This window comes from Melozone crissalis, unplaced genomic scaffold (genome assembly GCF_028551555.1).
Source record: "Melozone crissalis strain CALT ecotype California unplaced genomic scaffold, PUWL_Pcris_2 ptg000016l_1, whole genome shotgun sequence".
Taxonomy (NCBI): Eukaryota; Metazoa; Chordata; class Aves; order Passeriformes; family Passerellidae; genus Melozone; species Melozone crissalis.
In genome coordinates, this window is record NW_026535794.1 from 42,729,476 (window position 1) to 43,017,731 (window position 288,256).

At 40.3% G+C, this 288,256-nt stretch overlaps 3 protein-coding genes across 5 annotated transcripts; 1 reads left to right on the top strand and 2 right to left on the bottom strand.

The window, feature by feature from the left end:
• Positions 1 to 6,913: 6,913 nt before the first annotated feature.
• ABHD5 (abhydrolase domain containing 5, lysophosphatidic acid acyltransferase) lies at positions 6,914 to 35,232 on the bottom strand. The gene is made up of 7 exons (XM_054274173.1): positions 35,102 to 35,232; positions 21,272 to 21,357; positions 20,621 to 20,993; positions 17,047 to 17,201; positions 12,835 to 12,946; positions 12,120 to 12,306; positions 6,914 to 10,159 (listed from the first exon to the last, which is right to left on the bottom strand). The coding sequence occupies exons 1-7, from the start codon at positions 35,230 to 35,232 to the stop codon at positions 10,070 to 10,072; spliced, it is 1,134 nt and encodes a 377-aa protein (XP_054130148.1). The 3' UTR covers positions 6,914 to 10,069.
• A 20,971-nt stretch (positions 35,233 to 56,203) lies between these two features.
• Positions 56,204 to 177,482, top strand: ANO10 (anoctamin 10). 3 transcript variants are annotated; one of them, XM_054273694.1, is made up of 14 exons: positions 56,204 to 56,293; positions 57,396 to 57,517; positions 59,383 to 59,556; positions 60,504 to 60,686; positions 62,084 to 62,218; positions 63,687 to 63,806; positions 65,741 to 66,310; positions 68,655 to 68,710; positions 70,116 to 70,190; positions 71,154 to 71,336; positions 74,722 to 74,913; positions 77,007 to 77,135; positions 136,390 to 136,506; positions 176,632 to 177,482. In XM_054273694.1, exons 3-14 carry the CDS (start codon positions 59,397 to 59,399, stop codon positions 176,665 to 176,667), a joined length of 1,956 nt encoding a protein of 651 aa, XP_054129669.1. In that variant the 5' UTR covers positions 56,204 to 56,293; positions 57,396 to 57,517; positions 59,383 to 59,396; the 3' UTR covers positions 176,668 to 177,482. The 3 variants fall into 3 exon arrangements, with proteins under 3 accessions (XP_054129669.1, XP_054129668.1, XP_054129667.1); XM_054273693.1 differs by having other exon boundaries at positions 57,396 to 57,513; XM_054273692.1 differs by lacking the exon at positions 57,396 to 57,517 and having other exon boundaries at positions 56,235 to 56,293.
• A 4,116-nt stretch (positions 177,483 to 181,598) lies between these two features.
• Positions 181,599 to 221,401, bottom strand: SNRK (SNF related kinase). The gene is made up of 7 exons (XM_054274303.1): positions 221,197 to 221,401; positions 210,768 to 210,865; positions 208,763 to 209,456; positions 194,260 to 194,401; positions 191,170 to 191,382; positions 189,956 to 190,090; positions 181,599 to 185,429 (listed from the first exon to the last, which is right to left on the bottom strand). The coding sequence occupies exons 3-7, from the start codon at positions 209,349 to 209,351 to the stop codon at positions 184,211 to 184,213; spliced, it is 2,298 nt and encodes a 765-aa protein (XP_054130278.1). The 5' UTR covers positions 209,352 to 209,456; positions 210,768 to 210,865; positions 221,197 to 221,401; the 3' UTR covers positions 181,599 to 184,210.
• Positions 221,402 to 288,256: the final 66,855 nt, after the last annotated feature.

Below are 288,256 nucleotides of genomic sequence, written 5' to 3' on the forward strand. Positions count from 1 at the left end.
AAGAAAGACCTTAAACTTTCCCCCCTTTTTCAGATTTAGTTTTCACTCCTGAGATGTCAAGATTTCAGATTACTGGGAGACAAATATAGAATAGATCTGAAAAGTAATTTAGAAACCTAAAAATAGCCTGTGAGCCTGTCTATCCAGTGACTGTAAAACCAGAAGGGAGGAAGAAGGAAAAAAATGACTGGGGGTCTAGGTGCAAAAAGGAATAAACAATTATGAGAGTGGGCAGCCATGACAGAGAGAAATCTCTTTTGCATGTGTTCCTGATCACTGGGATCTGGAGCTGGACAGGAAGCTATCTCTGCACACATTGAGAAAATGTGGCCAGCTATTTTGATATTAAAATTGAGAGATGCCATTTCATGTCACAGTGGATAGCCCTGTGTGACTACTCACTGCTTCACCCTCTGCACCCTGTCCTGGCTGGGGCACCACCAGTACCTGGGGCCCAGCAGGATGTGATGCCTGATCTTTCTTTCTTTCCCTGATAATGTCATGAAAAACACCATTTGCCCTGAATGATCAATAACCAGATGTGGAGCTGGTGGGAATCAAATAGCAAAGGGGAGTTTTCTTCAGCAGTTTTGGGAAACCGAGTAAACACAACTTGGCCAGTGATGGGGATTTGCTGTAGCAGGGTCGGACCTGGAGATCACGGACAGCCCCTGGCATGGTGAGCCAGGACCAGGGTGCTACCAGCACCAGGGTGCCACCAGGACCAGGGTATCACCAGCACCAGGGTGTCACCAGGACCAGGGTGCCACCAGGACCAGGGTGCCACCATGACCAGGGTGCCACCAGGACCAGGGTGTCACCAGGACCAGGGTGCTACCAGGAAATCCAGCCAAGAGCAGAAGCAGAGGAGATTGAAGATAAGCAGCAATGTTTAAGTGTCTGTGCCGAGGAGAAGCCACCCACAGCACAGGACTACAGTCCATGCTGCAGGAAGGACCAGAGGCAGCCAACACAACCCAGGCAGGGCTGGCTGCCCCAGGCAGGGCTGGAACAGGCTTCCTGCTCCCCCATGAGAAAGCAGCCCAGTGGGACCTGTGTACTCGACTGCCATCACAGCACCAGAGCCCCCAGGGGAGTGTGGCAGCCCAGGAGGAGGGGGCAGTGAGGGCTGCAGATGTTTCCTGCTTGCTGAACATGAGCTGCAGAGAGGATATAAATGTTGCTGCTGCGAGCTAAGCCTCGCCTCGTATCACGCCTCGCTTTTATAACCTCTTCTTTTTAATATCCTGTTGAGACAAACAGCCTGGGCAAGTGTGCTGGGGGGATCTGCCAAGCAGCTGAGCATTTTAGAGGGTTTCATCTGAAAGGTGCTCTAAGAAATTTAGTATTTCAGGAAGTGCTGGGCTGCTAAATTGTTCCTGTCCCAACACTGAGTCCCTCAGGAGCAACAGAGAGATGTGACCTGGCCACAGGGTCTGGGACAGGCACTTGGGTTCAGTGATAACAGACCATGGAGGGCAGATAGCAGCAGGACAGGGAGATGATATGACAAGTGCTGAGATGGTTGGTCCCAAGAGTAATAGGATGCCATGGACATCTCCCAGGTGATCTCCTCAAATGGGACATGACAACGCTTTTGTCTAGCAGCAGCTGGCACACATGGTGATGAATATAGGCATTGGGTGGATCAAACATGGCTTTGCATATGGTGACACTGCAGCCCACCATGAGCCCGTGTCATAAGTGCACTCCTGGCTGCAGCAATGTCACCTCTCCTTCTGTATCTCCCATCAAACAAAGAGGTCACGTTGCTGCAGGTGTTTTTCCTTCCCCTCTCAGCATATATCTCTGCTTCCAGAGAGTGTTGTTAGATGTCCAGAAGCACATGGGGCTGAGGGCCACAAAGGGCAAGAGCCTCTGCTTTACTTACAGCCATGTCCCCTGGTGACTGAGGCCTGGCACAGTTTTCCCCTTGAACTGTGAATCATGGCCTGTTTCTGTAGCAGGTGCTTCTGAGGCAGACACATGATCATCCCTCATGCAGTCTGTCACCTTAATCCCACCTCCAACTGCAAAAAGGAGCGCAGACAAGGGGGATGGCATGGGCCAAGGTATCGCCTCTTCTTGCATCCTCAGCACCCAGGCAGGGAAGGCAGGTGCCCAGTAGCACAGCGCCCATAGGGGCTCTGCCACAGCTGTGGCCATAAATCCTCTAAGCCATGGGGTGAACTTTCAGCCTCACAGGTTTGCCCCAGCACCCCTTGGCATCCCAGCCAGCCCATGATCCTGCTGTAATAGGTCCAAATCCTGCTCCCCGCTATGGGCTGATCCCCATCCTGAGTGGGGGAGCTGACGGAAGGAATCTCACCTTGCCCCAGCTCCCACATGGTCCATGGGGGACCATCCTACCATTAAGGTCTGGTGAACCATCCCTTCCCCTCAGCAGGAGCTGGTGCAACCTCAGTTGCCCCAGTGAGGAACTGGGCTGACTGGGAATGACCCAGTGAGGAAAGGCACTTCCTACTCCCCTGTCCCCAGTTATTCACACCAGGTTCTACTTTGGTGCCTGTCTCAGAAAAAGCCCCACTCTTTTAATGAAACGTAATTCAGACTACTCATTTCTGTCACTTCAGTGACAACCCATTTTTGCAGGGCACACTCAGTTTTCTGACTGCTTTCCCCCAGGCCCTGTGTGCTGGATTCCCACAGCCCATCTCCACAGGGCAGTGCCACCAGGGGATGGCGGGGTCTGTCCCCACCAGAGCTGCACAGACCTCAGTCCGGGTGGCTCTGTCCTAACAGTGACATGCAGTGGCGGCAGGCTGCAATGGAGCTGGCGGTGCCCTTGTGCTGGTGCCAGCCCCTGGCAGCCCCCTGCAGCCGTACCTGCGCTGTTTTCACTGAAGGCTGTCCCAGGGCACGGCCAGCCAGGTGCTGCTGCATCTCCCGGAGCGAGAGGCGAGGCTGGCACAGACGGGGGGTTCCTGTGGGGTCCGTGCTCCGTGCCCCATTCCTCAGCCCATTTCTGGGGGCCCCCACACCTGCCTGTGGTGGAATGGCGGGCAGGAGGGAGCTTGTCCCCTGCCCTCCATCCCTCTCTGCAGGCGGGCAGGGAGCACCCAGGGGAGCCTGGCACATACCCCTGCACTGCTCACCTGCTGCTGCTTGCAGATGAAGTATCTAATGTCTAAGCAGTCCCATTTAAATCCACAATCAAATTATAGGAACAAAATTAGAAGCCAGACTGGAGCCACTTTAAAAGTTGCCCCTTATTTAATAATTCTGTCGCAGCTATTTTTTCCTCTTATCGCCATTTATTCTCATTCTGGGGCTCGTCTGTAATAATAGAGGAGGTTCATTTGTGCTCCCCCTCCTCTTTCCAACGTCTAGCCTTTCTTTGTGGATTTAATTTCTGCCTTGTGAAAAGTCATTAGAATAAATAAAACAAAGATGCGGTACTGCAGGGATCTGCATTAATGCAATGGCACTACACTCACCCTTCCACAGCCTGCCCTTTCCCATATAACAGGCGTGAATCAAATGGCTGGAATGCCTATTTCAGCCCTGCCCCATGCCTTTAGGTATCCATCTATCAAGCGTGGAAGGAGAAATTGCAGCGCAGCTCTTTCTGTAAAAGCAGCGCCGTGCAGAAGCCGGAGCCCACAGGAATTGCCGGGGCGGTTCGGGAGCGCCGTGTCCCCTCTAGTGGGGTCTGCGGAGAACTGATGGAGCAGAGAGCTTCATCTTCCCATCCGATGGGGGAAAGCAGGGGACAGTGTCCCCCTCCCTCCGCGCTCCTGCCATCCCTGCTCCACGAGGCCAACAGGGAGATATACTGGGGAGGTAGGAATGCACAGCCCCAGCTGGGAGCTGGTTTGTACCGAAGGAGCTGGGGGAAATAATGTTGTAATAATTTACCTCTCAATTAATGATGTGACTTGATGAGAGGTTGGATTCACTCACCTGGCTGGATTTTCATCTGTTTCCAGATATTGCTGGGATAAAAATAAATGCATTCATTTTCTCACTAACCCTCCAGCATTTTAGCAAAAACTATTTTTAGAACCCTCATAAAACAAATCTATAGCCATTCTGCAACAGGCAAACACTACTGTGTGCTTAGCAGCTGCTGTGCCCCAAACTGCTGCTGAAATCTGCCTGTATTCAAAAAACCTCCAAAACAGTTTATGCATCATTTTGATGACACCTGCCCCTGTGACACACCTGAATTGTTGTTTTGTGTGAACAAAGCATGGCCCTAACAGGCAGGCTTTGCTGTCAGGATCCATGGCAGGTGTCACACAGCCTAGAAGCTGTTCAGAGAAATGCACAAACCCCCAGTGCAGCCCAATCCTGCCTGTGCAGAAGAGTTATCCATTGGCACAGGGACTGAGGCACGGGAGATCTCCATGAAGGTAATTCAGGCTGGATGCAGCTTTCAGGGTTCAGGAAATCTTAGATTACAACCCAACCCATTCTGTGATTCTACAGCTTTTGGCCAGGAGATGCGTTCCTGACTGAGAGGTTCCTCCCAGTGGCCAGGCCTCTTGCTGAGCACAGGGAGGGGCTGCAAGCTCAGAAAGAGTCAGTGCCAGGGGATGAGCCAGCTGGCTTCTCACTTTCCTCTGTGCCTTACCTGCACCCACTGCTGCTCTGCCAAGTTCCTTTGCAGAAACAGCCACGGTGGCTTCAGCTGTGAGCAGGCTCACTGCTGGTGGAATGCTTGGACAGAGGTGTTTAAGGGGCTCAAAGGCTTCATCCTGCAGCTCAGGGAGCTGGACATGGGGAAATAAATTGTGAGCTGGGGGTATGCAGCAAGCAAATCTGACAGCAGCAAGGTGCTCAGGCCCTGCCAGCTGGGAAACAAACCAGGGTCAAGTGCTGGATGGGGCTCACCATCCCACCACTCTCAGGAATCATGTGCTGGTCCTTCTTCCCCCATGCACAACCCCAATACCAGTCACCTTCCACTGTGCTTGCAGGTTATTTTCCTCAACTCTGTACTCACCAAAGCATCTACTGGGTTACTCATGAGGCAGAACTGGCCATGGCACATGACTGAACACAGGGGCTCAGTGTCCAGCAGGACGAGCAATCTCACTCCTGGCAGCCACCAAGAAGAACACAAACCTTGGGTAGATGTGAGTAATAATCTCCTTTTCAGAGGGGGTCTCTAGCTGGGGGATTTGCATGGATTGAGCTCTTTAGCCTCCATTTTAGGTTTGAGCTCTGAGTGAGAATCCTTAAATAAAGTCAAAGCAGAAAGGCAGGTGGGTATCAGGCAAGCATTTAACTATCACAACACTACAAAGGAAGTGACAGCCGCACCTCGCTCCATTCACAGCTCCAGTCATTTACACATCAAGTAGGTGAATTCGAGAGTGCAGAAATAGACCTGTAAATGTATGGAGATCCTGCCTTTGCAGTAGTTCATTTTCAAAGCCTATCTACTCCTTAGCATGCATTTGGGGTCACACTCCATTTTACAGCCCTGCCCCTTCCCAAAACTAACAGTTTCAGTTTGTGAGCTCTCCTCCGCAAGTGAAGCATAAAATGCAAGCAAACACCTAACTTGTACTGTTGTCACCACTTTCATCTTGCTGCTAATTACTAATGCAAATTATGTACATATCTAAAAATGTCTTCAGTACATTCCTGCTACTTGTGCTTCTTATTTTTAAAGTATATGTGGCAAATATTTCCATATTTTATCCTTCTACATTCTACTACCCACATTCAAACCTTAATGTAGGATATCCCTGTGATCAAAAGCGACGAGGCAAACTGGAACAGAGCCACTCCTCTTGTAAAAGATGAATTTATGATCTTTAGTGACAAGTCTTGTTGTACATCTTGATTTTTCATCTTACCTCAGGCAGTCCAGTGACCCCTCCCCCATCACATGCTTTGCCATCAACTCACTTCTGATTTGTGAAAGTCAGTTTCTCATGAGAGATAATTTTTTTAAGGTTCCTGTCCAAGTACCAGTCTGAGGGAATGGTGTCCAGCTTGAGAAAAAGCACTTGCCTTCCAAGGACAAGCTTTAGTCAAAGGAGGGACACCAAAACTTTAAAGTGCCCCATCCATATAGTGTAGATCCAGGCTTTCCAACCAGACTTCCCTCCAGCTGGGACTGCAGGTGCCCTCCTTACCTTGGTAAGCTCTGTTACATGCACACCAGACACCCCAAACCTTTCCTTCACCATTTTTCTCATCCTCCTCCAGAGCTAAAGACTGGCTCTTGAATGTTCCCACCCCAAAGCTCTTCAGCTGAATTTTGCTGTTTCCAGCTGCCTCATTTTTTTCTAGCTCTTACTGTTCCTTATGCTGTAGGCTGTCATTCCAGCCACGTGCCCCTGTTCTCCACACTGGTCTGCCCTCTGCCCATCACCTGCCTGCAAACCTGAAAGCTCTATCCATTTCCACCTGCTGCCACTAACACCAGAAAGCAGTTTCTGCACACACCTGTGTCCTGTTCTGATCTTACCAGTCCCCCTGAAATGTGTCTCTCTTCAGCTCCTGTAGTGCCTCATCCTTTCACAAGTTTCCCTTGTATTTCCTACAAAACATAATCCCTCGATGAAGGCCTCATGGCTGAGCTGCCATGCTCAAAGACTGCAGGACGGGTTGATGGTGAAATGGCCAAAAGAACCCAACAAAATTACAGATATGCCAAGGAGCTCCAAGAAATTACCCATTTAAAAGCACTTGACTGTGAGCCTTAATATTCTGCAGGCTCATGTTTTAATGAAGGCTAACAAAACAGGCATTCCTGAAAATGTCTGCCCATACATTGATTCCAGATGTTTTTATTGCATTTAGTCTTGTTTTCATCCCACTGCAAACGCTGAGTAACTGTGATCTGGAAGGGCTGGGAATTTGAGGAACCACAATGACCACAGAAAGCATTTCAGGCAGAGACCAGTTCAGCACAAACAGTTGCAGCAACCTTAAAAAGCTAACTTTTAAAAAAGAAAGACCAGCATCGGTTTAATCCAAGGGAAACCACGTGATGACATTTCTCTTGCTTGGACCCATTTTTCCAAGATCAACACATAAGAATTCACATTTTCCATTTCCATTTCACAATCAGATACAAACAGGGACTTCCTTGTGATGGTTGCAAACATTTTATTATAGAGTCTTATCAACAAGTTCTCTGAAAATCAGTTTTTCAGAACTAAAATCTAATCTGGCAGGGTTCAATAAGTAACAAGATGAACTCAGCCATGTCAAACAAAATATTACTAAGTTACTTTAAATAAATTTTATCACAACAACCTCAGGAAGAGTGTGTCCTGGAGATTTAGGCAGTTTATCTTGGATTTTTATTAATATTTTAGATTCTTTTTGTTATGCTCTAGCCTCTGGTACACAGCTGTCTTCATTTTGATGTTAGAATGGGATAGATCTTTGGGTGCCTCTATGCCTGTTATTCTTGTCTTATTTTACAGTGCTGTAACAAAAACAGGATCATCAGCATTCAGTGCTCACCACAGTACATTTAAGCAACTGGTCACTGCACTGAAACAGAACTCCTGGAGAAACTGAGATTATTTCTGAACAGTAATTGCCCACAAAAGGTCTAGCTCCCAAGTCTTTTCAGCCATTCATTTTCTGTTCAGCACCTCCTATGACATTTATTAAAGTAATTTGAGCAGATTATGTTGCACACAGTAGGACATTCCGAATTCCATCTTGACCTTCACAGTAGCATCTAATACTTCCTGAAAGATAACACAGAATCCTTTTCCTTATACATACAAACAACATTCTCAGCTTGCAGCTGCTTGTTGACAAACACTCACTAGCTTCAGTTAAATACAAGGAAACCTAAGAACATTGAGACATTTGAAAATAAGCATTAATGTATTTTTAATGTATTTTGGATAATTTACCTCAACTTACTAATAACTCTTGATTTCCAGGGCTTAATTGCACATAATTTTTTTTAAAAAGCAATATAATGTCATAACATTAATAAAATATAACATTAAAGAATTTTTTTATTGTGCAAAACATAAGCAATAAGTCTTATTAGTACAATAAGCTGAAAAAGCAAGGTATATTTAAAACAATATTCACATCCAGTGTGCAATTTTTATCCCTACTTCCAACTTTTGATGCAGAATCTACAATTCCCATCAGTAAGTGCTATCTGAAAATTCCAGTAATTTGTTTCACCTTTTATTATTTGGAGAAGACTCAAAATTTATTTTTGCATCAGGTTTTTATGCACAACTAAAACAGTTGTTTAAGTTGATAAATAAAAAATAAGACACTGAAAAGGGTGAAAAATAACCAACATGCTGAAGGCATCCACCTAAATGGTAGCATGACTGATAATTTATAGCTTATATTAAAAAATGGAATTGATAATTGATAATTCTGATTTTACATTTTCAAGATTTTAGCAAATAACTCAAAATTTTGTTTTACAGTTCTGGCATCTGCTAATTGAAAAAGTAATTTAATTCAATACTTATTTTTAATTAAAATATTTATCTTGCTAGATATGAAGTGCTACCAGTCAAGGCAGTCACAACAACTGTTTGATGTTTACATAGCACTGTATAGATAAATATCTCCTTCAGTAAGAGAGACTATGTTCTGCTGGGGAACATAATCACATCACCTCCTGAATATTTTAGGCATCTTTGCCTTCCACATCATAAATATGTGCAATGATTCCTTAATTTGATAAAAAAATGCACATAATTCAAGCTTTAAGATGGTGCTATCATTAATTCAAATTCTCTTTGTATAAAAGTATCAAGAACTCTTCAGTAGTCAATTGAATATTCAAAAACAGATCAATAGTTTTATGTAAACTTGTTAAAAAACAAACCACCACATTATTTGGCTTTAAAGTGACAAAGTATTTTTCTTAATATAATTTACTAGGCATGTGAAGTACTAACATCGAACTATAATTCAAAAAGTAGCAGAGACTGGACTATCTCTGATATTGAAATACTCAATTAAAATATATAAACAATCTCCAAAACATGTAATTATAATTCATTACAGTGGTATTGTTCATTCCAATAATAATCCTTCCTATAAGGAGGCTGAATGTTAAATAAAATACATTAAGCTGTTGTAGTCCCCAATTAGAGAACATCAATATTCTGCCTCTCCTTCAGCTCAAATTCACTAAAATATGGACTAGGCTTTCTACTGAAAGAAAATGGGAAATAGGCTCACTATCCAGGTGGATATCTCCTAGCCCTAATCAAAATCTTACCAGCTTACCCACAACTGTTAGATTTAGACTAGTAACAAATCGTGCAGTAAAGTGTTAAAAATAGGTGGAGTAACTAACAAGCCATCTTCTGTATTGTAAACCACAGAAATCTGCACATCAAAATATTTATGGAAGCATGAGTGCTGGTGACATCATCGACTCTTACAAACTGAGTCTTCCGTAAAAGTTGCACAGATGGAAAAGGATACCTTGAGATAAATGGAAATAAAATCCAACAGAAGATGGATTTCCCAATATTGAGCCTCAAATTCTTAAACTAACAAACATATTTCAGTGACAGACATTGCTCATTATTTTGGCCCCATCCCTTTCCCAAAATCAGTTTCATAAGCTGTTACCACTTCAATTAAAAAACAAACCCTCTTAAAATATTGTATATGGAGTTCTGGGTTCCAAAAATAAAATACATATGCAGTTTCATATTCTTGCTATGAAACATCAGCTAAAAAGTACAAGCATTCATAAAGAAACCAAATTGCATTTGGTACATTGTATTTCTATGGATACAGTTCTCCATGTTGGAGAATTCAGCATTTTTAGAGTTCAACATGTGCAAAGTTCAATTAAATTTTGAAGAAAATTCCAGTTTCAAAAGTTACATGTAATTTTGTATCTGACAGGACAATTAAAAAAAAAAAAAAGCTGTACAAAGTTAGCTTCAAATCTCTTCATTCCCCCCAAAAATAGGCACTCAGTGGCTTAAGTGTGCAAATGGCTTCTTAGAAGAAACAGTGTGCAAGCAGAGCCTGTTCCATTAGCTCTGCATTCTTTAGTGATTTCCTAGAGAGTACTGCCATTAACTGCTATCTATGGTATGACTTTCTAAAGAACAGAGGACACTCAGTCCACAGAGTCACAGATGTCTTTCACTTTCTCGTTGAAGTCCTCAGGTTGATCGGCGTACACGTAATGACCCGCACCAAGGATAGCCTGGAGGATAAAGGTGAAGAAGCACGTCAGTATCACCAATATGTAATAAACAAATAAACACTGGGACAGGTGAAGAACCTGGCTTTTACACACTACCTAAAAATTGGCATCATGCAACCTAAAAAACACTCTAAACATAAGGAATACCAAAATATTCTTTCCTTGTAAAGAAACTTTCCTACACAGGAAAAGAAAGTAAAACCACTGCTTTTTTAACTGCTCACCTTGTTGAAAAAAAAACCCACCACGGAGGCATGAACAAGTCGCTGCACAACAAATTTAGTAGCCTTGCATATCAAATTTCTGATGCATCTTAAGTCCCTTCACACTCCACTCAAATAGCCTACTTCTAGAATTTGTTATTATCTGTAAAAATGCTATGAAGTAAATTGTCACCACAGTATACAGCAAAGGTACGTGACCTGCTCTCTATTTTACAGTCAGTCCAGAACTAACCTTTAAAAAAAACTATTTTCCCCTCCCCTCCTTAAAACACCCTCTCAAGTCTCTAACCAAATGTCATACAAGTATAGCTATGTTATTGTGTTAAAAACTCCCAGAAACTCAAAGTAAAAATTAGTTAGGAATAAATGCATGTAACAAAACCACAGAATTTCTGTGCATTTTACCAAGCATGGCACTGCCAAGTCCACATCTCCATCTCATTAAAGCCCTTGCCCTCCTATGGGTTTTTGAGCATGCCTGCAATTTTACCACTCCAATTTACCTTTTGGAATCTGTATGTGGCTTGGCAAAATTTTAGCCTGGAATATAGTACCATTTTCTACAGTTCCTTCTAAAAGTCCCTGACCAGAGTGGAAAAAATCTCCCTGAATGGTATAAGCTTATCCTAGCAATATATTGTACAAATTTTAACACTGACTTTCTGTTACAACTCTCTCTCTCTGGTTCAGCAGTTAAGTGACAATTTCAGTCTGGATGTCAACATTTATGAAATGCATCTGTGCTCTTTAACACACTTAAAACAGCTGGATAACAATGTCTTTTCTCTGAGTTCCAGCTCTAAATCCAGCTGTATCAAGTTATAAAATTTTATTTGGGTGACTTGTTATAGTATACGATCAGCATTACATACTGTACACTTCTGTCCAGATAGTTCCAGATATCAGTAACATCACAGCTGGTGCGCTCAAACATTTTATCACCTCACAGCATTTTAACATGTATGCATATTCAATTATCACAGCTGACTGCTGTGAAAATGTGCGAAGAATACTTTTGAATTAGTTTGTTTTTAAAGAAATCAACAACAAAACATGCAGTGTGCACATTCACATCAAGCTGTAAGTATGCACATCTTAAACGACAATATCATACCTCTAAACAAAAACATCTTAGGTAGTACGACAACACTAACTATTTTTTTAATGACTTAAAGAAAGATGCTCACAAGATCCTAAGCAGCAGGTACAAACTGCTCTCTTATCAAAGGAACAAATGTATTATACAGACAGATGAAAACAGTTTATGAGAGCTTCCCAAATATCTTATACATACATGGAAACAGTAGGGCTGGTGTGGTTTGATACACAGTGACCACAATATCTACTTCTATTAGCATGTTGTAGAACAAAATAAAGAATCACCTAGGCTTCTAGTGTTACAGCAAGTTTTGTTCTTAGCCTGGGGACGCAACACTTTTGTCTAGGTTTTCTCTGATGTAACATTTGTTTTCTCTCTCTCTGTTACAGAAAACAGAACTTATTACCCCAGGTTTTAAATCAAAAGTAACACCATTTCCACAGCTGGTATGAAAGAACAAAGTAATAGAATAGTTTGGATTGGAAAGGACCTTAAATCTCATCTAGTTCTGACCTCATGGGCAGGGACACCTCCACACAGTCCAGGTTGCTCAGGGCCCCATCCAACCTGGCCACATAGTTATGACTTAAAGAAATTCACACAAAAAACAAACAACTGCTTTAGAAGTCAAACTTACTATTGTCTTCACATAGGAATTTGGTCTCAGAGACTGGATAGTGCTGCCAGAATTGCCGTCTATACACGAACGTGCTCCATAGACCACTGTGATAGGAATGTCTCGATCCATTTGTGAAATCCGTTGCAGCATTGGCCTTTTTGCCCATCCATAAGGAATTGTCATGTTCTTGAAAGCTGTTTCACCACTTCAAGGCATTAAAAAGGGTAAAAACCAATTTAAATTGCCATTGGATCTGCTTTTCATCTAAAATGGAGTATCTGTGGATCTGTGCCTTTTGGCAGGATGGAGTACATGAGGTTGGGATTTTTACAATGAAGAACACTAAGTTTCCAAGGCTTACATATAATGTTCAACAGGAAGAGCCCAGGTTTTTGCAGTGGTAGCACTTCAAAGAATGAAATGCGTTGTTTTTACAGTTTTTAAAGAAATTCTTTATACATTAAAATTCTCCAACAGTTATTTAAACGAAGTGCCCAAACTCTCACAGAATTAACATAAATTGAGAGTAAATATAGAATTAGGATACATTTATCAGTATCTGCAATTCAGAAAAAGTGCAATGGTACCTTTTTCTTCAATATAATAAATGACACAATTTAAAAAAAAAACCAAATCAGCATGCACACTGCTGCCATGGCCATTGGAGGGAGTAGCAGGCACTCAGTAAATGAACAACAGACTACAAAACATACACTGGGAAATTCATGCTCACCTGGGTGACTGTACATTGCAGTGATAAATATATTCAGCCACAGTGTTATCATCAAACATTGATGAATATTTTCGCTTGAAGTCTGGTCTTAAACGCTGAACAAGGCTTAATCCTGTTAAAACAGGAAACCCTGTTAGAGTGGGAATGTGTATAAACTGCTTTATCAGATTGCCTAATGCTTTTCATCAGAGCCCTGAGAACACATCCCCTTAAAACTCATGGCTTCTAAATGTGTATGTGGTTTTACCACTTGCATGACTTAGGGAAACACAATGGAATTACACTTAATAGGAATGAAATTTAAATACTATAAAGAATTTTATGCTGCTCCCCCCACTGAATATATATGGGGAATGTTTGAGTAGGGTCACTACAGCAATAGAAGAAACCTACAGACTGGGACCAGCAAAAGGGCTAAGCAGTGCCTTTCTGTAACCAGTTTAGTCTCACATGATACCAACACATTCTCCTTGCTCTGGCAGCACTGGGTAGGTTAAATGCACTACACCTTTCAGGACCAGAAGGCACTGTTGAAAAAGCTGGGGTGTTTTCTTCCTTAAGTCTGTCTTCTCCTCTTACAGAACAGTCTGCTTCTGAAGCTAGTTCCTCTAACTAGAGCGTAGTTGAAAGAACAGAAGTCTATGATGAAAAACAGGTGTAGAAATCTTAACATAAGGCACAACTACTGGTACAAATGAAGAGACTTAACGCTGAAAATCTTGTCCTTATGCTCTCCTAACAAGCCAGTAGAGAAGTGGGCCTTTTCAGGGGCCAGTTCAGGCCTTCTAAACTTAAGAGTCTTTTCTGAATAACTTCTCTAAGGAAGAAGCCTCTTCTACATTGACCTGATGGATCTTTGGGACAAGAGCCTCATCACAAGGCTAATCTTAGTTTAAGAGTATTAGTCATCCCTAATATCTGATCTAAACTTTTCCATCATTACCCCTGTCTCATCACTACAGACCCTTTTAAAAAGTTGCTCTCCAGCCCTCTTGTAGGCCTCCTGAAGGTACTGGAAGGCTCCCACAAGGTGTCCCCAAAGCCTTCTCTTATGAAGCCCAACTCTTTCAGCTTGTCTTCATAGGAGAGGTGCTCCAGCCTTCTTATCTTCATGTCCCTCCTCTTGACTATCTCCAAGGGGAATGTCTCCAACATTCTTATACTGGAGCCCCAGAGTTGGATGCAGTATTCCACATGGGGTCTCATGAGAGCGGAGTAGAGGGGGAGAATCGCCTCCCTCAATGCTGCTTTTGATGCAGCCCAGGATGCAGTTGGCTTTCTGGGCTGCAAGTACACATTGCTGGATCATTTTGGACTTCTCATCAGGTCTTTCTCCTCAGGACTGCTCTCCATCTATTCTCTGTTCAGAGGTGATCAGGATTGCCCAGACCCAAGTTCAGAACCTTTCACACCACCTTGTTGAACTTCACAAGGTTGCCATGAGCCCACCTCTCAAGGGGCCCTCTGGCTGGCATCTCTCCCCTACAGCTTGTTGTCCACACAGCTTGGTGCCATCAGCAGAGCTGCTGAGGGTGCACTCAATCCCACTGTTTGTGTTGCTGACAAAGGTGCATAACAACTGATCCCGACAGTGATCTGTGAGGAACAATACTCATCACAGGTCTCCATGTGGACACTGAGCTGACTGAGTGTGACTATTCGTGGTTATGTTTCCCCTTTCCCAGACAGTAGCAACTTCATGCTGTTGTTAATCTGTGCAATTATGATGACGTCACTTCTTCCCACCCAGTCCTGGGCAAAGGCCTGGTATTATTTATGTAGACCTTGTCACAGTGATCTATGTTTTCGTAACCTGGAGATTATTGCAACACACCCTTACGCATGCTTTAAACAGATTTAGAAAATGAATACAGTGCAAGAGAAAATAATTCCCTTATGAAACAGTGATTTAACTCCCAAAGCAATGAAGGTTTTGTAAAAATCTGGCAATTGGCTTTGCTCTATTTTCCCTACATAGAGTACAATTGCTGGACTTCTTTTTCTGTGTGTTTGGATTTTTGAATACAAGTGAACACAGCTGGCTTGGAATAAGAGTACTTGGAAAAAAGAAACTAATTCCATGCCTTGTCCAGCTGTCAGTATAGAGGCCATGCCACAAAGTGTTACCAAATTTTAGAATTCACTTTCTGTTTTGGTAAGAAGTGTCTTGTCTGTGGGTCCAATTCCAAAACATTTTTCCCCTGGGAATTTACAGGGGAGAATGAAACAAGGATTCAAGGCAACCTGGAAAAAATTTTGGAATTAAATCAGACTGTAAATCATTGCTGTAATGTTTATTAAAGAAATTCTGAATTGTCTGGCTGATGTTTTCCACAGTGTCTATGAAAATACTGTAAGAAATTCTAACACTGAAGACAGATTTCCACAAAAAGGGTGTGGTCACACTGACATGTCTGTTGTGAGGAATTTTCAGGCATCCAGCTCTAGGAATGGAATTCAGAAATCCAACCTAAGCACCAAAGCCCCACCAAACTGTGAAACTCCTGGGTGAGTGTTCCAGTTAAGAAGGAAAACATGCAAATCAACTACCTGGAAACCACTCAAAGAAAAAAATATCTGGATTCTGTCTCTCTTCCAGTTTTAAGTATTTGCCCATGGGACTGATTAAATATCCATATGATACTATGGTGAGATCCAATGAACTTGCTCACATTTGAACTTACACCTTTGAATAAGAGCAATTGGTTTTAGAGTGAAGTTCAAACAACCAGGTCTGCCCATCAGCTTAAACACATCTGCACGTGGAAGGAAACTGGGGATCGGTTCAGTGCCTTCATCAGGTTAGGTCTGATGGCTACTTGCAGCACAGTGCCCTTCTCTAAGAACTATGTTTCACCTGTCAAGAACTTAATTTGGTGATGGAAAACTTTTTTACCAGTGCAGTGAGAAACAGATGAAAAATTTTTTAAAGGCAGTGCCCTTCATGGCAACTATAAGTGAGACTAGGTGTGGGGACACCTTGCCAGGACAGAGTCTGCTTCTGCAGCACAGTTTGACTTCACTTATTGCTAAGGAAGACAATTTCAGCTTTGAATTTTCCCATGTGGATTGATTTACGCATGTTCTTGTTATTGGATAGAACACATTAAAACAGTGCATATCACTCAATATTTTCCAGGTTGTTTTCTTAACCAAATTAGCATTTTACTTTAAAAAAAAAAATCTGTTTGTACAAAACATGTTGCTTGTCTGAAAAATGAAGTTTGTCACACTATTGAAAAGAAACAAACAAATGAGCATATGCAGCATATTGAAATATATATTCTATAGAAATAGATTTAGGAAACAGATGTGGTTTAAATGTAAACAATGCCTAGAAATCTCACGAGTTTATCTTCAGACTGAATACCAAAAATGATGAAGAGGTTAGTTAATTATATTTGTGAGGGATCTTAAGGATGTATTTTTCCAAGACTCTCCAGAAAATAACTCTAGCACAGAGAGTAACAGACAGATAATCTCTTTCTCCTCTAGAAGGAATAGCTATAATGACTTCTAGATTTTATTACACTCTTCTTCCCATTCCCCAGATTAACTAAACCCAGTATTTTTGGTCAGCACTACCTAGCCCTAGTATTAGGGTATAGACAGTTTATCTACCATTCCATCAGTGCTGCTGAAGAAATGGAAATATAAACTGCCACCATAATGCAGGACACCAATGAGGCCCACAAGATTTCCTAGAGTAGTAAGAAAATGGCTAATGGAAAGAACCCAGTTTCAACTTCTTTAAACTCAGGCCAATTCTTGCATTTATGACAGACTGCCTTCTAATGTTAAGGGAATTTGGAAATCCCATTTGCTCATCAAACGGGAATTAGAAGTTTGATGAGCAAATTAAAACTGAAATGGACTGTGACCAGAGGCAACCAGAAAAAACCCTTTCACATTCACACCTCTCTGTCAGGGTTCCCCAACAGACACCGGCATAATCCAACTCACCAAAACTGAAGCCTGTACAGATCATATAGAGTAGCTTGCTGTAGACTATTGTACTAGTGCCTCTAATAGCAAGAGTTTGCCTTCTTTCCTAAAGAGTTCAAACTTTCTTCAACCTCTCCCAGTTTCTCCTCCAACTCTTTCCTTCGTGGCTGATACAGACTTGCAAAAAAACTTATCATAATGCGTTGTCTGCTCCATGTTTATGCTTAACCAAAATAGAAATGGTATTTAAGAGTAGCTAAAACTCACCAAAGGGTCCTGCTATTCTTAGCCCAGCTAATGGATTAAATGGACTCAGTATAGCTCCTAGTGCTTTGATCCAGATTGGAATTGGTCTTTCGTGCTCAGCATTGTCGGGCCTCTCTGGAAAACCCCATGGCTCCACTAAGATAAGATGCTTGACCCTGTTGGCAAAAAAGGTTCATAGGTTTAAAGTACAGTAGCTTTTCTTTAACTGAGCATGATGAAAACATGCTGTCTGTTTTACAGATACATACATACAGCCTACTTTAGTCACTTCTATCACAGAGGCTTATTACTTCGTTTCTGATTCATCAACCATTTTGATTTCAGTTACTAATTAGAGAGTGAATTGCACCTAATCATATGTGTGAACCAGAAACATGGAAGCATGTGTCACAAAGAGAAACTCAGTATATTACAGATACCCACCGTCACAAACATTTGAGAGAAAGGATAGTCTTGTTTCTATTTTTAATAATAGCCTCATCTAAATGCTTAGTCAATATTATTTGCAGGAGCAGTTTAATTTGACAGGAAAGAGGATAATTGCATCTGTTTCATTAAAGTGAAGTTTCTAGAAGTCTAAGATCTCTGTTCAAAGAAGAGACACAATTTAACTGAAAAATCAAAGTAAAATTTGAACTGAAAAAGACAGTAAAACTAGCAGTAGTCTTCCAAATTTATTGATTTTAGGTCATGAAAGAAAACATCACAGAAGCAATTTGTAAAATTATTACTCAAAGGAATATCAGTACAGAAGGCATTGTAGAAGTCTCCAGCACATGCAACTATTGATCACTTCATGCTGTGGGTTCCCCTCAAGCAAAATTCTAATTCATCCTGGTAGATTAGAATTGTCCCTTTCCCTTTAATTGTCCTTTTTCCATTTAATCCCATAATAACACCTATTCTTACATGTCCTAAATAGTGGTGATTTCTGGGAAAAAGTGACTCTTAACTATAGTTTTTAATTTAAAGATGATTTTCCATTTCAGCTTTCTCATTATCATTCTCTACAACTACCTGCCAGGAGGTTGTAGCAACCTGGGGGTTGGTCTCTTGTCCCAAGTAGCAAGCAATAGGACATGAGGAAACAGCCTCAAGGAGGTTTAGATTGGATATCAGGAAAAATTCCCTCACTGAAAGGGCTGTCAAGCATTGGAACAGGCTGTCTTGTTCTATCTGGTCTAGTGGGATGTGTCCCTGCCCATGGCAGGGGGGTTGGAACCAGATAATAATCCTTTATGTCCCTTCTCGCCTATAACATTTTATGATGCTATGCCCAAGGAAGTGATTGAGTACCCATCTTTGGAGGTATTTAGATGTGTGAATGCAGTGCTTAAGCACATGGGTTAGTGGTGCACTTGGAAGTGCTGGGTGAACAGTTGGACTAGATCCTAAAAGTCTTATCTAACCTAAATCCATATACGGTTTCAATATTTTTATCTTATTCTTATCTTTATCTTTTTACCTTTTTATCTTTACTTTTTCCCTGAATTCTTCCTTCCCTGTTAAAGCCATGAGATTATATATAAACACAGAAGAGTTCATAGTGCCTAAAATGATGCCAGAAGTGATCACAAAAGTTATTTCTGGCTTATGATCAGTTGGGAAACCAAAACCCTGTGCTTGGAATGAAGGGTTGGAAAGGATTAACATCACAAAGACATTTCTTGGTTGTCAGCTCAGCCATGAGCATACTCACACCCTGCAGCAAACAGCAATAGTAAGAGAGGACAGGGTAGAATCTAACTGTACAAACCAAGCAGGGGAGATCAGAGGCACAGCAGCGCAAGCCAGGAGGAGCCATTCAGGACAGCCACACACACCGTGCACAAACTATGGCATCAAGTATAATATGGCAAACAAATTAATAGAAATAAAGTAACCTTTTGCTTCATGCTTCCTTTCTTAATACTTTCCTTCCTGTTTGGCATTTCTCCTTTTGGTAAACAAGCCTAAAACATAACCCAGGATAATGGGAAGTTGACCATGAGAATCACTTCCTAAGTAAATGTCCAGAAATTGCACTATTTGAAAATCATGGCCCACTTCAAGTTGGCAATATGCTAATGGGAATCTTTTTGGATTAGTAGCCTCGGACTTTCCATGGACTCTGGACAGTATAGCAAATTAACGGATCATCTATGCTTGGAGAAACAGATGTACTTTCCTAACAATATGTATCCAGAATCCCTTAAGCCTCTAATGAATTGTTAGATAACCTGGCTGAAAGCTGTGCTATATTTATCACTTGATTCAATGCTCTTTTAGGACCCTAACAGTCAATTTGTTATTTTGGTGGTCTTAGTTTAATTTCAGAGAAATATTAATAATGTGAGAGCACAAACTGAAACATCTCCAAATTTATTAACCCCAACTGAAGCACAGTGAGGCATGAAAATAAAGCATCACTTTTGATGTAAATCAGCAGTGGGCAAAACCAATATCCCATCCCATAGGGATAGTACAGTGCCATTTATAGATCCTTTGGAAAAAGAGGTAAGGAAATGATAAGTGATCCCTACAAAAAGCTAACTACAGTTAGCTAGAAGTTGGTTTATAACTAAAAGGCTAACAGGTTTATATCTTTATTGCAATTCTGGATTTAGAAACACATCTACTTTCACACATCATTTCCAGCCACTTGTGCTAATTGTTGTCCATTTAGAAAGAAAAAGGCAAAGTGTTTTAGGGAAAAATGATGCATGAAATTACTTCAAATATATCCAAGTGAGAAAAAAAGAAACAGTAAAACTTGACATGAATAGAAAAGAATATGTTTAGTAAAATATAGAATTTGCTATATGATGTGGAGAGTTAAGCTTACATTCAGTTTTTCATAGGAAACCACTAAGTGTATCCCAACAAAAGCACTGCCATTTTTTGATACAGAATTGCCTTGGTGGGTGAGATCCTAGCTCAGCAGGGGATATAAAACCAGACTTATAATCAGATATATTAAAAAAATTATTACTATAAGGGAAAAAAATGTATTAACTGTTGGACAAAACATGGTGCAGAAAATGCTGATGAAATACAATTAGAGAACTACTGCAGATGGGTTGTCTTACAAAGAAATATGAAGTGGCACACAGACAATTTAAATCAAAGAGTCACTAAAATAATTTTTACATCATTCTACTTGCACCAGACTGACTGCTAGAATATAGGCATAAATTACCAAGGGGAATTAGAAGTTTCAATGTTATCCATAAGAGTGGGAAGTTTGGCAGAAACAGGCCTATTTTCCCTTCACAAAAACCATCTTTGAGACAAAACATTCACCCATAAATATATTAACTGCTATTTCACTTTATAAAATGGCAAGGGGGTACTGAACTGAAGAGGTACAGAAAAGTATACAGAAAGTCATGTTTACCATTATCTACCTATTTCCTTCACCTAGAAACAAACCACACAATTAATACTTTGGTCTTAGAATTCTGTATAAATTCTTTAAATCTTCACAGTCATCTACATAAATATTATCTATAAAGAACCTGAAAAAGAAAATCTATATTAAAATCAATAGTCAAATACGGAGAAGGAATCCCTTTATTCCTTTATTTTCACATACCTTGATGGATATTTTAAGGAGTAAGCAGCAGCCAGGAATCCACCTAGGTTGTGTCCAAGCAAAATCATTTTTTCTAGCCCCACCTCCTTTCTCCATTCTTCTATGGATTCCACAAACTGATTTTCTGCTTCCCGAGCATCAGTGTCAAAGTGTGGTCTACTGCTACGTCCAAATCCCAAGAGGTCGAAAGCATGAACGGTCCTGTTCTCACACAGATCTTCAAAGTTGAGAGCCCACAGTCCAACACCTCCTCCAAACCCATGCAGTAGAACAAGGGGAGTTTTATTTGGAAGGTCTGGAGAGAATGTCAATGTCCATATTTTATTTCCATTAGATATATACACGTATCGTTTATTGTATATGCTTGCAATACCTGGAGAAAAAAGGGGAAAAAATTGTGTTGCTAAACACACCTGACAAAATATAAAGTACATTCTACTGAAACCAGTGTTTTAAATATGGACTCCTTTCAAAGGAGATAGCTTCTAATGAAGTATCTACATTAATGAAAAATGAAAATGTAATTTTAAACCTGTTTATTTCATCACAGTGTAAAATACATACTGAAAAACTTCTCTCATTTATACTTAATGTTAATTTATAAAAAAATCTAGTTATATCTATGAAACTTATTAAAAACCAAAGACTTACATTTTAGCATTTTGTCCTCAGCCTCTTTAAGGTGTAGCAGTGATGTGGGACACCAGGCAGGAAGCCAGCTGAATAACCACCCAAACCTACAACAGCAATATAGAATAAAAATATCTTGAGCAGCACGGTAATTTTTGGCACTGATGCTTTGAAGACATTTCTTCTGCTGCTCTTCATAAGAGAGCCCATGTTAAGCACATGGTGTGAAGAACACTATTTTTGCACTGGGAGGGAATTAATTTTTTCCTGACTTTTTATAAAGTGGCATCACAAACAGGGGCATTCTTCAAAGGGTGAGCAGTTTTTCCACAGTGTCCTCCTATCAGAGCATACTGATCTGGAGACATGAGCCCTCACATCAACCCAACAAGCTTGGCAGGATATGTAACAATCACTGGAGTTTCCAGCCTCCTCTCAAGTTCTTTTGGAAGTCTGCCTGCATAACCTTGCATGAACCTATTATTTCCAAAAAAGCAATAAGCTCTGCCTTCACCGGCCTAACCTGATTATTACTCTAAATTTAAAAAGTGAAAAATAAGCAGGTTTATCCTACCAAGCAGAAACCTAGGACCTTAATTACAAACTTAGAAACAAAGTCCCAGAGCAAAACAAACCAACAATTCCCTCTGCAGAAGCTGCTTTTCCAGCTGTCAGTTACTATCTTGGTACAGCCAGCTTGACCATGAGAGCAGGCGGAATGACTCAGCTGGCAGCACTGCCTAGCCCAGTGCTGCAAAGCATACAGCAGTTTGGTACATACCCAGATCTTCCTGGGAGCTAATTTACCCCCTGATTTTAAAACAGAATCTTGTTTTTCCATCTCTCACCTGGTTTTGAAGTGGCTCAGACTACCAGTGCAAAGCTGCCACTGCAGGACCTTGCAGGGAAGAGGATATCAGTCACCAAATCAACTTCCTCTAGCACTCTTTTTCTACACTGAACTGCTTTCCAGTTAGTTACATACAGAATTTTCAGGACTGAACACCGAGAGTATTAGTTACACAACAACTAATGCTGAAAGACTATTAGGTTACTAATGTCCAGTTTTCAGTGTGCACAACTCATCAGTAATACATTAAAGACCAAGCCCCACAAGTTCTTTACCTAAAGGATCTTCTCCACACATTCTAAGGGGCTGATCTACCAGAGGTGCACAGCTCCTTAAGTTTATGATAAGATGGTTTTCTGGGAATTCACAATGCAACGGCAAGCAGCATTTTTCAGATTCACAGAAACCTGTGAGAGGACATTTAAGAAACAAAGCCCCAAACCATATCTGAACAGACCAGATTAATCATCCAATCACTCAGGCCCACTGCTATTCAGTATTATTCACTCCTCTGCAGTGATATCTGGCTATTCTGTAAATATTAATTCTCCTGACCCACCAGATCACTGGAGTTATAAGTTACAAGGAGGGACCACAGGAATTGTTATCATCAATTTAACTGAGGAGCTGGCAACAGGTGGTTGTATGTCCTTCCATGTCATGTGCTCATGCAACCTAAGAAATGAAGGAACTTAGCACCTTATAGGAAAATGGGCATCCAAGCATTCTGCTTCCACATTATGCATAGTTATGCATCGATTTAAAAGTAAGATCTTTAAGAAGTTAAAGCTGGAACAAGGCAAAAGTAATTTTACCCACAAGTAATCGTGAAATCAGAGTTTAACAACAACGCTAATTTTGTCCAGTGCTATGAATTACTCTGGTAAATTATTAAACAACAGCTAGGTCACCACTCTTCTGAGTCAAGCTTTCTGCTAGTTACATGTTCAACTAGGCATTTTCATTCTTAACTCTTGGGCCAGAAACAAAACTAGTCACTATTTCCTCTAAGATGAAACTCTATGTACTGTTTCTTCTCAGAAAAACCACTAAATAAGCAAAGAAAATACTTTAAAGATCTTATTTATTTATTCACAGAAATGTAAAGCTGCAACATGCCAACAAGAAAACAGTGCAGGGATATGGCCACAATGAAACAGATCATAGTCCCAGAATTTTATTTCCTAGTCCTAGGGAGGCACCTGGATACTTAGGAAAATTATTTAGGAAAATGTATCAGAATGGTAAAGTTACCCACTCCATTTTTTGTTACCTACAAGATCTGTTTAGAAACACTGAGATTTTAATTCAGAAGAGGCATTGCATACATGTATAGTTTGACAAATACAGTTAGCAAGCTGAAGCTTTTAAAATTAAAACTATGTTTGCAATTCTGTCCTGTTGTACTTGCTGAACTAAAAGAGTAAGCGGTGAAGGCTTTCAGGCAAAAAAAGTGAGCATTTTTTAGAAATACTATTTTAGAAAGCAAATATTTAGTTACCTATAGTCAAGGCTTAATCCTTTGCCTCCTTCCAGAAAAGATTTACCACATTGCTAGATGTTTTCCACACATAGAGAACAAACATTTATTTAATCTATTTGAATATTTTTTCTGAGAACTTTGGAAGGCTATCGTTGTATAATTTCTTTCATACATCTGTGCTCAATGTGTCTTCTAAATGCATACAGGAACGTCCATTGCTTATGTGGTCTATCATTTTTATTTCTGTGCTATAAAGCTGTAAGTGCTACATAATGTCAAAAATGAAGCAATGGACCTTTCAAAACAGTGTGCACACCAGCAATGGAAATGAGTTATGAAAGAAAACAAAAGATTCCAGCAGTAGTTCCACATTGTAAGTGAGCTACCCACTGCCAGGAGTCAGACCCCACACTGCTCTCATCACCCACCACTTCCCTTACACTCTGTTCCCACCTGCCTTTTTGTGAAAAGTCAAGAGCAGAACCTTGTATTGTGAGGAGTTAGGAGGTCCACTGGCCTCAGCTACTTGCTATTTCAGAAAGTAGGAAATAAATCTGGCAACCGACAGCCCAAATTTTTGTAATTTTTTACCAAATGTACTTACAGGTGTTACACATCAAATAACAAGGCACATAACTGGTGGAACTTAACCTGGGTACTTGTTTGTGGCCATGTAGTAACATAAACCACTGTGCACATCCACGCTAAAATAATCAATAACCAGCAGTAGGGCAAAGCATTGCATAGGGTGATTCCTTGCATCTTCAGTTTGGGGTTAGTTACATTCTTCACATCCATCTGAAGACATCTGGAATAACAGAGGCTGGAAAAATCAGAGGCTAGCAGGTGGGGTGGGGGGCTGCTGGCCTGCCAGGCATTCAAAGAAGTCACTTTTCTCTGCTGACAGATCTCCACACACACTTCCACACTTCTTCTAACACATCCAGGGAAGGCGACCAGAAGGAAGGGAAAGCCCTGGAGACACCCAATGCATGACCTTAGTGAAAGTCAAGGTGATTAGTGTCAGACTAGGAGATTAGTGGGGACCATCAGTAGCCTATGTTGATGATTAAATACTGTAATAAATAATGCAAACAAAAGGGACACATGCACAAACATCTGACTAAGTGGAGCTGCAACCACTACATGCAGGGGCCAAGTCACCAGACAGGATCTAAAACACTGGCTGGCTGGAGCAAGTGGTCTGAGACCCTGCTTGCAAGCATAAGAAAGGATAAAAAAAATAATTATTACCATATTTTGACACTTAATAAGTGAATAAATATTGTGTTGAATGTAGCTCAGGATAATGCTGCTTGTCCTCAGCTGCCTGAATGTTAATTTGAACCAAGATCTTACTGTCAGCACTGCTTGAATTGCCTGAGGGTAACTTTCAAAAGAGCTGAGAATCAAGTAGAGGCAGAGGTACAGTGAGCCTGACCCACCCATTCACCTCCACTGCTCAGATCAAACCAAATGAAGAATGTGGCAAATTGGTTGTACCAACAATGTTGGAGCTTTCTGTCAGCTCCATTAACCCTATTCAGCTTGGTGAGAGTTGAATCCATGCAAGACAATTAATGGATCTGAAGCCAGTCACAAATTTGACATAATCACAAAAAGTCTGTGAAAACTTAGATACTGCTGAAGAATTGAAAACATATATTCTAACAATGAGGCATGTACTGAAACAGCTGAACAGTCTATTTGATTTCTAGCCTGTACTGTGACTTTTAAAAATGGAAGCTCTACCACATTAAAATATTCAGGAGAAGTTGCTTATAACTCTATGCAGGAGATATAATGTACAGAAATGGAGCTCATGCTCTCCCTTTTCAAGCTTAGGATTTACCTACATTAGAATTACAGGAATGCATGGCTTACAAGATGTACTAAGCTTGAAATCATTCAATGGAAGCATCTCCCCACATACACCAGCATTGCAGACGTAGCTGTCATGACCCATGAAAAGTCTGGTTTTGGCAGAACACCAAACCAAAAAACCTGGGGCTTGCAAACCAAGCAGGTTGCAAAAAGGTAATAGAATTCCACCAAACCAGAGTAAACAAATACAATACCATTTGCTACATGACCATCTGTCAAAAATTTCTGACCCACTAAGACAGACAAGCAAAAATCTTCCTAAAATGCTGAATGTAAAATCAGCTTTTCACTAAGAATTTTGAAGTTAGTATGGCAATCAAAACTCCCAGTACAGACCAAAAACCATGCAGCAGTGACAGGAGTGTGGAGAACAGATTTTCCTGTCACAAAGAATTATTTGGACTTTAAAATTACATCAGTAAGGAAGCCAGTGCTCAGGTTATACAACAAATACACAGTAACTTGCAAAGGAAGGATTATGGGAAAGTAACTGAACTGCACAAGAAACAGAGCTGCATCTGTTCTTCCTCCTCTCAGGAAACAAATGTTTTTAATATTTTTAATTGAACTTTTGCAGACAATATCACAAACTACCAAGTTTTGAGCTACGGAGCAAGCTCAAAAACTTAAAAAGCTGAAACATTGAGTGAACTCACTGGTACACTACTTCAAGCTTTACCCTTTACCCTTAAATCTTCTTAGAATGAAGTTGATCTCTGGAAAACCCTAACCTCCACCTCTCCTGACTCTCAGAATTAATTTCAGCCATTTAGAACTAAGAAAGGAAAGAAAAACATATTAATGCAGAGAATTTGGTACTGTTTCTGCCCAGTATGGCACTGGGATTTTCAGGGTCTTTCAACTGACAATGCAACTATAAGCACCCAACAATTCAAGCTAGCTCCAATTTAAGAGACTCTTACACTGTAACAAAAAAAAAACCAAAGGCAAACTATTGGAAAGGCAGCTCATATTCTACCCTCTTGTTTATGCATAAAGTACTTTTGCAGTACTGTGCTGGCAAAGGAATTCAAAATTGCCAGTATGTTGCAATCTAAGTATAAGCAACATAAGGCTCACTCTTCTAAGGTCTTACATAAACCTCAGCCCATAAAAACACCATGTTACTTCTCACAACTCATTCAGCCCTTTCAGTTGTTAAAGAAATACTAAGAATGGGCAAAAAAGAAGTGAAAAGAAGCATCAGGTATTCATAACTGATAAAGAGGTCAGTATAAAAAATTTATGGCAAAGTGCCAATTTTAAAAATAAAACTGTTTTACTATAATGTTCTATAAACACTTTACAGTCAACACAGCACGGACACTTAAAGTGAAGTAACTACAGATATCTTTTAATAATTTTCATTATCTCCTTTTTACTGGATGCTTTCTGCATTTTCCTCAGCATCAGCAGTAGTCTGCACAAAGCTTAAGAGTACACAGGATGGTTTCTTCCACCATCAACACAAAACACTAAGTTTTCAGAGCAAATTCTATGTTTGGTTGCTAAATTTCAAGTTTATGGGTAATAACCTGAAACAATAAAAAGCAAAAGAAACAGTCAAGGATGACACTTTCAAATAGAAATTTCTGTGTCAAAATGCCAGAGAAAAATAGCAGGTTTATATCTGGCTCATTTCTATCCATGACAGAACTGAGTTATAATAAAATTTTCCTTTCCCATTTCATTAATTTAATAGCCTGCAATACGAGAATATTGGGTGCTGTACAAGACTGATTATGGCAAGAATTGATCCTTCTTTGTCAAGAGTTACCAGCAACACCACCACGGCAAAAACCCCTAATATGCAAAGAAAAATACTTTAGTAATCACTATATCCAAGGTCCATCTTGGTGGCTGTTCTTTGTGCCAGATCTGTGAAATTCAGGCATGAAAAAGGCACTAGATTTTAAACCAGATAATTATGGTTTAATACCGCTACAGAAAGGCCAGAAAGTTAGCCAGCAGCCCTGTGAACTATCAAGGTGGAAAGAAACACCCTGAGTCAAGGTGGAGGACATCAAGCTTTGAAGTCAGAGCTGTCACTGACAGACAGTAACATATAATCATGACATCAAGTCCACATTTAACTAGGCAGGGATGTTTCTGCAACAAGGCTCAGGATATGATTTCAGGAGAACCTGAAGAGCATAAGCAATTTTAGGAGTCCTTGAAGTCCTTTACTCCTGTCCCTAAAGTGCATCATGTTCTTTCATGCTTATGTCTTCTGAGAGCAGTGAATATAGTCAGAATCATTCAGGCATACACAGTAACTGTTGTTGTGAAGGCTGTATATCCAGGGACAAAGCTTCTGCATGTACAATAGCAGTCAGATGTGGCAACCACAACAATTTGAATGAGATGTTCCTAGGACAAAACACTCTGGCAGTTGTGGACAAAAATTAGGAGAAGAAAACCATTCCATGTTTCACTTTCATTGCATGAACAGATTAAAAATCCTCAGGGAAAGACCCTGAAGTGCATACTAAAGAGGCAAGACCCAGAAGCAAGTATCAGGAATACTTGTATTCCTGTAGTATGAGAACAAAAAAACTCCCTTAAGAAATACCTATTTACCACTTTCACAAGGATACAAAAAATGGATGAAATCATTGTCAACAGGTTAAAAAAGGGTAACGATTTTTTTTTCCCAGATGACATTATAACCCTGCCCATAAAGTTCTGTTTAGATGAGTTTTGAGCCAAGATGTTCCATGCAATTAGATGTTGTGAAACTCTTGGATGCTTCAGTAATGTTAAAACAGAATGTTTTGAAAACCTCTGCATAATATTTCTAGGAAGTGTAACATACATTAGCCCCATTCCAACACAAAACCCATGATAGCTTATTGCAGAATATTGCTCTACATTAGGGCAGAGGTGAAAACAATGCATTCCTCATGTATTTACTGCATCTTGAACTCTGTGTTCAGGACATTCAGCATCAGAAACAATATAAAAATTCAGAAGGAAGTTTTATTACGGTTTTTATCAAAATCAATCATCACTTATCAAAACTAACTTGAAACTCTATCTCATGAAGGTGAATCCATAACCTGTGAGATTTTCTGGCTATTTTAGAGATATCAAAGTTTACTGTGACTATTTTAAGTCATTTGAGCAACCTGACCATTCAAGAAGTAGAGAGAGGACCTACAATTCTGCTCCCTCCCATGTTGGGCCTCAGACATAGGTATATATTGCAGTATAACTTGCACCATTGCAGCCCCCTCCTCCTTTCTTGAGTCTCTCAGCACTGCCTTTTTTTTAAACCATACATATCCTTTTTTCTATGCTTTTACAATTTCTTCCACCCTCTTTCTAGCTATACCCACAGGTGTTCATTTCAGGGCAAGTGCTTTTTCAGTGTGTACCACAAGAATGAAGTTTACCCATGGAGTGCTACCCAAGCCTGCAACCTGCAATGCTCATACTGCTTACAAAGAAGCTGTGACAGCACCCAACTCAGTTTCAGGTCCTTATTAAAAGCTAAAAAAAAGACATTAGCAACTACATACCAAGTATGGAATAACACAGAATACAGAGATAAAGATGCAGAGGAGAAGCAAGGGGGAAGCTGCACAGCTCTACTAAAACTCCTCAATATTGTGACAGAGACCATGGGTTAGGTACCACAGAGGTCCTACCTCTGCCCCCTCCACAGTAAACTCATGCCTGATAGAACTTGGCAATGCCACCCATTTCATGGTTTTACAAACAACACACTCCACATTGCAGTAGGAATTTGTGAAGAAAAACATAACTAAAATTAAGGAAATGAAAATTTCTTCTTGGTACCCCTCAGATGTTATTCAACTTTGTACTGCTTTTATTTTATTCATACATCAACTGATGTACTCCTGCTGCCCTTCAGATATTGCATTACTTCAACCTTGCTTAATCCTTGTCAGCCTTCTCATACCTACCATGCCGGCAGCCCACATTTCAGCCTGTTCCCAAATTCCATCAAACTGGATGAGAGCAAAGCACACATGCAACAGGCACCCCTCACTAACCTGCATCATTGCCCATCCACACTCTACCCTGCTTCTCTTTCGGTAAAATTCCATTTTCTATCATGCCCAATGTAGATCACAACATTAGGAGGTGAATATTTTCATTTTTCCACAAGGGCCCATGTAAGTACACAGATGTAAGACTATCTAAAGCATATGATCACTTCCCTTAGCTCCAAACATGCCATACACAACCCCCTTGTACACAAATATGAACAACACTGAGGGGTGTTTCACTGCAGCTCATTAGAGAAGCTTCTATGATGTGTTCCTTTATCACAGTCACCTAAGGTCACAAAGAGCTACCTATGTTCAAATGCAAGCACTGGTATTCAACATTTTCAGCTATCTATCTCCATTTCATTTTCTGGAAAAGCTAAGAGGCGCACAACTCTTTTGAGAGCAGACTATTTCCTCTACATGCTTACACCACAAATGCTTTAGATGTCAAGGAAGTGCAAGTAGTCTTAAAAATAGTTAAGAAGTTAAATGGATCTAAAAAGTCATCGCATCAAAAGTCCCCTTATGGAAAGGTAAAGATGTAATTAAGAAGCTTTTGGTGTCACTATGACACCAAATTACTAAATACAGCCAAGAAACAAATTCTACAGTGGTCTGTTAGAGCTTTAACCCACCCTATTTCTGTATTTTGCCCTTTGCCACACCCTCCTCTCTCACTTCAATATAAGAGCAGACTTTCTCAATGGCAAGAGGTGCTCTTACATCTTCTTTTGGAGAATGCATTTTTGTTATGCTCGTATCTTCCCCGCCTTTCCGTAGTCTCCTATCATCTTGAGTTTTCTAGTGCAACACACTCAGAGCACCTTCCTTCTCTGCCATTTCTCACCATGGCACCATGTGTTCTTGCTGCCACTTAAAAACCTCCTTCTACCCTCTTAACCTCATTCCAGATCGACCTCATTCCCTTACACAGCTTTACTGACTCACAAATCTCTCTTCTCCACTGACCTCTCTCCTGCTGCTCAGCTTCTCATCTGGATTTTCTGAGCCAATATAAATGCAGACACTCACCTTTCCTCTCATGCCCTCTTCTCCCTGCCTGTCAATGCAACCCATGTGCAAAAAACTATCCCAAAAGAATATCAGAATTGCAAGTAAATACTCAGAAGTTATGAAACACAAGCATCAAAATTTCATCAGCAAGAAATCTTAATAAACCACTATATAAAAGAAGAAACATTTTAATAGTTTGTCAGCTGGGACAGTTGTTCAGAGCCTCCCAAAGAAGTTCAGAACAGTCAGAGAACCCCCAGCAAACAAACACTTCCCCTTTCAAAAAGTTGGGTCACTGACTGGGCCTATCAGCCCCCAGCAGGCTCTAAAACAACTTTTCATATACCCAAACACATGCAATACTGGCTAAAAATTGTGTTCTCCAATGACATACAGACACCAGCACACTAATCACAGATAGTTGCCCCCTCAGGATTTATAGCTTCACTGTCATTTCCACTGGGGCCAAGACCCCCTCCCCCTAATTCTACTTTGGCAGCTTCTGAAGAAGTGTCTTTGTTTGATACTTGGAAAGTGGGGTTATGAGCATCTTTCTTTTGCTACCAGAATGAGAAGATAGCCCCTGTTACATTTTGCCATCTTTCCCTCTCTCCCTTTAGTCTGCATTAGGAGAACTGAGAGATCTTGATAAACACAGACCTTCCCTCCCCAAATTCACACAAGCACCAGAAACTATTAGAAATAATTCCATAAATGCCTGAAAACCTGCTCATGAGCTCATGTATGTAACACAAAAGACTTTAAGTACTGAAGCTGTGACTGACACAACCCCGCTAACCAAAAAGACAAAATCAGAAAAGAGGAAGGAAATGGCCTTTAACTTTTTTCCACATCTGCTTTCCACACTGCACTGACGTCTCACTCAGTTTTTAAAAATGCAAGTTGTAGCTACCAAGCCTGTGTTTGGTCACCTGCACTACAGGAAAGAAGAAAAGCAAGCAGGACCCTGCTTTCAGCAGCCTACCCACTCAGTTTGCTGTAAAACCTAGATCATGTAACTAGCAAAAAGTTCAGGCAAAAATTCTGAGTTGAGAGTGTCCATTCATGCTGTAACACTGTGAACCATCCTACCAAGGAGAAGACAGGCTCCATCGAGTCTAACAAACTATTCCTCTTTTATTAATCAAACAGCTCACTTCAAAACTGAGTTCTGTAATACAAACAAGCTCGAAGGATAACACAAAAATAATTATGAACACTGGTGTTAGAGTGTATGTCTTCTCCTTTAGTCCAAGCCACCATTTTGTGAGACTAAAGACCAATTACAAGCAATTTGATGTGGCCTTGTAACTGCAGATGTCTTAAAGTTTTAAGAAAACTATTTAAGAAAAATAAGTTCTAAGAAAACTTAAAGAAAACTATTCCACTTATAGGGGGGAAAACCCCCCAGTGTTGCAGTTTGGGGATCTTTTTCTGTATGTATACACACATTTGGTAGCTGTTCTTCCTAGTTATATTACAAGCTATAAGCAGTCCTGCTGCATCCAGAGTGAATAAGTTAATTCAATACTGGCAAAAGGCTCACATGAGGCTGTCTGCCTCACAGGGAGAAGCCTCCATCTAAAACCTACACAGAGGAGGTCCAAGGCTGTAAAGAGGTTTGGAAATCACGAGCAGGTGACATGTTAACCACGCAATCACTGTGACTACAAAAACATTTGTTTAGTTAATCTTCTAATTCAAAGTTAGGACAGGGCCATGAATAGTTTTCATGAATATTTTTCAGCTGAGATCTTCCAGAAAGAAAGTTTTCACCATGCTTTGCACGGTAACCAAATTGCAACAAAGCAAGTGCGTTGCCTAACAAGTTGAGTCACACTATTGTTTTCAAAGCAGATAAACTTTGCATTTATTCTTTGTGTGCACCTGTCACTAGTAACTTATTCTAGGGCTTTGATGGTATATTGTAACTTCCTATCACTGCCACGGCATTCTCAATGAAAAATCATTTAACATATTTCTCTTGTTTATAGACTTCCACTGAGTACTGAGCATTGCTCGAGTTCAAAACTTCATGCTAATTTGTTCCTTAGCATGAACAAATGCAAAGTTTAATTATTGCTAGAAACTGACCAATAAAAGCACTACCATTTCAACACAAATGCACTTTTTGAATTCATGGAAAAGGATGATGATATTTTGTTCTTAGAAGTTTTTAGTGAATTGGGAGGCTTACTCTGAAAAACACCACATCAACGCCTAATTGTTCAGAAGTTCTGAAAACCAACACCTCTTAAAAGCCACCCAGCTGCGTAAACCACACGAGAAACTTGCAGTAATCCTCTTGAAAATTCAGCCTAACCCTACGTCCAGATCAACGAGTGTTACGTTCTTGCAATCCTGAGCGGCAGCTGGAGTGGAGGGCGCTTGGCACGGTCTCAGCAGCACTCAGCACTCTGTGCGATCAAACCAGACAGCTAATGCAGTTCAGCCTAATGCGCTGAATGAACACACAAACAAAACAGGCCGAGGCACAGCTATTTTAAGGCTTGTACTTAGGAAACCTGTAAACCAGCAACAAGAAGCTTTACAAACTACTTGTATTTAAGACTGCGAAGGGGTCAGAAAGAACACGGAACCAAGAAGCGTTTCACTTGTAGTTTTCAGGTGGGTAATGTTGCAGAGGTTGTGTGGAGGTGAAGATTTTGGAAAACTATTTTGAGGAAAGGAGGAGAGTGCAGAGTTACAGAGTAGACAAAACTGCATAGTGCTTTGAAAGGGAATCTTTTGGAGTACGCATTTGAAATGAGAATGCTGGGTACATATGGTGATAATGGCATAACAGGGAATTTGGAAAAAGATGGGTGGTCCAGATCTGGTCAGATTGAGCTGGCAGAGCAGGAGAATATGTAAGATGAAATACCAAAACCCCAAGCTGGAAAAAGGACTAAAAAAAAAACCACGATTGAGGATGCAGGTAGTTTTGGAAGATTACAAAACAAACACATAACATGACAACATGCAAATGGCAATATACTTACTTAATTAAGAAGTCATGAATGCATGGCATGATTTTCATGCAATCAGCTGAAGAATTTTAAGTCTGATTTCTCAAAATAACACAAGACTTAGTTATGCAAGAAGGGAGATGTAGAAGAAAAGGCAAGAAATTAGTTTTTGAGGACTAGTCAATCAGTAATGGGATATACTACCTAATATTTAAAGCATAGAGAAAGAGGAAAAATTAATGTAAACAATGCATATAAAGCATATGAGAAAGAGGAAAAATTAATGTAAACAATGCATATAAAGCATATTTACACATCTGACAGAAGGAATAAAGCACATGTATGACTAAAGCAGAGCTAGATATATTCTGACAGAGCACTGTTTGGATTAGAACCATAAAATATGATGGAACAAACTGTGAGATAAGCAACCAGCAGATACCTTAATGTTTGGTAAACAAACTCAGGGATGGGATGACTATATTATTCTACAGGGGCAGACAACATATTTGGGGACAATGGAAGAGTATAAAAATGGGTCTGCAGTGGAAGCTTAAGTGTAACAAGAAATAAAGCATACACTAAGAAGGCATGTGAACTGAAGAACCGACCATTGATTAGAAACTTGTATACACAGTACACTCACAAAAGATATAGTGAGGAACTATGTAATTTCAGGCAGAAGAATGATTATTAGCTATAATAAAGTCATATATCAAGTGTGTAAGTGGTTACAAACAGACATTAGAGACACATGTTAAGAACAGGGTCAGGGTAACTTATGCCATAGGAGTTATTTCAGTAGATGTGAATGCCCTGGGACAGTGAAAGGAAAGAAAAAGTTAGCAGGGATAGCATTCAGTACTGGAAAAGTTCGAGCAACAGGGTACACTTGTAATTTATAGATGTGCTCTCATCTCCTACTTATATAAAGTACAGAACGATGACACAGAGAGGCTGACAAGCGCACTGTCTGCTCTATATCCAAGTGAACGTACAGAACGAGAAGATGGGCTATCTGTGCGCCCAGATAAAGCCGCCGAGGCACACAGGAGCACGGGCCAGCACTGTACACAGCCGTGTGACCTCTGGGGCGCAAGGGGAAGGAAGGCTGGATGACAGCCGGAGCGCGTACATACACTTTGCCAAGGCAAAGGCGCAGGGACACGCCTGCGGGCAGGTGTGCAGTGACAACAGCTGGCCGGCCACGGCGGAGCTCCGCAGCAGAAGGGGAGGCGGCGGGGACACGGGGCTCGCAGGGAGCCGGCGGCAATCCCTGCCGGGAACCTGCCCGTGCCACAAGGCGGGAAGCCATGGCAGGAAGGCGGGCTGTGCGGCAGCAAAACATGGCAGGCGGCGTGCCCACACTCCGGGAGCGCCCGAGCGGCGATGCCGGAGCGCGGCAGGGCTGGGGCGGAGCGCGGAGCCCGGTGAGCGCTCGGGGAGGCGGGAGCGCCCGCAGCCCCGGCACAGGGGCCGCCCGCAGCCCGTAGGCACCGCGGGCAGACGGGCCGGCGGCGGGAGGAGGCGGGTGAACAGCACCCGCGGCGGCACAACACGGCCCGGGCGCCCCGAAAGGCTTCCTGCCCCGTCCGGGACACCCGCGGAGAGGACGGGGGTCGGCCCACTCACCCTTCGCTCGGAGCCTCCTCCTCGGCCATGGCGGCGGCGCGGTGGTCGGCAGCTGACAGCGGCGGAGGGGCGGCGGTGGCGGCGGCCGGCAGCGCAGCGAGGGACAGCGCGACGGCGGCGCCACCGGCCATCACGGGCTCCTCCCTCTCTTACTCCCTCCCTCCTGCCCGCCCGCCGCCTGCGTCACCCCCGCGGGGCCACCCACAGCCCCGAGCGCCGCCGTGCCCGGCCCGGCAGTGCGCGGGCGGACCCCGGGGTGTGAGTGGGTGTCGGGCGGGCACTGGGCACATGGGTGCCCCACCGACGGGAGCGGGTCCCGGGCGCTCCCCAGCCAGCGGCATGGCTGGAGCAAGGCTCCCGTTGGTTGGCGCCTGATCCCGGGATGGCGGCACAGATGAGGCCTGTGCAGAGGGGCCGCGGCTTCCCGGGCGTCCCTGCCCCGTGAGCGCGGGGCCCGCGGTGCGTGTGTGTATATCCTATACCGTGCACACTGTACACTGTGCGGACATAGCTGTGTACACACCCTACACACTCGGCATACTGAGCATATCTACCTCACTGTTTTCCCACCGAGTGGCGCACAGGGGGACACGACACCGGGCAGTGGCATTGGAAAGGCGGCAATGCTCCCGTGGCAGCACAAAGCTGACAAGTAAAGCTAAAAGTAAAGGGACACAACACCGGGCAGTGGCATCGGAGAGGTGGCAATGCCCCCGTGGCAGCACACAGCTGACAAGTAAAGCTAAAAGTAAAGGGACACAACACCGGGCCGTGGCATCGGAGAGGTGGCAATGCCCCCGTGGCAGCACAAAGCTGACAAGTAAAGCAGGAGAGGCGGCAGAACCCAAACTGAAGCGTCGGCTCCCCCACAGACATTCCTTGGGCCAACTCGCTCAGCGAGGCCTGCAAAGAGGGCAGCAGGGCTAGCCAGCACTAGGTGTTCCAGGCTGTAATGTTTGTTTTTATGTATAAGAAGCAAATTAGGAGTTCTGGATGCAACTTAAGTATTAATTGTCTCTAAGACGATTCCAAATAGAATGCCTATTGCGATTGTCATTTTTAAGTGTTTTGATAGACTTAAGTGTAGCCGTGCCTATGGGGAGGAGAATGCTGGGGTGTGCTTGTTTTAGACAGCATTTGATCTCATAGTATTGGTTGTGTTATTGTTCAGCTGCATAAGAACTGCATTGGTATTGGGCAATCAACAAACCTTAATTGAAACAAAGCAGCAATGTGCAGCAAGTGGAAGGAGTGGCGAGAAGATTTTAAGTCCTGCATTTCTTCTGAATTTTGTCACTGACCACTAAAGCTGGTTTTAGAAAAACAAATGGAATGATGATTACTGTTTCTTTTGGTTTCTGAAATCCTTTGATTAAAAAGTATAAGGTGAATTTGGTAATAGCTGAAATAATTCTCAGCTAAAACCATTCTGCAATTTGACAATAGTGATTGTTGAGATTACACAATCTCAGCTAAAGTTTGTTTGGCTGTGTCACAATGGTTTGGCAATCTGATATTTTTCTCAGGAGAGTGTATTTATTTTTATTGTTGCGCTGAAAAATTTTATTTACGAGAAAAGTGGCTATCTGTGTGTGTAGAACTATATGATTGCTGGCAAAGGTTTGCAAAGATGGTCATTAGAATTTGCAAACAGCCTGAATCAATAGTTCTGAATGCTATGGTTTTATTTCTTTCTAATTTCAATGGAACAGTAAGTTAAAAACCTCATAAATGAGATTTACATCCTACTCATGGAATGTGCAAGTGTTCAGACACAATTATCTCTGTGATTTTAATTCAGTGGTGCTCACCCGAACAGTAATTGGTTACATTTGTTTAAGAGTATACTTGTACAAGCAGCCTACTCCCACTTAGCAGCCCTTCTTTCTCTTACTGAGGAATGACTCAGTTTCTTCAGGGCTGATTTGATTATGTGGATAAATCAGCTGTATTTCTGTGCATGAAGAAATGACTGTGATAATGCTGATAGAAGAAAGAGAGTTGTGCATCAGTTGGCAAATGTTGCAGTGGAGTGTCAATGAATAAAGGACAGCTGTATTACAATGAGAAGCAAATAGTTCAGATGAATTTTTCCATTTTTGTATTTCAAAAAACTTTCTGGACACTGAAAATGTCTCAAAGGGAGTGGTCCTTGCTACTGTTTAATCTCTCATTTTTCTGTGTTGATGTTTAGTGGGGCTTGTATCTGGCCCTCATTATTGAATTAGTTTACTACCATTCTATTCAATAAGTGGTGTGTTACCCATGAGTAAGCTACTTCTCCAAACTGCAGCAGTTGCAGTTTGCAGCTTGCTAAAATCAGTCTGAGCAACAAACTGCAGAGAGGGTTGACTTGGCCAAGTATTACAGCCTAAGACTGTTTAAACATGTTTATATGAAAATAAGGACATTTATTATGCCTGCTCTTACTTTGACATTTTATGGGGCCTCAGAATAGCAGGGAGAAAGCAATATAAAATTTATTGGTTTCTGCAAATGAACCTGTTTGGGATGGCAAGAGGACCTTGGAGCCCTGGGAGAATACCCCTGGGATCTCGTGTCCGTGTATTGCTGTCCCTGGAGGTCTGGCTTCCTCTGTGTGCTCCTTCAGGACAGAAGGCTGTTTGTCAGCTGCCTCAGGAGCTGGAGGTGCAGGGGTTGCAGTTAGCTGTGGCTAAGCCTAAGCAGAAGCCCAAACAGCACTGGGAGATGTAAATTAGGAACTCCACCCTGAGTCCTGTTGGCTGTGTTTCTCTGGGGAGGGCTCCTTGTGTTACTGAGGTGTGGGAGGAATTCTTGCATTAACTGAGCTTCTTCTGCCTGGTTCTGGACCTCAGTACTATGCAGCAGGATGTTTCAGCCTTGGCTGAGTCATTGAAGAAACAAAAAGTCTGAACTGTGTCAGTTTCCAGTGGAGTCTGGAGATCCATACTGTTGGGCCCTGTCAGATCCCAGTTGTCTGCAGGGCCATGGCAGCCCTGGGCAGCTTGTTCACCTTCTGATCTGTCATACTGCTCTGTGGGCTCTGTCTCCGTGCTCCCCTCCAAACTGGAGAGGCACTTTGAGACCAGTGGCAACATGCTTGTTGTGTTCCTAGTGTGTCTGCTCCATGTTTTCCTGTTTCCTAGACATATGTGGGTGTAGGCAGAGTTCTGAATGAGTGCAGGTTGATCAAGAATTGTTCAAGTACTTGGAGATCCTTCTTCACATTCACTTTGCCAACGTCTTCCAACTATGCTATGCCTATGGCGAGCATGAGGAGGCTATTTGTACAGATTCCCAAACTCCTAGAAGCTTTGAGGGATGTTGGTGACATGGGAGGCCCTCCTTGAAGCAAGGCTAGTGCTTCACTATGTTCCTTGTTCCCAAGGCCTGTCCTGAATGGGAAGGCAGTCTGTCTCAGCCTCTTGTCCTTTCACATCCTTGCTGTACAGGAGGTGGCTTTCTTGTGTCCCTTCCAGGACTCATGTCTGATCCCGCTCTGAGAGCAGGCTGTCTGTGAACCGGGAAATCGATGATACAGTGGCCACGACTGTAAGGGGCTGAATGTTTGGGGCAAACCAGAGTGTCTCTGAATTTTGGCACTTGAAGAAAAGAGGTATAGTTGAAGAGAATTGTAGGAAAAGTTTTGCTGGTTTCCTCACCATGATCATGTGATGGGAGTATAGAACAGAGCAGTCCTGACTGAGCTGCTGTTCACACCATCTCAGGGTGGGTTTGCATTCATAGCCTCTATCTGTCCTAAAGGCAATGTTTTGAAAACGTGCCAATGGCAGTTGCAGTAGAAAGTTGAGCAACTGTGTGCAAGAGTCAGCTACAAGAAGACTAGGAGAAGTTTGAAGTGTTCAAGGAGTGAGAGGGGGCCTTGCAAAGAGGGGGCCTAGATACATATTTATTAATATATCTGTGTATTCAGCAGCTGAGCCCGTGACAGGCTGTGTTGCCAGGCAGAACTTCCATCTTGTCATGCTTGGCTATTCCAGAGTTCATGACTCACATGTGACCAACCTAAAATTCCTTCCAAGACACAGGAGAGGCTGGAGAGAGACAAGGTCTCGTGTTTTCAGGTGGGTGAAAGAATGCTGTGACTGTGTCTGTCTGGGTCAGACATGGTCCCTGTGAAGAACCCATGATGATGAGACATTTGCTGCGTGAGACAGGGCATGTAATTTAAGCAGTGTCCCTGTGTCACAACCTTCTTGTTTCCTCTCCCTCACCTGCCAATACCTACATGAACCCAAGGCTGGAGACAGCTGAGCCTTCCAGATTTTCTGGAGAAGTCTGCCCAGAGCAGTAAAGCTATTCTAGTTTTGATTACAGACAGAAAGAAGCAAGTAGCTGAAGAGGTCAGGGTAAGCATTATTTGAGACTGTACATGACATGGTAGAGTGATGAGAGATTAGTGATCTGCAGGACCAGAACAAGGAGTATGATCAACATGAACCCCACAGGAGTCAGGAAGGCAGTTTTCAATGAACTTGGAGTTAAGAAACCAGCTTGGCTAAATCACTCAAACTGGAGAGAAACTTAAAGGAAAGGAGAAAGTAAGTTAGCTTTTATGTTGGTTGTTAGGGCTGAAAATAAAAGTACAACAGAAGCATGTGAGAACAAAATCAGAAAGACAAGCATGAGATGAAATGCAACTAGCAAGTGAAATAAAACCCCCACATCACTCCAGAAGCTCATTAATTGTGTGAAATAGAAAGTGTACTCTAATTGTGAAGTGAGAAGACTAAAAGGTGTCAGGAATGCAGTACCTTCTAGATTTCACTATCTAAGGTAGTAAAATAATGAAATTAATGCACTAGTGAGGTGCCTTTTCAGTTAAGGTTAGAATGTATAAGCCACATATTTTCAAATTGACCTGAATTCTCTCTTTAACTATGGCCTAGAGTATTTAAAGCTCTTGCTAACAGAATCTCAGTGTCAGTAATCAATGTATTTGAGAAGTTATGGATGCTAGGTGGGATAGAGGGAGGCTGTAAAGTCACAAGCCTGGTGGAGAGAGGAAGGAGAAAAAAGGTATGACATTATTAAGCAAATTAATTTTTTTAGAAAAACAGTGAAAAATGTATTTGTACATTCCTGAAAAATAATATAGGGATGAGTAACTGGCAGCAAGAACTCACATCTCAAAAATCTAATTGCCCTTACAACCACATGACATACCTTATGGATAAAGAAGAGCTCTAGATTCAGTATGTCTTGATTTTCAGGGAACTTTTTATGTGCTTTCCATACGAAATGTGTGTTCCATGTTCATCTGCAGGTAAGTGTGTGCAACACTTGTTGGAAAACCAGAATTACAGAGTGGTTTTCCATCAAAATGGAAATGTGTATCAAGTTGGATTGCACAGATTCAGAATCTGGTGACATGGATGCATTCTTATAAAAGGGAAAATGCTTATCAAATTGATATATGTATCAGACTGGGAGGGAATAGGTATGCTGAGGGCAGAGACAAAATAAAAAATTATCTTCAGTCAGAAATATGAAAAAAATTGAAAGTTATTCAGCCAAAACAGATGCAGCCCTAGGCAGGAATAATCAGCTGGTAGGGCAAACTGATTAGGTAGAAATTCTAGTATAAATCTAACTGATTAGGTAGAAATAATAGTAACTCAGGCTTTGAGTGGTCACAGACTGGGTGTGAGTCAACCATGGCTTGTTATTGCAAAAAAAAAAGATAAGCATTCTGCTAGGATGTATTATGAGGATTAGAGTTTGCAAGACCAGGCAAGGAATTCTGCTTTGCTTAAGACTTGTAAAGCTAGTTTTGAATGCTGCATGTGAAAAATTATGTGGACCACCTAAAGAGCAACCAGAATCTTAAGGGACCTAGAGATAATAGCAAATTATTTCAGACTGGTTAATTAGAGAAGAGTAAGAGTACGAGAAGGACAACAGTCAGCAAGTATATGAGAAGTTACTGATGAGATGGGAATAACTTCCTTTCTATGCCCACCAGGAGCAGAAATTGCAAACAGGATATTTTAGGTTAAACATTAGGAAAAATGTTTTTGATGGATAGAGTACTGGAAAAAAATTGCCAGTGGTATGAACATAGACTGTCATTGTCACTTGAAGTACAGACTGAGTACATCTCCTTCATAATCGGAAATTTGGTAAGTATAGTGAAGCTGTTAATATGATTTTCTCAGGACCTTGCAGCCCCCTGTTTTGATTGTTTTTAGTGTCATAGAATCACAGAAGGGTTTGGGTTGGAAGGCAGCTTTAAAGGTTGTCTAGTCCAATCCCACTGCAGTGAGCAGGGACACCTTCCACTAGACCAGGTTACTCAGAGCCCTATCAACCTGAACTTGAGCACCCCTAGAGATGGGGCATCCTCAGTTTCTCTGGGCAACCTGATCCAGTATCTCACTACTCTCATCATAAGAAAGTTCATGCTTATACCAACTATAAATCTTTTGGATTAAAGTTTGAAAATATTGTCCCTTTTCCTATCACTACAGGCTTTGGTAAGAAGTGGATCCTGCCCAGCAGTACACCCACTGTCCCATCTCATGGCCTGGAGCCCATATCTCTCCATTTGATACTAATGGAAGATTTCAAACCAAAAAATCCTCTTCACAATCCTGCTCCTTGTTAAATTCATTTACCTATGAAACACAGCGCAACTTCTGTGGTGTAATCTTGATCTCATCTTCACCCTGTTGGTTGTAAATAAAAACTTGTGCAATATTTTGGAGTTTCCTTTGTACATAAAACCACATCTCTTTTTTTTTCTTTTGTTTCATTTTGATCCCTAAAGCATATGTTGTAACACTAAACTGGTCAACAATCTCCAAGCATCTGCTATGAGTAAATACAGGAAGCCTCCTGTGGGCATTGTACTTGGTATCTGGTAAACTCTGAACCTGAGAATTTCCAATCATCTCTCTTGAGAAATAAGTTCTTATTGCAGGGGTTTTTTTTTGTCAAAATACTATTTTGATACCTCTGTACTTGAAATACAATAAGTGTTTTCAACCAGATTAATCAAAATAGCTCAGAGCTTTTCATCCCTGTTAGGTCCCAGTTATTTATGTATACAACATGAATAAAGAATAATTACCTTTACTAGTAAAGTCTTCTGCTTTGTTTGTGTGAAGAGAACACTGAAAGCAGTATTTAAAGCCAGTCAACATGTTTTGTTATAATTCTTCTTTTGAGAGAAAATGTCCCTTTTTATTGTTCTCTTTTGATAATTAAGTATTAGGGTTCAATAAGGCAAAAAAAGTAATAGTTGTTATTTGTACTCATTCTAGCTTGTAGAAAATGGAAATAGTAAGTAGTAGTAGAGTGGAAAGTACTTTTCTTGGAGTTTGGCTTTTTCAACATAAAGATCAATTTTGTAAAGCAATGTCAAAATGAGTAGCTGCTTAAGTTCAGTTTAAAGTACTTCTCCCCCTCTACTTTGTAGCCTCTGTTGCTGGCCAGATTCAGCCTTATGAGTTTTAAAAAAAAAAGGGAATGCTGTGCCAGTTATTTCTATGGTGCAGTGTTTTAATTTACAAAAAAAAATGTTCAGAAAGTCCTATTTCCTTAGAAAGAAAGAGAATCAAAGTACACAGAGCCAAAGATCTGCTTACAGTTTGTTCTTTCAGCTTTCTCTTGGAGGCATAACTGCTGCTTCTCTTGCTCTCCATGGCTTTTTTTGGTTTTGTTTTGTTTTGTTTTGTTTTGTTGGTGTACTGAGTGCTGATGACATACAGATAGGCACTGTCCTTCCTAAATATACTCAACCTTTGCATTCACATTCAAACCACAGTGCTACCCTTTATACCACATATCTTAGTTCCAACCCCACACTTGTCATGTTTGGGTTTAAGCCAGTATTTTTTGCTATGTCAGTTACTGATAAATAAAGGCAAATTTAGCATCATTAGATAATCCTGTTCTGCCCACTACTTTCAGCAGTGCCCTCAGAGCAAAGTCAATGGCTACTCCCAGAGACTGGAAATTGACAGGATGAATTTATATTAAACATGAAATATGTATTTCTATAATCATAATGTTCAAATTGCTGCAGTATATAGCAGCATATATGCTGCATTTTCTTGTTGGTTTTTTACCCTTCTGAATGAAAATATGCTGTCATTTCTGAGGGAAGTGTACTCTTTCTCGCATTGGTATTTCCCACAGGACCTCAGGAGAGGGCTGACTTTGAAACTGCTGCTTCCCACAGCAGCTGAATGGTGCTGAACTATTGGTGTGGGAAGCAAGCACCCCCAGAGCACAGCTTCTGCTGAGTCTTGAGCTAAGTAGGAGGAAAGGACAAGTGGCTCTGCTGCTCATGAGTCAGCCCTTTGCTTTCCTGGATGCTGTGAGTTTCTGTGTTCTTCCTGAGGTCCTAATTTAGCTGTCCTGCAGCTGCATGATCTGCCTTTGTGTTTGCAGGGAGTTCCCATGGAGTTCAGACCTTATCCAAAGGTGAGAAAACCTGCAATTTAAGAGTGGAAGAAAAGCTCTTGTGAGTGGCAAAGCTGGTGCATCTGAAGTGGCAGAAACTCCCCTGTTACAAAAAATGCCATCCATGAGTGTTCAAGGATTTAACGAGACAGTCTCTGGAATGGAGTAGAAATCCTTCAGGGAGGAAAAGAGTACTATTTCAGGTTTTTTTGCAACAAATTGTGGAACAGAGTGATTCTTCCAGTGTTACCACATCTGTGGCTCCAGACAGGTAGCTGTCACACCTCCAGGTAAGCTCCTTGGTGAGCAAGTTCTTCAACTGAACTGACTGGGCTTAGATGGGATGCCAACAGCAGCTGTGGTCACACCTTTTCATTAAGTCATGTGTGTGATTCTGTGTAATGGAGGAGAGCTCTGTCACCAACCCAATTAAAATGAAAAGCAAACAGTAGTGGCTGCCTGCAAGACCCTGTGATATCTGTAAAAGTTTTAGCATTGTACTTTTGTACCAGCTTAACATATCATGACTTCAGTCTGCTTGTGCAGAGACCGAATGAACTAGAGCTCTTATCAAGCTTCTAACAAAAAATAAAATACTGTACCAAAATCTGCTCTGAGTTATTTCATGTTTCATACAAATTTAACTCAGCTAACTATAATGAAATTTCTTTTCATTAGTACAGTTGCAACCAAGTGCACATCTTTTGTTTTCATGTGTCTCCCAGCTTTAGAAATCTCTTAATTTCTTTTGTTTTTCTTTAGGTTATTTCACTAAAGCTTCTTTATCTTTTCTGCTGAATATACATTTGATTACTAAATTTAGTGCTTCTCTTCACATGACCTATTTCTTTTGAGTCTTAGTGTTGTTGCTTGGATACGCTTTTCTCTTCTACATGAGATACTTGGTTTAATCTTGCTTTTTTCTGTGCTTTGGGCAACACAAATGGATTGTTATTGAATATTTTTCGGGGTTTTAAATGTAGTTGTTGGTTTGCCTGGCACCTTGGTTTCAGCAGAACTTGTGTATTCGATTGCGGATCTGTGGGTTTAGGTATAATATACCCTCTGTAACATCAAACAGCTTACTATTGCATTTCTTTACAGTCAGTTCCACAATTATGCCAAGTAAAGGCCAATCACTGTGTAACTTATGAGAATACTAATATTTAGAAATAAACACAGACAGATTAAATTTAATTTTTGCAGTGCTCTGGCTGCAAGTTATTTCCTGCAACACCTTACATGAATTCTTCTGTTTCAGTCACAGGATAGGGAAAGTAAGTATACAGAAGGACTAAATCAAGCATTTTAATTGGGACTGAAGTATTCTTACTCCTGTATGGAGTTTTGCTTATGCCACTCTGAAAAAGGTATAGTAGCCTAGGACAAGAGGAAGTTGATGGAAGTGTGGCAAAGACTTTCAGAGTTAAAGAGTAACTACCATGTTATTCTCTCATGCGTGGAGAAGCTAAATAGTTTAGAATTCTTGGCCTGGAAGAGTGATGATGGAAAGCAGTACAAGAAAAAGCTTTAAAGCAATGAATGGTGTGGAAAAGAAAACAAGGAGCAAGCATTCACAAAACTCACAATACAATAATTAGGAGGATCCTGAGAATCATGGTATAGATGAAAAAAAAATCATCAGGAAGTACTTTTTCATGTGACAGAAATAATGGAATGCGGTGCTGCTGAAGACTGAGGAGACAGAACTGTAGATAAGGGAGTAGGCAATGGGAGGTGTGTCTTGATTGGCATTGAAGTTAGTGGCCAGAGACAAATCACATCTCAATCCTTTGGTCACTGATTCCTGGAAGCCTAAGAAAACAACAAGAAGGTTCAGAGCATGTTGCTAGATTTTTGTATGGCTTGTATTCTGATTTATATAATGTATATAATGTCTGGCCTATGCTGCTGCATCTACACTGCTTCTTGTAACTATGCTAACGGGATCAAACATAGCACACATTTACCTCCCTGTGCTACAGGCATATCTTGGTTTTGTTGTGTAGGGTGTTTGGTCATGTAGAGCAATTCCGAGAAGAAAGGGGAAACTTTTAAAGTTTACTCTTGTCAAAACGTTCCATGTCCTTACTGGTGTGTGGCTAAGTAATCATACTGATGTGAGTGTTTATTTAATACTGTGTATTTTCTTTGTGGGCACACCCAAAGTTTCATTATGGTTTGTACTGCTGGAGAAATAATAGAAAGATGTATGTATGAAGGTGTTACTGTAGGCTGTGCAAAAGAAAAAATAATGCTTATGCTTGCTAATCAAAATGAGAAAAATGTATGCAGTCATGTCCTTGTTGGGTAATTTCTTGTGTGGAGAACTGTTGGCTTTTGAGTCTGATGCAGAAATCTCTTGAGAAGACAGATAAAATGCCTACCTAGCTAGAGAAGCAACAACCTAAATCAGCCGCTTAAGCATATCTGTCTAGCACCATTTTCACTGCTGTGTGGTGTATCTCCTGTACTCCCGCTGTTGCTTCAGGACACTGCAGGTCTGTCTTCAGTCCTGTGGTGTCTCTGCCAGCCCTCTGCAGATCTATTTGATACCCAAGGGTGTGTCAAGTGGCTCTAGATCATGCAGATAATCTCTGTGAGTGGCAGCTGAAAGGTTGCCCGGGGAGCCTTGGCTGACACTCCTTCAGGTACCAGCAGTGTGGAGGAACCTATCTGGGGAACCAATTCCTCACCTAGATGTGCCAGAGCACTGATCTGCAGCCCTGGAAGTATAAACATTCATTCTTCAGTTACATGGGCTGAACTTTGTGGAGTCAAGACAAATAAATCACATTAAAAAATCATGCATGTGTGAGTTATGTAAGAACAGACTCCACACTGTACAGAGTACAGTACTGGATACATTACCTGGATTCAATTTTTATTTGATTTTGGTATCTAGTATGGAAGAAGCTTTAGTAAAGGTCAGTTAAAGGCTAAGGTATTGTTTCTTCTGGTCTTTTAATGAACTATAATTTTTTACAATTTTCCTCCTTATTCAAATAGGTTCAAATGATGTTGAATTTGTCCTACATCAAACGTGGACATTTAAAATAACAAATAAATGTTTATGGCTTTTGAAATTAAAACTCCTCAAATTGGTTAAGTACCTTTATTACCCACTGTATCCCTCAGAAAATGGATGATGTCAAAGTGAATAAAACAATAATTAAATGTAATCATTCCATGACAAACAAATTTAAAAAAAAATAAAACAGTAATTGCAGATCTATGTAATGTAATCAAAAATATAGCAATGTATAAAGTAGGCTGCAAAATGTCCATAAAAATAACTTAAATTATATTGTGCAAATAATATTACATCTTACTGTAAGAGTTCTGTATTTTTAAAATCAGTGTTAACATTTTTGGGAAACTTAAGCATATTGTTTTTCATCATGTTTATCATAAAACATTACTTTGGTCATAGAATCAAGTCCCATGAGCATATTGAGGTCTCCTGAAAGACCATTTAACTAAGTGGGACACAAATACTGTCCACTGAAGGCAAAACACATTTCACCTTTGAATTTAAGGTCCTTCTTTAAAAAGTCAGAGAGGAATGTATATTTGAGTACTTTGCTAATGATCAAGGAAAAAAATCCAATGTATCTGGTAACTCAGTATTGCTTATTAACAGGTGCCTAATCAAGGATATGCAAAATCCAAGTACATTCAAAAGATGTCTTTCTTCTGGATAGATGATGCTGATATCTCTAGTATTCCAGCATGCTGTGTCAGTGCTGCTAAGTAGACCATGACCTTCAGTGTGGGATACTGTTACTGACACCATCTAATATCGCCAGTACCCGTCCTAATTCTGCTACCACCTAATGCTGCCAATTCTACCAATCACCCTGCTTCTAAGAACATTAAATGCCCAGAATGTTTTAGATGCTTCAAACCTAGGTTAGTGTGAGTTTCCAACTTCCCTGAATTGGTAAAGCTCTGCAGCTGCACAAATTCTCATCCATTTCCAAGTACACAACCATATTAAGCTGGAACTGGCCCAGAACAGCCTGTCCTACCAGTTGTTGCACAGATCCATATTTCCAGACATACAGAGATCCTCAATTCTGCAGGTCCTGCCTATCTGACCTGTGGAAAACCACCTCTCTGAACATATTGTTAAATAGCACTATGGGCAGCTTTTCAACCCTTGCCACCAGTCCTTTATAAGCGCCTGAGGGATTGCACATGTTACTTGTGCACTCACACTGCCACGGTGACTGCTTGTGGACACCTGAAACCATCTCACTTAGTCTGGAGGTGGAATTTCAGTTCAGACAAGCTGGTTCAGCTGGGGGACAGAACCAGCTCTGCTTCTTACTCTTCCTTCTGTTAGCAAGATGTCAGCTTCAGAGTGACAACATAAATGGGTGCTGACAGTCACTCAGGATTTCCCCACATTTCCAGAGTGTCTGGAAGAGCAGTCAGGTTCTCTCAGAGTTAAGTGAGAAAGAATCATGCTGCTGCAGGTGTGGATTTCATGAAGCAATGGAGGAACCCTCCCACACCTCCACACTGGCCTTCACCAGGTTGCTCCCTGTGGCAGTGCAGGGAACTGGTGCTGTGAGTGTAGCCCTGCAGCTTCTCTCAGAGCCACCAGGCTTCTCCCAGGCACCTGAGGAGAAGCTGTGGCTGTCTCCAAGAAAGGTCCATCTCTGCCTGCACTGCTGCTCCACACATTGTGCCTGCCTTATGAGCCTCCAGGGCAGTGGGTTCTTGCCACACAGCTCAGCATGGCCAGGGTGTGCACCTGCAATGCCTGGCCCTGCACAGAAGACAGAAGCCTTCATCTGCTGACTTTGTGTAGACCCCCCATGCACCCCAGTAATGCAGTAACATATAAAGCTTTATATGAGTTCCCAGGAGTTCCAGGGCCTTACATGCAATACTAGTGAGACTTGCTGTGACTCACATACAGCTTTAAATACACCCACTCACTCCTAGGCTGGAGTGGCTGAGATTGTCTGTACCCAGACACCTGACACCCTCATTAAATCTGAAGTGAACAGACTCCTGGTTATATAATGTAATGCCAAAATAAAACATTATTTTTCCTGAAAAAGGAAGAAATCCCAAATGGAACTTGCATTCCATTCTCTGTTTTTAGTATATGACTTCAGATACCCCAGGCAAAAGATTTTTAAGGGCAACATTAATTGGTAATCTTTTTTTGACTTGTACTTGACATTTGACATTATGAATGGAAAATTCTTTAATTTAATGTTTTGCTTAGATTATTTCACTGTAGTACCCTGCACAAGGGAGCACTCCCTTCTGCAACTTAAAACAGGGCAAATACTACACTCTTCTGCCATTCCCTCTTGGCAAATACTTAACATCTGCTTCAGAAGGAACTGAGAACAGAAATAGAATTTCTGTTTTCTACTACATTGCATTTCTAATTGCTGATTGGAGATGATTTTTACTAAAATAAATTCTTCCTAAAATTAGGTTTCCTATATCTGAGTGTGCTTCAAATCAGATTATAGAATTATAGACTACAGAAATAAAAGAAAAATTCAAAGACCTTGATAAAATAAAGGTTTTACTGTACAGACTCACAGTACTAGATTTTAAGTTAAAGACTTGATACTAAGAAAGATAACATACTAGTCTCTATTAAGTTGGAATTTTTATAAAATACATTTCACATTAGAAATATTTTGTGTCTGGTGTTTCTGAATGTATGACTGGAGCAGACAAGTCAGGTTAAATATTTTTTCAGATTCACTTTGAGTGCCTTGTGTTCCCTCGAACTGCCAGAAGAGATCATAAATCTTTATTACCCTGTGCTCTGAACAGTTGATGACAGCACTGGGACCCACGTGAATGCAGATGTTGAAAAACTGTACCTGACTTTGCATTCAAGGAACTAGCTGGATACCAAAAGTACATGCTGAACTAGATCAGCACATGCAGTCAGTTAACAATAGCATATGCTCACCTCCTAGTTCTGTCAGTACTTTTCTTGTCAGTATGCTGTAGACGAGCTCACAGCAAAAGGCTTTCTCTTTTGACTCATCCCATTTTTCTTTAATAGCTAGTCTTACTTCAGTGATTGCTAAAATGTATCACTGAACATTTCAAATGGTGCTATATTCATTAGTTCAATATTCTTCTCTTGGTGTTGTTGGTTTCTAAGGGGGCAAGGGCCATAATTTTGTGAAGTCCAGTGATCACATTTATATCACATTTTTTTTTATTTTGACCAAAAAATTAAGATTGATTTATTCAAGGCCTGCAATTTTAATTTCTGTTTTAAAGTCTTTGATGACTAAAAACCTGTATGCATGTAATTGGGGTCACCTGAAAATGAAGGTGAAGATATGAATCTGAGTATGTAGATGTAGTACATAAAACTAGACTGACATCAGTAATAATGACAAGTTTGGGCCCTTAGAAATAGCAATTAACAGCAGTAGGATATCTGTAGTTTTGTAGTTTTACAGTTTAATTATTTTCCAAGCAATAGTGAGAATAAACAGGTGTACAATTCATACTAGGGGATATCAGTTAAACAAAGAAATTATATCCAGGCTGGGAAATGTGTCTTACAGTGGAACATGTACATTGCAAGAAAGGAAAACAGATCTCAGTGTCTTTAGATTCAAAACTGTTGGACAGCTGTCAAATCTACAAATGCTTTGCCAGCAGTCTGTCAGTGCTACAGCCCTTGCCTAACTATATAAGTGAATGTATTTCCCTAGAGAAATCAGTTTATGACACTATTAAGAATCAGCTAAAAAACCTACAAAACTCATCTTTTCATAATCAAGAGCTCCATAAAAGACCAGTTCCCAAGTTATGCTTCAAGTTACTTAAAAATTAGAGTAAAATGGATTATACAGAGGTGTGGCATTTACAAACAATACAGATAACCTCATGAAGTTGTCTGTAAGAACACATTAAATAGTTCACAAAGCATGATAAAAACCACCATGTACATATCTGATGTAATTTGGAATGGCTGATGGTGTTCCTTCTCTCTGAGTTTGGTTTGCCTTAAAGCCTCATGCTGTGGTTGTCCAACAGCTGAATTCAGGCACAGGAGGTGAAAGACAACTGGAATGATTAACTTCTTCAGCCCTCCTACAGCAATTCCCATTCATAATCCAGAGCCCTCAGCATAGGACTGGAAGGGGATTTATCATGTTGTTATTTTCACTGAGTGTTACTTTGAAGGTAGTGGCTGGAAGGACTTTTGCTGAATAACAAATCCCTGAACTTGACGTGCCCAAACCTTGTTCAAGCTCTTTCAGCTTTTTAGAATAATCTTCATTCAGTTCCTAAATCCAGGCAGAAATATTATTAAAAGAGGTATTTGAAAAACACAAAAGGCTGCAAGGCTGCATCACACAGTATAGTCAGGGACTGCCTCTTTGAGGCACAGCCCCAGGCATGGCATCATGGCTACCAAGGAATCCAGACTGCACATTTTCTTAGAATGTGTTAAATTATGCTAGCCAGTAAATCATAGTAATTAACCAATTTACTGTTTCTAGCCATGCACTAACAGATAACCCAAGTATGTCCTGCCCAGGCAGAACGATAGATACCGTTGTCTATAATACAAAATATGCGAAGAAAGAAAATTATCTTCAAATTGAAATATACAAAATGCACAGCTTTTTTTTTTTTTTCCCTGTTTTTGCAGGACATGCTAAATGCAGCCTTTACAAATGATGAAGTCTCCAGATGAGAGAAAAAAAAAAAAGGTGTTGTATGCCAATCAGGTGTTGTATCTCTATTCAGCAATGGAGGCAGTCCAACTGAATGTATTGAAAATTCCAGTGATGACTTATTTCTGAGTAGACCAGTGATCACAGGATATAGGATGCTATTCCACAGCAGGTGGATGGTGAAGTCTAGTAAACTGCATTGTTTTAGGAATTAAGGGATAGCTAGGAGAAACAGAAGGCCATATAGATTAATCAGAAGCACTGTAACCTTAGTTACCTCATGGCTCCATTTGTCTAAATGCAGCAAAATTCAGCCTTTTTGCTCCTGACACTATCACAATTATGTTAACTGGACCCCAGTGGTTAATTGTGAAGTTTTTACATTAATTCATATGTTATTTTCACAAATTCAGGGAGGCTCTGTAACGTAATTTTCTAGTTATTTGGGGCATCCTAAACACTGACACATGCATCTCAAAAGAAAATCAGAAAGCATGCATTGTTTTCAAAGTTCTGTGATGAAATTTTGAAACACTTCTCCATGTACAGTAAAATTACTGACTTTATTCACTTTCCCAAAACATAAAGATCACTTGACTGCTGGATCTCCCTCATATTGCCCAGCTGTGCAGGCTACTCTAATAGGGAGGCAATAAAGATAGAATCATTTAGGTTGGAAGGGCCTCTAAGATCATTGAGTCCAACTGTTAACCCAGCAATGCAAAGTCCATCACTAATCCATGTCCCTAAGTGCCACATTTACATGGCTTTTAAATTCCTCCAGGGATGGTGACTCAACCACTTCCCTGGGCAGCCTGTTCCAAGCCTTGACAGTGAATAAATTTTTCCTCATACCCAATCTAAACCTTCCCTGGTGCAACTTGAGGCCATTTCCTCTTGTCCTACTGGTTGCCTGGGAGAAAAGGCAATCCACCTTGCTGCACGCTCCTTTCAGGTGGTTGCAGAGAACAATAAGGTCTCCTCTGAGTCTTCTTTTCTCCAGGCTAAACAATCCCTGATCCCTCAGCTGTTCCTCATAGCACTTGTGATCTCTTCCTTGCACCAGCTTCCTTGCCATTCTCTGGACTTGCTCCAGCATCTCAGTGTCTTCCTTGGAGCGAGGGGCTTAGAACTGGACACAGGACTTGAGGTGCAGCCTGACCAGTGCAAAGTCCAGGGAGAGACCATTGTCCCATTCCTGCTAGTCACAGTATTTCTGGTACAGGCTAGGATGCTGTTTGCCTAAATTTAAATTTATTTTTCTTCACATATAAATGATGAATAACATCTTAGGCATGTTTTATCTTTTACTTGCTCCTCCTTGGTAATAATTTGAGAATGGTTTCTCTCACTTCTTCCTGGCTTAGGCAGGTTGATCCTTCTCTTTTTATGTTGTTTCCATTTTGTTGGACAGGGCTTTTTGTTCTGTGATGATCTTATTTGGAAAAAAACACCTAAGTAAAAACTAAATGTTTCTAATCAGATGGACACACTGTGAAATGGAAGAGATGTGTCTTCCTTGTACCTTACAGATTACAATCAGCTTTGTTGCTCAGTGCTTATGAATCAAAGCTTTCATAGTTTGACACAAACAGTGCTTGTACTGCCTGAACACACTTATATTAAAATTCCTATCAGAATGTAAAAATTGTGCCAAGTGTGATTCAAAAAATTACTTACCCTCCATTTGCAGGAATGCAATTTAATAATGTTTATTACACTTTTGGAAAGATCCTGTATAATCTGACAAAAAATGTCATTGAAAATTTGTAAAATGTCACTGTATCTTACTCTGACAAACACATTAATTGAAATTTAATTACTAAAATTTTAACACAATTGTTATTAATAACATAATAAGGTAATTTAATGTTAGCCTTAAACTGTAGGAACCTCATCATCCATTTTGCACTCAAACTAATATGTCATTAGCCTGTGAATTGAAAGGATATTTTGCTGTTAGTTGCTCCTTAATTTTATGAAAACACAGTGTTCCAGTATGGCTCAAAACCATAAAGGTAAATCTTATGAGAATGCTTGCTATTATATATGACTTCAGTTAAGAGTCAATATTAATCTCATTATGTGACTATGTGAAATATGGTTGTCATGCTGTACATACATCTACATGCATTTGAATTAATGAGGATTGCAATATGGAAAGGTGTTTTCTTTGTACCAGCTTTTTAACCTTTATCTGAGTTTATTTATATCACAGAAAGAGAACAAAGCAAAACAAACCAAAAGTGGGTGGTTTTCTATGGAGCTAGTAAATTGAATGGACTTAGATGAATCTGGTGAATGCCAGAGTTGGCTTAAGTGTGGGGCAGAGCCTTAGGTCTGACAATGTGGGTACAGGGAGAAGGAGATGATAATGGTGGAGTGGGAGTGAGATCTCATCACCCTTTTAGTGGCAGTGAGATGCTGGATGGGCTCAGTTAGCTATTAAACTATACCCAAAATATGGCTCAAAGTTTCAACCAGGTGTAAAAGCCAGTTTCACTTCACAGTAAATTAATGGGTTCTTTATTTAGTAAAGTACTGTGGTAGTCATTAGTCCAGGGAGAAGAGAGTTAACCACAGAATAAAAATAAATCCTCTGCTCTTGAAATTTTCATGGAGTTTTTTTTTGTCTCTCTTTTTTCCCCCTTTTTCTTCCTGCCTTACCACAGCTCATCCATTCTACAATGTCTGCAGTCTGCATGGTGCCTGACAGAGACAGACCATGTAAATGCTATAATCAGCTAGCAGAACCACAAGGCTGGACTACAGGTCCAGTCACTAACAGACACAGTCACTAACAGATACAAGCTTGGGATTTATATTTAGCTATAGTGCTAGTGCAGTTTGCAATTTAGGATGGGCACAACTGATTCATCTTGAAATTAGCTAATCCTCTTAAGAGCAAATTCCTAGCCTCTACAACACTGATTGGCACAACGTAATTTACTTTTTGCCAGCATGGTGAGACTGTTTCCACTTATGAATCCTATTTTTCTTTTGTGAATACAGCATTATGTGATAACTGTTATGCATGGCTAGCAAAATGTTAACTTTCTAGAGAGAAACTGAGAGTGTGATTGTAAAGAATTCATTGTGTAGCAAGAATGTGACACCTAGTGGATACATGACATTGAGGAAATGTGACAGTCTCATCAAGCAATATTGCCATAAGATGACCTTGTCCAATAGAAAAATTAATTTGATAGCAGGAAAGAGATTGATTTTGAATGACTATTTGCATGGGCCAAAGTAACTGGATAATGTCAAGTCCCCACTGAAAACTCATAAATGTAGGAGGTGTCAGAGACAGTTTTAAAATAATTGTTTGTAAACTACTAGAAGACTGAAGATGACAGGCCAAGGAGGCCAGAGGCCCAAGGCCCATGAAGACATTGTGGATCTTCGTGAGATGCATCGTAACTGGAGACATCCAACATGCAAAACACAATTATAAGGTCTAAAGCCCCCTTTTTGTTAAACTCACCTTTCTGTTACTGCCATGCTACTTCTTCAGGAAGTGAGAGTTTTCACAGTAGTTGATGCTCAGAGATGACTAAATCAGAGATTAACAACTATATGGTGAGGCCACTGGAAGCTGGAGAAGACTGAAACACAGTTTAAGAAGTCTAACATTCTGCCCAAACTATCTGATACAGATGGTGTCTGTCTTCTACTCTCCACTGCAGTCTCTAGTTCCTAAATTTCAAGTATTCGCATTTCCCCATTTTCCATGGTGCCCTAGACCCTCACTGCTTCATTGGCTATGAATACTAGAAAAATTCTTCACCAAAAGCTAGTATTTTACACTTGCTACCAAACACAAATCAAAATTTCATCACAAAATTTACATACAAATATCTCTATTTATATCAAAATATGCTGAAAAGTTTTCTCCAAGCCCTGCAGGGGAGAATGCTTTGCTGGCCACATCCTTTGCTTGCCACCACTGCTTTACAGTCACACTTCTCCCTTCCTAGCTACAAATAGATGCTTGGAACTATAATCTCTACATAAGTCTTGGTATCAAAATGAAAAAATTATCTCTTTTCCTGTACAAAACAATGTTTGGAAAATATCCTGCTGAAGTGCAGGATGTTTATAACTCAAGCTCCAGGAGCAGGTTTGGGTCACGTCCAGAGAAGGGCATGAGCCAGCAGTGTGCCCAGGTAACGAGGAAGGCCGATGGCATCCTGACATCTGTCAGGAATAGTGTGGCCAGCAGGAGTGGGGAACAGATTGTCCCACTGTATTTAACACAGGTGAAGCCACACCTCCAGTGCTGTGTCCAGTTCTGGACCCCTCATTTCAGGAAGGACATTGAGGTGCTGGAGTGAGTCCAGAGAAGGGCAATGGAGTTGGTGAAGGGTCTGGAACATGAGTCCTATGAGGAGTGGTTGAGGGAGCTGGGGTTGTTTAGCCTGGACAAGAAGAGGCTCAAGGGGTGACCTTATCACTCTCCACAACCACTTAAAAGGAGTTGTAGCCAGTTGAGGGTTGGTTTCTTTTCCCAGGAAACCAGCGCAGGACAAGAGGAGCAGAGTCTCAAGCCGCGCCAGGGGAAGTTTATGTTGGACAGAAAGGATGAATAAATACTGGAATGGACAGTCCAAGGGGGTGGTGGGGTCACCGTCCCTGGAGGAGTTTAAGCAAAAACTGGACGTGGCACGCAGTGCCAGGGTCTGGTTGACAGTGCTGTTCAGTCATAGGTTGGACTCGATGATCTTAGAAGCCTTTTCCAACCTAATTGATGCTGTGATTCTGGCACAGGAGGCAGCACAGGCAGAAAAGGTGGAAATAAACAAGAGGATAAAGTGAGAGCTGGCGGATGCACACGAGCGTTGCTGAAACACTGACACTGGAGCATTTTTAAAACGCTGACATTGGAGCATTTTGAAAGGCCGCAGCAGGGGCGGCCGGGCCGGGCTGGGCCGGGCCGGGAAGGGCCACGGCGCGGGGCGTGGCCGGCGCAGCGGCGGGCGGTGTCACGCTGGGCCGGCCCGGAGCCCGTGCTGGCAGCGCCCGGTGCCTGCGGCCGCCGCCCGCCTCAGCCCCGCCCTGCCCTGCGGATGTGGAGCCGGCACCGGCGGTGAGTGGGGAGTGGGCGGCCGGCGCTCCGCGGCAAGGGGCTCTCGCTGCCTGCCCCGCCGCCAGGGGAGGAGCCTACGCCCTTACCCGCCCACCCCGCCGCGGCGCGGAGCCAGTGCCGAGCCTGGGCGGCCGTGACACCCCCGGCGCTTGCCCCGCCGCCCCGGCAGCGCTCGGGTGGTGCTGGCGGCCGCAGTGGGCTGTGGGCGGCGGCGCGGGGCGGCGAGCGCGGCCGGGCCGGGGGCAGGCAGTGAGTCACCGGCCGTGCTGGCGGCGGGGCCGGCCGGGCTGCTCTCCTGCCCGGTATTTGCGTTCCTAAAAAGGAAGAGCGAGGCTCAGCCTGGCAGTGGGAAGGAGCCGTGTTCCGCCGCCTTAGAGCGGGCACGGCCCGGACGCGGCGGCTCCGGGGCCGCCGAGCGGGTGGAGGCCCGGCGGTGAGCCTGGCTCTGACCCGCTGTGCACCCACACCCCGTGGAAAAGGGCTGCAGCTCCCTCTGCCCTGAGTGACAGAGCGGTCCTCGGTCGTGGGTTGGAGTCCATGGTCCCAGAGGTCTTTTCCAACCTAACTGTGACCGCCACCCAGCCACTCCGTGAGAGCGGGAGCTCGGGGCTTCGAGGGCCCTCTTGGGTTGTTCTCTGTGCTTCTGCGTCTGTCACTGGTTGCACAGTGTGTGGGATGAAAGAAGAGGCCAAATTACATCCTAAATTACCTCCCATAGAGTCTGTGCTGGGCGTTGGACAACCTGTTAGGAAAATAAATGTAGAAATCATGCAGGCAGGATTTGGAAGAGTATGTCAACTCTTCCAAATGTTGTAGTTTTCAGTAGCCTGGAAATAACAAACTGAAAGAGAGTAGTTTTGGGTTAGATATTAGGAAGATATCTAGATATTAGGAAGAAGTCCTACTGTGAGGGTGGTGAGGCACTGCAGCAGATTGCCCAGAGAAGCTGTGGATACTCCATCCCTGGCATTGCTAAAGGCCAGGCTCTGAGCACCCTGGTCTAGTGGAAGGTGTTCCTTCCCATGGCAGGGGAATTGGAATTAAGTGATCCTTAAAGTACCTCCGAACCAAACCATTCTTTGATTCTGTGATTCTTTCACAGTCACCATGCCAAGGACGATGATTCTGAATAAATGATCAGAACCAAGTTCACTGAGTAGCACACTGTTTATTAAAAAGGCTATTTTCAAGAGATAACTGTTCTGCAAAGCAAATAACCAGTAGGTAATATTTAATAATTATCTACTGTTTTTCATTCTTTGCATTCTTTAGAAATGGCAATATACACAATGTGTCAGACATAATTTTAGCAAACCCTTGCAAACCCTCGATTAAGGTGCAGTGACTTGTCAAGACAGTCACTGACAAGCTCAGTTACAGTGCCTCACCTTTAATTATGTTTTCCTCTGTGTGGTTCATTCTGTTTATACAGACACACATCTTAATTTTTAAAAAATACTTTATTAATCCAGTGCATTTTTTTAAAGATATGAGTACTTGGGTTCAGAGCTCTAAATCTGTATGTTGCAGAATTGTGTGCCTGTGAAAAGGCAAGTGAAACTAACCAAAAGCCCCATTGAAATTTGCCTTGAAAGCTTTTTTCTCTAAGTTGAAATTGACGAGCTGAATATGCTTGTTTATTATGATATGCATATGTTTATGGTATCACTGTATTCTGTAGGATAATTTATAATAAATACTGGAGACTGATTTGTCCTTGAATCACAGAAGTATAATGGTCATAAAAGCTGAACTGCATCCTTAAAGCAACTTCCTTAGAAATTAAGTATTTTAACAGGAGTGGGGAAACTGCTTAAAGGCCGTGGGTAAATTCTCTTCTTCAGTCAAGTTAATATTAAAAAAAATACCCCAAACCTCCAAACCAAAATCACCAAACCTTCCCCTCACTTTTAAATTTAGTAAATTATATCTGTCATAGATTTTTTGTTTGGGTTTTTAAACTTTTTTTTTTAACGGAGTAGGTTAGGTCACAGATTTGTTTTATATCAGCATCTCTAAGTTGTTTTATGAAGCATGATACAGTGATCTCTGTAGAATAATTCATACAAAATTTGTTAACAAGGCTAAAGAGAAGTGCTGGGGTTGTTCAGCCTGAAGAAAAGAGGATGCCTCATCACTCTCTATAGCTACTTGAAAATAGATTGTTGCAAGGTGGGGGTCTGCCAAGTAACAAGTGATAAAACAAGACAAAATGGCTTCAATCTGGGCCATTAAAATTCTATGAAAAATTTCATCATGGAAAGGGTTGTCAGGCACTGAAACAGGCTGTCCAGGGAAATGACTGAGTCACCATTCCTGAAGGTGTTTAAAAGCTCTGTAGATGTGGCTCTTAGGGACATTGTTTAGTGGTGGGCTTGGAACTTCTGCATTAATGGTTGGACTCAGTCTTGAAGGCCTTTTCCAGCCTCAGTGGGTCTGTGAGTCTGTAAAGGCCTGCTTAGATCATTTGGAGTATTTGCACATAAAGTTGTGCTGTCAGTGCTTTACAGATGGACTTTGTCACAGAACACTTGGTATGTAGGTTCCAAAAAGTCATTTAAGTGCTTTGAGTGTAATTTGTCTGTCAGTATGATAGGCGTCTTACTCACCTACCCAAGATTGTAATAAATTTCCTTGGTACGATTGAAGCTTCACAAGATTAACTGAGAGGGTTCTTCCTTATAATGTGTTTGCATACTCTTACCACAAGAAGCTTATTGATTTTTAAATATCTGTTTGACTAAGTTAATGTTTTCATTTGCTGACAAATATACTGTCAGAAGTAGCAGGCTGTTGTTTTTGAGGATAGTTTCACCTTATTGATTTGTTTTAATTTGTTTATTTGCTTTCCTCTCAGTACTGCTTTGCTATACATAGCAACAGCAGTTTTCCTACATAGAGAGTAGGACTTAAATGCCATGGGAGATCAGTAACATCTTGACAACTGCAGAGGTTACTCAACCTCGTGCACACCTATGCCTTTGATAAGCACAGACTTGTGTGTAACTCACTTCAGTAAAGTTTTGTGGGTTTTAGGTTTGTACCAGCTATTTTTTAGCACTTGCATTTTATTTTGGTTTTGTACTTAGGAAGCTCTCAGGAGATGGCAGGAAAAATGAAAGAGATGGTGGAAAGCTGGTCTTTCTTGGATACTGCTGAGTCTAACTTCAGGCCCCTGGTAGTAATTGAACTTGCAAAAGGCACCAAAGAAGAAACCATAGAATGGTTCACTAAACGAATTGTGGACAAAAAGGCAAATGGAGGTGAGTACAGTATGATCTTCTGTAGCACTTTGAAATCAAATTTGCTGTCACCATAATATGAAGGCTTACAGAAAATTAGTTTTCAGGGAATTTGTGGTATAATGATTGCTTGCCAATCTTGTTTTGCATTTTTTGAACCCACTTAACCCTGTTATTAATGAAAACATTAGCTTAAGGTCAAATGCCAGTTGAGCTCAAGAATTCTTCAGTTTTTTGCACTGAGTCCCTGATTACCTATGTTTCAATGTAGTTTTGATTTCAGTTTTTAAAGCAGTTGTCTAGACATGTTTCTCCTGTTGCTTGCAGAAACGTAGTAGCAATTTAATCTTGATAACTTCATGTTGGGTTTTATTTATATTTTTGTTAGCATGAATGGTCCTAAAAAGGCAATATTTCAGTATTACTCATTTTGGTATGCTTCTGGCAATTGAAGTTAGTCTAATTTATTTGTAATTCCTTGGACTTTTTTAAAACTTTTTTAAAAAAGTCATTATTCGTGGCTGTTGTAACTTATAGCTTATGGTCAGTAATATTTCTGTGGCTGATGGATTTGTGACTACAAACTTGCTTTCAGGCCTCTTTTAGGTAAGTTAGGGATGTTTCTGCTTCAAAAATCTAGTCTCCTTAAAACCAATTGAAGTGTTTGCAGAAGCACTTCTTGCTTTTATGGTGTGAACCTTAGGGGAATAGATCCAAACAGTCCTCATTCTTCCAGTTCATTGCTGAGAGTGCTTCAACAGAAACAGGCTAAATCAGGGGGTGACCCTGCAAGATTCTGAAGAACCTATGTCAAGTACTGTTGAAACCTTAACTCTTTGTGCCCTTAAAAAGAGACATTTTCAGCAGTCCTGTTAGCTAGACAAATACATTGGATGCTAAAATGCTAGGGCTTTTAGACATAATTTTAATGTATTTTCTTGCTTATTTTACCCCTGTTTACTCCAAAGGTGCGCAGCTACTGATAAAACCACTGGTTACAGAAAATGGAGTGGAAAATATTTATCTAGTTGGGGCTTCCCACTTAAGGCTGTTGCTGGGAGCTGAAGCTGTAGGTTTGGTGAAGGAATGCAGTGATAACTCAATGAGAACTTTTACCTACAGCAGTAGAAAAACTTTCAAACATTATGCAGGTAAGCAATGGTAGGAATCTTTGTCATTGCATAGGTGACTAAAGATTAAAAGCCATTACGCTGCTAAATCTTTTACAGTCTTTCTATTCCTTGGAATGGTAACTGTGAACAGCAAGTGGAAGACCAAGCCATGAAAAAAAAACTTGTTTTTAACTATGGAAATTTAATGAATTTTGGTTTCTTCCACATGGCTTTAATTCTTTTGTTTTTTCCTTCATGCTTTTCTATGCCCCAGATAGTCTCTTACTTGTATGAAAGATTTCCTTGGGAAATAAGACAAGAAAAGGAGTTGATAAACACGATTTTATGATTATCAATCCATGTTATGAATTAATGGAGCAATTTAATTTCTGTGAGCCAGTTTTGAGGCTTATGATCTTAAAATAAGCTGGAAAAAATAGAAGCATTTTTCTCTGTTACATGTACACATCAAACAAACAACAATTAACACTACAGATGCATTCGGTGGGACTTGGACATGATTAGTGGAATCGTTCCTTTTTACTCTTTTATTTGGTGGGAATGCCAATACAGGAACATTTCCTTTTAAATGTGCTGCTTGTAAGGTATTTAATGCCCTTACAGTGGCAGAACTCATTTTTTACTCTGCAGGTAAATATTGGAGTTCCAGCTTAGTATTGCTAATACTGTTACTGTGCCTGTTTGAAGGATGCCTTTCACCACGTTTTTCAATACAAAGGTTCTTGGGTCTGTCTCAGACAATTTTTAAGTTTTGTTGTTCAGTGGCAGTTTTGCTCAACACCGCTGCTGTGCAATAACTGTTGCAGTGCCTTCAGTTTTGTGACCTTGCTTTCCTGAAATTAGGAAGCCTTCACAAGAATTGTCAGTTGCAAAAGTGCCACTTCCATTTCTTTCATGCCTTTACATTATTAATGCAAATCTGTCACAAATTCCACTGCTAACAGAATCTCTAGGATTAGCTGGATTTCCAACTGCTGTAAACATATTTTTGGCTGTATCTCCTGGTATTTTTTCTTTTTAAAAACACAAGTGTAATTTTAGTTTTGTCCATGTGCAATCAGAGAAATTGTCACCTAGGAAAGAAACCCTGCAGTCTGTGTTGTCTTGGTGGCATTTCTGGTGGCAGCTAAACTATAATATACTGTTATTCTTTGTATTAGGGTTTTGTTGATATATTAGCTTTTTACTTAGTGTATTTAGGGCAATCCCTATAGTTTCTTAATTCTTAATGGGGAAAAAATTGTTTTTATGTCAAGAAAATCTAATTTTTTTGCATGATGATAAAGGGATGGGGTTGACATGGGTTTATTGCTGTAATATTTTTTTCCCTGATTCTGGTAATTTTTTGTAGTTGTTTGCTGCCAGGGTTGTATCCATGTGCTGCACCATTTCATACAACCTTCCTTTTTATTTAGATGACAATCAAGATTTCCTTACAATGGCGGAATGTCAGTACATCATCAAACATGAACTTGAAAATTTGAGAGCCAGAGATGAAAAAATGATCCCTGGATATCCTCAGGCAAAACTGTACCCAGGAAAATCAATTGGTAAGTAATGTAGTTTGTTGCCTCTAACTCACTGAGTTCATGTAGGATAGTGTTCATGGTGAAAAAAAAATTCCTTTAATGAAGAGAAGTCCTTCAGATGTTCAAGTCCCACTGTTTTTAACCAAATTTGTTTTTTCACTGCTTCAGATTAGGGCAAAAGTCAATAGATGCACAATACAACAAGATAAATTCTGCATGGGTATCAAGAAAGTATTTTTTTCAACAGGGTAATCAAACATTTGATCAAATATTTAAAGAGATTGTTGGTAACTGTCCTGGGAGGCTTCTGAATTCTGCTAGACAAGCCCTGAGCAGCCTGATTTAAGCCACACCTATCTTGAGCAGGAAGGTGGACTGGATTACTTCCAGAGTGCTGTCCACCCTGAGTTGTTCTGTGAGGCCGGGGCTCTGGCCTTATGTTCTCTTCAGCTGAGTAGCTTTTGCACATGTTGGGGTTATCAATTATTTTTAATTAGTACCAAAAGTATTTATTATTTAAGCTGCATGATTGTGTATTTGGATTCTTTCTGTATAAAAATACTGGAATGAGTACTAGTGCTCCAGAGTTAAAAATTTCAAAATAGGAAGGTTTATTTATTTGGTTTCACTGGTATTCCTCTTTGCTTTAAGAGCTTTTTCTTTTCATGGGAGAAAGAAGCAATGAGAGCTGGTGCTATTTTTATGGTAGCTCAAAGTAGTTTGTTGGCAGAGATGCTACAGATTCTTAGGAGAATGTATTTTAATAATTTTGTTCAAAAAAACTGTGTTCAAAGAAATGTAAATAAATGTAGATGGCAGATGAGTTTACATTGGTGATTTTGTATATAGCTAAAGTATTTTCCTAGTTGTGTGAAGCAGATGATGATGGGAAATAATGAAATAGTGTCACACTTCAGTGCCTCCCTGTTTCTTAATACATTTTATTTTTTCTATGGTTGTAACTTCAGAGCAGTTTGTTAATTGTTTATCCACACATGTAGTATTGCTTTCCATAACAAAGCTAAATACAAATTGAGGAATGTGTAGTTTGCTTGCAATGAAGATGTGATTAAATTTATGAATTAGTGTAAACTGGTAATTCAAAGGGGTTTTTTTGTATCTTTCCTATAATTAGTACCATGATGGCTTTGTGGCTATCTCTGCAAAGCTGCATGTGGCATTTAAGTCCTGACCTGTAGCACTTTTTGCTATTGAAGCTGCATCTGGCTATATTGCAAAGCTGTTGAGTTGTTACTATATGTAAAAAGGTTGCTCTGTCTTCCAGTGGGCAGCACAGTGTTTGCAGGAATAGGTATAACTGCTCTCAATGTTTTAATTAACATGAGACAATTTTTTTTGGATTTGAGTGCTAGATCTATTTTGAACGGACTTTAGGCTTGGTAAATACACAACATAACCTGTTTACTTATGTCACCTTCACTACCCTGTGAAGGAGTGCCAGGTATCTATTTTTTCTTTTCTCTTCTAGTGAGAAGATTATTGACCAGTGGTATTCTTGTTCAAATTTTCCCTCTGCATGATAGAGAAGAGTTGAAGAAGCTTTCTCACAGCTGGTATGGCCGAGTGAAAATTGGTTATCAACCTTTAGGTATGTGAACAGCCTTTGCATTGTGGTCATGCAGTGGAGTTGTGAAATCAGACCACTGCTCTTTTACTATTTGGACTAGTTTTTCCTCTTTTAGTGTTTCCTGTGTGACCTGCTGAAATGATTGTAGACTTGCAGAATTGGTGGTTTCAGAGTCTGTAGTCTGTGAGTTTCCATGTAACAGCATTCTGCACATCACAAATTCTCCCCACCTATCAGTAAAACAGGAATGGTCCAAGTCAAGACTGTTTTTTCAAACTGACCCTTGCCAAGCTCCCACGTGTCTGGAACTCCCAAAGCTTTTTTGTGTTGTAGGTGTGTCAAAATTGTGTTTACAACTGTTTGTTTTAAATTCAGTGTCTGAATGAAGACTGTATGTTGCTGCATGCCAGCATCACTGGCATGAGTATATTTTAGATACTGAATAATCTTAAAATGAATATAATTCTTAGTCAGGCAATGTGGAAAGCTAAGTTCTAAACTGTAAACCTGTAAACTTTATTTAAAAATAAGAAAATAAGCATTTGGGAGCTTGCCTAATTATAAATCTCTGGGTCTTGCAGTTGTTTGAGGTTCTTTCCTGAGCTGCAGGAAGTTAAAATCTGGCTCGATAATTCCTACCTCTAGAGTATTGTGTTAGAGCCTTATTGTGTGCTGGTCTTTTGTTTATGTCAGAAAGGGGTTTTTTTTTTTTTGGCACTGAATCCATACAAAATTTTGAAGTAAATCCCAGGAGCCTGTTAAGTGTGTACTAATTTAGGGATGTCTTTCATGTTGGAGTGTGAATTGATGCTAATGACCTACACTTGAATGTATTTGTTAATGAATTTTTGATTGACTGGGATGTTAGAGTGCTGATTCTTCTGTCTGTTTACCTTTCCTTCTTGCTTTCAGAGACTTTATCTGGTTGACAATTGTAAACTTCTGTTGTAGTGTTTTGTAAGCCATAAGAATATTCTGGTATTGCATGTGAGTTTTTTTTGGTGGTAGTTTATTACTGAGGTAATACACTGTGGTAGTTCAGAGGTCATGCTTCTATGGCTGTTTCTTTAAGCTAGTAAATACAAAACAGTGGCATACAAGCAGTCTGGTTGTCCAAGCAGGCAAAGACAAGAGATTTCAGCTTTCTAAACTGTTTGGTAGGCATTTCTGTATCTAATAATTTCTAGATGATATGAATAATAATCCTATATTTTTTTATTAGTAAGATAAGTGACGTGTCTTCTTGGAGGTAATATATCTGTAATGAAATGTACCCATTGTTGGTGCACTTCTTAAGTCTCTGTAGCACCTGAGCAGACAAACTTAGTGAGTACAGTAGTTATGTATTTTATGTATCAGTTGTCTGCTGAAGAGATTATCTCAGCCTGCATACTCTATCTGATGTGTCTAAGATTTAAGATTTTGATACACCTGTCCATCTATTCCTTTAGCTCCTTGAGGGTTGTCAAAGAACAGCTAGCCCTTTTTGTCTCTGAGCAACCTGAAACAAATTTATTTCCCAGGAGTACATATGCCAGTGGGAATTTTCAGAAGCTGTGTGTCATTTGCTGTTAAAGTGGCTTTTATTACATCAGATATCCTCCATGGCATTCAGTGATCAATTCTGTCTGCAAGAATGATAGTGTTTTCTCTTTGGTTGGGTTTTTTTCTTTTTTTTTTTTTTTCCCCTTTTCTCTGGATATCTGTTTGACTTCCTTGCATCTGAATGGTATGTTTATGTGAGTATATATGTAACATTAAAAAAATAATTCAGATAGCCATCTGACTTTTTGTAATAAGGGTGAAGGAAGGAAGAAAAAGCAATGATATTTATTGTGTTATTTAGAAAAAGCATTCTGGCCAATGAAAAATTGTAAGTTCATGTAAGGTCAAGTTTGATATTGCACTGACATCTCTGTTAGGTGTAGTCTTAGCTGATTTATTTCTTTCTGCAGACGACATACGCTGCTACTTTGGTGAAACCATTGCTCTCTACTTTGGCTTCTTGGAATACTTCACGTTTGCTTTGATTCCAATGGCTGTCATTGGGATTCCCTATTACGTGTTTGCGTGGGAAGACTACGACAAATACGTGATGTTTGCCACGTTCAATCTGCTGTGGTCCACTGTGATTCTGGAGGTGTGGAAGCGCATGTGCGCCATCCTGACCTACCGCTGGGGCACGCTGCTGATGAAACGACAGTTTGAGGAGCCAAGACCAGGCTTCCACGGCGTGCTGGGGATCAATCCTGTCACTGGCAGGGAGGAGCCAATGTACTCGAGCATTAAGAGACAGTTACGGATTTACCTGGTGTCCTTACCATTTGTGTGCCTTTGCCTCTACTTCTCACTGTACGTGATGATGATTTACTTTGACTTGGAGCAGTGGGCTCTGGATTATCACAAAGAGAACGAGTCTAACTTCAGCAGCTTGATGCTGTACGTGCCCAGTATCATCTATGCCGTTGTCATTGAAATTATGAACCTAATCTATCGGTATGCCGCTGAATTCTTAACATCCTGGGGTAAGAAAGTTGTTCATTCTTCTTCTTTCAAATTAGAAAATCTATCTTTCTTTGTAGAATCCATTACTGTGAGCTCTTGTTCAACAGAATGCTAAAGAGCTTTCCCAAAGTCGGTTCTTGCTGTAGGGTAAAAGAGACGGCAATTTTAGCTTCTTATATTTTGAATGTTGTGAGATTGCAGTTTCAGATTTGGTTTAATTTGGTCTGAGTCTGACATTCCATCAGAAGGGGGGATCCTGCCTTGCTCCTCAGCCTCCCTCTGCCTTTGGTGCATAAGTTTTCCCTCCCTGATTTAGCTCTTTGTCTGGCTGTCTCAGCGATGGTGATGGCAAAAGGGATGGGGGTAGAGCATGAGGATAAGAGCTCAGAGGTGCATGGATGGCAGGAAGGATTGTCCTGGCAAGTTGCACCCACAGCCTGGCTTTGCTTACTATGCTTTAGTCTACTGTGCATCAATGCAGAGGGCAGAGGCACTGAGGTAATGGAACCTAATCTAAGCGCACTCTGAATATCACATGAGAGTGTTTATGTATGCTACACACATAATAAAGACTGGGATTCCACATTCCAATCAAAATGTCTTTCTCTGGGCACTCTCAGAACAGGAGGAATGTTATAAGAGATTACCTTTTTTTCCCTCCTGTGTGTGTGATCTATTTAACAGATTGGGCCTTGTGTTTGGCAGCCTAACATAAGGACAGTGAAATGCTGGTGTTTATTTTGAATTTTAGCACTTCTACAGACATATGAAGTCACTTTCAGACAAAGTTAATAGGTTAAGCTAATGGAGAATTAACTGCTTCACGTAGCTCCATATGGCATTGATTTGCAGGACAGAATCCAGATTACTAAAGATGGAAACCCAGAAAATTGACAGAAGAAAGATAAAGCAAAGGGGAGGTTGATGCAGAAGACAGAATAAAAACAGGTGCTGATGTGGGGGTTGGTTATGCTTGCCAAAATGATTTGCTCAGCAAATTCAAGCTGACATCCGTGATAGTAAAAGCAAGCAATTTCTTTGTTTGTGACTGTTCAAGGTTTTTACTTAAATAGTGATTTAAAAATTCATATCTAGGGCTCAGTTGGCTGTTTTGTTTCATTGTTTTTACTGTAGTGCAAAAAAAGGCATTTCTGTGAAATACCCAGTTATGTTGGTCTGATAGACTAAAATGTCTTTAACAGGCGACTCAAGGGATTTTTTAATCCAGACTTTTTTGGGTTTAAGCTGATGTTTCATATTCAGCAGAGGCAGTATTTATGTAACCTGCTACACTGAGAGCTTGTGCCTTTTCTGTGCTGTCAATGTATGTTTCTGCTGCCATGCTCTCAATAGGCTAAAAAGCTCATCTGGCTCTCCTATCTTCTCTCACACCTGGCATATTTTCAGATAGGATCTGACTTTAACAACTAAAGTGACAAAGCATGGGAAACAATCTGGGGTGTTTTAAGCTCCCCTCTTGCACCTGTTTATCATGAAAGCTGATTGTGTAGTGAAAGCTGAAAGTAAAAATTGCAGTCACTTGAGTTCATTTTCACATGCCAGGCCTAACTTGATGCTCCTGCAGAGCAGAGCTCTGCTGGTTTGTCCTGAGCAAGGTCCGTAGGTGATGGTGTCTCCTTTCAGCCTCGTTGACACATCACCTGCTGGTGTGCTGCCTTCCCAGTTGCTGCTTACCCAGGGCTTTAAAGGTACAATCTAACAAAATAGCAGAAAGAAATTGAAAATCTCCCATCCACTTCCCTTTTCTCACCTCTAGTATATCATCCTTCCTGAACCATCAGGTTCTGACAGTTTATCTTCAGTGAACTGAAAATCTCAATTTAGAATGAGTAATGCATCTGTTGAACTTCACATACTCTAGTCTTGCTTTAGAGTGTAGGGTCTTATCTAAATTCCTTGGAGAAAGATGGGAATATTTCTGTGAGCATTTACTGGTTTTGAATCAAATTTGTTATTTTTACTTTTCATTATATATTCCCATTAGTTTTCAGTTAAAAGAGCAATCAATTACTAGACACATTTTGTTAAGCCTTAAGAGTGATGGATGTTTTATAAAATAGCTCTTCAGGGTAAGAAATAGATAAAAGAAGGAACTTTTGTGGCTGAAAACATACTGGAGTTGTAGTCAAAAATATGGATGGATAATGCTGTGGCTCAATTTAGCTTCATAAATTAGATGAGGTATTGGTACAATATAAATTCTTTCTACCATGAAGTGTTGGACAACTATTAGATAAGTAATTTCCATGTGAACTAACAGTGTCTGTTCACTGTTTGGATAGCAATGTTTAAATGGTAGGAGCTTCTGCTGTTTACTAATTAATAATTTTGTTGGTATTTTAGAAAATCACAGGCTGGAATCTTCATATCAGAATCACTTAATTCTGAAGGTTTTAGTGGTAAGTTTGTCATATAAGCAGCTTTTAAAAAGACAGCTTGTGCTGTATTTTATTAGTGCTTTCCTAGCATTACCACAGTGACCTGCAGTTTTGCTCAAGGCCAAATAGTAGCACAAATATCAGAGTAAACAAGATTTCTGTTATGGTTGCAGTAACTGATGACTATTTTAGATGCCTCTCTTATAGTGGAGAGTTGGCTTTTTATTTGTATTGAATTGTTCATTCATTGGATGCTGTATATATAAGTTTCTCTTAATTGGTTTGGTCCTGTCTTCAACTGAGAGCTATTTTTTGCTCAGTTTTATGGTAAACCATATTTTGAAAAATTCATGTATTAACTTCCTCCTATATTAACATTCAGACAACCTGTCAGTCTACTCCTGTGTAGCTCATAGCAGATCCAGATCTATTTCATTTGTCTAATCTTCGTTTCCTTTTTGAAAAGATCATTTAAGTTTCTTCCTTTTTTATTTTCTCAATTTCCTTAGAGTTCCTTCTTTATTTCCTTCACCATGCTTTTGTATATGTGTGTGTGTTTATTTGGGATTTGTTTGTTTTGTTTTGGGGCTTTCTTTGTGTTAAATCTTGGTATTACCCATCTGTTACTGGTAACCTCTGGATCTAAAACTCTTGTAGCTATCACTTAAACTTTTGTCTTCTCCTGTAGCCTTTCCCATAAAACTTAGGACCATTTCTTTTTCTCCATAGGTTATTTATACAAAATGATTTAAAAAATTATGAACTATCAAGTGTAAGTTTCCCTCAGTTTTCATTCTCAGTCTGTGAATGGCTCTCTGCACTCCCAATATTATCTATATTGGCCAAAAGCTCCAAAACAGGAGCTGCAGCACTTAGAGCATGTAGGAAGCTTCAGAGTTTGATTAAATACTGTAATTATGTCTCATTTTAGAAGTAGGGACTATTTCTCTTGGCCATAAAACCTTTTGAAGTGATTAAACGTAAACTGCAGCTAACATATATAAAGGACTGTTTTTAGAGATTGAGAGACGTATCAGCCAGCACGTATATTTTGACAAAGTATCTCTTTTAAAATAAGTCACTGCTGTAAATAAAGATCAATATATCCCTTTTCTAATGTTATCTGGAGAAATTGCCAAAAAATTAAATTTAAGTAGAAGATGATGTGTTTTTAATGTCCACATTTTGTAATTCAGTTGTAGCTCTCTTTGTTCGCTTTGCTTTAGGAGAGCATTAAGCTTGTTAAATGGAAAAGCTGAGTAAGAACAATATTGAAAATGTGTTTCTTCTGAGCTAAGGGTAAAGAAAATTTTGATGGGCAGTTTACATGTCCATGGAAGCCATTTAGTCAGGGTGCTGTTAAGTTAGATGATATTCGCGTGTGAACTTTTGCTCAAGTACTAAAGCCAAATATTTTTATTTGCAGTTCAACTTCTTAAATTGTTTTGCATCTCTATTCTACATTGCCTTTGTGATGTTTGATATGAAGCTTTTGAGGCAGGTGAGTTCCAAAAACATCTTAAGAATGTTGGTGAATCTAGGAAAAGAAAGGATTGATTAAAACAGACTTCAATATTTATTCTAAAACATAAACTTGGCAATTAATATATTTCATCCATATTTTCTTAGAAATCTAGCTTCCATGTTTCAGTTCCCCTAACATTATTACAGAATCATAGCAGAGTAGAGTAATTCTTTCTCTCTGTATAAATGAGGAACTGTTTTCAAATAAATTTGATTATTCTCTCACACAGATGAGACTGGGAAATTTTCATTTCCTCTCTATTTCCTTTTATGTTAGAAGATGTTCTTCTCTGTAGTGTTCTTAATGAGAGACTCTTGAGGATAGGGTCGTGATTAAGTTCGACTGCAGTGAGGATCTGAGAAGAAATAAAAGCAAAAATGATTTGTAGTCGGTATTTTAAATCAACTTTCACACTCCAGTGCATGAAAATTTGGTAGAAGGAAAATATTTTTGCTCTGAACATAATGAGCAGTACAACAAGAACTTCAGCTCAAGACCTCTGTTACTCTGAAGTGGTCTCTAGCAAAACACTTTACATACCTGTACCAGACATAATATTTGTGACATTTTCTCTACTTCAGGTAAAATCAAGAAATGAGAAGCATAGAGAAAAAAAAAAAATCTGTCTTTAGTTCTGTGAGTGTCATTGGCATATATTAAATAAGCATTGCTCTTCATTGTACTTGGTGTACTGTTTTCAAGATACAACCAGACACACAAAATATTTAGACTGCTAACTCCTAATTAGCCCTTTTCAGCACACAGAAAAGGATGGGAACTAGATCATCTACACTTTTCATATACTATTCCTAGGTTTGTTAGGCTGGCCTTTTTTTTCATAGTACAGAACTTAGAGTGTTACTCGAGCTCACAGAATTGCAAATGGTCATAGTTTCATCACAATTATATTAATTTTCATTTCTTTTTTTTTAACTTAAGAGCTTGGCCACTTTGCTGATAACTTCACAGATCCTCAACCAATTTGCAGAATCCTTGCTTCCTTACTGGCTCCAGAAGAGATACAACAGGAGGATGAGGAAACGCATGTGCTCCACAAAGACTGATATGGACCTGTCATTAGCTGAACAGGTCAACATGGAAAAAGAAATGGGAACCTATTTGGTACGTTGTAGTATTTAAAAGAGTTAAAACTTTTCTGGGCTGTAGTTCACAGAGGCATCAGCCAAGGCAAACAAGAATATTTTTGGCTTTCTGGTGTGGCAGCTTATTTCCAGCTTCATCAGCTTTGCTGGTAGCTGTTTATGCAGCTGTGTGTTATCCTGGATCAGGAAGTGGATACAGTGCAGGATCCTAGTAACACCAGAATGGAGGGGAAGGAATGAATAGCTCTGTCTGGAGCTGCCTAACCCCATGCCACTGGAAAGAATATTTGTGTAATATGCCCTTATCCCCAAGGGTAACCCAGAGACTACCAGGATGAGTAGGTTGGCACAGGAAAGAGGGAAGTTATTTCTGTTTGGATTTGATTTTGCAGTGGTATTAGTTAAAATGGTCAGTTAAAGTAGAGCCTACAAGAGAGAGCTTAGGTTTGGATGGGGCCAGAAACAGAAGACAGAAGAAACCAGCTTTTCAAAACAATATTCCTGTTGGATGCTCTAGCCTCATGAAACCACAGCTTTGGTATTCCCTGTCTTCTTGGTTATGTTCTTGAACACCTCCTACCCAGTATAATTTTTAATTGTATTTAGCAGATTCCATGCAAGTCATTACTTAAAATTTTAAAGGAATTTGTGCAGTGGACGTTAGTGTGTGTGTTAAGGCCTCACAGACTGGCTGACCACTAGATCAGATGCTGCAAGCTCAGTCACGAGGGTTTTAGTACAGTATGATTTTTGCTTTTACAGAATAAGAAGTACATGTAGATAGTGTACTTTTCATGGAAAAGGTAGACGTTAGCAGTTTGAAAATTTGGTAGTAACACCGTATCAGATTCTTCCTGCTTGAAGTGCCCTGACGTAGGAAAAGGAGAAAGAATTATCACCTTTACAATTTAAAAACTGTACAAATGTGTTCCTGTGTGAAGGTTGGAGGGAGATAGACAGCCTGTCTCGCAGGGCAGAACACAGCAGAAGTCCCTGTGTTAGTGTCTGAGCTGGTAAATCAGCACCGTCCAGCACTACACCTGCGCATTGGCCAGCACAGCTCCCAGAGTTATGTGTCAGCATCAAACCTGACCAAGTAAGCTCTGCTCTTAGACCTGAGCTGACTCCTGATTCTCTGCTCTTAGACCTGAGCTGACTCCTGATTCTCAGCTGTCACTGAGCCAGTGACAAAGCCAGTGTGGTGTCTCTGAGTCACATTGCCCAGTGCTTCTTGTGCAGAGTTGGATCAAATGAATCTGCACCTGTTGTACTGTTGTACCCTGGATAGTTTTTCACGGCTACCCAAGAGGGTCATTTGTAGGGAGTTAGAACTTTGCCATGGATGTGTCCACTGCTAGCCTCAGTTTCAGTTCTAAATACTGTGTATTCAAAGCCTTAATTTTATACTCAATCTAAAGATTATTGTTTTGCTGTGCTTGTGAATAAACTATATTAGACCGCTGATTTATTTGCAAGCAGTGAGCTGTCAGCAGGCAAGAATATTTCTAAAATTAAAACTGTCACAAGGGGGAAGCATTTGACTGTTTAGTAACTGTGGAGTCTTGACAGAATTCTGTGTTTCAGGCTCTTTTGTTTTGATTCCTCCTTTCTCATACTCTTCAGCATTTAATTCTCCATTCTTTTTGTCCTCATTCTCACTTACTTTTCAAATATTCAGTCCTTAACCCTGTTTAAGATGTAAAAACATCGTGCAATAATTTTTAATTATTATTTTTCTAATTTCTGCTTCACTCCTCTAATTAATTTTCTCCCTTAATTTATTCCTTGCTTTTGTTTCCTTGATGTCATAGCTGATGTTGTGGCTGCTGATGGCACAGTTAGAAATTTCTTTAACATTGTCTCAGACTCCTGTTTTCCTACACAGACTTTCATAAATTGAGTAGGAGAAAAAGAAATACTTATTTACCTCATACTCTGCTGTTTTAAAAGCCAGTAGGTATTGGGCAAGGAAATGAGAAGCGTGAAGAAGCAGTGGGAATACTGTGCAGTTACCAGAAGGAGGAGCACAAAGGAAAGCTCTCTCTCTGCCTGCAGTGCTTGTCTGAGAAAATTATAGCAGTAGCAGATGTGTGGCTGCCATTCCAGTGGACATTCCTGCAAATGTCCCTAAAGAAAGCCTTAGTAAAATTTAGAGCTTGCACAAAATTTTTCTGAGGAAAAAGTCTTAATGGCTTTCAAAGTTAGGTAGCTGCTCATAGTCTGGCCTGCAGACTGGTTTGTGACACTGAACTATGCTGTGGAACTCCAAAATGAGCTCAAATGAGAAGTACAATTAATGAATACCCCATGTTGATTTGTGAGCTTGCAGACTTCTACTGCCTGTTTCCTAGGAGAAAAAAACACTAGGTGTTTGAGGGGGCAGTCAGTTTAACAGCTATGATGGGCAAAAAAGAGTAGAGAACCATGTGTCTGATGCAGGGAGCCAAAACCACTTTCATGTGGTTCTTGCAATAATTTCAGTTACTGTCAAGTCTTCATAATTTCAGTTTTGAGAGAGAGGACAATACATGTGTCTGTGTAAATATGAGATACCCAGATCCTACTTTAAATTTGTGGTGTTTCACCATCCTTTGTTAATGAGCACTTTTTCTTTAAAAGGGGTTGGTTTGGTTGTTTCATAAAAAAATTGCTGCAATCATAGCAAACTGTTATTAATACTACAAAACTAATATGCAAATAAATGTATGATAACCTACATGTGAGTACTTAATCAGCATTTAAGTACCTACATTCTTGGTTCAAAGATCAGGAGATAAACCTGTTGGGATTTGTTAAATAGGGTTTTTGTTTCCATTAATTGTTCCCTTCAGATGCTAGTGCTGCCTTGTAGATTTCAATCTTCAAGTGGTCCACTAGCTCTGTCCTGCCCACTTTGAAATAAACAAGCAGAAATACCAGAAAAGATTGCCTATCTACCAGCCTAGCATTCTGGTTAGGTCTTTCATGGACAGTCTGAAATGCTAGGACTTTTATTGCCCCAGTGCTCTCAGGAGGATGTTCTGCCAGTTGAAATGCATGGTGCTGTTTTTCTGTTCCTCACTGTTCATTCTGTTACTGTTTAACTGAGATGCTCAGAAACCCACATAGGTTGAATGGGTTTATGTAGTTACTTCATGTGATAAGGATGGGAAGTGTGGCTTGCATAAAATGCATTAGGCAAAAGGAAAGACTTGGGCCTCCCCTTATGAGAAGTTTTTAGTGATTGAATAATTCCAAACAATTGGATTTCAAAAAAAAAAAAAATTCTTCTTGTTTATTATCAGCAGTCATTTCCAAACAGCTGATTTGGGATGAGGAAACATGTTTACAACTGTAGTGCTATTTCTGTTTTGTCATTGTTTTTTCTAGATTAAAGTTGTTCTTATATTTCCTCTGTTTTTCAGGGTACTTTTGATGATTACCTGGAGTTGTTCCTACAGTTTGGCTATGTGAGTCTTTTCTCATGTGTTTATCCACTGGCAGCTGTTTTTGCAGTGCTAAACAACATCACAGAGATTTACTCGGATGCCTTAAAGATGTGCAGAGTTTACAAGCGTCCATTTGCAGAACCCACAGCGAATATTGGTGTTTGGCAGGTAATTTTTGTGTCTTTTTTTTTTTTTTTTTCTATTCATTTGTCTAAAAGAGGTTTCAGCACCAACATGAAAGCTTTGTGTTTGTCCCATGAGCCACTTCAAAGTTCAGTAGGTACTTTGTTCTCTTCCATGCCTTGGAATATCATCTGTCCAGCTGTATATCCCAGTGATATTTTTGCTGTGGTTTTTGACCACATGCCTTCTAGCTGCCTTGGAAAAAAAAAGCAAATTTTTTCTTTAGTTCTTGTATATGTATTGTACTTCTATTGCAACTTCAACAAAGCAAAGCTTCCAGCTACTGTCCAGTATTCTTTATAGGCAGTGTATTTTAGAAATGGTAGCTTCTGATGCTATCTCAGAAGTGTGGAGCGCAGCAGGAGTTTCAAAAGAAATGGAAGAATAGGTAAGTAGTTGGATTCCTAAGCCAGGCTTGTGGCCTATGCACCCTTGATTACTGGGGATCAAGCTGACTAATTTGAAAATAACCTGGACCTGTGAGCAGGAGCTGGAACTTTCTGCACAGCCTGAGCACTGTAGTCTGTCTAAACAATTTCATGGTAATAGTACTGGGTTAAGCATTTTCTGTCCTCACTTGTTTGTCCATGCAGTCATGCTGCCACCAGCTATTTTGGGGCCTGTGGAGAGTGCTGCATCAGTGAACTGATCCTGAGCAGAGTTTTCTGGAGTGACTAAATTGCACCCAGAAACTTTAGCATTCCATAATAGCAGTGCTTGATAAGGGAATGTGATAAGGTTTGGGGACATTTCTAGGAGATGATTCATATTCTAGTTTTATTTAACAGGTTTTCTAATGTTATGTAATGGAGATAAAGGGCACAGTGAGCTAATGGATTATTCAGTTTGGAGGGGTTGTAAATGTTATCAAATGAAGCAAGTGAGAGGTGAGAAAGGAAATCCTGAAACCTCAAGTAAAACATACAGTAAAAACATGCAAACCAAGGATTCTGAGCAATGTTCTTTAGACACATACATTGATATTAATGAAGGGGACTTAGAGGTGAAGTCTTTTAATAATTATAATCTGATTGCATTTTAACATGACATGTACTTTCTCAGTCCAGATCTGTGCTGCCAACATCTTAATGCCATGGCTGCATTGACCAATTGTGTAACCACCATTGTGTAACTACCAGAATAATCAGGCTGTGGTCATAAGACACAAGTATAGCTGTAGATGTATTAATAGCTTTTTTTTTTTTTTTTGCTAGAATAGTTTGTTTCAATCAAGCGAGTAGGCTGAAAAATTAGAACATTACTACAGTACTGTAATTTTGTTTTATGGTGTCATTTTTTCAACTAATGGCAGAAATAAATGTGCTTTGTGAATTAAAAATAACTAACTTTTCAAATCATCCATTTCACATGGGGAATAAGAGCATTTGCTGAAAGATTTCTGTTAAAGGAATACTGGAATTACTTTATCAGGTGAACTGAGTCACCAGCTTCTTGTCAAGGAGAAAGTTATTTCTGCTAATTCATTGTGACAGTCACTACAATTCTGTGTCAGTCTTTCTCATTCCAGACAGGACCTTGGAATAAGTAACCATTATACTGCAAATGCAATTGTTAAGCTGTATTAATATTTTCAGACATTTTGTGGAAGCTCTGTAGGTAAGAGCTTCTTAGACTTGTGCTATTGCGTGTGTTTAAATGTAACTCTGTCAACAAATCTCAAGGGGTTGTGATTTTAAAAAGGCATTCTGAACCTTTTCCTCTTAACATTCAGACAGAACCTCCAAAGCCAGTGTTAGCATTACTAGTTCCTCTTGGAATTTTGCACTTTTTCCTTTATCCTGAAATAAGTTTGTTTGGGATTACAGCTGTTGTTGGGAGTGCTTGCTGTTTCATGTGTTCCGGTTACAGCCTTGCTGTGGTCTTGTCAAGCTGATGAGGTCTGGATTGCTTACAAAACAAGTCCTGTGCCATAGAATTCAGAGGATAACAGAAAATAAGTTAAACTTATGGGTCTTCTGAGGCTTTCATGAAGAGAGAGGTATCATGCAGAGCAATTTGGGGACTAGTAAGCTAGAGGTAATGGTCATAACTGTAAATATATTTTTGTTTTATTTCAGTTGGCCTTTGAAACTATGAGTGTGATATCAGTTGTTACTAATTGTATACTGATTGGAATGTCTCCAGAAGTGGATGCCCTTTTCCCAGACTCAAAAATGGACCTTGTTCTGACTGTGGCATTGGTAGAGGTAAGTCTGCCTTCAAAAATGCATGCTGTAGCAAATAACCCAAACACCAGTGGAAATGATAGCAGGAATTAGAGTTTACCTCACATTTTATGTTAGAAGGAAATTAAGATTTCCCTATCAAAGAAGTGTTTCAAAGTCTTTCTTTTTTATTTCTTTCTCCTCTGTGTTTTCATTTACTGTGAATGCTGTTGCTATACTTTCCCAGGCATTCCCAAGATACCAAGCATTTGTTGCTTCATGTACTTCAAGTATTTAGTAGTGCTATTTCAAGAAGCAAAATAATCACATTTTTGTGAACTGTTTATTTTTCTGCTTGGGTTGTGACCTGAGCATATCTTAAAAAGACTTCCTACATAATCTTTATGGATGTATCCTGTAGGGCTTATCTGAAACAACTGTGTGTCATGACTGTAAATATTTGTGATTCTAACAGCATTTGAGTTTAATCTTTTCCTAACTCCATGTAGTAAGCACATCAGTGTCATTCCTTTTCAGACATAGAGGGATGACTGTGGGTATTTTAAAGAACTGATATTGCAGGACTTTGCCCTTATAAATCTTTCCTTCAGGGCTTTCTTGTATTGCATTACCTTGACTTTTTCCATTATTCTATTTTAGCTTTTAGAAACTGCATTACTTTTGTCATGGCAAAAGGTCTGGATTTTGTATGTGTAGTTACAAAAGTGCATCATCTTACAGAGGTGCATCAGGAATATTTATTTCTTATTTGTTCATTTTACAGGTATTAAGTGTTATGCAATGAATTATGAGCTTGCTTTGAGTTTTATTTTCCAGGCCTTAAGGTTTGCAGAGTTAGCTGTAAATATGAATCATGTCAGCTGGTTTGCTGGAATTTACAGGCAGCCTGATGCACTCTTCTGTTATGCACATGTGGACATTTACATTGACCTCAGTGAGGTGTAGTTTTAATATAAAACTAATTTAGCAACTCAAATGTAATGATATAGCTCATTACTGGACAACATATCTAGAGAGGTGATATTTTGAAAACTAGATGAATAAGTGTAAGCAGTATGGATTTCTGACAGCTCAGAGATGGAGTGGGTTTTGATTTTGCTTGCTGTGTGCTAGACTTTTATCTGTTTAAATGTGAAGCTGGCTATTTGATCTCTAGGCAGACCTCTGTTTCTTGGTAGACCAAAGGAGAATACCAGCACTTTTCTCTAAATTTAAATTCTGTTTATATGCAACCCTTTAGGGAACATGAATTGCAGCACAATAACTAGGTAGCTCTTGAACTCCTCAACGTTGTATCTCAAATTATCTATAAATACTGTGGAAAGGGAGATTCAGAAAACAAAAGGAAGAAAGTTTGGACAGAAAAGGTGAATTAGTACTGAGGGGAGGAGAGGGGAAAAATGGTGTCTTATAAGGAGAAGCACCTTCAGTGAAGACCACCAATCTATAATTATCATTGTATGAAGAGACTGTTGGAGGCTAATGCTGGATGAGCCAGAGGAAATTAAAGGTATTAATTTGGTTAAAGAAAAGTTAAGTTTTCTCTAATTATTCTGCTTAATTAAAAAAACCCAAAACAACCAAACAACAAGCCATAATGCAGTGGTCAGAAAAGATCTATTAAAAAAGTTTTGATTAAAAGTATCCACTATGCCTGATGATTTAAAATATGCCAATCTCTGATTTTTTTTTTTTTTTGGATGGTTGTCTTTCTGTTACTACCAGCTGTTTATTGTCTGAGAAAACAGAGAGAATACAAAACCAACATGTGAGTCCTACAGTATGTTTCTGGAGCATAATGACCATGTGGTTTTTTTTTTGGAATGTTGTTGGTTGATTATAAACAGTTTCAAATACTCCATGTGAAATATCTCCTTAAGGGCATTCTTTTTGTACATTTTAAACAGTATTTAACATCTTCACAGGTGTGCGGTTTGGGGTTTTTTTGTTGGTTTTAGTTTTAAGAGAGATCTCGGTTTTTCAAAGAGAGCTCAAGTTATACAATATTGCACAAAGTTTCATAACACAGATTTTGAACTTTCTAGAGTCTAAAAGAGTTCTCCAAAGTGAAACATGTTTTATACAGAAATTTAATTTTAAGAAACTATATGAAAATGAGCACAGCAAACATGAGTTTTATTTCTGTTGAAAATCATTTCAATTGTGTTGGCAGTTCAACCTGGTCTTAGTTACAGATTTATTTTCTTTAATCAGAAGTTCTGTTGTACATATTTCAGGTTAAAACATGGATTACAAAAGGTTCAAAGAAAGGAGGATTACTGGATGCTGTGGGGCCATGAACAGCAGCAGTATAGATTAATATCAGCTTCAAGAGATGAGGATGTTTTTGCTTTTGTTTCCTGTGAATTTATTCCCATCTTACCTGTGGCACTAGGACTTTCTTTTACCTGGTGCTGATGAAACAGATCAGGGAATTGGTGTGGGAGAAGCTGTGTGACCTGTCCACTAGGGAGCAGGGCAGGAGCAGTAGTGTGTGGGACACACACAGCAGTGCTGTGGTGGGTTTGTGCTGGATTAAATTTGCAGGACTTTTCACCACTGAGCCTTTCTACTTTGTCTCACTTAATCTATAGAAAGATCTCTGAACTATGAAAGGAGCCCAAATCTCATGTATTGGCAGTATTCTCATGCACCTTTCTCTATTTATGATTAAACTCTGCATTTCAGTTGTAAAAAAATATTCAGGAACAGAATATACTACATTAAAGTTTTAGGACAAACCCGATGCATCTAACGTATGTCAATGTCAAGGCAGAAAAAAATTCAAATGTGTCAGTGTTGATAGGAAAGTGTTTTTAGATCACCTAGCAGAGATTCAGAAAAACATGATACAGGTGAGTTATTTTATTTTCTGATGTTTACTGCAGGTGAAGATGAACATTTTACTGTGTGTTTGCACTGTTTTGACAGCATCTTGGCAGGCAGTTTGAAAATGTTAAGAGAGAAATTTCTTTGAATTGGCTGTGTGTATTTTCACATGTTCTGTTGATGGAGTAGCCTACTTAAATCTTAGCTGTCTTTAAGTATTTTAATAAGTTTATAGTAACTGAGACTACAGTTGAGTATTTATATATCTGTTTGATGCAAAACTAAACAGAAAAGCACTGTTGCTGTCAAAGCCAAGGACAGGTATTAGTGATGTCCTGATTTTTTTTTTGTCCTTTTTTTTTAATGCTAATACTTTTTAATAATAGGAATACTCTTTGAATGGAAACAGCTTATATGCAATATTTAACACCACACTACTGAAGTAACAAAGAATTGTGTGTGTGATATTCTTGTAAGCATTCAGTACCCAGCCCCTACTGATTTATGCGAAATATTTTTCCCACTAACAGCTCTTTACTCTGATGCTGTCTACATTTTTGGTGGGAGTATTGTGTTGTGTGAGCAAAGTAAATATTAATTAGAACACCACAGGATAAAATATTACCATTTTCAAAATAATGGCAAGCATTAAAATAATAAAATATAATAATAATTGTTAAAGTATTAAAGCAGTCATTTTTTTTGAACAGTTGACCTATTTTCATCAATTCAACATCTGCTTCCATGGCAACGTGATTTGAACCAGGAGCAGAATGATGAAACTCCACTCTTTTTCTTATGGATGGATGCTAACTGAGTGCAGCCAGGGCAGTTTTGAAACAAAAAGAAGTAGCTGAATGCCCTTAAAGCAGGAAACAATATATCCTTATTAACCTAATTTTAAAACAATTGTATCACATTGTGTGTTTAGTTATTCAGACTTCACCACAGACACATAATTCTGTTGTGAATTCAGGTGCAAAGTAGGACATTCCAAGCACGTGTCTGTGCTTGTGTGAAACTGTTCCAGATCACTTCTGACTGCCTACACTGATTTGAACCACAAAAAAGGAAATAACTCTGAAGAAACTTGGTGCATAGCTAGGGAAGTAGGTTAAAACAAGTGTAACTTTAATTCTGCAGTGCTTTAAAAAATCTTTCTTGCAAAAATTGTTGACAAAGAGTTTTGTTCCTGATGACTGTTTCTTTTTAATGTGGACTCTGATAAATTTAAGGAATGCAAATTAAATCAGTGTCAGGACTACTCTAAGAGTTGAGTTCAAGAAATCAGTTCTACTCTTAAGTACAACTCTTAAACAGTCATTTTTCCTTCTAACAGTACATCAGTAGTGGTGTTTTGAAGCAGTAGCTGTGATGTACAGCTCCTCATGAATGTGTCCTAGCCTTGAAAAGCAACTCATGTATCCAGCCCTGAAGTGTAGTAAACTAATGGAAAGTTTTTTTGCAGAAGTGCACTTAGCCTGGATGTTCTACATCACATGAGGGATTTGGTAATTAGCTTGGAAATACTAAGTGGTAATGAAGGTCCTTCTTGATAATGGTAATATAAAATCTGACAGTACCATCGAAAAACGATTTTGGGAAGAATGTAATCAGCTGTGCTGTAGAAATGAGGACCTTTGCACAGGAACATGGGTGGTGTATTTGTAGTAAACATGGCTTACACAGTTGGTCTGTGTTGATTTAATTTCATGGTGTCCTCATAAGGACATAGATCTTTATCAGCATAATAGAAAAACCTGTATTGAAAAGTCAGTTCTGCAAGAGGTATGGAGTAGAATAAAGGAAGTAATCCTTTCTTGAGCTTTGCTTTTTCTGAGTGAGAAGGAGCTGATGGTTCATTTATAAGAGGCTGGAAAGCAGGAATCGTAGTGTGTCAATAAGGCTGATCAAAAGTCAAAGTGATTGAGATTGGCATACAAGTTTTCTTCAGAATTCCATTTTATTAAGTGTATTTTTTCATCAAAGGCCTCCTTGTATAGATTAGAAGCTCTTTGAGCTTCTGCTGAACAATCTTGGTGTAGTAGTCTCAACACTCAGTCAGCTCAACAGTAAGCTTGTTAGTTGTTTCTGAAATGGTGTGCCAGAGAAACTGGGAAAAACTACCAGAGTCAGTTTGAATTCTAGTAGATGACAAGGTGTATTTATCATCTAGTTCTAGGCATCACTGTAATTTGCATTCTCCACAAACTTCAAAATCAGTAAACATTGCATCCTGAGTGCAGTTGAAGATCTTTTGAATCCACTTTCTGAGCAAAAGCAAATTTAGGTCGATTGCTATGTCAAAATTAAAGTATTTCCTCTTTTTTTCCCCTTTAGAATTTCTTAAATGTTTTGCAACAGATTTCAGTGCAATCTGTTTTCTCCCAGTGAAGCTGGGTAATTTTGTTTTTTACAAAACAGTTCTGGTTGAATTATTTCCTGGCAGTAATGTACATGACTCCGTTCTGGCCAGGTGGAAGTGAGGCATGGTCCTGCATGGTGTAGTGTGCTGCATGTGTGGAGCAGACAGCTTTGTTCATCTAGAACTCATGAGTTTGGGATTTAGAACATATGCTAAATACACATTTATGTAAGGATCATCTTTAGTGGAAAAGCAACTGGGAAAAAATCAGAAAAATAGGCTGCATCAGCATACACACATGTATGAATCCTTTGATGCTGATGGAGTTACAGAAGCTCAAAGGTTGAAGCATAACAGCTGTGCATAAAGTGGTGATTTTGCTGCATTATTTCTGTGTTATTGCCAGATACTAACATAGGATAAAGGAGCTGCAGAGTTTCACATGGGGAATTAAAGAGCAGTATAGATGGAAGGGACCCCTGGAGATTATTTGCCCAAACCTTCTGCAGGACCCTTGATTAAATTCTCAGTGTTCTTATCAAGATAAGCTAAGACTTGAGCACTACCAGTGGGGGAAAGTCAACCACTTCTTTGGGCAGCCTGGTCCACCGGTTAATTGTTCTTATGGCAAATAATAGGGTTTTTTTTTTTTTCTTATGGGAAGAAAAATGTTTCTCTGGTGCAACTTGGTAGCTCATGACCTCTTGTTCTTCCACTGTGCAACTTTGTGAAGAGGGTACCTCTGTCTTCTTGAAAACTACCTGTTAGGCCCTGGAAGAATGTGATTAGATCTTACCCACCCACCCAAGCCTTCTTTTATCTAAATGTTACAAACTGAGTTTCTTCAACCTGTGCTCATATATCAGGTTTTTCAACCCTGTATATGACTCTTCAAGAGGCCCCCTCCAAATTTTCAGTCTCTGCTTTCCAAGTTGTCAGTGCCATTTAAAAATTAAAAAAAAAAGAGCTTTTAATTCATGCTTATCCCCCTATATCTTTCTGCTAGTTGCAATTGGTATTCTTTCTTTTATCTTCAATGTATTTGCTCTTTAGTCAGAGAAAATAATTTCTGGGAATGTTAGGCAAGTTTTTTAATGTTCTTACTGCTGAATGGCAACAGTTTTGAGGTATCTCTCTCTCCATGTATTAATTCATTTTTTGTGTTAATGTGTTTTTCCAAACTGGCATGTATACATATATACTACATTTATAACCTGAGTGGTTTGTCAGTTTTGAGATAGAACTGTAAGGTAGAGTACATAGGGGTGAATATTTGATGCGTGGTTTCATTTTCTTCCTAATAGTTAAATGTATATGAAAAAATACTAGATTAATTCCTGATAATGAGAAAATATATATTAAATATAATTAATTATAAATCTGTTTTTAAAAATGGTTCATGCTAAGGTGAAAACCTTACTGACAGGTTTATGGTTCATTTTTTGGAAAATACTTGGCAATTTAATTCATCAAGTATTTTATTTCAGTGAAACAGACTTCCTAGCCAAGACTTACCTATGCTTGGACGTGGTGAAAATGGAAAAACATAGGAAAATGGAACAATGCAGCATTACTGATGCTGAATATTAAAAAATTTTAATACAAAGCAGTAGTGATTTCAATTAACATGTTGTTCTGTTCTAGAATACCCCTACCTCAGCTGCAAACATTTACTATATATATATATATATAAATAAAATATCTGAAAGCTCTTCTTTAAAAATCAATTTTTTTTTTTTAATACAGTGCAAAATAGTAATTTGATTATTTTTTTGTCTGCTAGACAGGTAAGCCAGTGCAGTTTATTCCTAGAATTCAAATTGTGAGACATAAAAATAGTTAGATATTTTAACTTCAAGCTGAAACCCTGGCAAAGATTTCCAGTAGTTGCTGAATAATCTCAGTGTGAGACTCAATGAAAGCTTCTAAAGCTATAAAGACTTATATAAAGACTATGTCTATATATATATAAATAAATTTATAAATTCTGCAGGTTGTTTATTTTACTGTTTGGTAATATTTTAAGAGTGAAAATCAAGTCAAATGTTACAGGAACAAAAAAAACAGGGTTTGTTTTTTTTCCTCACCTTCAGATGTGGGGAAAGATTCATGGATTTGTCTGTATAAAATTTTATAAATGTTAGCTGCTTCAAGAAGCCTCCTGCAACCATATCAATGAGATTTAAAAAATTCCAGTTTTTCTGGTTGTGCATTACTAGAGATTGTATTTATTTGCAAAATCAGAATTTATCACAGATCTTTTTATTGCCATCTACTGGTTCTTTTGAGATATTCATTCTGATTTAGTGTCGATTTTTTGGTCACTCTAAATAATAAAGCTTAATGCCAAAAGTGTGTCAGAATGAAGACAAACACTAAAAAATTTGAATATCTAAATTAGTTTTGTTCCATAGCTTTCTGCTGGTATAGAAATGAAAATGCATGTTAACATCTATGCTTAAATAGTCCAACAGATTTTTGAAAGTCTCAGAGCTTAAAACAGTATTTTCCCATTTGTGATTAATTTTCTTTTGTTTCTCCTTATTTTCTGTTCTGTACTCAAACCCTTCCATTTTCAGGTTCTCAATCTGCTATGTTTGAAATTGAAAAATAATCACAATGAATTGTGCTCTTCAAACTGTGTACAAGCACTGAAATGTGTTGAATAAATGAGCACATAGAGTAATGTGTAGGACAGCAAGAAATCAAGGTACTGCATCAGATTTTTCAACCCTGATAGTTGGAATGTGTTAATGTATTTTACTGCTGTGTCTGCCCCAACTGGAGCATTTTGACAGTAATGTTCATTCCTTGCTGACACAATTCATTCAGAATGTGATTTTTATCTTTAAAGAAGACAGTGTGCAAAGGATGGCTGAGCTAGAGCAGATCAGGGGTCTTTATAGGCCAGGATCCTTTCTGCAGCAGAAGCCAAGGGAAGAGTAAATTAGTACAGCCAACTATGTAGTCACGCTCTTTCAAAATTAATTCCCATAATCTGGTGATTTCCAGTGTAACCTGTCTAATAACTGAAAATGGTCTGGCCAGAGCTGCCTGGGAAAGTGTGCAATGCTTTTATACAATGGCGTACCTACTTTTTCAAAAGAATTTGAATTATACTCTGGTGAACTGCTACTTAGGCTAATGTTGATATACTCTTGGCATCATAAGTAATTACCATATGTATAGGTTCTACCCTGGATTTTCATAAGTTTTCTCTGTGGTTTTTTTTTTTTTTCAATTGTCTTTTCTGTCTGAGAAGCATTTTTAATTCTTAAGTTGGATTCTGTGAGTGTGGTTGTGACATTACAGTGAAGGTTAAGAGCACAGGAAACCTTCTCACTGTGAGAAAACCTTGTAGGTGTCTTTAGTAGAAACAATGATAGCAAAAATACTCTCTTCTTGCTGTCAGCTGGGTGGTGGTAGAGCCACAAAAGTGTCAGGTGCTAGTTAGCTAAAAGATCTGAACTTTCCAGTAGGGTACTTCAGTGTTCCTTCAGTAGGAATCAGAAATGGATGTGCCTGAGATGGTGCCATTCCTCAAGAATTACCATTATCTGGTAGATACTGTTGTATTCCTATTAGGAAGGTTGGATGGGAGAGATACTGTAGGAAGAGAGCACATTTCTTAACTATGCTAATAAGGGCTTCAGAAGTGTCAGCCTGGAAGAACAGCAGGAGAAGACAGAGTAAGAATATTTTTCCTGTTTCTTCTGGGATTGTGCAAGGATGCCAGAATGACAAAACTTCAAAAGGGAGGATGAATAGAGAACAGATCTTTGCAGACAATTACAAGACATTTTAGAGAACTCTCTAAGAATCAGACATTCAGATCTCTTTAAAACCCACTTAGTTTAATATTTCCCACAAAGAAGTTTCCTTTAATGTGTAAATATTTCCAGCTCAAGCCTGAGTATGCTGAATACACTTCCTTGCTGGCAGTTGGAACTCGAACGTCCAGACAAAAGCCAAGTTAATACCTATTAATATTAATTGTTTACTTTCCACTTGATTAGGATTAGTAATTGTTTAATGACAAGACAGAGTATGAACATTCAAAGCCTTCTTGCTGAGCGACCATTTCGAGACTAGCTTAGCATTTCATGAAGCTGAATTATTTTGTTTTGTAAATAATGTATTAGTTTATTCTCTTAAATTATTTAAATAATTCTCTGCAAATGTGCTACCCGTAGCTGCCAGCACAAGCCTGAATAATGGCTTTTCCTAGGAATCTGTGAATAGGTTAGAGCTACAGGGCTCCACTGTATATCTATTTATCTCTGATGCAGTTTGCAGTAGCGTCACTTTGTATTGTTCTTACTAGAAGTGTTCTCTTTTTAGGGACTGCAATGTTTTCCTGTGTCCAGAAAAAGTTTTTTGTAATTTCTTTATCTAACATGCTATGTTTTGGCTGGTTTGTTTGGTTTTCTAACTGTGTTCAGGGTTGGACAATAAATACACTTTGTCATTTGCACCCTCTGATGATTAACAGTGAAAATGAGTGGTTCTGGGCAGGTAGGGTAGAAAATGTGGGATTTGCAGCTGCAGCTGCAAAAGAGATGGAGAATAAGAAATCCGTAAAACTGACTATAAATAGCAGGTGAAAGCCAGTCAAACACGTTGGAGTCTCTGTATTGTTGATTAGGTATAAACACCTCTTTACAGAAAGAGTCTTAGTAATGTAGCATTGTTGCTCACGTTTCCTTGTTAGAAAATTGCAGGAAAATTTACCTTTCTTGTGCTAAAATTCTTTGCAATAACTTCTGACGTTCTTATTTGGAGTGTTAAACCTTCAGGATCAACTTTGGTACTCCTGTTGTTGACTTTTTTACATACCTGCTTGGTGTTATAAACATAATTAGTAGTCATTTATTAGACGCTTGCAGCATGAGTTCTATAGCGTTTTATTTTTGAATGAGTGAAATTTGTTACTATAGTTTTTACCCTCCCAACCCTTTTTTTACAAAAGCTCTGAAGAATCATGTGCTGGATTCATGAAAAAAAAAAAATCCAGTTGCTTTGTTTTGTTTTTTAAATGCCACCTGGCACAATTAGATGAAAACTGATTTTGGAGCTCAAATTGTGCAAGAAAATGAAGCACTGGATTGAAAGGCTACAGCAGAGAGTTTGTTGGGGGTTTTTAATTGTCTTGCTGAAAACATTTTATTAAACCCAGGCTGAAGATGGTCATGAGTCATGCTAGAAAATAAATGTCAAAAGAATTGGGGCTTAATTACTTTATTTGTGCACTGAATTTTTATCTTACAGTGTAAGAGTGTCAATCCAGATTTTTACTCTTCTGATCAGAAGAAATTAGTGGAATGATATGTAATTTTCAAAAGGATTTTTCATGTGTCGTGGCAGTGTGCAAGCTGTGAGGTGTGTCCTGCTTTTTTCATGCCTCAAACAGTCCTTTTGAAATCAAGGGAGATTCCTCATGCTTGCCTATAATCAGCTAAATCTCTACAGTGAATTACACAAAGGAGATACAGATAGATGCTGCTGAGAATTCATAAACCATAATATGTTTGATCAAGGTTAGCTTTAGTCAGAGGATTTGTTCTGTGATGAAAAGTGTGTGTGTATGTGCCTGGTATATGGATTATGGATAAACCAATGTCAAATATTAGGGTATCTTTTATTAAACTTGCAGTATCATTTGTGATACTGCAGTTAATCTGCATCTCAGCATATTTTGTATTTTTTCAGAAGTTCATAACGACTGAAAAATCTGAGACAAACTTGTTTTAGAATCTAATGAAATGAGAAAAAAGCAGTTTATTATAGGAAGTGTTTAGATTTTTGATTTTATAGCTTAGCAAATTAAATTATTGAATTCAAATACTTTTTTTGTTCTCCTAGCTTCTAAGAGTCTGTTTAAGAAAAATGATATACCAAGAGTGGTTGTAACAGAAAAATTATTACTACACCTTGAATTATAGAATGTTGAAAACACATGGATGTTTCAGTCCATGCTAACATTGGTTCCATTTGGCAGTCCTGCTTCACTTCCTGTGTAATTTTAGTAATTGCAGGATGAAGCAGGAGAAATGGGATGGGTATTAGTGTGACATCTTTCCAGTGGTCTTGATGCCAGTTTAACAAACAAATTCTGTAGAAAGTGTATTACATTATTTTTAAAAACATAAAATGCATACATAACCATGATTTGAGGGTGAACTCATTACATGTGAGCAAAGGAGTCCACAAAACAGTTTACAGAGTATTCCTGTCAGTCCTCTTGTTTCTGTTTCAATTCCTGTAATTAGAGTAGGCTGTAATGACGTCTAAATTCTGTCTGCAGCCTGTCCTTTAAGAGACAAGAGCACAGCTGGCAGTGAGAATGGGATGTAGCCATATTCCTCCCCAAGGAGACAGCAGGTGGAAAAGGGATACTGGTACCATTATGCTAATAGCTTCATGAACTGGTCTTCCATAAACTTGGAAGGTCCTGTCACAGCCAAATAAACTGACTCTAGGTATGTCAGTAGGAATGAGTGGATCTGCCTCTTTAGGATCTGTAGTTATTTTGGTGCTTATCTTGGCAACTGCATGTAGCACAAAACATACTGGTAATTTCCTGTGAGACTGCCGTTCTTTGCCAACGGGATGGTGTTGTATTGGTGTGCTTGGAATTGCAAGTTCTCAATTTGCTGAGTATGGGTAGAGCCTTGTATCATTTTGTTGTTCTGTTTTTATGAGTTTTCCAAATTGATCAAGCTTTCCAAGCAGCCTCAGGTGCTGTGATGGCTACAGTAAGACCTCAGCTAGCCAGAGAAGTTAACAGTAATGCTGAAGAAGAAATATTAGGAATGCAGCTCCTCATGTGGATGCTCTGTTACAGTATTTTAATAATTTTATTCTGGTTTAAATCTTTAAAATGAGAAGTTTCAAATGCACTGAGTTTTAAGCCTGTTTTTTCATGTCCCCTCCCATCACTCCCTAACTGCTCCTGAAGGTGGGTTGAATAACAGTGTTGGCATCTTGCTCTTCCTTCCCACCCTCCATGCAGATTAAACTCTGAGATTGATAGTGTCTACAGTCATGCAGTTTAGGTACAAAAGAATTTCTGCAGCAAGGGACCAAAAGCTGTGTGTTGTGAAATGAATTCTGAAGCTGAAGTGTAGGAGTATATACCACTTCAGAATATATATGTATATATACAGCTGTATGATATATTTTATTTTACACTCAAATTTTAGCTAGGGAAGCTAAATGTAAGACTTGCCTTTCTTCCAGAAACTGAACAAAAAGGAGGAGGAAATCCAGTTTCCTTTGCAATGTCACATTGCATTAATAATGGCACCTGCATCTTGCTTTGCTCAGCTTCCCTCTGAAGACGTCTGAGCTGCAGAGATCCAGTGCATGATAGGATTTAGTCTTGGAAGCCATAGAAGGGCACAGATGCTTCTTTTATCCCACAGAGTAATTGTGGCTAATACATGGAAAAAAAAAAAAAAAGCTGTATTATGGATTCTTTTAAGCATTTGGGGGAAGACTTTAAACTTTGTTAACTCTCTTTCAAACAAAAGATGCCTCGTCTATTGTCATTTTCTCTTACTGCATTGTGTCAAGACATTGCCCTTGTACAATTATACTGATGGATTCTGCTGGTACAGAAGTGTCCTTATGCATGTGTATGCATTGTATAACACAGAATGGTAGCTTCAATATTTTGGCAAAAGGTCAAGACCTAGAGGTAAATTCATGTTAGATTCCTTAGGCCTACTGCCATCTGCCTACTGCCATAGCTATAAACTGCACCTTTGCCATTGGTAACTTTCTAGTGTGCTTTATATTACAGAATTTAGCTACATTTGGAAAACCAGTGTCTAAACCATTCGGGGCCCAAGAGGGCTACCTAGTGTTTTGGTGTATAACTCAGAAAAAGCTTCACTTTTGTAGACCAGGACTCAGGTGTGCATCATTCTCCCTCTGCTTCTGTTGACCCCATTTTTCATCAGGAGAAGTTGAGGGTGGCTGTTTGAAGGTGGAGGAGCTGCAGTACCATGTATCAGCTCTGCCAGTCTGGCTGACTGGGGAATGAAGATTCAAAGTGTTTTGTAGACCCTGCCTTAAGTTCAGTGTATCTAACTTTTCTTCAGCTGCTCTGAACCCAGATCATGCCATCTTCATCAGACCTGCACCGTGTGAGATTGCTGACATAAGGGCTTTGAGCCTTGCAAAGTAACCTATTTATGAGCTTTCTCTTCTTGTGATTCACGAATTTTCAACCAAAATCTCCCAAGTACAAGTTAAGCTGGTTGATACTTTTAGCATAGAAAAGTCTTTAGTCACTGTTCCTTTCATGATCACTTTCCAGCTGCTGTTTCCTAAATCACATGAACTTCTGTCTTTAAACTTTTCCTCACAGATTAGTTTTTTCAAAATAGTTGATTTTGTTCTCACCAGGGTTGTCTCTGCTTTTAAAATGATGGTACCTGAAATAAGCTACAAGTACACATATTTCTGAATATAAAAAGGTTCAGGTACATCCTGTGTTTGTATGTGATGCTCTTTTTAGCATGTCAAAAGGTTTTTTGTCTTCTCTTGTCTGCAGTAACCTTGTACTGAATATTTCTTTTTTCCCGAATTAGTGCTACACATCTAATGTGTAGCTATGCTGTCTTGTTCATTGGGACTGTTTCCTCCATTTTTCTCTTTAGTAGTCTTGTCTTTTCAGTTTTTCAGGATTGCTGAATTCTGATCATGCTCATCAGAGCACTTGGATTTCTCCTTGCTTGGTATCATATAGGCAGTTCTTAAGCACATTTTCCTGTTTAATCACTAGAATTGTCAGTGAAACTGTTGAACCGAAATCCAATCCATTGCAGATCTTTGTCGTCCCCCACAGAATGAATATTCCAGCCTAATAGTTGTCTGGAAAGCTAACAGCTAAAAAGCCTGTTGGAGGGCTTTTTCTTCCAGTCATCTGTGTGTTTTCCTATTCAGTTATTTGGAGTATTTTGAAAGTGATACAGCTACTGTCAATTTTGTCAGAGAAGTTACATTTACTTTTATTGTTGCTTCTGAACCTGCTTTTCAAGTTTATGCATTTTTGCACTATAGTTTCATTTGTGAATGGTTTTGCAAGGAATTTTGCAAGGAAATATATATTAATACTGAGTTTCTAGCTGTCAAGTTGCAGCAGAACATGTGATTCATCCTCTGCTACTGTTCTCTGAATTATAACCATTTACTGTTATATCAGAGCATGTGCATGATAGGCAGAAATCACACAAGAAATGTTTAAATGGAGGCAAAAAAATTAATTTGCTGTTGGTGGAGTTTTGTTGTCACTTGCACTTCCAAAGAAGCTTTCCATTTGAATTCTACCTGGTAGGCTTTAGGCTTGTCAAGTGAGAAAGGATAGGGGTCTATTTTGTGAACTGATGGTGCACCATGATTCCCTAAGCTCACCTCTACTCAGAACAGAAAGGGGGTCTGCGGTGTTCCTAAGCAGGCAGTGTTTTGTGGAAGGTGATTAGTGACCTCTCCCAGCAGAGTCCCCTTCATTATCCCTGCAGTGAGGTTGCAAACACACCACGGTACTGTCACTGAGTTCTTGAGTCATTAAAAACACAGTGCAAGCTCTGATCTGGCCACACAGATAATTCTGTTTCATTAGTATATGCTGAATATGTGGAAATATGTGCCAATACAGAATCACTGTCCCTTCAGACTCCTTTTCGTGTAATAAGAATTTGTTGCATTGCTGTGTTAAAGTAAGAGGAGAAGTATGTGGATGGGAGGTTTTTGCCCATGCTTGCTAATATAGAATAGAGCTGTTTTATTTTAAAACTAGATAGCATGTTAGTCTTCTGTTATGAAATGTTAGCATAATATTTAGGAATTTTTGACAGTGTTAAGTCTGGCAGTGTGTGAAGCTGAGTTGCTTCAGATAAAGTATCTGATGCATTGGTAATGTTTGGGCAGTTATAATGCAAATCACTGCACAAACATAGGTCAGTGTTGGTGGTGGTTTCTGTTATCAGGTCACTGACTAGTATTTAGAACTAGAGAATAAATATTCTTAGGGTAGAGAAAGGAAATGCAGTAGCTTAGAATGAAAAGAACACAAGCATTCCCTCATGATTTTGGTAATCAAAGGGCTTAGCTAAGTGCTAGCATATGGTGGAGTTCATTATCTCTGTATTGGCATACTTTTTCAACAATCATAAAATCTGGGGAGTTCTCTGACATTATGCTAAATTTGTTCTGTACCTTTGACAGTTCTATTCTGTGTTGATAATCATATTTTTATCTCTGGATTCAGTAACAAAGCCACCACTCATGCCCAAGATAAATTTTGTCATCTTCAGTGAATAGCTTTCAAAAGAGGTTATAGATAGACTGTTAGTGGCTCACCTTTAGTCAGGAGGTATTATGAGAGTAAGATTTTTATCCTGGAGAGGAGGTGCATAAAAAATCTGAGTATGGTGGGTCTCACAGTCATTTTACCACTAGAGGGCTTATTTGTATAACAGTGAAGATTGTTCTGGAGAAGGGTGCATTGAGACAGCTTTCTGATGCTTCATAAGGTCCAAGAAAAACAGATGGAAGTGTGACGTTCAGGGGCTGGATATCAGACTACAAAGTCAAGAATATAATGAACTAGCTAGTTCTAAACTCAGAAAATGAAATAAGAGATAGTATCTCAATCTGTAACCAAACATAGAGGCTGATTAGAAGGAAGAATAGAATGAAGAAAATAAATTCAAATATCCTGTCAAAATTGTGTGTTTTAAGAGTTTTGCTGTTCATTTGACTTCTCCTTAAAGCATCATTTTTTGGACATAAGTTGCATTGTCTTTGTTTCTACTTTTCTTTTGATTTTCGTCACAGCTGAACATTTCTTCATTTTTGCAGTCCACGCTGGCGTGTGTGTTTCTTTGGGAATCTGCTTAGAACGGAATGTGCCTGATTCACAGTGCCAATGAGAATCCCAGTACAAGTGTCCTCTCTTTCCTTTTCATAGAGCGTGAGTTGTAATGGCAGAATATAACATCTCTTTTGGCACTTTCCTAGAGTCTCTCTTTTGTTTTGAAACATTGCTTGGCAGTTGCTTGGCTTGTCAGTACAGAATCTGTGGAGACAGCTTTCCCAAAAACTGCCACTAGCTTTGGATTTTTGCCTGCATATGCACTTAAATTAATTTTTGCAAAACTAGAGTTCTTGGTCTGAGTCTCTCCTTTTGTTTAGATACTGCAAATTCTATTTAATGATTCTTGAAATGTGCAGTTGTCATTCTGAGTTTTATGCCTATCTTTAGATAGTATGGAATCCCTAATAAAGACAGTGCAGCTTCATATATTCTCAGTAATCTCTAGATAAAGTGTGGTGGTTTTTCTTGTTTTGTTTTTTTTGATAAAAGGTACATTCAACTTGGCAACAAAACAGTTGATCATATATATTGGAGCTCTTGCTGGTGCTGGAAGTAGTTACACAATGAAGAGTTTAAAGGAAAATTTGACAGGTTATCCCCCTTAAAAAACAATTAAGGCAAAATTTTATATTTTGAAATACATACACAAAAAAGAACAGTTGTCTAGTTTTTATGTCCGTCTTGTTCACTAATGTTTCTTTTCCAGAAGAAAAATCTCTTTGGAAGTCTGATGTACCCAATCACTATAAAACTGTATTTCTGTGCAGATAATGTTTTTCTCATTGGTGTAGTGGTTTGGTATCACAAATGCTGTGGCCACAGAACAAGTGGTGGCATGCACTGCGTTTCCGCTTGCGCTTGGCTCGTAATAGCTGTAGATAGATTTGTTTTTTTCTTTTTCCTCTTCCTGTTCCCCAACTGTTTTCAAAATCTGTAGACAACAGTGACTTCTCTCATAAGTATCCCTGACAGCTGTAAGACCCAGATGCCAAGTTCAGCCTCGAAAGCCTTGACCTGCTTTTGGGCTTCTTTTCTGGTCTTTTGGCCGGCTCCCCTGCTGGTTGCTGGGGCAGCTGCAGAATCATCTCTGGAGCCGATCGATGCAGGGCTGGCTCATTCTCAGTGTGATTCATCGTTGTTGATTCCACTTCTCCTAGACTTAGCTCAGGGAGAATTATGTTTATAATATATTCCAAGAGCAGGAATTCTTAAAATTCTCAAGTTACTGTGATTACAAATGCTGACTTTTAAATTTTCTGACTGTAAATAGAAAATTTAGTTCTGCTTTTCTTAGAAGGAAAAACAAGTACAAGGCATAAAGAACAGCAATCCTCCATCCTTTCATGGTTTTGTTGGCACTAGCTTTCTGGATAGAGAGAGTCACAGTATTTTCATTGTATGAAATATTTCAGTGACTTTGTAAAAAGCAAGTTTGTCTGGGACTTGTTTAAAATGTCTTAAAATGAATGTGCTTATAATTTGAGAACCAGAATATATTGAATGTGTTACCTATTCATGGATTCAGTATCAGTAGCTATGCATGAAGAGTGTCTAATCTGGTTTGGAAGAGGCTCTGTAGATTATTAAAGGGGAGAGGAGAAGCAAGCATGTCAATACGGGGTGCAGGGCCAGGTGGTATGTCTAAACCTTGTTTTAGACAACTGGAATTTATGAAAAATAAACGATTTATTTTTTTTTTAATCTCAGGAAAATGTGAAGTTTTAAAATCCAACAAAACAATTGAAATTTAGTATCATGGAAGTCCCTCTTAGAGTAAGAAAATACAAGTAAATGACCATTGACGTTGGAAGTGAAGCTATTCATGTCTTTAGAAAAATGAAAAAGCAGGGCCAAAATCAGCCCTTCAGTGAGGACTACATGGTTGCACATTGGCAGAGGGTGTGCAGGGTTTTAAGAAAAGCTGCTGTAACCAGATAAACATATAGAGAGGTTATTTCAATGCCTGTAGTTGTATTTCAGAGCAGGAGACAAATACAAATGGAGGTTACAAGAAGGAGATATTAACTTGCTAAATATCTCCAGAAATACACACTGTAATTTACACAAGTAAATTAATTCCATGCTGTAGGTAGTTTTTAATTTTATACTACTTACAGTGTAAACATTAGTAACAAAAAAATAGAATAAACTCAATATTGTGAATGTGAATGCCAAGATTTTATTCCAAGTCTAATTCAGAGCTGATTTCATGCTAGTGATTTGTGTCTCTTAATGAGAATACAGTTTTGCAAGACCTTGAGTGTTAAAAATTACCACACTGACTTTCTTTCTATTAGCCAATTGTAAATATATGTTCCCAAATTAAAATTCTGTCCATACCTTCCTCCAGTTCTGAGATATTCCCTTAATAGAGTAAGCCTTCAGCCTCTCCCTTCTGGAAATCTTTTAACGTGGTGTTAGGTTTTGAATCTCTGTGTTGGTGAATGTTTGAGTCTAGGTTTCAGCTCTGTCTATGAAGACATGTAGCAGAAGGCTGCCTTTGTTTTGCACAGGAGAAGTCTTTTTACCATTGGATGACATGAATACTGGGTATTCTTTGAAAACTTTGTGTCTGAGATAAAAGGGGTATGTTCCTCTGTTTAAAGGGGTTTGTTTTTTGTATTTGTGCTTTTTCATTCCAGTGTTACTGCTTTCTGCTGCCTACCAAAGAGCATTGGCAGCCATTTCCAAATGTGTGCTTTCCTAATTCATATTCCAGTATAACTTTATATAAACTCTTCTGCCACTCTGTGTGTGTGTGTGCTTTTTTGAGGTTTTTTTGGTCAATGCACGTTCAAGCCCCCAGTGAGCTTGAAGCCATCCTGGCTGTGTGCAGATCTTTACCTGATAATTGGTTTTCCTGCTTGAAGGATTCACACATTGTAAATGAAGGGACTCATTTGCCTGGTCCCTGCATGATGTTTTTATTTCCTGGTGAATTGCCCTGCCGCTTGATGAAACTGGTTTATTTTAGAATATTAGCTGCAAATACCTCAAATCTACTAGAGTGTGTCTGAAAGAGAAAAAAAATTAAACTTTTGTGATAGGATAATCACAAAGTGTGATAATTAATTGCACTGTGCTTCCTTGTGTGCATGCAGAGGAGAATGTTCACTGTAAGGGCATCTGTTTTTTATACAAAAATAATCAATTGATACATGATAATGTGTTCTTAAAATTGGTTTAAACCAAAATTAAATTTCATTATTTGCAAGTTAGGAAACAGAAGTTGAGGGATGGGGTTGTTTTTACTAGAGCTAAGCAATAGTCCATGTATTGGTGGAAGGAAAATGAGGAATTGAAATTCCTTATTTATCTAACTTAGATAATAGAACATGTATAAATGTCTTATTTGGGATGTGGTCAGTTTTACTTCACCTAAAAGCTGTCTTTTTCCGTAGAACAGAACTCCTGCCCGGTGTGATTGATATTATTGACTTGTAGCTCTGGCTCTCTTCCCCCAGCAATAAGTCAGTAGGCAGATTTCTATTTTTCTGGATCTCACTGAATGTTTCCTCTCATGTTTTTCCACTCCTTTGTCAGATTCAACTTCCCTGCTAATCTGTTGTGAGAGTACTCCTATATCCATATCAGTCAAAAGGAGTCATTGTAAGTCAATGATATGTATCATTACATTGTAAGTAATGTAATGATACATATCATTAGATATGTACTTGCATATCTAATTTGAAATGGATCAGGGGTCGGTGACCTTCAGATTCTGTAAAAGTTGTCTCGGAATAACTAGCTTTAAAATATTTCCATGTATTCTTGGAAAACCACTATTAGAAAAAGTTGGAGAAGGCTAGAACGCCTAAATGCATAGAAAATGTATAGTTACTATCCAGTGAGGCATATGCAGTACATGGTCCGGGTAATTTGCATGATGTTAATGACTGGGAGTAGCTGGGCATAAGCAGGGTAGTGAATTTGATGTGTCTTCTGGATTAATCCTCAGAGCTGAAGTTTGCTGTCGCATGGAAATAATTTATTACAATGCCTTTTCATATGTACTGTTACTTTGTAACTTTGCATCAGATCTTTGTATGTGGCACTTTGACAATGTATTTATTAAAGATGCAGTTTGATCATGGCTTTGAATTGAAACTTCCGTGGTTCAATGCAAATACTTGAAATATTGGGTCAAATGAATACACAATCACTAAAGCATTCTGAAGTTCTACTTTCAGTATCAGGATGATACTGATCATTAGAAATGTGTTCATGAAAGGTCACATGCAGATAGGTTGTGTTTGTGGAGAAAAAAAAGAGGGGAAAAAGTTTGTACCGTTTATGTATAAGAATGATTTTTCAACCTGTTTTTCCCAGACTGATAATCTTTGATTTTCCATTTAAAATTGTATGCAGTCTAATTGAGCATTATGTTAAAACTCTTAATTCAGTTGCATAGCTATGATATTATTCCAAAGTAGCATACTAATGTTAGTTTAAATAAACTGCAAAAAAAATCTGTAAGACAGATGTGTATATTTCCAAGCTGATGGTTAATTAGGCAGGTTAATAAAAAGGAGAGGTAGTGTGTTTACAGCCTGTTAGCAAAGTGAAAATATAGCAAGTGGGATTAAAGAGCCACTTTATGGGACAGAGCTAATTATGAAAATGGAATTTATAATGGAAAAGATAATTTTATAGTCCATGTGTGAGTTATCTCCCTAGAATACAAGCTGGAAGGATTTTTTTAAATTGTATCTTTCTTTTTTTTTTAATTTTATGAATGTTTCCTCAATAGATTTTTTTGTGTTAAAATTTTCCAAGTGAACAATGCATTTTTCTAAGTGAACATCCATTACTGCACTTGTTCTGAATGGTGTTTGCCTCTACAAATACAAAACATCTTCTCAACAATAGGGCTGAAAGAAAAAGTTAATGCATTGTCATCAAAGCATGGTTTTTTTGAGAGTACTAAAGAAGATAATTCAAGTGAAGTTAACAAGCTTTTGAAGCTTTTGTCTCTTATTTCATATTCTAATTTCTAATGTGTTCTAATATAGAAAAAAAAGAGACTCTTATTTAATGTATTGTTATGTATGTTAATTAGTTGTGGCAGTTGTTTACCTCTTTCTCCTGAATGTGTATCTCTGACTCCTTCCTGGAATACATTTGTATATTCCTACTTAACTGTATATACTTATAATGTGGTCCACATCAGATAGCTGGAATATGTATCAACAGGATACATAGTGATTTGGGTTTATGTTACCCAGTTTGTACATCCAGGAATACAACATAATTGTTTTTGCTTATGGTGTTACACTGCACACGATTGTTCATTATCTTTGATCAGTAGAGAGGTTTTTTTCCTTGCAGATAGTTACCTCATAGCTCTTTCTGCAAAATAACTTGGAAATGCAAGATGTGTAAGAATATATAGCTAAGTGAAAGCAGTTTGTAGGATTGTTTTTTACCATGCTTCTTTTTAAATAGCTTGAATAAATCAAAGTGTTACATGTATCTGTAACTCTGAGTATTGATGTGTGAGAGAGAAAATTTTACTAGACAACTGTCGCTACCTCAAAACTTGAGATAGCTGTCTTATTTGTATTTTAGATGACCTGTTCAGGGTTTCGTTTGTTTGTTTGCTGTTGTTGTTGTTTTGTGAGGCAGTTTTTTTGTTTGAAGTTTGGGGGTTTTTGTGTGTGTTGTTGGGGTTTTTTAGTTGTTTGTTTGTTTTTGTTTAGGATTTTTGGGGATTTTTTTTTGTTGTGTTTGAGTTTCAGCCTAAAAAAGTTAAAATGGTAGAAAATTATTTGGTTGATGTAATTATAACGTTATGCTACATGACCTAAAATTCTAGCAGGCCTTCGAAGCAACCTGATCTGTTCTTGTATTAGAAATAAAAATATTGGCTAGGAATTATACTGAAGTAACCCTAGTAATATGAATGTGTATGTTATCTCATCGGTGTCACTACTGGATTAGGCAAACTCTAAACATTTATAATATGCATTCCATTGTTTTGGAAGTTGACCTTTCTCCTTGCTCTTTTAACCAAGGTACTCAGAACTCAAAACAGTTTCTGCTTGTTTATCATAGAACTTTAAATTCTGTCTGTGTTAGCATTTTAAAAGTATTCAGGAACTTGAAGGGCTTTAGAAGTTCCTTAGTATTGTTTGGGAGTTGGGGATTTTAGACCACATCAGCATTCAGTTGTTAAATGTATTTGAATTTTGATTTGGAGAGTTTTGTGGAACACACTAAAAGGAGAAAATAATGGCATGAAACAACGACCCCAAACTGTTTCAGTCTTGCAGAACTGTGAAATCAGTTCTCAGAAATACTTTAGCTGTAGAATTTTTGAAAAACAAAGGCAGATTATTACACCTTTTCCTTTTATGCCTCCTTAGATATAAAAAATAATTTGCATTCCTGCCCACAGATGTTTCCCCAGTGACAGGATGTTTGGGCTGCAGGAAATAAACTCAATGAAAGTTGACTTAAAACAGCTTTAACAGCTCTTTATGATCGGTGACAACATAGGTGTGATGCCAGAATAAGCAAAATAATGATTTTTCTCGATGGAGAAGACTGAGTCTGCAATGACTTGAAATAAGAGAACTTAAACAGTTCTCACTCAATACTGACAACTTTTTAAATACTACACGCAGAAAAAGATCCATTTCACTGTTACAAAGACACATTGGCTTGCAGTACAGTAAAACTAAGCTGCTGATCCTTTGAACCAGTAATGCATTTTAAGTGAAGAAAAATGTTTTAAACTTGGGTTGAAGTATATTGTGATCCTGCACATGTTGTGGTATTACATCAGCAGTTGGGGAAATTGCCTAAGCCAAAGTAAATGGTCTGACAAAGACCAATGTTCGGTTTCATTTTCCATTTCTAGGCATATTTTCTCCTTTTCAGTTAAAGTATGTGGGAAAATGTGTAATGATGGGTTTAGAATTTGGTACAGGGCAATTAATTTATTTCTTCTAATTATCTATGGCATACTCAACTTGTGGTAAACAGTAAAGTTCTTGTGAACTTATAATACTCTGCTTTTGCAGCTAAGTAATATTTTATAAAGTAATAATGCAGCTAAGATACTATTTTAAATCCCAACTGTGGGAAGCAAACTTTGGAAAAAAAATTACATAAGCAGACAGGATGTCATTTGCTCTCCTTTTCCTTTGCTTGACACTGAACTGGCTCTGCAAGTCTCCTGTGTATACTCAGGAGTACTTTGAGCCAAATGTTTCAATATTTATATCACATGCAAGCAAACAAAAACCTGGCAAAACAACAGAGATGGGAACCCCAGTGGGGTTAATTTAGCTTCCTCTGCAGTTCAGATTTAGTGTATTTATTTATTAAAGCACGGTTTGCTCTTCTTATCTTGACATCTGGAAGATACTTTCAGAACAAAATCATGGTTGTGCAAGTCCATCTATTTTTAAAGGAACCTTATGATGAGAGTTGCTAGTTTTCATCAGTGTTGTCAAAGTTCTTTAGAAGTAGTTGCTAATAGTTGTTACTATTTTTTGGGTTGTTAAGATGCTGTTAGGATGAGTACCTCAATCAGGGATGCACTTTATGTATAGAGCAAGTTTTAGGGTTAAAAAACCATTTTGATGTAAACAATTTGGTCAGTTTCCTTCTAGCAGTGATGCACAGTGATCAGGCTGCAAGGAATAATTGATGTTTTCAATTATGTTTTTCAAAATGTTTAATGAATGGAAAGACCAAGCCTAAGATACAGACACAACCTCTGGAATGAGTGGTTCTGAAGAAGCAGTTTGTTTAGAGGAATGCCATGGGAAATTACCATTATCCACATCTTTTCTTCTGCACCTCCTTGCAGAGACAGAATGTTGAATGTTTCTGCACTCTGTTATCAGTAATACAGTAGGATTTTTTTTCATAACCTTCTAAAAGCAGCTTTCATATTTTTCAGTTTTGAACCCACTATCAAAGGGACAGAGTAAGGGAAGAAGAGCTAGTCTGAGGAGACCCAGAAGGTGAGGGTAGAGCTTCTCCCCAAGATGTTTTCTGGGTGATCTGCAGTCTGATACTGCTGTCAGCACTAACTTCTTCAGTGTGTATTGTCCTAGGCAGGTGGGTTTTTTTCATGGAGAATTGTGCAGACAGACTGAAAAAATTGCATCTGTTTCAGTGAGCAGAACCAGTCAAAAGAGGAACAAACTTGGAGGGAAGGACAAAAAGAGCGGGGAATCACTACTGTGCTTCTGCAGGAGCAGTTGCCTCTCCCCAGACTGTTGCATTGAGCAAAAATTGAGCACTATGGGTTTGAGAACCCTGAGCATTAGTGCAGAGTGCCTCATGACAAGGAAAGAAGCATAATGTGCACAGTGAGATACATCTGAGGACAGAAGAGAATTTAGGCTCTCTGGGGAAAGGCTGGGGTTGCTTGGAGATAGTAGGATCTGAGTAGGATGCTGTGCAGAAGCATTGGGTAGGAAATCTTTCTGATAAGTTGTGGAGTGTGCATTTTCTTATATTTAGCTCTGAATTCCTCAAAATGTGTGAGGCTCCTCTTGAGATCTCACAAAACATTTCCAAGCCATTTTCTCAGTCTCTGGTGTCTTCTTCTTGACTTTTGAACTTTGTTGACGTGGCTCTGCTGCTGTTTCTTGTCAGTGACAAACTTGGCAGTTGTTGTCCACTGTGTTCATGAAGTCAAAGGGGCTGGTTCAGGAATTGGTTGTCACAAAAGCTGCTCAAAGTGCTTAGAGCAGTTGCTCAAAAAGTGTTTTATATTGCATCATTATGTGGATGGGACTATGCAGAGACTGCTTCTTTTAGTATGTTTATGTGCATAAGGGAATGGATGCTAAAATTATTTTTAATTATGCAAATAGTGATTTGTACTGTTACAAATTACTGTTTGGAAACCCTCTGATGGTGTCTCCCACTTATCTATCTGAAGGAATATTCAGCCACAGAAACCCCAAAACATTGTGGTTACATGTGATAGCATAATTCCCTTGTACATCTTGGAGTTTTTATTTAAAAAGAGATGACTGGTGTAAATGTTTGAAAGCATTAAATTGTGCTAAATAGTGTCAAACATCTACCTAACAGTGTATATTTCTCCTCTAGTTTGACAATGATCTTTGGGAAGGAGAAACTTCCAAAAATAGTAGATAAGATTAAGAAAACCTGACCTAAGCAGAGTGGACAGATGCTTACTGTGGCCATGTTTGGTAGCTTCTATCTGAAAGGACATGGAAGGAGATGATAAATATTACAGTGGAGTTGTTTATCTTCAAGTATTACTCTCTAATAAATTATGTTCCTGCAATTTTCTCTTGCTACTTCTAGCAGCATAAACCATATGAGTTAATGAGGAGTCTTGGTTTGGTTTTGAAAGGAAAAATCCACATGTAAATAGTATTAGAAACAATGAACTACCTTTTAGAATGCTTGGTCATTTCTCCTGTACCTGATCCTGCAGTCTCTGCAGGGTTTAATGCAGGGTACGGTTGGAAAATACACATGGCTTTCTTGGGCATGCAGTGAAGAGAGAAGTGTGTGGCTAAGCTTTTGCTCAGGCTGAAGAGAGTGCTGTAAAATATTATTTAGCCAGAAACATGATGGCCTACTGCAAAGCCTGGAAAGTTGACTGATACTTCTAAAACTTGCACTCACAGAAATACACAGACATTAATTCCAGAAGAAATCTTTAACCTCTTATTCAGCTGCCTAACGTACATTTTTTTAGGGTAGGTAAAAATGTTCTATAGAAATTTATGGTGGTTTCATATATAAACTGAAAGTTTCTAACTGAAAAATTGCTCCTTACCTTGCAGACAGCCTAAAATTAATTTCATGCTTCTGTTCTTACCAAAACTCTCTTTACAATAATTGTTCCCCCTAATGTTGTTTCATGATTTTTGTTGAAGTTCTCTTTCTGTTCTTCCTTTCATGGTGCAGTTGGATTTCAAGCCCTGTGTTACTTCCCTTCCTCCCTAGTTGTCCAAGGGACTGCTGCCTTTGTTTTTGTGGCTGTTTCTCTGTACTTACATGTCTTAGCCCTCACACCTTATCTGAATTTATTCAAAGGGACAGAACTCTCTCCTTCAGATTAAACAGTGTTTTCCCAGGCTGTTGGAATCAATGCTTCATGCCTTTCTGTTCCTTCTCAGTGTCCAGAAAGGCCAAAGTCTCTTGCCTTCATTAAATCCACAGAGACAGATTTTACCTACTGCTTTCCTAGCATTTAATTCTTCTGCTTACACTTGCTCTACTCTGCATAGGAGTGTTACAATGAGGGACATGGTAGTTATGTGGCTGAATGTCTAGTGAAAAATAAAGGGGAATTAGCTTTTGGAGTGGTAGCTTATGCTATTCATGACGAATAGTGAAGAGAAACAAGGGCTTACAGTGTGGCATCACCTACTTTTTTTTGACAAATATACTATTGTACAGACTTTCCACCTGATATATTTACAAGTATTACATAATTCAAACTACTCATATGTACTTCTTAAAAGCTCAACTTCATATATGCATGACTTTTTCAGATGATTTTTGTTCCAGAACTTTATTGGATGATTTTTTTTTGTTTGAGAACTGTGCTGCCTATTTCCCTTGGAAGCTAAACATTAAGATCTGAATGATGCATTCATGGCATTTGTTGCTGAAGTAAACATGGGCAGGATGTCAGGCAAGACTCTTATGTGATATTTGGAGGAACAGTGAACAAAATGAATTGTTTGGAGTCTATTTTGTGAACAATGGAGGGTTCTCTTAAAATCACTCACTCTGCAGGTTACCTGTCAAATAGAAGTAGTTTTCAGGAGTGAAAAATCACAAATTTGTTAGTTCATTGTTTCTTTCCTCTCTAAATAGAACAATAACATTTTAATTTCTGTATTTGGGGTTTTGTTTTGAAAAAGGAGCTAGCCCGAGAGGAAGTTGAATGATATTAAAAATATTTGATTATTCTAAGTTGTGGAAGTGTTTATATGCTTCTTACGTAACACAGCCTGCACTGTCAGCCTGCAACTTTTCTGTTTTTCTTTGATTGATTTCAACTACTAGGAAACTGCTGAACTGACAGATGAGATTTTTTTATTTTAACTTTTATTACCAAAAACAGCAATAAAACTTCAGTCTCAGTAATGACAAACCAGTTTAAACCTCATTTTGTATATTGGAATGATGCTTTGATGGACTTACCTGAGTTTTGTCTTCACTGTTTGCTTTAACTGCCTGTGCATTAATTCAAGAGAAAAATTATTGTGAGATGTGTATCTATAGCTTTAGGTTAAAAGATTCAATGTTTTTATCTAAATACCCTACTTATTAAAGTACTTATTAAAATACAAAATAATTTGGCATAAGAGCTAACTTATGCCTTATTAACAGCTGCACAGTTATTTTACAGTTAAGTATGATTGCTTCATCCTGTTTAAGAAGATTATCTTCTTTTTGTTTTTAAAACTCTATCACCTCTCCTGGCTAAAGATGGAAGGAGGACAATTTAAATTTCTGATTATACTGTAAGGCTGTGTGAGAGCTTAGTAGAAATTTAGATGATTTTAATAAAAAGGTCAATAGAATAAACTGCATTTACCCACTTTAATATTAATCCTTTACCAAAATGATAATTTACAAATGGATGTTATTTTAGTAGGAAAAAGTGACTAATGGATGTGACAAGTGCTTCATGGATTTTTTTTTAATGGATCGTGCTCTGCTTTCAAAAGTAGATCAGCCTTGAGCCTGTCAGTTGTTGCAAAGATCCAAGTATCTCTGTCCCATGAACACAAAAATAGAGTTTTAAAATCTGAATTATTATCCTTAGCAGTTGAAAAATTAACTTTTAACTTTTCCCATTCTAAATTTATCAACTTCTGGGGATTTAAATGAGTGCACTGAGTGAATATGCATGGATATCCCAGTTCATGTGTTGCTGTACCTAGGGCTTGTGCCTGAGAGATGGTAATCATTGTATCACCCAGAATTGCTGTAGGAATTACATTTACTCAGTATTTCTGCATGGTGCTGCTTATAGTGAGTTCATACCTATTTCAGTCTAAAAAAAAGTTTGTGCTATAGTTAAACAGGATGTTTAAGGATAGATCATAGGTAAGAAGTTTGGAAAAGGAAAAATCGTAAATCAAGGTTATATACGGAATCATCTACGTCAGGCCTCTGTTTGTGTTGCTATTTATTTATTGTTACCTATGAATTTAAGGAAGTTATCCATAGGAAGGCTCAGCTAAGGTTTTGTGGGAAGTTTTAACAAAGGAATAGGGAGTGTGGACAAATGTATGGATTATCCTACATGAAAACATGGTCTTTCAACAGAAAAAAAGGGCCTAGTTTGATTTCACAAATACAGATTAGACAGTTGAGATGTTCACATTTTAATTTCTGTACAACTCGGCAGTGCTAAGTGGCATTTAAGTACAGCTGAATACCTAAATTAAATACCCTTGCCTGTATTCTCTTTTCTCCTAGACTTTGGTAGCTAGCTAGTACAATATAACAGGTTTTTATTTTGGTTGTAGGGGATGCTGAAAGGCAACAATAATTTTTAAAATTTTTTTTCCTAAGGAAACTCATACATAAGTTCATGGCTGAAAAGAGAGGATAAACGGTTACTAGAAAGCCCAGGTCTGGACCAAGTGCCCACAGATGCACTACAGAGCAGACAGTAGTTGAATTAGCCAAGAGAAAATAATTAGTAAAAAGTTGTTGCTTATCTAAACACAAGCAATTCCACATCCACGTGTGCAGATTTCTGGTTTCTTGAAAGGAAATAGAACAGAAAATACCAGAGGGTCTTGAAGGTCTGTGAACTTCAGTGCATCTTTATGACCCAGATAGTCCTGGGTAAGCTGTTTGGAATCTGCAACAAGAAATTTATGCATACATTTGAATAATTTCCTGCATTGCTAATAGTTACATTTTATGAAATTGTAATAATACAACCTAAAATTGTTCAATGATATAATTAATGATACTTGCAAGAAAAAAATGAGTGTCTACAACATTTTTAGCTGTATAGGAAAATGAAGACTGACTCCTAATCCATGTGAACAGGGAATGCTGCTAGTCTGTTTAAACAGTGCCTAATGATTACATGGGCCAACCTCTGGAATTGTGCAATAAAAGTATCTCCTGGGATTGAACAGTTCCAGATGTTAAATCATCTAGAATGTGTCTCCTTTTACAATGTTATTTCTATGACTGATTAATTCCATGAAACTGTTCTTGAGTTCTGAGTGAGATATGGGTGAGGACTAGCACAGAATGCCATGAACCTGAAGATGCAGCAGTCTGTGATGCCCAGGATGAGAGACTTACCTCTGTGGCTAAATTCTCTGGGCAATTGTCTCTACTTACCTCATTGGGATGCTGTGGCTTTTCATGTATCAAATACTTTTATGCTGTTTGAATTATTCTTATTTCACTAAACCAAGAAGAATGGAAGAGAAAGGCTAAAACTTTTCTTGTGTTAATTATTTACTCCCATGAAGGTTGTTGCTTGTTACTTTCTTGTTTTCAAAGTACATATGGCAATCCTTTTAGAGTTGTGTAATGCCATTTTCAATATTGACCCAAATGAATTATTCAAAGTTATCCCCCACTTCCAAAAGGAAAAGATAGCTCAATTTCTCATAAGCATTTTAAGGAGGCTCCTTGATGGGTTTATGCAAATTCCAAGTCTTTCATAAAAAATTTCTGTCTACAAAAGCACTTGTTTATGGAAGCAGCAGATTATCATTTTCATTCACATAAGCTTTATTTCCTGTTTGCTGTCAGAATCTTGTCTTCATCTATGAAAATGGAGCCAGGTTACTAGAGTTAAAAATAAAATATCTTCACAAATTGTAGCTGCTTGGAATACCACCTGAATACTTGTAAGGACTTCCTTTTCACTTTTGTTTTTTTTTTCCCATTCTGATTGCATTTTGAAACACATTTATGTGTGTCTCATGAGTTGTTCTCATTCCAAAGTAGGAAACCAGTAAAATTTCCATTATATTGCTTCTCAGGTCTCCTAGGCAGCTAGCTTGATCTGCTTTCGAGTTAATCCTAGAATGGGAGTATAAAATACCTCATAATTTGGGAACTGGCAAAAGAAAGGAGGTGGTGTTAATCTCATGCCTTTTAAAGCATCACAGGTGCATATCCACATTAGAGGTGCCTATCCACTCACATTTTCCTCCTCCTTGAAAAGTTCCTTTATTCCATATTTTACTAACTGAAGTTCAGAAGAATGTTAAGAAATGCTGAATCCCTTGGCTTGCTAAAGTTACTTCAGGGTACAACTAAATATTTATTATACAGCAGCCTATTAACAGTGTAAAGCTATATGATAAATTAATTCTTTTCTTATGTTAACTCCCTTAAATCCCTTATCAGCAGTCCTTCATTTATATATTTTTTTAAATGTAAATTAATGTTATATGAACTAGTAGAATTTTAATTTAGGCCATTTTCTAAGTCCCTCCAAGGTAACTGCATTTTACAAGGGCTATATATCTGCTGGAGATTGACATAATCTTAAATGGTTTGATCAATTTGTCTTCCTTTGTTGCTTTGTCTTTGCACTGAGCCCTTGAAGTAAAGGTGGGCTACCTGTACTCGAGTTCACAGATCATTATAGGAAGTGTTTTATCTTCTGTGTGAGTGCTCTCTGCAGATTTGATGTCCTTTCTTTGAAGTTTGCCTTTTCAAATAGATTGAAAAGCTTGGTTCCTTTTAGAAGGTGATAAGCAAAAGCAAAAATGCACAACAAAAAAATACCACCACTTCCATTACTCAGGGGCTACCTATTTCAAAATAAATGTTTGGCCCTGCAACATTCTATAGATTTGACTGAAAATGCTGTTCTTGTGAAGAACTGACTTTTCACAAATTGATGCAGCACAGGGTCAGCTGCTTTTCTTCTCTGAACAGCAAATAAAATTCTGCATCATCAGGCTTCTTTTGTGATAACAGAATTTCTAGGTCCTGTATCTTACTGAAAAAGTGATCTAAAACATAAGTGAAATGCTAAACTTATTTTGGAGTAACTTACGAGGAGAGCCTTTGAATTCTTGGCCTGATTGTTCATTCTATTCTTATGCCAGTGGTTCATTTCTGCTGCCATAATTTTCAGTCTGTTCTCACTGCTCATGTCAGAGAAAAGACAATTTATTTCAGTGTTCATTAGGTGATTTATGTCTTTTGAAACATAAGCAGTCTGATTTCTAAGAGTTTATTATGTTATTATTCTTATATCTTGCCTCTTTTTTTTATTCTTCACTTTGAAGTAAAGAGAACACAGACTTTATACATTTGGTGAGTCTTTAGTTTGTACCAATGTGCTGATCTGTTGAGGCACTTTCAGCTCATCAAATGAAAGAATGTTCCTTAGCTATTACAGTAAAACTACAAAGATTGCCAAATGACATTTGCACTTGTGAAAGTACTGCATATAAGTTTTGAAAATGGGTATTTTGCATAGAACACTTTATGCACAGAAAAAAATATTGTTCAGGTAGTAGTACTTTATTTGCATTGAACATTTCTAAACATGCCAGGTTTTAAAGCCAGAAAACCCTTCAAGTTTTCTTAACATTGACATGAATTCCATTACGTTTTCAGTTCTTGTCTCTTAAAAATTTGAGCTGGTAGTACATTGTCTTTTAAAAAAATCCAAAACCCCAAAAACAATTGATGAAAATTATGCTTTCATAAGTTGCAAAAATGGTGATCCTTAGTATCTTCTTTCAAGGATAAATTGTGCTATTTAAGAAAAGAAGAATCATCTCTTTTACAGTCGACCATCTTCTGTTTCTTGTCCTTCATTGCCTCCCTAAATTTAGGACCCTTCTATTCCATTTGATATCTTGCTTGTATAGTTTAATCAAATTACCCTTTCATTTTCTTCTTGGTAAATAAAGGCTTCTTTACTCTGTCAGTGTGATTCTTCAGTCAAAAAAACCCCAATATGTTGAGGTTTTTTTTTCCCATTTTTACAACATTGGTCTTGAGGTGGGAAATCCTTCATTTCCTTTGCTTTTCCACTACTAGTCTCATCAGTATCAGAGGCAAAGTAATTTTGCCTTCTGTCTTCTCCAGATTCCTTTGTTTACCACATTTAGTACAATACTTCCATGCTGTCCAAGGAATAATATCCAAATTAGTCAGGATCCAGATCTCTTATTTTGTGTTACTGCTTCTGAGGACAGTGACTCCCCCATTCTGTCACCTGACCTTGTAGCCCTTTGTAGGTATGGCCTTTCACTTGGTTGTTCTGAAAGTTTGTCTTGGTTGTATGTGGTCAGTGAAGAGATGTGCTACCTCTGTGTCAGCACCTTGGTTTCTTCAGAATTTATTGTTGCTTAGGCACCACAGGGGTTTTTTTTCCAAAATTAGTTTTTTTTCTTCCAAATCATGAAAATATTAATATTCTGATCAACAAGTACTGTGTTTTGAGATGGATCATGTGCTGCTGCAGAAAAGGCACAACCATACTAAGATGGTACCCTTGAGCTCTATCATATCTCTCATTTTTAAGCCTTGTTTTTATTTATGATGCTGTTTAACCAAAACTTTCTGTAATTCAAGTCATGTGTTTTCAGATGCTCTAAGTTTTTTCATCAAAATTGTTTATCCACTAAGTTTTACAGTGTTCTCAAGAAACAGTTTTATACTGATGCAAGTTGATTGGCATTAATTGTTGGTTGTTAGTGGTGACAAGAAGGCACCTTTATGCCTTTTGACTGAGGCATAAACCAGGTGGTGATGGTGTAAGCCTGTGTTGTGCTCTTTTTCTGTATATCAAATTCTTCTTGGTACTTGGTACTTGTTTGTACTCACATTCTTTTTGGTCTTTCCTAGTTAGCACAGTGTGTCATGAAAACAATCACGCTACTCAGGAATGAAGATATTCAGGAAACTTAGTTGTGGTTATAAATACATGAAAAAAAAAGTTTTTGTTGCAGAAACAAGACTTGGCCTAATAATAGAGAGCACCATAATAGAAACAGTCTTCTTATTGTTCCTTTTGGCATTCAGGAGCTTGCAGGCAAGGGGGCTCTGAGACTGGCTGGGATTCTTTGTTACCTGTAGGTACTTGTTACTGTGATGGCCATACCAAGTTTGCTATTCTAAGTATAATATAACTGTGCTCTACAATGGGGTAGGACTCTTAAAACTCCTGATGTCATTATTGAATGTGCTGTACTGTTGACAAGTCCTTGATTTCACTTCAAATAGTTCAGCTTCCTCTTATATGCCATTGTATAAGCTATAGCATTTTTAGTTTTGTAATTTTGTGCTTTTTATTAACTTGGAAAGATGCTAAAAAGAAGACTACATTGTTATTGAAGTGGATTATTAGAAAGTGTATAGAAATATAACAAAACCTGAAATAGCTGGAAATTGTAAGCCTAAATTTATCCATCATTGGGATCCTTTTATTTTCTTAAGAGCAATTGAAACAATTGTACTGGGATGTGTGGCAGGGAAATCTTACCCTGAAGCTCCAGAAAGGAATCAAAAAGGCCAAACCATTCTAGTTTTTATCACTGTCCAACTGCCAGAATGGATGCATTGATGCTGTGAACATACTTTTGATACTATATTTCTATTTCAGTTACATGCCTAATTTTTTTTTCAGTTTAGTTCAGTGTCAACACAATAGAAGAATATATTCTTTATGGATATGAAACCATGTCCTTTGGGTGTGAATTAAATAAGTGATTTGGTAATACGCAGGTTTAATTGGAGATTTGCTTTGAATTGTGCTTAAAAGAAGGGAAAAAAGGATTGTTTTCTTTCCTCTCTCTTACATAGCTTAAACCCTTTTCTTGTGTTGCACGACGGGGTAGCAGGTATATGTATCAGCATAGCCAAACTCCAAAGGCCCGTTACATTTCAGCATTGTTCAGAAGCTCTTATATATATAGTATTTTAGAACTAATGTGCAACTTCTCAAGGAAGTTGCACTCTTTATCTATTGTATGGTAGTTCTGTTTTCTCTTTCACTACATTTTTTCGCCAGGATTTCTTGTTAAAAAGACAACAAATATCGCATTGTCAATAGTTCAGTTTATTCTGTGCACACAAAGCAGGACTGTCTGGAGGTGACTATTCAGCATCCCAGTAGGCTCAGGAACCTTGAACTAGTCTCTTTTATGACTGTGTGAGATCAATGCTGCTGCTGAAGCTGTGGAGTGTGTTCAGGCTGTAGTAATGTCTGCACCATTGTCTACCCGTAGAGTTCCAGAGGCACTTTCTATGAGGTATTTGGTAAGGCTGTACATTTGGTGGGTTGCTGGATTTAAGGAAAGGGACAAGCACTTAGTAAATGAAATGTCTAGACTCCTGTCTGTGGGAATCAGTTGTCTCTCACCTATTTGTATATTCATAACACATATCTCTAGCATCATCGTTTTTCTCAGCTGTCACTTCACAGCAACAAAGCAGCAGCAGCAGCAGTGCCTGAGATGTGGCATTTATAACTACTGGAGCAGCAAAAAAAAATAGGCAGTCATTCCCAATGGTACCAGGCTTCTTTTGTCTTTATGAAGGTACAGAGGGGTATTCAGCATCCTAAATGTTTTTTCAAGATTAAAGTATGTCAGTGTTTCTGTTCTCCTAGCTGTGATTTTGAACACACCTCCCTTGCTTTGTTGTTTTCAAACCTGCACTGCATTATCTTTTGAATACAAAGGCTGTCCACACTGTTTGGTTATGCAGCTGCTTTCATGACCTGTATGGCTTCTAGTCAGACTTGATTGACAATATTTCCTCTTAGACATGCTAGAGAGGGATGCACAGGAGGCACTCTTAAAATTTATAATACTTTGTGATGCCAGCCTAAAGCACTTTGAAAAGAAAAAAAATGTTCCCATAGCATTAATGCTGTTCATGGGAAGAGAAGTAAAACTGAAACAGTGTTTTGAAATATGAACTTCTAAAATAGCTGCAGGTGACTGACACCTGTATACCCAAATAAATTACAAAAGAACTCATTAGATTATATCCCATACATGCATTTCTGTAGTGGTTTGTTCTACCCTCTTTAATGTTGTAAGACTTATGCCATGAGGCACCTGTAACTCATAGTATATAACACTTAATCTCATAATCAATCAATACTATTTTCTGTTAATAGCATGTCAAGGATTTATTTTGAGAAAGTCCTAGTATGTGTATTTACCTCTCCACCACAAGAAAATTAAGTAAAAGGAGACTATAGATGCTAATTCTTGTGAGGAGTATTTTGGTTTTCTGGTAAGCACGTGGTAATTATTCTAATGTAATTCTCCACTGGAATAAAAGCTCCTTTTCCCTGTCTTCTCTCAACAAATCCCAGCCTCTTTTTCCACCCCATGCTATTCCAGCAGATTGTGTCATTAGCTTCTGAATTGGTTTAAAATAATAATATCTTATATAAAGAGAGTGTAATGTTTTTATGGCCCCAATAATCCATTAGTATGGTTTCACTTCCATGAAAATCTATGAATTTGAACTTGATTTTATCAAAGATAAAGGTTTTCATTCTGCTGCCAGAAATATCAGGTGACTGCTGCGTACCTACAGATATTACTGATTTCAAAGATCAAGTGTAACACAAAGCCTTCAGATGTGGTTTGGGACTACATCTCAAACACAATACAATGGAAGGATGAGTATATGTGATTTAACATAAGGTATTTTTATGCTTAGGACTAAGATACCTTAGAAAGGCTATTTCTTTGGGGTTTTTTTAACCTTCTTTCCTATCTTTGAAATACAGAACTTCTTAATACAGAAATCTTTGAAATACAGAACTCCAGTTAATGAACTGGAAAGTGGATGTGTCCTGCAGGGCAGTATTTTACCTGAGAGGGCTGATGAGCTGTCAGTGGTGTTTGGACTATGAATTAAGCATTCCCCACACTTAATCAGAACACCTGCTCTCCTGAGTGCTGGCCATGAGTCCCTAACTTCAGATTCATCAGTGCTTCCCTTCTCTAAAGATTTTGAAAAAGTGTCATTAAATTAAGAAATAAAATTCTCATTTCTGCCATTGATGGACTATTAACTTTTGTTTGCCTTTGCTAACCTGTGATTTTTGTGATATAGAACAAATAAATGATGATAATATGTATCATGTCTAGTAGAGACTACACTTTCAGTTTTTGCTGAAGTGAAATACTGACAGTTTAAATAGCCTGAGACAAGCAATGATTTATTTCTGAGCTTCCAGACCAGGGAAGACTGTGACTTCTCGATAGGAAAAGGAGGCAAAGTTGGTAAGGTATCTTACCTAACACAAGGAAGGAAAAAAGTGCTGCCACTGCTTCAGAAGAGGCCCTGTCCTAGGCTTTGATTAATCCTGTAGCAGAAGTGGAAGCAATGAGATAGGAAATGAATTACAAAAAATAACATGCAAAATAATTAGGTGTTTGGTCTTCACATCTGTCCATGTTGATTTGCCCTATTAGGCAGCATTTGGAGTCCAAGATTCCTGTCTTTCTTGCTGATTATCCATTTCCTGGAAAATGCTGCTGGTATGAATTTGCTCACTGCCCCAGTTCCTTGCACTGGAAGGTGCAGACAGTGGTTGCAAACCAGCTGAATCAGTACCTGTGGATGGGAGGTACCTCGCTGGTGCACTGTGAGCTTGTACCGTAATGACTTCTCACTAACTCCTGAAAGGGTTTCAAGATTAATCTCTGCTCTTCACTTAATTCAAATGAGCCTTTTCATTTTATCCTAAATGATCAAAAGCTACTTTGTTTTCCATAGGATGTTACCTTGGATGGAGTTGCTTGAGCACAGAGGAGTTTTTATTTGGTTTTTTTTTTCCTCTAGTGAACACAAGGTCAAAAGGAATGAAATAGCTTCCAGCTATATTATGTAGTTCTGACTTGTGTGATATTCTTTAAAAGAGTTTGCTTTTGTGACTTTCCTTTGGTGATAAATCAGATCATAAACACCTGCACTTTCTAAAACACGTAGTTGTCCTGGTTTAGGGCAACTTCGGGAGAAAACCTCTAAAGGGGTTCCTCTAGAAAGCAGATTCAAGCAGCCTCTCCCCCAGCTGGTTCGGGAAAAGATTTCCTTGGAGAAAAGTGGAAAAAACCTGCTTATTTAACAGGCACAAAGCATTCACCAGCACAAAAAACCAAAATAAACAAACAAAAAACCCCCAAAAAAGAACAATATTAAAGAATAAAACCTCTTGCCAATCTGAAAGGATGTCAAACTCAGAAAGTTCCCTTGGTGAGCTCAGCTCACTCAGTTTGTTATCAGTCCCTCCGCTGCTGGAAATGCCGCAGGCCAGGCCCAGCCCGGTGGGCCACAGGTGCAGCTGCCGGTGCTCCTCTGAGTGTTCAGTCCAGAGCAGGTTTAAATAGGTCCAAGAGTCCAGGGAACTTCTCTGCCTCAGCTCGCTAAAACTAACTAAAAAGCAAAGGGAAGCTCTCTCCTGCTGTCTGTCTGTGCACAGAACAACACAATCCAGGAGAGGATGTGGGGGAGTGAGTGCAGTATCTGAAAACAAACTCTGTGCTTCTTTTCTCCCCCTCTTTGTTGTGTGAACCAGTCTTAAAGGTGCAAAACTTATTTCTGGGCTAAACAGACAAATGGGGATGCAATTCAGCATCATAAAGTCACCCCAGGACAGTGGGAAAAAAAAAGCCTTGGTTACCAGATCCTCTAGAGAAGGATGAAAAATCTTTCTGAATTCACTAAGATAGGCAAAATTTATATAGGGAAAGTCCTTTAACCAAAAAGCATAAATTTCACTGGAGGAATAATGCAGCATTACAATGAGCAATAGACAAAATTATTAATTCTGTAATACACAGTCAAATAATTGGAGTAAAATATACTCTTCCACCCCCCTGACATCTTTCTTATTTTTTAAGGAAGAGAAAAAATATTTTGACTTTCTAAGTGCTGTGGTAGCCATGTTGCAGTGACTTGTATAGCTGGGTTAAAATGTTTCCTCAGTGTCCTAATGTTCTTTTTTTAATTAAGAATTGTCACTACTGAGGGAACATGTTTAGCTTTATCATTAAAGGGGATGTATCACATAACAAAATCTTCTAGCTTTTTGTTTACCATCAAACTCTGACAGTGTCTCAACAGCTTGGATATAATTAAGTCTTATAGCTGTATCCAAATGTCTAGTTAATGCTTCAATTATTTTGTGAGTGAAAGCTTAGAAGAGTTTATCAAAGAAATAAAATGCTATGGTCTAGTTCTGTATACTGGGCATGTTTGATTTTTTTCAAAGCTTTTGCTGTACTGCTGCAATATGACAGAGTTAGTTTCTATCAGATTTTACAGTAACTTCCATCTGGGAAAACTGAATTTTTTGAAAATGGTGATAATGTGATGGGTGCATTATTCTAAAACCTGATAAATTTTATTACAGGCAGGTTCTTCATCTGCTCATCAATGTTGTCTTAGAAGTTTAATAAGTAAAGGACCCATTATAGCAAACAGTTCAGTACGGAAATCTTGTGAGCGTTTTTGAATTTAAAAGTAAAGTATTTTCTACTGCTTTTTTTTTAAACTTCATGAAATAATGATATTAAAATGCTTCATAAGCAGCACTGTGAATAAGACAGAATGTTGCACATTACTGTAATTCTGGTAAACCAGAATGAGTTAAATCTCCACAGTTTGTCTGCATTTGTGTATACCCAGATAATTTACTTTTTTTTAAGCCTTCAGTAGTGTTTGCTCAAAATTACCGAAGTGTGATGGATAAAAACAAAATTATTTTTCAAGGTTTATGTATTAGAAACTTGATATGTAACCAGTTGTGAGTTTAGACTGGAGAAAAGCTTTTGTTTACAAAGTGGGAACATTCTGGCTTGATTCTACAGGAGAGCTGATGTTAGTCATTTGTTTTGCATCATCTTTTTTTCTGTCAAAATAATCACGTTTATCTTTTCAGAATTAGGTGTCATACTGAGTGAAGAGGAGAGCCTAGAATTACTGATTGTTGTTTATTGTAGAGATTCGGAGAGACAGAAAGGTGTTTACTCATTAGAAGAGTGTGATGGTTCACTGAGCTCCTTCTATCTCATAGGAATTCTGTCACACTTGGATAAAGCCATGGTTTGATTCATGTATAGTCACTGTAAACAGCATTACAGCTCTAGATTTTATCATCACCTGATGCTGCGTGCACGTTCCCCTGAGAGACAAACTGAATATGCAGCCACAGTAAAGAGCAAGATTTTAAGGTGGCTTTGTACTTTTTCAGAAATGATGCCTTCTGGATAGTTCTATGCTTGAAGCTTGCACTGCAGTCTTGGCAGAATTGTTTGTGTCTGTAACATGGGTAGGGTTACATCTGATTTTCATATGGTAGGGCATGTAGGTCTTAAATAATGCATCTGTTGGGGACATTGCACGTGTGAGAAAATGAGAGCTTTACTTCACTAAGATTTACTTTGCTTTTTTTTATGTTCCTGTAATTAAAAATAAAATATTTTCATTAGCTCATTTTTCCCATCATACCAAAAACACATATTGAAGTCTTAAAAGTAACTTAACTAGAATTTATTTCTTCATTCGTTAGAAACCGTAAAGCTTTTTTTTCTCTTACAATTTAGTGCAGAATTGCAGATTTTTTTCCTTGAACTCTTTTGACCAATGAAATCTTTAGGTTTTTTCCTCTTATTTGCAAATTTTCTTCACCATGAATCTTACATATTAAATGATAAATAACTTTGTCATATAATGCAAACTAGCTTAAGAGCTCTTGTTGTGGAAGCCAAGTATGCATAATATTTCCAAATCATTCCAAATCAAAAAGTGAGCCTGAGCCCAGATCATTTCTCCTTTGTCTGTAAGATGCTTCTTTTCCTCTTTCTTCATAGTATCTGCCACCAGAGCACCTACGTGGAACTACTCAAAAGGAATTTCTTCTCTGCATTGCACTTGAATGTAGGACAAATTTTCACCTGTTATTTTCATTCTGTTCTCCTGTATTTCTTTTCATATTTTTAGATATATTATTTGAGCTCTAATATGACACTTTATTGCAGGAAGGGTCTTATTGTTGCTTTCTAATCCAGCCTTTATGACCTCAGTCATCATCAAAAAGTGAGCTGTGATGAGATAAAAATTTAGCCTAAACACACAGTCCAAATACTTGCATAAGAAAATAATTAAATGAGAAAATAAAATACACCTTTTTAAAGCTGGTTTGCTCTTTGTATAATGAGCTTTCTGTTTTTAATTTTGCCATGAAATTGAATGTATTTCTAAGTTCTAATTTTTCTATTCTGCAAACAATAAGATGGCAGTGTAGGTAGGAGTTTCATTTTCCAGCTTAATCTGTGTTCAGAGTTTTATTTGCATAAAGTCTTCTAGAACACAATGAACTTTTTTTTTAATGGGATCTGTGATGTTAGGTAAGACAAAGAGGATGAAAGGAATAATTTAATATTTCTGAAGTTATTGGTAAAACCTCATGAGAAATCCTGGCCTCATTTACAAGAGTGCAGTAGTATTGGCTTATTGACCTGAAGCACTTGAAATAACTGTCTTAAACATCTCATGCAGAGGCTGGGTTCTCCAGCTGGACTATCTGGGCATGAAGTAATAATGTTATAGCTAATAATATACAAATGTTAAAAAAGAAAAAAGTCATTTTCAGCCACAAGACCTAGAATAGTCCTAGAATTTTTAGGACATGAGACTGATGTGCTGGGGTAGCTGTGCATCCAGGTTGTTGAAAAGGTAATATAGAATTGTCATTAAATGGGCAACTATAGATTTCAGCATCTTGGTGTACCCTGCTCTTCCGATTCGCTGCACAGCTCTGGGGGAGCAGATTAACTTCAATCTTTACTTCAGCAGGGAGAACAATTCTGTCTTTCATAACAGATGGTATGAATAGTTCAGTTTATGATGCAAGTTCTAAGTGCTTTTATAATACTCTAATCCCTCTTCCAGCTTAAGAGATGGAGTAGTATGCAACAGGCCGGTAGGTAATCAAGAAACTGGCATTTGGGATTGCTGAAGACTAATGAAGCTTAAAAACATTTGACTTGTTGATGGGAAATACTAAAATGGAAATACTAATAGCCAGAGGGCTTTACCAGTAAACTGACCTAAGTTTTCTAAAAAGGTATGGGACTCCTAATTTAATATGTCACTTAAAAGCACATTTGACTGCACTAATCTGCACTGGGAATTCATAGATAGTTGGAAGTGTGTGGGGGTACTACGAGTTACCTGTTTTGATCTGGAATTCCTGGACTACATCTGACAAAAAAATTATCTATGAACACCCACTTTAGAATTTCAGAATGCTGCTTTTATCCCAATTACTTTTGTTTCTTCATTGTTTTTAATTAGAATTAATTTCTTGTTATCTGGGTCTTGTTCCTGAAAGGTGGGCTTTTCTTTGTGTATTTCTCTGTAATTTGAGTGCATTTTCTTCAGCCTTGTAAGTGACGGGCTGTTGCACCAGTAAAACCAAGGTTAAATTTTTTTTGATGGGAGACAGGCTGGTGTGATGAAAGTTCACTTTTCTGCAAGAAAAGAAACTGTTGTTAGTATGGTCAACAACAGCTAACATGAGCCAGTCTGTGCCCAGCTGGCCAAGACGGCCAATGGCATCCTGTCCTGTATCAGCAATGGTGTGGCCAGCAGGACCAGGGCAGTGATTGTCTCTATGTGCTCAGCACTGGTGAGGCCACACCTCAAATCCTGTGCTCAGTTTTGGGACAGAAAGAACTTTGAGGTGCTGGAATGAGTCCAAGGAAGGGCAGCAAAGCTGGTGAAGGGTCTGGAGCATGAGGTGAGTGAGGACTGTGTGAGGAGTGGCTGTGGAGCTGGGATTGCTTAGCCTGGAGAGAAGGAGGCTCAGAGGGAACCTTCTTACTCTCTACAAGGGCCTGAAAGGAGGTTGTAGCAAGGTGGCAGTCAGTGCCTTCTCCCCAGTAACAAGCAGTAGAACAAGAGGAAATGGCCTCAAGTTCGTCCCGGGGAGGTTTAGATTGGATATGAGGAAAAATTTCTTCACTGAAAGGGTTGTTAAGCATTGGAACAGGCTGCCCAGGGAAGTGGTTGAATCACCATCCTTGGAGGTATTGAAAAAACCTGTAGATGTGATGCGTAGGGCACAATTTAGTGATGAACTTCGCTGGGCTGGGCTAACAGTTGGACTTGATCATAGAGATCTTCTCCAAACTAAACAATTCTATGTTTATTTCCTCAGCACTAGAGAAACCTGCACAGCTGGATGATGATGAGAGAGACCCAGAAAGCTGAAGTGATCTTTATGTTTTGGGAAAGGAAATTAATACAGTAATTTTACTGTACATTAAGTGTACTGTAATTTCATTCCAGAAGCTTGAAAACAGTGCAGCTTCTCTGATACTCTTTTGATGTGCGTGTACAAATGTTTGGGATGTCCCAGATGATGAGTTAGTGAAGATATAGCTTTGTGTGTTTGGTTTTTTTTCCAGCAGAAGTAATAAATTTAGAAAAATGTTTATCTCCTGATAATCCAGTGTAAGCACAATACAGTAATTTTAAAATAGTTGAGACTGAGCACATCAAAGCATATACAAGCATTTTCTAAAATATTCTCCAGTATTGTAGTCTCAGCATCCTTTACCTATGCAAAAATAGCTGACAAAATTTTCTCTAATATTCTGTATTTCATATGTAGGTTAAAGGTTTTCTGAAGTCTTTCTTTTTCTTATTATTAAAATACTGAACTTATTACCATTAACACTTTATGGAAGCCCTGGAGAGCTCAGCGTAGTAAAATGTGAGACCTCTGCCTGCACCCATTCATGTAAATGAACCTATTAAGTACACACTTGACAACCTAAGCAAGATAACTGCTTTAGTAGTTACCTTCAGTAATCACAACAGATTAGGAACTGTACCTCCTGTTTCATAGGTTACACTGTTTTTAATATTTCAAGGTGACTTTTCTGCATAAAAAGGTTTTGGAGTATTTCTTCTACTCAAAAACTGTTGTGCTTATTTCACTATGAGTTGAACTGGTGAGGTTTTTATGGCATTTACTCTTAAAATCCTATAAATTGGAAAGTCTCCCCTAACCTTTAACAACGTGAAAGCTTGTATCTGTCTGAGGCCAGTTGCCTAGACTACTGTCTGGGCAAGGGGAATGTAGAGATACCTGCAGAGAGTCATTCCTGCCTTCATTTGGAATGGAGCAATATGCCATCTGGGGATGTGGAACCTGCTAGCTTTGGTTACGCTTGATTTATTAGATAATTAAACTTAGATGAAAGAAAATCTCATACATGGCTTTAATTTACTTTTGATCAACAAAAAAGTCTCGATCTGACTTTGCATGTCTAGTCTTTAATTTCAGAGTAATTATTATTGGTGCTTGTCTGTTTCAGTGATTCAAGTACTTGGACAAACCATAAATATTGTATAGTAAGACAGAATTTATAAAATACAGGTGTCTGATTTCAAGCATCTGCATGTAGGTACAAAAGTAGCATTGACCTGATTTTCAGAACTAGAGCACTGCTGGTTATGCCAACAAAAATAGAGCATGCTGACACTTTCTCAGAAACTGTTTTTCAGCATATGATCTTCAAACTCGTGCTCTGAGATATGTGGTGATAGGGGATTGCTTTTCATTTTTCATTTCCAGAGCTATTGTCTGGCTTGATAATATTTGTTACTCTAATCTGTGGAGGAAGATGTGTTTGTTCCACTTTTAGTCTTGCTCTACCTCTCTGCTATGAGGCATACAGGGCTTTTTGTCATGTGAGCTTCATAGCTAAATGAGTTTTGCAGGAAAAAGGAAAAACTGCTGTTAGTGTTCAAGTTTTAAGAAAGAGCCAGTAAGATGAGCTTGTGCTTCACCATTAAGCGCTAATCTTTCTTTTTAATCATAAATCTGTGCCTTCTTGCTTCTTTTGTCATTGATCAAAACTGTGGTGTTTGGAGCAGGATCTCAGACTGAGTCATCAGTGCACATGGAGTGTGTGGGACTGAGGAATATGCAGGTATCTAGCTGGACTGAATTAAAATGGCCTTGCCCAGAACCTGATTACAAATTTTATGTCAGTCACGCTGCCTTTATGGTCCCACCCATCCTCATGCAGCACATGGCCCACCCCTGCCTGCTGTGTGTGCTGAAGGAGAAGGCTGCTGCTCCCAGCTGGCTTTCCTCTGCACTGAGGGAATGCTTTGCTGATGGACTACAAACAAAATAGCAAAATACAAAATAGCAAAGGCTATTTGCACTATTTAAGCTTCATCAGAGTAAGTGAGCAAGAGAACGCAAGTCTGCTCCCTCATGGTTGGAAACTGTGTTGGCAATCATTCAAGATAAAAACAAAGTTAGTGTTCTTGAAAATGCTTTTAGTCAATTTAAAAACCTTGTTTTCATGATGGAGCGTTGCTCAGTTGTAAGCACTTTCAGATAAAGAGTTTACTTTGCAGGTGAATATATAAAAGCAAAATTCATAAAGTAACTTTACTTTGTGTAAAGTAGATCTATTATTCAGAAGATTGTAACAGAAGTTCATACAGGTTATTGAAAAATAGATTGTCCACTGGGAAGCATCTAAGTGCATACAAGGAAGAAATATGATGCACTACATAGGGAGTGCACGTCTGTTCTGTCATCTCTCCTAGACCTATTATTGACTGAGAGTTACAGCATGTGCATTTTAGATAGCAGACCTGGTTGGCATTTCTAACATGTTCGTTGTGAGCTTTTGAATATAAGTCTCATAGCAAGGGAAAAGAAAGAAATTAAAACAAGCCCAAAACCTTGATTAGCATTGTGCTTTTTAATAATTTCTATTCAGTTGCAAGTTTTTATTGGCAAAATTGGATTTTGCAACTCCTTATTGCCTTATGGAAAAATGCAAGGGATCCCTGATCTTAATACCAGTTTTTTCACAGTGACACAGTCTAACCAGACTTACTCTAAGAACCTGTGTTTTATGTCAAGAAAACATCTATTATATTTGAAGCAAATAATGGCTGTATCTATTGTTTTTCTGCATTTAAGAGAGACAAGTATGCATTCTGAAAAACAGCTCTATGTATAATGTTACAAGCAGCATTATATATTCAGAAAACCATATGGTTTTAAATGAATCTTCTTTTAAAATGCTGTTGCTATACAAATATCTAGAAAGAGAAGACACATAACACTTGAAAACAGCATGTGAGCCATCACTGTAGGTTTTCTATTTATAGCAGTTCCTTAATGATTGAATCTCTACCATTCTTGCAGTAAACCTAAATGCTAAACTGTTACTATACTATGTTTGGATTGCTGTGTTGGATGCAAACTATGGGTCTTGTGCATCAGTCTTTGGATTACACAGGAGTGGCATGTTAATTGTGTGTTGGTTATATCCTCACTGTTAATACCAGATACAGAACTGAGGGCTCCTGAGGCATAGCACCTTTGGGCCACAAGAAGAGCATTAGAGTACATTTCTAAAGGGAATATGTTGAGAAATGGCAGAGTGAATTATAGATTGACCAGAGAAGCCCAGTAATTCATCCTATTAAACATATCCTGCTGCTGATGGGGCAAAAAAAACCCTACTTTTACTGTGCCACAACAAGTTCACCTGAAGATAACAAGTTTGACAACTTTCTAAAAGTATGAAGGAGAATTTAAATTAAAATAAAGGTCAGCCATATATATTTAAGCTTTAAAAAAAAAAAACAAAGGACAAAAAAATTGAATTGGCCATGTGAAGATAAGATTGCTGGCATGGCGGGGAATAAAAAGAAGGGAAAGAAATGGAGAGGTGAACTTTTAACCCAACCAAAATAAATTAAATCTGCGTCCCTCAAAAGCAGAGCACTGTCAGAAAAATTACCCTTACTAACAACCAAACATGTCCTTAATGAGATCAAGGACTTAACCTCTGACAGAACAGGGTAACAAAGCACCTCTCCAATCAATACAACTGTATCTTTTTCTCTCTCTTTCAGTGTTACAGGATAATTAAGTAAACCTTTTCTGCAATGGCATTCTTTCCTTTAGAAATGATATTTTAGAATGCTAAAACATGTTTTATATTCACTTCAGGCAAGGCAATTTGACAAAAAATACTCCTGCCATTTACCTGGTTTCAAAGTCTGAGTATTCATCTTGGAAGAGTAATGATTCTGAAGAATGGCTTATATCTTCAGAAGCATCCTGGACATTAATGATCCTCAAATATTTTTGTTTTGAACTGTATTACCTAATGCTTTCTGTCTGTGGGAGAGAAGTTAAGCAAAAATGAGTAAATGCAACATAGAAAGATGCAAAATTATTTAAAACAAAAGAATCTCTTCCCCACAAGGCAACAATAGAAAACTCAAATTTCTAAAAGTCTGGGCCAGGATAAAATAGGGCGATATATATGTGCTATGTGTTCAGTGATATAGTGTTTGAAACATAGCAATGAATGTTAAAAGATCAGGTATGCAGAAAACAAATAAATTTAAACAAAAACCATGTCATGTAAAACAAATGGAGAGGCAGTACAGTGTTTGAACTTTTCTGGTTTGCATCTGACATCCCTGTGCATTCTGTAAACAGTCTAGATACTTTTCAGATGTGGGAGTAATATGTTTGTTCCCATTGAAAGTGATCCAGGTCTAGTGAACTAGTCTGCTGACTAGTAAAGATGCTATTTCTGGCTTGAGAGAACTTGGTATCTGTGGTGCTTAGGTGCATCATCATAAAAATGGATTTTAAATTGCTATATACAGTGAAGGCATTTTATCTAATCCAAAATCCAGTATTATCAAAGAATGGTAATGTTCCCAAGGTTTGAAGGAAAAATATACTCAATTTTATTCTCTTAATGATTTTTGTTGTGTTGGAAGGTCTTACTTTCAAATACTGCTTGACTGAGAAATTTTTTTTCCTGTGTTTGAAACATATTTCTTCTCTGAGTAAAAATACTGGATGTTAGGAAACAAATGTAAATAGCCAAACTGATTTATGAGCCTGTTTGTTATCTGACATGACTTTAACCTTTTGCTTTGTGTAACAATTTACTAAGTTAGAAGATAATTCCTTAATTGTTATGCCACAAAATCCCATATATCAACTACTGCTAGACCTCTCAAGCATTCCTGGATAAGTTCTCCCATTGTATTTTTTTAACCTTTTTGAGAATATTGGGAAGACTTCTTTTGTACACAAGGATGTGTCTGTTTAGATTAACAAACAACACTTGGTCAAGGATATAAAAAAGGGGGAAAAAAGATAAAATCTAGGCCAGGAGGTTTTAGAGATTTCTTCTCTCAAGTATTAGCTCTTAAAGAACTTCTAAGGGAAAAAGGCAGGGTTTCAACAAAGTGAAAATTTTGTTCATGTTTTGACAGTTCACAGTGCTGTTGTTTTGTTTGTAGTTCAGATTCGTGTGCTGTTGAGAGAGTCTGTTTGGATGAAAGATTTGAAATGTTGTGATCCTTCAGTGTTTTCACTTCTATAAACGTGTTTCTTTTGAAGACATTAATTGCATTAGTTTACCAGGACTGCCTATTTTTAGAGGTGAGTACCTGTCTCTGCACCCCAGGAGTCATCTTGTCCCTTTTGGAGCCAGCAGGGTGTGGAGATGGTGGACTGGCTTACATTGCTGTTTGGGGGCAGGGAAGCTGGCAGAGTGCTGGGGCATCACAGTCCATTCCAAGGCACGCTTTGTTTGCAGCGAGCCTTGCCCTGATGCACCAGCTTTGCTCAGTCCTGTACTTTCATTGTACAGGAATGTGCATTCACATTTCTTGTACATGTTTTTGCCTTTTTCTCTATGCTTCTCTCACTTGTCCTGAAGAACTCTCCTTACCCATACTTAGCACAAAAAAGGAGCAATAACTTGCTTCATCTACAAGCAGAGGGAAAGGCACTGTAGAATACTTTCATTTCCAGCATTTTGTTAACTCAAGAGAAGAAAGAGTATTACTTTTCAGTCTGATCATAAGGCAAATCAGTAAGTACAAATGGTCCCCAGATTCAGGAAGTAAATACCTACTTTTCATCAGTCTCTGTGTGCAGACTCAGGACTGGTTCAAAACTCAAAGTCTGTGGATACATACTTCTGTAACACCATCGTCCTGGTTCACAGCAAGCCCGAGTCACCGTTGCCAGAAGTTACTCTTGTAGTGAGGTAATGCCTCTTCACAGCTTTCTCTCATTCCCAGAATGAGTTTTGAAGCTGAGATAATGTTCTTTTTGGTATTGTATTACCTCTTTGAATTATTAGTAGCAGACCTTCTACTACTACCACAGGTAGAGGTGATTTCTTCCTTTAGTCCCTGGGCGGATCAGAATCTCAGGACAGCCTGGGTCAGTTCTGTTGACATTCATGCGTGAAGTGTCTCAGTTTTCCTCCTGTCTCTGCTTGGTGCATTGTGATAATTACACAAGGACTGGTTCAGATTTAGTTACTAAGGTCCAGGAGCTTGTCTGACATCTCAGTGTTAGCAGTTTGAGATTCTTGAGGTATATTTCAGAGCCATGTTCAAAATTGCTACTTACTTTATTTTAAATTGAAAGTGTCCTTCTCAGCTGAGATCATTTCTGCCATGGAACGAGTCAGCTGCAGGTTTTTATGGCTGATTATTCCTGTATGGTAGTGTTTCATAGCAACAAAGTGATGCTGAGCCCTTGCTGCAAGTTGGTCTTTCTCCAAATGGTCTTAAAATTCCAATTAAATCTGTAAATAGAGCTTTTTAATTTTATTTTTTATCTTTTTTTTTAAATTTTGCTTTCAGCCTTGCTGTTTGTAGGGAGATGAGAAGTTGTGCTCACTACATGTTGTCAAAGCTCTTACACCACTGAGATTAAACTGTTGGCTTTCTGTTCTTACTGTAGTTCCAAAAGGCAAACTACCAAGTCTCAGAAAAAAAACTCTTAAATGAGTAAGTAAAGGCATTTGTTGATGTATTATCATATTTGCTGGTATTCATTTCTCCTTATACATCGGAGTTCAATTGACAATCTCTTCTGTTTCAAGCATGAATTTTTTGAGATGTCACAAATCCCCACTGAATTTGTCAAGCTGTAAATGTTGGGTTATGTTGATATTTTTGGGGAACAGTACTGCACTGATGGAGCTGTGTGTATCCCAGGGTATAGGAATTACTGCTTTGTAATCTTTGTGCTGGGATTCACATTCTGACTCACATTTCTCAGCTGACAGAAGCACTTGACAGCATCACTGAATGCCACTGTGTAGAGCATGGCTTGTTCTTCCTCTCTTGTGAAGAATACACCTTTCCAAGGGCTTTGCATTCCTTAAAGACATGAAAAGTTCTGGAAGTGTTTCTTAGGCTGCTTTTATTTGAGTGCATAAAGTTAGGAGGTGTGTTATTGCTGCAAAACTCCATTACTTGCAGATGACACCAAGAGTTCAGCATTAACTGCAGGATTTTGTCTCAAAGGTGAATTTGGCACACAGTTAAAGATTCCCTTTTTGTCAGCTGGAACAAACCAATTATGTTCCTAAGAAGCTGAAGCAGGTTAGCAGCTAAGGCTAAACTCTGGGCTGTACTCTGTGGCAGGGATCTGCAATGGCCATAAAAGCTGATGTGAGAATTGCATGGCAAGCTTCCAGCAGCTTTGATGAAGAACTCTTTTTATAGCTAGGGCAGGTAATGGTGTTCCAAACCAGAGAAAATGGCGTGTAATTTTGTGAATACCCATCCAGAGAAAAGACAGACAGAGAGGGCTTGAGGAGGATGTATAGGTCTTTATTTTTTTTTAAGATACCGTTTTAATGAAAGCTTTTTAGGAGTTGGCAGCATATCCAAACACCTGCTGCAATGTTTAATAAAATACTCCAGTTGAATGGAAAGCTTTCCTCCTGACCTTTATAGAAAATCAAAGGATTATTTGACTTTGTATAGTTCTGACAAAAAAACCCCTTAGTTTTTACAGGAAGAAATGCAGGTGTTGAGTTCCCAATATGAAAAATAGTCAGTTGTGATTTTTCCCTCCATAATTGTTTCAGATTAGCTAGTTTTATTGGACCCTTTTCAATTAATTCATTTTGATTAAAACTGCACAGGAATAGAGACGACAATCTGCAGATTAGAGTGTGATATATTGCAATACCGTTGGTTTATTCTCTGATGAGTCATGCCTGTGACATTTTGTTTATTATTTAACATTGCATGAGTCACCTTTTGGTCCAGATTAAAAAATGTGCCATGTCCTACAGAATTTACTTACAGCTTCAAACAGAAGTAGAGCAAAGCAAACCATTTAGAACAGGGTGAATGCAATATAGTAGGAAGAAAGCTGTGCATTACACTAAAATCTTGACTCATTCACTGAAGATGCATTGGCAGTGTGGTGAAACACTATGTTTTGTTTAAAACATGTTTATTCAGTTATGGTTCTTTATTTATCTTGGTGTTGTAAGGCAAAGAGATTTTTCACTAGGATGAATGTTTTTGTGAATCAGTTTTGAAAGCATCCTAAGACTACAGCCAGGGAGTTGTGAGAGAAATAAGCAAATGCCTGTAAATATAATGCAATGCGTCTAGTTGGAGAACTTGTTATTCACAGTTAAAGTTAAAAGATAAAGTGTGTATCATCTTGAAGAATGACTGGCTGAGATTTCAACCTTAAAACTAAACACCAGTTACCATTTTTGTTTCTTGCTGTCAAGGTGACAGAACATAAATTTCAATGTTTAAAATAGCTTAAATTATAATGTAGATGCTACATCACCTTTCCCATCACCCATTTATCGCCAGTTTTCAAACTGTGGGGAAAAAAAAGATAATCTCATTGTCTTTCAGTCTCCAGAACCACCCTACAGTTTTGGGAAAACCATCTGTAAGGCTTGTTGAAGTACAGTGGATTTGCTTTCCTATGTGTACATTTTGATATCTTTGCTGAATCTGTCCATAGCTCAGCAGGACCTGTGTTCACTTCAGCTTGGACGAGGACAAGTGAGGTTTGGTTGAGGCAGGAAGAAAGAGTTCCTAAAATCTGTGATATTTGCAGTAGGTGACAAATTCTGTTTATTACTGAACTAACAGTTTTAAAACCCTGGCAGAAATGGTGCTTCATATCTCCTTACTAATCACAGGTCATCCAACCAAGGAGGAATTTTTGAGCCCTGGTGAACAGAATTCCTTACAATGCATAAGTACAGTGACTCATGCCATAATTTCTCTCTTTTCACAGAGAAAAATGTATGACTTAAATGTAGAAAAAAGTATAAGTTTTACAAATTAATAGAAAATGGCAATTTCCCCCCCCCTTCTTTGATGTGAAGCATTAGGGCATTTTGACAGTAAACTATACCTGTCAGTGTGGAAGCCAATATGTAACGTTAGCAATCAGCTAAGAGGCACCTTCATATGGCTTGTATTAATCATACTGTCAATTTTAATTCCATGGCCATCCTTCTTTCCACTTTTCACTTGGAATTTATTTCAGAGCATGATCAAAGCTCTGCTGTTCATTACATACAGCATTAGCTAATTTGGCTTTTGGCAACTCTCATCCCAGTTCCTATTAAACGCTGGCCATAAATTGAGATAAGCATTGTGCCAAAACACTTCAGGATTACCTAATGGTAACATAGAGAGGGGTGTATTATCGTGTTGGTTTGAAGACTGTTGGGTTACTGTAAAATTAACCATTAGCAGATACTTACAACCTCCAAGAAAAATTTACAGCTGCAGTGATTTTTTACATGTCTTCTGAATTGACTACAGGATTAAATAAATGAATGTGAGAAAAATCTTGTTCCTGTAACATGTCTGAAACACTCATTTGTGTATGCCGGAGTTTTATAGAGGCTTTTATACAGACAGTTTTGCAAGTGTGCTGTATCATAAAATATTTTGTGTCACAGAATGTGCTGTGTTTATACAACAAGATTATTGGGTCAACTGCTTTTTCCCAAGCTGCAGTCAATTAGGCGTCTCTGTGGAAGACTGATACCAGAAGACATTTTATTTAGAATTTTTTCTTTCAGCGGGTGTTTCTAGAACATGCTGAATCCTTAATTTGTAGTGATAGATACAAAAAAATTGCAATTTCCCTGGAGAGAGGGGGAAATGCTGCTTGGGTATGTTTGTATGGCTTGGTATAAAACACCCTCTCTGCTAGCACTTGGCCCTCTTTTTTTCATACTTCAGTCTTGAAGGTAGGCTTAAAATCCCGGTGTAAAATATCCATAAAAGCCTTGAACAGAAATGTATATGGTGAGAAGTAATGAACTAATGGGTTTTTTCCAGTGCCAGGTAAGTTGGTGACAAAATTTCTAAAGATTTTGGGCTGCCTCCCATCTTAGCTGTTATTGTTGGAGAAAATTGCAGAGAACAGTTGGGCTTCTAAATCTTTTCCAAAAGTCTAATAAAAACCAGATAATGCTTTAGTTCATTACTGGCTGAATATGATATGTAACAGCTGTGGTTTAAACACTAGTAAAAATAAGTTATAAGCAATTAGAAAATTTGTTTCTAAAAAAAAAAAATTGAATTGCTAGAAAGCATGATGGTGCCATAAGACAGAAAAATACTCACAATTATGTAACTGACCAGATTACTTGGGCTTTTGAGTTTATTAGTATATCTCTTGATAGAATATTTATTTGACTTCCCCTGATTTAATAAATATTTGTTTATTTAATTGACATGTTTTAATTTATATCTATTTAATTTAGACATATTATATAATTTTATTATTATAATTTAAATATTTTCTAGGGCTTTCCAAGATCAGGAGTAAATTCCAGAAATAGGACTGGCTTGCTGTGCTTGCTTTCCAACCAGTCTTCTAGAGTTCTTCTTGAAAACAGAAGGAGAGTACAAAAATATGTAAGGGTAGAAAAGACCAGTTTCCTCACTAGGAGATGATGTTTGCAGTATTTTATTTTTTGCTTTGCTTAACTCATTGCTTCTGCAGTTGCTTCCTGGAAACATGAGCACAGAATCTGTTTCCTTAGAGATTATCTTAACTTTTTCTTTTTTTGTTTACTTAAGAAAAACCTCTTTCTTGTTGTCTTATTTGTAAGTCTCTTGCCCAGAAGTGCTGGTCTGGAAATGTCTACTTTTTTTTTCTTTTTCCATTTTGATAGTATATAAAGCAATTGTAGTATTCAGAATAAATTTGCTTTTTCTGAGAGAAACCACTTAATTAGTTTTAAGGCGTAAGACAGACTTATCTGGAAAGAGGTGTGTTTCAGTTCTTCTAGAGACCAGAGCTGGTAAAATGAGCCCAGATTCTCATGATGCAGTTTAATACTTTTTACTTTGAAATATAACTGCATATTAAACCTGGTATCTTTTTCAGCATAGATTTCTACTTGTGACATTTTACAGTGGATTGCTAGTAAAAATACAGACCAGGACTTCTGCTCTACCTAAAGCAGTTTCTAAAGTGTAAATGCAAGGAAACACCATGCACGCTGGCATTTTTCCTTTCAAACTCATTAATTTAATACATGTTGCATTCAGCCACCTCCAGGAAAAAAAGAAAGCACCGTGATTCAGCCATTCAATTTTAAGATCCACATTCTGCAAATGACTTGGGCATTTTCAGGCTTAAATGTTTTTCTGAACCTAAGTATATTCATAGATATGCTTAAAACTAAACATAAGCTTAAGCACTCTGTTGAGCGTGTCCAGGTTTCAAATGTGCTGGTGCAGTGAACAGAAGATGGGTGATCTGCTCCTGCTCTTCTGACAGTCTGTGAAACGTTCTGGCAGAAATGGAGCTGCCAGGTTTCCTTGGGCAGCCTCTGTGCGTGTGTGTGTGTGATCAGGATGTGAGGGGAGGAAAGGGATGTTCTGTTACAGATGATAAATGGACCGGATAATGCTGTCTGCTCACGCTGCCCACCACGTTCTGTAATAAGCGTCTGCTCACTTGCATCTGCCTCAGCCACACTTTAATGGGACAGGCTGAAACTCTCCCTGCTGGACAGGTTCTTTTAAGTTCGGAGTTTTGAGGTTTTGTATTTTAAGTAAATGCCTTCCACCTTTTGTGAAAGTTGAAGATCTATAGGTAAAGAAATAAAGGTAGGCTATTTATAAATATATAAAAATCAGATTATTGTTGTGTTGACGCATTGTGTTTGTGCTCTGAGGTAGCAGCGTGCAGGCTGACAGAAGTTTCACTCTGATCTAAAGAATGTGCTTTGGGATGCTCCTATTAGAAAACTGTCCCAACTTGGCAAAGATACAAGCTTCTGAAACATCTCTGGTTTATGTGCTTTGTAATGTCTTAAAGAAGCACATCAGGTGTAAGCACATGAAATTTCCACCTGTACTGAGCATATTCCAGTTGAGAACTGCGACACATTTCACTGTGCTGGAGTGGCAAGAGGAATTGGATCTGAGGCAGGAAGGCTGCCCTTCAGTCCTAGTGTTTCCCTGGAGTTTCAGCAGGGAGGAGGCTGAAATGAGGGAGAAATGGGCTATGCTGCTTTGGGAATAAATAAATAGATAGAGTAGATGGAGCTTACAGATTGTGGCAGGTGTTAGGATTGTAAGTGTGTGCATGTGGATGTTTGTGGAAGAGAAGTTTAATGGGAGAGGTGAAGAAACCATGAAATAGATCCAATACATAATAACTTTTTGTCATTTCTCCCCTCTTCTCTCCCAGGATTTGGACATGTTTTTGGATAAAGTGAAATTTTGAAAGAAAAATTTTATGATAATATATGGGATATGTGATTTTAAAAGCAGCATTTTTTGGAGTAGCAGAAGAAAGGCCCTTTTTAAAGTCCCTTAGCTATGATAATTCTGTCTTGTTAGCAAGGCTCTCTGTTGCAGCCAGTTCAGACTACAGGAGGGAAGGGAGGTCTGGTCATGCTTTCTTCTTATGTATATTACAGAAATGTTTGCTCATATTGACACCAATTAAAGACAGTTTAATTTAATTGAACTTCCTGAGCTTTATGAAAATTTTTCTTTGCCTATATTGCTTCCCTGACAGAATTACTTTTCACTTTCCTCCTGCGATTTTTGCTCCTCTCAGAAACATGCAAGACCCGCTAAACTAAAAACTGTTGCCACTAGAAGATAAAATTTGGTTTGGTGGCTTTTTGGGGTTTTTTTTGGTTGCATTTTTGTTTTGTTTTATTTTGTTTTATCTGTTCATAGTGTTTGAATTTAGCTTATTTTAATGTCAGAACACTGTGATCTGGAGTCCTAGCAAGGAAACTAATGATCTCCCTGCCCTCTGCTCTCACAACAACATGATTTTGCTGTGATACTTTCCTTTGGCAAAGGCCAGCAGAGGACAGAGGTTCAAATGAGGAGCTGTTCTCAGGTGTTGGCTTCTTCACTTGTGCAGTTGGTTACCAGAGACCACCTTGCTTCAGAGTATGGACTGGTTCTAGGCTAGTCTAGGTCCAGATTTCTGACTTTAATTGAAAGTTTCTATAAGTAGTAGATTATAAAATAGACTTTTGATGCAAAATTATATTAATGTCTCCCCAAGCTGATGTTTGGAATGCACTTTATCAACAGCACAGCTACTGGCTTTTTAGGTGTTTTTTTTTTTCTTTTTTTTCTTCAGTTGAGTAGATTTTGTCAGGAATTGCTGTGGGAAATCCACTATAGAAATCAAATTACTGTTCATAATTTCAGGAATTTAACCCTAATTGGCAATTTTTGTTTTGGAAGAGGTGAGGTTGGGGACCCACTGCTGCAAAACACAGCTGCTGCTGCTGCTTCTGCTCGTGTTGGTGGCTTTGCAGAACAGAATAGTTCTTCTGGCTCACCAAGCACCTGGCACAGGACCACAAGTTTGATGGCACTGCATTTATCAAGGGGAAGAGGTTCAGTGCTGTTTGTGTGCTCACTTGGCACACTGCAAAATGAGAGGGGACCTTGCTGTTGGCATTGGAGAACTTACAACTTGTGGGAATGTTACCCTGGGTGTTGCTCACAGTGGAATAGTTCTCTTGTAATCATGAAAGGCATGTTCTTGCCTTTCACTGCTTTTTAATGGTTGCAGATAGAAATCATGGTTGGGTTTGTAACCTGGTTTCAGAAAAAAAAAAAAAACCAAAAAACCAAAATAAAATAACCCCAAACCAAAAATCAGCTCTATGAAGATATTTTAAATATTGAACAGGTACATTCATGCTAGTGTAGTAAATTTGGATAAACTTTAGTATTTTGGTTTATAACATATTCATACTAGTGTTAATGTAATGAAAGTAAATCTTGTCTTCTGGTGATTTATACTATACTCCTTAGACATTTCTTTTTTGAAAGCAGATGTCTGCTTTTTGTGGATCTGACTTTCAGGAGTTATACTAAACCAGATTAAGAAATCAGTATGGGAATGTGACTGAAATAATGAACTTAACTACTCAACTCCCTGTTTTTCCCTTCAATTTCTCTTGAATAACTACTTACATTTCCTTTATCAAGTTACAATTTCAAAATGAAATATAAACTGTTAATAAAATAGATCCATTTATTTTCAAGAGGTTTCATGCATCACATGACCCAGATTCATAATTTCTGCCTTGACAGTTTTATTAATACTGTTCTAAATTTGCAAATATGAACAGCTGGAAAAGTAATCCAGGGGAGGCTGTTTATCTGCTGGCTCTTTTCAGGTTCATGGGAGTTACGAGGTGGGCTTGAGCTCAATCTGCAGTGTGCTAAGTCCAGTGTGTTTTCTGAAGTTGCAGGTCTTGCGCACAGGGACATCCCCCACAGTCTGGGCACTTTATGACTGGTAAAGGTTTGTTTCCATGGGAGGGAAAAGAACATTAAAAAGCCATTCAGAAGAGTAAACCAAAGGTCTACCTAACCTGTAATTTTTAATTTATTTTTTTTTAACAATGGCTTTTAGTGGATGCCTAGGAAAGACATGACAGTGGCCAGGCAAAAGTAGTGACTTCCCACATCTGTGCTCCAACTTCTGATCCCTCTCTGGCTTGAAGATGAGTCAGAGGGTCTGCCTTCTTGTTTAAGGCTGTGTCGTTGTGTATGTTGGCTGAGTAGTGCTTGCATGAAAACTAATTTCTGACAAGGAACTAGTTAGGTAATCCTGCAGTAAAAGTCATTACATGGAAAAGCAATTTAAAACATGTTGCTCTTCTAAATTTATTTTAAAAGATAGAGTGTTTTCCACGATTAAATGCAGTGGTTTTGTTGGGTTTTGCTCTGATTTCCCTAGATGTCTCTTCTATTCCTTCCTCACCTGTATTAAAAATGGGAAAAACTTAGGCAGTCTCTATCCTCCATAATATTATTTACATTTCCTTGAAAATATTTGTTGTATTTTCTTAAAAGCTGTTTGAATTTGGAACTACTTTGAAGTCTCTGTATAAAGTTACTCACTTGTCTCATGTTTTTTTTTAAATTCCTCAAGAGGCAGTGCTTGAATAATTACAGTTGCAAACTTTGATTTTCACTCCTTAATATGATTTCAAAAATACTTTTTTTTTTGGTTAAGTAATGTGAGATGAACCCCAGTGCAAAGGACTTCAGGCATCTAGAAGTGACTCTGTGTGATGCTGTCTCTTTTTAACTGTTCTTTGTAACTTTTCAGATAAATATCATTCTCTGGATACCTCGATTTTTGTTAATTCTGCCTTAAGCATAAGATTTTAGCCCAATTCTGTTATTTAGTTTTGAGTAATTCCCAATCTGATCTCTTCATTTTTACATTTACACATCAAAATTTTATCTGTGGGTTAGTTACTCCCCTTTCAACCTGTGATTACTTATGACTTCTGCATAGGAGTATTGTTTGTCTTGTTCAGTTGTTGTTTTCAGCATTTTACCTTTTTGCATTTAAGAAATTCCTCCAGAGCTGACTCTGATCCTTGTTTTATTGCTGTGTGTTTTTAGCATAAACCAACATTATTTGCTATCATTTTTTTTTGGAAAAAAGGTTTCTTAGTAGCAGACAGTATTAACTAGAGGGGAAAAGGAAAATCTAAATGAGGGAGAGAAAGTTGTACTGATGACATAATTTTTTTAATAATATGGTATTAATCATTGCATTACACACAAATCAATACCAGTTGATTCATTAAACTTTTAGTCTTTGTTTGTTGATTGTATCAATTTTCAGCCTTTCTTTCACCTCTTTAAAGAAGGTATTATTCCTTGTAATGTTTGTTTCTTTGACCTACGTTTCTGCAATACATTTTAAGAAATATTTTAACATATGGCTCTTTGTCTCTTGTTACCATAATCATACTTTTTACTTTAATTCTTATATATTAGCTTGTTTAGAATTTCATCACAGCTTCTTTGAAGCTTGTAGTATTTTCATTAGCTTCTTGCTTGTGTAATACCATAATCTGAGGGATTTTTTTGTCTGTTATGTTGTTATTTGTGTGCCCAAGTCCATAAAGATCAGACAGCTCAGCAAGATAGTATTTCAGAGAGGAGTACTGCTTTGCTTCATTTTATATTTTAAAATTCGAGGGAATTTGGGAAATAGTTTGTATGTGCTACCTGAATTTAAGCACCTTCATGAGTATCATCATGGCGGTGTAAGCATGTGCTTGAAGTTAAGCATATATAACATATAAGGCACATTTCAGTGTTGCTTTATCTTTCTCAGCTGGGAGCAAGTTCCTGCTTACAAATATGCAGTATATTGTCAGCTCAGGCCTTGATAGAAGAAGATTTATTATTTAGATTGTAGTTGACATAAATGAAGAAACAAAACTACTGACTTGACAGTTTGGCATTTGTGTTTTGTGAGATCGTGCATATTTAAGTGAAATTTAGAGACTGCTCAGTCTCTAATTTTGCAATAAATTAGGACTGATTTGACATCTTATATATGGAATGTTTCTCCATTTCCTGAAAAGTTTCTGTCATGGGTGTGCCACTTCCTTAAGGATTTTATTTGTGTGTGTATATATATATTTATATACATGTAAAAAAATTCACTCTGAAACTGTATATACTGGGTGCAGTATATACTATATTCAATTCCTATACACCAATAATACATGTTAAAAGCTATTATTTTATCTGGAATCACAAATACAAAATTCAATTAGAATGTTATAGTATATAGTGAAAATAGGATTACTATGGAAATAAGGCAGACTATCTGTGTTTAGATTCAAATCATGAATGACTGCAAACAGAAAAAATATGGAGTAGCTGAGGCTTAATGTGGTTATAGTGAGCTATGTTGTACATGTCACAAGAAATCATTGTTTATACCTCTGTTACTAAAATTTAGGAATATTATGCTGTTTTCTCCACGATTCAAACTCTATAAAACAACATTTTTCTTTTTCCTTTTTTTTTCACAGCACTTGCTACTAGCAATAAAGTTTATCATGGCATTTGTAATTCCTGATAAACCAAGAGATATCCAGATGAAACTCGCCAAATTGGAATTTGAATCTTTAGAGGCTCTCAAACAACAGGTAGGAGCATTTCAGATGCAGCTTCATTTTCTCTTAATCCATCATTACTTAAGGAGTGGAGCAGAGAGCTTTGACATATTTGTCTGTCCTTCCAACCCACCATTATATGCAAATCCACTCCAGGAAAATGATGTCCCCTTTCAGACAGCTTGAAATTCCTGGTGTGACTGGTAGTGTGGCACCTTATAATGTCTGTTGTCCTCGTGTGTGCAAGCATACTTTGTTTATATTGTCACATTTAAGGAAATTAGGCTCTATGAAATCTCGTTTCAACTCCTGGAGGTATTTGTTATTACAACACTAGAATTTCTTTCATTTCTGAAATACCATCACAAGTAAACAGTTAACTTGGCTCTAGTAGTAATCAGAAATTGTAAATAGTCTGAACATGTTTGAAATAATTGTGTTGAGAGGAAATAGTAATGTTGCCCTATTTTACTGTCCATACAGTAGTCTCATTTTATTGCGTAAAAATGTATATTCTGCAATATACTTAACAAACATTCCAAAGCAATTTAGGAAAATAAGAAACTAGATTGTTTTAATGAAAATTTCTGTTTTAGCCAATGATTCTGTAGAGTCAGTGGAGGAGACCACAAGAGATGAAGAGTTGCATGGGATTGGCTTCAGTAGGATATAGAGATCCTACAGAGCTGGTTTTGCAATGATGGCATTCTTTAGGAGTTTCTGACTGTACAATGCTAGATGGGATTTCTAAACTATCTTACATACCAGAAAATTAGCTAAGAATAAAAACTCCAGCATTGAGCTGCAGAGACTGGTTTCCCTATTTCTTGTTGTTTCAGATATTTTCGTACTTTAGATGGTGGTTTTACGTGAACGTGTTGTTTGTGTGCTTGACATGCACATGTGTAAACTCCTCTATACTATTTATTATGTGTGTAAAATGGAAAATTACTTTTTAAAGTGTCTACTGTAGCAGCATTTGACAAAATGATCTCTTGATTCTGAACAGAGTCTATAAGCAATCCACTGCCTTTTGTAGTTAAAATCCTACAGTTTTGTGTGATACTAGAACATCACTATTGAGGTCGGTGCTGTCTTTCTTAATCAGCCCTGACAAACATAATCCAAATCACAGTTGTATCTAATGCCTGATTGTTTTGTTTTGTTTTGTTTTTCTCTAGTAGGTCAATATGAAGTTACCAGGAGCTGGCCAGGGAATCTCATGGGATTTTTAGATAATATTAAAAGGAACAGGACTACATTTCTATTTCAGATGTTCTTTCTCTGTTTTCATTTTGTAGACAGGCAAAACTAGGTCACCCACTGGAATGTTAAGGCCAAGTGAATATAGTCACCTTTGGTCACAATGTTCCAACTGGAATATGTACAGAGTCTCTTTCTGTGAGTGTGCATGTCAGCAGTTAGGTCTTCATCTCCTATCCTAGCATCTGTGTATTCCTACAATGATATATGCCTGATTCCCAGTTTTTCAGGGTTGCTTCATTAATTCAGTAGCAAAAAGTTAGTCTGAATTTCAGCAAAAGCCAGAAACCTGGCCTGGTTCTCACCTATGCTTTCAGACTTCCTAAAGGATCTAGGGAAGAGTATTGGCTGAGTTTCAAGTGCCTTGATAGGTAGGTTAAATGCAAGTATATGCCATCACCTTTTTAGATTTCCCCTGATTGATACTGTGCTATGTATGCCACAGACATGTAGATATTTGGACTTTCTTCCTTGTTCTGTAGTGTTTTTTGAGTGAAAAAGATCTGCATTTAAAAGTAGTACGTTGGCACTGCAAGAAGATACCAAAACATTTTGTTCAGAAGCACATTTTCTATTTCTTCCTCTTGTTACTGAGAGTCAACATGGTAATTTATGCTGTATATCTTACTTTGAAGCAAAAAATCAGAACAACAAAATCCCCCAAAACATGTATATAAAACAACAGGCATAAATATCTGGGGTAAATATGTTGCAGGATCAAGTGTTATGAAGAAACTGGTTTGTATACTTTTGTGCAAGTATGCATCACATTCCTTTCTTGATGCTATCCAGACATGCATTCCATTGTGTTTTACCATACAATCTTTTGGAGTACTGCTGTCTTGGGATGTAGCTATTAGAAATAGGGTATTAACAATGCCACACTGTAAACTCTGAGATGCCAAAACAGATTATTGGGCTCTGTATAGAGTGCATGGAGAGAAGATCTCCTAATACAGCTGCTTTGAACAGTTATATTGATTATGTTTGGGATCCTTAACTTTAGGCAGTGGCAGTACTTTTACATTTTCGTTAATGCCAAGTTAATTGCTTTTTAACATGGTGCATTGGGACTGTAACTATTCTGTGTTCAAATCCATTTGAAGACTTGAGTGTCTGTTTGAAAGGGATTTTAGAGACTGGAGTGTCTCTGGTCTCTAATAGAGATGAATAGTCAAAATTAGAGCTTGTTAAAAAAATCCTACTTTGAAGGGTAAAAAATGCCATAAAAAAAAAAAAGAAGTCATTTTATATTGGAATGTTAGTCTTGTTTTGAAGTTCTCAAACTTTAGGAAAGGTTTTTAGAAACTCTTGAATTGTTTCTTTGAAACATTTCTTTACATAGTTTAAGACTGTTGAAAAGGGGTAGACTGTTGAATGGGTTGAATAATGTGATTTATTTTGAGAAATACTTTGTTATGATACAGTTCTAGTATTGTTTGTTTATGTAACTTGTTTGTTAATGTAACTCAAGACAAAGTATGTTCATCTTTCTGAATCCAAATTGGAGGATGTGCTACAGCTGTAGATTTTGCTTCAGATTTCCCTGGTATCCTTCAATGGAAAGAATGATAGAGGAGGCTGGTTAGACTCTGTTTTTGATGGGACCTGGGGCAGAAAGTAAATTAATGTGAACTTCTTTGTAGAGTACTAAAGAGATTATGGATCAAGATTCTTGGAAGAGGAGCAGGAGCAAGTCCTTTCACACTCCCTAAAGTGTTGTCAGGTTCTTTATTGCCGGGATAATGGGCAACTAGAAATGGGTATTGCCAGGATGATGGGCCCATCAGGATCCTTCCTGGGGAAGTAGCCACTTGTAAAGGGGAGTGAGGTGCCTGAGACTCTCCTTGCGTCTTTGCAGTACTCTGCTCTGGTGCCTGTACTTGCTACAAGCACAGAAGCATGCCATGCTCTTTGGTCTAGTTCCTATTTTAGGGAGGCCTAAGTATAGATGTGCCTGCAGGCAGCATGGGAACAGTCAGTTAATTCTCCAGTGGTTCAGGAGTTACCACTGCATACATTGCACATGGAAATAATGATGTCAAACTTGTGTGAGGTCACTATCTAGCATTTTCAGGGCAGTGACAGTATAAGTTTCACTAATAAATACTTCAGCTTCTGGATAGATCAAAGCTTAATGAATAGACAAAAAACCCTCGTGGTTGGAGTTGGGTCAGCCATATATCCTTACAAAAGGTTTAAGTTCCAGAAACACAAGACAACTACAGATGAAACAGCATAATTTTCATTTTATGGACTAGGTTACAGTCATGTTTTCAGGTATTAGGAGATCTCCCCAGTATTACCTTCTTCCAACTTAGGCAAACATCAAATATATATCTTTTTTCTGCACTGAAACTAGACCCAGGCAAAAGATAGCCCAATTGGGAAACAGTAATTATTCATGCAATTACTTTCTGATCATGAAGTACAGATAGTATCAACTCCAAGATAATATATAGCTAGTTAATATTTTTCAGGGAAGGATAGTGTGTTAACACTGATTGACATTGATGGGGAATGCCTATCTTTTCACAAAGTGCAACTCATTACACAGCATCAATACCAGGTCTGAAAACACAAGCTCATTGATAGGAAAATGCTCATTTTTTGTGGTACTTCTGCATTAAAACATCTGAATTACATAAATCAGGTAAAGATGTTTTTCCTTATGGCATCTCCTGCACCAGTCTCTGAGCAAGATAAACATAGCCCTGATGGCAACAATAGAGGAATACATTTTCATGCAAGAATTGGCTTTTTCAGAGTAACTATAGAGGACAAAAACTGTCCCTAAGCTGGAGCAGAAATGCAGATATGGAGGATTTTTTGCTCTGTGCATCCCTTCCCAGTTTCATCCCCATCCCTTACCTCCAAGGGGACCTAATCTATAAATATTCTGTCATCCCTGTGCTCTTGACTCCTTCCTTAGTGTTCTAGCCATCAGTGGGCAGTATCTTTTAACAGGAATGCCTTTCCTTCTGATATGTGAAGCCTTTCAATGCTTCCTCTGAAGAAGCGAGCCCATCTGTTAGGTATCTGCTGTCCATCTGTAAATATTCCACCCGAAAGCGACTCCAGACAGATAAGAAGCTCATGAGTAAAGGGCCCAGTCAGCTGAGTGACAGCTGTCACCCTTCCTCAACTGGCAGTAATGAAAAGGGTCAGGCTTAGTGAGCACCAGCCACGAAAAGATGCCTCCTTTATCCTCCCTGGTGTATTTCTGTTCAGAGAGTGATAAAGCAATGCAGTTAAGACCTTTTGCTCTTTCATACAGTATCTCCCTTGGCAGTTGTACCATCCATATGCAATTGCTTAATGGCAGTGCTGTGGTCTAGATATCCATAAACAATTGCTTCAGTTGCTTTAGAGTGATGTCCAGGTGTTTGTGTGTCAGTACTGTTCCTTGCTAATGATTTCCAGCAGAATAACAAGTTTTTTTAAGCAACAGTAGGTGCAGCATTCACTAGGATTTCTCTAGCAATGTCAACCTTTTCCTGAAAATGAGTCTTGTGTCTCAGTTCCCTCTCAAGGAAATGGAAGAATATAGGAATGCTGTGACTGAACTCTGTATCATCATCATCATCATCACTGACCAGAGGCTTCTTCAAAACATGGCAGTGTGTTAACAAGCTTCTTTTTGAAAAGGATTGTGAGACAACGACAGAAAGAAACATGTGTCTGTTCACCTAGGTGCAGTCATATGGAAAGTTTAAACCCTTCCTCCCTCCCTCTGCAGGTATTTTGGTATGTGAAAGTTGCTGTTCTCTCAGTGAAAACCTGATTCAGGTAGTTTCAGTGCCTTATCCTTGCAATTCACTACACTGCAGCAGCTTTAATAATGGCAAGGTTTCTGGTTTCTGACTGCAACTGCTGAACCTTGCCATTTCCCCTGGGAATAGTACCCACTAGCACTAATCACATCCTTTCCAGCAGGAATACTCTGTGCTGGCCTGTTAGAGTGTGTAGCCTCTCTGAGAACAGCTTCCTTTAGCTCAGATCAAAACAGAAGTATTGCAGACTTAAGGGTCTTCTGTATGTGTGACATTTGTGCAGTCTCCTTGTACCTCTTCAAGCTGTTTTTGTTGCAGAGATTTTCTATGTGCTAGCATATCATGTGTCTCAAAATATGACTGTGGAGGTGATGGGCCAAGAGCTGCTTGACTTATCAGTGAACCTCAGAAAGGACCCTTCTCTTTTTGTGGGGGAAGGAAGAGAACAGGATCTTTGTTTTTAACTGTCTGACATTGGAGGAGTGTAAGTCATTAGTTCTTAACATCCTGGTTATTTATCGTGCATGGAACTGAAGACAGTTTTTTGTGAGTCTGAACCAAACTCCTGGATTCTGCCTTATTTAATGCTATAATTACCAGAATTTAGAGGGACCTGTAGTTTCAAGACTGCCCTCAAAACACCACTGAAGCTTGTTCCAATGCTTGCTGGCAATGCTTCAGTCAGACTGGAGGAAGGGCAAGTAGCTGACATGAAAAGATTACATTCAGATAATCTAAGATTTGCAAAACAGCCTGTAGGAAAGACTGCAGAAACTTGAGCTTAAACATTGAATTTAGGTTTAAACAGAATATGAGTAAATAAACCACGTGCTTTATGTTTTGACACCACTCTCCCACCAAAAGATCCTTGAAAATAGCATTGTTTCTAAAGAAAAAAAATATTTTTTAAAAAGCCTCATTTCTTTCTGAAGAAATATGCAGCTGCACTTTTTTCTTTGGCTCTACGGGTTTGTGTAATCAGATATAACTCACAGCTGATGCTAAAATACAACCATTGCTAATCATTGTTGGTTGCTGTAGGTTTCTTTTAAGAAGGCAAACCTGTTACTTCAACTTCACAAATTCAATTTTTTTCCTGTTGAATAGGAAGAACACTTTCAGACATGTCAATATAACATTTGCATATGTTTGGTAGCAGTAGGATATAATGCAAGAAAGATTCATTATATTTTCAGGTTTTTTATAACAGTTTTTTTAAGCCTGGAAAGACTTGCACCCAGTCATAGAACATACTGTGCTCAAACATAGTTTTGACAGGGCATTTCAAACATGACTTCCTTTAATCCTGGAGCTTGCTTGAGAGTATGTTAATGAAAATTTCTTTCAATAGAAAAGTGTTAGCAGAACAAAAATAAGTTGTGTTCTTTGAAGAAAGGAAAAGTAAAATGAAATTTGGGAAGGAGATTTGTGTCTCCCCGTTTGCTACTTTTCAGCTGAAGGTAAGATGACAACAAGTTTATCTGGTTTGGAATAAGTTCAACATTGAACTATGGGACCCTTGAGAGCTAACAGTATAAATATCAACTATTTAATAGGCATATTGAGATGGTAGATGGTACTTTTGCATGCTCTTAATGGGAACAGAAACAAATAATGCACCAGCTTTCCAGCAGGTATACCTTTCTTTTTCAGCCAACTCTGTGGCTGTTGATTGGGGTAAAATTGTGCATCATGTTATGTTTCCATAACAGCTGAATCTCTCTGGAAAGATAACCCATTTTACTTTTTTTTCACATGCTGACCTAGAGCCTGGTGGTGGAATGAACATCAGTCAGTTCAGTACTCTTGTTTTGCCTGATGTCCCAGGTCACTGACAAGATGTGATCTCAACAAGGAAACCTGGAGTAAGGGGATGGGATAAAAACTAGGTTAAAATTGTTCTTACTGTAAGACTGCTGCAGCTACATGAGGCTTTCATAGTTTCAGAACCCAGTGGGGTTCCCAATTATGTGTGTACTAGTTTGAATGCAAGGCAAGAGGCTGTTCCACTTCCCATACAAATGAGGGTAAAGTGCACAGTGAGATTTGATCTCAGGAACTCTGGTAACAGCCTCTTACAGGGCATTCAAGTGTAGTTACAGACTTCTAAATGTGGTTGTATCTGTTACTGAGAAGGTGAAGAACTGGAGTGAGAAGTAAAAATTAAATCTCTTCTCATGTTAAAAGTCTTTCAAAAGAAAAGAATCCCATAGGGCTGCACTTACCATGCTTTGATAATGGGATTGTCTTTATAGAACTGAACAGAATTTGATGATAAAAGAATACAGTATTTGTTGCAAACAGCTGTGGACTCCTTCACACCTATTGCATTTTAAATCTCCTTTTCCCTATGCCACCTCAAAAGATCCCAATGAGAATAATGGACTTGAAGAGGTAATGCTAGTTTGTTTGAAATAATTAAACTTGACTCTGGAAAACTTTCTCTGTGAGCAGGAAGACAATAAGTAGGATGCATCTCAGCTTTTTGGAGATGATGATTTCAGGCAAATTTTAGGTGTTTAGCTATTATTGATTATAGCAGTACCACCCCTCCTCCCAAAAATATCTCTGTCATCCTGTCTACAGGAAGAGTATTCTCAGGTGTAACTGGAGACCAAAGAGCAGGAACCCACAGAATTCCTGAAAAAGAGGAAAAAATTTAGAGGTGGGTTCATGTCTGCATGTTGCTAGTGATGACACTTGTACCAAGATTGAGTCTTTGCACATGCTGCACAGCCTGATTATGGTGATTCTAAGAACAAGTCTTCACTAGGGTATGTTGCCTACACAGCCACTGGGCTTTTGTTCATTTTTGATTTTGAACAAATCTCTATGCCTCCTGGTGCTGCCTTCAATACTCACACTTCCTGTGGTATGAGAAATAGCACTCTGATATATATTTGCCATTTCAATAAAACTCATGGCAAATAGTCAAGTTCTTGCCATATTGATTAATTTTTATTTCAAAATGAGATGTTAATTGCTTGTCTGGATAACATAAAAAGAAAAAAAAAGTAGCTAATATGTGTACATTTTGTTTAAATTCAATAGTGTGTATTAATACTCAATTGTGTTGTAAATACATAACTGTAGCACATGCTTTTGGTGTGTTAGAGTAGTTCTTGTGCAAATGTTTTTCACACTTTCATCACAGACAAGTTTGTGAAGGTGGTTTCGTGGACTGCTGCTTCTGGCACTTTCAAATATCTAATTCTGTACCTCCTCCCAGCATCTAAAGAGCTGATATAGTTGAAAATTTATTGACAGGGTGATTGTAAAAAGGTAGAAATTGATACTTCTCTCTGTTGTGTATTATTTTCTCTCTTTTTCAATCTATGGTGTTGACCTGAATCTGTAAGTTAGAGGCATTATTTTAATGGGCAGCCCAGGGTTATTTTATAATCACAGGTATGTACAGGCAAACCAGGTATAAACAGTGTCACTAGTGGATATAAATACGGAACATTTTCATTTAATTCACAAAAGACAACAAAATCCCTTGGTGCAGTCAAGGACTGTGTTGTAAAGTAAGAGGGCAGAAGCTACTGACACTTTGATCTGTCCCTTACTGAATCCATGCTCAGCACCATCATTCCTTATTCTTTCTGCTACAGCTATGGCTTGAGCTTTAATCTCATCAGGGATCTCTTCTGCAAAGACCACTCCTTTGACTGTCACAGAGTGAACCCTATCAAGCATAGCTTGAATTCCTGTCACACAAGCAGTGACAATTTGTGCAATACGTCTCCCAACTACTGCTCTGTACCAGTAATATCCATTAAGATGATTTTTTTTTTTCTACAAACTCTCCTTAAAGCATTAACTTTCCCTCACCCTCTCACCTGGTTGGAGTTCAGGATGGATGGAATGGTTGCTCTTCCTTCTCCAAAACTAGGCAAAGACTGCACTGCAGGAGGTTTCAGTCTTTGACTGCCTCTGTCTCTTGAGGTGTTTGTCTGGGGACACCTGCCTGGCAGGTAGTGCAAGTGATTGACTCTTAGTCAAATTACCATTCCCTAGGAGTCACTGAGTTCCCAACATATGGCAACATTTGAATTTTGGCTTGGGGCTTTTCTGCCACTCATAATTTCCTAGAACAAATTATCAATTCATATTTCATTTATAGTCTTGTAATTTATGCACATTATTTGGCAACCCAGTTTTGTCTACTTGTCCTTGTTGCTGCTTCTCAAAATTAGTGATAATTCAAAAATTTGAACGTAGTCAAATTTGTGCTGAGGAAAACCTTCCAAGTGAACAGATGGATATGAAACAGCTTGGTCCAACAAAGGTGGTTTTATTTGTTTGACTCCATTGTATTTGAAGGCTTCTGCAAACTCTACATATGCTCATCCATGTCAGCTGAAAAATAATTATGTCTGATGGTATCTCTGTTGTATCAGAATAGACACCACCCACTTATTCATAGATAATGAGCAATTATGTGTTCTGTGTCAGTACCTGTTTTCTAAGACTTGCTGTATCCATGATATAAGGAATTTTGCTACCATGTCATAAATAATTTTGCTCTTTACCAGTATCCAGACTGACACCTAAACTGTATTAAAACACATTCTTTAAGAGTTTGTGATTTCACAGAATTATAGACTGGTGTAGTTCTGAAGGGACAGCAAGAAGTCATCCAGCCCACATCCCCATGTTGAGCTAATTGATGTAACTGAAGCTCCTTGTGGACAAGGAAAGGTCATACTTTTAAAATAAACACTTTGTGCAGAGTGACATTTTGTTAGAGAGGTTTTTGGAGTTTTCTCCTATTTGCTTTGGATGATTAAAATAAAATCCATATTTTTTCTTTCTGGAACAGTTTGAACTGTATGAGAGATTTGCTTTGTAAAAACGTGCATGTGTCACAACAAAAAAGCCCAACCTCTGTCACTAGTAGAGATGTAAGCACACTAACTCCAAGCTGATAGGTATGTGTGTCAGAACAACACCAGCAAAATTTAGTATATGTGTTTCACAGATATGGTGAGGAAAGTAATATTTTCACTAATGATTGTGTAACTGTGGTGGAGATACGCTGTTCAGTGGTGGACACTGCTTGATTGGAATAAAACTGGTAAATGATGAGGAACTGCAGAAAATTTGATCCCTTAGCAGGGCATGACAGGATGTCCAGTGTCTGAGGAAGATGCAGAGAGTCTGTGCATGAAAGGGAAAGAAAATGGAGAGTCCCTTTTTCTCCCTGTGCCACCTCAGGCAACAAAACCAGGACCCTATGTTGAGTCACTGTGCTGCAAGCAGGTGTGAGGTATCAGCCAGAAAGAAGTTCTAACTTGCTGTTATCTTCATTTCCTGCAACCAACTAGCTTCCTTACGAGGAGACTGGTGGCACTTATATTGTCAAAGGAACTTGGTTTTGGCATTTCTTAATGGGCCTGTATTATTAGGGAATCAGAAAGGAGCTGTGATGGTGTACAGAAATGCAGGAGATGATGATGATAAGAAAGTCTTCAGAGATTAAGCTCTGATACTTTTTCCAGCTAATGCACATTTAAGATGCGTGTGAGAAGTCTCTACCACAGGGACATTTATAAGCCTTTTGTTTCAGTATCAGCAGTTCTTTTTAATACATGTACAAGTGATTTTCATAAATTATGTGACAGCCTGAACCAGCAGTTTGTAACCTTTGCTGCCATAATACAGGGGGGATTATTTAGGGACAATTTATTTAGCTTGTCAAGAAAAGGGTGAGAGATGTCATTATGTGAGTTATGTAGGTATGTGTTTGCTAGTGCGTGGAAGTGTAGTGGGAGACCTTTTTGACTTCTTGATGAAAAGGTCATGTGGCCAGTGTCTGAAATCAGGCATTACATAAAGGAGGCATGATTTTGTATCTGTGAAAATAGATTGATGTTGGTCCAGACTAGAAAACAAGTGTTTGAGGGACAAAAAGAACTTTTATCAAAGATAGTATGCCATCTCTACCAGCATCCAGAAACATCTAGAAAAGAGCAGGAAAATGTGGCAACTAGGTGCTGTACTTCCTCCTAAAACTCCCACAATTTCCAGTCATTTCTAGCTCCTGATTTTTCTAGGACAGATGCAGTATCTTTGTATTTAGTAATCTTCAGTTATTCTTTCTTCCATGGTAGCATTCTGTTCCCTTTTGAACCATTTTTGGCTTTAGGGTCTACAGTATCCTTCAGGAAGCAGTGCCACAACTCATTATCCTTGGTGCCAAGGATGTAGGATGATTATTCGCAGATGTTTTAATATATTTCAGTTGAGTTTGGTGGGAAAAAGTCTTTAGCTTTTATATATGAAAAGAGATATTTGGCCTAATTGTCATGGAGGTCCTTTTGCCTTCTGTAATACATGATTTTGAGTTTCTGTAACTTTATTTTATGGGCTTTGTGGAAAATATGATGGCTTGATTTACTTTTAGCTTGTTAATGATGCTTGCAAATTTGCTTTAAGGTAATTATTATAATCAAATCACATGCTTCAGGGCTTTAGCTGACTCCTTTTTTCCTCTGTTTATGTATAGATGGTCAAATAATGTGCATTGGTACAAATAGTCTTGTTTCTTGGAGGCCAGGTTAACATTTTGCTAACACAATGAAAGCCAGACAGATTACTGAATTTGGGAAAATTGAAGTTGGCAAGATTCCTGTAGTTTCTTTTCTTCCACCTGATTACAGTACCTGAATTGATTTACCTAATCTGTTTCTTGCCACCGGAGTGGGGATATTAGGTGCTAAGGGTACTTTCCTGTTCATTTTTAATGGAAAACTTCTTCATCTGCCAAAACATGGAAAGTCTGGAGCACTGCAAGTTTGGTAGTTGTCGTTAGACAAGATATCATGACTTGGTTTGGTCTCATGGCCTGCTGTGTTTTTGAAGTATGCTTGGCAGTTACACCACAACGTAACAGTGCCATGATATTGTTTATTTTCTTAAAATAGCTAAGGTCATCTCTGTCACTTTGTACTGGGACACTTCAAAGTCCAGTCTTTCAAACTTTGTTAACATTATGGAAAAAGAAAATACTGCACTGATGAGGAATAGGTACGTATTCATGCATATATTGCGTTATTTACACGTGTGACTCTTATCTAGAGTTGTATTGTGCATCTGAAATTTTAATTTAATTCTAAATTAAACATTCCATTAGTAATTAGCTTTCTTATGAGAGGCATTTATGTGCAGAAGGATTTGTTTCATGTAAGGAGTACTTAAAAATACATAAGTTGAATCTTTCTGTTTGGAATCTCCTGTAGTTCTAGGGGGACATTTTGCTTAGCAAGTCCTGGCCAGCACCTCCATAATGTGTAGCTGAATTCCAGCAGCCCCTGCTTTCTGCCTACCACTAGAATTGCATCTTTCCTTTGTAACTACTGATTTACTTTATTTATTTTCTTAAAGGCATCTTTATAGTCACAATAAGCAGGTTTTGAAAAGTTCAGCTGACTTTAGGCAACTGCTTTCCCTGGAGGATATGCATTTAAAAGTTACTGTCTTTCTACTTAGGTATTGTGTGTGCATAATATTTTCCAGCAAACATTAATCGTACTGGGTAGCTTTGAGGGCAAAACTGTTGCACTAAGATAAACATTTGAGTCTGCTTTAATGCCCAAAGCCTCTTAGCTTTTTTAGGTCAAATTATCTTGTATCCTCTGACTGTGTTTCTAAGCTTGCTACTGCTAAATGCTACTTTTTAAATTCAGATTCTGCGTTCCACTTTTGTTGACAAGGTTAAAGAGAGGGTATCTCACAATTAAGGTCCCAAATTCAATGGCAAGAAAACCAAAACCAGAGTGGTTTTTCTTCCTTAGAGCTGACACTTAAGAAGTAAGATGGTTGTTTTATACTTGCGCATATATATATATATACTTTATATATATATATATATATACTTTATATATATATATATATATACTTTTTATATATATATACTTTATATATAGCATCTCTGCTTTTTGTATTCTGCCATTGTCATTATAATACTGGTACTGAATGAGGCTGTTAGGCTACAACGTGTTAGGAGGTAAACTTTTTGTTGACCAGGAATGTAGGAGTTCATTATTTATACCTAGAGTTTCTGGAAAGACTTTATTTCATAAATGTTTTCTGCAAGCTATAAATTATTATAAAAAAACATATTAAAAAATGCATATATTGTGTAACTATGCTAGAAAAGGCAAATAGAAGTAATTTTCTTAAAAATGCCTTGTTATTTGCATTGATATCAGCAGAGATCTCAGATATCACTTGGTAAGAACTATTTTTTCACAGAATATGTTCAAAAGTTGTAGCTTTGTTAAATACTTGAGTTAAATACTACTTACTACTCAACAAATTTTCTTTCCCTTCCTCCTTAGTGAATGCCCTTGGTTAATATTTGCCATGCACTCAGCTAGAGATTAAATTACTGGGGACTGAGAAGAAAAAGCACTTGTAAAAACACAGGTTTCTCCTGCTGTTAAACCATGGCTGTAGCATGCAAAATGTAATTTTTCTAAAGTTAGGTTTACTGGCAGGGGATATCTGTGAAAATGTCCAAAAAGCAGAGACCTCATCTGTTCCTGCTGGTAGCTAGCATGATGCCATTAGTGTCTGTAACTGGGGAGCTCGGCGGGCAGGGGAAGTGAGGCAGGATTGTTTGGAGTTCTTTAAAATGTCTCCTTGAAAGCCAGATAGTGAGAGAGGTAGAGAGGGAGAGCTGTCAGATAGTCAAATATCTGGGAGATGGTTTGGCTGTCACAGTATATGGAAGTTATGTAAGGTGTATAAGCATGTTACATAAGAGCTCCCCTATGCTCCAGGTCACCTGCTGTGCTTCCAAAACTCACTGCCACCCGCCTGAAACCAGCCTGGAAACACACACAGCACTCTTGGAAAATGGGCATATCTGTTACTGCTGCAGCAGTGGCAGCATGATTGCATGAGAGACACATATCAAAATATTCAAAAGTAATACAATGATTTGTAAGAAGAAGAGAATCAAGTGTCCATGAGAATTTTTTTTTAACTGGGTATAGTATAAAATAATAAATCACATACAGCAACTTATATTGCAGTGGAACGTGTTTCAGTACTATGAAATGGTGGGGAGTTTTTAGGCCCAGCAGGAAGGGCCTGCTCTTTATATGCAGTCTGAAGAAGCATTTCTTTGCATTTGCAAAAAAAGAATTGCAGCTCAGCATTTTCTTTTTTTGCTAGTTATTTTGTTACTGCTAGTAAAATCTTCTGCAGATTTAACTTCAGTTCTCCTGCAAATAGAAGCATGGATATTTCTCATGGGGGAATATTTGCTGAGACTTCTTTAATCCATCGCAGTTTAAGATCAAAATCGAAAGGTGCTTGATGATGAGCCTTTTCCACCCTCTGCAGCACATTTTAATGGTAGCAGTAAGAGCTCAATTCTTCATGCTTCAGTCAGATAGCTACAGCTCCTTCCTGATAGTGTGCCAGATTTAATTTGTTTACAGGTTAAATGGTTGAAATCACTGTAGTAACTGTAATAGATAACAGATGAGAACTCTATAAGACATTCTCTTCTTAAGTTATTGGGAAATTGAATTCAGCTTTGCAAAGGAGTATTCTTTTTCATCCTTCAGTCTCCTCTCAAAAACTTGCTTGGAGGTGGGAAAGGCAGCACAATGCCTTTGTGCAGATGGCATGGAATGTTTGCAAGGAGCTTCTTCTCATCCAGATGTTGTGGAACACAAATCACATATCCAGAGCTAAATGCTGACAGAGTGCTGTAATGGTCACTGTTCAAACAAAACAGGAGCAGTATTAGTTTCACTCTGTCCAGAAACAGTTTGCTTTGGTTGTGGGACAGTCACCATTAAGGTGAAGCCTCTGTACCTGACAAATATTGAACTAAACTGAACACATTTTTAATTAGAGACTGCTAGTACCTGGGTCCAGCCTGTAGCCCAGTTACCTCTTCTGCCTGATGGTGCTTCTCAGACCTGCAGTTGGGTTCTGTGTTCCTACCCAGCATTGCTGCCTCTGGTGTGTTACAGTGCTGTTGGTGCAATTCACTGCCAGAGTGAGGGGCAGTTCAGCTGGATGTCAGACCTTCCCTCCCAGCCTCCTGCAAAAGCTTTCTGCTATTTCAGTCTCTTGGCTGGTCCTACAGGAATCTCAGCTTTCCGTGAACTCTACAAAGAGACAGAAGTTTGGCAGAAGTTACTGTAGCCTGTTTTCCTTCTTCAGTGCCATGAAACACTTTTTGTCACCTCACAGTTGCTGGGATCTCAATGTCTACTTTGTGAATAAGTGCTTTTTGTGTTGTTAGTGCAAACTGAGTTTCATGTCTTTTCCTTGAGGAAGTTCTCTGTCCTTATTTCCCATGTCTAGGAGGATTGCCCCATGAAGCCATACTGCAGTTCCTGTTCTGTTTATGTAGAACATTTCACACAAACATCCTGTCCACTTGCAAGTCACTAGTCACTGGGAGCAAGATCTCTGCAGGCATTTTTATGTAATGAAATTATATCATATGATTATTTACATGTGGAGATATGTATATGCAGTATGTATAGTCTGTGTTCATCATGCTGCACTGTAATTTTTTTGCTACAGCAGAGTTTATCTCTTACTGGTTTCTTATCTATAAAGAAATGGGGAGCTGGTTGTTTCTTCTCCAGTTGGGATTTCAGGACTGGCTGTCCACAACAGTCATGTGTGTCAAGTGTATCAGCAGCAAATCCATACAATAAAACTTAAAGAACCAGTTAAGGTAAAATAGTGGTTTTTTAGCATTGAGTCTTTATATAAACAAGGGGAAAACAAGTTAGCTCATTGCTCTTGCAACAAGCTAGTTCATCAGTCTGCAGCTGGATAGTTACTGTTATCTGACAAAGCGTCCCTGAGTATGAAATAAATGTGGTTTACAGAGTTGTTTGGTAAAAAATTGTCTCCTCCCATTCCTCTCTCCAATTTATTCTCTGAAATTTTGTACCTGCTTTTTGTATTCTGTTCATTGTGTTTTGTTCTGGAAGAGTTTTTGTCTTTACTCATCTTGGTGTATGGACTCTTCAAATCTTCCCAGTTTCTCATTTCTCTGTTTTACTTATCTTAGTATTTCTTGTCTTGATGGGAGAGATTGTTAGGTTGTCATGCAGTTAGTTTCCTGAACCTGATTTCATAACTACACTTCTTGCCTCATTGCAGTTCACCCTGGACTCTAATCAGCTGTTAGGCGTTTTAAAGTCCCTGTACAGTGGGTATTTTGTAAACATCATTTATTTGCCACTCTGAGTGTTCCACAGCTCTACACAGAGTGACAATGGAATTAATCCAGGAAAAGAGCTGAAAAAAGTCATTTAAGTACCCATGGCAGCCTTGCTCTGCTAGGCAGTTTGTTTACATTGATTTTATAAGGACACAAACAAAGAACTATGGAAGAAAAGAATCTATTCTGAATTGTTCAGTTCACTCATCACAATATTCAGTATTTGAATAATATATCCCAGCCTCTCAAATAGATTAAATGGCATCTAATTTATCCTCATTATGCACACATTTTTGTTATACCACTCAAAATACTCAGTTCTTCTAGGCCTTCATTTCAGTGATAACAGAATGTGATGGTTTCCAAAGAAAGCCTGGTGCTCAAAAAGCTGAATACTGAAACCTGAAATTGAAAGTTGAGGAAGGTGGAGGAGTGACAGGAAAGGTAGTTGCACATGGCACATTTAGAAGATCTTGTTCCTTCATTTGCTTTTTAGCTTCGCATTGATACCAAAATCAAGCAATTTCGTTGTCTCCACAGTAGAAAAAGTAATGAGCAATTCCTGCCTTCATTATCATGTTGAAATGTATGTTAACTGTGAGTTCTCTTATTCTATTAGAAGTACATTTATATTTTCCTAATGCACTAACTCCTGTGCATATATGCACATGTTTATACACCTGCATTTGCCTCTGAGTCTGTACATAGCCATATACCCTTACAACTGTTTTTTGGTAATGCTGAATCAACTTGTCCATGGCAATTTTTAAATGCTGAATCATTCAGTATCTTCTTTGTTTAATACATTTTATTTATTATTTCAGGGACTTTTTAAGGTTTGGGGATTTTTTTCCCCCTTTGAGTATATGTATTGCCTATGGCCCCTATACCGCATATGCTTATGTGAAAATAATTTTTTTTCTGTATGAACTGTTCTTTCTCTTGTAAAATGATTTCCATTCTTATCAGTCTTTTAGATAGAGGTTCTGCAGTTTGATTAGAAAGGCAAGGCTAGTAATGAGAAAGTTTTATGTATAATAAATCCTGGAATACTGAAGCGAAGTGTGGTTGAATTTCACCAGCAGGAATGGAGAATGCAGATATAAGATGGGCAAGTGAGTGATTCTTTTACAGCTGAGTGGAAACAATAGTTTCTGCAAACTGGATTGATGAATGAATGCTCTGGGGATGTGCTTTGTAACCTTCTGACAGTGGGAGATAATAGAAGTTAAGGGGGCTCTGTATGTAAGAAAGAAAAAATATTTTTAACAGCATTAAACCTGTATAGCTGATTATAGGTGTTTATGTACTACTGGCATTTTGCTATCTTAGCTAGGACTACTAAATTACCTGCACTGAATAGTATACATACTGGGAAAAAATAATTAAGTATGCCAGTCTCCTCCATATCTTGAAGAAAACAGAGAAAGAGGTTCCTCTGAAGAGGAATCTCAGTCTATGAAGGAATTTACCCCTCTCTGTTAACTGTACTTGGAGCATCTTGGGACAAGTCTCCTTCAGGGTGAAATGTCAATATTTTCATGTGTAGAAACCAGCTAAGAACTTGGCTCATAATTTAAATCCTATTTGAAAATTGAATGTTTATATGTTGACCAAGTAAAGAGCAAAATTAGATATGTCATGATTTACGTGAGGGTGGATAATGGAGCCCACAAGACTGAATTTGAGCTTCAGAAAATATGGGTGTCATTGCCTATCAGAGGTCCTGCTTGGTAGTGTCTCTTCCTGTCCTTTTTTTATGCTTCATTTAAACAAAGTGGCTTCATTGAAATGATGAATGGAATGTCCTTTTAAATGTTAGTCCTCATTTTTACAAATACCTTGTCTAAACATAGATACATAGGAAAAAAGAGTGTATCCATAGAAGTAGAGCATAGGGTGGTTATTTGCTTGTTTTCCTGTTTTTTATATATAAATATCCTAGATCAATTTAAAGAACACAAGGACCAAATTATACATTGTTTATTTATGCCTGGAGGTTTTTGCATTTTTACTTTCAGGTTTGTTTCCTCCATTATCATAATCACCCTCTTATGCAGAGGGACAATATATAATTAAGTTTCCTGGAGAGTGTTATGCAAGAATATCCTCATTTCCCAAGGGCAGTGCAAAATAAATAAATATACACTGTTGTCAGGGAGCAGCATTGCAAACCATTTCTGTTCTGATCTTAAAAACTTTTGCACCTGCACTGTCTATAAAATTAGCAGTTGGAAATTTGACTTCAAATTGACTGAATCCATTGAAATGAACAGCACTAGAGCAGTCTTTGTTTCCAAGGCAACAGTCAGCCCTGTTCCTAAGGACTCAAAAGGTGTTTAAATGACAAGGTTGCCTTCAGAACACATCTTACTAAATTTAAATTTTGCATTCATTCAGAATATCTGGAACAATAAAACTTTTCCTAATGTGAAGTACAGCTCTCATTATGTCTTTACTCAGTCATAAAAAGAACTGACTCCTACAAAATATATTCCCTTCCAAATACTATACTCTAAATATGTCACAGGTCATGCTGCATTTCCAGTTTCTTACTGTAACTATTATGGGAGACAAGTAGTGATATCTATAGCTAAGATTAGATAATACTTTCTATTACATTAAACTACAGTATTAGAACTATAGCAAAAATAGGTTCTGGAGGACATGGTAAAAAAAACCCAATCAAGTATTTTGGCAGATCTAATCAGATCTAATGAAGAGCTCTTAGCCCTCCCAGGAAAACATGTTCATGATAAATGACTAATAAGTGCCTGATCAGAGTTCTCTGAACTGTTCTTTATATGGTCAAAGTGATTTTTCAGGATACTTTTTCTGAATGCTCATGGAGAGCTTTTCCATGCCTGTGTGGCCTCATGAATGAACAGTGATATTGAGGGAGAAGCCTGCTAGCAAGGAATTACTTTTTGGCAAAGCCATGAGAAGAGTTAAGTTCTCTGTATCAGAATGGAGCAAGTGGATGCAGAATAGATGAAAAAACTTGCAAAAGTCAGAAGAATTTAGTTTCATGTGAAGGAACAGTAGGCTGAAGAGAATGGTGAAAATTTAAAGGCACAGATCAGAAAGATAATTTTAACTGTGACATTTGTGGTTGGGGTTTTTTATGAAGGAGAGGGAGGGAAGAGTGCAGGCATAAAGCCTCAGATTCACCTGACATGGAGACAGAGAAATTTGGTTTTGGGATAGATTCATATCTGTAAATGATTCTTTGCTCTCTGGTTACATATTTTCTTTCATGAATTGCAAATTCAAATTCTTACCACATTTTGTAGATTTCTCTAGCTTGTTTGGGAAGAGGAGCTTTGAAAAATAATGATCTTGAGGCAGTAGCATTGGGGAGAAATAATTTACTCCACCATGTAAGTACTTCTGCAAATCCTTTGAGACAATTTTCAAATTAGCGTTTCTAATTCCTTGGAAATACGTCGACTTGAAATTGTAGCACATTTAATTCAATTTATACAGGAAAGATTTGTTTTGGAGGTTTGTTAATCAACAGATGTGCTTCTGGGAGAGGTATCATTATACTGGTTTGCAAAGCCTCAACTATTTTCTAAAATACAGGTATTAAAACCTGTGTAGCTTTCCTGTAGAGTTTAAATGGTTAAATGTACAAATCTGTTTCACTTCACTGCTTTTTAAGAGTCAAGAAACATGAAAGTCTTTATCTGGAATAATCAGCCCAACTCCATTAGGTTTGAGAGCCTTTTACTCCCAAGCCCAGAGGGATATTTTTTTTTTAGTGATGTTGGAATGCTTAAAATGCCTAATGTTTTTAAAGACCTTCTATAACTTATAACAGCATTAATTATCAGTACCAAAGTGAGGGCTGAAGGTTTGTCAATGATAAAATAATTGTAAAATGGGACTGAAGTGAGAAGTAGTAAATTGAAGGGAACTTGGCAAACCACAGCTTTGCTCCTTGTGCTCTGGAGTTTTATTCCACCCAATGATCTTAGCTCAGTCTAATTTACAGGATGTTCAGCGAGTGAGATTGCTCACCTAAATTTATTTTTATTTTCACTGTTTAATGGCAAGGTAAATACTTACTTTTCTCTGCTTAGAACCTAACTGCTCTTCCTTGATTTACATGGTGTTTATTATTCAGGATACTCAGTGCCTCCACACACAGTACAGAGTACAAAATAAGTGATGTAGATTCAGAATTGTCTCATTTGCAAATAAATGGTAGCTCTACATAAGTCTTGGATCTTCAAAATTGTAATTACACTCACTACTTTTTTGTTCTTCTTGTTGCCTGCCTAATGTATTCCTACTTGTAAAGAAGATAGGGTTTTTTTCAGAAATAATGTATGATAATGTAATCAAAGCCAAAGTGAGATTTTCAGAAATGCTGATGGATTAAGTGTCTAATTTCCACTGTCTATCACTACAAATTGTGTGGTCTTTAGAAATTTTTTGAAAAGTTCACCTTTCATTCATTGCAGTTGCCAGATACAAAACTGAATCAAAGCTATTTATAATCTTCAATCTCAAGTAGCTCTCTTCAGTTTGGTTAAGATTACTTTTTGGGTGTGCATCCTCCAGAATATTTTGTGCAATTCAGGTGTTACTCATAACTGCAGACAACTGGAAAGCTCTTCATTTAATCCAGCAGGTGAAATACTTCATCTTGAGCATTGCTGGGCTGCAGAGAAGAGTTTTCAGTAGCCTCAGAAGAGAAAATACATTATTTCCTCTTTCCTAAGAGTAACTGGCTGGCTCTTCTCTCCTGCAGTCATTTATAAATGCGCTTGCACTCTAGATCTTGTTTTACTCCGAGTTTCTTCTGGTTGTTATGTTGTACAGTGCGATTGGACGCAATGTAAGGAAATCAGTAAACAAAATACCAAATCACATTTTTCCTGGGAGGAAAGATTCTATAGTAATTTAAATTCTGATGAAGCAGGTAGAGGTTTAACACACTCTTTCTAAAACACGTTCTATAAGACACTTGCTTTCATTGAGCTGTCCGGTGCTCATCAGGTGCTGCATTTGCTGAAAAATATGGTTTCATATATATAAATAGGAAGACATAATTATTTATTGAGGTATGTCATCTTTTTAATTTACTGTAAGTTCAAAAAAGCGTGAAATGCACAACAAAGACAATAATGCTTGCTTGTGTGGCAGACTTTCTGCTGTCCGTTTACATACCAGACTGTAAATTCTGTAGTAGTATCTTTTTATGCTTTTATGTGTCTCAGAAATTTCAAAGTTTCATAGTAAAAAGGCTTTAGAGTACTTCTAAATATAAATAAGCTTAAAAATAAATCCTGCAAAACTGCAACGATCCATTTAATAAAATGCCCATTTTTATAAATGCCCTGAAATGAGTGGGTGAAAAATAGTGTGACACATCATGTGGGCTTAATCTGTTTCATATAAATTTGCTGTGAAAGCTCTAGTTCAATATAGATAATGTGCAATCTGTTCTAAACATCCAGTTGTACAATAAGGGTAATTTGTGGGAGACAGTTATGGATCTCAAGAGCCCTTTCATCATGCAGAGTATTGAATTAATCTCCTCCTAAATGCTCATTCAGAAAGTGCCAGAAGACTGCTCTGTTTGGTTGCCATGGCACATATTATTCTCCTGGCTCCTTTGAGAGCTACATTTCTATAAACTATGAGTGTTTTCAAGTTTATCAAAGCAGTAAGTTGTAGTTATTCTGATTTTTGTTGCAGCTGACAGTTTCCTTCTGTCATGCTTGCATTAATTTTATTCTTTAAAAATGTTATAAAATTTATTTTTACCTGTGTGTTCTCTCAAATAGAACAATAACTTTCATTTAGAGACAGAAAAAGGCTAAAAGGTATTTTGGACATAAAGTCTTACAGTCTTTTTTAGATTAAAGTAAAAAGGAATTTTAAAAATTGTGTACCTGTATGCTGAGAGACTAGTGAAAATGGCAGAATTCTGATAAATGCAGGTTGTAAACAGGAAAGGGAATGAAAATCAAGACTGTATTTTATCAAGACTGTACAGGGACAGATACTGTGAAGGAGATTGGACTGATTTCTTATACAGTAAACTTTTCCATTTGCATGTTCTCCCATTGCAATTTCCTTATAGGCAGTAGAACTAATGAAGCCTGATTTCCTCAGGATTTATGTCCTGCCTTTGCTGAGCCTATAGGCAGCTGTGCACATGTCTTCATTAAGCCAGTGGCAGTTACTCTGAGCTACAATTCTGTTTTCAGTGATAGGTTGTAGGTTTGGATTTCTGTGCATACACAGCTACTGATTTTCGTAAGGTGAAGAGACACACTTGGCATCCTTGAGACCTCTGCAAAGTTATGACTTCTGTTGGAATTGGCTGGTGGCCAATTTCACTAGAAAGGTGGAAGGTTACTTTGTGGTCTCTTGCTCCATGGCCCTCTGGCCCTTTTATAGATCTGACTCAGGTGGTTTTAAAGAGACATACTGTCACTGTGAAAACTGCAGATTTTAGGAGACAGTGGTTGGCCACCACTGAAATTCAGACTTGCTTGAATTTTAGAGTTATTATTTAATAATTATTCTGTAGCAATTCACGCTGTCAGTTCAAGGCATGTGATTATGTTACTTGCTTGTCCTGTTACAATTTGGATGAGTACAATTTGTGTACTTTGAACACTTCGGCATCAGAATTTATTTTTTTCATTTAACTCTGATGTTTTGGTTACTCAAAATAATTATACTCTATATAAGCCTGTCACTAAGGAGACTAACAGGGTAACAAGTCATCAGAGTTTGCCTTGAGATACTTGCATTTACTTACCCAGCTACACCTATCAGTGTTTGAGTTAGTGCTGAGCTCGTGGGAAATTCTGTACTCCTGACATCCAAAAGTAACCCCCTTGTTTGCTACCCTGTTACCGAACTCTGCCCTTTTCTAGAGACATCCAGAAGCAAAGCTGTTCTTGGCAGTTTTGTGTCAGCTGTGCAGCTGAAAGATTCTCTAATCTGCTTTGAATCACAGTCAGTGTGAATGATCATGTGGACAGGCATTGATGGGAGGAAGGGAAGCTACCCATTAATAGCTGGAGTTGTCAGAAGTGTTTTGTTGTTTTGTTGATATGCAAATCTATCATTTACCTACTTCCAAGTCCTTTAGTTTAGCATAAGGGGACACAGCATACATAAAATCTTCAGGTACTGGACAAGCAACGAAGTGTTCATTCTACACTTTGTTATGAATATTCACCCACAGGAGGAAACTGTGTGTGGATGGCATGTGTTAGTCTTCCTGGGAGAGGAGATCTATGTGTGCACAAAACCTCAGGGCAAGGCAGGTATTTAGAGAACTGAGAAACTCTGAGTAGGATTATACATTGTAGAGCACGGGAAATTGATTCATTACGATTGCATTTTCTCCTTAAATCAAATTTGTTTCTTGCACAGGATTGTCGAAAATGCCATTCTGCCCAGAACCTACATGTAGTTCAGACTGCCAACAAATCTGTTAGAGACCTTCCCATTGAAGCAACAGCTGAACAATGAAATGGTTGAATTGTGAAGTAATTAAACAGAGAAAAATTAATATAAGAAAGTTAGTCACAGTAATATGAGAGGGTTTTCAAAATTCAAGCAAAATAGGGAGCACATTAAAGGGGGCAAATAAGGCCTGATGTGCTTACAAAGGATGTGGGGGGTTTGTAACCTGAATGTCTGTAACAGCCAACAGACAAGCATTTCCTCTTCTTTCATTGTTCTGCAGAGCATCATAAAGACAGGATTTCTGCTGCATTTGAAGGCTCTTACACTTCTGTGGAAAAGCAGCAAGGCTTGGCATTTGAGAAATTTGAGAGGTGTTGTGTTCAAAGAAAGCTGGTTGGGGTCAAAGAGCATGTCAGTCTTTAAGTAGTATTCAGCATCCTTTTAAGTTAGCATGGTGAATATTTTAGATTCTAATTCCCTAATGTGCAATTAATTCATTATGCACCGTGCTGTAAAAACTGAAATAGTTCTTTTGACAAGCTGAAAATAACATTTTTTGTTATTCATACAGAGAGTAGGATATTGAATGTTGTATGTAACAGATTATAAAGTACTAAAATGTATTCTGGGGTAATTTAGCAAGCAGACAAGAATGGAGTTCCTTTAACCTTCTCTTCCTGAAATAAGTACTAAACTGAGATGACTGACATTCTACATTTTTGTGAGCTCAGTATAACATTCTGCTCAGAACTTTCTGAAATCGTGGGGCACATACTGCAGCTTTCTATAGACAAGCATCTGTACATCATTGCATGTGTATCAGTCCCAGTGTTGCTCTCATAGAAACAATATTATGTTGCTGCTCTGTGTTTATTTAATAAGAGACTGAAGTCTCCAATATTCCAAGGGAATTTACACGAAAACCAAATTCATTTATGTACATGGAAAGCAACACACTATGATATAAATAGCTGTGTGCTTAACCAAAAGAGAAAGTTTTCCTGTATGTGCTCTCAGGATTGGTTCTCTTTGATGTGCAGCTCTATGAATAACAAGTAACAGGGCATAGGGTGGCAGGTAGCTCGTGTGCAAAAGAGAACACTGTTTAGAGCAGGTCTTTTGGGGAGATAATGTCTTTTTTTGCTTCTGAGAAGCAGGCTGTCAGGAGGGTTCAGCAGTACTGTTAGGCTCTGCATACTAAAGCGTGCTTTTTAAGATGCCAGCTCATATAAAACGGATTAGAGAAACCAGGAGGAAAATATCTGCCAAAAGAACTGAATTCAGACAGATACTTTTAAAAGCTTTATTGTATTTTAAAGTTTTAGTAAAATAAAGGAAAACTAAATGGAAAAGCAGGATTGAATAAAATAGAACATTTTATAAGTTAAGGTACTGTAATACTCTTTTTCTTTCTTTTTCCTCTCTTTTCTGTTGACAACAAGTAAAACTTTAGCTATCATTTCAGAGCAATTGTGCCTCTGTCATTTGCTAGGTTATTCACTCTATTATAGGAGCAATGTGCACTACGTATGGCTATATATCCTCTGAAATAGATTGAAAACAGAAAGATTTACTTTTCTGGGAAGCATTTGGAGAATCTGAAGTATATTAGTTTAGCTGCCTTGTTTGGTTTTGGATTGGTTGGTTGGTTTTTCTTCTTTATTTTCCAGCACTGCTGACCTTTATTTTTTTTTTTTTTTTTGAGAGTGCTTTAGTTCTTGAGTCCTTGTTAAGCTGTGTAGCCAATCTATGATTTTTTTGTCTGATTGCCTTCTTTTCGTAGGAGAATCTTTTTTTTACTTTTTATCTGTTTCCTCTGATGATAATAGTATTATTCATATTCCAAGGGTGGTTTTTTTTCTCTACTGTCTCAATTTTTGTTTCATGTGGAATAAATTACAAAACTTCCAAAAGTCAAAAGAATGTGGAATGTGTGTAGAGAAATGAGCCATAGCCTGGTCTGTCTACCCTGTTATCTCAGAGCAAAGCTGTCCCAGAGCAATATGTAGTGCACTTCTCAACTCAAGAGTCTGCTGCCTTTCTGTGACTTCTTGGTCCCTCAGGGCAGAGGAGGCAACATTTAAAACATGTCTTGTTGGGCCAGAAATTGTTATCTTGTCAGACACTGAATGTTTGGGGGGATATTGGCTTATTACAAAAGAAAAGTACCAGCCAGAAGGGACCACCTCCCAAATAAAACTCTGAAATTAATTAATGGGGCAGCTGAGCAGAAAGGATGGAGACGTGAGGAGAGTAGTCAATCTCTTTTTAGGAGAAAAAAAAAAAAAAAAGAAGGAAAAAGCTAACAACTCTAAAACCCCAGGAAAAAGCAACAAAGATGTTCAGCATGATAAAGCAAAGACTTTTCAAAGATGAAAACCAGTTTTTGATACCTGAGCAAGTGCTATTTTCATCCTGGAAAAAAAAAAGGCTCTGGATGACTTAACTGTGACCTTCCAGTACCTGAAGGGAGCCTAAAGGGAAGATGGAGAGAATCTGTTTACATGGGCATGTAGTGATTGGACAAGAGGTAATACTTTCAAACTGAAAGAGAGTAGGTTTAAATTAGATATTAGGAAGAAATTATGCACTGTGAGGATGGTGAGGCATTGGAACAGGTTGCCCAGAGAAATTGTGAGCATCCCATCCCTGAAAGTAAAGGCTGGGTTGGATGGGGCCCTGAGCAACCTGGTCTGTCCCTGCCTGTGGCTGTCCCTGCCTGTGGCTGGGGGATTAATTGATCTTTAAGGCTCCTTCCATTTTGAGCAATATTGTTCTCATGTCCAGATTGGGTAATCAAACTCCCAGGATCTGACCAATTAGAGTTCCTTCAAAGACATGTTAAAAGTTTAAATTTCAATGCAAAGAAAATATTTTGCAGGTTTAGCAGACATGTGCAGGCATAGTAACTCCATAGCTTTTCATAGGAAATAAATAGGAAAAAGTGGAAGGATTTTAAAAGTTTTTGTAATTATTTTGGTAACTTTCATGTAGGATATGATGCATCTGCCAGAATGGATCACCAAACCCAGGTTTTTATTATTCAGGTCAGATTATGAGACAAAAGAACTGTGTGTTAGATAATTTATTCTGCAGAGTTTATTTAGTTGTAGCACTTAGAAGGCTTAAGCGCATTAAGACTTGTGTTGCCTTAGCTCTGTATAAAAATGCAAAAGTGTTAAGTTCCTGCCCCAGAGGTCTTCTTGGGTGTCTGTGCTGCAGGTACAGGTCACCATCTGCTTGCCCATGCAAGTTTCAAAAGCTTTCTACAGTTCTGTCTTGTGCATTGTTTTTGGTTACCTAAGAAGGAAAAAAAATACTTGAAAAAGTTTTGGCAGCCTTAGATATTTAAGGACAATGTTACATGCTGTTGGAAGAGCAGGACTGCCCATAACACAGCAGGGATTGTTGGGTATTTGTTGAAAAGACATTCTGTGTTTGAATAGTTTGAAATAAATTGAATAACTGAGGAGGTCTGTTTCTGTGAAAGGGGTGGGGGTTATTACCAGCATCTTCTTGAGCTGGTGGATTTTTTCAAAAGGTAAGGTTACTTTTTATATATAAAAGAGGAGTAAATTTGCTAAGTAGATGAGGTTCTTGTGACTCTTGGTCCTTCCTGTTTCTGACTGGAGAAATTTTATCAAATTAATCAGCCTGTGTTTTTCCTCTTTGGGGAGATGGAAAGGTCTGCTCTTAACACATTCTAGTTAACATTTGGTAACCAGTAGTGAAGTAAATTCCTAATGAAATGAAAGACAGATTGGTGTGGGTTGGTAGAAGTACTGTTGAGTAAAGCCAGAATTTAACTGGTCTGCCAGTTGAGAAACTCTTAAGTGGCTTAATTAGACTTGCATGTGGCAAGAGGACACCTTTCTTCTGCAGCTGGGACACACCCAGAGCTTCCCTTACTTGTTTTTAACATGGTGATGTTGAAATTACCAGAGCAAATCATTAATTAGTTTATCCAGTAACTTCTCTGGGAATGATCTGTCCTCTTGTTTCCATGTTAAGTATATGAACGTGTTTGGAGCAACAATTAATGGGAGCAGTTCCTTACTTGCTGTATCAATTAGTTTTAAGCTTATCTCATCAATAGGGAGGATTTTCATATCTGCTTCACAAATGAGATTATTTTTAATGCCACTGTGAATCTTCCAGTTTGTTGCATAAGCATTTAATATAACAGCATTTATAAGGATCATAGTGATTCCAAGCTGTATTTTCCTTTCTATTTTTTCACTGAACAGCAGAAATCATGAAAGGAGATTCAGCCATTCACTAACACAGGACAAAACCCTCTTTTCTTCTTTTTAGTCAAACCCCTGCAGATTTCAGGAGAGAAAACTTATTTAAGGTGTTATTTATATATCCTTTTCCCAATAGTATTGGTGATTATTCCCATGTCACAGAAAGATGAAACAAAGTCAAGAAGCAAATTCAGCAGATGGCAATTTCAATGGGATATGTTTCTTTGATCAAAAGTTAATAGGAAGGCAAAATTCTAATATAATTACTTGAAAGTTAGTTATATGAGATTCATACCAAGTAATACAGAGTAACATATATAATACATCTTTTAAATTAGTGCTCAATGCTAATTATGTACTGCCTGCTGAAAAACTCCTTTTCTGGACTGAAGTGTGAATTCCCTATAACATTATGGTAGCAATATTGGCCAGTTCCCAAATTTCACTGTTACAAATGAGGAAGGCATTGGGAGGAGAATTTTCAGGCTAGCAAAAACCAACACCTGGAAACCAAAACCTAACAGCCTCCCATTAATATTGTGGATAATGCCCCTTTAAATACAAACTGTTAAAGTCTTCTTTATGAATGCATTTTCTTTATTTTTAGATCGATAAATAGATACAGTATACAGGTACAGAGAGAGAGAGAGAGAGTCTGGGTGTGTGGATTCTATTCAGGTCCTTGGTAGATGCATTCTTACACTGGCTTACTGTAAACCACAGCCTCTGCTGTATTTTCTTTCACCACTAATAATTATTGTAATTTCCTATTAGTAAGGGAAATTATGTTGCTGTCATTTTAATACATAAGAGTTATTTGCTTTAGTTTATTGAAGAAGTCTTTTGCTGTGGTTGTGAAATGTTACTGTTTTCAAAAAGGGTGTAACTAATGGCCATAGTTCCTGCAGTTCTGTTGGTTCTATAATGGTGTGTCTTTACTTTCTGATTGTTTCCAGTGCCAAGAATGAGGCAGGAGCATGTGAGCACTGACATTATCAAGCGCAAAGTGCAGAAAATGGATTTCTGCAGCTTGTTAATATTTTGCAATTATTTGTCCTGCCCTAGCTTGCATATTTGATTTGCCCTGAAGGATCTCTGGAAATGTGTGTTCACCTTCCATCTTATACCATCACAGAAATTTGCTGTGAATTAGCTAGGTGACTCACTGAATAATATTGACTCACTTTACTGATGCAAAATCATATGATGTTTTCAGCATTTATTTAGAGTCTTTTCACAGCACTTACTGGCATGTTTTTTAAAATACGGTTAGTTTGACAGATGTAACAACTTATTTTATAAAGGTCTTACTATAAAATTCACAAGACAACATATTTTCTTACAAATGGTAATGTTGTACAGTGTTTCTATAGCAGTTGGACACTTTTGATGTGCTACAGCTGATATGTTGAAGAGAAATTGTTTTAGATGTTTGTATTGCATGCTAGATAATATATTTGTTGTGGTAGATTGAAGTTGAGGAATAGGAGTGTGATGGTACTGGTGACCCAGGGTATCCAGTAAAAGCACTTTGCAATGTATAAAAAACATTCCAAAGCCAAGCCTTGAGGTCTGATAGAATAAAATTAGTGTGGCAATTTAACATGAATCACAATAGTTAATCCCCCAGTGCATGCTGAAGCTGCCACCATTACCTCTGATTTCCATTGAAGCAAAAGAAGGAGGTCAGTCTAGAACAGCAGCTGGACTGGAGCTGCACGTATCTGTTCCACACATTCATTTCTAGGCTTCAGTTTATTGTCTGGCTTTAAGCAGCCCCTCAGAGCAGAGCCCCGGAGCAGGGCTGTGCTGGCAGTACTTTGTCCTTCCTTTGGTTCCCACTGCTCCTGAAAGGCAGAGCAGGACAATGGGAGTGGGAGGAGGAGCGGGGCTCTCTTCCCACCAGCAAGCTGCCAGCCTCCAGGGCCACTCTTCTCGGCAGCTTCTCTGCCAGCAAATCTGACACTTAGCCACCTGTGAATTTAGAGGCAGAAGGGAAAGATTTCTCATTTTGAAGAAATTGAAAGTTAAAATATAAGGGAGAGGGTACAGCTAGGACAGTAGAACAGCAGCAAATCTGCAAGGAATAAATAAGGAAAGGAAGTAAAATGCTTTAATAAAGTGAAAGTACTTAAGAAAATTAAAAAGCAGAAAAAATAAGGAGGAGTGTTACCAAGGCATGTGAAAATTGACTTACTCTGTGCATGGAAAGCCTGCATTGACACAAGGTTCGTGTTGATAAAGTAGAAGAGTAATTGCCATATGTGTGACCTTTTTGGTAATCATTCAGGTTTTGTTTAGAAAGTAAAAATTTTAACACTAAGTTCTAAACTTAAAACCCACAATGTTATTAAAAAAAATTCTTAAAAATGCAGATGTATTTTATACAATACATGTACTCTGCCTTTATGTATTATACTGAACAAAATTTAAATTAACAGAAAGAAACTGAGATTATAGGATTGGCAAGGCATGAAAATAATAAATTAAATAGTCAGAAATCATTCATCCATTTTTTTCAATTTAAACCTCATCCCAAAACCTTTTTCTGTAGTTTCTCAGTTACATAGCATAGGGTGTTCAAAGGCACTAAAGCAGATCTCAGAAAGAGAATAAACGCTAATACTCAACATACCTGGAGGCCATTGTTTGTCTTTATATTACAGAGCTGCTTAAAATATCATCTCTCTTCAGACTGAAAATAGTAGCTCTTATACAGCTTTAATTTGCTCTTTATTGCAAAAGAATTTCATAAAGCTTTGCAAAGAAATTGCTGGTGGTATTAGAGGCAGAAAGGCACAGAGTTTTGTGAGGGTCTGATACAGTAGAGGTAGCTCTGAACAGGAGGCTGTAGAGGCAGAGTGCTTCATCGCTTCAAAACAAAGGTTGTGAGCAGCAAAGAGGTTTTCTTCCCACTAATGTTTTGGAAAAAGGGAAAAAGTATTTTGTTCAGTCCTAACACAGGAAGCATATAAAGACAAAGTCTGGTTTCACTGAAGTAAAAGAGAACTTTGCCATTGCCTTCACGGAAACCAGACCTTTACCCTTTGCTAAGTTGTTCAAAATTGCAACAGGCTTAGCAGGGCAATTAATAAAGATTACAAATCTGTAAATATTGTCATACCTATAATGTAGGACTATGTCAGCTATTACAACTTTACTCATTTTGAAGATATGCAGTTATAAACTACCAAACCAACCTTTTACTCTCCTACCTGCTTATTAGACAGACTTTTGTAGTACAGTGAGAGTCATGCTCTCCATCCAGGTGTGCCCCTTCAATGAAAATGGCACATTTGGTCAGCTGTGTCCTTTGTGTATAATTGCATCCTAGTGCCTAAACCTCTAAAGTGGCAACATGCAGATGTCTGGGATAGGGTGAAAAGCAGGAATAATATTTATCTCTCCATCTTCTGCCTATGCTTTGTTCAAGAACTTCCTGAGCCAGATCAAACCATAAATCCACCGTAACTAATTTGAGTTACTGACTTTATCTGATCAGACACATACCAACTTAAATATAGATTTAAGAGCAAATCAATAGCCTGTAATCAGTTGATACTTGTGTTTCGCTCAGTGTTTAAGGGAAAACTATTTCTTTCTATGGGTACATAGTCTTCCCAAAGAGCTGGGAATGTGTCAGGATGCCTTTTCACAGGTATCTCTGGTGAAGGAATAAATTCTGTCAGTGGTGCCACTGCCATTTTGTAAGTATTTGAAGACCTATTTGAAGTACTTTAACATTCACAGAGTTGATTGCTTCAGAGTATTTATAAAATTACTGTAATTAGAAATTGTTTACTGGCTCTATGTTGATTATTTTTTCACTAGACTGTAACCAGGTAATTGCAGAGCCCTCACAGGAAGTAGAAGAGAGAAAAGTAAGAATGAAAATATTACTCAAAATTATATTGTAATAACATGTGCTTGGGTCAGGAGAGCTTCTGCAGGGGAGGAAAACAAATAAGATTGCCTGGCAGGTCCCTTCATTGCTGGCCTGGGACTCCTTGCCTAATAAACTCCTGAGCAGAATTGAAAATAGTTCTTCATCAAATAATCTAAACATTGACTAGTTTTTCCTACCTTACTTACTATATTAAAATATTTTTTTAATATTCTGGTGACAGTTAATTTAGAATTACACTTACTTTTCATGCTGATACAAGAGATAAACAAAGAGGCAAATTTCCTCTTAGAACAAACTCCCTTCACAAGAGTGGTTACTTTCCCTATGTGTCTGCCCAGCACTGAAGTCTGATTTCTTTACGTGTTGTTTTTACTTCAGATACACTATAAAATTTTATACTTATGGTTTTGAGACATTTGATTTCTCTGTCATTTTCAGACGTATTTGTGAGGCTGAAGTTTCTTGCCTGCCACAAAGAAATGGAAATTTTGTACTTGCAGTGTTGTGGCTGCTGTGTGGTAGCAGGACAGAGGACAGCCATGCCGCCCCCTGCAAATCTTTCTGCTTATTTATGTCAGATTTATGGCACAGATGGTAATTTCCAAAGATAGTTCCTGAAGTTGGGTTCTTAGTTTCATATCTGGAGGCTGATCTAGATTACCCAGTCAATGTCCTGCACAGAGGAGTAAAGTTCTTATCTTGTTACTTGTTTTATTTGAAACCAAGTTGGGCTCTTTATGACTCCACAAATAAGGAAATTTGGAGAGAAATGTGAACCCAGGGTAAAACTGAGACCAGCTGGGCTTGGGCTGGGGCTAGCCTTGCCTTTGTGTCCACTGGCAGAGCAGAGGTTGGGTAGGACTTCAGTAGTGCTTAGATGTTGGGGTTTATGTGCCTGGGGTCCAGGGATGACTAACTTTGTGTCCAGAAAGCAGTGGAATATATTTTTTTTTCTCTTCTGAGGGTTGAGCATAATTCATTTTGAGAGACTGTCTCTGTTTTTCACACAGTCTGTTCCCTGCTGTTGCATGGATTAGAGGGAGACACGTTCATGCTCTTTTGAGTTTTTCCTCTGCTCATTTTGTGGCATTAAATAGTTTAAACTGGTCTCTTGCCTTTTTGTACAATAGATTTGCTGAAGGATGTTGGCAAGAGCTGTGGGTTTTGGCCTGTGCAACACCGGAATTGATGCTGTGTGGTCTCCCTGGCTAAACCTCTGTGTGACGTGGGTTTGTGCACTCGAGGGAGGCTTGTGTCTGTGACCCAGCAGGTTCCTTCCAGCTTTAAGCTGGAAAAAAATGGAAGCACAGAGAGTCTGAAAGCACACACAGTCTGAAATGTGTCTTCTGCAGAAGCTGTAGTGAGCTGTGTATTTTTTCCATCACCCAAGCAGTTGGCCACTTGAGCAGTGTGAGGAGGAAGGACTCTCACTGTCCCCCTGCAGTGCCACCTTCAAGCCTCTCACCACCACTGCCAGCACTGCTCCAGAGGCTGTCTGGCTGCTTTCAGCAGAGAGAGTGCAAGGCATGTGAGCTTCAGTGGCAAATTAGGGCAGATTGAGCTGCCTGCTTGTTAGCCAGCCTTTTACTGCTTTCACAGAACCACAGAATGGATCAGTTGGAGGAAACCTCTGGGATCAGCTAGTCCAGCCTCCCTGCTCAAGCAGGGACCCCAGAGCATGCTCCTTAGGACTCGGTCCAGATGGCTTGTGAGTATCTCCAGGGAAGGAGATTACAGTTGGTATAAAGCTAACACAGCTATGTCTGCAGTTAAGCCTCAGTGTCAGCCATATCCATATATTAGGAATTTGTGTCCAGAGGGCTCATTAAACTCTCCAAGTGCTGAGTATTTCTCTTCCAAAGGGGATGTGCCTGCTCACCTTGCTTAGTGAAAAAGCTTGTTAAACTTCAGAGAGGCAGAATAGTGTGGTTCACTCATTTTCTCTTGATGGTAGCTAGTAATAGGAAGCAGGTAATTACATCCTCCAAAACCCCTGAGAAAAGGAATTGTATCATTGCTCACCCTGAAACCTTTAAAGCATTGTTGATGTGCTGTTAACCTAGGGGCCAACTGCACCCTTAAACCATAGTGATGTCTGCATGAGCCAGGGCACAGAACTAAAGAAATGAGTGTGGGACTGCACAGGCCATCCCTCCCCTTTGAGATGTCACCAAGGTCATGTCACATTGCACATTTTTGCATCGTTGCTTTCATAGCCAGTCAATTGTTTCTGACTCCAAAATCTATTGACCAGCTGCTGATTGGGTGAGAGGTAATTGCATAAGCTAAAGGGAGAGCATCTCTTGGGCTGGGCTGGCATCCTGGGAGGGTGGTTTGGGCACACACTCCTCATCAGGCATTCACATGTTGTTTAACATTGTATTTATCTGTCACTTGGCAACTGTTTGGCCAGTTATGGTGAAAAAAGTTAGGAAATATGAGCTACATGAGGACAAAAATAATGTAAATTATTTTGAGGGGCAGAAGGCATAAGCTATATTCTGAAGAAAATACTATTAGACTGTCTTGTGTCACTTCCACTATTCTTCATTTTTGTACTGTCTACTGAACTAAAATAAGGTTCAGCAAAGGGTGACTAATACTGTAAGAATATTGTAATGAGTATTAATTAATACTTTGCAATTTAAATCAGAGACAATCTGAAGTAGATCAGGAAAAAATCTTGGAAAAAAAATGTACTACGAATGCTTTGACTGCAGTTCCTCACAGTGCTATTAATCAGGTACAATACTCCAAGGCACAAATTATGTGATTCTGCAAGTTTTCCTGACTCTGCACTTACTAATTTTGCAAATCTTTTGTTTCATTATCACTGGCTTTGTACTTTGTATTCTATCTTGAATTAGGCATACAAGAAAGGAAAGAAGAGAGTTGGTTTTTTTTTTTTGCTCTTTCCCATTACTTTCTATTTCTTGTAGCAGTTCCCATTTTGTGTCTGTGGAGTCCAGGCAAACTTCCTGTCACAATTCCTGTAGAAACAACTGTAAAAATCTCCCAGCCTGGGAGGGGCCTCAGAAGGTCAGCGGTCCTACTTCCTGCTCAGGACAGGATTGGCACCAAATTTACACCCCAGGGCTGTGGGAGGGTGAGGTTTCCTGTGCTTTGAGGACAGAGACTCCAAAACCTCCCTTGGCCTCTGCTGCAGTGCTTAGTTGTCCTTGTAGTGAAATGTTTTCTGCTGGGGCTTTCTTGGCTTATTTTTTAATGACCACTTCATTTTTTGTTCTCTGGTTGTGCACCCTGGCCAAGACCCAGATTCCATCTTCTTGCTGACCTCCTTGTAGATGTGGGCAGTTATCTCAGGGCATGTGCATCACCTCCCTGCCCATCTTGGATTCCACAGTTAGCTTGGAGATGGCATAGTGGATCAGTATCCTTCTTACACTGGAGGGCCCAAAACTAGATACAGTCTTTTCGGTGTAGCCTAGAAGTAAGGAGATTAGTAAATATTCCTCAAAAATTTAAATTACTGTGACTGCTCACAGTACTTGTGAGAGTGACATTTCAGGATTTGTTTCTTTGTTATCTTCAGTTTGAAATTTTTCTTGCTTTTTTATAAAAAAATCTGCATTTGACTGTTTAATGCTCATGTGTGGCTTTCCTATATATAGAGGGTTTTTTCTGCCGAGTTGCAGCATCACAGGGCCATTGGTCTTGGCTCTGGGAGATGAGGAAGTTGTGAAACTGTTCCTACAAGTCTTTTATCATACTACTGAAGTAGGGAAGAAGCTGTATTCCGGAAATCAATAGCTTTCAAGAAGAATGAGGGGTTGTGCAGGATGACTTAAAATAAGCATTCAGTGTTGCATTGTGGCTGTGTGGTCCTGGGATTTATAAACAGGAGTGTACTAGTACAGAGACTGGTTATTACTGCTGTCAGGAAGCATCAGTTACCATCTCTAGCTAAGGAAACAAACATGTTGCTGGAAAAGTGGTCAGAGTCAGAAATGCAGCTTAGAAGTAACCCAAGCCCAGAGTCCTGAAGCACCATTCGCTGCAGAGTGTTCCATGCCACAAACAGAAACCCTGAGGGAAGATTTGTCATTCCAGGTATGAAGCTACTGTAACCTTACACCATTATAATCAGTGAGGACAAATTTCCATTGAATAAGCTTTTAAACCTTTACACAGAATAAAGAACTACATGTGGAAGAGACTTACTGAGTTTTGAAGTGGGTGTTAATTTGCCTCTTCTGTAACTGGTTGGTACTTAGAGATTAAGCTGATACGGTTCTTGAGACAGCTCAAGAGTCAAGAAGCTACTATTATTGTGATTGGACACCATTACAAAAGAAGAATTTAATATATATCTGTCATGTTTTCATATTGTAATTAATGCTAGAAAGTGGGAAAGATACCATGTACCACTGCTCCTTCTAACTGCTTATGAGCTGTTCCACATGGTGTATACAGGAAAACCAGAAGATGAGGTTGCTGATAAAAAACATCTTCTTTCATGTATTCTTATATTTAATATAAACTATTTACATATCTGTTCTTCATATGTACAAACTTATGTGTACATTGAGTGTGTACACATGAGTATTTACCTGTGGAAAAGCACCAGTCCAGTGAGTCAATAGATCCTGGTTTCTTTGGTTTTCACTTTTATACACTTTCTGTGTTTTACATTGTTTTCCTCAGGTTGTGGTTGAATTGTCAGTTGGCATTAACACACACAGTGGTAAAATTAGGAGTAGTTAGAGGCTGACTTACCAGGTCTGGGCATAACTGGAAATTAACAGTGTTGTGAGCATCTGACACAGAGCTCAGCAAGGGCAGTAAATCAACATTAAAGCAGCAACGGCAGTTAGTGTCTGTTAAATGTTGGCTGTCCCACAGAAACCATAAAGGAAAGGTGAGAGTGTCTGATTAGGTTGTGAGTGTGTGCAGAACCAGCACTGGGACAGGAATTCTGGGTTCCAGTGCTGGGGAACCAAGCCCTGGCACTGCTCTGCTAAATCCCTTGGCAGCTCCTGGGGTTTTGCTGTAGTTGAGGTCTCTGGTGCAGCTGTGTATTTCTGTTATTTCATGGTTTTAGCGATTTAATTTTGTATTTTGGTATTGTTGGCAGCACTAAATCACATGTTTAGGCTTCCATAGCCCCTCTAACTGGAGAACTACCCTGTACACTGAGGTTGGTGTTTCTGGAGCCCACAAAGGAAGTAGCCTGATTTCCATGCTTGGTACACAGCTGTGTTTGGGGTGTGAAAGGATCTGTTCCGTTTTAATAAAGTCCTTTCAGAAAATTTAATGTTGAAATGTAGGAAAATCTAAGTAATTGGTAAAGCCTATTTGTAAACCACATTAAAGGGGTTTTGCTATTTCTCCTGGAAGTACTGTCTAATTATATTACATGTGCTTTACAAGGAAATTTAAACTTAATAAAATGGAAATAGCAAATCTATTGAATTACAGCAGATAAATATTTAGAGCATTTCCTAATAGTAGAACATTAGGATAAACAACACTGTAGCCCCACTAAAATTAATACCAGTTTAAACACGTTTCACTCATGTATTGCATGCACAGGCTGCCGTTGCTAAGGGTGCTGCATAAAACAGAGCATTAACCATAAACCTTTCACTAGTAACTCTCAGCTGATAATAAATGAAGAATGGCTTCTTGAGCCAACTCATTTCTTAGCTGTGCCTCTGATAGTTCACAGAGGCTTTTAATGCCCCTCAAATGAGTGAGGTTTGTCATCATGTATCTAGCAGGTTTAACAAGTAGATCAAGACATTTTTAATATCTCTCTTCCATATTTTTAAAATACTTCTTAAAGCTTACAAAGAAATGTCTTTTTGAGGGAAGAGCAGTTAACTCAGCCCCACAGGTTCCCCAGTGAACCTGTTGGGGCTGTCAAGGGAAAAGTGATCTTAAAAGGTACCTCATCAATTCCCTTTCTCAGCAATAAAATTTTAAAAATACACTCCCTTTCCCGTATGTTGTCTTAGAGAAATATTTTCCCATTGAGCAGGAACATTTACTTTTGCAGTAAATAAGAAAGAAAATTGTAAAATTCTTCAGCCTGAACTTGGCAAGGAATTTCTCTGTTTAAAGGTGCCACCACATGTTGCTTGCCCAAGTGATAGCTCTTGGGGGAGCCTGCTGCTGCCAGGTACTGCCAAATACATTTTGCTATTAGAAACTATAAAGAAGAAATTAAATACACAGCTCTTGGGGTTCTCACGTGGCTTATGATTCATTTCCTGCAATATGTGTATGACTGCATTTGGACTGGTTTTGCCCAGTCCTTGTGTGCCATGTGAAGCTATTTTAAGAGATTTTTCTGCTCACTGGCCTGCTCAAGAAGCTGGGATATTTGTTTGTTCATGTCATGTATTTTAAATATGATAGCATAAGATTGCCAGCAGCAGACAATCCTAGTTTAAGATTAGCTCAGTTAAAATTAGGAGGGCCTTCAAAAATAAATGAGAGGTGTCCAGCTTTTACAGAGTTTTTGGACAGATTACATTTAGTAATCATTAGCACTCGTCCTTGGTTTTCTTCCAGACTTTGGCAAGCCCTGCAGAGATCAGAGAATAAAAATACTTTTCCAGTCTTCTGCATTCCTCATCAATCCCCATACAATTACACCAGTATTCAGAATTTATGAAAATCATTCTAAAATAAGAGAATGTTTGTATTTGATGGATCAGGAACTGAATGAAGGTGCTGTCTTCTGTGTCTATGTTTTTGTAATAGGAGGAAAAGACACTTTAATTAAAGATGCTATCGTTTTATTGAGACATTTATTTAAATAAGTGAATCAGGATGTAGAAGAGGAATCTATCTGTATTCCAGCCTTTAGCTGTGGCGTTTTTCCCTGCACTGTTGCTATGGAGAAGCATATAAATATTTGTATCACAAACTAATTTTACTTCACTTATAGATGGCATGGAAATACAGATAAAAATGGTAAAGAAAAGTTGTTGTAGGTGTGTTTTAGCATGCAGAGTAGTGTTTTGGAATAGGTTCAGGCCCAGACTAGCAGCAAAGAAGAGGTAGAAGGTGCTCTGTTAAAGCATCTGACATCTTTGTACCCTGTGTTGTGGGATCGAAACTGAATTATAGTGTACACTTTATTTGCAGCTTTGTCTTTTCCAATTTTGTTATAGCATTTTTAGATACTTCTCTTTCTAATAGCTCATACGTCATGGGCCATTTCTATGAGATCAAATACAAATGCAAAAGAAACAACTTTAGCTCAGTAGCACACGTCCAGCCTCCACAGGGGAATGACACAGAACCCACACAGCGGCCTAGGAGTTGAAAGCTGCCTAAATTGTTTCTTCATATGATCATTCACATTTTTTCATGTCCAGCCTTTTCCTTTCCTTGCCTGCCAAATTGGCTCCAAGGAGGCAGTGATGCTGGGCATGAGTGAATTGCAGCAGTGCTGGGCATCTCCTTGCCTCTGCTCCTCTGCCTGTGCTTTGGGCTGCTCTCCCTCTCGTCTCCTTCCTGAGACTGTCGTCTCTGTCTTTTTTCTTCGGGGCACTTCAGTCACCCTGACCATTTCTTGGTATGTCAGGGTGGTTCCAGACATTGCCAGGCCCTTGGCTGACACCCCCCAGGTGATGTGTGAGAGATGCCTTCAACACAGTTTGAGCTTTCTTGTAGCCTCTGTAAGTTCTGGGTTATGAAACATTCTCTTTAACAAGAAGCTTCACAGAGCAGCTCTGTTTTCTTTTACTCAGCTGATATTTTCATCACCTGGGATTGTTATCCTGATTTCACATGGTGACATGTCTCTGGTGACTTCCTAGGAGAATGAAAACAAAATTGGTTGTCAACAGGATTGGAAATAATCGTATCACCAGAGCAGTCTGCTACCTCCTTCTTATATCACAGGATGTTTTTTTAATTTAATTTCACAACAACAGAAATACTGAATAACAGTTAACAGATTGTTGCAATGGGAAGTGGGGGCAGCAGTTTGTCAGTTCATTGACCTTTTGAGATCAGCTTAAAAGCCTAAATATTTAGGGATAAATGACTTTCACATAAGGGATTATTCATCACAAAAATAATTAATTAACATACAAATTGCATTGCCATTTGATGAGTGTTTTGGTGGACAAAAGTATTGCCTCCGTTAAAATCGTGTATTTTGTAAAAATCAGGCATGACAGAGTGGTGGCTTTTGTTTTTAAATGCTCAAGCTCTTTTTTCGGTGCGGTTTTATTAGTCAGCTGGATTCTGGAGTGTCCTGGGCTCTATCTGCTTTGGTAATTCCTCCTGCTGCCGCTGCACTCAGCTTCTCTCTCTGCTCTTCTCTCCTGGCAGCAAATGCAGCTGGCGGCGGAGTCGCTGAAGGAGTAAACACGGAGGAATGAGGATGACTAAGGCGGTCACAGGCGAGGCGGAGCCAGCGTGTGTGGCGCTCGGAGCGCACCCTCCGCCATCTACTGAGTAGGTGGCACCTGCTTATATGAAACTTGGTGAATAATCTTTGCCTGACACTGTACAAAACTGTATTTTCTCCTGCTCTCTTTGTTTCTCATATGCAATTGCTTGTGAAGGTAACACCAAATAAAGCACTGCAGCTCATGCCAGGTCTGGATAAAGTCTGCCAGACTCCTTGTGCTTTGAGTGATTGAAAACAGATCCTGGGAGGAAGCATCCAGAAGCTCACTAGAATTTTCAGCTGCAACTTTCTAAAGGGGAAAAAAAAAGCAGACTATTATTTAATTTACTCTCCCTTTATGGTTATTGCCCCTTCTGTTCCTTCATTACAATAGCTAATCAATCCTCTGTTATTTCAAAGATTTGCTTATTAGCAACTGCTTGTCCACAGCAAATTAATTTAAGTATGTTATACATTTCATAGAGAACAACAATGTATTTCATTATGTGATCTGAGAAATAGTTGAACATAAATATTTATAGAGTATGTATTATATAGTCCTGTTTGCTAGTTCTCTAAATAGGTCCCAGCTAAAATCTTTTCAAAAGCTAGGTAAAAAAAAATTAGTAGGAAACAGATTGCTGATCAGTGACTTATGAAATATATTTATTTTCTAATTTATGTTGGATTTTGGTATCACTCCCCTGGATTCCGAACTGCAGGATTGTATGAATGGATCTTCTGGTTAAATGAACTAAGAGCAAACAGATCAATTAAAGTTGATACTTGATACACCAGTACTTGTGTTTGTAGTGAATATCTGATTTGGTTTTCCTTGAATTTCACAGAAAGGTAGCTGTCCTAATGTTTCTTTGTTTTCTGACAGTAATAGGACAAAATCTACAGTGTTTGCTCCTGTGACCTTGAGACAGTTTATTTTTGGCTGCTCTGATGTTCAGTTTTGCTAGATGTGACTGTATGTGGTACTTGCTGGAATTTTGTTCACAAAAATCTGCTGCTGCCATAATTAAGGTGTTTGCCTGCTTTGCACATTTCAGATTTCTGCCACAGGGCTCCCACAGCAGAATAGTATAACTAAGCCAAAATAGTATATTTTGTCTGGAACCAAAAATTAGTATTTCTCAGGCTCTGCAGGTGTGACCCAGTAAGAAATGACTGATCTCCTGGGAAGAGGAGCAAACCTATGGTTCCTCTGTTCTTGCTTCTCCCACTGTTAGTCCCCCATGCTGCTGCTATTTCAGGGGTATCTCATGGGCTGCTGCTTTCACAGCCTGTTCCTGGAGCAGTGGCAGGGCTAGGGCTGCACATGCTCTGCCCTGAGGATCTCTGAGGGAAGCATGTCACCCTTACTGTAGTGCTGTAGAGATCCCAAAACCAGTTGTTTTCTTAGGAGGCAGTCAGTGTGTTCTCCATGAAAACTCCCCATCTTTGCAGTCTGCTGCCCACTTTGGTCTGAAGTAGCTCATGTTCCTTCAAGTTTTAACTGCCTGGTCAGTGGTTTTGAGTGAGCAGTTCCAGAGAAGAAAAATCCATGGGATGGGCTCCTGTTGGAGTATGTTCTTGTGACCTTGCACCCATTTTGAAGGGATTCTGCTGTTTTGCTAAGTGATGGTGGTCTGGGAGCATGAAGTTGGTGTGTTTTGCTGATGGCAGCTGTATCAGGTGTCTGGGATAACTTTCTAAGATGGCTTAGAAAAGGAATCAAGTCGTGTGTCAACTGTGATCGTGTGAAACAAGCAAGTCCCCTTCTGCAAAACTGACTCCGTGGTTTTCCTTTTGGGATCCATTTATTTTGTTTTCTGTGGATTAACAGGAAAATCTCTAGTGAGGTGTAAGTACCCAGTGACTTCAGTAATGTTGGCTGTTGCCTTTGCCTTGGGCAAATCCCTTCACTTCTGCTTAGTTTCCTTATCTAGAAACAGGGATAATACTGTTCTTAGGTGCCTTCTCCACCAGAAGTGAGGAGGTATGGAGGAATTCTGACCTTCAGTGGTGTGAGAAGTATGGGACTCCTTTGTTTTGTAGGGATTAAAGTTTGTTCCACATACATGGTCACGAGAGAGACTGTTTCTGTCCTAAAACACTCACTTTAACCTGTTGAGAAATGTTCCCTCATTGTGCCAAGTAGTATTTTGTCACTGAAATGAAATTTAGCTCCTATTCCTCTGTATGCAGCTCTTTGTCCTTTCCTGGGGAGGGGTTCCTGTGTTTCATACTGTCTGGTGTCCTGGGTTTTGTCTTTTGGGTTTTTTATACATTCATGGTGGCATCTATTTTCATTTCTCATTTGAGAGGAAAAACTCTTTCTGTCTGTGCTCCTGAATGTGTTGTTTCCTTTCTGCTGTAGGTGCACCTGTAAAAATTGTGATGCCAGGGAGGAAACTCACTGACCAAAATCAGTTGTCAGGTGACAATGTCAGAAAGAATAAGGTATTTATCAGCAGCTGCCATTCACAAGGTATGGAATCTGAATATCTGTTCCCAGGTCCAGGCAGGGTCTCTTAGCCAGCTGAGAGAGCCTCACACCTCTAGACAGCTGTGGCTCTGGGCCCTGCAGGAGTGCAGGCCACCAGAGAGTTCTGTATGGCCACTGTGTGGCAGTTCTGCCAGTGCCTGAGTTTAAGCCATAAGTTTATCTCTGGTCTCAAGCTTCAGGGAGAAACCAAGCATGAGGCTGGAGCACCCTGTTTGGGAAGATGACTGTGTGGGAGAAGCCTGTATCTGTCTGTTAAGACTTGGATTTTACAAATCTCCTTAGCAGCAGCCCTAACAATCCAAGAAAGCTGTTCTTAAGAAGGGCACTCATAAACCACTTGCTGGTGATACAAGAGTTCTCTCATCAGGTTCCTTGTGAGTGCAGGTCTAATTGTGTGGCCCAGAGGGATCTCCAGATATCTACTGAGGAGAACACTTATTACATGGAAAGGTTCCACTGTAGCAGGCAAGCAGTTATGGATATTTAAACCTACCTGGGCCTGAGGGAATTGATCTTTAATCTCATTCAGAGAAATTTGAGTTTGTTTCCTTATTCATGTAAGCAAAGCCCCTGGAAACAATGCCTGCTACTGTGATGTGCTTTCTTCAGGACAGCTCTGCCATGCTTCACCCAGGAGCTGCAGGGGCGAGTGGCAGTGCCAGGGCTGTCAGCAGGGCCTGGTGATTCAGTGCCAGCCCTGGAGGCTGGTGCTGAGAGAGGAGGCTCTCTCTGCACCCCAGCGCTTGATACAAAGCACTGTGGTGATGGCCTCTGTCACCACTGGCATCATGAGGGCAATACTGGGCCTGTCTGAGGGCATGTGGCACACAAATGCCCAGAGAGAAAACCAGATCCTGCCTCCTCTGCTCTGTATTTCTCAAGGGAGAGCAGTGAGAGGGAGGAAAGAGGAAGATGTTACACAAGGGCCTGCTGAAATGAATTCCTGAGATGAATCATCTGAGAGCCCAATGAAGTCTGTGTTACCTCTCTGGGCTTCTCAGGCCCTATACTTGCATTTTTCTTACAACATGATTCTTCTATCACATCTGAAAATAGAGGACATCTCATTCTTTATCCCTATGTAATAAGACTCGACTCTGTCTCTAATACAAGGTTCTTGACTTGCAGAAATTGATGTCATTTTTAATACAGGCAGATAGGCCAAACTGATTCATCTTACAATTACAATTTAAAAAAATAAATAAATAGCCATAGCCTGTGGTTCAGGGAGGGAGCAGGCTAAGACAACTGCAGAGACACTGCCTTGGAGAAAGGCAGTCCAGCAGTCCCTCAACACCCTGTACATGTGAGGGAGCCTGGCTGGCTGCATGCAGTCAGCAACTCAACAAGTGAGTCATTGCTACACCTTCCCAAGTACAGTCACATCAAGGTGTTACTCCTCAAACACCTTTTACTCAAAGCAAGTTCATTCGGAATTACTGACAAACAAATCAGTTCTGATTCATTCACATAAACTTAACCATGGGAAAGGCTAACAGGGTGGCTGGGGTGTCTCTGATGTATGGGGACATTCCAGCTTGCCCTTCTTCCCTGTTTATTGCTAGCCAGCTGCTTTGGGAGTTTTTTGCTAATGAAAAAATCCTTTTAAAAAATCTGTCATGAAAAGTATCTGACCTGCCCCTACCAGCTACTGAGATGTTCCTGCTTGGCCTTGCACTACCCAATGCGTTACGCCTTTCCTCAGTCACAGTCACAGCCCAGCAAATTCCTTGGCCACTCCTTTCCTGCTACCACCTCCTCCCTGTTCTGCAGTGCCCAGAGCTGGGAAGCTCCTCAGACAGGGCAAGGTCCCAGCTGCACAAGTGCCCTGGCCTAAAGCAGCGGTCACGTAATGCCAGGTATTCACAGAACCTGTTCCGTGCCCTTGCTCCCTGTGTCCATACCTGCCCTGTCTGGTTACACTTCACTGCAGTTCAATCACTGCAGCAGTGCTGAGCTGCTCCAGCCACAGGCACCAGCAGGCACTCTGAGGGACAAGATGCCACAGGCCAGCCCGCTCCCAGGCAGCCCCGTGCACCTCACTGCAGCACATGCTGGTGGGGCAAAGTGGGCTGGTACTGCTGCCCCCTCTATTGTTACCATTACCTGCCTTACCTTATGAAGAACCATGGTCTGGAGCTCTGCCTGAGGAACAGCTCCTCAGCCTTGAGACAAAATCTAAGCAGACGATGACTGTGACAGCTGCTAAGCCCATATGAACGTGTTTGATCACGGCAGGAGAGCAGCTGGCAGTTCACCAAGGGCTGTCCCTCCACACACCAAGCTGGGCTCTCCCAAGGCCCCTCGCTGTTCCCAGGAGCTGCAGTGCAGGGACCAGCCTGGAGCCTGTGCCACCCTCACACCCCCAGCGCCAGGAGACACAAACCCCGTCCATGTGCAAGTCACCGCTTGTGCATCAGTCAGGATATCACTTTTATTAACTGGATTTTCCATTTCTGTCGCACACCATGAATGTTTGTACAATGAAAAAGCCAAACATTGCCAGAAGCAATAAGATCAGTTGATATTTCTGTACCCTCTTAACACGCATGGATTCTTTCTTGGTGAGAAATTTTTATACTTCTGTTCATTAATTCTGCTTATTTAGACTGCTACTCTTAAAATTCTGTGTCAAGATTGTCACATCTTAAATACAGATTAAGTTGCTAGAGGTACATTATTTTTTATATATTTTTATATACACACATACAGAAAAATACAAGACTAACTGTTTTTCCACAATATTTACTTTATACACTACTGTAACTATATGCAACTCTTAAAGACACGTTAAGGGGTACAAGAAACTGTTTACTTGCTCTAAATAGTTTGGTCCAATATTAGCTTAATGTAGTGGTTATTCTCGCCCTTCCTTTTACGTGACAACATAACACGACATACACCACATGCACAATCATTCACCTATCAACAGAGGGGGAGAGGACAGCACTCAGACTAACACATCTGTACACATCTGTACACCCAGAGGTCCAACCAGCCACACACAACTATAAGGCTATAATACAACTATGCAGCATAAATGGTCAACACTGCTGTTCTAAAGTGAGCACCATATATACAGTCGTATATAAAAACATTGGAAACAAAATACACCCGGGGTTAGTTAAAAGGTGCCATTCCAAGGCTGTACATATCAGGAAAGAGTATTTACAATACTTGGAAAAAAGCTGCAACAAATAAAGTTTATTGCCAATGCCCTTTATAAACTCGTCTCCTACGTGGATGTTACGCTCACTGTCTGTGAACCACACATCTCGTTTCTGGCCCTTGGTAAGATCCCTGCTCAAAAAATTCAAGCAATTATGTTCTATGGCTTCACCCACACGTCTATGCTTGTAGCTTTTAACTAAACTGCAACTAGAGATTGAAACTTAAAGAAGCACAACACTTCTCCTTTGCCTTGTTCCAGAAGCAGAGCCCCTGGCTCAGCTCACCAGGAAGGACACCCCATGCACGTCAGACTCTCTGAAGTCCTGCAGGAATCACAACAAGAGCTGTTGTGAGCTGTGGCCATCCTGACCCAGCCGCTCTTTGGTGCTCCGCTCCCTTCACAGCAGACACAAAACTATGTATTGACCATTCTGAAAGTGTTACAAGATGCTCAACAGTGTCAAACTCCTCTGGGACACCCAGGGTCTGCCCAGGGCGCTGCTACATAGTACCCCCAGTTTCACTAGAATTGCTTAGAAGACCCAGTGCACAGCATGAAAAAATAAAACATTCTTGCCCTTCCCAAAACTAGGAATCTGCAATATATTTTATTCTAGATAATAAAATTCCACAAAGTTAATTCATCTGGTCAAAAGTATCCTTTTGTACAGAAATACTCTAAATCAAGACCTTGCCATGGCAATGGGAAATCTGACAGGAACGCTCAGAGCTGTGAAAGAAACACTTTCCTACAGGCTGTTTTACATGGACTTTATGAAAAAGTGCATTTCTGAGGGAAAATAAGTGATGTTCACGTGGGGAACAGCAGTATTTTAAGTCCTAAAAAGAGTAGTAATAACAAAACTGTAAATGACAATTTCAATCTGAATCCAATTACCTAAAGGTTTTCCATCCCTTATTGCCTTCTGGAATCTCAGGGAAGGGAGGCGAGAACAGCAGAGAAGGTTCACAAGGTAGAAACCTAAAATACTAAGTGTCATGATATACTACTAACAAAAGTAATTAATACAAATACTTTCTTTTCAGTTAGCATGTAAAAACTCAGAAGTAGACTTAATAATTTACCTTTGTTATATTAAAAAAGATTGTCTGCTTGTAATATTAACATATTTCTATGGGAGAAAGCTGCCTTACAAATCTACTTGCCTCTTTTTTTTTTTTTTTTTTTAAAGAAAACTGCCTCTAGCAAAACAAGATCTTTTCGGTTTGATTTTTGAGCCGCAACTTCATCTATATCATAGCTTAAGACAAATAGGTGTGGGTTTAAAATCATATTTCAAGATCACTAATTTTCAGTGCATCTTTGCTTTGTACAAGCCTTGGAACATCTGAAAGCTCCCTGAAGAGTTTTCAGCATCAAAACATTATTGCTTTGGTTCTGTTTCAGACACATAGAAGTATGCCACATATCACATATTTTAGTTTTCACAGAAGGTCAGAACAAGAACTAACATTTCATAAGCAAACAAAAGCTTCTCTTTCTAGTTTAAGTGCAGAACATGAAACTTCTAAGTGCTTCATTTACATTAGGATCCAGATCTTTATTTTAATTTCATCCAGATCTTCCATAGTAAAATTATAAATGTAAAAATTACACAATAAAATATTCTGTTGTGTTGAAAAAGAAAAACATATCTGCTAGCAGCATGCAAAGACCATGCATCGTCATACCATCAAGCAAACACAAAATTAAAATATAATAAATAACTGCTTGAAGCCCACTTAAAAATCTTAAGACAACAAAAGGGGGTCCGTGACAAGGTGTTCACAGCTCTGACCAGGAAGAATGACTCTGTCCAGCGAATCGAGCTGTTCAAGTCAGGTCATTGTCAAATGACGTGACAGCAACTGGTTTGACTGGAGGTACACAGCAGCCCCTCCTTTGGGTTCCGCTGAATATTCACAGATATCTTTTCACAGAGAGGTAGTTGTAGCACATTGTTTTTCAAGTTCCTGTTCTTTAGCCGTTCCAATTCGTTTGTTGTGTCTGACATTTGGTCGGAAAAAAATTTTAGGCTGCCCAGTGATGAAGGCTGGTTTGCACTTCCGCCGGAGCTTATACACATTTTCCACGATGATTTCTCCTGTACTTTTACACTGGAAAAGGACAGATTGTTTTGAGGATCAATAATGTATTTCGTGCTGCCGTGAATCTGTGAACCTAGACAAAGGCTCATTAGCTTCAGGCTTTCAACCAGTTCCCCTGCACTTCGGGATGAGAGCTGCATGGAGTTTCCGGATCCAGCGCATCTCCGAGTGGAACCCGAGGTGGTGTTGGTGTTCCCCCCAGAGCCACCGGAGGGACTGCCCCCACCTTTGCTGTTATCGCCCGGGCTCGTTTTGTCCACCCCTCCGTTGCCGTTGCTGGGTTTGCTTTGCCCACCACCGTCCCCCTGGCTGCCCGGCGGCCCTTCGCTACTATCCCGCCTGTGCCAGGAGTAAGTGAACCCACTGTCCTTGTCCAGACGCCTCCTGCTCTCCGAGTCGTCATCGCTGGTTTCGGAGCTGCTGCAGCTGGAGCCCCGGCCCTGGCTTTTCCTCCGGTGGTAGCGTTTGTGCACGGTGCTGGGCGAGGCGATGTTCATCTTTAACCTGCTGAGCTTTGGGGGCAAGTTCTCGTCCATGTCAAACTCATCATCTGACTCGCCCTCCTCAAAGATCTGGTTGAGCACTGGTGCGCTCTTTCTCGAAGTAAGACGGTTTGTAACCGAAGGCTTACGACGCAGAACAACTTGAGTAGAAAGAGAAATAGGTTTTTTATCTTCCTCATCCTCCTCTTCATCCTCTTCGACTCTGAACAAGCACTTCCGGCCGCTGGTAGTGGGCTTTAAGCTCACCGATGGAACTGCTGAGAGTGCTGGCCCGGCCAGTTCAGGGATCTCTTCCTTCTTTGTGGAGTCCGCGAGGGCCTTGCTCCGGTGCCCGTTGAGAACGTTCTCAGCCGTGCGAGCCGGCGAGGACTGGGGAACAGTGGCGTGGGACAGAGGGGTTGCTGTAAGGTCATCCTCCAGATCCTGCGGCACGTCGATTTTTGTCGGCCACGACTGCCTGCATAGAAAATGGAAGATAAACAGGAAGTTTACATCACGGCAGGCATTGCAGAACTTACAAGGAAGTGTAAGATCTGCACCAGAGAAGCACAAGTACTGACACACAAATTGGGCTGCTGAGTGGCATGTCTGTAAACAACAGTACTGAGTGACTGAGCACAAGGAAGTGTTCTCTGAGAATGTGCATTCCTCTGGAAATGCTGCTGTTTGAAAGGAACCATCTAGACAAGAACACAGTTTAGAAATTATGTTGGTTACTGTCAAATCAAAATTTAAGATTTCAGTGCTCTCAGAAAATGAATTAAGCAATAAAAAATCCTGAAATAATTGTGTTTCAAAAAAATAATCTGAGATTGGTACAGAACCACCACTATACCTAGAGGAAGGTACAAGCCTATTCAAGCATAACTTAAGGAAGATTGTATTGCAAACTACTTCTAATCTGACGCTCCTGGAGTTTTCCCCCAATATTCTTAATATAAAAATTAGGTTAGAATTAACATGAGTGAGATTGAAAAGGTGAGTCAGATGAAACAGTCTCTCATTCTCACCAAGCTCTATTCTAGAAAGTTCCCTTAAACACATGCAAACTGAGATCATCATTTATTTGTCCTTAGCTGAGAATCTGGAATGATACAACTGCATGAATTGAGAACTCAAGCTGCTTAAGAATATGACACTTGAATAAACTGTAAATCCAAGTTGAAAATGTATGACTCTGTAATAGCATTAGCTCAAATCAAAAGGAAAGTAACATGAGTGTCCATCAGTTTTACAAGTGGGCAGCTGGTGTCTTATCTCCAGTATCTCAAGCTACTCTCTAATGATTTACATTTAACTTTAAATCCTAATATAGATTGTAATATTCCAGTAATGCACACAGAATAAACTTAAGAACAAAGACTGTCAGTCTTTACTCTCGCTGTTTTAAAAGCCTGATCCAAAAAACCAACATCTACAGACCAACATTTTAACACTGAACAATTCTTCAACTTCTTCACTAAGCATAGGCCGCACATTTCTTGGCTTTCATTTCAAAAAGGTTGCCAATCTCTTAAATTTACATAACAAAAATACTCTCACTACTGCATGAAAAGCTGTTGTTCACATATGGACAGCCTTTACAGGACATTCCCAACCATACATTGTGTATGCCCAAAGAAAGGGCTGCATGGCTTCATGGCCCAGTTTATAAGCAAGAGGAGGAGGACAGCAGAGAACATTTCACACCAAGTGTGACCCCAGGTACCTGCCTGACAGGCTGCATACAAAGACACAAGAATCACATCAGCTTCCTGCTCTCTGCCATGTCAGGAGGTCCAGCTGAAGGACGAGGGAAGGCTCAGACATCCCTTTGCTGTGGCAGGACTGCATTTGCTGAAGGCTGCACAGAAAAGGCCCCTGAAGTGTGAGATACTGGTCTAGGCCAGGTTGTCTCCTGACAACTCTCTCCCCAGCTGTGCAAACTTGGAGGAGAAGGCTGTACTAAAACCAGCAATAAACTCACCCAGCCTTGCTGCAGACTTTGCTTTGAAGCACTTGTGTGGCTTATGCTCAACCAGCAGTGCCAGAAACCTCCAAGCCAGGACCCTTCAACAGTGGGACCTGGCTGCCCACACTACTCCCCTAAGCCTGTGTGGTGCATTCCCTGTGTGGAGCCATGCAGGCTCCTGCCTGTCTCACTGGGAGCTGCTGGTGGCCCTCACCTGCCTCTCTCCAGTGGGGAGCTCTACCTGGAGGGAAGCAACAAAAGCAGCAGCTCTGAGCCAAGCTGCACAGACAGGAAGTGAAGCCTGGGCTGTGGTCTTCCTTGGTGTCATGCTGGCACCCTCCCTTAGGTCCCAGCTGTCTCCAGAAATGCTGGGAAACACTGGCCCAGTTTGCTGATGACTTGTGCTCTGCTGTGTGTTTTAAACACAATTGCCTGTAATTAACAAATAGGACTTAAACACGCTAGAAACATAACTACAAACATGACAGAAAATGAAGATCTCAATCTTACAGGAACTTGCCATGCTAAAAGAACAGACTGGTTTGTCAGCAAAAATAGGAAGAGTTCTGTAGTTGTCACAATAAAGAGCAAATATAGTACCTTACAGTACTGTAGTTGCCAGGCAATAAACCTCCTCACTACAGTATGTTTATCTCTCATAGCAGCCCATGTTTGCCTCCCTTCCCTTCTGCCTCTCCCTTTATTCCCAGTGGGCCTGAGGGGAGAGAGGGACAGAAAACAAGCTCCAGGTTGGAAGTAAGTTATTTTTTTTTAATATTTTGAGGTGTCAAAATCAAAGTAATGCACTACTGAGTTGTCTGTTCTATAAGGTCATTCTATAGAAACACTTGGAATTTAGAACCATCATGGAAGCAAAGAATAGCTACTGGGACCATAAGAGCAAGGGCTCCCAAGTTTGTGCAGATGTCTTTGTTATGAAAATTCATACTCCTAGGGCAGGCTACAGCTACTCCAACGTTACTAATTCATATAATAATTTAGATTCATTGAACTTTTTGTTCCAGTTTCGTATATAACTAGAGCTGCTCTTTACTGAAAGAGTGACACTGAGGGAAAAAACCCCAAACAATTCAAAAGCCAACTTTATAGTTTTACAATTTCCATTTGAAGGTGAACTCCAGGTCTTCCACTAGAGTAATTTGTTTTAAATGTAATACTTAGTATTAGGCACATTTGATACTTAGTATTAGGCACACTTTCTTTTTTCAAAGAAGCTGACATTGAAATGAGGGGATGATCCATCATGAGAGAACTGCTGAGCCAAAGTAACAGAGGTGAGCTCTCTAACACCAAGCTCCAGACCATTTCTGTCTGCAGACCCTTAGATGCCTGCAACAGTAACTCTTCTCAAGTACCTGCAACCACCTAAGATAAAATTTCCTACATTAGTGATCACTGAGTGATTCCTACATGAGTGAATGATGATTAGGTATACACAATACAAGGTGCAGTCCCACCTGGGGATGACAAAGACACTAAGACACTGAAAACACTGTAACATTCATGGAGCATCAACTCCTAATTCAGGGAGACAGAATGGCATTCAGAAGAGATGCCTCTAAAATCTCAAGCCTGAATCCAAGGTGACAACCATTGGAGACTTTAACCTATTTTCCCAAGTGTGTGTCCTTACTCTGCAACAAGTGTTCATTTTTTTTTACATTTAACTTGAGGTAGTAGTATCTTACTTTTATCAATTAGACCAAGGAAAACTATGACTTTGCACCAGAAGGACATCCCAGCATTTATTCCTATTAAATGATTTCACATATGACTTTGCCTGGAAGTTGCACAGAGAAGCTTTTGGAATGAACTAGTTATTTTGTCTTTTTCTCTAGGTCATACAGATAAACAACACTGAAGGTGTTACTGGAGTTAGCAGTGCTAAACATCAGCACAAACACTTAGTATTCTTTTCTCATTAATAAATTATCTACTAACAATTGCTATTATTGCTAGTAGCAATTACCAGTATTTTACCTCAATAGGCAACTTTTGGAAAGACTGGAGGTTACAAGATCAAAGTTAATGACAATGCCTCAGTACCTCCTCCACCTTCACTGGAACAATTGTCAAGATGGGCCAATGAATATTTTATCCAATACCAGCAGATCCCTAGTGATAGCTTAACACTTAACTCAGGAAAGAAAAACCACAATGTTTAAGAAAAATAACTGCTCAAAACTTGAATCCTCCAATACCTATGTGGAAGTGGAAACTATACTATTTGCCTTTTGGGTTGGGTGTTTTGGTTGGTTGGTTTTGGGGTTCTTTTTTTGGTTTGTTGGTTTTTTTAAAGCATATTCTGCTGTAACTGAGAACGTGGGATGCTTTGGTAACTGGCTGCAGAGCAAATGAACTGGCTGAACATAGCAATACCAACTAGATGCCAGAAGCCAAATTCTCTCTGTCACAAGCTGAAGCTTGGAAAAATCTCAGGAACCCTTACTATTAGGTTTTTTTAATTCATGTTTTTGTCAAACAAAACCAATCTATTGCAGTACGTTTAAGTAGATGATTCAAATGGTAAATTCAATAATTTTTATTAGACAACAGGCACAGCAACTGACATGAAAAAGAACATAACCTACAGGTCAAATTTAGAGGGATTTCTCCTTTATAACTAATTCCATATCAGCAGGTTTATGGATTATGCAACTAATTTTTCTCCAGGGATATTACATAACACAGTTTGTATGAGGAGCTGAAGGTCAATGAACAAGCCCTTTTCTAGGAGGTGTGAAAACTTGCCTCTTAGGTACAGGCTTCAAATTGCCTTGTCATTTCCTGAGAAGGGTAGGAATTGAAAATATTATGTGCAACTGATTTCTGAGCAGTTTCTGAAGTGTCTACAGCCCTTTGAAGACATTAAAATTTGCAATGAGTATTTTGCTGTTTTCAAGAAAGCAGTACTTGAGAAATTTAATATTCTCATTAAGACAATTTAAAAAACCAAACAAACAAAAAAACCCCCAAACCCCTCCCAGTCATTTAGATTCCTAAATTCTCACCTGAACTGGGCTTTGATGTTGCTGGGGCTTGCAGATCTGGTCTGAATTTCCTTCTCTTGTTTTTCTCGCAGGATCCTTTCAGCTAGTAAGAAGTAAGTAGCAGTGATGTGATTGTATTTGTTAGTCTCCAAAGCCCTGAGGAAAGTACAAAACATGAAATAACCCATCCATCAGTGGTTTCTAACAATTGGACATGCATCTTGCAGCTTGCTGTGCTTCCCAAGCAGGAAGAGTGCCTGAAAGCAGGACTACCCATTTCTGATCTTTTGACAAGCATGCCTTAATTTTATTAAAAATAAAGGGCCAACAAGTCCAGCAATTTCAGCTATAGTTGAAAGGAGACATACTTAGAATACCATCCATCAAAAGTAAGAAATTATTTTTTTATTTCACATTCTGTAAATGACAACTGTTTTTTATTTATTAATGTTCTGCACCAACGATGGGCTCTCCCACTGGCACATGCAACCACAAAGTACCAGTATTTGGTTATGCAACAAATGGAAGAAAACTTTAATTATTTTAGGGATGTCACATTGAGTTTATAGCAAAAATAAGTTCATAAACCAGTAAGCATCACTCAGACATTGTAACAGAATGGCTGCCCCTGTTACACAGCTAAAAGCTTAGGAAGTGAGACTGCTGCTTTCCCTTCCACATAAACAGTGTTTAACAGCTGAACACATTAAAAAAGGAAAAAAATATTTAAGACCTCTTTCAATTTGGGGAATATTTTAGAAATTTGGCTGTATTATTCTATTAGAAGCATCTATGTAGCTTTCTAGCAAGCTCCCTCAGTGACAGCGACCATTATGCATTACATAGATAAAGGGAATAATATTTTAAATTAACAAAGATTCAGGTACACTGGAAATATGCTAAGGGAAAAATGCTAGAATTTGTCCCCTTCAAATATGCATGAGAGATGAAGAACAAGCATAGATTCCAAAGCACTTAGGTTTACTCAAGACAGCTACTGCAGGAATCAACACACTGTTCCAACACATTTCTTGAAGTTATTCCTAAATTTGGTTATACTTAAGTACTTCTGATCCCACAATATCCTATCACAGAGCAAGACTGCAATACTTTGCTTATTAACTGAATGCCCTGATATTTAAACACCAAAGTGCCCAAGTTCTCAGGATGTTCTTGAATCAAAACCAAGAGGTGCACAAAACAAAGTGCATCCGTCTAGAACACTGCTGACTTACTCCACTATGGTGTCTCTGTCTGCGATGTCCCCAAGAACCATGCGCTGTATTATACTGTTGTGCTCCTCCTCAGACAGGTTTTTGTAGGATACAAGAGGAATATTATACTTGGTTGCAGGAGATGGATCAACTCCTTGGAGCCATGCATGGTTTTCAATCTCTTCCAAAGACGCCCTTCGCTTCGGGTCTCTCTGCAACATCCGTGTAATTAGACTGTGAATAAAAAATAAAGCTAAACAAAAATGCACACACGTGTTTAAAAAAGCAGCTGTTGTGAGAGCAACATTAGGAGGCATTTTCTGCTGTCAGGTCACACAGATCTTCAGTCCCACATTAAACAATGTGATGGGAAACTGTTTAGTCTCAAAGACATTACAAATACTGCTAAACTGAAACAGTTTATTAAAACTATAAACACCATAAACACTACAGTTTTCATTTACTGTACTTACATAATTAATCTGATTTTTCTCCTTTATTTGATTTTAGTAGGTTTTATAGGGCAATTACAGGTCACAGGTGGCCTATCAGCTAGTTGGTAAAGTAATAGAAATGTGATTTTTTTATTATTGCTGCTGTGAACAAGTATATGGAATGGCAAGATAAGCAGAAATATTTTATTCTGAAGTAACTATCAGAAATTTGAGTCTTCAGCATCCTTGAAAAAACTGTGATTTGTTCTACCCACATATAAAAAAAAAAAAAACTAAACAGACCAATGCTGTCTCTGGGATGATGTAGGGACAAATCTACTAATGAGTTGATACTGAGATTTTACAAATGCTGGGAAGAAAGTGCATGAATTCCCCAAGTAAACAGAGAAAGAAGACTTCATTAGCACAGCACATCTCTGTTCACTTACTATACATGGAAGATTCTTGGGGGAAGTATTTTTGGCTTTGCTCAACAAATATGGATATATGGTTTTGTTGCCAAGGTTACAAAGAAACTCTATTGCTCCAACATGTTCTCCAGTTCTCATACAGTGCTTTCTCTTCCACTGAATATGCTATATCATGCAACTTCTGACTGCAAGGCCACACACAAGGCACACAGTTAATCACAATTTTTAATGGGTTTTTTTTGTTTGCTTTTTTCCCCTGTGTGAGATGATGTATAGATTTAAGAAGTGGAGGTTAATCCAACCTTCTTAAAAATTCTATAGTAAAAAAAGTCACATTTCTTTTTATTAGCTGTGGTTTCTTTCCTTACCAAGAGGAAAGGCAGGGTGAGACATGGGACCCTTAAGTTTCTTTGCTTTTGTTAATATTATGACAGAAAGAGAACAAACTCCATATTTAATTTGACTTTTTTTTAAGCTACACCTGTAGTAAAATGTCACAAATGCAGTACATGTGCCTCCTGCTTGAAGCTTGTTTATGGATCTCAATCCACAAATGCTTTCACTCCAAGAAGGAAGTTTAAGCATTCCCAGAGTCTTTTCCCTTAGAAAACCTAACCTATAAAGGACCTGGGTAACTGGCTGTAAATTGTTCATGCTTTGTACAGAGAAAGCAGATCTGGACATGTAAGCAAATCATTGTTAGCAAGTATATTAAGCAAAAGGCTGCAAAAGGTAAGGTTCCTGGCCTCACCATGCAGCATCTCAAGAGACTGATTCGATACAATTCACTGATAAGAGCTCCCTCTTAAACCTCTTCCTGTATTGTACTTTAAACCTCTTCCTGTATGTGAAGCTCTTCAAGCTCAGAGCAGCTTTTCCATGTTACTGGAGGGTGCTAATGACAAGACAAGAACACCAGCACAGAATTACAGAGTCATTAAGGTTGGAAAAGACTACTGAGAGCATCAGGTCCAGCCACTAAAATAGCACCACCATGTCACCACTAAACCATCTCAAGTGCCAAATTTACACTTATTTTGAATCATCATCACCTCCAGGCACAGTGATTCTACCACTTCCCTGGGCAGCCTGTTCTAAGGCTTGACAAGAAATTTTTCCTAATATCCAATCTTAACTTTGAGGTCATTTCCTCATCCTATTGCTTATTACCTGGGTGAAGAGACTGACCCCACCTGGCTACAATCTCTTTTCAGGTGGTTGTAGAGAGCAGTAAAGTGTCCCCAAGCCTCCTCTTCTCCAGGCTAAACAACCCCAGCTCCCTCAGCTGCTCCCCAGCTTCACTGCCCTTCTCTGGACACAATTCATGACCTCAATGTCTTTCTTAAGAGCTCAAAAGCTGAACACAGGGCTCAGAATGTGCCCTCACCAGGGCTGAGCACAGGGAATCACTGTCCTGGTCCTGCTGGCCACAGTGCTGCTGATGCAGGCCAAGATGCTGCTCACCATGTTATGCATCACACTCCTGGACTGCACAGATGACAGGTAAGGAAAGGAATGGTCATCATGACCACAGCTGTAACTTCATTCTTTGGTAAGTAACAGAATTCTAGATGCTGCTCTAGTTTTTTTGACTGAATCAAATGTATTTTCTAAGCATTTATAAAGGCATCTGGTTCTCTGTATTGAAAATTAAAAGATAATCTACTGCAGATTCAAGAACCCCAACAAACATTATAAAATAGTCTAAATGATGCAACCGGGACATATATTTAAAGGCCTGAAGGTCATTAACCAATAGGGAAGCATGGGAAATACTGGAACATATCAATAAAAAGGCTCCAGTGAACACTGCAGAAAAACACATCAAAAGGAATTGTGACTCCTAAATGGATATGGTATTTCCAGACCAAATATTTTTCTCCCTTGACAGCCTAGGATGTTAATTTGGAGTTGCAATTTCAGTAGGAGATGAGCAAATCTTGCTGTGTGACAGGTTTTGGTAACTTGTTGTTTGGACAGAAATTGATAAGCAGCAGTACATTCCTAACTCTTGTGACAGAATAATCTCAACACCACCTGGTAATTTGTCCACGCAAAGCGTTGGCCAAAGCCAAGCAGTAGTGAGTAATTTTTTCAATTCTTTATAAAATGCATGACAACTGAGAGACATAAAAGGAAGAGTATCAAGGAACATTCTATACCTTGATAATATAGTATGGGGAAGTCCCAAAAGTAATGCAAATCCACTTCTGTGATGCTTCCAAGTTGTTTAATACTCTACTTACTCTTTACATTCTCTGGACACGTGAGGTGGCACCGTATATTTGCAGTCCATTATCATAGTCAGAGTTTCACTGTCATTTGCTTCTTGGAATGGTGGTTGTCCACAGACTAACATGAACAGGATGACCCCCAAACTCCATATATCTGCAAATATAAAGTACATATTTAAAAAACCCAAACTGTTCAGGATACAGACATAATTACCATCCAACCCATGAAATATTCTTAAAATGCATACTGGGGTGATTATTGCACTCTTCATTATGAGCATTACTTATGGAAATTACAATTCCACTGAGTACAAAATACAGTAGTTCCATTGCTTGACAGCTTTTACAGTTTTTGAAGGGGAAAAATCCCAAAATTCATTACTTCAAGGACGCATAACAGTTTGAGATGCATTAACACTTTTGACAGCAGTGTTAGATAAAGCTGAAAATAATCTGGTCACTTAGAAGGCAAGAATTCCTTACCCTTTTGATAACAAGTAGGCACAGGTTATTCAAGAGATTTGAATTCAAAGCACATTCCTTTCTCAAGGACTTGCATAAACTGTTCTCTGTATTGTTTACATGGTTCTCAGAATCACAGAATCACTGGGTTGGAAGAGACCTTCAAGATCATCAAGTCCAACCCATGCCCTGACACCTCAACTAAACCATGGCACAGAGTGCCACATCCAGTCTTTTCTTAAACACATCCAGGGATGGTGACTCCACCACCTCCCCTGGCAGACCATTCCAGTATTTTATCACTCTTTCTTCAGTAAAAAACTTTTTCCAAACATCCAACTTAATTAAATTTCCCTTGGCGCAGCTTAAGGCTGTGTCCTCTCGTTCTGTCAGTTGCTGCCTGGAGAAAGAGACCGACCCCCACCTACACTCAATGAGGTAAGAAATTACAAAGAAAGTCACTTATTTCAATAAGACTGATTTTGCTATGTTTTTCCTTCGGTGATGTTGTGTTGCTTTAAAACTTGGCACTTCCAACAGTAACTAAATTAGTTTATGTAAAACCAGCTTCTTATACCAATGATACTACAAAGTGTGCAGTAGTGGGTTTGGATGCTGAGGTTTTTTAAAAAATATCCAAACATAACAATTAACATCTATTTCTACTACACTCTGGGACTCTTCTTATTTCATTCTAATTCCTGTTTGTGTAAAATAAACATTTAACAACTCTCTTGCTCCCCAGTGGAATGGCATACCAAAAGATGAAAAAGAAGCACTTTGGCACATTGAAGCCCTGTAGTTGGTTTCTGCTTAGTGTAATAGCTAATATTTAGTTCAAATTCTTATTAAGAGCCTGCCTAAGAAAAAATATTTAATGAGTGTCACTGCATTCAATAAAGGACACATAAATATTAAGAAATGCATCATATAGCAGAAAAATAAATAACTTTCTCCAATATATGGTTAATAAAATCTTCATGATCCTAAACTTCAGCTACAACTCCATGCTCTGGGAATTTCAGCAGCAATTTTGGGTCTTAAACCCTTAACACATTACAGATCTGTACCTAGGAAAACCAAACAGCTGAGAAATGACTGGGCAGGCGCCTCCCAAGGAAGAGGGGAGAGCAGCCAGCAGTGATCTGGGACACAGAGCACACCAGCTTTTTCCTGGAAAGACTTGCAAGAGGGATCCACATAAACTACCTACTCAACTGCATCTTGTCCATTCAAAATACTCAACGTGCATTTCATGCTGAAGGATGGCTACAATTTTATTTAACAAAGTAAATCACACAGATTCATCCCTAGAACATTTACTCATTTTCCTAGTTATGACCTATTCTTCTTATGGTTTAGCTGACAGGGGAATAAGAACACTACATGGTAATTTTCTTTAGAGCTCTAATTTGTTCTAAGTGTATACTATTAAACTCAGACAATTATTGGATTTCTGCTATGCTCACTAGAGCCTCAATCCTGTAGGTACTCAGCATTTTAAGGCTGGTACACCATATCATGCATACCTGCAAATTCAGCATGACCATCACCATGTTTACAGATTCAGTAAGTATTTTAGTACTTGGATAACTTGAGGCTAGAAAGGCGATGTTTAGGAATGCAGGACTTTAAAAGCCCTCACAAGACAGGGAGGCAATTTCACCTAAAAGGTTCACATTTAATTTTGTGAAGTTAATTGTTGTCTTTCTGCTTGTTTAGTTTCCACGCAGCCAAAAAGTTTTGGTGTATTATCTACCTCCCATCACACAACAGATTACATGAGGTTTTTACAAGCACAAAAGACAGGTGAATTTATGCATTTCTGTGACCAGTCATCTTTTTTAATTTTGCCTAAGATCTATGCTTTGATTTGTACTATCCTAGTATTCTGCTCAATACTTCCCCACAAAAGAATAGAATGTTTCATGTGTTCTTTCACCATGAAGTATTTTACAAGAGTCCCCACAGTATTCATTATTACAAACTACATTTGCTATAATAAAGCAATACATACTGGCTAAATGTAAGCCAAGAGAAAAAAAAATGCTGGGGAGGGGAGCAATCTAATTAAACTGTAAGAAATCAAGCTTAAAAACAGTAAGACAGTCCTGAAAAAAGGACAGCAACCAAAAACGAGAATTAAAGTTCCATGAAATTACCATATACAGAAAACTCTACCAGACCTTGAAGTTTCAACTGCACTGAGCAGATGCTGAATCTACAGTTAAGTATTTTCCATTACAAGGCAGCCTCCTAATTTATTTTTTATTTTACACACATGGCTTCTTCTCTGGGCTATGCATACACTTTGCTATATTTCAATTTGAAAGGATATGTGTAATAACAGGTGCTGTTTTAGTTTTCCAAAAGTTATTTAGATAAACATGTATGCACACTTACTTCATAAAAATAAAAAGCCCTTTTTAGAAGCAAAACCCAACTGATTGTCTAAATGCAAACAAAAACTCCCAAACCGCTATTGCTTGCCATTATGCAATGTCCTTTAAACATCAACCTTTATGTTTTCACAAATAAAACAGTAATTACTGATTAGCCAGCACATAACAGAGAATTTTGTGTATTTTTTCTTTCACTAGTTACTATATTTTGTAGTCTGTACCCATAGGTCTTTCCAGATAAGAAGAGCTGCAAAAACTAAAATGAGATCATTTTAACACAGCTGTATGAAAATAGAATATAAACTCTGGTTAATAATGAAATATACATCATGCACTGAACTGCTACTGTGTTTCACTATATCACTAATTCTGTTTAATGCAAAAAATATACACTAAAAGGGCATAATGTGTATGCAGAAAAAGTTTTTTAGAAACTAAAAACAGTGCTAAATACCATTTAACCGTGGCACATTATGTAGATATTCTTAGCCTCTCAGTGAAGAGCACAAGAGCAGCAACAACTACACTTTACCTCACTCTTATAAACTCCAAGCAAAGTTTGCTATTATACTTTTCTGACAAATGTGTATTTTGTTATCCTGCCAGCATAGCAGATGTTTATTCTGATGTGAGCAAGAAGTAACACTGGACAGAAACAATTACATGGCTTTTATTCTCAGCCTATTTTTACAGCTGCAGCTGTAAAAAGATCAACTTCACTGCACCTACAGCCAAGGTGACTAAAATGACTCAGCTTGCAGTGTCATGGACAAAGCTGAGCAGCCTCAGCAAAACTTAAAAGCCTACTAATAACCAGGAAGCAAGAAAAGAGTATGCCTGAGAAATCTAATCCACATGTAACACTGAAAATTTACTGGGAGGCTTAGTGCAGACCCTGTTATGTCACACGACAGATGTCATCTTAGCAACACCTTCACAAGCCCTGCAATACCATATTATAGCAAGCCTCTCATCTCTGGAAGCAGAGCCATTTGGATGTTGCAGGTGTACTAAGAGAACACATTCAAGAGTTCTGTCCTGCCCCCTCACAGGCAAACTCTCCAAACAAGGGGTTGATTCTTTGTCCCTTTTCTGTGCCACAGCTTAACCAGACCACATCAATTGTTTGCAACTCCTCATGCAACTAAAGCCAACCAACCAGATGACTGATGCAATGCCACCTTTAATGAGGCTCTTGTTAATACAGCTGCACATTTTTCAGTCAAATTCAAAAATTTGAAAATATACTGCAAAAACACTTAAATGTATAGCTCTGTTCTCTAAATATATATTTTTTGTTCACTCATTTAATGTAATAATCACAGTTAATTTTGGAGAATTCTTCTACTCCAGAATAGTGTAATCTAGCTGAAAGATGCAAGATCTTTAAGTAGGGTTGTCTTAGAGAAGTTAGTAAAGGATAATCAGAGGTTACTTTATTATATTTACCAAATTTTATTATTTCCCTAAGCAATACACAAAGCCATGCACAACAGTGTTCATTACCAGAACTTTGTCCTGTCATACTCAGTGCCAGTGCCAGTTCTAGATTTGAGACCCTTGATTGAAGGAACACAAGGAAGAGAAGGGTTACAGAGACCACCCTTAAAGTGCAGATTCAGACAATAATTTTTCACAATTTCAAGTTATTTTTCTACTCTTAGTAACTAGCAATTAGCAGATGAAGGCTTTATGGAAACTGCTTATTTCTGTCTTTCAAAGGTCATCTAATGTGTGCTCTTTAGAAAACTGATGGAAAAGCAGGAATTAGGCCCAACATGCTGCATGCATTTAGCATTCTTAATCATCTGCAAAACTTCAAGTTGTTATAGTAAAGGAAGGCACAGTTCTATTCTGAAGTAGTCAAAAATTAAGGTCTCTCAAAAGTCCTGTGAAGATCTCAAGATATAATTTAGCCTTTAAATTGGTTAACTTGAAATTGTCATTGCTATGACAAAGACTAAAATAAGAATAAAAGCAGTAGTAACTAGCTGCAGTAGAGAATATATTTTTTTTGTTTTCCAAGTCATTAAATAATCAGAAAAGGACCATGAACCATGACAACCAGGGCTGTGTATATGCAACTTCCTTGCATAATATGAAGTCACTGCCATAGAAACCAAGTTACAACATTAGCCATCTGTGCTACGCCTGTCTTGAACACGGGGTGGTCAAACATCTGTCACGTTCAAGTTTGCACACTGCACAAAGGTTATCCATATCCATCTGCTTCACCATTTCATTGGTCACTTACTGCTTTCTGAAGTTTGTGATTTACTCCTAAAATAAGTACTTAGGACTTCAGCAAGTTACAACTTAAGTGATACCTTCATATTCCCTCAATTTCCTACTGTTCCTCAGTCAGACATCTGTCACACTTTATATATGCTATATGAACTTGTGATTTTAAGCAATGAAAAATCCATATTCATTTTGGAATAGACATATTTGCATTTACATACATAATGTAAATTGAGTCTACGTACTGAAGTTGTTTATTTCAGACCTTGATGGGCAAAGGGTTGATTTTTTCCCTCCTAACTTAAATTTAGAACTGCTTAACAGTTTACAGTGTATATTGCTCATCTGATAAGATGTATGTTTCTACATAAAGTCTCTTTCTTCAAACGTGACTTGTAATATTGAGTAAATTTAGCCAAGTTTTACAAATTTCTCTTCACATGATTTACTGTAACAGTTGAACATTATAGTTATTTTCTACTAGGAGCCACTTAAGCTAAAAGGAAACAAACCCACTTTTATGGAGATGACAGAGGTGTTTACATGTTTATTTTGTCAACAAACAGACTGTGGATAAAAGAAGGGTGGAAATGGACCCCAATTTCCAGGATTATGGGCAGTCACTCTAACCACTGTGTTAAGGCACTGAAGAATGTTCCCCCTGCTGCTGCTACCTCTTCAGAGCACATTTCATGAAGAAAGCCCAATCCATAGAGACCTGCTGAATGCAAGCCTTAGAAGAGATTCAACACACCAGCACTTCAATACCTAGTTCTTGCATGCAAAGCTAAATAGGAAAAACATCTATGTAAGATCATCAGTATCTCTGCACTCTGGGCATGTTCAGGGCTGGGGAACAACTGAGACGTGCAGTCTGCTCTTTGAGCTCAAGACACAAAAACCCCGATGTGAACTACTTCATGTGGATTGGAGGGTGGAATTGTGATGGGCTCAGGAGCAGGTACAGGCTGGCAGCTCACAAGGATAAGTACCAAGCATGCTTGTTACAAGCTGGAATTCAAGAACCTGTTCACAGAATAGGCTGAGGGAAGCTGAATGAATACTCAAAGTATAGCACAGCTTCACAGAACTGTCTGAAGAACCAAAACACAATTTAAGAGTAAAAATTCAAATGACAAGTGAAACACTGCAGAAAATGAGACTTCTACTAAAAATAGTGATAAAACATTATATACAACAGTACAAAAGATAAAAGCTGGTATCATACCAGTGAATCATTTCAATGGTGCTTGTTGATATATTTGGGCTTCTAAAAGAGAGTACGAGAAGTATTTCCACTCCTGTATAAGCTAAAAATCTTTAAAAGCTGCATCCCTTGCATAAAGTCAGTAGTGAGAAGGTAGAGAATAATTGTGAAAAAAGAATTCAGCATTACTATATATCACAAGTATTTTTACACTGGCATGTGCAAAGACTACCGAAAAAAATGGAATATGCTGAAACTGGACCAGTAAAATTTCAAGTGTAAGAGTAAAGAACAAGGATTACTTTTTCAGAGAAACTCAGTTTTTAGCTGATTTAACTATTCATTCATGCTTTAATTTTTAATGAAAAAGGCTTTGAATAAACTTGTATATTGACCTCTCCAGTTCTTAGAGAGGCTACCATCTGTTAACCCAACTTTTTTTGTCTTTCTATAATGGCATTTATTTTTCCCTTGCTGAAGGCTGAGGAAGAAACCATCCACAATCAAGGCTAACATTTTTTTAATTAACATTCAGAATGGGGGTTTTCTTTGTTTTATAGCAATAAAAATCCCGTCTATATTACTATTAGTACACATAGCAGACAAGAGAATGAAGGGAAATCTTTTCCTTTCCTGTCCCTCCAAAAAAAGAGCATAAATAGCAAATGGCATTTAGCAAATTATTTCCCTAATTAGCTTATCTGTCTGATGAAACAGTCTGTTCTAAGTTATTTCCCTTGACTAAGACACAATCATCAGTAACTAAGTCTTATCTTCAGAAGTGATTCCTGTTCTCATTCAGTCTGGCAGCCAGTACTCATTCTCTGGAAGCCCCAACATAAGGAGGACATGGAGCTGCTGCAGGGAGAAAGCCATGAAGATGATTCCAGAGAAAGCCATGAAAATGATAGGAGGGCTGGAGCACCTCTCCTGTGGAGACAGCCTGAGAGAGCTGGGGTGGTTTAACCTGGAAAAGAGAAGGTCCTGGAGAGACAAAAGAGCTGGAGAGGGACTTTCCACATGGGCATGGAGTGACAGGACAAAGGCTGATGACAGCTTTAAACAGAGAGGGCAAGTTTACATTGGATATTTGGAAGAAATTCTTCACTGTCAAGGTGGTGAGGCACAGGCTGTCCAGAGAAGTTATGGATGCTCCATTTGCTGTCAGTGCTCAAGGCCAGGCTGGATGGGGCTCTGAGCAACCTGCTCTGGTGAGAGGTTCCCTGCCCAGAGCAGAGGGTTGGGAATACATGGTCTTTAAGGTTCCTTCCAACTCAAACCATTCTATGATTTCATGATTTTTCCCTGAAGTCCATAGCATGGGTTTTGCTGGTTGAGTAAAACCACTAAAATAAAAACAATTGGGTTTTTTTAGTTACTAATACATCTCAAGTTTCAGTATTTTAACAGAAAAAACCACCACTGAAAGGTCTTACTGAACACATGCCTTCCTTTATTCCAAAATAGCCTGTTTTACTCCAAATCATCAGTTCTGCATTTAAAAATATATTCTATCTCCTTTGATATATGTTGGTCAGCCACAAAAAGTTACTGAATCTATATTAAAAAAACAAACTAAACCAACATTTTCTGCATGAATTCCACTACTACTCCTCCAGAAAATAATTAGCCAGAATAAAACCCAATAATAATTAGTTAAAAATAAAAGGAAGTTTTCTTCTTTATAAAATATGTTTTCAAAATCATTGGACATATCAAAGTCTACACAGCACATACAGCTATTGCACATGTTTCACTGCAATGACTTTGTTATTTTTTTGGTATATAAAGATAATTTTCTTCTGGTATATTAAAAATTCTTCATGATTTTGGATGAACTATCTTTTCTTACACATTTTAGCTGTATAATGCATAATTTGTACTTTATTTAGAAAAAATTAACATCTGAATACAGCTTTACACATGAATGCAAAACTTGGGCATCTGGTTTATAACTAGGTAGTACACCACTGATTTTGGTCCCACCAGATCTGTGTTGCCAAATTAGTCAGCCACAGGCTGGAAATAATTAATCTGAGTACATGTTTGAAAGACAGATGAAATTAAGCTTCCTGGCTGTGGAGATGTATTCATCATAACGAAACCTTGCTGCACAACAGCAGCTTGAAATACTATGAAAACAGTTCTCCCATGAACACAGCAACATGACTGTATCTCTGTATTTAAATTACAGTTTAGCTGATATAGCAGTAACATAAATTGATAAATGGATAAATTATTCTTTGATAAATGGATAAATTATTCTTTGTTTCACCCAGCAGTTTACTGGTGAATGAATGGAAACTTCTGCATAAAGTAATCCAGAACAGAACATAAATTATACTTGATAAATATTAGCTTGCTCAGATTTACTGAGAAGTTATCAGGATCACAGATTCCCATTGTTCACTGCAGCCTATCATATCAAAGCTTCACTTCCCAATGCAAGGCTCCAATACTTGCCTCAATTTTAAGCATTAAAAATAGTTTCTGGTCAGTACAGTAATTAGATTGATGGGAAAAAAAAAAGAACCACAGGATGGCAAATTGCATGAAAACTGAACTCCCATTTCATTAAAAATAAACTTCACTGTTTGCATGCAATTTGCTGCAGAACATAAATACTTTGTTATCCTCAAGACTCTGACTTTCTAAAAGTGTTCTACAACCAATTCATTCTGTTTGCCCCTTCTAAAAAGTATAAAAAGTTAATTTCTGATTTGACTCAGTTTTTTCAGCAGCATGAGATACACAGCAAAGCAAAGTGAAGCAGAAAAGCTTGGCCACTAACACCAGTACACTAGAGAATACAGCAGAACAAAATACACCTAATACTCACATCAGTTCCTTCTGTTTTGCTTCAAAAAACATTTGAAGCCAAGAACTAGAGTGTACAATTCTCCTAAAAATAGACTGGCAATGATGATGAATTTCAGTCAAAAGAGTTTCTCTTACACAGAAGGTGGAAAGTAAATGAGCCAGGCAGAGCTGGTATTACCTAAACTTCCTAACTCAAGAGACAGGTCCTACCCCTCTCCCCCAGAACTCTTCTCCAAGCTCCAGATTCCTTCCCTTCCCTTCCAGTGCAGTACCTCTTCCACTCCATCCTAAGGGAACAAGCAGCTCTGCTAACCTGGCAGAAGTTTAAGCTTGCAGAGAACAGCTTTTCTGTCAGTTTTCTGTCACGTTAGCTGATAAGTCAGTTCATCAAAGGGCCAGCCATACAGCAGAGACAGGAGAAGGGGTAGCTCTGCACTGATGCAAGCAAAACAGAAGGGGAGGCACACCTTATACTGGAAGCAGCCAAGTATCACAACACTTTCAGTGCCCTTCCAGCCTCAAGATCATTCCATACTGTATCTAAGTATAAATGATCTGAAGTGCTGAAATGTAACAACGACAAGGGAGATTTTCTAAACCAAACAAGCAGAGAAATGCTTCTAATTGCTGAGAACTTGGCTATAATCTGATTTTGAGCATACTCAAACTCCAAAATGCTGCCAGGTATGCTCAGTTATTCAATATTGTTTATGATCTGCAAGTATCTTACAACCTTCTTTTATAATACCAGTCAGTCAAATCTTATATTCAGTAGTTTTTTAGTGCAAAAGGTTACTATATATAGCCACAGGTTGACATTAGTCATTCAGTTTGAGAATAAAGTGTTATACACACCCAGGAACATCCAAACCAGCTCCACACAGGCCAGACAGGGTCTCTGGGGCTGGCTGGCAATGCTCAAGCACCCTGTGAACATGGCTGAAGCTTGGAAACACTAAGCACACTCCAGCAACACTATACTAAAGTAAAAAGCCCTTGCAAATGCTTGATGCAAAAAGGAAAGAAAATAATTTGGGTTCATTCCAACAGACACAAAGTGGGTCTAAAGGCAGTGTATCACCATCTCAGGAAAGCAGAGTGTCTGTATAACAAGGCCCCTGTTTCCTTCTGCAATCAAAAACACATGACCAGGTAATGAATACGTAGTTTTACCACACTGACAGAAGATATCCAGGTCTGAGTTGTGCAAGCCCCTGTCTAACTTCTAAAGCAGCAAAAGTTATCTGCAACTTCCAGGGCAGCAGCAAGCTGCATTTGGACTACAAAGTGCCAGTTGAGTAGCACTGAGCTACAGCAGCCACAATATTCTCGTTAGTCGTGTCTTTTATGAGGAACATCTTGCCACCATTCTCTGCGTCTTGCTGTGATGACAAACTGCAATGCCAAGTAACTGTGATGGTAACTGCAATGTTATTTGTGTATTACAGTGCTTTTCTAAAGGCCAGTGCTCAACTGTGCTAAATATACAAAATCCCAATGCTACCACCTGAATTTGCCCATTTTTCATCCCCAGAAGAATTAATTTACTCTGCAAATGTTTCCATGCATTTGCAAAATACCCAACTACAATAACATGAACTTATCACAAGTGTCTATGTCTTACTGTAGCCTACACAGCACTTCACATTTTGTAGAGATGCCAAGCAGTTAAAATAGAACCTGCCCTCCTCTGAAAGAGGATTTCTGTTTATTTAATGATCCAATTTCTGTTGATGGTGGTAGAGCAAAAGGAAGAGTAGTACCAGAAGTACACAGCTCTTTCTCATCTGTGGTTATCAACTTTTAAATACTGATGGAGCTCATGGTAGCACACCACTGCTCTAGACAGAACTGTGATCTAAAGTAGCACAGCCATTGATTTAAGAAATGAACTTTATGTCCAACAACAAGCCTCTCACTTTGATTGGAACAAATTTTAATTAAGTATGAAAAAACTATGGGAAATTACAAGCAACAGAACTTGTCATTATCTAACTCATTCAGCTTTTTGACAAGCCCTGGGAACATATGATCATTGCCCAATATTCCTCTTGCATCATTTTAACTACAGCATTAAACACAAAAGGAAATGAGAGACCTAAATTAACTAGGCTCTTTTCAAGTGTGCAAACTTTCAAGTGACATCACAAAGGGCAGATTAATCCTCAACTAGCTGAAACAGTTGTTTTCAAAAAGCAAGCTTTTCTATTCTCTTTATTAAGCATAAAACTGAATAAAGACTTGCCCTAAATATTTCAGTTGTTTGTTGAAAGAAAATGTAAGTAATCTTCCTTTATATACTCATTCTAATATTATTCATAAGAGATCCAAAAAGCCACATTTGTGGCAAACTCTTTGGCCAAAAAAACCCCATCATACACCCTGATCAGTTTTAGTTCCAATAATTTTTGCAATAATTTTGCATAAATAAGAACAGGCATGGGGTTTTAAAAACACAATGAATGCAAAGGTACTTTAATATGCACAGAGTGTAAGCAGGGGAATCCATTTCAATTTGTCATTTTAGTAAACTGAGTTAGATTTCAAGTGGTCAGATGCTCACAAGGGGGCATGACCATGTCACTGCACTTGGGAAAGCACGACCTCCTTTGTACTAAGGAATAAGTTTTTAGATTGGTTCAGCTGTAATGTAATTTCATCCTAAGTGGTGGAAGGATCTTTGCCATTGGCAGTCACTATTATTGCAATATTAATAGCCCCATTCAGCCAACAGCTGAATGAGCTCACAGCACTCCACCACTATTTCAAGCTATACATACACACCTTGCACATTACTGGCATCAGAATGTAACTGATGAAATTTCTTTCTTGAAAATTTCTATTTTTGAATTTATACATACTCCTAGCCCACAAGTAGAATCTCATCCTAGCATGAAAGTTTATCTTTCAAGTTTAAGAAAGGTTTGCAGAAGCTCATTTCTCAGTTACATAATCACAATTTTAGTGATAGATTTCCTAAACCTACATTTAAGATTCCTTTTGGGGGAAAGAGGGCTTTAAAAAAGGCCCTATTTTCCCCCCCCCCGCCATGATCTTTGTATTTAAAATACATAAATCATATTTAGAAAATTTGTATAGTGTATCTTACCTTTTTACCCACAGTTAGAAAAGGAAACTCCAGACCCTTCAAGGTCATCATCTTATTGGAATCTTAATAGTAAATTCTGGTATTTTTACTCTGGTAACTGACAGTACTTCAGAGAGATTTCATAGTGCATTACAAAGTGATGAAAAATATGCCACTAAAATGTTAGGATACAAGCACTGCAATTGCTCAACTAGGATAGAAGTTTGAAGCATCCAGTGGCTGAGACAGCATACTGGGGAATAAGTAAGCAAGAACTAACCATGGAGGGATATTTAAATATTCTCAGAAATAGAAGATAACTGGCATCCTTAGTTATAAGTTAAATAGTTAAATTTTTTCCTAATTTTTCTACTGTTCACATCAATCATATTAATGTGATACACACCATATTAACCAGACCTCTCTCTCTCTGAATCCATTCAAAATTTTTCTTTTAGCACTATTCAGAAGTTTACCTCCCTAACTGCTTACAAAGTCCTCTAACAAACATTATTACATTTATCATTAAGAGGTCCAAAGCATGATTTGTTAACTATATAATTCAGTCTGGACCATCTGGTCATAATGCTCCTAATTGCCCTTCCCCCATTAATCTCCACACACCTCCTTTTTCCAAGCATCTTCAACTGGGCAGCAATATCAAAATCTAATTTTCTGCTCACCCTCCAAAATTTGACTGCTATTCCATTTTTAAAGAAATAATTCATATAAGACATTGTATAACTTGTAATTAACAAATGCACTTTTCTATCTAGTTTTGAAGGCCACTGCTGCCAGTTACACTCATCCTTCAGGAAATTCTCAAAAGGAGATAAGAGAACACAGAAAAACTCAGGAGTTAGGAGCTCTAGTTTGCCTCTAATAAAACCAGAACCAACTCATCTGAATCATCTGACTCCAAACAGAAATCATTTTGTAAAGTACCATTGTAGCATCAACATCAATTTGCAAACCCAGAGATAACAAAGATCCAAAATTCCTAATTAAAGCACACTTGGGAAAGTACTTTCAAGTCTGGAAAACCCAGAGTACAATACCTGTTCAAAGACAGAAGCCACAAAGTGCTATTCAAATGTTTAGGCAAAGAACCTAAATATTTTACCTAACAGCTAAAAATATTTATGTTTAAAAATAATGCAAGAATTGTAGTTCAGCATTGTGCCTGTCAGCACACAAAATTAGCTGATTGTTCACCTCAGGAAAATTAGCAAAAACCTGGACAACTCTGCCTTAATTTAAGCCATCACTACAGTCACTACTATAAAACATAACAAAACACACAGAGCCATGTACAGAGTCCTAATGGGTGCTGTAACACCCTTGAAAGTATCAGATAAAAACAAGAGGCATGTTGGCTACCAGAGGATATTCTTGGAGCACCATTTGCAATTATATGTGCCTACACCTGCTGGGGAAGTGAGCTGTACCTCAACTAACAGATTTAGGCAATCTCTATGACTGCAGGACAATATTCAGTGACCCCATCAATGTTTACAGCTATTCTAAAAAGACTCTAAATTACTTCTACTACAATAAGCAGTAGACCTAAGAGAGACAGCAAGAGAATTACATGTAGCAGTGTACCCTGCACACTCCACTTTGCAGCTAGAAACATGTAGACTCATTTACACATTACTATTTCTTTTACACAATCAGGAGCAACTGAGAACTCATCCACTACTTTTGGTTCTCAGACAATGAAAGGCAGATGTGGGATAGAGGGAGTTGAGGCTTTCTCTAACCTAACTCCCTGTCTCCTCCTTTGATAGCTGAGTTAGTACTTGGTACACAGGGCTTCCCACCACCTTGCAGCAGAACATGTAAGCAGCCTGGGCTCAAAATGCTATTCTTACATGGCTAAATTGAGCAAAGAAAGTCACTCGTGGCTGGGTGCAAGGGAGTGTGGGGTCTTGTCAAAAATAAATTTGAAACAGGCAACTTTTCAGAAAATATGATGGGTTCTCTCTAACACAGTATTTACAAATATACTCATTGCATCCACATTATTATTAATTTTTAAAAAATAATTACAATCTATACAATACCACCATTTCATACAAAAATATTTTAAAGCATATTTGAGAATGTTTGAGTATCTCCTCCAAACAGAGCTGCTCCAGCATGACCTCATCCACAGCTCATTGAGGTTATATTGCTTCTTGCCAATTAGCTGCCTTCCATATTTGGCATTATCTTGAAATAGAACACAGAGGTACAAGATAATGGTATTTTTGTTTATAGATTACTGGTTGAATTCAAAGCAGACATACATACCCACTGCTGGTGCATCATATTCATCCCCAAGTAAAATTTCAGGAGCAGAATAGGCAAGAGATCCACAGCTTGTGGTGAGCTTCTTTCCAGGCTGAAATTTGTTGCTGAAGCCAAAATCAGTCAATTTCACAAGTCCTTGTTTTTCAAAGAAAACCACATTCTCTGGTTTTAAGTCTCTATGAACTACATGCAGTTTATGGCAGTAGGATATAGCATGAACTATTTGAGCAAAGTATTTTTTTGCCAGATCCTCATTGAGACCTTCCTCGTGTTTCATGATGTAATCAAACATATCTCCGCCATCCCCTAGCTCTAAGATGAGATAAAGCTTTGTCTGGGTGTCAATCACTTCGTACAGCCGCACAATGTTGGGGTGCTGCACTAATTTCATGCACCTGACTTCCTGAAAGAGATGTCCAGTGGCAAGAGTGTCCAGTTTGGTCTTGTCAATGACTTTTACTGCTACTTTTTCACCTGTAAAGACATGCCGAGCAAGTTTGACCACAGCAAAATGGCCTCTGCCCAAAGTTTTATCCAAGTCATACAATCCTGCAATTTTTCCATCATATCCTCGTTTGAAGCCTGCCATTCTGTTTCAGAAGATGAAATAATATTTAAGCTCTTTGGAAACGTGGTATTTTCATATAAGAGTATCTGATGCAAATAAATAGTCCATAATCACTGTCAAGCATACCTAAAAGCAAAGAGACAAGATTACATACTTGTATAAAAGTAAGCAAAATGATTATCCTGTAATTACCCCAGGTTACATTAGCACATTACTACAGATTATTTATGAAATCATCTTCAGAAATTTTTGCAAAGGATTTAGTAAGGCAGGCTGTGCTAACTTGCAGATTTCTGACATCACATTATCAGTATGCTTGAAGAAAGTGAGTTTTAACACTTCAATAATGAAAACTTGTCACAAATTCAGTGGCCTTCATTGTCTTGAGTCAGAAACTTTTCAAGCAGCACTTGAACTCAATGTTATAAAGACTGTTAAAACTGGCAAAGCTGAAATCTGTAACTTTTCCAGATACACTATAAAACAGCTGGGCAGCACAGAATATCAAGAGGAACATACTTAACACATCCCTTTTTTGGCACATCCCTTCATATTGCACATGAAACAGCTTAAATACAAAGTTCTGATGGCATGACTTGGGACTTTTACCTCCCCCTTTTTAACAGCTTTCTGTTTAGTAAAGTGACATACAATACTTAATTGTGTTACTCTAATTAGCTTAAGCATTATCAATCAATACTGTAATTACAGCAAGGGAACAAAGCTTTGAAGGCTGAAATGAAACATTTGGGTTGGATGCACTCAGTGGTAAATAAAATTTGTTGTTAAATATTTTGACTGAAGTTACACAAACTGGTGATAAAAAGTTTGGAGGTAGGCTGCATATGCTCATCAGGCCTGGGAATGAGTGAGGAGAAGGGGAAGAAGAGTTCAGCTTTTGTGTAGTGAATTCCTGCTAACCAGGTATTTGGCATTTAAGCAAACAAGACCAAACTTTCAAAATATTCATATTCAAAGCTAGTTTTGAAGGTTTAATGTCCCATTGTCTTTTTTTGTTTTTCTACATACAAAACCTACCGGAATTTTTTCCTGTATTGTTAACTTAGATTGAGGTTTAAAAAAAAACTGTAGCTATCTAAAAGCTAACCATTTCTCCAACTTTGAGTACAAAGCATTTAGAAATATGAAAATTAGATGGCTCATTGCCAACTCTAAAATACAGAAAAAACAGCTCTTTAGAATATATTTTCAGTTTCAAAACTGAACTTCAAAAAGAAAAACTTTGAAAAGGAAGCTGGCAACCAAACAGCCCCTTACATTAGTTATTCTCAAGTTGAAATATAAGCATTAGATTAAAAACACTCCCTGCTAAACAAGTTATTTCACAGACAGTGAAACTAATGAACCTGGTTTCATATGAATTCAATTACAAGGTTGGGGGTCCTATGAGGATTCTGTGATGTTTAACAAGCTCACCTTACTGCTTCTCTCAGCTGGAGCCATGGTACAACCTCTTCTCTATCCAGCTGTCTGCTTCCACAAAACCCATAGAATTCAGTTTGAGACCTCCACGCCTGTAAAATTTGAATGAAATCAATTAAGTTCCAAAACGTCATAACCCAGACAAGGAATAGGGTTAAGTACAACAAGCATTAATACAATAACACACAAAGTAAACATTGAGGTTTTGGGTTTTGTGTTTCTTTAAAGATACTCATCAAGCTTCAACAAACTTCACTGGGTTTTGTGTTGCTGTATGCACCCTTTTATTCTGCTACTAAGCACTATGCTTCACATGCTCTTTCAAAAACCACTCCACTAGAAGATGTTTGGCATATCTGCTTCCCAACACTTCACAAACTGCTCATCTTACAGAGTTTCCCCTACCATTCCCATGTAACAACATCCCATCCTTATTCGAAAAAGCACAAAACTGAATTAAAGCAAGCTACATTAAGCTAAATGCCCACTCTCCTTCCTGGTAGGAACTATTACAGAATGCAGAGGGAACAACATAATACAATGGCAAATACAACAATAAACAATAAAACTCTCCTTATCTTTCAGAGACTCAAAAACTTCTTTACATCTGAGAGCAGTGGGTTTGTGTTTAATAGCACTTGATGGATTCTACCCCACCCCTCCCTGTGAAACTGGGCAGGTGCTTTATTAAAGCATGTGAATTTTTAGCATCAAGAACATACTGCAGCAGAGCTGAATAACTTAACTATGTGCTGTGAGAAGAACCACTTCCACTTGTTTGTTTTTAATCTCTTGATAATTTGTGCATCTTCTCATTCACCATCTGTTCCAAAACAAGAACCATCATACTCTATTTACCTTGCCTCAAGCAACTCAGAATTAGTTTCCTCCCTTCCTAGCTTCAACTCAATTTTGTTCTAATCCTAGTCTATAAATCCTTTTGCAGAGGTTATTCCACAGGCTTTAGCATTCCTCTCACCCATCTCTACTCATTTTCTGGTTTGTTCTATTCTACTTTCTTAGGCCATTTTGAGGGTTTTTTCACTACTACTGCACACTAACAATGCTTCCAAGCAATACTTTGCCTTATAGTTGTGTAATGTTCCATCATACTGACCTAACCCCAAAATGAACACTAATGAAAACCAGTCCATGTACATACATAAACCACCTAATCTTAGCCTGTATGAAGCAGAAGGGGATATATTAATCAGCTGTGCCCCATATGGTCGTGCAACTCCAGAGTCTCACTCCTGAAGAGATTGCCAGCATTTAAAAAAACCCAACAACAATAAAAAAACCCCCCACACAAACATGCTTTATAGTGCTGCTGTCTCCACAGCATCCTAATCTGACTCCTAACTGCTTCTAGATTAAAGAAATTAAAGGGAACTGGAGCACACAAATTAAAGACAGCTTGTCTGAATTCAACTGCAACACTCAGCAGTAAGGAAAGATTTATGTTCATTACTTTGTTCACTTGGCACATTCTCAAACATCATTGTACAAGCTCAACAAGTGATTTAACTTTAAATCACAGAATACACATAAAAATCAACCTGTCAACAGAATTCCAGCAAAACCCAGTTACATTTAAGCAATGGAGAAATATATCAGAGAGTAATCAATAGGATAAGAGCTTACTGAAATGGAAGATAAACTATGTTTACTAATGTTGCAGCCCCATTAGCTGTGACGAAATTAATGCAAATTCATTAACAGTTTAACTTAAAGTCTCCACAATAACAGACCAACTAACCCTTAACTGTAGTTTTAAAATAAATCTGCATAGATGAAGCTCCCCCCGCTAAATACAGAGATCTCAGATGTAACACATGGTTGGAAAGTACAAAAGTTTAGAATTGTTCAGTAGTAGGAAGTGGATGCAAAAAATGTCACGGTGTATATAGATACAAGCCTTGGTTACAATTTAAATATGCTATCTAAAGGAGCACAGTTGCCATACCAATACATTTCAGAGCAGTTTCTTTTTCTCAGTTTCTCTTCAGGCTAAGAAAGTAGAATTTTGACAGTACTTAAGGATCCACTATTTCAAGCTAGAGCCTCTTTGAGCCCCTTTGTTGTTGTCTCCTTAGTTACAACAGTACAACTTCTGGGGCTGACTACAGATGAAACCACACAAGCCTCTAGTTTTGCCATTACCCTCCAAAACAGGATTACTTTTAATGATGGATCATTTTGGTGATCCAGTTTACAGTGTGATCTCTTGAACATTTTCCCAAGTGAAGCAATTCCAACTAAAGCAGACAACAAGCAAAATTTCCACCAGCCACTTGTTAACAGCAAGCCAAATGACAGCCTGCAAAAAAGCATTTAAGACAGCTATATCACAGAAAATATTTACCTGTCTTTTCATTCACATTATGTTAAAACCCTGATAAGTTCATTTTTCAGCATTAGTTTGCTTTTTCTAGTTGGTGAGTTAACTAACCATTAGCAGCGCTTAATCCACGTGGCTAATTATGGTTCTAAAAATGCATTTTTCCCTAATTATATCAGAACTCAGCTACGCCCCCAATACTCATTTTATGCAGTGTAGACATTTACCAGTAAATAAATTCAGAACAGATCCTTCTTTCCACAGAAGCTCATATACCTATCCCACAAAACACTGCAAACAGCCCCTAATGGAGATCTGCAGGAGCTGTTTTGTAATATCACATGCATCCTATTAAAAAGCTTAGCAACAGCATTGTGATTCAACCATCTTTAAAAGATGGATGAATAGATCTGTTTAGAAAAAGGAGCATGTTTCAGACACTAGTTTTTCTTTAAGCAATTCACCCTATTCAAAAAGTTTCATTAGATTACACACTGCATGTAAGACCAGCCTAGTTCATCTTACCCTAATGTGTGTATTAGCTTACTTTAGAAAATGAAGCTTCACGGTCCCATTTAAACAAAATGTTGAAAAACTATCAATGCAAAGACTTCCCTGCATCATCAGTCCAACAGACATAAAAGCTGAAGTAATCTTCACTGGGACTTGTCTGTCCACAGACAGCTAACCATTCCTGTCTCCCTTCACGATAAATGGAGATTCAGTCAACACAGATAAGAGTCTGTGATAAAACAAATTGCACCCTAAAGCAGATAGCCTAAGAGATCAGATGAATCATTTTGTAAAAGCACATGCTTTCATTTTCTGTAACAGGAGTTTAGAATGGATGCTTCAGTGGATGAACACATTATACACATCCACCAGATAAAGTTTTACCCTGCTTCTCCTTTTGCTCTCTTATGTCTCAGATAAGTAACAGCATCTACACCAATTATTTATTTACTATATAATTGTATGTTGATGGTAAGACTTATGTTGATTGTGTTCCTAGAAACACTAAATACAAAATCTGACATACACAGAATGTGGAGATTCAGAAGCAATTTTTCTTTCACTCTGAAAATAATTCGTACAAATCATAGGAATCTGAGAGCAATCTGAATAACATATTAACTCAGTAAAACAAACTGCAAGTATAATTTTTTATATTTTTTTCCAATATTTCCTCCCAATTTTTATCTGCCATCCTAATGTAAGATGTCTTTACAGGGTAATCTATGAACCTTTAAAAACAGCCTGTCTTGTTACTATGTGACCCACTACTTGCACTGTTACAGCTTTACTTATGTACCAACCTGCTTTCCCCCAGAGGACTTTTTATCACATTTCTTTTGGTATAAGGGAGCACCAATGCACTAGAAGCAGGCAAAAGGCATTGCCAGAGTGACATGTGAAAAACACACACTCAATGCATATCACATGGCCTGAAAACTTGTCATTATGCAACTCCTCCAGCGTATTTCCAACTTCTGAAGCTCCTAGTACCCAGTATTTCTTGAGTATTCAAGACTCACTATGGGAGTCAGTATCCCAGGAAAGTGTATTCTCCTTCTGTTTGCATACAGGTGTCATGATCCAGCAGAGCCCTTCTTCCTCCACGTTCCTATGGCCTTCACAACTACCACTCAAAGGTACTCAAAGAAACCATGGCAATCTACACTCACCCTACAGCCAAACATTTTGTACATGCAGCGTTTTTGGGGGGGCAGAGGAAAGCAATTCACAGAGGCAGCAGTGTTACAACTCAGCCGGTATATATTCAATGGCTTCTAAAGCTTTATTTTCTACTTTATGTGACTGCACCACAGCACACACACATATCTTCCCATTCACTGATGACAAACCCTATAAACTCTCTTGCTCCCAGTGAGTTCCATGATAAAACACTACAGGAGATTTTTTTCAAGGTGTACATGCACTTCTTTCATTTTCCTGTTAGGCATCAGGGTCCATGTCCAGCCCATACTGTGTTACTGACATGTCAAGATATATCAGGAAACCTCTCTACTCTCTCTCCTATTCAGCACTGACTACCTCTAAAATGATGGAGATCATGATGAAGAGTTATCAAGTAATGCTGTGTTACAAGCATAAAAAGAATTAACCTGCAAAACTTAACTGTACTCCCTAGTTTTAAACAGTCTGTAGAATTTTGCTCTGAAAAGATACAAGAGGCATTAATTGCTGATGAAGTTTGGCCATTCTAAACATTTGGGAAATCCCTAATGAAATGTGTTTCATCATTTTAGAATGTATTGCAGGCATTAGAGCTACTCATGTCTAGACTTAACTCTTCTTAGTATTGAAGAAAAGCAAAATGCCAACAAGAATTCTTCAAATCTAAGGTCCATTATTCAGTAAACAGCCAGCAGCAGAAATATCTGGCAGGTCAATAAACTTGGTAAAACATTGCTCCTGGGCCAACAAAATGTTGGAGGATGGGAAGGGCAGCACTATTACAGATTTGAGAAGAAAAAAGTTACAAACAGAATTTCATAATAGAAAATGATGAGAGCCTGCATGACCTAAGAGCAGGACACTTTGAAGTAGATCAAATGCATGAGAAAAAGAAAATGTAAAAGATACAACGCAGGATTCTGGATATCATCAATTAAAAAACACATTTATTTCTTAGATAAGGAATTCCCAAACTTTCAGATCTACAGATTGCTGTCTACCATCTCTTTTCTTAAGACTAGCGCAGTAACATCTACCACAGACAATATAAGCTTTCCTCTTTTACGCAGTTAAGCTGTGGTAAGTGATCTCCAGAACACTAGCAAAAAGCAAACTAAAATTTGAGAACTGTGTTGTAGAAACTCCACTTAATAGTTGGTATCTGTGTGAGAATCACCCTCCATACAGACAACTTAAAGAAGCCACTGGATCTGAATTGGTCCTTCAAGGCCTCCCCTTTAAAAGTCAAGAATGCCTATTTCCTTTTTCTTTCCAAGCAGGTGAATGAGAAAAACAGAGGCTACGCTGACGTACAGACTCCAAAGCAATAGAAGGACAATAGCAGTAACAGCGAGATGATGATTTTACACTAGACCCAAAGTTATTAAGAGGACAGAGGCACTAAGACTGATGGAACTACGAGCCACTGACAAACCCATCACTGGTAGTTACTGGCACTGGTTCCAATTGTGAAATACGTTAAAAGCCCCAAGTACTTTCACAACCTTGCTGATAATTTGCTGCAGTTCACAAGGTACTTTCCATTTCTAAGAGGAGGTATTACACAAGACAAATACAAGTTGCCCTATAGATTTAAGAACTCAGCAATACCTTTACACCATTTAAAGTCCTCACACAAGCCACAGCTCCAAAAGCAATTAATCTCATGTTGTATCTGTTTTCCTCTTATGCCTTCTCTCAAAGGACAGCCTGTGGCCTTTCATTTTTAAAGAAAAAAAGCAAGAGAGACATTACCCTGTTTACATACCAGAGCAATACAGCACTTAAGCTCTGAAGCTGCTCCTGAAATATTACTGTATAGAAAAATACCAGATCTTCCTGAATAGCCACATTTCATAAATTATCCTCTGCACAGTAGTGTGTGATAACGCTTTTAAAAGTACTTATTCCATGTTTTGTGATATCTGCTAGTACTTTCTTTCTGTATCTGTAAATCAGTTATAAAACTTTGTTCAGACCCTGTGATGTCATAACATATAGAAAAATTAGTTTCAGCTGATAATCTCATGTTTTGCAGTTCCCACTAACAGAAAAAATTTTCATCAACTACCTAAAATTTGTATGGATTTCTTAGTTACAGACATTCATGCATTTAAGCAATCCAGATCTGGTATTTCTGTCAACAATTGTAAAAGCAACAGAGATAACTCATGGTAGTTGAACGCCCTAGCCCAAAATTATACTTTTCCAAGCTTGATAAACAGTGTCCAAGTAGATTTTTGAAGATTTTTAATATTCTAAATCCCATCATTTTTTCTTTTTTTTCTTCTTTTTTCTTCCCCAAAAATAGCTAGGAACATGAACTGATGAAGAAATATTTTGCATATCAGGTGATTCGTGATAGTATCACTATCTTTTAGACAGCACGCTAAATCTTTATATCTAAGAAACTTATTGCAGAAACTTTGCAGAAAGCAGATAACTCTATTTCTCCACCAAACTAAACTCCTTTAGAGAAGCTGCTTCATCTACTCCATGTTCATGAACTCTCAGAATTGTTTCACCTTTTTCCAATGTCTATTTATTAACATTACCACATAATTTTGTCATGCCAGGCAGTGCAGCTAAGACCATTAAGAGGAGCTCTAAACATTCTGCCATTAATCAGTGGACACTTCAGTGTAGCATAACATTTCAATGTTAGCCCTGTTTTAACACCTACATCTTTGTTGTGTAAATTCAGAACCACAAACATGATTTTTCTTCCCATATCAAGGGAGGTGAAAGCATCACACGCCATCTCAAACACAAATGTTCAGATGCAAGTATGTGTGCATACCCTTAGTACCTATTACAAACAACAATAATTGCTATTAAATTTCTTAATATCTTCAAGGTCAAATATCATATAGTTTTGTTTGATTAGCAATAAATCTGGTAACACAAAATTCAAGTTCTGAATTAAGTTGCCACTATGAGACTGGTGTTTTCCATCTAGGATACAAACGGCTTAAATCTTGATAAATATATTGACTCCAACCAACAGTTACTCAGTTTCAATACCTTATTCTCATTTATAGCATCCCAAATTAGTCAGGAACAGCCAGACACCTGAAATCTGCCATGCTTCAAGATGAACTAAGATTATAATAAAGCCTAGGCCATCATCTCTCAACTAAAGTCCAGTCAGTAACTCGTTTTTCTGCTTTCTTCTGCAGAAAAACCCACAATGATACATAAAGAAAGAAAAGAAAACAGGCTGTCAAATACAGTGTAACATTTGTGTCCCAGCACAGTTGTAGAAGATCACTGTAACAGCGGGATTCAGCTTTTCAGAAAGTGAACATGCACTGTTTTATACTTTGCAAGTATAATTTTTTCTCATTAAGTTCTTAACATTGGTGACTCAATCAATTTATGTGTACTAGAACTCTGCCAGGGTGAGTTATCCTAGAGTTGTAAGGGAATATACGTTTTTTTCAAATCCTCTTAAGCTCTTACATAATACTGTTATGTGTATTAAAACAACAGGTACTTTACATTATTATAGCAGCTGTAGCATTCCAGTTAAGTGCTTGAAAATAACGTGACACAGAAGATGGGCAAACCTCAGAGGCTACTAAAGTTAAGAGCTTATAGAATTTAATATTACTATATTCATCATAAACTGCAGCTCAGCTCTATATCCCTGATCTGAACCACTTTTCATTGGTTTCTTATTTTAAGACACAATTATAAACACAACTAAGTAGGATTGGGCAGATGTTCACCAATAAGTTTCACAGCTACAGCATTTCAGTGAAATTTTGAGAATCCAGAAAAGGAAATACATTATTTCACAAGAGACACATTGTGAGGAAAAAATGTAGCTGCACCAGGATACTGTGTCCTTGAAAGCAAGGCAGGCCAAGCAAGACAAAGGTGCTACTTTGGCATTACAGTTGCCAGTGGGATAAAAGGGACAATGATACACTGAAGGTGTACACTGCAAAAGAATTATTCAAGTATGATTCAAAGGCAGTTAGAAGAGACCAGGCTGGTCAGAACAGTGCACAAGATGACTGCTGCAAGTAAAAGAATATCTGCTGTAGCATATTAGCATGCACACCCTTAACACGCTATTTCTTTAAAATAATCAGAAAGCAGACTATTTATTACAGTGCAACCACCCACACCCCATGGCAGTATCAGTTCTCATAGCACAATGATTCAAGGAACACCAGTAACCTGTAGGGTGTCCCGTGCTCAAACTGTACTTTCTTGCTTCTCAGTTGGGTAAAATGACAACAAAAACCATAACACAGTAAGTACATTTAAGATGCAATTCTCCCTTTTCCCTGTTTTTGATGAAAGCCTCAAGTGTGGATCATAAAGATGCTCTTAAAAGAGCCAGATGAATGTGCTGTCTTAGATGCTACCTTGCCTACCAGGCAAAGCTCCAGCAGTCAAGTTAGCTTCCCTTTCCTATCACTTGAAAAAAATATGTCATCATTCTACCACTTTTTTGGTCATTTAGGATACTCAGAAAAATTAAGAGACAAGACTGGACTTTATCCCCCTTAGTTTTTATTATTAAGTCCTCTAATCTGGATGTTGTATGCACTAGAAGTCAAAGGGGCAAACATTAGTCTAAGTAAACATTTTCACATGTTTCACAAGGTAAAATTTGACTGCACTGTTTGGCAAGGATTGCTAGTTTTTATTTGTTTCAGATTCCTTTGAAGGATCAGCAATAACACAAAAACACCCACGAGCCAATTTCCCACTATCTGTGATATATCTGCCAAAAAAGTCCCAGGATTCCTTAACTCAGTTTCTAATGGTACACGCCTTAAAAAAAAATGCTTAACTGCAACACAATAAACATTTGCTAGTAAACACTTCTATACAGATTTCACTTTGCAGAGATTTGTTAAACTGGTCCTTCCCCAGAGCCTGAAGATCCAAATATATCCATAATAAACAACTCCAAAAAAGCAGCAGATATGACTAAGTAGCGACTGCACTACAGAGGGCAGGCGTAAGCATATTTGCATGCACTTCATTCATGCTAGATGGCTGAAAATCATACAATACGCTTCAGCTGCTCCAGGAACTGTAATGGTACCACCAAAGAAACGACTGCTTTGCCCTCATCTACTATCTGCTCACTCACAACAAGCTCTTGGAAGTGAGATGATCAAGAAGAAACTATTTATGAATAAGCAAAAATCCAAAGCGTGTATCCCATATAAAGGTTTCTCCTTCACAGGTATACTACCATCTCCTCCCAATAAAAATATCCAACCTGAAAATAGGTCACTTTTGTCACCAACCATCCTCTGGCCAATACAGGGGGTTTTGCCCTAGTGGATGATCTCCAACACTTTACTCAGTCTACTGAGTAAAACCCTACTTACTAAAAAAAAATAAAAAAATAAAAAAACCCAAACCAAAACAAATAAAACCAACCACATGTATCTGCCCTTCAACTATTACCACGACTGCACATCAACTATTTTTAAAAGTCATCTTCCACTAATTTAAGCACCTGGGCGCAAAACTCACCTGACAATAAGCACAAAGACCTCTGTGCAGGACCTTGCTAGTTTTTCTACCAATTTCTACACTAATCTCTAGGCAGTGAATCGAACGTAGTGAGTGCGCTGACAGCAGCACGGCACGTACTGACAAAGAACGAGGGATACTTCCAGCCTCTGTCAGGAGGGGCACGCTCCAGCCCTGGGCACAAGGAGACCAAGGCAAACCTGTTGGCTACGCACCGGATTCCGAAGGGCGAGATGCACCGTCATTCCCCTAAAACGCACCCGCGGCCGGACCCGAGGCTCTCGCCTGGCTTGTTTATTTTATTTTCCCCTTCCCGGCAGCAGAGCACACGCGGCGGGGCCGGCGCGGGCAGCAGCAGCAGCGGGGGAGTGGCGGAGGGGCCGGTGTCACCGCGGTCACACGCGCGGGGCCGGTGTCACCGCGGTCACACGGGGCCGTGCCGCACGGACACTCCGCCGCGCCGGGGGCACGCACGGCAGGCTCCCGGCCGGCCGCCGTCCCTGCGGAACACCTGCATCCCGGGAGCCCGCTGTCCCCGCAGGAACAGCCGCGTCCGGGGAGCCCATCGTCCCCGCAGGAACACCCGCATTCCGGGACCCGCCGATCCCGCATGAACACCCGCATCCCGGGAGCGCGTCGTGCCCGCAGAAACAACCGCTTCTCCCCTCCCTTCCCCGAGCCCTCCCCTCCAGCCCCGCCGGCACCGACACACCGACCTTCGGTGGCGGCCGGGAAACGTCCCCTCACCGCCTCCACCTCCCCCTGGGCCGAGGCCGCCATTGGGCTCGGCCGGCTCCGGGAGGGGGAGGAAGGAACCCACCACACCCCATCGGCCCAGCCCGAGCCGAACGCGGCCCAACCCCGCCGGCAACTTACTGCCCGCAGCGGCGGCAGCGGCGGCGTCTCCTCGGGGCGCCGCGCCCCGCGCCGCCCCCTGCATGGGCAGCGCCCGCTGCGACTGCCCTCGGGAGCGGCGGCGGGGACGGGGAGCTCCGCGGGGAGGGAAGGAGGGACAGAGGAGGGGACGGAGAGGGTCCAAGAGCCCAGCGGGGAAGGCTGGCGGGGCTGCGGCGGGTGGCGCCCCTCGCCCGCGCTGCGCTCGGACGGGACCGGGCACCGCAGCCGCTCCCGCTGCGCCTCCGAGCCGCGACTGACAACAACGGCCGCGGCTCGCGCGGGGCCGCGAGGGGCGGGGCGGGGCCAACGCTCGCCCGCGCGCAGCCGCGCCTGCGCCGCGCGGCGGGAGGGGAGGGGAGGCCGCGCGCCGAGCGCAGCCGCGGCGGGGGCAAATGGCGGTGGCGGGGCCGCCCAGCGGATGGGCGGTCTGAAGGGAGCGGGACCGCCCGGTTCGGTCCGTCCTGGGTTTCAAGGAGGTCCTGAGTAATTCCTCTTAGACATGGGAAAAAGAGCGGAGGGTGAAGCGCTGAAGGTCGGAGGTAGAGGGTGAAGAAGCCCGTGCGTCCGCCACCTGCGTGGCGGCGAGTTGGCGGCGCCCTGTCCCTCTGGAGGGGACGCTGGGCTGGAGGGCTGTTTAAAGTCATGAAAGGGCCAGGCCTGTGATTCCTGGGTAGAAATAATAGAGTATAAATGAGACTACACCAATCACAGAACCAATTAAATTGGGATAGTCTTCTGAGGTCATCCAGTCCGACCCGTGACCGAACACCACCCTGTTAACCAGACCATGGTGCTGAGTGCCACGTCCAGTTTGTCCTCAAACACCTCCAGGAATGGTGACTCCATCACCTCCCCGAGCAGGCCTTGGTGCCCCTTGTGCCCTGGACAGCGATGGTGTGAGGGCAGCGAGACACGCTGCTGTTGGATTCCCCTGTGGTGAGCAGGCTGGGAGTGCCATGGATGGTGGAGGGCATCTGGAAACAGAGTGCGAGGAAAGGATGGTACGGAAGGCAGTGGGAGAAAACAGGGCAAGAAACGAGCCTGGCAGGGGCTCCAGAGTTTCCCTGCACACACACACCTGGCAGAGCAGAGTTTCCCTGCACATATACACCTGGCAGAGCAGTTTCCCTGCACACGCACACCTGGCAGAGCAGAGTTTCCCTGCACACATACACCTGGCAGAGCAGAGTTTCCCTGCACACACACACCTGGCAGAGCAGTTTCCCTGCACACATACACCTGGCAGAGCAGAGTTTCCCTGCACACACACACCTGGCAGAGCAGAGTTTCCCTGCACATGTACCCGGCTGTTCAGGTAGTGAAGGCGAGGGAAACACCTCGAGTGTTTGGGCTAAGTAGGTGCTAAGAAGGGATGAGCAAAGCAGTTGCTCGGAGCATCAGAAATAAAGCAAGAGTTTGCTCTGAAGATCAAGGAAGGAAAATCTTCGAATAGCCAGGGAATCAAAAGAGTTGAAAGTGTCACTTTGAAAAGTGCCCTGGTGATTTTTTTTTTCCAAATAGAAATGGCCAATCAAGAATTATGGAGAGAGAATACAAAACCTCGCTATATAGCTAAGCCTAATTTTAAGAAAATCTTTGAGAAATGCTTTTCATTTTTCCCATGCTTTTACAAAATTTAGATATCATTCTTCTGTTAATAGCTTATGTACAGCAGAGGCCATTGAATTAACCTCGAATTTCTTAGCTTGAAACCAGTCTTTGTGAATACACTAAGCCAGACAATACAGTTCAGGAAATAACTAAACTGAAATAGTGTGATCATCTGTGATAAAAAGAACATAATGATTCTGTATTTTTAAGGTTTCAAAAGGGAAATAAAGTAAAAAATATATGAAGGTTGCAGGATATGTTTAGTCTGAGCACTGCCTCCTACAAGAATGAGAATTTCATTATTTGGTCATAATTTAGACCACTCCATGGTCTAAATTCTCTGCTCTCCAATCAGGCTTGATTTTCCACTCTTGCACCATTCAGGCCCCAATAAAACACAACTGATTGCTCGATTTATGAGATGGATTTGATGCAGGAGATTGCAATAACCAGCCCGTCACCTATGTCTGCCTGGTTATCACTGATTTCTCAAGTCTGAGTTTGCACACGTGTGTGATACACACCACTTGGATTTCTGAGCCTGCTGTGCTCAGGTGATGCCTCGTGCTTATTGTGTTGTAAAACTTAAATCTAGATTCCGTCTCTAGTTAATAATAATTATGTATTTCCAGCTGTTTTTCATTGGCATGTTGAAGAAGGCACATCTCACAAGGCCAAATGATGATTCAGTTCAGTGCCACTAGGTCTTAGTAAAATATTTTGGCATAAAGGACTTTTTTGTATCAGCTAGAAATCACATTATCATCTATTGCACTGCCACACAGGATATTGCACTCAGGTGTACTCAACTTTTCTGTATGTTTGCTTATGTGGGAGAGCAGGTGGGTGGAAAAGTATACATTTGCAGGGAAGAAAAAAGGAAATTCTCACCTGCAACATAGCTATTCTGAGATCCTGTAGTTAGGGTCACTTGTGCAACACAACAGCTCTTTTGCTCAATGGGATGAGTCTTTGTAGATGAGTATGTGTGAGACCAAGAAGAGGGTCAAGAATACACGCTGTGCTCAAGTGGAGACAGCCGGGACTGGCAGGAGTCTGGCAGTCTGTAGTGGGATGGAATTGCCTGTTTTCAGGCAGCTTTATCTCTGTTTACACTAGATCACATCACACACTTCTGAGCTGAGACCAATACCATCCTCCCGACAAGGTAATGTAAATCTCCTGTCACATATACAGTCACTTACACTGGGCTTTGTCCTCAGTGGTACGGGGCCTTGTTTTGATTTTGTGAGGGTTTTTTTGCAGTGAAAACATAATTAATGTGATGGCTACCTGCCTGCAAAATCACACGAGCTGCAGCGAGGTTGCTGGGCGAGGTTGGCCCTGTGCTGCTGCTTTTGGTTGGCCCCGCCTGGTTTGCCCTGCAATAAAAGTGCTGTGCCTCGGTGCCCACGTCAGCTATAAAACAGGACAGCTAATGCATGATAGCTGTGCCACAGCAAAACACACCTCCCCTGTCAGTCATCAGCCTGAATGTATTTGTCTAGGGAAGGTGACAGCAACAGCCTCATGCATCTATCTGAGGGATTGCTCATGGCAGACATGCATCCAGATCAGACCAGACTACATTCCTCCTTGCTAGATCCAATCCATAATCTACTACAGCAAGAAAATGGTAGATAATATTGGTTTTTACAGAATACCTACTGGCTGACACTAGAAATAACCTTGTTTTAGATAAGACACAAAAAGTGTAAGCTGTCTGTCAAAAGTCTGGAGTGTATACACACATATGAAATTGCTGATCTACAGGATTTGAGAAGGGATATGTTCTTTAAAAAATGAATCATTATGGTTCGCCTCTTTCAAAAATTAGGCTAATACTCAATGTAAATTATTTTGTACCTTTCCGATGAGATGTGTTTGAAATGCAAAGTAGTGCAAGAAAATGTTGGGATGTGTCAAAATGCTTGAGGCTTGAATAATGACCTTGGACCAGCCTTTGTGAGTATGTCCATTCTCCCTAGTAATTCCCAAACCCACTGGTCAAATCTGAATTAAAGGGGTAGATATTTCCAGAATTACATGTTTTCATAAGTGTCATGAAACTAGGCCTGTGCAGCAAACAGTAGCCTTACCTGTACTCCCTCTATAGCAAAAGCTGCAGTGTGAGCTCACCCTTCATTAGTCACAGGAGAATCCGCATGGATGAGAGTGGCTTTTTCCCCTCAGGGTGGAAAAAGCTTCAGTCAAAATTCACACTTCATTAGATACTGGATAATCGGAGCATGAGGCTCAAATCCATAGCCCTCATTAGTTCCCTTTCATTATTAAATTATTAACAGTTTCCCTGACAAAGCAGAACAAAGCAGCTGCCTTTGGACAGATATAGAAGAGTACAATTTATAGTGCAGCTTATGGAGGACATTCAGATCCGTACATTTCCATGATCGGGGAGGTAACTCAAGTTTCTGGGCTGATGCAGAAACTGCTGGAAATACCCAAAGAAATCAAGTCTTTTCTGAGGTCAAAGCTCTATTTAAGATTTGCAAACGATCTCAAAGGCAACAAGAAGAGCTTCTGCCACAACTCCAAGAGTAAAAGACTGAAAACAGGAGTGGTTTTCTTCCTGAGTGGGGGAAGTGATCTGGCAATGGAAACAGATGAGGTTGTGGCACTCAGAGCCACTGTTGCCTCAGGCATATCGTCAAGGTCTCCAAGATCTCTGTGCTTAGAATTCATGGGGGAGAGCTGCCAGCAATGGGTGAGGATCAATTCAGGGATTGCATGGGAGGATTTGACCCATAAACATTCATGGGATGAACAGAGCTGTATCCGCGCTGTTGAGGGAGCTGTCCGGTTTCACTGCAAGACTGCGCTTTTGTCTTTGACAGTGGAGACTGGGGTCTCCACAACCACTGGAGCTCTCCAATGAGTCTTGAAAAAAAACTCCAAAGGAAAACTGTTAGCTGATCAGCCTCACTGCAGTCCATGTGGAAATCCATGTCCTCTTGGAACACTTTTCTGAACACAGGAAGGAGGAGGTGATTGGGAACAGCCAGTGTTTCTCACCAATACAATTGCCTTCTGTAGCAAAATGACCGGATTTGTAGATGAGGAGGAGCAGAGGATGTTGTGTACCTTGACTTTTGCAATGCTTTTGGCACTGTCTACTGTCTTGTATCCAAATTAACACATTGTGGGCTAGATAGATGGACAACCACATGGGTAAAAAACTGGATGATAGGACACAGAGGCCAGCAGTTAAAGGGCTGTACTCTCTCTGGAGGCCAGTAAGAAGTCAAGTACTGTAGGGATCTATCCTGGGACCTAACCTGTTTAATGTCTGTAGGAATGCCTAGAGGCAGTGACAGAGTGCCCTTTCATCAGGTTTGTGGATGACAGCAAATTAGTGGGAGAGCCAATATGGTCTAGGGTAGAGCGGCCACTCAGAGGGACTCAGGCTGAAGGAATGGTATGACAAGAACCTCATGAAATTCAAGCAGGGCAAACAGTATCTGGGACAGACTGACTCTGTGCAGGGTACAGCTCTGCAGGGAAGGGCCTGGAGTCCTGGGGGACAGCTGGGGTAAGCCCCAGCCAGCGATGAAGGCTAACAGCACCCTGGGCTGTGTCAGCTGGAGCACAGCCAGGAGAAGGGGGGAAGCAATTACTGTCCTCTATTTGGCACTCAGACTGCATCTGGAGTACTGTGCTTTTCCACCACCATGTAGTTGCTCTACAATGCTGCTGCAGGCCTTTCCAAAAGGTTTCTCCCTCCTTCTCCTAGGAAGAAAGAGACCCACACACAGCCTGTACTACAGAGGAGGAAACACAAAGCAAGGCCATGGGAGCTGTAGTGCTGTGGAGGAAGAAGGTGTGTGCTTCCTGCCATGGGTGGAGAGAAGTGTTTCCCACTGGCGCCAAGGACAGTTAGAGTTGCTGCGTGCTGTGAAGGAAGCACATTTTGTATCCCCTAACTCCTCATTTGCTTCTTAGTCAAAGCAACTAATCCCACTTGGTGACACAAATAGCAGGGACAGTGATACAGGGGACCCTTGGACTGACAGGAAAACTGGGATGTGGCCCAAGTTGACTTAGGCAAGGAGGGCAAAAATATCAGGCTGAGACCCAGCATGCAGCCTCTGTGGGTCCTGACTAGCACAGAGGCAGTGCAGAAACTTTGCCCTTCCTATGATACCTTTGTCCCACATCTTCTTCTGGTGAGCTGATGACACAGTTCAGAAGCTCCTGCTTCACTCAGAAAGGAACAGACATTAAAAGAATATCAGGCATAGAAATGATTAATGAAATAAGGTATGACATGGATTCATAATGCTTCATTCTGAAAGGATAAAAATGTGTCACTCTGGAAGGAAAGGTAGAGGCAGAAAGTCTGTGGACATGGCATTAGTGTTCTAAGTGATAAACTAATTAAACATAGTAAAGTTAGGAGTGGTTCTAGGGCTGGTGCCTTGCATACTTTTTCACTTATGGTTTTGGGCTCAGCCCAAGTTATTTAGGGATTCCTAGTAACTCTTCTAGAAGAGCCAGAACAGGAAAAAGTGAGTCAGTTGTAGAAAAAAAATCCCTTAGTGCCAACATGTTTCATTATAGTAGTCAGGAGCCTAACTCAGGAGTACTCCCTGTCCCTCTCTGTTCTGGGAAAGGTTGGGAGGCTTTTGTGTGGGACAAGGTGCCCGGTTTCCTTGCACAGGTGTCACACTGGCTGGGGAAGACTTTGTCTGAACTGGATTCCCAAAACCCCTTATCACCTTGCCAGGGTAGAATAATAAAGAAAGCAGCACTGACCTGGGATGAGGAAGGACAGGTATGAATGGCAGAAAGAATTCTTTCAAATTCTCTAGGAAGTATGGGCTTGAATACCCTAAATGTAGTAGGAAGTGTAGAAAAGCAGCCATATGTGTGCTGCTACAGGGAAAAAGCATACAATTATTGCATTAAAATCAAAATTAGAATTCTGATCATGTGACAGATTACTTAACCCCAGTTGTTTGCTACTGAAGCGTAAGTGCTAATGGCTAGGATATGACCTATATTCCACCCTGCCTCTTTAATGGATGAAACAGGACCATCATGTCCTAAAAAGCAAATATTTCAAAGCTTTTTGCACTATTATAATTGTTGCTTACTTTCAGCAATGTTCAAACACACATTACCTACAGAAAGGTCCTTAGTAGTACATACCCCTGATTTACACTTAATTGCAGCCAGTGCAGAGTAGGAAATAGCAAGATGCAATGTGGAGACTTGTAGCTGAAGACCTGTACAACCATGTAATGCCATGGACTTAAAAATAAGCAATTTCTTGGAAGGAAAGCTTAAGAATTGCACCTTTGAGGGCAATTGTAGTCATGGAACAACAGTAATAATGTTTTACACAGCAAAATGTGTTTCTTTGGAATAGCTGATGTTCATCCAAAAGGATAGTGTTGCCATTTTCACAAGTACAACACTTTTATTTTGAAATGAAACATTTCAAAAATTCATGTCAACAAAGGGTTTGGAGTTAGGGGGTTTTGTTTGATTTATTTTTTAAATTCTGATGTATGCTGTACTGAATACTTACACATCTGCTCTCAGCACTCAACAAGTGTAGTCAGAATGACCTCTGCCAGCCCAGTAAAGGCCAATGGTTCAAGCTGTGTGGTTAAACTCACACCCTGGAATGAAGACTGAAGGGCAGAGCAGCTTTCCAGGTTTAGCAGACTGAAGCTCTACATTCCCGAAGAATTCATAGCTCCAGCCTTGGCCTGGGCTTTGCTACCAGAGCTGGAGAAATTGTATCCACCTACACCTCAGCTTCACTTTGGCCCATGCCTTAGAGCTCAGCAAAGTCCTTCTATTTTCCTTGTGTTTTTTTTTTAACTTTTGCTCAGTCTTCCTTTTTCTTCTTAGTCTTCCTTTTCTCTAGGTGGTCTGAGAAGAATGCTGTGTGTTTAATTTATCAGATTTCTGATTTACAAAGTTTCTGGCAAATGTTTAGGACTTCTCAATTCAGGCTGGAAATGAAAAAAAAACCAGTTTCCTTATAATGACTTTGCTTCTGACACTGAATAGGTGCACAAATTGAGGTCTCTGGGAGAGATAAATAAAGAGCCATTTTCACTGAAAAACAGGAAAGAAAAGGAATAGAAATGAGACTTCAGAAACTTCTGGTTTGTAAGAACTGTCACATAATGTAGTGGTTAGAACCACAACACAAATAACCATGCTCATACAATGCATGATTATTTGAACAAGTAGGAGATTTACTGTGTTTTAGACAATTTTCATGCTGTTAAAAGCGGCTTGGATGTGTTCATTATCATTCTTCCCATTTTACAAAGAGAAACAATATTGGACCACATTTTTAAAAATTTTCAGGTCTAGCTCCAAATGAAAAGCAACCCCAAACATAATTAAATGCAGAACTTGAAATTCCATTTCCATGTTTAAACAATGACATTCTCTTGCTCAATCACTGGTAAATAACATTTGTTGTCAATTTATGACTAGGGTATTAAAAAAAGAAATAGGATGTCATGATTCCTAATTAGAACATTCATGTGGAAGCGTTGCCAGTCTTCATGATAGATGCATGTATTTCTCTGGGTTCCCACAGTAACTGTTTTATAGCTGAGTTGGATTTGTCACTGACATCTCTGAAACTGTGTCAATGTTCTCTTGAAGTCCTACCCGGTCCTTTCCTGCCTACATCTGACTGAGAATTTAAGGGACCAGATTCTTTGAGGACTGAAACTGAGCAAGTTATGTCATGAAGCCACTGTTGTTCTTGTTCTCTGTTCAAGAGAAAGACCAGGATTAGCTTTTCTTTAGACCCACAACAGGAAAATGTATGCTGTTTCAACTCCCTCCACCAGTCTAAGGACTGGAAACAGAAGGAGAAAGAAAACCCAAGGTTAATATTTTTTCTGTCTATTTGATCGCTGCCTGTGAATCAGAATTTGTCCCATGGCATTATAACCACATTCACAGTAGGACTGTTTTAGAAAATCATCAAGACTATTTATTTAATACTCCTGTAATATATAAATGAGTCTGTATTACTCACAGTGAACATGTGCTTTGCTGTATTTTATTCTCATGTCAATGCAACCCCATTATTATAAATCAAACAGAGGATCTGACAGACTACTCCATTCATGTCTTGCTCACTGCTCCCACTGTTCCCTGAAACACGCACAATAGGCCATTTGTAAAAGAAACAAACTCCAACAGCTGATTTTACTTCATTTAACAGCTGAGTGCATCTTGGTGTAACCCCAAAGATGTTTTAGCTTATTTGTTTTGACTAGCAAACTTGTTAGCTAGCTCATGTAATACTTGTGAAATTATAGTGGGTTGTTAGAAATGTGTTTAGAACAGTTATAAGTCACTGATATTCAAGCTCTTCAAAAGGCACTGTGCAATATTATCAGCAAGAACTAAATATTCTACTTGAGAAATAAGAGGCACATTCCTTATCTGTTGTTTGAACAAAGAAAAGGGTGGGAGCATTTCTCAAGCAATCACCCATTCAAAATATTTCCAGATCGAATCATACCTTTCACACTGAAGAGTATAAATGACTGCAGTGAAGTACATTTCATAATGGAACAAAACAAAACATATTTCATAATGGAACAAAAAGCTACCTAAATGTAAGTTTTTGTGACCAGCAATACATTTTATCATCATATAATTCACATTGATACAGTATAACTGGGGCAGAGCTTGGAGAGTATTTCTGAAAGGCACAATTTTCTTAACATTTGTTTTAAATTACTCATTGCATTTTTTAGTTTTTTTGACTGCTTGTTCTAAAATTACTGATCTGTTTGTTTTATCACGTCTCAAGGAAACACAAGCATGTACATGTAATAAAACTGTTATGATACTTGTTTGTGCACTTTGCATGCTAGCTGACTAGGCAAGCAATTATGCTAATCTAGCTGCTAAATGTATTTATTACTCGTGCTGGAGTTACAGCCACACCTGTCTGCTCCAGCTCACACCAGGGCAGGGGAGCTGGGGAACAGCAGTGCTCCTTCAATCCATAGAAAGCTTTGTAAGAATGTTCATGTGTGGCAGACCCTGTCCACTCCAAATACCCCAATCCTCAAATATCTGATATTACGGGTATTTGATTCACAGATCATTGGGAAGGACTCGCTGATTTGGAAATCTCTGTGATTGCTTTCCAGCCTTTGGTAGATGCAGGCATTAAGGGAGTCAGAGAAATGCAACTGGAAAGGAATTCAGTCATGTCACAACTTCCACAGCAGTATGAGAAACTCCACTGTTCTGCCCTTGTAAAAAGGTCTTCTAGTAGTAAGAGATCATGAATCTCCAAAGCATTAGGAATCATCTGGCCAAGAAGGGCAAAAGTTTTTTGCTTTTTCTCTTCACATTCCCCCTGAGGGTCACCTGTACATATGGCCTTAACTCTCTTCAGAGAAAACCCAGTGAGGGATTGGAAGTGCTGGGATGCAGAAAGAGAATGAAGCTTAGGAGAAGGCACTATACTGTACTTCCCAAGAGATGCTAAATTGATATTTTGTCTAGAAGTTGGAAGAGGCGAGGTCAAGCATTGGGTGTGCATCTTCCCTCATAAGCACCTTGGAGGTACATCGAATCCCCATCAAATCCCAGTTTTGCCAGGACTAGATTCCACATAAATCTGAGTACTTAGTGTTGAGCACTGGCGGCTCTGGGATCTAAGCCTTACTCACATCTCTGGAATAATTATTCTGAAGCCTTTGGGGTCCCAGCCAATAGAAAACAGTAGGCACAAGGATTTAGGTGGAATTTAGGCCAGCAGAGTCTGGGACTAAGATCAATATTTAGATTAATTGAAGGTGTTATTCACCGTTCTCTCCCCCTCATTTTGGATAGCTAGCAATCAGCCTTTTCTTTCTTTTAGAGGTCTGAACATTTATGCAACCAGGAATAAATCTATCCCAACCTCCCCTAGGCTTTCCACAATTAGTCCTTCCGACTACACTCCGGAGTTGAATCAGATACCTTCTAGCAGTGATGTTCAGAGCACAACTGGGTGACTGTCAGCTGGCCAAACTTGCACATGCTTTGCAGTGCATCTCTGGTTTCCTAGGGAACCTCGCCTGTGTCCTCCTGTGGTGTTCAGAGGCACCCAAGAGATATTTAGTTCCTGCCACTGTTCATGGTTTTATACATCCCTAAGTAATCAACACATGAAAGGTGCATTTGCATTTTTTATTCTTAAATTTCTAAAGGAATAAGATTAATTGCTGACCATACAAAGCTGTTGTAGTTCTGGCTGTAAAACTCAAGAGCCTTGCCTAGAAGTTTGAAGTTGAAGCTGTACCTTATTCATCTCACCTACACTGCCAGTGTGGGCTAATGACCAGCTCTGACTGGCAGGCCACTGTTCATCCAAGCATCTTACCTGTGGCTTGGTTCTGGTTTATTTGTCTCCTATTGTTCAAGAACCAGTTATTCTTCAAAGATCCAAATCTGTCTCACAGCCCAAATATCCAGTGTCATCCTGCAACCATTAACAGCTTACCTCTTGCCTTGCACAGTAGGCGAGCAGGCTGAACTTTCTCCAGGAGTCTTTAAAGCACACATAGTATCTTTGCTCAAGAGCAGGCTATTTATTTCTTAAAAGAAGAGAGAGAGTGTGTGTGTGTGTGTGTGTAAGCACTGGATATCGAGGATATTGACCAAAATCTTTTCAGTGAGCTTTTCTTTCAAAACAGAAAATTCTCTATAGATAGCAAATGCTTCTGGGGAAAGCAAAGGTTTAATTAGGAGATTTTTCAGCCAGTCTTCATATGTGCTCATTCATCTATCTCTAGAGACTCTGAGACCCCTGTCACAGATGTAGGCTTGATATGCACCTTATCTTCTCTTCTTTACACATACTGGTCACAGATGTCTGAATGCTACATTTTCCATGGCAGGCTGAGGATTTAATGCTTTCCCCTAGAGGAGAGATAAGAGTCAGAACATGTGTAGGCAGCATTACATTTTCATTTGTAATCAGTGATGTGTAAAGTTTGTAAAAGTTTGTTGACACTCATATGATATATTCTATCTCCATTAAGGGGTAGTGGACAGAGTTACATGGTCAGATACAATTTTGTTTAAAAAGAACTTCTCTCCTTTTACCAGTCCAGAAACATTCTCCATTGCTTCTGTCTCATGTAAAGAAATACAGAGCCTTATCATTTTCCAGTCTTATTACTCTTTCTTATCATTCATATTTAATGTGTTTCTACCTTCTGTGTTGTAGCCATTTACATTTTATTGATTCTTGGATGTAGTTTACAAGTCAATGATTTATTATCTTTCACTTCTTTTTGTGCTGACAGGGAACATTGCTAAATTGCTAATTCTGGTGTAGTGTGAGGTAAATATATTTGTGTCGAAACCCTGTGAAAGAGTACAGTACACATTTAAGCTGTGCTAATTATTATTACACAAGTTTTTAGAAGAGGAGAGAAGAAAATTCATGGTTAAGGGTGACATCCTATTTTCTGCTCATGAAACTTGGTATTGAAGTACATGAAATTCATTCATTATCTGTCACTGTTTAGGGGGCTGTGCAGTGTCTGGCACAAGAGAGGACACAAAACATTCAGGCCACAGCTTTTAAACTGAGGTGCCAGATGGTGGGTATCCAAGACTTTTGAGTTAAGGATGAATTTAAGAACCTCTAAATTTAAAAATGAAATGCAATGCTATGTGTACATAAATATAAAATTTTTAACAAAAACTGCTGAAAAGTGAGCCAGAATATCTCATGCATAGGGTAAGGTCTGGGGCCCCATTATGGTGTGTATCACTTTCCATGAGCAGCAGCATGAGTAAAACCAGGGGACACACACAGCATGGGACAGGGACCAGCCACAGCTGCAGGGCACTGCTCAGTCCCCTGATGATGGTGGCAGCTGGCAGGTCTGCCCTGAGAGATTTGCCACTCCTTCCACACCAGGCATTTCCAGAGCAAGGATCAGATCCCCTGTGTACAGTGTTATTTGTCCTGCCCTTTGCTCCTCTCTGCTTTGTAAATTATTTTTTGTGAGGGACAGAGTAGGGAAAATAGGCCATGGAAGTTCAGCTGTGTTGGCAATAAACCAGTCCCTTTTCTCTGGCTCACCTGGCAACAAGGCTGGTGAGGTGTTGAAAACCTCACAGATTATTGCTGGAGGACCAAGCTCATGATGAAATGGCTTGGCAAAAATTAACACGTGGCAAAAGTGAGTTATTTGCCTAGGAAAAATAGTCATTTCCACTCCTCATGGAACATGTGTGCCTGCCATTCCTTGGTTTGCACACGGAGGCTCTGCTGGGTTTCTCTTGCACATCACAAATCAGCATTTTCTAGGAAGTTTCTCATTTTTGTCTGGCTGGGATGTTGTTACAGTGTGTTTTTTACCCAAACTAGACCTTGCCTATTGCAAGTCAGTTACTTGTTGCTTCACAGCTAAATTGCTGCGACTCTCCCATCTTTGGGCTACATCTACAGTCAACACAGGAGCTGAATGCAGCTGCTCTCTTATTAAGCAAGGTATTTTACCAGGAGCAGCAATTTTACAAGATCATCTGCTGGTTTTGATGTGAACAGCTTGCACAGGATTTACTGCATCCCCTCTCTGCTGTCAGAGAAGAGGATAGAGCACAGATTGCAGCTCAGGATAATGGAAGGACGCTTTCTGTGAGGAGCTCTCAGCTCTGGCGTTTGCTTGAGGCTGTTTGGGGGCTGTGGGGAGGGGGATGTTAATGATCAGGACAGGCTGTGAGTCTCCTCCATTTTTCCAGGATTTCAGAAAGGACGGGGCTAGACCTGACAGCATTCCCCAAATCTGTTGTCTTTGTAAAGATTTTTTAAAATATGACTGAAATACATTCCTGTGATCTCCAGCTGCTTGTTATAAACACTAGCACGGCTCTCACCAGGGTTTTACACCTTGGCCCCACTACACTGAGCTTACAGGAGGAGGTTCCTCAGGTGCTCTGCACACAACAGCACTTGACTGTTCCTCAGTCTCTCTCACACACTGCTTGGCCATAGGCTGTCTCTGCCTTCCCACTAAAAGAATTGTAGATCTGTAGAATCATGCGTCCCAGCCCCACAGCTGCCCTCCTTGTGCTGTTCAGCAGCTTAAGCAAGCTCCTGCCCTGAGCCCCAGAGCTGCAAGTGTGCTCCAGAGTTCTCATCTCACCTTTTCAGCCACCAGGGAGAGAGGAAACAGGCAGGTTTTGTGACAATTCCTAAGTAAAATGAGCATGCTTGCCCAGGTGGTGTTTCCTAATGCCATGATCAGGGACTGGAATATGAGTCTGGGCAAGAAATTTATTGTGTTCTTAGGTCTTATGTCTGGCAAAGGGGAAAAAAAACCCAAACCCTGCATAATGCCAATAAGCAACTCTATATATTTCCTTGTTTAAATTTTGTCGCTGCTTTATGGTGTTCTTTGGGGTTAAGTCTAAGGTTCCCTGAGTACACAAGATCCTCCTCTCTCACTCCTGCCCTCAGAGTTATTCTCATCCCTTTCTCAGCTGGCTCAGCAGCTAAAGCAAATCATTCTACTCTTCCTCTTTGTCATGTTTCCCTGTGTCTGTAAATCTCCCTAAGTCTCTCAAGCTTTGCTGTATTTAAGATCCCAGGTTAATACCTAATGTCTTTGTCCTGCTTCTAGTGAAAGTCTCTCCTTCCAAACATTCTCCCTGAAAACAAACTTTGGAGGACTAGTTTTCCCAAGCCTCACTGTGGCCTCTAGCCTGAGGACTAGATCAAAGGAAAAGAAAGGTACAGATGGATGAATTGTCATTTTACCTGACCTGGAAATCTTAAAATGTACTGTCAGTGCCGAATTCATAACGAGTGAATAAAGAAGACAAAAAAAGGAGATTTTTTGAATTGGCCAGAACACTCACTGAGAAGGAACAAACAGAACTTGCTGAAAACTGGAGTATGTATGGGTCATATGCAATTACCAAAAAAAAAAGTACATGAGTACATCCTGGTGCAGTAACCTAAAGACCTTGCCCAAATCCTGCTATTGATTTCTTGCTCTGAGCTGGCAGCTGTTGAAAGTCAATATTGGACTAATTCTGGAAAGAGACTTTTGGTCATTCAACAACACCCATTTCTATCCAGCACATCAAGCTACAAACACTTTCAATAGGTCTGTTTGTTGGGATCCTCTTGAAGAGCATGAAAAATGTAGATTTTTCAGACAGATGGGGAAAAAAATAGAAGATTCCTTAAGGCATCTCAAGATAGGAGGAAAAAAACAAAAGAAGAAAATAAATTCAAGGCACTGCTTTGTTGCTGAACGAGGCCACACTTCACCCTGTATGTGGATAAAAGACAAGGCAATTTCCCACTTCCCATTTCTGTTCTGTATTGCCAGGTTAATTGTTGTCATTGTATTCCCCACAAGAGAAGCTTCATCAGTGGTGCCAAATAAACCAGATTAGCGTTCAGGGGCATTTGCTGGAAGTGATGCCAAATCCATTCTTGATCCTAATTATATGAAATATGCTCCAATAATTTTCCACAAGGTGAATAAAAATAATGCCAGAACTGCTGCTTTCACTAAGGCTCAATTAGGAGGCGTTCGCTAATCCCAAGGCATATCATAGCTGCTTCTGTGCAATTGTATTCTCTGTTTTATAAACTGATGTTTACCTAGAGAAGATGGATATCCTAATTCCTGGCACTGATACAAGAGTGATATTGGGAGAGAGAGAAAAACACAGAGAAGGCCTGGCCCACATCCCAACATTAGGCAAACTGACCTTTGGTTTCCATCTCCACAGGCAAGCTGTTGCATCTCTGCAGTTTCAAGCAGTACACACAGGAGATACACTCTCCAACACAGTGTTCATTCCCAAGCCTAAAAGGAGAAGTCAAAAGCCACTTCATTTTGAAAATAAATTCAGCTTTAAAAAATTATCCCTTGTTAGTCACGGAACATTCCCCGCAGTGTACAATATCTTGTTCCACAATGAATTTCAGATTTCCATGATGACTATTTTGCACCAGCTGACTAAGAAAGAGGTATGTGTCAAAAACAAACAGTCCCTTCAGACAGTTGCAAATTCAGACTTTTGTTCTAACTATGGGAAATTGATGGTAAAACTGAGAGGATTATGTGCTATTCTGCTAGCATATAAGTACAATGAAATATGTGTTGATTGCATTTTATAAAATCCTTTTCAGCTACAGTTAAAAGAGGATGAGCAAACATGTTTTCTGAAATAATATAATAATAAATTATATCCATAGTCTGTAGTTGGTTTATATAGTAGTGTCATCTTTCAGGATTCTCAAAGCACAGAACATCTTTATTTTCTATTTCTCAAAAAAACTCATCTTTCTCAGTTTAGAGAATTTTACTTAGATGTAACCTACCTGTTTTCCTTCATGCCTTTATTTTTGTGGCAAGTCTCACAAAAAACAAAGCTAATATTAGAGAAACAGATGTTATGTTTCATTACTTCATTTACCCTCTTGCCATTTTTTAAGGTTCTCTTACTTCTAAAACTGCTGGGGAGAACCTGTTTATTGATTGCCTGATAGAGAATAATAGAATCATAGGATGTCTCAAGCTGGATGGGATCCATAAGGATCATAGAGCTCACCTCCCTGTTCCTCACAGTACTACCTAAAACTAAACCACATGGCTGAGAGCATCATCCAGACCCTCCCTGAATCCTGGCAGGCTTGGTGCCCTGGGAAGTTTATTCCAGTGACAGACCACTCTCTGGGTAAAGAACCTTTTCCTGATATTCCAAGTGCACCTTCATACCACACACATTTTCTAGCCCAAGCTCTGACTAGTTTGTGGGATCATATAATTGTTAATGTCCAACAGAATGAAACCTGGCATTTAAAGAGAACGACAAAATTTTTGAGGTGAGTTAGTGACTTCAGGGTCGATGCATTCATTCGGTGCATTCATTCATGACATTCTCTGTGCTGCTGTCAGAACTGATCTCTCAACTTCAGCTGGAAGTTGCAGTGGTATCTCCATAGCTCCATCCTCACCAGTGGGACAATAAAGTATGTAAGGAAAAAGAAGATATGCATCTTTCTTCTCAGCACATACACTGAATTCTGATCACACTCCCCCAGCCCTCTCACGGGACCCGGCTAAGCAGAGGAAGCACAATAACTCACACCTCAAGCTGAAGTTCTCAAGCAGCCTATTGTTTTCCTCTTGGCAAAAATTCAAAAGAGATTTCATCAGTGATTGCTGATCAGGAATAGGGACAGGAAATTGTGCATCTGCTTGGAGGCTGATCCCTAAAATCTAAGATGACAGGCAAGCCCTAATGCATACACTGAGGGGTTTTCAGCTGCGGTGTCTCCTGATACTCCCAAATGTGAAGACTTTTTGGATTGCTGCTGCTGGATGGCATAATGGGTTTTGTTCCATTGACTACATTATCTCTGAATACAAACTAGTACCCTTTCTTCCAGGAGCACTGGCAACTTGCCAGCAACTCTGCAATGTTAAAGAGGTGATAAAAGAGGGTTTAAAAGGTCTCCTGGGTGAAGTCTGAAGGAGATGCACAAGAAGGCTAAAGCATGAGGGTACCCCCTGAGCTGCCTGTTTGCCTTTCTTGCCACAAGGACTTCTGAAGTGGGACACAATTAGATGGAGGGAAGCTGCATTTCAGAAAGGGCTTGGGGTTTGGGGAGCTCTTGTTTGTTTGCTTTAAAGGAGCTGTTTTAGGATGCTGTGTAGAAGCTAGCTGTGTTGCTGAATTTCCTCAGGTTTTCTCACAAAATGCTAACTGAAACATGGGAGATTGGGGATATTTATAATCTCTGGGCTGAGTCTGAGGAATCAATACTAGATCTTGAGGGAAATGCAGGTTTCAGGGAGGAAGCTGACAGAGAGAGTGTTTGGAGGGGAAGCTGTATGATCAACAAGTTGTACCTCACATCTTTTGAGGGATTCCCACTGGGAATTCACTGCTGGGACTCCTGAATTGTAGTGACCCAGTGCATCTCTAGGGCAGGTATGCTCCTAGGCCCTGTTTTGAGGTGTGGGTACAAGACATCAGCATACAGAAACAGACCATAGAAATGTAACCTTGGAAACAGGTGCATGGCAATCCAGCAGTAAGCTTCCACCAGGGTGGCATTTGTTGAGAAATGTTCACCATAGGTTACATACTCTGTTTAGTTGGTTAATTCCCTGTTATCTGAAAAACACACATGCATATAAAGCAGTATCAGTGTGCTGCATGATGATACTGATGGAGCTGGCCAAGCAGCATGGTTGAGTGCCTCTGTGAACTTCGTGAAGAAATTTGCCTGCACTGAGGAGTTTCCTGGAGGCTATGCGGGAGTCAGGGCATGGAAATGTATGCAGGCATGAGACAAAGGACTGGCAGTAAGCACATTCTCCATTGGAACAAACACAGGTGATTAATGGAGCTGTAAAGCAACTTGGGATGAGGAGACTTGTCTCTTTCTAGTGCCAAGAACAAACATTTTCTACTGCTGAGATGGGGTGTATATGTCAATTAATTACCATTTTTTCAATTAATTGTTCCTGCAATACACCTTTCCCTAAAGAAATAATTGAGCAATACAAGCAGAACTCAAACTAAATCTGTCACAGCTGAGAGGGTAACTGGCTCTGAATTGCATTTGCAATTCCTGCTTCCCAGATGTCCCACATTTCTTCAGGTAATGGGCAGAAGCACAGAAAGGGTAATTCAAGATAGATATCCCTGCTTCCAGGTCTCATTGACTGGCACTCGGCTTTCTTCTTATTTTTTCAAATTTGCTCAGTGTGATGCTGATGATTTTGTTAGGCAGCAGTCACAGTGGATCTTGAAAAAACCCAAATGTTTGCGTGGGCTGTGTATTTGCAGTGATGGGAACGAATGGAGGCTTTCTGTACAGTCTTCAGGGGTCACTGGTGGTGATTGAAACCCTCCTAATGAACAGCTCCTGCCGGCCCAGTGCAGAAATGGCCCAACAAGGCAAAGCCCCTTTATCATGAATTGCATCTTGGATGTTCTGTCATGGAAACACAACATTAATAATTGCCACAAAGACACTTTCTCCCTTGTGCTTTTAGAGCTACAAATGCACCCTGTGAGGCAAAATCATGCTCTCTTATTGTATTTGCTGGGAATGTCCCGACGAAGGCAGGAATGATGAATCTGACTCCATGTTCTCAGAGGGCTAATTTATTACTTTATAATGCTATATTATATTAAAGAATACTATACTATACTAAAAAATACAGAAAGAATACTTACTAAATGCTAAAAAGATAAAAATGAAAACTCGTGACTCTTTCTAGAGTCTCGACACGGCTTGGCCCCATTTGGCCAAAGAGTTAAAACAACACACACCAAAATTCCATGAAACAATCACCTGTGGGGAAACAATCTCCAAACACATTCCAGACAAGCAAAACATAGGAGAAGCAAATGAGATAAGAATTTGTTTTCCTTTTTCTCTGAGGCTTCTCAGCTTCCCAGGAGAAAAAATCCTGGGCAAAGAGATTTTTTCAGAGAATGTGAATGCCACACTCTCTTATTGTGTCATGTCTACATATTCTCTGCACCAGAATTTAGCTGGTTGAGGGAGGTGATTGTCCCTCTCTGCTCTGTAGTGGTGTGGCCTCACCTTGAGTATTGCGCTCAAGTTTTGGGCACTGCAATATAAAAAAGATATAAAGCTATTACAGAGTGTCCAAAGAAGAGCTACAAAGATGGCAAAGGACCTACAGAAGATGCATGAGAAGTGGATGAGGGCACTTAGTTGGTTCAGCCTGGAGAAGAGGAGACTGAGGGGACACCCCATTGCAGTTACAATTTCCTTGTGAGGGAAGAGGAGGGGCAGGCACTGATCTCTTTTCTATCGTGATCAGTGGCATGAAGTTGTGTCAGGGGAGGGTCTAGGTTGAATATTTATTTTTGTTTGTTTTATTGGAGCCTATTGGGTTGGTTTTTCATCCAGAGGGTGGTTGGGCACTGGAACAGGCTCCCCACAGAAGTGGCCACAAGAGGTGAGCAGGTCACAGGTCAAGACTGACAGAGCTCAAGAAGCATTTGGACAGGCATGAGGTGACCCTTGCTGTGCAGGGCCAGCAGTTGGACTCAATGATTTTTATGGGTCCTGCACCACTCAGGATAGTCTATGATTCTATGATTAGCTTTCTGTATCTTATTCTATTCACCTGAGCACCCACCAAGAGTGGGAGCCAATAACTAATAGACTGAATTTCCTAGCAGGATACCTGATAGAAATAGCATCTATATTCTTCTAATAAGCCACAGAAGTTGTTGGAAGAAAATTAAAGCCTGAAGCACCCTTGGTTTTGTTGTGCTGTTTCAAACTATTTTTGAATCTCCACTAACCTAGGAAGACTTCTCAGATAAATGATTGCCTAAATTAGAATTTCTGATTCACATGAAATATTGGGAAATGAGAGGAAGGGTTATATTAGCTATTTCATTAGAACTAATTCTCAGGGTCTGTATCCCAGCCTGCAGCAGAAATGTCAAGAGGAGCAGCTGCTACAGCACACAAGCCAGCAGAACATTTCCATCCCTGAATAAGGCAAAGGGGAGTGGGGGAAGCTGAGTGAATTGCATAAGACCTGAACATTGTAAAGAAGTGGTGGACTGTATGTCTGTAGAGATTTTGCTGGACCTTTTATCTGTCCATTTTTAGAGATTAAATGCTGTTTTCTTTGTGAAACATGCAGACTTTTGATAGTGTCAACATGCCACGCTTTTGGGCTTTAGTGTGGTTCTAGAAGAGTACACTGTACACCTCAGCCCTTTGTAATACTAGTTGTTATTATTAGCAGGGCTTTTCTTTTTTAACCTCTTTATCTTCACTAGATGCCAAATAAGCAAACCTCTTGTCCTATTATGCTGCTTTGTGTTACCAAACAACACTTGCCAGCATAAAAGCAGAGCAAATTAACTGAAAGGAGCAAAGAGGATGCTCTTTCATGGGCTGTTGCTTGCACTTGAGTCCTACAACTCCTCCATTGCTGATGGACTAGGTGGGCCACCAGCAATGTCATTAGGATTTACCATTTCTGTCATATATTTCTTTGCCTGCATAAAGTCAGAATCCACGTCTTCCTGGGAATTATTTTGCCTAGTATTTCTTCAAATATTGCGTAACACTAACACATTGTACTCGCAAAGTATGTGAAAGGGCTGGGTTGTTGCTATGCTTTGTTAGTTGATGTCAGCATGTTGGACTAGAGTCTCACTGTAAAGCTGTCATAGTAGTGTGCCAGGCTTTGAAGAAAAAAAAATTAAGAAGAAAAACATTGGCACTTAAAAAGTCAGGCAAGCATATAGCAAACCATGGTGCATATTCACTGCCAGTACATACTTTGTTTCATCCCAGTGTCTTTCCCCCAGGCTTGCAGAAATATTTGTTAAAAAACAACCTCCAGAGAGGGGAAAGTAGAGCAGTATGTGGCTCTGGGTATTTTCACATATTTCTATGTGACAGAGCTGCAGGTTTTTTGGCAAGCTAGGTTGTGGGTGTGTGTCTTCTTTTGGCTGGTTTAAGAGGTCACTGTCTGTGGTTTCTTGTTACCCTCCAGACTCTCTCTACCCAGGTACTCTGTGTGCTTGGTTGGTTCTCTGGGCACTTCACAACTTCTTTGGGACCATTTAAACTGATCAGTCTTGTGCCTTTAGTGGGGGAGCTTGGCACCACCACACCAGGAGATGTGAGGGAGCAGTGGATACTGTGTCAGAGCTGGGGGTGGTCATTTTGTCCTTCAGCTCAGCAGTGTTAGTAAGAGGTGGCACGGGCTCAGTCTTGCTTCTGATCTGAGCCATGCTCAGCCCCTAGAACAGCACAGCTGAGAAGCAGAACAATACTGGAGAGCTGTAATTACCATGGGCTAAAGCTGTGTTTTTGCCAGAGCTCAGGCTCACGGTGACTGATCACAATCAGATGACCTTACTGCCTTTTGTTCCTACTGGGTCTTGATCAGTTCTCTAGGTACTTTGGCTGCTGTTTATACCATTTGCATCAAATATCCTTACTGAGCCCACTCAAGTGTGCAAGGGCAGCATCGTGTCAGAACTTCCCGTTTTAGAGAGTGAATTTGCTTAGACCAAGAATTCATACCACAGTTTAGACTTGCTGTACCATATCCAGCATTATAGAGAGCCTTCATGCAACGTGTGGCTAGCACTCCATGTAGAGTCCGGGTTGGGACTTTCATGGTTGGGTAGCTTAGAAAGGCTTTTACTTTTTATCTAAATTCGGGATACCTGTAACTTATCTTCTCTGAGGAATAAATGAATTACTTCATGTTCACTAAAAAAATAGAATTGGGAGAGCCAGCTGGCCTCTTTGACTCTGGTACCACACAGTCTTGGGCAACCAGATGATAGACATTTATGGTCCAGAAAGGTCCACAGAACACTTCCTTTTCCTATTCATTATCTGCCTTTTGCACAGATCTAATTGTTTGTTATTGCAAAATGACTACCTAAATAGATATTAGGGCTTAGAAATTATAATCATTTAGTTTGACTTCCTCATGATGCTCATCCTAATGCTCATTCCTGCAGTGGAGGAAATTAATCTTTGCTATTAATTTTGTCAATTAAAGCCAGAATTCAGATCGGTCCATTTGCAGTCCTTATTAAATAAGGACCCCTGCTGGCCCTTATTAGATAGATGAAGGACCAGAGTGAAGTTCCTTGTTACTTAAATGAAACCCATGTTTAGCAAAGCTGTTAAATCACAGCTGAAGGCAGACATCTTGATGAATAAATCAGCATTCATGAATAAATAATTGACATGAGTGCTACAATGGGATTTTCGTTTTCATGCTGTTTCTGTTCTTGGCCAAAAATTGAGACAGTCTGTGTGAGTGGCAGTGGTGGCCCTTGTGGCAGAGACAAGTAAGGTCAGGTTTCCAAAGGTGTAGATACATTTCTGGTAGGACTGACAGAAGCGTCTCAGTTTGCTGAAGGCCACAGCTCCTTCAGTTTCAATGATTCTGATGAGTTAAGGAGCTGGAATGAGCCCTACCAGCACGTTTCCCATAGGACATCAAATAACGTGAGTCAGTGTTGCTCTGGGACACATTTGCACTTTGATCTAGCAGTTAAAGGCTCAGTGTCCCATTAACAGTTTGTTCAAGACAGCTGCCTTTCCCTGTAATTGTGCTGGTTATTCACACCAGTGGAACTTTCATCAGCCAGCCGCTTCCTGGGGACAACTATTTCCCACTCTGCATCACCAACCTTAAATAGGTTATGAGTCTTGCAACATTTTGTGTACAAGGCCATGAAAAGTTTCAAGAGCAACGTTTCTGGAAAAGTCTCCATGGTTTTGTTAGCATGGTGGTTGAGTACTGCTAGAGACAGAGGAAGCATCACATCCAAAGCTCATCTTGCACAGAACCAACTCTGGGATTTTTTTGTCTCCTGCCTAAGTGCTACGCAGGACCCATAAAAACCATCCCAGCATGCCATTTTGTTTTGCTAAATTTTTTAAATACCTGTGGTTGTGGGGAAATGCCAGTTCTGAAATCTGCCACTTTAATAATACAAGTGGTTTTCAGATGCTGGGGATAAGGATGCAGCTGCTCCAAGAGCCCAAAGTGCTGGTATTCCTAAGAACTGCAGCCAGGCACTTACAATGCCCCTGTGTCTTAAAGCCACAGCAAAGGGCAGGAACCAGTGCCACCCGGGAATCAAAGGCTGCTGTTCATGCCCGCACAAAGCAGGCAGGCAGAGCCTCTGGAGCACTCCAAAGCAAGGCTCAGATGAGAATAAAGCAGTGCCAAAACTCTTGCTGTGGTGGTTTCCCTCTCACCTCACGAAGCTCATGTGATAAACATCAGTGCCCCTTGCTGTATGCGAAGGGCCAGCACGTGGCATAACATGCAGTCTGCAGGGATGCAGTGCTAGCAGGCTTGGAGAGAGAAAAAGCAGGATGGTATCTTATTACAGGCCATTTGGGGGCTGTGTCTCCAGTTACAAGAGCTCCTCACCTAGAATAAGTTGACCCAGCTCCATCTGACTCAGAGGAGCTACACTGATTTACACATGCTGGAGCTCTGCTTTGGGTTTCTGTAGTGCAAAGCCATCCACTCTCTAATTTCACTGGCTCATAACTTCACCAAGTTACAAAACCAGCTAACAGATATTTGCATATTATAAAAGCAACAGGTACCTCCTGGAAACAGGCGTTCCTGGAGTCCTGGACATGCATTTCCTGAGCACGTAGCAGGATGATTGTGCAAGGCACGGAAAAGCCACTTGCTATCATCAGACACTGTGAAAGACATTAAATAGCTCCCATGGTAGCATGGCATGCAAAAGGACCCGGTAAAAGCAGCATGAGCCTCATGATGAGGAAGAGAAGTTACATGAAGTTTATAAGGAAATTTCTAAAAATCCAGAATTCAGGTGAGATGGGAAGCTACGAGTTTGGACCCTGACCCAGACTGCTGAAGTTAGTAGTGACCTTGCTCGATGGCCTCTGTTGTCCTACAGCCTCTTCCTCTCCACTGCTGCTGCAGCAGCAGAATTTCCCTTGACACCTCCTGTTTCCTCACCAAATCTTGTTGTTTCTTGCCAAGTGTCCCTGTTTTATTTTGGGCATGGAGCACCTCCCCAGGATAGAACGTTATTTGGTAGTCACAGCATGTATCTAGGACACAGATATTCCTGCTCTTTTAGGAGAGGAAATTATGCCTGGGATTCCCACATTGTGGATGAAGCTTCTTGCTGTAAAAAGCAGAAGATGCAGAGTAAGAGTAAATTGCTCTACTTATTTCACAATTTTGGGCAGAATGGACTGGCCACGTGTGTGGTGAGAGCACTTCCTAGGTGAGGTTTAATGGATGTCATGGGTAAAGGAGCTCCTAATTTTGGACCCTGTAAGCCCTTCAGTCCTTAGCCATGCAGCCCCATGAAAATTGTACTGTGCAGAGATAACCACCTGACAGCACTGTCTTGGGAATGCTTGGGGGCTTTTTTTCCCCACTGCTTTTTGCACACAGCAGCTCCCCAAGCAAGATTTTGAGAGTCCAAACATGTCTAAGGTGATCAGAAGCAATGTGCAGAAGGACATGCTGGGCCATAAGTATTTTTACAGCTGAACTCAGTCTTCCCTAAGGATGCTGCCCTACGGATCTTCACATCCAAGATATGCTCTGGCAGTAGATAAGCTAAATCAAACAGTACCCATGTGGGCAGCATGCAGGCAGGAATGGGGCCTGCATCACCTCTGACTTTGCTCTTTCAGCACAGAAGTGCCTAAATATTGAAATTGGGGCGTCTGCACAGGAAATTTTGCGCTACAGATGCTTCATGGGAAGACACGGGCAACTGTATCAATATCTTCTTTTATATATCCTCAGTCATGGATTTGTTGTAGATGACACTAAAATACAAGTGGATGTGGGATCACTGGAAAATGTTTGGCTTGGTGATGCTCTGTTGCCAAGAGATGCTAAAACTGGCTTCAGGCTTGCCAGATCCTTTCAGCTGAGGCCTCTGCCAGCTGTGCAAGGCTCAGCAAAGGTTGGTGTAAGCCTTTTTCAACCTTGAGAAGCCAAGTTTACTGGAGAAGTCTTACAGTGTTTGTACCACCTACAAACGCTCCTGCTCAGCATTTTATTTTACTTTTTGACTTGGTTACCTAAGCTGCAAAAGCTGTTGTTTAGGAGTTGCTCACAGGACTTCTTATTGCTTACTTCAGTGGCTACAGGATTTTGAAGTTGTGATGCATATTTTTTGCTCATCCATTTATTACCCTGAGGTTTTATGGTCACATGTTGCTCTGTATGTGTGTCCCCTTCATGTATGTGTGTCCTCTTCTGTATCTCTGACCTACAGATCAGACATTCTAGGCCCTTGTAGACCACATTTCAAGTGGGTTGTAAAACCTGGAAAAAGCTGAAAGAGAACAAGACAGAAAATATATTGACATTGATGCAGTCATACACAAAAAAGTGCCAATATTTTGCAGTGGAGTCCCAGAGGGAGATGGTGCTCATCCAAAAAGTCTTGTAGGAAACACTGTTGTTTCTCAGCAAACTTCAAAAGTGAGAAAAATCTCCCTGCTTTTATTGATGAAAACACCTGCTGGTTTCTCAGTGATTGGTAACAACAAATAATGAAGTTGTGGAATGGCATTTATTTAACAGAAAGATAGACTAAAGTGGAATTGGAGTTCACCTGAGTTAGCTATGCAAAACTCCCTGTGACCCAGTTCAGAGGCTGACGTGCTGGAGGAGCACAAGGTGCTGTGCATGGCAGGCTGTGCTCAGGTAATCTCACTGCCCTGAGCATTTTCACAAGCACACATCCACAGTTCATTTCAGAATCTACTGCTTGGATAGGTTTTTCTTTTAAATGTTTAAAAAATATTTTTGAAAAATTTTTACATATTCTAACATTTTAACATACTTTCATCAAAATTGTGCTTTTATAAAACATTTTCAATGCTTTTTTTCCCCAAGATTTCCATTGACTGAGGCAGGCTTTGGCATGGACGCTAACTGTACAAAGTCTGGGACTATAAATATAGATTCCCAAGGACTTGACTGGAGGGAGTGACAGATGCATAGCTTGACTCCATGATCTGCCAGGGCAACATTTTCCAGAAGCAAAAAATGAGAATCATCTGTGTTAAATTTATCCGGACTTGGACTCCTTTGGTACGTGCAGGAGGAAATCGCTAGGGACCAGATGACTTTTTAATCTGCCAGTAGTGTAAAGTTTGTGCACGGTCTTCTAGGCAATGCTGTTTATTACATTCCTTGGGTAAATTTTACCTCTGATGCAAAATATATAAAACATCTTCACAAGGTAAAAGGGAGGATCAAAAGCATATGGTGAATAACTCTCTTCTTCAGCTCCTGCCTGAAGTGCTGCTGTGTGCTCTTATGACATGGTTCAGATCTTGGATCCAGACACCCAGTCATGCTGTTGACGTGCTTCCCAAGGACCTCATCTGCACCCCACCAAAAACCTCCTCTCCACCTCAGCTGCTTTGGGACCAGCAGTGCTTTGAAATGCACTGATCTGCCACTGATGCCCCACTGTCTACCAGAAACCTTCTTCCTCTTTGTACTGGAGAGGGATATTTGTTTGGTCTGGCTAACAACTTGAGAGCAGGGTTACATTTTTTCCTCCATTGCTGGTGACCTTTGGGGCTGGAAGCATGTTTTGGACGTGAGCTCTTGGGCAGCAGAGTGCTGGGTTTGCTCTTGCCGTGGCGGGGACGGAAACGTGTGTTTAGAGGGAAGTTCTGATTAAGATCATCAAAGCCTTTCTTTTCTTCAACTCAAACAGACCTGCACAATGCAAGCTCTGTAAGCCAAAAGCATGATTCAATGCTTTAATCATTAGAGAGGTGATGGGGATGCAAAGGAGTCACTCATTTTTCAATGGGACGGACATGCTCTGTACCAGTCTCGTTGGCAAAGCCTTTCTGTCAGTGCCCAGCCAAGCCCTTCATCAGAGATGGGATACAGAGGTAGACGGGGCCTTGGCCTGACCCAGAACTGATGCACTGATGCTTTTATAAGTGGTTTGCAGCAGAGAGAACCAGAGGCAGTTTGAGCTGACTGGCTGGGGCTGAGTAATTCAGGCATTCACAGCCCAGGTTAGCAGGAAGGCCCTGGGCGACTCTTGCCATTGCACCTCCTCTCGTTTTTCTCATCTGTCAGAAGGAATAACACTGAATAACTCTCCCTGCCTTGTGAAGGTACCCCTGCAGGGCCTGAGTCATTTGGGAGGGGGACAGGCTCTGCATGGTGCCACTGGTCCCATCCCAGCTGCCTGGTGGTTCCTGAGAGGAGACCACAGCCAGCTGATGGTAAAGAGCTTTGAAGATGCAAAGAGCCAGGGCTGGCATTAAATCACAGGGGCCGGTATGCCCTCACAAAAACTGTATTTTAGTGTCTCCTGATGAGCAAGAGAAAATGAATGCCTCTCTGGAGGGTCCAAGCTCAATTCATTCCTCCCTCATCCCCAAACCAGCTCTTTCTTCTGCACTTATGGGAAGGAGAGGCTGGAGGCTGGAGGCCGGCTGGCTGGGAGTTGTTCCAGCAGCAGGGAGCACTCATCTGGCAGCATGCTGACAGTCTGGAACTGGAGGACTGTGCCCCAGGGACTCCTGCCAGATGGCTGGGATTAGTGTCCCTCAGGCAGTTTTAGCCCCCGCTGGAGCGTGGAGGGACATGGGACTGGAGCTGAGCAGGACAAAGGTGTTTTCCACTGCTTTAGCTGGGTGGGCTTCAGGACAGAGGAGAACATCACCAACTGTATTCCTGTGGCTATTAGACAGGCTGAGACAAGGGAAGAGCTGCATAGGCAGAGAGAGGAGCGTTGATGCTGGGTCCCGTGTGAATACCAGCTTTCAACTCCTGTGTGTGTAAATGTTACCCTTGGATCAGTGATGACTGGCCTTGGAATGTGTCACCACAAAGCCATTCCTGAAGGGACTGGAGATTCATTTACAGAAGGCAAGGGTGCTCTAATGAAAAGGCATGTACTGAAATATCCCCTCCACCAGCCCCCTTCATCGTTTGACATGGAGGGAGAAGCTGCTGTGCTGCTCTGCACACTTCAGTGCTGAGAGCTGGCCTCGGTTTAGCTGGACCTTTGTGAGAGGAGGGCAATGGGCACTGTCTGCATGGCCAGACAGACCCTCAGCCCTGCCTCTCCTCTGCTCTGGCCTCGTTGGCTCTGGGCTCCAGCATGGCTTCATTGCTCCCGTGTTCAAAAGCCACCTGTCACAAAAGATGTCTTCTCCCACAACACAGCCTGCAGTCATTCTCTCTGCAGAGGAAGGAAGGAAGGAAGGAAGGAAGGAAGGAAGGAAGGAAGGAAGGAAGGAAGGAAGGAAGGAAGGAAGGAAGGGGCTGGTTTTGGGACTGGGGCCCTGGGTTGGCATTCAGAAATTGTTCTGCTGCAGCACAGCTCCGTAGTGTCAAGCATGCTGTTTACTTGCTGAGCTTCCTCTGCCCATCTGCTGTGGCACAGGGGGTGGGGAATGAGAAATCTGCTGTGGGAACCCTGGGCCTCCCGCACTGGGTCACAGCTTCCAGATATACATGTGATGTGGTGATGAGTATGGACCTGCTGGTGGAGGGAGGAAGGGCAACTAGCAGGGTTGAAGCCTTACCCTTTCTGGTGCTGCATGTGTGTTTCTGAATCCCATGGCACCCTCACAGCCATCTGGCTTGTGACAGCACAGTCACAGCTATGACCACCGTGGTGGGGACTATAAAGTTTCTGGATAGATAGAGACAAGAAGATGGGCTTAAGGAAAATGTCACAGCTCTTGGAAAAATACCGTGACCTTTTATAGCCAACGCTGATGTGGTGAGTGAAGAAATTGCTTCACTGGACAAATATGAGTTTAAGGGAGGGGTGTAGGAGGGCTGTCCGAAGGAACCTTACACACAGGATAAAAACAAGGCTTCCAGATGCAAAAGGCACAAATAATGAAGTGGGACCACGAAGGGATGTAGGGACTGGGTGAGGAGAGCTTGAGGTGCTGGGAAGGTGGGTGAGTTGAAGAGGACAACTTACTCCCCTCAGGTGATGGTCAGACCCTGCTGTAGTGCCTCATACAGTCAGGGTATCAGTGTTCCAAGGGCTTGTAGCTACTCAGAGAAAATAATTCTGCATAAATGTAGGATCATTATTCACTCAGCATGTCGACTTGTTTAAAATTTTGTGAGGAGAGCAAGAATATTACAGTATTGTTATCCTATGTGGAGAGTTGTTCATGTTTAATTATAGTTCATGAGAAATACAGACTCTTACAATGCGTCGTCTGTTCAAACAGATATATACATCTGAGGGAAAAATATAATAGTGCCATTATGCTGCTCTTATACAGTGCTAGAACAAAGCACACATGCACGTCTCCTCATATCCAGCAATAAAATAAATGCAGATGACTAAACATAGGAATGTATCCTGCAAATGTATGTAGCAGCTCACTGTGAGTCAATGGGACTGATCTGTGCAAAAAAATCCCTCAGGTACCTCTGCGTAAATAGATGCCCCCACACCCCAAGGGTGACATTCTTGGGAAAAGGAATGTCTTGTATTTCCTTATTTGCTTCCTTGCTCTTTAGAAATCACTAATCTTGCACTTGGCGATAGACAATTTGGGGATAAACTGTGAGCCAAAATCCCAATGTGACTCAGGGGGGCTCTTCCTGCCCACTGTGGATGTTATTCACATCACCTCGCTCCTAACTGCTGAGAACTGCAGAAAACAAAGTGTTGCCACCATTCTTTGTCCTGCAGGCAGCAATTTTCTGCCTGCCTGTGGGAAATAATCCTCTTTTAATTTAATTATTCATTTTTCAATTATTTAATGCAGTACTCTGGGATAGCAGCAAGGCTTCTGGTTAGTTTTCAAATTGCTGCCACCTCAGACAGTAGGGCACTGGGATCCAGCTCCCTGGGAGAAGGGATTTGTTGTCTTTGAGCCACTGCTTTCATTAGGAGGGATATGCTGTCACCTTTCCCTGGCACATCCCTCGGGAAGTTTCCATGAGTTCTGCCAACCTCCTTAGGTCCCACGGAGGCTTGGTCATGCCTGGCCAAAGTCAATGGCTCTGGACAAGGACAGCTGAATGGGCCACCATCAGGAGTCCCTCGGTGTTTCTTCCTGGAGGGCCCCGTGAGCTCCCTCCCTGAAGCACTGTGCTGTGCTTCAATATTTCCTAGTGTAGGAAAAGCAAATGCTGGCCCTCTGTGGTGGCACTTTACACTGCTCTGTGCTGGCCCAAGGACTGCTTCCCATATTGCCTGGGCCTTCACCAAGGCTGATTTTCCTCTCTGAGCTGTATCCATGTTAGTTCCTGAACGGCATCAGCTCTGATGTGGGGGGCAGGGGTCAGCTCTAAAAGATTACTGCATCAAATACAAAAGATGTTCATACAGTATTGAGCAGGAAGGAGTTTAAAAGAAAAGAGGTCAGTTCTGCTGCCCCTTGTGCAGTTTTTGATAGATGAAACTCCATTCATTTCTGTGTAGCTAATTTTGTTTTATGCCAGTGTAAGTGAGAGCAGACTTAGGCCTTCCTCCTGCAGCAGCTAAAATGAAAAACATTTCTATTTTTAAAGCTGAAAGCATTTCTTATTTCTATTTATCAGATGTCACTTTCCTGGCAGTGATGGTGTAAATGGCACAGAAAAAATTAAATAAACAATTTATGGGCGCTGCTTTTGACCCCATCATGACAGCTACCAGGCATTGCTGGGCAGCAGAACCTGGGAAGCCTCAGTGTCTGGGCAAAGGCAGGGCTGATGGTGCTCACCTCCTCCACCCTAAAACTGCTAAAAGGGTGTCTTTGTTCTTTATGGATTCTGGTTTTGCACTGCTTCTGGATGCTTAATATCTTTAAGCTCTCTAGACCTCTGTGTAATTCTATTTCCACAGTAAATGTGACTTAAACAAGGGGGCAGGTGTTCAGTGGGACAGTCTGCAGGACACCTCCTCATGGCTGACCCTGCATCCTTGGAGTGGCAGTGGACCCTTCCCAGGTGAATTTGAAGGCTTTTTGGAACACAAGATGAGAGTTTTTCCCCTCTGTGTCATAGTAAGTCCACTGGTAAGGTGTCTCACAGAGACGTTTTCTTCCCTCTCACAGGAAGAAATTTCCCTCCAGCTAGGAAATTTATTCTCTGTAAAATTGAACAGGAGAATAAGATTTCCAGAGAAAGCCTGTGGCTGTAATAAGGGATTATTGCCAATTTCTTTGGCTGTGCACACGGAGCTTGGCACTCAGGTAGAAAATCTCATGTGTCCAAAACCCCACAGCTGGGTGAACACGAATGCCAGGGTGCCAAGCCCTCACTGAGCAGTGACCAGAGGTTTCAGGGATGCTCATCCTCAAATGAAGATCTCCTTGGAGGCCCTGTGAGGCTCTGTCACACAGGCTAACCAAGCAGGTCAGTGTCACAATGCCAACCCCAGCCAGCCCAGGGTGATCACACCCCAAGTGCTCAGGGATGCGACTACCACGGGCTGGGAGAAATATAAAATACTATAATTTAAAGGCCCTTGTCTTTCAGTTGCTAATGGCTTAATTAAACAATAACATTTAACAGATGTGCTTTTTCTCCTCCAGTAATTCACTCCATCTGTGTCAACATAACTAGGCCCAAATTAGTGCATCAAAATGTAGATGTTAATGCCTTATTCCAGTTTTTATGTATCAATGTACATTTACATACATATTGTTTCATCTTGTGATGAGATGGTTGCCTCCTTAGAAGGAGATATTGCACACTATGGAGTTTAAAGAGCCTCTTTTAGTTCATAGAGTAAGAACAAGAAAAAAGCAAAACTCCGAAGACAAGTGCTATACAGATACTTTGAAATTAAAAGAAAATTAGGCACATGTTATATTAGGGGGGTTACATATTGAACTGCAGGATAACTGTGGCTCTGTGCTCTTTGGGATAGTGAATATTTTCTGACCCATTGTTTCTGAAGCAGTTTCTCCCTAACTTCACATGATGGGAAAAAGGAGCTTGCCTTTGTTGCATGTGCAAGCAGATAACCATCAAAATTCCTGGAGGATGTGCTGGGGGTGTGGATAACGTAGATATAACTGCGGAGAGATTTGTTGCTTTATGAAACAGCTTTAATAGCATGAGAGATGAACGTAGCTCACTTGATCCTTATTACTCTTACTTTAAAACCCCCTTCCCTGCGCTAAGTGCTTTCTCCAAAGTGCTCGGGGGTGGTTGCAGACCGCGCAAACCTCCCGTGCCGTGGATGCTGTGTGCGGAGGCGGTCAGGCTGCCGGGGCAGCACGGGTGAAGGAGGCGAGGAGGATCCTCGCCCTGCATCCCGACACGCACATGCGGAGCTTCCCGCCCGAGGACGGGACGGGAGGGGATGGGAGGGGATGGGACGGGACGGGACGGGAGGGGATGGGAGGGGATGGGAGGGGATGGGACGGGAGGGGATGGGAGGGGATGGGACGGGAGGGGATGGGAGGGGACGGGACGGGACGGGACGGGAGGGGATGGGAGGGGATGGGACGGGACGGGACGGGACGGGACGGGAGGGGATGGGAGGGGATGGGACGGGACGGGACGGGACGGGACGGGACGGGAGGGGATGGGAGGGGATGGGACGGGACGGGACGGGACGGGACGGGACGGGACGGGAGGGGATGGGAGGGGACGGGACGGGACGGGACGGGACGGGACGGGACGGGACGGGACGGGACGGGAGGGGAGGGGATAGGATGGGACGGGACGGGACGGGACGGGACGGGACGGGAGGGGATGCTGCAGGGCAGGGCTCGTGACCTCGTGCAGGGGCGTGTGACAGGTCCCGCCGGCAGGTCCTCGCAGCCACGCTGTCCCCTGGGCAGTCCGCAGGCTGTCCCAGAGCCGGCTGGGTGCACTGCAGGGCTGAGGAGCAGGCACAGCGTGTTCCCGGCTGCTCCCGAGACTGGTCGTACAAGCCGTGCGAACTCCTCAGCCTAATCCATCCCGGTGATGCCGAGGCAAGAACGCTCTCGGGTCCTGATCCTTTGTTTCCTTACAGTCTGAACTGCTTCTTTTTAATACTTTTCCTATGAATTCTTATGAACTGACTAGGTTACTTGACTTTCCCCTAATTTAATTTGGATTAATTTAATTTTAATCAGTCTGTCTTCTCAGCATCCTATTAACCTTCCAATGAACCCTCCCTATAAGGGGATTGGTGAAGGAGGCAAGTCTACATCTGTTAAAATACTAGTTTGCTCTTCGGGCTGCAAATCATTAGACATCAGAAAAGGTTTTTTTGGCACAGTACATGCCATGGTGATTGGTGATCCAACCTTATCCTCCCCGAAGACCCCAGCAAAACCAATGTAGCACCCTCCAGATCTGCTTGGCCCAGTTTATCCTGGCAGTAATATGGAAAGCATCTAAGACTGTAAGCCCCTGGATTCAGAGCACCAGACTTTGGTGGTTCTGCCCTTGCCATCCTGAATCCAAGGGGACATTGCAGGCCCAGAGACACAGGTGGTCTCCAGTAGATATAACATGTATAACAAGATTAGAGTTGTATCTGCCTGGCTTTTCCTCCTGTTACACTGCCCAGTTTGCCATCTGCTTAAAAATTCATTAGACTCCTAACCAAAATCAATTCCATATATATAAACACAATAAATTGTCCTCAGTGTTAACACCTGCCCAGGTAAATCTTGCTGACAATCAACCATGAAATACTCACAGCTTTTGCTCAAAAAAAAAAAAAAAGAGACCTGAACTGTGCCAAGGTGGCAGCAGAACTTTCATCTGAGCCACCTCCAAATTTAATATTCTATTTTTAATTAAGCAGGTAGGTAATAAGGAAGTTTAGCTAAGAAAAGTCTGGGGAGAATGTGAGATTGTTTTGTATATTTTGTGATCAGTAGGCAATTCCTCACTCATCACCAGGAAGAAAACGAAGTGTCTAACTGGGGGTCCTCAGCATCAGGAGTCAATTATTGCAGCCTTTGCCACATTTTGACATGGGAAAAATCCCCAGTGACTGCATCCAAGTTTTGTCTGCTCAGGACTGACGTGTTGGTCACATAAGTTATTCAGAATCTATTTCATCTTGTTAAAAATAGATACCTAATGAACCTGTCCATCAGCTATTAAAAGAATAGATATTTCTGAAAACCAGTGGGGCTCTGCCAGTGTTCTCTGGAAAACTTGTGTGCCATGTGGCTTACGTAAATTTGCATTCAGCCTTGCCAGGATTTCTCTCCGGAATAAGCAGCTGATGCATTTGCCACCAGGGCTGTTACACAGCCATGAACAAGAGGAAAAGGGCTTTGGATTATCACAAATAGGATGGAGAATCCTTTGTGAAACAGCCCTTTTACTAGGGTGCAGCCTGCAATCTGAAATGGGCATGGAGAGATGGGTGTCTGATACCTGGCAGTGCCATGGCTCCATGCATTGAGCTGTGCAGGCCTCAGCACAGGGCCCAGGGGATGAGGACTTGTCCCCACGGGGCTCTGCATGGGGTTCTCAGCCCGAGCCATCAGCTCAGCAGGACCACAGCACCAGGACACACCATGTGATGAAGAGAACGGCTGTGTGAGATCTGCCAGGCTTGTCCCACGCACACATTACAGCCAGGCTCAAACACCCAGCTGCAGGCACCTGCCTGCACCACAGGGCCAGCCTTAATCTCAAGGGCAAAGTCTCCCTCTGCTCACCAAGGATAGTTAGCTCTGATCCTGCTGACACCCGGGGCTCTGACAGATGGGCCCTGGTGGCATCGGCGCTGGGGCCGAGGGTGTCACAACCCTCTCGCTTCCCCATACCAGGGTACCCCAAGCTTGACCAGGCAGGGTTAAGGACTGTGCAAGGGCAGTCCCTAACCCACTGCCAGTAATGCTGGCAAAACATGTAGCTCATGACATCCCCCCTGCAGTCACTCCAGGCTCTAGCAGTATTTTGCCCACAAGTGGGCATTTTCAGGACAGCATGGGGAATGCAGTGAAGGCATTGCACAAGGACAGCCACCCCTTCTGCTAATGCCTCCTCTGAATACTTGCTCCAGCTCTCTCTCCCTTTGTGATTTCTGTACTGGTTTGTGTGTAGAGATCTCCCACAGGCATCAACTGGCACCTCCCTGCTCTTGAAGGTTTAGAATTTGGTCAAGAAAACAGCAATGGCAGAGCAACATCACAAAGTCAGCCCCCCAGAAATCAGGAGCTGTTAAGGACACAGGTAGTGCAATTTTAATTGAACAGTCCCTACAACACACAGACTTTAATTACTAATGTAATTGAGTGCATGTTAATCAAAATCTATTTTTCTATGGGATTCTTGCCATCATGGGTGCATAGGATAGAAATCCTATTTGATAGCCACTACTGAATATAGTATTTTCCATTTTCCCATCTTGTCTCTCCCTTACCTTTCAGTTCAATTTCATTCTTTTCTGCCCAAGCAATCCCAATTCTCATTCAATTCCTCATTAATTTTCCTTCTGTCACTGTGTGCCTGCCACCTGCAACCTCCACAGTCACTCCTGTGTTGGTGGCTGTGACGAGCTTTCCTGGGTCCCGTAGGGATCAGGTGTGCCCATATCAATCTGTTCCAGATGGAATGATCGGCCTGCCTGCACTTGGTCACTTGGTGACTCTTCTTCCATGCACTGGCCTGCCTCATCCCGGCTGCCAGTGTGGCCTGTGCAGGTCAGAGCAGGGCCATGCAGTGCCAGGGGAAAAACAGGCTGGAGCCTGTAGGGATGAAGGACCTCAAAGGTCACCCTCTGCTTCAAAACTGCCTTCTCCTAAAACAAGCTTGTGTAAATTAGGAGTAAAAAAGCACTTGTTTGCTGTCTGTGGAAGCGTCCTTCACTCAGGCAAGAGTCACCAAACCACCTTCTGTCACTGCTTGCCCCTCCGGCTCAGTGAGGCAGATATTCCACAGACACGGCTCAGAGCCACTCTTACCAGTCCAGCCAGAAAACAGTGTCAAGACAGCAACTTCTCAGAGGCTTATTTAAACTACAAACAAATGACTAATCTGTTGTGAAGCCAAACATTCTCTTCCTCGTTGTGGCTGCACACTCAGATCTCAGACCGAGACCTTCCCTCCACATGGCCGTGTGTGTGACAACCCCGCGTAACCGGGACCATTTACTCACATGAGGAAATTTACTCACATGCCAGAGATTAATGCATGCAGCTTACACACAGCTTTGTCTGAAAGCACACTCAGGGGCACGTCCTCCTTCTCCAAACAGGAATGGGTTTGAGAGGCTGTCCACTGGCTCTGCCTTTTGCAGCATGTGGTGGCTCAGGGCCACCTTGATCTACCATCTGCTCCATGTCCTTGTCCCTTCGTGTGGTTGCTCGGAGCATCCTTTCAGCCTGTGTTGAAAGGATGTGTTTGTGTTTGTTAGCAGGGTGAGAACACGGAGTTCTGAAGAAACTCTGCCCCTGTTTTACACCCCAGTATTCACAGTGGGTCCTGGGGATATCCAGGTGAAGACCCCAGAGCCAAACAGGGGCACACTGAGTAGGAAAGTGGCATGAGACTTGGGGAGGGTGAAATTATGGGGGAATTCCTCTGAATTGCTCAAGTTCTTACATGCCTCTGAACCGTGTTCTTAACATATGGTCTTGTTTTCCAAAGGCTTATACCTAGCCCAAATTTGAGAAGATTTTCACAGGAACAGCAGAAGGCACACCCCAAAGGTCTCTTGCACCTGCCAAATTTCACAACTCTGCTCCAAACCATGGAAAAATAGAGCTTGTAAAGGTCACTGTTATTTTTAGCCTCCTTCGTAAGGAAATACAGCTATGCAATCGCTTGCTCCTTTTGCATTCCCTATATTACGCTGGAATCATTGGCTGCCCTCAGACAAACCTGACAGAAGAACAAAAGGCACAAAGATATTGACTTCCCGCAAGTTTCATGAAAACAGGAGCTGAGCATAGCAGAGGTCCCAATAAAAGCAACAAACAGAGGGAAGCAGCAGGCGCTCAACCTTCACTGGGCAACAGATTAAACATCCTTTCTCTGCTGCGGCAATTGGTTCCCTTGAGGATACAGGGGATATATTTTGGTTGGAACATATGTTAGCACCTTGTAGCCTCTGGGGCCAGAGCTGATGGGCTCATGGGGAAGGGTCCACAGCTCTTTGTTTCCCCTGTGAGGGGCAGCAGCTGTAGGAGTCCCTGCAGCAATGCCTTCAGTGCAGCTCTGCAGGTGGTACTGGGGTCATCTCTCATCCGGTGTTGGTATTGCCCCAGTGTAGTCACATATTTGGGTGCATTAAGCATCTTCTGTGATCTCTGTAACCTGAGGATTCTGCTAGAATTTAAGCCAATATTTAAAAAGGCACACCTGATATTTGAATAACATAATTTATTTGCATCCCTCAGCATAAATGTGGGCTAATTAGTTTCTCACTTCAACTTTAATGACCTCTCATGTTTTATGTGGCATATAACATCCTGAGAGGGCATAAAAGATGGCACAAAATGCAAGGCTATTAAGGCAAAGATTTATTTGTCATGTTTGAAAGAAGGATGTTTTGAGCCTGTAAGCAAGTCCTCCAGAGATCCCAGGTCAGCAGCAGTCCAGAGGCCCTGAGGGAAGAGCCAAGCAAGGGACAGTGTCCCCTGTCCCGAGGGGCAGGATGAATGCAGGAAGCCTGCTGGGAGGCCACAGTCGAGGTGGAATGTAATTGCAGTCCTGCCTCTGTAGGGAGTGCAGTGCCTCAAAACAAGGACTGAAGAGAGCACAGCAACTACGAGGAGCCCTTAACAGAGTAACAGGCAAGCCAACAAACAGGAGGAGGAACTCAGGAGGCACCCAAATGTTGAGGTGGTCAAGGCTAGCTGATGTATATGCCTGTGGGGCTCTGGCAGGATCTTCTGGGATATTAAATTTTAATAGGGCTCTTGCTGGAGTAGTTCACCTCACAAGCCGGATATGGGCATGGATCACCTGCCTCATCAGCATCCTCTGGCCCTCAGATTTATGGGTTTATGTTTGGCTCTGCTCAGCTGAGTGTTTTTTGCTCAGGTTGAGGTGATGCTGATCTGTGCTACCCTTTCTTTGGTATTGCTGTTATCCCCCAAGGTCTGTATCACCTACAAGCATCATCAGTGATGATTAGCTATTCTTCTAAGCAGTTATCAAAAATATTAGCTGTAATGGGCACAAAATACATGATCCCAGAGGGGCCTGCACACAATGCACACAAGGTGATTCTTATTTACAATTTACTTCATGATGTGGACACTAAGCAGCTTGTAGTTGCCTAATTTCATTTAATATTGACACATTGATTTCAAACCATCCTGGTTTCTAAGCCAATGTCACGCAGTACCAAGTCCAAGGCATTTTATTGCTTTCAGCAAAATTTATCATCTCATCAAAGGCGGCTGGTAGGTTTGAAAAAGTACATTTTATATAAACCACTGTGAGCTGGCATCGTTTTTAGTGACCTCCTTTAGTTCTCAGAGCACTGTGCCAGCTGTTGCGTTATTTGGCCTGTATATTGGCCTCACTTCATTAGTTTGAATTTAACCCTGTCCTGCAATAAAACTCTGAAGCAGTTAATCTGAGAGTCATGTCAGTTAATATAAAAATTACCAGGGTAGTTTCTGTTCCTGCAGTTTCCTGATTTTATTCCACTCCTAATCCCAAAGTAAATGACAAATTTTAAAATATGTCCTGAAATTAAAATTCACTTTTCAACTGGCTTTTGGGTTAACTGAAAGGTTTTCAATAACATGATGGATCTGGGATGTTTTAATAATATCAGCACACTTTGCTTAAACAAAGAAAAATGTAATTTTATCAAAACCAGTACATGGGGCGTGTGCTCAGTGTGGGGAAACATCAATCTTTCTGTCTAAAGGGGAAGTGGGTAAAGAGAGTGACTTGGTTTTCCTGTGTTGACCTCAGTTTGTGACACTATTTTTTACAGCCCCAGAAGAAAGAAATCCACATTTTAATTAGAGCAGCAGCAGTTTATACGTCTGTGTCTGGCAGTGGACGCTCAGCCCTGCCTCATTACCTGCCACAGCAGCGGCAATATGGGCTCACTGGAGGTGCTGACATCTCAGAGCAGTGATCTCAGCAGAGCAACATCTGCCCTCAGATATCAGCTATTCCATGAGCGAAAATAATGCTTTGGGATCCCTGTTTTACCCTCTTTTGCCAAAGGGTGACATGCTCACCCCTGTGGAAGTGGGGTTGGAAGATTTTTGAGGCATGCCCCTGGAGCAGACATGGTGCCCCTTGCCCCATGTCCTGATGACCTTTTGCTCAGCTTGTGGTTTGTGCCCGTGACTGCCACGTCCTCAGCAAGCAGGGATTACCTTCTGCAATCAGATGTCATAAATGGAGCATACTTAATCAGGCTTTTTTGTGGCTCCTGCCCTTATGATAGACGAAAATATTCTCCCGTCATGTATTTATTAACATTCTGTATGTAAGTAGCACGTCTCAGTGTGCATCTTCATTACAGCCAAAAGCAAGCCCTGTCTTCTGTTTGTACCGGATAAATGAGACCTCCTAAGTAAGGGAGGCAAAATCCCTGTCTTACCATGGAAGATTTCTGATTACTTTTTCTTGAAAGCTGCATTTCACTGGATGGCAATCATATTATGGCTCGGCCTGATAATCTGGATACTTTGTCTCCTTGACGACAGACAACATCCAGAGCAGAGTGTCCCTCCATCCCAGATGCTGCGGGAATCTCGGGGATCTCGCTGTCCCGGGGGGCAGGAGGGCTCAGCCTGGAGCAGGGGGCGAGGGCCCTGTTAGCAGGGTGCCTGCAAGGGCAGGGAGGCAGCCAGCAGCCAGCCCGTCCTCACCCCTGCTCTGCTCTGCCCCAGGTAATTCTCAAAAGCCACGAACCACAACAGAATTAACTTTTCTGCTTTTCAGAAATGTAAAAAACTCAGTGTGATGGAATAATTAATGCAGCTGATTAAAGGGGAAGATTACATATTAACAGAGGAAGATAAGCACTTAATTTCCAGCCTTATTGCATTTCAAACTTGAATATATTGGTTCCAAAGGTGGCTGCAGACTTATTTGCCTTTCTCTATATGTAAGTATGTAATATACATATGTATGATTACAATCTCCTGCCCTGCTTTAATAATATACTTAATTGCTTTCTAGCCCCACCTCAAGCTGCCTAAATTCGTTTCACAGGGAAAAGATTATTTGCTGTTGGCCTTTAGCAAGTAAATTGCCTGCCATCCTTAATCTGGGTAATAAAAGGTACTGCATCAGGGTGCTCACAGCTCTGCACGTTGTGTCTGCTGCCACAAAAAGTATTACTGACAGCTACTTTCCTCGTGCCATCCCAGCAAATGGAGTGAGGATGTAATGTGAAATGTAAACCCCACAGACCTGCTGAGAGTCGGATTCCTTCTCTTCTGTTGCTCTCTCTGTGACACTGAGTAAATTATTTGCATATGATATTTGCGTTACATATTACATCTACTATGCTATCCTTTTTAATGCCATGCATTATAATAACTGATAAATACTCAGGGGCAATACTCTGATCAGCTCACCTATTGGCATATATGCATGTTTACATACAAAAGCAGGCAGGCTCACAGCTCTACATCCACATATCTGCAAGCACAGAAACCATGGCTGTACTTCACACTGCTCCTGTCCGTAGGCTTTTCCACGGTGCCATGCAACAGGTCACAAATTGAGATAAAAAGGGGAAAAGACACCTAACAGACAAAGAGGGGCAAGTGTTCAGGCTGGGTTTTTCCACCCAAGAAGCTGTTGTTGATGTGATATTTTTCATTACAGGGGAACACCAGCCGGCAGGACTGACCAAGGACAGGGGAACATGCAGCCTTCCACTCTTGTCATTTTCCCATGGTACAAACGTGGCCAGGCAATTTCCAGAATATCAAGTGTGAGGCTGCAGAGACTAGAATCACATTGCATCATTTAGAAGTAATCCAGCATGAGGAAGGATCTCCTGAAGGGTAAGCTCCTTGGGGTTCATGCTGTGCATCTGTGCTTAAGCATTTAGGCATCTGTGACTGTCTTTGGTGGAAGAACAGAGGCCTCTAAAAGCTTCCAGACTGCCTTTCTATTTTTTTAATATATATCAGGAGGAAGAGAAAGGATGTGGCTTTTTTTTTTCCCTGATAAATATCAGACACATTCCACATTCAAGTTACCAAAAAACAAGAATAATGTCAGAGCAAATTTTGCCACTGCCTCCTTTTGTACTGGTTTTGTTCAGCTCCCCATCAAGTGAACAGCCAGAAAGGGCATGAAACCATGAGAGGTGGATGTGGTCAGGCCTGGAACACAACCTGCAGCAGAGAAAACTGAACAAGGTTGGTCCCTAACACTGGCAGACACAGAGGGATTCTGGATAGATTGTAAATGGGATTGCTCCTCAATGCTCCTTACAGCGGGTCCATAGTGAAAGCCAGGCAGATATGAAAACATACGGGATCTTGCCAGCCTGCCTGGTTTAATGATGGTAAAATATCATTCCTCACTCAAGCAGGAGGTGGGAGGGCAGCTTCTCAAATCAGGAGGTAAAGGCAGTAATTAAAGAAAATTGTAAGATGCTCATGAGCTCAGGAACAGCAAGGCAAAGGGGAAGGGGTCGCCCAGCAGGAGAGTCCTCCCTCTGCTCCTCCTGAGAGGGAAGAGGTGCATCCACCCTCTCCAGCCTGTTTTATCTGCTGAGAGAGGCATTCTTTGCTCAGGATGTGAAGGAAGACATTTCCTCAGTGGTTGCTCCTGAGCCTCCCTCTAGTGTGGGCTCTGTGTTTGCTTTCTGGGTACTCTGTGGCAGAGACTGAGAAACTGAGGCACTCATGCTGTTCCTTCTTCACTCGTGCTGCTTTCCAAGATGGACCGAGTGATCCCAGCCATCATTCAGTCATGCCAGCAGCTGAACTTGAACAATCTGGAGCTTCCAGGGACAATGGGGAAATCTTCCATGTAAAAGGCAATGCTGCGCATGACACGATGCCCTCAGAGACATCATCCCAATGGTGTGGCTCTTCTACCTGTACCTCCATTCATTCATTGTGAGGTGCCTCAGATAGAGGCTAATGCTGCCCTGCTGGGGGGGAAAAGGCAGCCAGAAATAGGGAACAGTGTCTGTGGGAGGATGGGCTGGATAGACTGGAAGTGAGATGGCTGCAGGGCCATCTGCAGGGTGAGCATGTGGTAGGTCCATGATGGAAAGGGAAACAGAAAGAAACTTCCATTCCTTCTCACCAGGCCTGAAATCACAATGTAAAATTATTAGGCAGCACGTTTAAAAGAAGCAGGAGGAAACAGTGTTTCAGCACTTCACTGCCATTTGAGGTTGTTGGCACAGGATGGTGCAGCCCTGCAAGATTTTCAAGGGTCAGAAAGCAGCTTTACAAATTTAAGTAACTAAAATCCTTCAAGGGCTGCCGAATTCAAGGACATCATCTCAAGCAGGTGATGTCTGTGAGGCACTGGATGGAATTTCCATGGGACAGATTCATTGTATGCTTGTGCTTTCCTCATGCCCTCCCTAGACATCTCCTCTGGCTGCTGGGCAGGAGCTGACAGGGGTTGGCTGCTTTCTCTCCTTGCAGCCTGATGTGCTCTGTTGAGGTTCCTGCTGAGTGAATCACCTCAGCCAGCTTTCCTATGGAATTAGACATGGAAAGGGCAGGAGCTGCAGGGGCCCAGAGCACCCAGCCCAGTGGGGAAGGTTTGCCCTGAGCTACACGCTTCAGGGAGCTCTGAGTGTATCTCCATCCATGCTGCACATGGAGGCTGCGGCCTTCCAGTGATATTCCAAAATATTCTGCACACATTTATCACAGGGCTTCTGACTTGCTCTCACCCCCTTTTTCACACTTCAGGAGTATGGTAGCCTCAGTTTTGCAAAGAAGTGTTTTGCTCCTTGTGAATATCACGAGCAGTGATTAATGGTGGATTTTAAAAAACCCAACCACACACCAAATTAAATGCAAATTTCAGAGTTCCTCATCTGGCACCTTTCGATGCCATTTAATTGTGCAGCTTGATGACACATAAAAAATCTTTCAAGAAAATTTTCTGGCATTTCCACAGCTCCCCATTCCTGTAGCTCTGGGCTAAGGAACACCAGGGCTACAAGGAGCCCTGAGCTTTACTGAGCTCATTGGGACAGAAAAATAGAAAATTCTGTGGCTTGGTGCTCAGACCTGCTGCCCCCTAACAGCAAGGAATCTTGTTTTAATTTTAGAGGTGCAAATTAAACCATATGGGAACACACTGTGAACAAAAACTAAACCACACAGGTGAAAATCCTGTAAATGAAAGCGTTAGGAAAGGCAAGGCAAGGCAGGCTGTGCTGCGTGGGAAGAGGCTGCCCAGAGAGTTTGCTGCAAGAGCCCCTGGAGCTGCTCCCTGGGGAGGTCCCTGAGGGTGCTTGCCTGGGGACCAGCTGGCTCATCAGGTTCCCAGCGGCTTTAATTGTGCTTCGTCTGGGATTTCCGTCCTTCCTCCCCCTCCTTCTCACAAAGCAAGTCCCGCAGGACACAGAAGGGGTCACAAGGAGAGGCACTGCCTTGGCAAGCCCTCGGGGAGCCCTGTGGAGCAGAGACAGAGCAGTGAGTCTCTGGGTTTACCCTTCATCTTTCCAGGTACAGCAACTGTGTCTGCCAAGGGCTGGCTGAGCCCACCATCTCAGAATCCCTCTGCAGAGGTAAAGGTGCAGCACTGCACAGCCCTTGCCCAGGGCTCGGCTGTCTGCTCAGCTGTTGGCTCCGTGTCCAGGCTGGCAGAGCCAGGGGCAGTGGGAGCTGCTGGAGGGGCCATGCACGCTCCCAGCAGGCACAGGAGGCCCAAAGGATGCTTATTCCTCGTCCTCAGTGCACAGGGAGGGAGGGCTGAGGTGTGCTCCTGTGTGGTCGCGCCATCCCCGCTGTCACACTTGTCCTTGACTCAGATCCCTTGGAACTTCCCTGGGAGGGGGCTGGGAATGCTGGGCTCATCACTGGCCACCCCATTCTGGATAGTTGGGCTAGTCCTGCACAGAGGCCATGGCCAAAGGGGAGGTGAAAGGAGACAAATTTGTCCTTGCCAACTTTATTGAGCTCATGGGAGGCTTGGGGGCTGCAGGCTGTGCTTGAAGCACACCAAGTGGCGCTGGGCTCCAGCTTTGAAGGGAGGAACACCTGCAACCATGGGGCTCAGCTTCAACTTTAAATCTTAAAATCTAAATAAAGCATCTTTTCCTTTGGTTTCTGTTGGACTGAAGCTCTGGGTGCACACTCCATCTCAAATTAGATATGAAATGCAAGTCTGGAGTTCCCAGGTTTCATCATTACCTGGGACTGCAGCAGCATCCCAGAGTCAGGCATCAACAATGCTGGGACTGCCTGGAGCTGGAGCTGGAGAACTGCTTGCATCTTGGGTCTCTTTACTTAATTTATTCTTAATGAGAGCTGGAGCTGCCTGTGTATGTAAATCACTCTGTTTATCATAGTTTTACTACAGCACCATCTGTTTTCATGGGATTTTGTGGCCATAAAGATAGTTGTTGTCATGGGTAAGAGAGAGAGAGAGAGAGAGAGAGAGAGAGAGAGTGTGTGTGTGTGTGTGTGTGCAGGGGTCAGGGATCTGCAGCTCTCTGCAGGCAGCAACTCCATTGTAGACAATATAATGATCTAAGAAACTCTGAATTTGGAGGCAATGCACATGCACAGGTGAGCAGAGCAGGTGACAGACCCAATTTTTTTCAAGACAGTGACTGGAGCACTTGTTAAAAGGAATATCTGTTTCCAGACATTCTTTGCTCATAATGAAAACACCTTCTGCAGCATCTGTAGCCTGGTGATGGGGACTTTTCTGCTCTGAAAGCCTTCTATTTTAATGCCTTTTAAAGTTACTAGCATAAAAGAAGGGATGGTTATTCATCCCCCCAGTTCAGAAGAGCCTTTTCTTTTTGCTGCAGCCCAGGCAAGCAGGTTTCTCTTCCTGAAATGGGCATTTGAAACAGGGTTGGAGCAGCAGCAGGCAGCTGGCAAAAACATTGGGTGCACTCAGCTGAGCAAAGCATGGCAATATCAGCCCTGGTGGGGTGAGTGAGCTCTGGACTCTGGAGAAAAAGCACAAAACCTGCTGCTGGAGACAAACTTGAGAGCAGTGAAGAAGTAAATCTGTAAGAAGAGGGTTTGTATATCCAAGAGAAATAACATTTTAGACCTGCAATAACACACAGCTTTAAACTGAGCTGAGTGTTCAAGCTGCTAATATATCTTGTTGTCATGTTTCTTCTAGGTTTGCTTTGTGCTGAAGGGATGCTGCCAGAGGGCCTGAGCCAGAACATTCAGGTTTATAAAACAAATGGGTCCTTTAATTTTTTTTATCATTTCAATAAAATAATATGTCCATTGCTTGTTTAAACATTGCTTGTGTATTCCCTGGCTAGTCTTGGGAAGAGAAACAAAGCAGAGCCCTCTGACGCAGAAGGAGCAGAGAACACCAATGACAAATGCATGTCCTTGTCCCAGTCAAGCACGAGGCCACTGCCTGAGTCCTGGAATGTGCTTGAATAAAAGCACTCCCAGGCCTGAAGGTCAGCTCAGGTGACAAGAGAAAAGGAATTAAGGGGCTTTCATCTCCCCCACAGTTTTAGCAGGAGGTCTCAGTGCTCAATAACAGTCTACATACCTCAAAATACAACTGCCCTGTTGAAGAAGTGCAGGGTTATTTTTAGGTCTTTGGGATTGTTTTTTTTGTACCCAGAAGTTCTCTCCAGGACTACAAAGAGAAGGCCAGCTGGAAAGCTTGGGTTGTAAGTTTGTTTTGGATGGCCAGTGCTTCCTGGAGAGCTGTGGAGGGTTTGCCCCAGCCCCTGGTCCCCCAGCAGGGCTGTGGCACCAGCAGCAGGGGTGTTGGCTGTGCAGGCACCCCACTTTCTGGGGACTTTGTAGAGAGAGCCTTGGAGCCCTGTACCACAAGTACCTGCCTGGCAGCCCCACCAGCTGGGCTGTGATTTCAGATGGTGAACTGCTGCTTTGCCCCTTCCCAAAATGACCAGGATGGAAACATCCTGATCTCATCTTCTAGGGATGGGGTTGCTGTTTTCTTTATCTTCCACACTAGAGCCATGTTGAGGTGTGTAGTCTCTCATGGAGGCTGGAGTGTATCCACTGTGGACACAGCCTGCCATGCCCTGTGTCAGGATGAGAGGACAGAAAGCTGTGTTTCCCATCTGAACAAGTCACAGGGAGTATTAATAGCCTTTTGAAGAGATTCCAAAGAATTTTGTAATGATGTTCAAAGTCTTTGAATCAGGTCTGGACTTCTGAAAAGCCAGGTGCTACCTCTGGCAGCGCTTGTGACCTCAGTGCAGAAATCACTGGGTGAAGATTTACAGCTGAGTTGTGAGAAGATAAAACCAGATTTTGGTGATGGTCTCTTCTGGCCTGAACATGGATGAGTCAGCAAGGGGGCAAGACAGAGCCCAGCTTGGTAAAACCAGAGCATAGGGAAGGCTGTGCTGCCCTGCTGGGTAGCAACAAGGCTGTCCCTAAATCAGTACTTCCACCTGAGGACCCTCCATCAGTTCTGGCATCCAGATGGGGATTTGCAGAGGACACTGGGCACAGGTGCTGTGGGATGCCATGCAGCGTGGCCCTCCTTTACAATGCTCCTTGGCTCAGCTCAGAGACATGCTCTGCCTGGCCTGCTGGACCAGGCTGGGTCATGCAAGGAGACGGGTGGGAGGGAGGAGCTCCAGAAGTTCCATTGCAGTGGCCCTGCTTTTCCAGCCAATTAATAATGAACCACATTTGAGCAGGCTGCAAACCAAAGGTTAAAGCTTTGCTAGAGGAGGAAAACCCAGCAGGAGCAGGTGGCAGGAGAGCTGACTCCAGGTACTCTCAGCTATGCTGGCCCACAAGCAGATGGTACAGAAAAACAGAGGCTCTGAATTAATGAATTCTGGGTTTATTTAAAGTAGGAGACAAAAAAGCACTATGGAAAATTGACTGAGATGCATGCCCAGGGTTGGGATTTTCCCCTATGTTTGACTGTGGGGCTGCTCTAGGTTGTCACCTCCAGTGTGATGCAGGTTCCAGCCCTATATTTACTACACAGGGAGATGAGCCCTGTCCTGCTTGTGTGTCAGACCTCCTGCTTCATGGTTACCACCTGCCAAAGACAAGTGAGATGTTTGTTGTAGAAGAAAACCATTTTTAGGCTAGGAGGCCAACTGCTGGCCACCTCCCCGTTATCTCTGGAGACACAGGCAGATGAACACTGAACCCTTCCCCAATATCCTCAGCAAGTGATGGGAAGGCAAAGAGGCCTTTTCACCCTCTTAAAAAAAACCTTTTCCATGGAGCCTGCGCAGGTGACTTGCAGAAGTGGAAGCTTTTCCCAGCATGGGATGGCTGAGGATGGTTGAGGATCACCACATCCCAGTGACGCTGGAAAATGGTGACATTCCAGCCTTGCTGCCCAGCAGCCCATAGCTGGAATGGCTTGGCCATGTGGGGAGCTTGCTTCTCCAGCCCTGGCTCCTGCAGTGGCATTCTGCCCTCTGCTCCTCCTCACAGTGTCTGTTTTGTCTACAGGGTAATATTTTCCATTCGGTGCATCCAAAAAAAATGCAGCCCAGCTGGGCTGGAGAATCTTCTGAACACCCCAGGGCTGCAAACATGCCCCTCCAGCAGAGACCTGCAGCCAGGGCTCTGCCCTCCCCACCACCCCAAGAGATCCCACAGCTGGGGATGGTTTTTTTTCTTCCTGTCACCCCTAAAGCTGGCTCCTCTGAGTGGCTGCATGCTGGGAAGAAGAGTTGTGCTTTGCCCATCTCCAGGTTCATGGCTGAGATCTGGGATGATGCCCCAGCCACCAATGGCAACCTCTGGCAACCAGGGAAGGCGGCAAAGGATGAGGTTGCCATCCATCCCATGTGTTAAGGTACAAACCATCTGACTGGGGTTGTGTGCCTCTCTTTAAAATGGTTGGTGGAGAGGGAAGATATAATCTGAGGCTGGCTCCAGGCTGTTTTGCCTCATCAGGGCTCTGTCCTGTGGTATATTTTCAGCAAGCATGGTTTAGCACACAGGAAGATTTCCTGACAGGCTGCCTCCCACCTCTCCCTCAGGAGGGAAGAATGGCTTGAGGTGGCAGTGATGACCTTGCCAAGTGGGAATGCTGCAGAGCACAGCAAGCAGTTTAATGAGTTACCTGTCCCTTACAGTGAGCTCAGGAGCCGCTCCCAAAACTGGGAGGCAAGGGCAAGCATGGGGTGCAGAGTGCAGACTCCCATGGCACATCTGCCTTGGCTGTGGCACATCTGCCTTGGGGCTGCTGCACCAGGGCTTTGTGCTTGTGCTGACCCAGCAGCAGGGCTGGTGGCCAGCCAGAGAAACAGGCTGGGAAACTCATGGCCCCCCAATGTTCTGAGAAAAAGAGAGGAGAAAGAAAAATGAACATGTGCCAGGGAAGCAAAAACTACAGTGGGGAGGCATGTTTGTATAAATAAAACTAATTGCCCGGCCCGGCAGTAACTCTGGTTTTGCTGTTTATATTTTTTTCTTTCCAGGTTCTGCCTATCCCAGGTTGCAGGTGCAGCACAGCTTCCTGCAAAAAGCCACAGAGCAGACCAGAAACTTCTCCAAATGCCTCTCCCATGCCTCTGGAAGAGTTGCATGGCACAACCTTGACACAGGCAGCAAAGACCTTGCAGCACAGCTGGGAAGCTGGCAAGCACAGCAGCAGCACCTGCTCTTCCCCAAAGGCTCATGCAGAAATTCCAGCCCCGATTGTGCCCAGGATGTGAGGGATCCTGACTAACACACCTTGCATAACTCTGACTGGGAAATCGCCCCATCCCGCCAGGGAAAGCACAGCAAAAACAGACATGGAGGCTGAAAACAAGGGCTGTATTGCACAGGGTGAGGCTGTATTACATATATATTGGGACCATTTTCCCAGCTAGCTGTAGGAGTGACTGGCAAATTTGTTCCGAGAGCCGGTGCTGTTTAAAGCATGCCTTAATGATCTGGAAAAGAGGTGAGCAGTGAGGTGGCAAATCTGCAGATGGCCCCAAATTGTCACAGTTGCTTGGGATGAGACTGCAAAGAGCATTTTTACGGCAAGTCCCCTGCCTGGGACCTTGACCCCCCATTTGGGGTGGGACTGGAGGGGTCCCACCCATTCAAGGCTCTCTGCTGGCACCCTCTGTATCCAGGCTACAGCACACAAGGCAGCAGGGCTTCAAATACTCACAGACAGCCCATGTCCTTCAGATGGCTCCCAAAATAAAGCCTATGAAAGCAAGTTTTGGAGTCACCTACCAGCCTCTGTGGGGGCACTGCGAGCAGTGTGACAGGCAGCTGTGCAGGCAGACAGGGAACTGGGAAGGAAGAGATGGGGAAGGTTTTCCTGAGGCATAGCCTCTCCAACTGAGGTCTGAACAAGGGGGGCTCCCATTCCCTTATCTCCTTAATTCTGCCCCAATAAATCTGCCCCTCACTCAACAAAACCATAAAAGACTGCTGCTCTCTTCTCTTTTTTTTTTTTTTTTTTTTAAAAAGAGGGAAAGGGAAAGGAAAGGGATGGAAAAGGAAGGGAAATGGAAAGAACACAAATCCCAAGGGAAATGACATCATAAGCCACTTCCTTCTTGAAGCAGAAAACAATAGCTTTGTGCTGAGCCTCTATTGCATCCATGAACAGGCTTAAATGAGCTCCACAGAACAAGACACCAACATCCCCACATTTCCTAAAGATCCTGGTCAGCCTGCCCTAAATTCAGGACCTGACTGACTTGAAAGTTGGGGAATTTACCAACTGAAATCCCAATTTCAATGGGCTTAAACATGACCTCAGCAGCACACAAGCCTGATGGACCAGGGTGTTTTACACAGCAGGCTGGATAGCTGTGGAAAATGCTAAGACTGAGTCTCATTGCACTTTCAACTTGCTTGAAGATGTTACAGTGTGTGAGCTAAGAAGCTGTGCTGAATCAAACCTGAGAAAAGCAGGCTGTAGTGCCATGGTCGGTGTGTTAGACAGCGTACATGGTGGGAAGCTGTCAAAACTCAGGAAGATGAATTGTGTCTAACTTCAAAAAGCATGCCTCACCTTCACATTTTCACATATATAATAGTGTTGTGGCAGCAGCAGTGAAGTGATAAAGCCAAGTCTCAAGGTAGCTCAGCAGGAATGAATAAATCTTCATAATTGACAGGCTGTAATAATAATAAATACTTGAAGAGTTTATTTCTCCCTCTATCCAGTTAGAAAATGACTGCATGGGAATCCTTGCCAGCAATTGGGGCTCTTCTAAATAATTACCAAGTCAATTCACAACCTCTGCCAGCTCCAGCATCTCAATAATTTAAAAGGTACCACTTGTAGCTAATGGTAAAGAGAACAGATGTTTCCCCTCAGAAGATTTTTCCTTCTTCTTTCCCATCGTTTCCCCTGCCTTAAGCCATCCTGTATATCCCAGTTATGCTGGCACACCCATTCCAGCAGGTTGCAGAGGCAAAGTCCTGCACCCCAGAGCATGTGAGGGACATATCTGCAGAAGCAAAGCTGGCTTTGTTGCACTGAAGGTGATTGCTGTTGTTGGCTGCAGGGTGAAGCAGTGCCATGTTCTCAGGAAGCTGGCTTAATGCCCTTATGCATTTTCCTGCTGGCACCTATGCTTGGATGCCAGGCAGGATGAAACACACAGCCACATGCCCAGGCTGGCCAGGGCAGGAACCTTCAAGGCTTTCCCCACCTCGGTGTGGAGGCAGCTCATATCCAAAATGGTGATTTGCTGTTTGTACCTCTGCTAAAGGTTTGTACCCTACCCTCAGCCCTGGCACTGGACTGTGCACAGCCTCCATGTTCTCCAGGTGTGAATTCTGAGAGTTTTTCTTCCAGGCATGAAATCATCTTCTCAATGGTGCTGTTTTGCTTTCCTCTGGCATTATAGCTCTTCTGTGGCCCAGTTTGCTTTGCTTGCTACTACAATCGCACAGTATGTTAGGAGCACTCAATAAATGCTTCAGTCATCTTGAGGTGAGGTGTGAAAAATGAAAGCCTAATCTTTTTGTCTGTTTGGGGCTTAAAAGATGCTGAATCTAGAACAGCAGCATTTTTGCTGCTTAAAATTTGTGGTTTATTCTGCGAAATTGTATCAGTTGCTGTTTGCTGGCATTTGATGTAGTAAACATGGCCTACATCTGGAATGCTGCAGATCATTAAAGGATGTTGTCAACAACACTGCAAGCATTTGCCACCTTTAGAAGGTTTCTTTCCACCCAAAGTTTAAAATTTGGTATGTTAAGATAACCAGTAGTATTCTGGATTTTCACAGAAGATAAACAGAGTTGCTGGGTTTGATGTCTGCAAAGCTTGGTCCTTATGCATCTGACAGACAGCAGCATGGTACTGCCATGGACAGTTTTGTACTTGGCTGAACTCTTGGTGCCGCTGATCTCTCCTTTCCTGCACAGCTCATGGGATAAAAGTGGGCAATCTGCTCTCCTTCCAGGTGCAAATATAAGCAGGTTCCAATTTAAGCTGTCCTAAGTTAGTCTTGAGCTGGAGTAGTTCAGGCACATAAGGAGATGGTGTGGCTAATGTGAACTTCAACAGCTTTTCACTCCACATCCCAGACGTGCAGAAAGGCAGACAAGGGAGGTGGAGGCACAAATGAAGCACAGCACCTAAAAGCCCATAAAACCAGACCCATAAAGCCTGTCATGAACCCCTCTGTACAAATACTGCAGTCCATAGGTGAAAGCAGCAGACCTGTGAGGATTTCACTCAGACAAAGACCCCTTACAAAGTAGGCAAACTGTTGGCAGCTACAGCCAAAATGTTGTGCTGCTCTGAGCACACAAATACTCAAGGTCCTCTTGGGGTGGGCAGTGATCAAAGGGACAGAAATGGCAGCCAATGACACACCTCAGGCCACAGGGGGTGATCAGACATGAAGTGAGATCTGGCAGAGATTACAGCAGAAAGAGAGTAACTGGCAATGTGCAGGGATGGAAGGGGACAATGGGCCCAAGGAGCCAGAAGGGGGGCACAGCAGCCTGTCCCCCCATGGTGACTGGCCACCAGCCCCACAGACAGTCAGCAGCGCCCACACTGGGCTGCCTGGCTGTGTGGCACGAGGGGTACCAGAGCTGGGGAGCAACCCCACTGCCTGGCCCCAGCCTATGGCACAGGAGCATCGAGTGGCCCCAGGACCCTCATACTCAGCTTGTGAAACACTTAGCTGAGCTTCCCTCCACAGACTCTGGCCTGATCAGGTCCTGTTTGACCTCCAGGTAAAGCTGTACAGACATTTGCATCCTTCCTAAGGCAATCAGGGCTGGGCGAGGCAGGAATATCCTCATTTCCCTTTCATTGTCCAAATATCCTTTGGCCTGGAGGGGTTGCACAACTTCTGCCTGCTGGGACAGCTGGACAATATCCATCAGTCTGCCTTGGCTGTACTGCAAGAAGTATTTCTAAAAGCAGACGTGTGACATAGGTGCTCATATCATCTTGCAAGTCAAGAGGACTTGTGCTTCTTTGAAGATTTTCAGTCCCCATGAGCAAAGAACTTCCAATATTTTGAAAGCCACTGGAGAGACACATAAATATTTGCACAGGGTCCATCCTATTTTAGACAAATAAAACTACCCACAGGAACCCTCAAAGATGCTCACATCACACCAAAGATCATGGTGGGGCTCATGTCTCCTCCGAAGGTTGCTTGTTTGATTTGTTCGGTGTTCTCATCTCTCTTCCCTCCTACTCTTTGGATCCTGCAGAGAAAAGTGGTGACATGATTTATAGATGTATTCTGAGGCATTTGAATACCTTGTTCCTGCAACCTGCTCTGACAACTGCTGTGCCGAGGGCTCCCAGAACAAAGGCTTGGGACGAATGAATCCTTGTCTTCACTTACAAGAAAAGTTTAAAAAAGAATCACCTCCTTCTTCTATTATTTCCTTGTCTTGTTATTTTAATTTTTTCCCCTGTGCAGACAGCAACATTAAGCCCACTGGAGAATGAATGAATATCAATGAGACAGGGCAAAGATGGAATATGCAGCAGTTCTCTCCCAAACTTATAATGAAAATGCCTACAGGGAGGCGGTATTGCAGCAGATAACACACACACTCTCACACCCACTGGTTTTGGGAAACATCCACATTTACTGGAAAATGTCTCCTAAGTGGGCAAGCTTCCAATTGTCAAGTTCATGGTGCACCCACTCTTCCAGCAATTTCACGTAGGAATTGCCTCCTTTCAATTACAAATGGAGGTGCAGCCAGAGCCCAGAGATGAAATGGGCTGGGAACACTAGAAAGTTAGATACAGACTTTGATGTAAATTTCCACATTAGAGATTGTTTCTAATCATAAATCATGTTGGTCAGGAATTAAATTAGTTGATTCCTTGCTGGCAGGGAAAAAAGATGTGCTTCTAACAGAGACCAGAGAGTTAGAGACAGTGTCTGTAAACACTGCACCAGCTAAATCCTCCCTTCAAAACTCCCTGAGTGCAGCCCTTTGCCCAGAGTGCCATTCAGCAGCACCCCCTCCTGCTGCAGCTGTGGGCATGCCCTCACTGCTCTTTGTCTTATTAAAACTCAGGAGGGAACAGAGACTTTTAGTAAGAAAGGGGTTCAAGTCCAAAACTGGTTCACAAAACTGCTGTCTGCAGCAGGAGCTGGTGGCTCCCCAGATGATTTCTGAGTACCCCTAGGCCCTCCCTTTCCACAGGCCCCCAAAACATTGGAACAGCAGCTGGGTGTTATAGGACATGTTTCCCTGACAAAGGTGCGCAGGTAGTATCTAGTTCTGGTGACTTTCATGGCCAGGGTAGAGGAGAAGCAGCAAAGGCCTGGCAAGGGGCAGACCAGAAAGTAGCATTTTCCATGAAGCTGTGAGCAAACAACCCCAACCCTGCCCTCCCTCTGCCAAAACAGTCTCAAAAAATAGCCAGCTTTAAAAGGAAATTTTAGTTAAAAGCCGGTTGATAGCACAGTTTTTTGAAAAATGCAAGTGAGAAGCTTTTCTTCTTTCTGAACTGCGCAATCACTGGAGAGCCGAGAAGTGTTTTGTTGGGGTTTTATTTTATATGATAAAAAACTCAATGCTGCCCTCTGTCAGAAATGCAGCAGAACTGGTCTTCAGCTGCTTGTCCTTAATTAACAAGTACTGTGTGTTCTCTCTGTGGCACAGCTTTTGCCATAAATCCCTCTCATCCCATCCGGGCGAGAAGGTGATCCCATGGCCGCCTGCTGCTCGGGTTCTGTGCTAAACACCTGACGGTGATAAATAATGCACCTCAGCAGCTCAGCTGTTCACAGAGATGGCTCAGCTAAGGATCACTTCAGGAAAAGAAGATCTATGACAGCCCAGGTAGAAGAAAGAAATAGTGCAGTTACTGCTTGTGTTTAGTGCAGTTTAAGTGGAAGAAGACATGGGCGCTCTGTTAAATGCTGATTAATCTATGGTGTAAGGTGATTTTGCAGTTCATGAAGGCCAAGTTGAAGACAAATCCCCCAGGTACACAGGGAGAAAAACACCCCTGCAGTCTGGCACTGTCCCTCCCCAGCTGCTCAGTCCCGGGCTGTGTGGCTGTAAAGCCTGTGTATGGTCTGTATCTGCACCCGGGTGCAGGGCTTGTGCTGCCTGGACCTCTGCCCAGGGATGGCTTTAACACACCTGGAGAAGTGACTGCTCAAAAGGGATAAATTACTAGCTCCTAGCTATGTACCTTGTCAAATAAAAGGCTAAACCCAGAGTTGTTTGGTCCCAGCATAGTGTGCTGTAGCAGAGCAATCTAAAAAGATTGCAGTGACAGGGGACACCGCCTGGCTAAGCCCCCTCTCAGCATGGGCTGGTGAGATTTGCACAGTGCAGACTTACAGGCTGCTGCCTGTAGCTGTAAGTGTGTTGGGCAGCCCACAGCTGCCCCCGCTGAACACAAGACAGCTTTTCTATGGCACCATGTCCCACAGGCCCATGAGTCTATCTCCAGAGTGCCTGACAGCCGTGGAGGGGACCAAATGGCCAAGGGGGTGATGACAGCCTCCCTTGTCCTTACACCCTGCCATGTATCACTCTTCTGGAGTCACCACCATGCAGTCCTTGCACCTCCCTGAGAGGAGATGTTACAGAGGAGCCCACCTTGAGCTCAGCCAGCCTGCAGCCAAAGCAGGGCTGCCCTCAAAGGCCACTTTGGACAGGATGGACACACTCTCCAGTGTGGTTTGGCAAGGCCAGCAGCTGAGGGAAGGAAATGTGCACTTGTAAAACATTGTGTTTGCTCAGTAGCCACAAGCACAAAGCACCGAGTTGCATTGCTTTTCAGACAAGTGCTGTCCTTGAGAAAGTGCAGAGGTCTGGGATGAATTTTCCTGACTGAAGACAGCAAAGATATCACTTGGTTTCACAATGAGTCACTGAAACTCGAGAAAGGCAATTCACCAGGGAAATCAGAAGGAGTAATTAAGAGAACATGGTAATTAAAAATGTATCCTAAGAGATGCTGTACGTGACATCCGCAGCAGACGGAGAAGCATGCCTTTATCCACCCCAGGTTACACCAAGTCTGGGGAAAGCTGCAGCCACAAAGTCACCATGGTTACAGATGCACAAAACTCAGAGTGATGAGATGTCCTGCTCTGACACAGCCACAGTGTTCATCTTCAAGCTGCAACTATTTAAGTGACCCTGGACTGTGCATTTGAAAAAGGAAGAACCACAGAAAGTCCTAATATATTCACAAATATTAAAGTAGACAGATTAGAGATTTTAATATATGCACACAGCTCAGGGTGTGCGGAGGAATATATAATACGTTATTGGACTGTAAATTGAGGCACTCATTATGCAGCCCTCATTCTGTGTCCAAAACTTCTGCTTAGATTTGTTTATATCACCTTCTGTCCTAGAGATGCCTGCATTTAACACACTGATGTATTATGTGTCTATTTGCATGCATGCATACTAAGATGTAGTTGTAATACATCATAAGCCCTGCGTACTAATTATCACATGCTAATGTAGCAAATTAACCATGCATTAGTTTCCATCAAAAGCAGATTTTCTTTGCATGCAAGGTGCCAGATACAACTTCATGTGGCCTGATCAGAGTGGTGCATAATAACCACTTGAATACACTTTCTATGCTATTTTGCTGACATAAATCCAGTGATAAAAGCTTAAGAAGCCACCGAGGGTTTTAACTTCACAGTGTTTACTGCACACGATAAGGAAACTGGATTTCACTGTCTGAATGTATTCCCAAGGGCAGACTAATACACATTGGTTTTTGGGTAGTGGAATAGTAAAATCCAACCTCACTTTTCAGATTTCTTAGGGTGTCTTGTTATTTTTGCAAATGCTGACAGGCTGCCACAGCAAACTTACAGCAAGTTACCTTGATGCTCTAAGCAAGTCCATGGGCAGGAAGAAGCTGTTTGGAAACATGGGCTGTGTTTACAGTAGGAAGTAACTCACCTAAGGGGAGCATCAAAGCCAGCTCCTGTCTCTTGCCCTGAGGCTCCCAGTCCAGAGGACTGCATTGACTGAAATGCCTCGCCCAGATCACCAGAGAGCAAACAGTTTTTCTGTGGCTGAGGAGGGTGTTCTTCCCCCTAGACCACGGGTACATGTGTGACAAGCAAATGACATGCTCATCCTTGTATTTTTTGCATGGATGTGGCTCCTAGGACAATTTAAGACTTGCTGAAGGTGTGTGGATGGAATTTCAGCAACCTCCACTGAGCCACAGAGTTGATGGCACCTCATAGGAATTTTACAGGAATGCTCTTCAGAGCCAAGACTGGCCCTCAGTGGATGTAACAGAATGGCTGGATTTGTTCCTGGGAAGGTGAGGAAACTAAGCAGCAGTCTTTTTGCTCAAATATCCGAGCTTTATTTTAATTTTAAAAATACAAGTTTGTAACTCCTTGGCTACGGATACTCAGTATAAAATATAAAATGTTTTTCTTTTGAAGCGCTGGAAACACCTGCTCTATATATAATAATGGAAAATAAAGCAGAGCAACCCAAGTTTCAACACCAAATTTCAGTAAAGTTGTTACAAGTAGTGGTTCATAGGCAATGAAATTGCTGTCAGTATTTGGCTGTAAAGAATTATAACTGCTGGGCTGGTAAGAGGACTCAGGCATTACAGAAACCCTAATTAGAAAGGAAGTAATTTGCCTACCTGTACATGCTTACACCTTTAGTGATGTCACTGCCATCTCATCTCAGTTTCCCCCCATGTGAGGTGACCATGGTCTGTATGTAATATCAACCATGATGTGGATCTGCAAATGTCTCGGTGTGAGCTGTGCTTATGGTGCTGCTGCAGCTCCCAGGCAGCCCAAGCCCACAGTTCCCTTGGCCTGGATGAGACAGTTCATGGGCTTCTGTGGCAGCTGAAATACCAAATTTTAACTTTTAGCAACTGCGGCTCCTTCCCCCTAAAATACAAGATCTTCAAACCAGCCTTTTCTCAAAATATGATTTTTTTCTGAGCAGTTACTTTCCTCTATGCATTTAATTGTCTAGAGCTTCAAGCTGTCTGTCTGCTCTCCTCACACACATTCTTGCTGCTTTTATCAGCCTTGCTGCCATTGCCAGCTCTCTGTGACATCTCTTTCCCCTGGAATTGTTCAAATATCAGTAGGGGGCATTATTGTCTGAGGCTGCCTGGTCTCAGAGTGCTGCCTGTGACTCCTTATTCCATTCCTTGTTCTGCATGAAGACTGTCCTTGAGCAGATTGTGTGTTACTAGTGAACTGAGACCACTTTGGTGGGTAATCCTACAGGAGTAAATGATCCTAGAACCAAAGCCACAGCTGAAAGGCTTGGGCTATAACTATCACAGTCACACATTACATCTGCTATCTGTTTGAAGAAAAGTTCTGTAGCATAAATTTGTCCATAAGAGTCCCATCAGCAGAATCAGATGTTTACAGCTCAGAGGAGTTTGCATGGACCCTCTTCATGAGGCAGAATATCACTGTGTCTTGTAAAAGGAAACAGAAGAGGAATACAGTCTGCAAGTTAGATTCAAAGTTGGGAATGTGCCTTGAGGTTTCCACACAAAAGAGTGGTATTTTGCAGTTTTGCTTTTAGAACAGTTTATTAAAAGACCGCAGATCCCTTTCACCTCTAAACTTTCAGAATGTGTCAGCACTCCTCTGGTCAGTTTGTCTTTTAATCTTTGATTTTGGAACTGGTAAAGTTGTCTTCAAACACGCCTACATCAGTGCTCTGACATGAGCTTGTGTTGTGCTCTGGATCCAATTCATTCACGTACAGAGGAACCAGCAGAGGGATCTCTGTGCTGCTAACACCCTGAAAATAGGACTTACAGAGCCTCTGTGCATACTTTGGCCTTGAGACTGCTAAAGGGAGTGAATTTCAGCTCAAAATTGGACTTCAAGCTACAATGTGATTTTCACGCCTGGGCTTTTCTTACTAAAGATTTCTCTTACAGCCCTAGGACAAAAATGCTAATCCAATAACTTTCATCTTTCCAGTGTCTCTGACCCGTCTCACTCCCCAGCCACATTCTGGAATATACTCTGGATAGAAGGATGTGCTGCAAGGAAGGCTGAATAGATAGCCTGGTGCTTCTTTAAGCTGTGTATTTAGTCAGCAGCCACTATGAAAGAGCTGGATTAATTTTTATTGTGTAGCCTTCTCTGTGGAATAGCTCAGTCATTTGCCCAAAGAAAAAGCAAAAGCTCCTCCTTTCTTCCATCCTTGCTCCAGCACTCAGGTGAGACCCATCAGATCTGCGCTGCACACAGTGAAAAAATGCAGAGGATTATTCTGTCCCCTGAACTGAATGTAACTGGGGATGCAGCTCCATCTGAGTTAGCACAGGAACTGCTATCAGGAGTAACCCCTCAGACCATCTGATCCAGTGTCCTTCACAAGAGAGTGCCAACACAATCTGACTTGGAAAAAGAAGCAAGAAAACCTAATAGTGCTGCCACAAAGGTTAGCTTTGGTCTGGGACCATGAGGACTGGCAGCTTCTAATTGCTTTGAATGGTGCATTGCTGGTGAATATAACTCTTGGCTGCTCCAGCTCTCCATATGGCAGCAGCTTCTTTCAGACCTGTAATAAAGAAAGACAATGGTAAAGACTAGTAAATACCAGAAAGCTGCAAAGAATTCACACATTTAAATCAAGCTTAAGTGAAAGACCCAATTTCCAAAGTATTGGTTTGCATATTTACTGTATTGTCTGCATCCCATACCAAGAATTACTCATTCCTGGCAGCATTTTTGCCTGTGAAACAGTATTTGCAATTACACTTCCTAAAAAAGTCCAGCACTTTACCTTAAACAGCCCAATGCCTTTTGCCAAACTCACCTGCATGGAAACACTTTTGATGAAACGCTTGAGAAGTCACAACAGACATCAGGTCTGACTTCAGTGTAAGCATCCCTCCCCATGACCCATCACTTTTGTGCGTGGAAAAGAAGATAAAAGCCCTTTCACCACTGGGTGCTACTCTACAAGCTAATCACCACGGTGATGTGCAGATGTTCTTTTGATATGACCTTTTTCATACTCCACACAGCAGGCTGTTTAGGTTTTCTGTGAAGAAAATGGAAAGAGACCCAGTGGGTGACAGGAGTACTGCATGTTTGTTATTATCCACCTCACTCATCATAACGCCATATGAGTCGATGTGCCTGTGATTTCTTTTTTTTTTTCCCAATGTCTAATGCAGTCACCAGGAGCTGCCGCTGCAGTGGCGCTGCCTGTGGAAAATTAAAGGATGCAGAAGTGAGGAGAGATTTAAAATCTACAATTTAAATCCAAGTGGCACAAGAGGAAGAGCTTAATTTTCTCTATCATTTCAGGCGTGAAGCAGAAGGTGACCCCGTGGAAATCATTTTAATAATATAAATGAGATGGGATGTGTCATCTGTAAGGGAGGGAGCGGGGGTAAGGAAGGCAGCAGCTCACAGGGGGCTGTAGCTGCAGGGAGATGGAGCAGCTTCACATGGAGATGATTTTTCTGTCAACACAAAGCACATGAGGGGAGAGCTGGGGCACGCTCACAGACAGTGGTGCTTTGAAAGAGCAGGGAAATGATCCTGCCTGAGAGATGCTCTGTCTTGCTGTGACATGAATGGAAGGAGCCAAACTCCCTGCACAAATACACAGGCAAATGCTATATGTTTTCCACTACAAGAAAAGAAAAAGAAAAAAAGAAAATGAAAAGAAAACAATAAGAGGGAAGGGAAGGGAAGGGAAGGGAAGGGAAGGGAAGGGAAGGGAAGGGAAGGGAAGGGAAGGGAAGGGAAGGGAAGGGAAAAAAGAATACCTGTGTTGCTGTTCCCTGGAGAATTCTTTTCAATCCTATGTATGAATTCTTCAGCAAACAGACAGATGCTGAATTCATGTTACATCCTTGAGGCCCTGTGTTCCCAGAGAAGTGGAGCATTATTCTTTGCCTTGGTTTCATTTAATTTGCTGTGCTAGGTAAAAATTGAGCTCATAGGAAGATATTTCCTGGGGCAGACAGAATCCAACAAGGGAGCCAGCAATATTACCTGGCCTGGCTCTCCCAATTCACTTCTGTGGTACCTAGGGCTGCTGTCAAGGAGGGCAAGGTTCTAGCTAAGTTGTGGGAAAGTTCACTGAGACCAAACATTCCCACTGGAAAACGATGCCACACAAGGATTGGTAGTTGCCTTCTGCCTGGCCTAGAGCAGGATCATCCTGAAAAGCAGGACAACCAGTTTCCATTCTCTGTCACAGTCTGGCCCTCAGTTGAAAAGACAAAGAGACCATTTGCTTCTCACTGAGAAGAAAGATCTGAACCTTCTTAGGCAGGAGTCAGCTAGTCCAGACTCCTCTGCGAGTGGGAGAAGGGTGGAATGATGACCACTTCCCCAGGTGGTGGGCAGTGGTGTTTATGGAGCAGAGGAATCACTGTAACTCATCCCCACTTGGATTTGGAACCACAATGGTTGTGCATGCATGCAAAAACAAACAAATTGCTGAAAATGAAAGTAATTGTCCAGAAGGAAGACTGGGATCCAAAGCAAGGATTTCTTAGCACTAGGCTTGATGTTTCCCATTGTTTTGCAGGATGGACATGGCTCTCAAGTTGCAGTCTTGGGAGGAGGTATAATGCCTCCTTGTTTCATATCTGTGTGTCATTAAATGAAGGTGACAAAAGTTAGGCTATGCTACACTGGAGCAAAGCTCACATCTGTGGCATAAACAGACTTAAAGCAAAAAAAATCAAAATTCTCTCCTGTGTGACAGCTCAGTACCAATGTCAATAATCTCTCAGGATTTCAGCAGGGTGACCTGGAAGAGATGGCTGAAGAGGGGGTCTCCAAAGTATTGCTCATCTTGGTGATTTTCAGGTGTCAGATTAAACTTCAGCATCCGAGCTAACCAGTGATAAACTAGGCATCCCAAAATATATTCTAGCCGCAAGCTACCAGATATTTTTCAGAGAGTTACAGATGGATACTTGGGAGCCACAACACACACTTAAAAAAAAAAAAGGAAAGCAAATATTCTGCTAACCACAAGTTGGCAGAAAGAACTGTTAAAAATCCTGTCCCTGAAGAGCTCATGAATAAAGGAAAGAGGCTCTTTGAAAAGAGAGACAGAGCGTGTGAAAGTCGAGGTGAACCACATCTTTATTTGTTATCACCAGCCTGAAGAGTTAAACGCTCTTTTATTTTGTTACAAACACTTACATGTAGGAAAAAAGGAAACTACTCCTCTGTGAAGACTTTGTTTTGGTATTTTATTAAAGAACAAATTCTTTTTCATGTTACCATTTGCTGGTGTTAGTTTTCTTTCTCAAACAGAAGCAGGGAAGCCCTGTGGTACTGAAACGCAGCTGATACTAGGTAGTTTTAGCAGTAACATGTAGATGGTATTTTATTTAATTTACAAAATCAGGTGCTTAAGGCTTTGCAAAGGCAGATCTGCAGCTTTAATGCATCCCCTTGTGACAACGGGCTGGAATCAGCCTTTATACATGCATAGTTTACAGGAAGAGGCAGAAGAAATAGATGGGGAATATTAATCAAAAACAAAAAAGGAAATTGATAAATTACACCTCATGATATACAAAAAGGAAGATAAGACCAGATGTATCAAGCCAAGTCAAAGACCAAAATTTATGTAGTCACAGTTTGGTGAACACACAGACACATTGCACATTTTCGGTCATGTCTCTTACCAGCAGTAATTCTCATGGAAGCAGGACACAGCTCTCTGTTAGAGGAACTCCTGCCAGGAAGGGTGGGAGGATGAAAGAATTTGTGGTGATAGGAGGCCCTCTTTATGCAGAACAGCAGGTGTGAGAGGGTAGGTCAGAGCACAACGGGCTGGGAAAGCAGGAGGCAAGAACATCATCAAATATAGGAGTCATTCTCAATGAACAGGGATGGTAGGCAATGAAGTTGGAGGACTTGTAATGACAAGACATGGCTAGCAGATCTCATAAACATCCTGTGTGGAGGAACAGTGATTAAATGGATTGCATTCCCCCTGCATCTAGAGCCCTCTCATGCCCTGCCACAGTGGCAACTGCCAGCACTGCTCCTACCACTTCCAAAAATCCATCTGGGTGGGACATTGCTCAGTGCAGAAGGGAACTGGTCTCTTACAACCTATGTAATGTTTCTCATGGGTTCTGGGCCCATGCTCTCCCACTTTCTGCTGGACAGCTCCTCACCTCAGCAGTTAAATACGTGACAGTGCTGTCACCTTGAACAGGCAGACTACACAGAGAGAACACCACAGAGAGCAGAGCACCATCAATTCAGTCACTGAGTGACACAAAGTACTAAGAGTGATCAATCTTTCCCACACGGACAAGAAATGATTGATTTGAATAATCGCCCGAGAATATTCACACGACACTCGAACAGTTGCTGTCATGATTACCAATGTCTCTCTTCCTCACAGCAAGTCTATAATTGGCAGGAGTGTCTTAGATAATTTATACAGCAACAAGATTTTCACACTTTCCCAGCTTTGGATAGTTGCTAATATTGCATGAGACAGTCATTTTGTCATACAAGGAAGCTTTTGGCGCATCAGTTGATGCCGAGTGCCATTGGATTTCTCCATTTTCCTGTCTTTTTTATTCATTGTCATTAGTACTCACCTATTCCTTTTCTGAATTGTGGAGATTCACATTCAGTTGAATTTAGATTAGTGCAAGTCTTTTTCTATATTTAACAGAAACATCTACTTCAAGTCCATAAATGAATGGATTTCCTGTTATAAGGAAAAAATCCTTATTGCTCAATAGTTTGCCTGTACCATGTTGTTAAATAAGTGAATGGCTAAATAAATCAGGTGCTTGCTTATCTAACTGTCCTGGACTCCAAGCCAAGCAGACTACCCTAAAAAACCAAGCAGAAGCTGTCACCACTCCAGCAGGAGCTAGGAAAGAGCTACTCTCTCCATTGCTTTGCTATCATGCTAGTGTGGATTGCCATGTGCTGCTCCCCTCTGTACTCCATGGGATCCCACTGCTAGCAGCAGAAGCAGGGGTTGGTGCCCTGCTTGTGGGACTGGGAAGTCTTCTTGTTCTCTTAGTATCACCATGAAACCAGTGGATAGTTTTAACTGTCATCTTTAGAAGTCCTTTTTTGATCTCTCTTTGTATAGAATAGTTATGTTTGCTCCCCTGTTTGCGCTCATTTCACCTCATTTTACCTGCAACAAGATAAACAAAACCTTAACCTTCTTTGGCAACACCAACAATTACCCAGCCCTTGGGCTTAAGGAGAGAAACAGTGGGATCAGAGCTGTGCTTTCAGAACACCCAGTGTCCTCACCACCTCGTAGGCACAAGTCATTTCAGTGGCAGCATTGCTCAGCAGCAGATTTATTTCTTTTTTTACTCCTGCATGTGTTCGCCATCAGTGTGTGAAAAATTGCTACTAGAGGGCAGATACTGATCATGATACAGCTATTACTTGCTGCCAGGTACTGCAGAGATTGGGGTCACTGCTTGCTTTTTCCAAAAGAGAGACAGTTTAATGAAATCTTGCTCTTTGGAGGCAAGAAAGCATTTATCCCCTCCAAACAAATTCATAGTCCTGAGGTAAAATGACATGAATATGTATAATTTCTTTAGTGAATTACATGAATTTGTAAGAGAGGTTTGAGGCATACAGCACTTTCAAAGTCCCTTGTTCAGCTCTCTCTGCTGCCCGCATTTAGCATATGTTGAGCGGATGTGCACAGAGTTCCATGGTGCCTTCAGTCCCAAACGGCTTCACTGATGGTTTTGGCTGAAACAGTTTTCCTTGGCAGGATGATTAGGCAGCAGCTACTCCATGGATGTTGCTTATTACCTCTTACTCCATGGATGTTGCTTATTACCTCTTACAAGACTGGAATCACTGGTGCTCATCCAGTTTTACGTACCGGCTCATTGGCCCACAGGCTCTGCTGAGCTGTGATTATACCACAGGCAGACTGCTACATCCCTTGGGGTTGTGTGTCCCACTAACCCCTCCAAATGCATTTCACAAAGCTGACATGGAAAAAAATCTGAGTGGCTAAATCCCAGCAAGATCCCAGTAGATCCTTCTCTCCGTCCTGCTGAGGAAAGGATAAGAGCACAAGTGCCCACAATTTGTGCAGCACACAGAGGCAGTGAAAAGTAAGAGAGAACAGAGGCATTAGGTAACTGGCCAAAAAAGCTGAGGCAGCCTCACACAGAGACACACAACAAAGAAACTAGTGGATCTGGTTGACTTCAGCTGAGCAAGGCTTGGAGTACTGCAGTCCCATGTGTTGATGCTCATGAGCAGGCACATCAGTGACTCTGCTGGGTGAGTCAGCTTCCAGGACCCAATCCTCTCGTATTTTATCATTCAAAGAGAGTGTACATGAGAGCTATAGCACAGGTATAGAAGGTGACATGAGGAGAGGATGTATGGGTTGGAAACATTCCAATATTTGCTTCAGGCTGGAGATACAGCTCTGTCTATTGAACTGTAAAGGGTGACTTAGCTGTTCCAGCTCTCAGTTGTGAGCCCATCCTCTGCCTGTGTCTGCAAAAGCTGATTTATTCCCTGAATGGTCACATCAGAAGTGATTTTGGCACTATAATGCACACTACGTTGAAGCTCAAGTTCAGGCCAGGCAGTGTCTTCTTATAGATCCCATGTTGCATCTACCAGCCTTGTGCAGATGTTGTGGGCAACCTAAACTGTCCAAAATTGCACTAGGCACCTGTGCCTGGGCACCTGAAGGGGCTGTCTCTGCCATTAGCACACTGCTTCCAGTAGGTATCCCCTGTAAAACCTTACATTAAGGAAAACCCATCCCTACCCCGTACAGACGATGTGCTTAAACAGATGTGGGTCCACAAAGTTCTTACTCCAGGAATAACCAATGGACTGTTCTGCATGAAAAGTTTATCAGATTATGCTCTTTTTCCCATTGCAGGTTATTCCAAAGCAGACATGACAATAAATCACCACAACCCTATGAATATTTCATAGAAACACATCTCAGCTTATGGGTGTTCTTTTTTCTTGAACGATTATGTCTGTGTCTTTAGCCATTCATCGTCTGCGATACGTGACTGGCCACTTGATTCAAATTACTGGAGTGTCTGGATTTTGACTGGTTCATTAAATATTTCATAACAAGGAGGAAAAGTAGCACTGCAGATGACATTTACGTGAATATGCAAGCAGGTATGTGTGAAATCTTAGTCAGGATTTCTACTCACAAATGCTTTGGGAAGATTAATAGATATCTCTAAACATTGTTGAAATAGGGACTTTTTATTCCAGTGAAAATTCCAATGAAATAATGAAAATTTTGATGATAATGATTATTTGGTACTGTTGCTCTAGTTAAAGGGATGTGGGTCCAGCATTCTGAAGTCTATCCAAGACTGGACTATAACTAAGGAACTTAATGAGAAGCAGAGTAGATGGTATCTCTTGCAATGGAGCTCATTAGTGGAGTAGTTCTTGAACAAGCTGAAAAACAAATCTCAGAAGCCTGACATTTGCCTTGTCAGTCCACAGGAGCTCAACACTAGAATTCACAGAGACTGTAACGAAATTAAATTTTAAGTAGCAACAAGCATTCCTGAAAACCCTCAGTTCTTGTGTGTCTCTCTTGTAACACAAGTTATTTCTTCAGAATATTAGCTACAAAGTCTGTAAGGCAGAAAAAAGAGGCTGGTGGAAGGAGCACTAAGCTTTTAGATTTGATTTCCCCCAAATGATTATCAGCTTTTCAGGAGCAAACTTTTCAATGGTTAAACTTTTTTATTAAATTCCTGCATGCATGTTTAGCAGTCCTGTCACTCTGGGAGCATTTAGCTATGCATACAAACACCAGCTAATGTGAAAGATGCGACCTTCCCATTGAGAGCTCTGTATGGGTTTGGAAATGGGAGCTCCCATGAGAAACAAAAGCCCCAGTGACTTTGGGAAAGGATGGGGGCAGAGGTGCTATTATACCAAGGGGTGTCCACCTGCTCAGGTGATCCAGCCTCTTGTTGCAGGCTCAGCATGCTCTCGGTGGTTTTTTCAAGCTGTAATGGTCTCTGGATTGCTCTGGTGAAGCCTGACCAGAGAAAACACCACCATGTGAATGTGACCTGCCACCACTGTCACAATTTCCCTGGTGAGAAGGAACCTTCTTCCACTAAGGATGCAGGTGCCTGTGATCTGTCGGGTTTTCCTGGTGGATTTGGAGGTGTGTACTCATTGTAAGGATGGCTGCCCTCTGCTTTACCACCTCTTTCTGAGTGGAAGGGGGCAAAGAGTGTGGGCAGCAAGGAAGAAGCCTGTTGGGCAGGGGGAGCAGAGGGTGAGAAAGGAAGCCAGAGGAACGGAGGTAGGACAGTGTGAGGAGGTACGGCATAAGAGGAGGTACAGCAAAAGAGGGGAGACCTCACTGCCCTCTACAACCACC

Coding starts and splice junctions, on each gene's coding strand:
- SNRK (XM_054274303.1), bottom strand. CDS start 209,351: ATGGCAGGCTTCAAACGAGGATATGATGGAAAAATTGCAGGATTGTAT. Junction 191,383..194,259: donor GTGTCCAGAGAATGTAAAGA/GTAAGTAGAGTA, acceptor TTTTATTCACAG/TCTAATTACACGGATGTTGC. Junction 190,091..191,169: donor GACAGAGACACCATAGTGGA/GTAAGTCAGCAG, acceptor TACTTTCCTCAG/GGCTTTGGAGACTAACAAAT.
- ANO10 (XM_054273694.1), top strand. CDS start 59,397: ATGGCAGGAAAAATGAAAGAGATGGTGGAAAGCTGGTCTTTCTTGGAT. Junction 60,687..62,083: donor AACTTTCAAACATTATGCAG/GTAAGCAATGGT, acceptor CTTTTTATTTAG/ATGACAATCAAGATTTCCTT. Junction 62,219..63,686: donor GTACCCAGGAAAATCAATTG/GTAAGTAATGTA, acceptor TTTCTCTTCTAG/TGAGAAGATTATTGACCAGT.
- ABHD5 (XM_054274173.1), bottom strand. CDS start 35,232: ATGGCCGGTGGCGCCGCCGTCGCGCTGTCCCTCGCTGCGCTGCCGGCC. Junction 17,202..20,620: donor TCCTTAAAATATCCATCAAG/GTATGTGAAAAT, acceptor TTTTGCCAACAG/GGTCAAGCATCTTATCTTAG. Junction 12,947..17,046: donor AAGAATAGCAGGACCCTTTG/GTGAGTTTTAGC, acceptor CTGTTTTAACAG/GATTAAGCCTTGTTCAGCGT.